The following is a 276,001-nucleotide window of genomic DNA, read 5'->3' as shown; positions in this document are numbered from 1 at the left end:
CAAATGTTTGAACCAAGTCAAACAACATGGCTAAAAAAAAACCTTTCTCACTCTTTAGACTGATACAGATTTGGATGTGGAGGAGAGGATCTTCGCCCTGGAGGAAGCTCACAAACAGGCTCAGGAGAAGGCTGACATTGCACAGGCCACATCAGAGAAGCTGAATAACCCTGACGTCTTACTGCAGCTTTCGTACCTCCATGATGAGATGGAAACCAAATTAGCTGAGGTAAATCAGGCCTCTCTGTCAGTCACAACCCTCCAGGCTTTGTTCAAGAACCAAAGTGAGGAGTTTGAGGCCATCAAAGGGAGCGTCGTAGCCGGTTTGAGCTCCAGCTCCGCACTGTCTGAAAATATGGCAGGGCTTACCGATGCTGTGGCCACTACATGCTCCAGAGTTGACGAGCAGGTTGCATCAGTGGAGGCTCTTAATGCAAAGTTAGAGGGACAAGCCTCAGAGCTGGATGAGCTGAAAGAGACAATGCACCTTCATAATGTTGCACTGAATACGAACAACCAGGAGATGGCTGCAATAAAGTAAGCTCAGTTTGATTTTCCAGAGTTTACCTGCAATCTTTCAATGTGCTGAAGTATTATTATTTGTCATGTGGGTGTTTTTCAGGGAGCTTATCAAGGCTGAGCAGGCATTGCGGGCAAAGGCATTACAAGAGATGGTCAGCGCAGTGCAGATGACTCTGGATGAGCAGTTTTTCACATCACAGACTCTCCACAGCAGCGTTATGGCTCAGCTTCAAACTTTTCACACGCAGGTATAATTCTGCTATTTTTACTGGCACTATTCTTTCCAATACCTGAAAATTTTTGCATATTTTGTGGCAGAGAACATTTTGTTTTTAAGATGCAGCTGTTGCCATCCATAATAAAAAAACATTTCTCTCTATCTCAGCTGGAGAATAAGCCTTCTTGGTCTTTGAAACTGAAGTCAAATGAGGAGAGCCAAGCAGCAGAGGAGCCCATCTCTTCTGCAGCACAGAATGCCACTGAGGTGCAGGAGGAGCTGAGAGATGTCGAGGAAAAGACTGAGCAGCAGGAGGCAGAAGATGAAGCAGAGGTGGAGACGGAGGAGGAGGGGGAAATTCAGGAAGAGCTGCCTGTAGAACAGGTGGTTGAGGGGGATGTTACAGAGGAGCAGGAGGAAGAAGAAATAACAGAAGATGAAGCAGAAGAGGAGACAGAGGAGGAGGGGGAAATTCAGGAAGAGCAACCTCTAGAACAGGAAGATGAGGAGGATGTTATAGAGGAGCAGGAGGAAGAAGAAATGACAGAAGATGAAGAAGAAATTGCACCAGAAGACGAGGAGGAGGACACTACAGGACAGAGTGAGGAGCAGGTAGTAGCTGGAGACACATCAGAAGAGGAGGATTTAGAAGAGACTCTAGACGGTGAAGGTTTGGACGGCTCTTTGGAGGAGGAGGAATCTGAAGAACTTTTAGAAAGCTCGGAGACTGATGAGGAAGAGTCAGCTCAATTTAATAGCAACATCTTCCAGGACGAGAATGAGGAGGACGAGTAGTTTTAGCTCCAAGAGTTCACAAAACTATATTGAAGTCTTATTTAGATGAATGGGAACCATTTTTACACGCAGGTTGAACTGGTAGCTACGTAAGATTTGTAGTTTTTGTTTTATTCCTGATGTTTGGTTTTCTGGCAAATCGATGGTGTCCAGAGAAGACCAGAACGTGATGAATACTTATTGTGCTGCAACAATGAATAGATGCAGTGTTAACAATTAAATTAACTGTCAAGTGTTTGATTAAAAAAAGAGTCAAAATTGTATAATTCCAGCTTCTTAAAGGGCCAGTTCGCCGATTTTTAACCTCAGTTCTATCATGCTATTATAGGGAGCTAATGCCATTATGGTAGAATTTTGTTTTTCGCTCTGTGCCTTTGGAGGGCGCTATCCGCTTCTCCAATGGGCCCTGGAAAACCTCCGCCAGACGACGTAAAACACGTCATCTGGCGAGGCCAGGGCACTCGCTAAACTACACTTCTTCAATCGAGGACTTCCGCCTCCGTTGTCATGTCTCGTTCAAAATCGTCAGGTTTGAAATGTAGACGATCCACCGGTATATTCTCGTCGTATTTTGGATTATGTACCGCTCCGAGCCATTGCCTGCAGTCATCAATGTCCTTGACTGGAAAACAGTAGTATTTCACTCCAGCGTCTCTCGCTGGGCCGTTCCTTTCAGAAGGAGGGGCGCAATGCACGCTGGGTGTTGTAGGAATGTAGAATGGGCGAAACCACAAGCTGCTTTCTCCACAGCTATGGCGCCAATTTCAAATATTATTTCTTCTGTCGATTACAGAGAACACCAGCTTTGAGTGACAGTGGCTTTTTCCAGGGGTGATTTGCTCCTTTAATTAGAATATTTTCTGTTTTCTGTCATTGTGGACTTTTTCACCATTTTTTTTTTATTTTATTGACCAAAAAACGAATCGATCAATAAAGAAAAATCTATAAAAACTGTAGTTAGTAGCAGTTGGACATACTTATTTTGTCTTTTTGTTTGGGTTTTACTTCCAGTCAACATAAATTTGGTCTTGTTGATTAAATTAATTCAAGTCTTGACACAAGTATTAATATATGATTGCTGTAATTGAGCAACAGGGTACTAAGAGTAAAGTGTTGAAGTTCATTATGTAGAATTGGCATGTGACAAATCTAACTATAACTGCATTTCATCCATTTAAAGGCGAGACAAGTTTAGAGCATGAGATTTTTTTTTCTCTATATGAAAGCGAAATTAAACCTGACTATTCTTACAGCTTGTAATTTAACACAAGCACATGAGTTGTATGTCACTGCAAAGTTATTTATGGTACACGTGTACATGCTGTACATGTGGGTACATATGATTCCTCTGGTACATTGTGATCTCTTGTCATGAAGCCTTTTTGTGAAAAGGTCAAAGTACTATTTTCTGCCAGCAGGTGGTGCCAGATTATTACTTCCCATGTAATGAAGAAGAATCAACAAATGGGAAAGAGGAAACACTAAACTGTCTTTTTAAAGAGGGGATCTATTAGTGTCCCATCATTTTGTCCTGTGAGACTATTAAAAGGTCAATTCTGCTCACAGATTGCTACATGTAGTTTTTACATTTGGCTCCATATGTTGTGTCGACTAAAGTTAGCCCTCTTGAAGACATTGTGTCTAACTGACACTCACTGAAATAGTAACCACATGTCATATGTTGAAAAATCGCTAAATCTGAGGCTGCCTCTTTAAGATCTGCTGAATACATTTGAAACACTGTTGTGTGGCAACTTTTCCCAGAGACAAAGTAACATGTTAAATGGTGATTATTCTTACAGTCAATTTAATGCTGGAAATAGTTACATCTTCTTTTTATGCTTTGGTCAAAACATCAAAAAAAGAAAAAGATGGCCAGCTGGAATCAAGCCGACAGACATGTTTATTGTAGAGAGTTATTTAGGTGTCACAATGCCAAAATTAATGTGAGGTTCAATTTTTAAAGTTAAACTTTCTATAGTTATATCCTAAAAATGATGAATTGCCAAAATGTTATTGTAACATGTTCTCACTCCCAACACAAAATATATGCAAAAAATGGCGCCGCCATCTTGCGAAGGTGACGTCATTTAGAGCCAGAGCTACACAGTACTGATCAGCGGGTGGAGCATCAGTAGCCACTTCTGCTAACCAAAACACACACTTAACTCACTGAAAAAAACAGCAAAGATCCCGCACATCAGCGTGTTTAACAGCAGAACAGCTGCTTGTGTTGGTCTGAAGCAGACGCTCACAGGTTTGGTAACTTTAGTTTTGTCTCCTCTCGCCGTTCGTCCTCCACTCAGGAGCCGTATTTGTCAACAGAGCTGTCAATCATCCTTTTGACAGCATCAAATAACTAATAACAAGACAACTTGTCAGAAAAATGAGCACTTGGACATAAATCAGCATGATAAGAACTAGCCATAATGACAGAAACCATGTTTGAGAAAAATGTATTTGGCGTGTATTTTGATTTTATAGTTTGACTCATGTCCCATCTGTTAACATGGAGGAGGCGGGCTTTATGACCTTTACAGCACACAGTCAGCCGGGGGTCCTTGAAATGTTTTGGCCTTACTTTTAGAGAGCTGTCATGTCGGCCATCTTTTTGTACAGTCTATGGACAGACCAGAAGCAGCAGGCACTATGTTTCCAAATATATACTGTGGAGGTACCGCTTGTACAACAACACGTGCACTAAATCAGTGTTACTACAAGAACAGAAACTTGTGAAGTTGTTTTCATGTCAGCGATCAGATTACAGCAGGTACAGGCGAGGCTTGCTCTGGCAGTTACTCAGGCTGGAATTAATTAGAACTTCACTGAAAGCTGAGACATAAAATGAAGCACCTGGTTTGTTTCACTACTAACACTTTTCACTTCCTCCAACATTCAGATGTATTTTTTTTTAACCCTTACCAAATGTTTTGTGTTAAGCTTTTTAGTGTCACAGAAATATATTTGTCACATTCCTTAAGAAGTTAAAACATGAGTAACACGCAGACATCTCACCCCGTAAGATTCCCTTTTTAGGAGAATAAATTGCAAACAAATGGCCCGTGTTACAAAATGAGTGCAGATGTGTCCTGAAACCTACACGGAAAGGTATGCTAGCGTCTTAACTGTCAACACACGCAGCCTTAAGCCTGATGAAATTCAAGCCAAATAACAACAGATCTTACATCATGCACTGTGTAGCTGTTGACCAGACTCTTATCTCAAACTAACATGAACCCGTGTGCGTGTCCATGTACTGCTTCTAAAGTTTACTTCCACTTTCAGACGTACTTTCTGTTCTTCAAATCGAGTAGTTTTCAGTTTTAACAGCATTGTTTCCCCTATGTAAAAGATTATAATAAATCATGCTTATTGCTAAGACACTTCCATTAATACCAATACTTTATTTGTTCAATGTTTTTTGTATGGGGACAAGTATAGCATGCAAACCAATGCCACAAACACAGCATTTCCTAATTTGCAAAGCTTGTGCCTAGATGTGCATTTAAAGTACATTATAAAAATCAGCAACAAAAACCCAAAACACTGAACAAAACAGTCTCTCAGGAAGGAATACAAACATTATTACCACAGAACTCAACAACTGTAATTAAAAACTCACATAAACATATACACAATGTAAAGAACGAACATCTAAATAAACCAAGAACCAACCAACAACGCCATAAATGAGACCAATGCTGCTTTACTTTTTCCAGTCTTGCTGAATGACCCCGAGGGGGGCCCTTGTGAACAATACTGCTGTCACATCCTTGTGTCCGCACACACAAAAACACACACACACTCAAAAACACACTAGAGCCCGCCTACTCCCCGGTCCCACCACTTCCTCCACTAGCTCTCACACTTGTGCAGCTCTTTCACTCTCATCAGATATCCAGTGTCTCACCATCACATGAAGATCCCACTTGTTTCATTTTCACCACGGGAACAGACACGTTTGATTTTCAAATGAGACGATAAAAAAAACATTCCTCTCTGTTTTTTTTGTTAAAGAAGAAGTTTCTTAAACTTTTTGGAGTCACTTTGGACCACAGGACAGCTGCATGTAGAGGCCAGCAGCTCGGGAGCAATGTCATCTCTACTTTCCCACCACAAAGATCAGCTGCGCCTCAGAAAGTCAGTGTCAGACTCCTCTCCAGCGTCATCTGCTGCCACCACCAAGAGCCTGAGGGTAAGGCCGGACTGTCTTTAATCTTTCAGAGTCTGTTTAGTTAGAGGAAATGCCGTGGATGACAAGATGCAACACATTTAGGTTCATTCAGTGTCAAACAAATGTCCCTGTAACAAGGCACAGATGTATTCTTGTTTGTTTGTATACAAGCTGTGATCACGATACAGCCTGTGCAACATTATTTCACAATTGTGTGCTTCCATAACATACTACTTCCTCTTTTGGGGGGTGGAAATAGTTTAGACATGACAACTGTTGAAGTGCTTCTCAAGATTTTTTTAATGTCTTCAGATCCACACCATATTTGAAACTATTTCCTTTATATTATGCTTCAATGTAGAGAACTTAAGAGAAGAGTTCTGAAGAGATGGTGTGACCCTTCAAGTGTTCCTGTAACGCTATATCATTTCATGCCTTTATTCCTGCACTTTTATTGACAATTAAAGCCAATTTCATGGGTAAGAAAAACGAAAAAAAAAAAAGGCTGAAAAGTTCACTGTCGAAGGAGGGAGGGCGCTGGGCTTTCTTCCGGCACACTCGCACTGAGCCAAGGATTTAGTTTAAAGTGCCTTTATTGAATCAGCAGATCTCTCGTAAATAAAACATAAATATTGAAGAAATAAACACTGAGCGGTGTCGACCTTCATCGGGTCTTCCTCAGGGTGTGGCAAGGAAGAGTCATTTTAAAAAATATATGTATTTTTAAGGGAATTATAAACTAAATCCTTGGCTCGGTGTGAGTGTGCCAATTTTAAGGGTGTAGTATATAGTGTATCTAATCATGTATTATCCAATGATTTGAGAGGGGGCTGTTCTTTCTACCGCTCTTTTTCCCCAATATATTTCCAGGGAAATTTGAATTTAAATGGACTCATCTTGGACTCCTTGTCTGGTGGTTCTCGAACCTTTTTAAGAACAACAAAAAATAGGATTCTCCTTTAAGATATTTTTTATAGCCAAGTCTGAGCATCGAGCGTTAAATAGTAACTGGTTGTGCGCAATCGTTGAAGTTACAAACAAACATAAACTTGAACATGATAGCATCTGTTGCTACGACGACAGTTTGTGGCACTTAAAGTAATAACCTGGAAGATTTTCATTTAAATAAATGTCATGTCAATGTTCAGGTACTATCTATCACTGAATGAGGTAACACAATGGTGATTGAGCCTATGGCCCACTGATGAAAGCCTTTGCATTTGCAGTATATAGTATTATTAGGGACTGGGTGTCTGTGGCGACTTTAACACAATCACAACAGTTAGTGACGCGTTTTCCATCAGCCAGCAGTGGTTGGTCTGCCAGAGAGGGTAGGCGGAGCTAAGCGGCTGCTTTTCCGCTCTCTGCATGTGTTGCGAGTAAGCAGTAATCTACTATGGCTGAACAAACAAAGAAAAGATGGACGACTACAGATACAACTTCAACAAGAAGTGAAAATCCAAAGAAAAAGAAACAAACTCGAAGCTCAGATGAAGGCAAACTGTCGAAAGAGTTACCACCGGAGCCAATGGGAAGTCACACATGCAGCACTGTATGGATATCTGGGAAGTGTGCTCCTGCAATTACCGTTTATCACCACAGGTGCTGCCAAAGAGAACAAAATTGAAATCTTCGAGATTAACACCTTAACAACGGCATTTAAAGTCAGAATTGGGGTGCTGGTTTAGCTCAGCAGTTAAATCACCGTCCCATATACAGAGGCTACAGTCCTTGATGCAGCGGCCCCAGACTTGACTCCCACCCTCGGCCCCCTGTCATGTGTCATACCCACTCTCTCTTCCACTGTTTCCGACACTATCCACTGTCCTCTCTCTCTCTAATAAAGGCCAAAAAAAAGTTTTGTTTTTTGTAAAGTCGGAATCAAAACTTCAAAAAGTAAGTTTATCAAACTTTGAATTAAATTTCTTATTTAACTTTTGTATTGTAAAATTATTTTAGGTGTTGACTGATTTTTTTAAAATTAACATTTAAAAAAAAACTCAGTTTGCCCCCTGCAATTCTCCAAAGAAGCCCGAGGGGTGCTAGAACCCCTATTTGAGAAACACTGCCCAAGTCCACCGTGACACCCCGATGATAAAGGTTTTAATTTCTCATAACACTTTCACATACTTTTAAAGGCTTTTTACAGCTAACTTAATATCTTACTTATTAAACTGAAACAAAACTGCATGTTGATGAGAATGGAGGAACAATCTGAGTAGAACTGAGGCAAAGTTGTAATAAGCTGTTAGCCTGATCTGTTTATGTGAACTAAGAATCCACTTGGGAAATATAAATGGAGAGACAGAGAGAGAGAGAGAGACAGGAAGAGAGTATGACGAGAGAGAGGGTGAGAGAAAGAAAGCAGAGGGTGAACGACAGGATGACTGAGGGAAGGAGGGGTAGAGTGCTTAGAACTGGCTTGTGGGAACTCAGACGCAGTATTTATGGATGTTTATCTCTCTGTGAGTCCTTCGGGAAGCTCACATTTTCCACTCGGGAATAACCGGTCAGCTCATAAGAAGTTCCTCATGGGGTCTAAAAAAGCTGGAGGAGTGTTTAGCGACAGAGAGGCAGGACAAATGTCAAAAAAGTTTCCATCAGCATCTGTTTATATGTGATGTCGCTTAATGTAAACCAGAGCTTTTTCAAGTCTGCATACTGTATATCATTAATGACCGTTTACCAAGCACAGCCAAGTGTCCACAGAGAGCCTTAAAGGGGCTGACATCAGAGTCTGGTGAGGATCCAGAGGTCTTGTAAATGTCTGAGCGGAGGCCTATCACCGTGTTTACACATACTTTCTGTAACTTAAACCCTTGTTTCTTTTTTACAGAAATCCACTTGCCATCTCAGTGATTTAGTCTGCTTTTTGTTTGAGTAAATGTGACTGTCACAATACGTTTTTGTTTAAAAGAATAAAGGGCCTTGCAAAATGGAACTGCATGTACTGTCTTAGAAGTTACGTAAGAAGGAATAAGTAACAATCTGGTGCATCTACAGCATATCCCCTTGATATGAGCACAAGTTATTGCAACAGGCAAGTTAATACATTGATTCTTAGCATTGGTGAATGTAATAAAACTGGGTTCAGCAGGTTCAGAGAGTAGATGTGGAATCACTGTGTACTGTTTTATACCTCATCATTATGCCAGTTTATGTAATGTGTAAAGTAAAAATGTAAAGTCTTTTTGTTGATGTAAAACAAGACTAGAAGTCTACGCTTTACTTAAGCATAGCCGTGCTTTAAGCTAAGAGCTAACATTAGCATGCTGAATTGCTCACGAAGACAAAAGCTGTGTCTTAATTCAGGGGCTGCAGTCTTCGAAGGAGGTGTTGTACGGAGGATGCGCCATTCATAGCCTGTGTAGACCGTTAACGCCAACTGTTCCCGCCCTTACCCTTACCCTTGCGTCACTCAACGCTGGTCCTGTCACCTAGCAACAGGTAGCTAGCAGGCTAAATTATTATTTTAAAGATCATTTGTTTCAAGAGCCCTTTCGTTTTTTTAAATGTGTATTATAAGCTATTTGAATTAGTTGAAACCAAAAACCTTTACATTTAAAAGTGTACTCCTCGGCCATTTCGTTTGAGTTGGCGTGCAATGAATCTTGGGATATGTTGGGCCGCGAAGGAGGCGGGGCTACACCTTGACTGATCACCAGGCAATTACAGGGCTGACACATAGAGACAGACAACCTTTCACACTCACGCAATTTAGAGTCACCTAACGAGGATGTCTTTGGACTCCCCATGCACGGGGGAGAAAACGCAAACTCCACTTTGTCCGAACTGGGATTCGAACCAGGAACCTTGAAATGAGATAGAAAAAGTGGTGTGTCGTATTTGACGACCTGGGATGAGAACGCTTTCTCCAAACAGGACACCAGGGGTCACTGAATAGTTTGTTTCGTGTCAAAATCACGTAAATCCTACTGTATACATTCGGCCGTCCTGACACTAAATATCAACCAAATCAAAGACCTTTAGCGTGGGAAATTATGCAACAGTCTGTTTGACATTTCTCTCTGCCATCATCTTCAAAAGCACAGTGTTTGTTTCTCCAGTGAAGGAGCCAGAGATGTAACGTTAACATTGTAATAAGAACAAGAAGCAGTGGGAGGTTCAACTTTCATGGACACTTAATTTTGTTTTTCATTTAATCTGACACCTCTATCTCTATCCATGTGTTACGTCTGGGTTTATTTAACTCTCACTGCTGACGTGAGAACTAAATCTATGTCCCTCACAGTCGATCAAACAGTGTCGTCACCTTTTCTCATCTTTTAAAATAAGAGGTAGTTTTTATGTGTTCTGCTCTGTCACTTAAGAATCTCTCATCGAGGAAGCTTTATAACTCCTCAGACGTCAGCAGGCCGTAATGAACAAACTGTGAGGGCCGCTGGACGAGCTTTTACCTTTTTTGGATGTGTTTAGTTATCTGTGCTTGTCAGTTTATTTTAGGGATCATTTCCTCTCTCCTTCTTTGACTCGGCACGGTATTTGAGACCACCATAAACCTTTTCTTGGAAAACTGGAAAACAGAACAAGTCTTTCATGAGGGCTTCCTGGTAGTTTCACTTCAAACAATCTCCGAGCTCTGCTTGCTTGTAGATAAAGTGATAATGAATGTTCTCTCTGACGAAATACATGACGTAAAATATGTCCCTGTGTGCGTCTGAACGGCTTGGTTATGCTGTAATGCAGAGGAAATGATCAACAGGGAATCAAATACAGCCTTATATGTGGATTTGATTCCATGTTGCACTTCATAAATCTCTCATCAGGACCAAACAGCCTGTCAAGCCAAAGATGCAGTCAGGCTGTGTGATGTCATTATTTGTGCAGTAAGGAACGACTACTGAAATAGAAGAGGGGTCATGACCGGGTTGAAATACTTGTTTAGCCCATGAAAGATTTATTTTGGCTGCTTTTAATCTTGCAGATCTAAAACATTTTTTCCTCTTTTTCAGCATGAGAGACTGTCAAGGTGAGCATCCTCTTATTTAATTCACATTATTCATATAAGAGAATCCTGAGAGAACAGAATCTATCATTGACTCTGTTATATTTAAAGTTGACTGTAGCCAAGTTAAACAACAAATCACTGATGAGTGTCTAATACCTGTCTTCTGTTGTCAGACTGAACTCGTCTGGATCCTCCGACGGCTCCAACATCACGTCATCAAACCACGCAGAGTCGTACTTCAAACGCAGAGAGAACAGACTGTCTGCACGGAAGAAAGCAGAAGAGGAGACTGCAAACAACGACTATAAAAGGGTCAGGCGGTTTTAATACTTTGAGGGACTTTTGTTTCGGCGCTCAAGCCAAAAAGAAACAACACAGGGTGATTTGACGATAATGATCTCACTTGAAAAGTTATTGAAGTTTGATTCATCATGGTGCTTTAAAGAGGAGATAAAAGGACACCACAAGATGGCTGAGCCTTTGTCGAAAATCCAGTAAATAGTAGACACACAAATATCCAGCTTTAAATGATGCTGCACCACCAACACAGACATTTCACAATAAGGTGCGCAACAAAATGCTTGATATTCTAAAGACCAAAGGATTTAGTAATAAATCAAAGACATGCTAATGGAAGTAAAGACTTCCTTTGTTTGTAGGCAAAGCAATGCTTTTTAAATAAATGCTAATATCAGCATGCTAATGTGCTAACAAAAAAGTTCAATTGTTCACCATCTTAGGTTATTAATGAGCATGTTTTGCACATATTTATTCTTAAACCAAAGTCATGGGCGAATAAAAGAACTGATCTCATGATGGCTCTAGAAGAAGTCATAGGATGACAAATGTGACTCAGATTCACCAAGAGGAGCACATGAATGTCTGGACAAACGTTCAAGGCAATCCATCCTAAAGTCCTGATCCCAAAACTCAGATAGGAATGATGCATATTTGTGCAAATGTTTTTGCATTAAATGGATGCTGAAATATTCCACCAGAGAAGTGGTCAGGCCAAGGTCTACCTGCTGGTAGCGATGGATAATCAATCAGTCAATAACATTTTTGTATAGTGCCAAATCATAACCAAAGTTATCTCAAGACACTTTATGAAAAGAGCAGGTCCAGACCGTACTCTTTTTTATATTATTTAGAGAGAGACCCAACATGAAACCACCACGAGTAGCACAACACCTGACACAGTGGCAAAGAAAAGCGTCCTTTTAACAGGCAGAAACCTCGAGCAGAAGGTTTGGGAACAAGTAGAGTCATTCGCAGGCCAACTTTATTGGCAATAAATGTTGAGATATTTCACTAAAAACAAAAACAGACAACCTCAAAACGTTAAAACTATCTGACAAACGGTCTCAGTGAATGGTTTGTTACTCATTGTGCTGTGAAAACAATCAAACACTCCTTTCCTAACGAGTGTATATGTTATAGATGTATGAAAAAGCACTGGCGACCAATCAAAGGCTCAAGACCAGGCTGGAGACGAGTAAACAGGAACTCACCGTGATCCAGGACCAGCTGCAGAGAACACAGGTCGGTGCATACACCTGTTAGAGGGCCTGATACAGATTCATAAGGAAAGAGGCTGAGACTGAAAAAGTACCTAAAAGTTATTGAAAGGGATAACTTAAAGCGGCCACATCTTTTGACTGGATATTCTCATATTTTCATGGGTTTCACATTTTTGGGTGTTTATTGTTCACAGTGAAAAACTGAAAACTGCATAATTCCGTGTTTTTCCAGAATGACATGTTTAAAAAGGTGGGCCGTTGAGAACAGCTGCAGGTTTCTACATAGAAACTTGCTTTCGCTGAAATCGACCAATCGTCATTCACCGTCAATCACCTCAGGCGGCCTTCTTGCACGAGCTTGTAGTCGAGTCGTTGTCAAGATTTCAACTTACCATTCTGATATCTCCTGGTGATTCTGGCTCGGACATATGAGGCCAAATAACCGATCCTAGAGCAGCCATGTTTTCTACAACTTTGGAGTGACAGTGTGGTGTGGCTGCTCCTACGCAGTCACTCCAAATCCTATCAGCCAATCGTGGCTAAGGTCTGACCTTTGAATGGCAGAACAGCTTGTTCGTTTATAATTACATTAAAGTATGTATACAATTTTTAAAACGAAAAAAACTTTACCAACATGATTCACATTAGAATAATAGAATTTTTTTCATGTCAGTACACACAGAAATATCTGTTACCATATATTCTCGTGATGACATCATGTTTTACTGTAATGTGAGAGAATGAATGTGACATGAAAGATAACAGTTAAAGAAGAAAGCTGCAGCGTCATTAGCGTAGGCTGCCCGGTCTGAATTTCAGACTAATAACCGTGAGCCTCCTCTGTGAGCCACTGTGGGTATATTGGATATTTCACAGAGCTCACTGTTATGAAAATGAATTAATATGTAATGCAGCAACTATAATTAAACAGTTTCAAGGTTCCTTTCTGTATCACCTCTTGTTGTTGCAGAAGGAAAGACCAGGAGATAGCAGCTCCAACATGCTCGAAGCAGAAAGGAAGGTAATACCTTCACACTATACTAATAATCATGTTTTATTCATCTTGATTTATCGGTCTGATTCATCATGAAATGTTCTTCACAGGAAAGCTGGAGTTTAAAGAAGAAGATATCAGACATGGAAGAACAGTTGAAGGTACTTCCTCAATATTTACATCCATTTTTTCTGTACTGAGCCTCCTTTCAAATATTAACAATACAGCAGGGTCTCTAACCCAGGAGAAAGCTAATCTTATTTGACACGAGGAAAACAATGAACAATCACACCCACACAGCGCACAGTGTCAGTGGGACTTGGAGCCGCGGTGTTAGCTGCTGTGTCTGTGGAGATTTTAGCTGACATCATTTGTCACCGTTCTGCTCCGCTGCCTGAGGAATGTGTGAGCACTTTGACACAGCGGCGAGTGAGCCATCAGTATTCATCTACAGTGCAACCTTCACAAATGTCTGCTGTGTTATGCCCAAGAGGACACAAACAAAAAGCTTTTGTTGTGTGTGAATGAGGGCTCTAAACAAACACTGGATGCTGCTCTGAAAATAGACGTTCACGACGACAGAGGAGCACTGTTACGCGTGATTCAATGAGCGAGTCTGGTCCAGTTGTGTCTGTGTGCCAATGAATGAATGCACCGGAACAAGATTTGTGTTCATGTGATAAACTTATTAATCCAGATCAGATCACTCTTCAGTAATTTCCTCTTTGGACTAGTTAGCAGCATCATAAAGGGGAAAAGGCCTTATTCTTGTACTTGTATGGACTTACACTTTGAAATAGAGTCTCTGCATGCATTCATCCATCTTTAAAAAACATCATCCTCAAATAAACCAAAAGAAAAATAAGAAACCTTTCTCTGAAAACATTCAAGTTGGAGAAATGACCTTCACATTTCCTCAACTCAAAACAGAAGCAGGAAACAATTTTCAAAGTTTCTGATTGTTTCAGCCTTTTGTTCCGTCCCAGCTCGTGAGGGGAAAGGGAAGCAACATAAAACCACTTGTTCTTGATTAAAAAAAAAAAAGTTATTTATTGGCAAAGAAAGTTTGATTGTTTTACAACAACTAAAGTGAGGCAAAATACATCTGGAAAATGGGCCAGTGTGTGCTGCTCGAATCAATAAATGATTAACGAAAGGAGGACTACTAGAGCTGCATACTCATCTTTCTTAGAGATATAATCTCGAAGAGTTTCATGTAAATAAATGTCTGTTAAGTCTCGATCGATCATCGAATGAGGTAACACAATGGTGATTGAGCCTATGGCCCACTGATGAAAGCCTTCTTTTTTTATCTCAAGCAGCGCCCAGTTATTGACGCGTTTTCCATCATCCAGCAGTGGTTGGTCTGCCAGAGAGGGTAGGCGGAGCTAAGCGGCTGCTTTTCCAGTCTCTGCAAGTGTTGCGAGTAAACAGTAATCTACTATGGCTGAACAAACAAAGAAAAGATGGATGACTACAGATACAACTTCAACAAGAAGTGAAAATCCAAAGAAAAAGAAACAAACTCGACGCTCAGATGAAGCAAACAGTCTGAAAAGGAAAGCGACCGTCAGCCAGGAAAATCAAGAGTTACAACCGGAGCCAACCGTGGACGTCACACATGCAGCACTGTCTGGATATCTGGGAAGTGTGCTCCTGCAATTACCGTTTATCGCCACAGGTGCCGCCAAAGAGAACGGAACTGAAATGTTCGAGATTAGCACTTTAAGGTGAAACACAATACAAGTAAAACCTGACTAACTTCACTAAATTAACCAAACAACAAGTGAAACAGCACCCCTGCACTAGTCTAAACCCTGGCCCAGTCCAGGTACAAGAAAACGAGTGCCTCAGAACAACGTTGAATGTGCTTTTAAACACGTACACAATAGTCTCACAGGAGCGAAGGCTTGAGCTGAACTCATTCAAAAGCGGCGCCCTGAATGCCGATCAGGTGAACCCTTTAGGACTGAGACGGTCGGAGCTCATCACTGATTGGTGCGAGAGTCTGGGTTGTTTACCAATCAGCCTTCTTCAGATGGCAGCGCAGGTGGGCGGGACATCTGGCTAAAGGGACACACAGAAATACACACACACGCACGCACTCCAGAAACAGTTAGGCGGCCGTAACTGTGCTGGTTGCAAAAGCTTTAAATGTTGTAATAGTTCGTGTTATGTCTATGAAGAGATCCCTCACTTACACGAGTCTGATGTCCACAGTCATTGTTCCTTTTCAAACTGGATTCTGAAGATTAACTTAAGCTTATAAGAGGCTTTAGCTGTGATTTATAGAAATGAAGTGTTTATCTTCCAAATTTACTGTCCCTTAAGTACAGAACTCCCTCTTCCTGTTACTGTCCATGCACTCCAACTCAGCACCAAACTCTTTTCTGACTCTTATAAATTCCCTCATTTTCTTCAGTAAGTTTGGTGCCCAGTTTCTGTCTGAAAATAGGACTGTGCATGTCCACGTTAGGAGAGGATGCTCTCACATTATGAATGAGTACAACAACTAATATGTGTCACATACAGGACGAGCATGTGAGTAATGTTTGGAGATTGACTGTGAAAGTTTTTGTTTTGTCACGGCTCACTGTATGAGCACAGTGAGTCTTGCGAAAGCCTTCTGTAACATACGTGTCATTCATCTTTTATTGGGCCACAACAAGCCAAGTGAGCTGTACAGCTGCACTTTAGACACCTGTATATTGACCATAATACCGAGATCCTCCAGGTTATATTCAACATGTAACCTCCTGCTCTTCCTTCAGGTTAAAGCAGAGCTGAAGATGGAGAACCAGCGACTGAAGGATGAAAACGGAGCTCTAATCCGGGTCATCACTAAACTGTCCAAGTGAGACAGAAAGCAGAAAGGATGAGAAGAAGAGGGACGGATTCCAGAAGCCATATCCTTACCTGCATTCCTCCTGCGCTCGTCCTCTGACAGAATGTATGTACATAGTTTTCCAGTGTCTGTTACACATTTCACAACATATATGAAAGTAGTGACACATTCGCAGACAGAAAGTGCGTTGAATTAAACGTCATGTTGTATATTCATAAGAAAAAAGTCTGTATAAAAAACTGCCGCCCCAAATCTTCCTGTTTTTGTCTTCACTGTGAACATATTGTCCAGGAGCAAACCGTGGTAATAAAGAATATCCTGCATACAAGTGGACGATATAGCAGGTGTTTCCGCAGAGGTATTACCATGGAAACTGCAATATTTTGTCCAATCCGTATGCAGACCTTGGAAATTGTCTCTGAGCTGTCAGGGACGGAGGATGATGGATGAGCTACATTTCTCACAAACGTGGGAGCGTCGCCTCTGATTTAAGAGCTTTTACCTTGAAGTATGATGTCACAGACGACAGGCTTTTCCTCCCTACCTGCAGCATAAAAACAATGGGCCGCATAAACGGTCATAAAGAACAAAAAAGTAAAAGATATGACTCATAAGTGACGGCACAAAAGCGAAACTTGATCTGAATGTTAAATATGAATAAAGGAATGCGTGGAGGCTTCAGATTCTCCTTTTTAAAACAGCAAATATAATCGATAAAACAACCTCAACCCAGAGATGATACAGTAGTTATTTTGTTCTGAAACTTTTGGTCACATAAAGAAGAAATAAAATATTGATTAGTTGCTGTTTTCAGGGTAAAAAAAAGTCCTCCATCCATACATTATCTTTACCTCTTATCCTGTTCAGGGTCACGGGGGTGGAGCCTATCCCAGCTGTCATTGTGGGAGAGGCGGGGTTCTATAGGTATGGTGTACAGTATATATCATCTTTTCTTATATTTCTTTACTTGAAATGAGACATTGTACATTAATCATTCAAACTGAATGCACGTGAGTTAGCTGCAAGGCTAGTTTTCCCTTAGCCAGATGTTGTTACGCATCTTTGAATTATAAAAATAATACAATATGCAGAATTATATTGAACAACATAGTGCTTCCTTGTAGAGAGCATTTAAAAGAGTTTAAACACATGAATAATAGATAAATGGACAAAGGAAATCGACAGTTCATTGACAACTGCACAGACTCCGCCTGCTGATGAAGATCATGTGACATGGCCCAAAGCTCCAGAGCCGCTACTCAACGACCAAATCCCACTCTCCACACTGAGGGACTCACAGACTTTGAGGCACGTTCCCGGTAAGTGTGTGAGTGCTGTCCCACTGTCAGATCACCAAGTGTGTGAGGGCTTTGATGCGGTCTTTCCTGTGGGACTTACCCAGAGTCCACATTTGTATACGTCACCATAACTTGGTGACGTATACAAATGTGATTAACCAGCCCCTGACTATACGTAAACAAATGTTCCTATATTTATGTAATATTCAATAAAGTTTGAACAAAAAATATCATAATGTAAACAAAGGAGGCATGGTGCATCTTGTTTCCAGGCAACGTGTGATGCCACGATGCCTCATTTTTACGTAGTTCTCAAACCCTCACAGCCTCTCACACTAACGCAATGCACGCCTGACGTCATTAAAGCTCCTGTGAGTTTTTCACTGGTTATGAAACAGACTGACATTAATTCTGATGACTCTAAATGACCTACCAAAGCAAACCAGACCATCAGCGATTATTTCTATATAGTTATTTTTAATGCCTGAAACAGCTGTCGGGCGGTAGGTGTCAGATGAAGCGATTAACTGCACGCTGCCTTTGTTTACATTTTCCAGGGCAAAAATTTAAAGTGAGTGATACATGTGACTGTTAAAGAAAGCACCACTTCAGCATTAAATCAGCAAAGAGATAAGAAGTACAGCTTTGTCCACAGGGGGCGCTAAAATCAACCCAAACCAAAGGTTCCTCACAGGAGCTTTAAAGGGGCTATATGTAAGATTTTACATATATTCAATAATCAAATTTTTTTTTTTGTCAATGTGTCAGTCTATCTTGACAAATAACTTTGCCACCTAACATGATATTAACTTAGGTATTATGACAAACAGTGTTGTTTTTGGACAACATGATGCCACTCAATGAACACGTCTCGTCAGGGAAAAGTAAACAGAGTGGTGAGTTCCAAGATTGAGCATGATCAGTTTTGTGTGTCTTTGGCAAAAACCCTGGATGCTCCTTCATGGGTACGAGTGTCCGCGCAAGTGCGTACAAGAAGGTTGGCTGCAGTTCCCTCAACGGCCGACCGTGTCGCTAGGAAGGAGGATTTTCTGAAAGTTACATATAGCACCTTTAAAGACCATGAGGGTTCAGTGCTTTAGGGTGGAGACTGGGATTCTGTCAACTGCTGCTTCACACGTCAAGAATCAACTTAAAAGTTCAGGTATTGTTAAAAATACTCCAATTAAATAAATGTCTTTTATTTCATGATAATCACAACTGAACACAAATACCTGCTGTGTTTGTGAATCACAGCGGCTATTATGAGTCATTTATAATCTCACCTTCCTTCCTGCCAGAGTTATCATTTTAAATTCTTTATTTTTTATTACTGTGTATTATGAATCATCATCCTAAAATTAGTCTTATATAATGAAATAACACAGCATACAATCCTCTAACACACACACAGCATTTTGTGTGGTTGTCATCTGTGTGCTGCTGCATTTACACTGTATCAGAGAAGTGGCTGTAACGTGTGCTACTTACAGGCTGTGTATGATGCCACCTACTGTCTGTAAGTGGAAAAGCACCCTCTGACTCCATGTACACACCACACAGGACCCGGCTACTTAAAATGCCTTTATTTCCTATGATTACATTTTGACAACACACAGAAATGTCCTGATCACATCCCATAGTTTGCTTCCCTTGAGTCATTCACTTCCACATCGAGTGATTTATGTTTACAAGTTTTTCCGTCTTTTTGTTCCTCCACTTTTTTTTTTTTTGCTGGAAAACATGGATTTCATACAGAAATAAATCATGCGGTTCACAAAAAGGCACAACTATAGACACACCTCTACAACAAGACAAAAACAAGAAAGACGTTCAGGCATTTTCCTTGTCTATGTTGCTCAGAAAGTGGACGAGAGATGATGAGTATGATGATGATCAGGTCTTTGGATGTTCTGTATCATGGCTATGTTCACATTAAAGGACTACATAGGAAATATTATTGAAGCAGCAGGTTGGCAGTATTGCATTGCGAATGTTGTTCTGCTCTGATTGGGTCTACTCTGTGCTCAGGATGGCTTAGGAAGACGGGGATCTTGTTGCCTGCATTGCAGAAAGGTTTCAGACTGGTATAGCCCACTAACAGAACACCAAAGAACAAATACAGACTCTATTGGTCCTATTGCAAATACACATGTTAGCATACAGAATCTGATGGCAGCTCATACATACATAGACAAGAGTGAGTATATTAAATGACCCTTGAAAAGGATGGCCTGACACTTATTGTAGAAAGAGATGTAATGTGGTGCTCCTTCGTAATAAAATCTGCACTTAACATTTTCACCACATCTGGGGAATTGTTTCATAAAGTTCCCATGAAACTAAGTTATTTCTTATAACACGTCTTAAGCTTGAGTTTCTGACCAAACTATGACAAAAAAAGTCATTTAATTCAAGTTATCTCAATCCTGTTTTTCATGTCCTGTAAAGACAAAAATGCTAATTCCTGCACACGACCAACAAGCTAGCTAGCACTGTGTCATGGTTTTAATGTTCTCACATTCAGAACTATTGGCGGCTGTAAAAGCAAATCAATTCCCACAACAAGTCCCTCCCTAACTCCCTGAAAGCATCATGTAATTATGTAGAATCAAATAGCCCTCTGCTGGCTGTTTCATGGGAACTTTCTGAAAAGATTTGATATTAAAATTGAAAGTTGTGTCTGTTATGTGTTCCTCTTAGCCTCCTTGAACATAGAGTACATTACACTGTAAAAGATGAACCTTCATGAAGATAAGGTTTAGTTATCTTCACTTCCAGTATGTTGAATGTAAAGGTTTTTCTTATTTACAATATTCACACGGTCGCCTTTTTCCTCTGACGTAGCGCCCTGGGTAGCTAGCTCATATGCTATGTTAATGTTGCATTGCTTTGTTTTATGTTGTTCTGGGAGATATTGAGAATTGTTATCACTTCCTCACTTCTGAATTGATCAGCAAATTAAAACACAATTATTGGTAAAAATCTGGATGGCATTGGTCCATATTTCAAGTTAAAGCAATATTTTTGATAACCGATTAGCTACCTTAAGACAGCATCTAAAGTTAGCATTTAAGCACTACCTTGCTAAAATTACTGTTTAATAGTGTCAAATGATAAGAAGGGTAAGTTCCTGGCTAACTGTCTGAGCTAGCTTAGAGTAGCCTAATGTTAGCTAGCTAAAAGTAATGTTAGCTGTTGTGACATAGCTGTCAGAAGCTAATGGGTTATCAAATACATTGTTTACACTTGAAATGCGGCCCGATGTACCTTCAGATATTCAGAATAACTTGTATCAGTAAGTTGCTGATCAAACGAGAAGTGCTGGAGTGATTCGGATTCGTTGAATTCTGTACATTTATATTTTTGTAAAACGTGAACACAGTAGTAGGAAATGATGTCAGTATATGAGCGTCCCACCCGGAGCGTGACATCAAAGGAAAAAAGGCCGCCGTGAGAATATGGTGAATAGTAAACTCACAGTGATTTAAATAAGAAGAAGGGGCTAACAAATCCCCACATTAGCAACGTCATGGTCGACACAGCATCATTATCACAGAGCATGCACAAGTGACACAACACCAGCTCATCCTATTGCATCCATTAGTTAGACTGTGTTCACTCATTAGGTGACATTTCTAATGAAAAGATTATTCATGGCTTAGTTATGTTAGGAGGACTGCATCAAATATATGCAGTAATAATGTTTCACTGGACTAATCCAGCAAGGACAGAATAAAAAACTAAGTTATTTTCTATGCAAATGTTCTCATACAGGTTTAATTTGACAGTGAGAGCATAGTTATTTGAATAGTAATAAGATGAGGAGGTAAAACTTAATGAAGTAAGAGGGGCTACAAGTCGATTAAATCGTCCAGTGTATCTACATTTAATAAAGTAAAACCTGACTCCCATCTGGCAGGAGTAAAAGAAGGAAACACTTACGGTACACTCAGATAGAAAATCAAGGAGCTGGCAAATATCCTCCTTCTTTTAAACACATACAGTACAGGTCATACTGCATAACAAGTGCAGAAATGAACAGTAGTTACATGACTTGTAGCCCAAGCATACTCTAACACTGGATTTAGCACAGAGGACACATACAAACAGTGACAGGAAACAACACAATCATGCAGTAATGTGGAAAACTGGGTGTTTTTGTTCTCTACATATGTCACACAAAAGCAACCCTGCTGTATTTCCAGGCGTTAAAGGAACCCGTGAACCTAACATGGATTATTCAGACATACATTCAGTCTCATTCAGCAAGAACACATACACAGTCTGCAGTCAGTGCATACTCTTTTTTTTTTACTCCGTTTTATTATCAAAAAATGACACAGAACACAAACACACATACACAATATAATTATGGTTCCTCTTTAAAACATGCTACTATTTACATCATCTTTTTAAATACATGCTGAAGCCTATTCACAAATCTGCGCGATGCATAATGTTAACAATAGAAGGAAGTAGTATTGTGAATGGACCGTTCGGTGTGCTGCTGTTCATCCTCCTGCACAATTATTTTCACCGTTTAGTGACTAAATGTCCTACGGAGGCAAAAAGGGGCAGTAATGAATTATGCAGCTGCTCGCCTCCTTCTGAAATTCAACCACTACTGAATACTGACTGTTGATGTGCAAATACCACCGAAAGTATGGAAATATTTTACTTTGAAATCCATTTTTCTCAAGCTGTAAATGTTTCTGTACACCAAGGGCGTAGTGTTCATCGTAACGTTGGTGGGGACGACAGCTGCACTCTGCCTGCCTTATGAAGAATTTATGAATTCTGAATTATCGTTTAATAACTACTTGAGGCTGAAAGAAGAAATGACTTTAATATATGAACTCTGATCTATGTTTCTTTCTCTGTTCTCTTCCCGTCTTAACTTTTGATACCGCTCGCTTTCATGATGAGGTGTTTCCATTTCAAATGTCACGCTGTAACCAAAGAGGGAGGGGGAGAGAGAGTGCGCATGTACATATGGACAGCGGTCATTTGATCATGAGACATGTTGTTCAGCTGTATCATTCTCAGTTTAGTTAAGTGTATGAGCTGTAGACTGGAGTCCTTGTTTACCGTGACAGACAGAGTGACGGCTGTCTCATATAAATGACTCCTCCGCTGGTTGTAAGTGCAACAACTGTAACTTCGACAAAAGCTTTGATTGCAGCAGTTCAGCAGTTTCAGCACCCAATTCTACAAAAATAAATAATGTTATAAACATTTTTATCTCACGAGACGGGCTGAATTTGCTCTCTTTGCTATCGTGGGGTGGTCAAATTGACCTTTGATCATATCAAACGACTTTTTTTTATCTCATGGTCATTATGATAGTGACCTTTTCTTCTCCTAGATGCTAATGTGGGGATTTATTCATTCTTTTTTTTTTATCAAATCATAGTTTCTGTTTCGCAATTTTCTTTTCAGTAGCTGAGCTGCTCCATAATCTTTGCACATACCCTGCGGCAGCGGGAGAAGTACCCCTTTGGGTTACAAATACCACTGGTTGGAATCTCATTCCACCCTCCCTTCAAGTAACTTTCAACTGTTGGAAAAAGTCTCAGAGGATTATAATGTTTCATCAATGCGATGACCTTTGAAGGCACCGTCTGTCAGTCTGAATTTACTCAAATGCCCTCGTTCCATGTGAAAATATCGTGGCATTCCAAAATCCAGACATGTGCTTGGTATGAATGAGTAAGACAACCAATCTATCGGACCGCCACCTCCTTTATCCCGTCATCCAAGCACAACAAAGAGGTTTAACCTTTGATTGTAAATCTACCGCCTCTCTGAGTCTTTCCACCTCCTATCTGCTGCATCTCCAATCAAGGGGAGTGGGGAAAGATATTAAAGTATCCAGTGGCCAGAAATAATAATCAGGTGGTGTCTCAGGCCGGGGTTAGAAATTATGATCGCGCTGGTCGGGCCGCGAGGCAGACGCAAAGGAAGTGAGGGAATGTGAGACAACAGTTGTTGTGTGGACTGGAATTGCTGTTTTTTTTTAAGATTAATAGGAGTTTGGATTGGTTTTGGACTGGAAGAAGAATTTGCATCTATACTTATTCAGTTTTTTAAATGTGAAGTCGGAGCATTCACACCTGGGAATCTGATGGTGCAACAAGTTGAATTAAAATAACATCAAGTATTCAGTTAAGATTAAACTTCAGGAGCAGGTGTTGAGTCGCTCATAAGTTCTGAATCATTGTGGCACCTTTCTGCCTCCGCCCCTCTGCACACCAGTCTAACTCAGTTTGTTGCAGCAGTTTGGCTCCAGGTTCACAAAGCTTGTGGCTGATGATTGAGCGGGTCCAACAACATGTAATACTGCGAGGCATGATACATGCTAGATTCTGCAGCACTATTTGGTTCAAGCGAATGGTCTAAGATATGTTCATGTTATTAAATGTTTGATGTAGCACTCGCCGTGTTGAGACTTTACAAATCTGCATTTTATACTTCTGAGTTCTCTTTGTCTTAAAAAGTGCGCGCTACATCTTACAGTTTAATTCTCTATAAAAACATCTCTTCTTTGACAGAAATCTGTTTCTCAAGCATTGAAGTGCACCGCAGCATGTTCTGTAAACTACCACATTCATTAAGGAAACACATTTCATCTGTTCAATGGATGTCAAAGGAAAACTGAGTTAGATGGCACTGTTTTTAGAAAGCGACAGCAGAAGTCAAAAGAAGCATAGTCATTATTGGTTTGAACATCATTGGTTAGCCTTCTCGTACCCTTACTTTGTCTGCAGATAAGTAAGGGTTTACATCCAAGTGGTCAGCACAGCTCAAGACAGATCTCGGATGGCACATTCACAGTGTCCCTGACTGCTTTGAATGATTTTCACTCGGTAAAAGTTCCCTTTCAAAATAAAACAATGAAGCTTCAGAATGTGTTTCTAAAAGTGTCGTATCAGGAAAGGCACCCTTGTTCTCCTGTCCTACATCAGATCCGTTTGAAGACACAGGTATGTGTGTTGAACCTAAATGCATAGAGGCGCCGTCATGGCAACGCAAAACAGGCAACTTAAATTAAACACTCGTGTCAGCCCTGCTGTTCTCTGAACTGTGTGTGTCTCCTTCTTAAACGTGAGCAGATAAAATGAAGACTTGCAGATTTCTGTTAAAAAATATATTGCAACATGGATTGCAGCATTAGTGACCTCGATCTCATTCATTCTCAATTAAATCTTTTTGCATTAATAGACTTAAACAGACTCTATGCAGGAAGTAACCCAATACTACAGTACTCTCTATTGCAAGTTATAGCACACTTAATAGCAAGCTACAATACTGGGCATGGTGTATGCAGAGCAGTGGGGAGGTAAGTAAAGCATGCTCTATAAACTAAACTAAAGCTTTTTTTTTTTTCCAGCATTGTCTTCACCGAGACTTTCATTCAGTGTCAGCACCCTAAAAATCAGTTTCTTCAAATGAAAGAAAGACCAAAAGTCGATCATTCAAGAACCAGTCACCCGATAAATCAACGCCATTCCTCTCAGCATACACTAATGTGTGAAATGTGATGTTTAAAAATAGTTTTTCTCGACTTAACCATGAATGAGCGGGTATTCTAAGATGTCTCTTTTTTGCTGAGCAGGTTTCATGACGAGTCGTCACGTGGTAAGTCATGTTTCATGCAGAGTAGGGGAGGGGGTTGGGGTTCTGAGTTAGTGCGTTAGCTGTTTGGTGGAGCACGTTACTTCTTTGCAGCCAAGGACGCCAGCTGACCGTCGATATCCTCCTCTGGCTGCAATGGATGCCACTGGGCAATGGGGCGGCGTGGGTTAGCCAGCATGTCGGACCAGTGCTTCAGGCCGAGGCCGGTCGCCTTGCTGCCCACGAAGATCTTTCCGATGGCGTCGTTCTTACCGATCTTGTCATAATCAAACACTGTGACCGCCACCAAGATTTTCTACAATATGAAAATGAGAGAATGTGTCATTTCTGTTACTAACAGGGGTGTAAATTACTTTTGAGACCTTCTTCAAATGGGAGAAGCGGCACTGTTCTTTGCACACAGGTACAAATGATTAACTCAGCGATAGTTTGTACTGTACCTGCATCTGTTCCAGAGGGATTTCAAAGCTGAAGGATTCATTGTAGTAAGGGTTCAAGGTGTTCTTCTTCACTGTAGTCTTCTTCTTCTTCAGACGCTTACCCCCCTGCAGCAGCTGGATCTTTACATAAGGATCTGAGAAGGGCATCGATATGATCAGTGTTAGAGACTATTTAGCAAAGTTATTGTAATGATGATGATGTTCTCAATAGTTACGTCTCCTGATATGTAATTCCATCACGTCTTCTCATTACTTTCTGTATTACTCTAATGTGATTGTGTTGAATTACATATATGAACTTCATTTCCCAGGAGTACGTGCATGACAAAGCACATGCATGCTCTCTTTAAGGGTATTATAAGTCCTGGGATTCCCTGTCAAAACGGTGTCCGAATAAAGTCATAGGGAAGCTTGTCTTTATCATTAAATACTTTGTCTTTGATGTTTTAGGCCTAATTGTTCAATAGCAGAATCTTCTAGAATGCAGATATTTGTACTGTTACATTGTGTCTTTAAAAACAAGATTTAAAACCACGGTCATTATCATTAATCCGTCCCCAGAGTCAAAAAAATCCAAAAGTATTGTGATGTAGATTCTGTTACAACATGTGTCTTTACCAGATAATCCACAGGCGTCCATCTTCTTCAGGTTCTTTGCCTCCAGGATGCAGACGGTGAGCTTCCCAGCGGTGGGGACGTAACGGAGGGAGATGCAGATGTCTCCCAGTTTCTCAGGCTGAGCGGTCAGCACAGAGAGAGGAGACAGAAATGACAAGCACACATGCTCATCAGCCAACAGCAGAGTACAGCACAAGAGTATGTTGATGGGCTACAGTCTGCTGTATCACTTGCACTTTTTATTTTGGGCTTTTAAACATTCTTGTTAGAATCTTAAGGATCTGTTTGGATTGAGAGTTTGATGCTTTGAACCTTTCAGAATCCACTGTGGGAAATTAGAGTTGGATTTTTGCTTTAAAAGGTTTCAGATATCTCAGCCTAACAATTGCAAGCTCTCAAAATCAAGTCCCTGAAAAAATACGTACAACAGTAAGAAAGTTTTGAGTGCCTGAACGTTTGCAAACTGTTACAAAAACCTCTTTTAAAGCATAAACTGATCAATCATGAAAATCTTCTTAAAAGCACATTTTAAAAAGTGTGATTTTTAACAGCACCTCCTCTTGATCAGCGCTCTCCAGATCCTTCCACTCCTCGATCGGTCGTCCAAGGTCGATGGTGTTCATGGGAATCTTCACCTCTCCAATGACGTCGTGTTTGGAAAATCGGTCGTAGTCGTATACGGACATGGACAAAGTCTTTCCACCGAGCTCCTCATAGGGCACCTGATCGACAGACACAATACAATGTTTTATTCTTTTTATACCCATGAGTGATCACATGACTGTTTTAGTGAATTAACACCTTAATTGAGAACTGAAACAAAAATGTGCAGTAGAAGAAATTAGATATGAATTAGTTAAAGTGCTAATCTCAAAGATCTCAGTTTCGTTCTCTTTGGCGACACCTATGGCGATAAACGGTAATTACAGGAGCACACTTCCCAGATATCCAGACAGTGCTGCATGTGTGACGTCCACGGTTTGCTCCGGCTGTAACTCTTGATTTTCCTGGCTGACGGTCGCTTTCCTTTTCAGACTGTTTGCTTCATCTGAGCGTCGAATTTGTTTCTTTTTCTTTGGATTTTCACTTCTTGTTGAAGTTGTATCTGTAGTCATCCATCTTTTCTTTGTTTGTTCAGCCATAGTAGATTACTGTTTACTCGCAACACTTGCAGAGAGCGGAAAAGCAGCCGCTTAGCTCCGCCTACCCTCTCTGACAGACCAACCACTGCTGGGTGATGGAAAAGGCGTCACTAACTGGGCGCTGCTTGGGATTTTTTCCACAAGTTGCACCAGACACTCAGTTTGTAATACTGCAAATGCAATCAGCATTGTGTTACCTCATTCGGCAATAGATAGTGACTTAACAGACATTAATTTAAATGAAAATCTTCAAGATTATTACTTTAATATGTTCAGGAGGACTTTCAAAAAAATTTGGCATGTGTTTACAAAAACAATCCTCTGGTTGAAGTGCAAGAGGTCATCTTAGGTGACTGGAGAGGCTCGATAACCCAATAATAATAGATACATGCTCATGGTGTTTTCAGCCAAGTCTGTGAATAAGTGCATGCTTAAAATCTGATAAAACAAAGGTGAAATGAAATATAAATTATATAAAATAATGCAAAGAACATGAATTTAATCAAATGACATGATATTATCTCTGACATAAACATCTAAGAAGTTATTCAGGAAGATTAAATGCTCCAGCTGACTGAGAATGTCTGAAATGAAGATGAGGAATCACACCCACGTCTTTTGCAGACACCTCGTCTAGACTTTAGACATTAATAAAACCCTTCAATTTTGTAAAATAAAAAGATATCACACACAGTAAAACACTCCATGTGGTAATGAACGTCTCCTCGGCTCTCTGGGAGACACAGGTCTGTAAAATGTTTTTTTTGCTGCAGCACATTTTCAGACAGGCAGAGCTTCCTCTGCGACCCAGAGCTGCTTATAAGTCTCTGCGGGTTTTATTAGCCAGGAAGGGAAAGAGCAGCATGCACTTAAAGCTGCATGGCTCAGTGAGTGCACACACTGTGACCAGACACAGTCAGTCCTATTACACTCACACACTGCAAGGGACACACTCGCAGGGGGTTAGGATGATTATTTGTGCAGCTCAGGTGAATGCAAACCTTCTCACCATCATCCATAAATGTTTATGTCTGTTTGTTCCAGCTGCATTGATCCATATTAAAGCACGGCAGCTTGCACACCATTTCTGCAACAAATTCTAAGTAGACGTATCAACATACCGACAACACTCACCTTGAATACGAATGTCTCATTGAAGACAGGGTTCAGTGTTTTCTTGTGGACTTTGGTGTCATACTTCTTCTTCTTCTCAGGCAGCAGCTGCACTTTAACGTAAGGATCAGAGGTTCCACCCGAGTCCATGGACATGAGGTCGGCAGCTTGAAGGATGCCAACTGTGAGCTGCATCGTGGTGGAAGCAGGAGGCAGGAGAAGAGAAGCAGTTTTATCAGGCAAAAAAAATCGAAAGTTTGTAAGACTTTTTCATTATTTCCAGGGTCACTGCTGCAGAGATGGGTTATATAACATCAACTGACATCTTAAGCTCTGCAATCAATCACCACCAAGTTTTTGCCGGAATGGAAACATATTGAATGTCGGAAGGTTTTTCTTCAGTGTCGCACAATTGTCCCAGAGTGATATATGTGAGTATAAATCCAATATGTATCTTTGAGCTAGTCGTACCTTTCCTTGCTCTATTTAATGTTAAATTAATTTGAATAATTTTCTCTTAGTTTAAGCACGTAAAGCTTCATTAACTCATGTAATAAATTACCACTTTGTCCATATGCCACCGAGAGCATCACACTAATGATGATAAAGTTAGTGAATGTTTGACAAATGTGTTCCCTTTTCCCTTTGCCAAAATTAAAGCAAAAGTAACTGCAGCAAAAAAGATGATTCTGTTTAGGCTTTACTATGAAGCCCTCTAGATATGTAAAAGGAAAGGTCCTTGAAGTATTTAGTTAAATATTCTGGGGAATATATCGCTTTTTCTGCTTCCATGTTGGTTTCAATTTCGTCTATTCTATACGAGCTATATGTGGCTGCAACAGCCGGTTAGCTTAACGAAGCATCAAAGGGAACCGCTAGACGGGCTCTTTCTTAATAAACAGGCTGCTCCACTAAAGTCAGCTTTTAAACACATTTTGTCTCAAGCTTCAGAAGTTCTGTTAGGTGGAGTTTGTTACCCTTGGACAGGGCAAGGCTAACAGTTTCTCTGTGAGGTTAGCTCTGTCTAAGCTAACCGTTAGCCTAGCTTTGACAGGGCAAGGCTAACAGTTTCTCTGTCCGGTTCGCTCTGTCTAAGCTAACCGTTAGCCTAGCTTGGACAGGGCAAGGCTAACAGTCTCTCCGTCTGGTTCGCTCTGCCTGAGCTAACCATTAGCCTGGCTTGGAAATGGCAAAGCTAACAGTTTCTCTGTCCCGTTAGCTCTGTCTAAGCTAACAGTTAGCCTAGCTTGGACAGAGCAAGGCTTACAGTTCCTTCCTCGCTTCCAGTCATTAAGCTAACTCAAGCTAACAAGCTGCTCTTCTAAATTCAACCTACAGAAATGATAGTAGGAAGAATATTATTATCTGTTGTAAAATTCAGTGCATAAGATGCACTTTTAATACATTTTTTGGAATACATTTAAAAAGTCTGCGGTCTGCGTCCTATTTACCGGTGTGACCAATATATCAGTATCAGAGAGAGGTATTTTATTGTGTTACAGTAGACAATGGCGCTATAATCCAGCTAAAGCTTCGTCACAGATTTGAAGCATCATGATCACCAGTGCAGCTGCTACCCTCACAACAAGCAATGTTAACGTAGGCTGCTAGCTAACGCACTGGTAGCTAGCCCAAAAACAGACTGCGTCTTTTATTCTGGTGCGACTTATATTCCATATTTTATGGTAGCCTAACTCTTAGTAAGAAATCTAATCAGTGTAGCTTCCAAAATGTTGAACTTTTTGTTTGATACAGGGAAATTTGATGCTGACTGGATGTGTCAGAAAAGCTACCCACTCCAAACTATCAGAATGTTCTTTGAAAAGCTGTAAAAAGAGATGGTACACATCTGAAATTGTTCAGCATGCTTTCAAATATAGCTGGAGAATATGTGTAATGCATTTATAATTGAACACCACAGACCTTTGTGTTCTCAAAGTCATAGTCAATAGAGTATTGCAGCTTCCCCAGTTTCTCTATTTCTTTCTCCTCTTCCTCTTTCTCTTCCTCCGTCAGTCCGGTCTCTCCCTCGTCATCATCATCTTCGTCCTGGAGTTTCTGTGGTGTGAAGGTAACAAGACAGAACGCGTTGTTAAAATTCAGGGACTCTAGAATTAGGAAACAGGGCTCCCTACAACAGCCAGCATGCCACAGACACTGGAGCTCCAGGAGTTTTTTTTACATGGGAGATACATGTTTTGGTTACTGCTTACCTGCACAGCAACTGATGATAATAACCAGGGAATTTATCACATAAATACATGTTTTTTAATTCTTCACACCTTTTCCCTTCAGTGTTTTGGATCATTGGGCAATTCCTTCGACATGCTTGTGCAGATCAGTGACAGCCAGAGTCAGTGGAGGCTTTGCATGCTAGTTCACTAAGAGGGGCAATAAATGCATCAAAGCAATTTCCAATTAAATCAGTTATTAGCATAGTTCTCTTGTTAGTCAAAAGGCTTTGATTTCATCTAATGAACCAGGAGATAAATGTTAAAATAAAGACCCCTAAGGAACTAGCTCACAAGAGCAAAGGCCAGTGCATATTAAAATTATAAAAGGCAAACAGGGCATAATATTCAGTGCAAGAAGATGGCTTTCAGATAACCTAGCAGCATCTAAATGTGTTGTTTTATTAAACGCTGCATTCACATCTTTTATATTTCAAGGTAAGATCCAAAGCATGCCTCGTTCACCTCCAAATTTATGTGGCACCACAAAAATGCCTCTCGCTTCAGCTCGCCATTATTACAGTAAATGGTTCAGGGTTAAAGGGCACAGCCAGCTATTTGAATTATGTTAGTCTTACTGCTGCAGTGTTATAATTTAGTTAAATTGAAAACCTCATTGCCAAGGTGACCTTGACTTTGAAAGTTTATGTTTTACTCTTTAGGCCATCCAGTGTCTCCACATCCTCGTCTTTGAGTGTTACATTCAAAAGGACAGATTTGCAAGTATTTGTCTCTTCATGCAGTTTTATCATCACCGTTTCCATGTCTCCCAAACAACCAACCATGCCCTTTATCACATGCAAAGATTAATAGTGTTAAAAGTGTCTTGCATATCATCTCTTAGTCCAATACTTTCCATATTGGTGTGAGTTACAGTTACATTGTCTCAGGAACAATGCGTTAGATGGTTAGACTCTCCTCTCTGGGGTTTATGGAGCACATCATAGCTTTCCATTGTTACATTCTCAAGCTGTCATAACCAAAATAAATTCAAAAACAGGTAGGAGGGGCTAAAAAGATAAAGAAAAAAGAGCAAAAGGAAGCTACGACTTTCATTCCATGAAACCCCCCTCCGCCCCAGGGGTCAGAGAGCATCAACGCGAGCTATCCACCTACCGTAGAGCGGGAGTCCACCACAGTCAAGAAACACGAGGCACACACAAGACAGACACAACGCAGGGAATAAAAAAAAGGAGGAGAGCAGAGAGAGGAAGAGATTCAACTCACAAGACACCAAACACGCTACAAGAGAGGGGCAGTCAACACCACCACCACCACATTATGATGAGAAATGACACGCTTGTCTTCAGCTGGGGACAATGAATTCACAATGTGGACACAAGTAATTGATTGCTTTAATTAACCGTCGCTGGAGCTCATGGTGATCTATGGTAATGTCGGCTGATTAGTCCTTAAATTAATCGCTGACTTATCCACTGATTTACTGCCCTTTGCTTACAAAATCGACCAATATTTCTGGCGGTTTCACGCCTTTATCCATTACATTCAATTTTAAAAAGCAGGTTTTTGCACTTGGTTACTTTGTCAAAAGAAACTTTCCACTTCAAAGTCTCATTTTTCTTCGCCAGCCCAGAACAAAGTGTGTCATTTTTCACCACAGGCCACAATGGAATACGTCACAGATTAAAACCACCACCACAACAACATCGAATAAATGGAGGGAAGAGAGCTCTCCTTGTGTCCTCTACAGCCTGGGCTACAAGAGCTGCTGGTAAAAGATCATATTTGGTTAGCTAGTGACATCTTTTATTATGAATAATATCTGCATTACATGTAAGAAGTAACATTAAAGATTATAGTAATGATTTGGTGAAGAAAAAGTAGAGGCCAAACATCACCCAAAACATCCAGTCACTGGCACTTTTCAGCATGTAGAGGCACAATGCGTCATACCTCACCACCCTGCATGTTCTTCATGTTGAAGCCATCTTTGCCCTTCTTCCCTTTCTTGTTCTTCTTCTTCTTGCAGCAGCATTTTTTGATTATGCAGAAGCAGCAGGTGAGGATGAGCAATGCAGCCACCACAGCGATGGCAATCAGAGCCCACGGAGGCACTGTTAGTTTCAGAAAACAAAATTTGGGATTAACTTGTAGCTTTGGTGTTTCTCACTAGAAATGTAAGGGGTATTGTTATTCTCAGCAGAAGATGAGGGTTATTTGCAGCATTACTCACATGGGATTTTATCAATTTCATTCAAGAATTTGCTCTTGATCTCCTCGAACATGTCGTTCTTGCTGATCTCTGTGTTGTTGTTGGAGCTGGGGATGTCCGGCACGGAGGTGGAGACGAAAGCCGAAGTGGGAGCCATGGTCACTGTGGTGGCACCAGTGGGCTCGGCCTGCGCCACGGCCTGTGGCCTTCTGAACAAGTTGAACTTCATTGTCAAAGACTAGGCACAGCGTCCCTGAAGTACAGACAAATCAAACACATCATGTAAGTTTCATTGTACAGTGTCTTCTGGCTAAGTGGTCCACTGCATATTGTTTTACCACTTCGTTACAATACCAAGTAATATCTTTAGTAAGGAAGCTAGTTGAATGTCCTTTGTTTCTTCATTATATCATTAAATGATCACTTGAGTCGGTAGGTGTAACAGCAGTTTACGTCAGTGTAGCATCCATGGGCTGTAGCGCTGTTTGCCTGGGGACCTCACAGTGCAACAAGACTTCCTGCAGACGGTGTTTTTAAAGCTGTTTGTGAGGCTTCCCGTGTGTTCAGACAGAATATGAATTTAAGAGGCCTAAAACTGCTTACAAAGTCACTGGGAAAAATGCTAGTGAAGCTAACCCAGGCGCTATTTTTCTGCTGAGTAAAAAATGTTTAGCACGTAAAAGACACGTAATCCAATACCTCACACACATACAGAGATCAAAGGAAAAGGAGACTTCAAGGGTATAAAAGAAAGAAATAGAGCTCCTCGGAAGTTCTGAGATCAGTCAGTGTATGAGCTAGAATCAAACACATTGTTGCTAACACAGACTTGTAGATGTAGCATCCATTGTTAGCTTAGCTTTTAGCCTATTTCTGATCAGTCGGCATGTTGGCTGTTTGGGGCAAATGAACACACTCTGCAAAAACAATCCAGCTGCAAAATCAGACAAGGTCTGTCTCAATTACAGTCTGATCACACCTTTGAAGATGCTAGTGGGTATGGCTAGCTATTTCACCTTGTTTATAGTCTTTATACAAGGCTAAGCTTATCGTCTCCTAAGGCCATTTAGCTATTAAACAAAGACGAGACAGAGTTATTAATCTTTTTACTCAAGACTGTAAAACAAAGCCAATAAGCATATTTCCCAGATTGTTTCTAAATGATGCCTTCAAGCAAAAATATCAAATCAAACAAAAAAGATGAATCAATGAGTTGTTTCAGTGCTACTCACAAGCGTTTTTATCTTTACTCCTGAATTATTATTGCTCCATAGTGACTGCCTCGCAAATTAAGATGACACAACTTTGAAGGATGATGAGAATAATAGCTGCAATGAAGCTACACAGCCCTGTGAAAGATGGATGGGTGTATAAGCAGACTGGGAGTCATCAGAACAGCAATGTGCAGTGTTAGTGAAGGATTAAACACGAATCAGTTATGTGAGTGGGCAAAAAAATCTCCACTGAGAAATCCTTGAGGACATAAAAGCCATGAGAGTTAAGTCAACTCCTCCATTACGCTGATGATGTGAGAGTTTACTGTCAATGTGAAGAATGGGCAGAAGCCAAGGACTCCTCCTCTGCACACAGTGATTACTCAGAACTGAAGGTGATCCGGAGAGAGACCTGCGTCAGGTAGGGAGGCGGGTAGATCGAGGCTCAATTGTTAAAGGAATAACAGAGAAGGTCGACACCTCTACGGAATCACTTCCGACCCTTTGATTGGAAGATACAGCGAGGAGACTGATAACGGGAAACAAGGGGCCATAAGTCAACTATGATTTACACAAACTAAGTCTAATATGTTGGTTAAAGAGCTGTGGAGCTGCTGCTTGTATTGTTAGCTTTGGGCAGATCCAGGCTCTTTGCTAACTTAGCTAACAGGCTGCTGATGTTAGCTTTATGTGTACAGTACAACCATGGTAGCGCTGTTGATTTTCTCACCTTATTCTTGACAAGAAAGCAATATGTTTCCCAAACACACAAACAGAACATTACTTAAGATTAGCTTCTTTGGTTAACAATATTGGAGTTCTTAAAGGGCCAGTTCATCGATTTTCAACATCAGTCCTATCATACTATTACGGGGAGCTAATGCCATTATGGTTGTACAAAAATGCACTTTCGCTCTGTGCCTTTGAAGGACGATATCCGCTTCTCCAATGGGCCCTGGAAAACCTCCGCCATACTACGTAAAACACGTCATCTGGCGGAGGCCAGGGAGCTCGCTAAACTTCACGTCCTCCAAAAGGTTTGAAATATAGACTGCAGACCTGAAGATTTTTATACAATCCACCGGTACCGCTGTACCGCTCTGACCCATTGCCTGCAGCGATCAATGTCCTTGACTGGAAAACGATCGTATTTCACTCCAGCGCCTCTGACTGGGCCGTTCCTTTCAGAGGGAGGGGCGCAATGCACTCTAGGTGTTGTAGGAATGTAGAGTGGTCGAAACCACGAGCTGTTTGTACAACTTTCTCCACAGCTATGGCGCCAATTTCAAATATTAATGCTTCTGTCGATTACAGAGAACACCAGCTTTGACTGACAGTGGCTTTTTCCAGGGGTGATTTAAGTAATTTCTAGCAAATATATGAAACCTTTCTAGATTCCAGCTCACATATTGCAGCTTTCTTTGTGTGCCTTGATTGTAAATGAATTGTTGTAAGGTTTCGGATTGTTTGTGAGTCTTGATGAAGTCATCTTGGACGTTGGGAAATTGCGACTCCCAAAATCATTCATGGTTTTTCGGGCCCTTAATGGAGGAAACAATGAATCACAGAAAAATGATTAATTGAAGCCCAAAACGGAATAAATCGAACTGATTTTTTAAAACAAAAAATGACCTCTGGACCTTTTTAACAGAAGAATAGAACAAGTGTCTCTTCTCGCTGGTTCTCCCTTTTAATCCTCCAGAAAGACAATCCACTGCAAACCGCTGACACAATCAATTTTCCTCGCAGCCTCGAATGAGCATTTTTATTATTTATTCACAGTTTCTTCTTCTTCTCTCTGCATAACTTGTCTCTGAGTGGCAGCAGCACTGTTTGCATTTACTGCTGAGTAGGAAGGTGTTGGTGCTCTGGTGTGAATGAGACTCGCTGTTTTCACACAAAACAGAGGAAAACATATGCTGCAGATAATTGGACGCGTTTGACAACTGAAGCGTCAATTCGGTTTGGATTAAATTAGATGCAGAGCTTTAAAATTTGCTGCAGAGGAACAGACACGATTCTCTTTGTTGTCTTTTATTAGATTACTTAAAGCAAACACTAATTAAACATTTGGAGCTAAAGCAAATTTGGATTTCTGTCAACAAGAACATTTTTGCTGCAGTATGATACATTTTTTGGAGCCACTACTCTGATGTTATTTTCAGTACTGAACGTGGGGATTTGGACGCTGCCTTTATGCTTTCATGCCCCCCACCAGCTCAACATAATGCTGAGGAATAATTGGCGACTTTACAGCAGTTTACTGGTTCTGCAGCTATAACATCCCCATGTTTGTTTGTCTGTTCTGGCTGCGGGGTGACGAACTGGAGGGAGGAAAGTGATTTGACAGAAAAGGTCATGAATTTTTTTAGTCTTATATAGTTTAATATCGCTGCTGCTACGTCGGTGAAGCCAGCACTGTGTGGAGGAAGACAGGGATAAAACATAAAAAGAGAAAATGAAACATGAAACACTCAGCATGAATAAATGATAAAACGAATTGTGTGCATGTGTCAGAGCGTGTGTGTGTGTGTGTGTAGCGTTAAAGCTCTCCGATCAGAGCTATCCAGAGTGTTTAAGTTGTAACTCCCTCTAAAGCATGAAAACAAAATCATGTCTTTTACCATTCACTGTTTAATTAGTAAAGAGTGAGTGCAGCGACACACACACGAGTCTCTTTGCAACGTCAGACTTTAGGGTGGAGACGTTTTTTCATCTGAATAAGCTCAAAGTGCATATGAGGATATCTGTATCATAACATAACAGTGAACCGGCAGACCTCAGACTTCCCCATCAGCACTCATGATGTAACCACATCTCCTTTAACTCACAGGAAACAGATCGATGAGCATTGCATTCCAACGTCAGCGTTTTAGCGCGGACTACTCTCATCGTAAAGGTAAAGAATGTGTGGTCAGATGTGTGGCACTAACATACAGTACAGCGGAGGCCCGTGTGCTGTGGGCCGGCAGGTTATTGTTGCTAAGCAATCCTGATGGTGTCCATCTGAGATCCAGAATTGCCCAGAACCAGACGATAGCCGAGGTGACCATCCAATCAAATAAGAAATTGGCTGGAGGCCAGTGTCAAGTCATTGCCTGAGCGGCGGGTACGGGCATGATACGAATGCTGACTGCTCTCCTCTGCTGTGATGTATGATGGTCATGATTAAAGTTTGAGCTGCAACATTCAGAGGTCCCTCCCCAAAATATATACGCCTGTACAAACGACCATCACCTCCAACAGAGCATGTAAAAAACACAAAATTCAGCATGTTTCATGCGCCTCTTTTTCAATACAGGAATAACTCTAACTTTCATAACTTCGCATAAGCTTCTTTTAGCATTCAGATGAGCGGTGATGAAAAGAGCGACTGACTGCAAAATAGCTCAAAACATGTCCTCAGGCCCCCCCTGTTTGTGTTTACCTTTCTGTCATTAGCACTCAGTCCTTATCTGCATTTGATTTCTGCAGCTCCTCACTGGCCAACAAGAAAAGACTATGACACATAATGATTCACAAGGATGTTCAGGTGGGAGAGGATACAGACACGGTGTTATAGTTTGTCATGACTCACTTAGTTTGAAAATGCAGAAAAGATGCTCTAAGGTAGAAATCTCCAAGTGGTGCGTTTTGATTTTAAAGCCACATAACTGCATCTTCATTTAATAAAAGATCTCCGGAACAAAACTCACCGGTCAGATGTGGTGTTCCCCTTCGCGAGGAGGCCCATCCAATAATGGTAACTGCTCGGGCTACGGTCCCTCAGAGCTGTGGTAACATAGTCTGATCTCTCCCATAAGCAGAGACTGCAGTCTCCTCTCACTTCTCTCCACTGCAGCACTACACCCCCCCCTCCTCCTCCTACTCCTCCTCCTCCTTTTCCAGTGCTCACCATCTCCCCCATTTTCCACACACACCTCCCTACTCCCTCTCTGTCTCTCCCTCAATGTACTCATGCACGCAGCCTCTTTACCTCTTTGTCTCCATCTCTCTCTGTCTCTCTCTCTCTTTCTCCCCCTCCAACCTCATTTGCGATGCTGCTCACACAGCTGATTGCAGCACGCCACTCTTTGGTCTAGCATTGTAAAAGATCAATATGCACAAGCTTTGAGGGTGGAGGGGCCGCGTTTGAATCAAGCCACAGTTTGCCAAGATCAGAGATGGAGGACAAGAGAGGCGGGTAGTAGTAGGAGGGCTGAGGAACTCTTAAGGGTGTGCTGACTTTACCACATCAGCTCCACACTGTAGCATCACACTGAGCGCATACAATTAATTGGATCTCCAAAAATTGATCTCAGAAGCGTGATATAACCCTCCGGAGGGATCCTCCCTTGTTAAAGCCATTCTGAACGAACAACCGACACCGTGAACGATTAGGTCAACTCGTCTGCCTTTCAGCGACCCCTCAGGAGGCTCGTCAATGATAATTGGAAGTGAGCAGATAGCAAAGCATCATCTCCGGTTACAATACAAACATAATCGCAGCCCGCAGTGATGCACGAGATCCATTACATCATGAAACATCTGATGTGTGACCAAGAAATCCATGCATGCATAGAGATGAGAACTGGACTAAACACTCTTATATTTATTCTGCATGATTAAGTGGTTTCAAATCAACAAATGCATGAGAACGTCCCTCATGAGGCGCTTTTCCTTTGAGCCATTTTCAATTCCAGCTTTCAATCTATTCCCCGGCTTTCTCCTCAAAAAGCCTCTCTCCTGCCTCGCTCTCCTTGGGGAAATACCTCTCTGTGTGCTCATGTTCTGCCAGCAGCTGTCAGGAGCCGGTGTGAGGTGGCTCCTCTTACTTCTGGTTACAGTGCAATGAGCTTCTCCGGCCAGAGGGGGGCACAGAAAACTGCTGCATCACACAGAAGTCCGTCCCTTTCTCTACATATCATCTGCAAAGTTGTGCCTAAAGAGATATCTGTCTCCCATGTGAGAGTGCCAAAACTCCTCTTTTTAAATTGAAAAAAATACCTTCAACTTTGTGCAAATCTGTTCAACATAACCAAGGTCTTCAGCTTCACTGAGGCCGGATATCTCACTCGCTTTGAAGTTTTTGAAATGGATTTCTCTTTATCAGTATCTCTCAGTGTTTCATGCGAGTAATGAGCTGGCTGACCTTGCCGTCCACTTGCAGAACGCAAATGAAATTGAGTGCTGACTGGTGTGGGGTTGAGAAAGATGTGGGACGCGGGAGAATGGATGTGAATGGTGAAAATAGACTGCACTTATATAACCCTCTTCTCGTCTCGACACTCAAAGCGCTTTTACACGACATGTCACATTCACCCTTTCACACAGCAATGCAAACTTCCAATCTCCAATCTGATCCCATTCACCTGCAGACTCACAGCGATGCCTTTGGGAGCACTTTGGGGTTCAGAGTGCTGCCAAAGGACACTTTGACATGTAGACTGCAGCAGCGAACGGCCAACCTTTCAATTGAAAGACGACCGACTCTACCACCGAGCCAGGAAAGGAGGGTGAAGCTGCTGGTTTGTGGTTTCAGAAGTCAGATACTTTAAGATAAAGAGACTGAGTTGCCTTAGAAGTGTTGGAAACATTTTGGGAGAGTCAGACTGGATTCTGCGGGACAACATTCAGGCAACATCAGGCTGGACAGGAAGTAACACGGGTAAGGTTTTAAACATAAAATGTGGAGACATGAAAGCTAGCAGTCCTTAGTGAGGTACAGTACACAGGTTTACTGACAGTACCCTCTGTCATTGTCCTTGCACTCACTGCAGCCATGCAGCACTCAGAGACGGAGCCCCCCTCTGCTTGTGTTGCCCTGCAGTTATATAAACAACAATATATGCAGAAAGAAAGAGGTCGCTCCCACTCCTTCTCTCAAACTAGCTGCTGATTGCATAAACTCACAATCTGACCCGTCAAAGTTCAATCTGATAGATTGAAGTGGGGTGCAAGCATACATGCACGGCCCTGTTAGAAAGCTCATTCCTGTCTGACTGCACATAAAGAATTGTAGATCAAAACCATTCAATTTTTATTGAATGGAACCTGGAGGCGGTTAGCTTAGCATAGCATAAGGACAGAAAACAGGAGGAAACAAGTACTAAAATACATTTTCAAGCACCTAGAAGACTCACTAAGTAACATAGAATGTTTTATGTTGTTTGCTTGATCTGTTCAAAAACCAAACAGTCGTGACGTCCTGCCCTCTCTGCCTGCTATTGGTTTAGTTGTTTGACTTCCTGGTTCAGGAGCCAATGGGCAGAGTCGGGAAGGTTATCTGGAAACTGTTTGCACCTGAGTTAAGGCCTGATTACCCTCTTCAGACAAAAGTAAGCAATGATTTTTGATGGTTCTAAAGATGATCTCTCCAGATGTTCCTGTGGTGTGAGGTTTGTTAAGACTGATTTTACTTCCCCCGCACAGAAGAACGTCGTGGCTGCACTGATTTACGATCTGATATCCTGCTGTGTGGGGGGGAATCTCGAGGACAGCCGAGTACGCTCTCTGTGGATTGTCACGTGGAACGAAAAGGTAGCCAATGGGGAAGCAAGCTGACTGAAGGAGGCTGCAGCCATGGTGGCAAAAGCAAACGCGTAGCATAAAGTAACATGTACAGCCCATGTTCACGCCGCCAACTTCAACCATATTTTTTCTTTGTGAATTGTCAGTACAAAATGCAAAAACTATCATCACCAATTCTTCCCGCCCGCCATGTTTGTTTACTCTAAAGTCGCGTTTGACGACGAGAGATTTTGTGAGACTTCCAGCTGTGAGAGTCGGACTCTGGTTGTTGGTGAGTGGATCTGTTAGCGTGTGGTGTGCTGTCAAATCGTTGTCATGTGTGGGCTCCCTCACATTTTAATCTGTTAGTGTGGGCCAGCTTTGACTGGGCCTCATCTCATTGAGGTGGCGTCCACTCTAACTTCTCTCCTCTCTTCCTCCCAGGCCTCCTCCAGCCGGTTTGGTTACTGCTGTGTTTTTTTTGCACCCATCCAAACACTGCATTAATGACCTTTTTGTTTGTTTCATCTTTAGTTAAACAATAAATTGAGTTGTTTAAATGGTATTTCATGTGTGATTCCCTTCTTTGACTTTGAGCCGGTTCATGACACAGTGAAACTTATGAGCAACTGTTTTCTATTCAGGACAGTGTGCTGTGTGAGTTTGTCTCACTGCTGCAGCATCAAGGTCAGAGAGGTTTCCTGGTGTTAATTATGTTAATAAGTGAAATTAAGAGATGCCAGAAGGTGGAATTTTTCTAACCTTGAAGAGCTAGATTTTTCTCAGAGCTCTGTGTTGCTGTGCCTGCAGGTTTCTATAGTATTTGGGACTGACAGAGAGAGCTGACGAGGGGTCAAAGTGGGACAGATTCAAACAACAGAATGCGTTTGCTGTTAAAGTTAAACGATGCGTTCTCTATAGGAAGTTCTTAATTCACTAAGTAACTATACAACAGAATCTTATGCTACTTCAGCTGCTCTCTACATCGTCACAAATGCAAACAGTGACTCAGTGAATGCAGGAAACAGCAAACCGCCCCTCACTGTGAAATAAATTGTAAACGGCAAATTAGGAGAAAATGTTGATGGCAGGGAGCCAGAGCACGGCGCACTGTTACAGAGAGAAAGTCAATAGATATCTGATACAAGACTAACAGCCACATTATTATGAGGCAAATTGTTTTATAGGAAATCATATGAAGATGTGTCTCGAGTGATTTATAAAAGATTATGATTGCTTACAAAAATAGAAACTTCAGGAAATTGAGTTCGGAAAATAATCCATTCAAATATAAAATCATTAAATTCTGATTTATTTATTCTAAGTTTAATGTGACTTTTTAAAAAACATTTTTAGGCAGTATATTAGACACTCATGAACTTCATTTATACTTTAAACTAAAACACTGATATTGGGTTGGCTGGGGAGGTATCCATTCATGCATACTGTGATACTTTCTTAGGGCCCGATCAGACAGAACGCGTTTTGCACCACTGCTGGCTGATGGAAAACACGTCACTAACTGGGCGCCGCTTGAGATTTTTTCCTTGAAAGTCGCCACAGACAGCCAGTCTGTAATACTGCGAATGCAAAGGCTCTTCAGGGCGTGCTCCTGCTGTAACTCTCCGGAGCCATCCTCCGATTACAAAGTAGCTTCTAATTTAATGAGGTCATCAGCTGGTGGCATAACACACAGCTTGCTGGCCATAATAAGTGTTGCCCACACCTGTATTATTTGTTACAGCTGCGACATGTTTCTCAGCTCTGCCGCTGACCCGTTCCTCCAGCAGTAGCCTGACCTCTGCTGACGCATGCTGTAGAATAATGAGCGTCTGGATTTTTGACTGTATTGATTATTCATACTGTCTGGATTTCTAAATACTCTAATATACCATAATACTGTGATACAGCCCAAGCCTAATATTGGGTTTAATTATAATGTTAGCATTCCTGATCTTCCATAGACATCAACAAGAAGATCAGCAGACGGTAAAAACAGGAAGAAGAATCAAAAGCAGCCAGAAAAACAGATTATTTTATAAGGTAAATGAAATGTCAAAGCTTTCTGAAGACACAGTTTGTCATTAATCTGGACGTGGTCACCAGGTGTAATCAGCTAATGTTCTCCACCACACTTCATAAATCACCTCCTGACTCAGCAAATTCGGTGCCTGGCAGACTTTAGTGCAAGGTCACAATGCAGCTGCATTATTAACTGAAGCATAGTACGATCAGTCGGACTCCCAGTGCATTATGGGATAGTCCATCCCTTCCTTGAATCTGTGAATGAGTAACACTCCCTGTCTCTTTAGTAGTCCTCCTCTCCTCAGGCCTTAGGACTGAGCTGCACTGGGACGCCAATAAGAGCGACACGCCGGCTATCAAAGCCCCGGATATCAAACATATGCAGAGAACAGCTGGTGCCAAAGTGTGCCGGGACATTTTGATCGAGATGATTTGTCTCCTCTGAGGCGGCAGAGAGGATGTGGAAAAGACTGCACCCTCTCAGCTCCTGCAGGGAGTGCTGCAATGCAGGGGTGTAACGGAGAAATACCAAGCTGGGAGGCAGTTTGTCCGACAGTCAGCTGCACTCACTCTGCATCCATTTCCTGCCATGCCTCACTTCTTCCTCTCCTCTCTGCTTTCATCTTCTGCTTCTGTCTGTTTGGCCTCTTCTTTCCCCCAACCCCCCTCTCTGTATCTCTCCCTCTCTTACACACACAAACACACACACACACACAGGTCCTACTATGGCCCATCATACTGCGGAGAGACAACAGGAAACAAAATGCACCATATGGTCGTAGTTGGCTCTGTACATCAGTTGCAGTGTTTGGGTGTCTTGGAAGGATCAGTTGGTCAACAAGGTGACGGTGTGTGTTTGTGTGTGTGTGTGTGTGTGTGTGTTTGCCTGCGTGTGTGTGCGCATGTGTGTCTGCAAACACTGTGTTGGTTTCAGAGGTTGTCCAGTGGGCGTGTGTGTGTGTGTCTGCCTGAAGAAAAACTCTTGTGCTTTGACAGCAGCTTTTCACTCTAACTGAGTTACTGTCAGGACGACGCTACTGTGTCAGTCTGCAGAGTAAAGTACAGGAGGGCTGTGACATCAGTCAGTGTCAGCATAATCATGTAAGCAAAGCTGCAACTGCTTAGACTGATGCAAACTGAAGGATTTGCCCCCCAAATAATAGTTTATTTACAAAGCAAAGAAGGGCAATTGTTTCTGTGTGCTGGGTCAGCAAAGGTCGAGACATGTTGGAAATGTAGAGGAAGGCCCGGGACGTCAGAATGCCTTTTACAAAACATTTGCTCAATGTGACATAAAAACAAAGGTAGAACACGCTCACTGCAACATCCTGAGGATCTTTTCAGGATGTTAGTTCGGCCTGAACTATCAGAACGGGATTTATAAAACGTTCCTGAAATGTGATTTGAACATTCTCACCGCAACTTTCTGAAGATGTTTTCAATGAACGTTCTCCTGCCGTCAAAAACATCGCACGTAACATTCTCAGAACGTTCTTAGAACAAAACCTTTCTAGCTGGGTGGTCAAATAAAAAAAAAGGCAAGAAAACGAAAGGTCAACAAGAATAAGTGCAATTAAAAGGAATAAAAGTGATCAAACAGAAACAAAGGCAGTTAGAGCAATAAGCAAAACAAATAAAGAGATAAATAAAGAAATAAAAGATTACAAAATGACGATAAAAAGACGACATCACATCAGAGAGGAGAGAAAAGATTGGGTTGATAAAATGAATAAAAGATAAATAAATAAGTTAAATAAAATAAAGTTAAATAAAAGCAGTAAATGATGACATCACGTTAAAGCAAGTCTGTAAGGGTGATTTAAAAGAAGTCACTGACTCTGCACGCCTTATCTCCTCCGGCAGGTCGCTCCAAAGCCGAGCGCGGTCACCTTTAGATTTGAGCCTCGGCTTTGGAACGACCATCGGGCCCTGAGGATCGAAAGGTGCGAGATGGCTCATGAGGGGTCAGAATTTCTAAAATGTAAATTGGAGCAAACACATAAATCTTAAAATCAATTCTAAAACGGACAGGGAGCCAGTGAAGGGACGCAAGGACAGGAGTGAAGCGATGCCGTCTGTTCAAACCAGTAAGAAGCCGAGCTGCAGTGTTCTGGGTGATATCTAACTAAACAGCTGTACATGTAAGGGTATCCTACAGAGATAGAGAATGAGAGTCTCATCTTGACCTGGGCATCACTGTTCTTGGTAAGCACCCTGAATCTCTAAGCCGCCATTAAACCCCCCAAAAAGTGTTAATTTAATAACTGTGGAAACACTTTTCTTCATAATCATATGCTTCATGCCTTCCCTGTAACAAGTAAGCCCATTTTATATCAAACATTTTGACTTTCTCGTAACAGAAGTGGAACTAACTATATTATTCATGGCTCTGTCTCACACACACACACACACACACACAGGGGCTGGAATGTTTACACCTCTGCTCAGGTTCAGGTTGGGAGGTAAAGTGTAAGGGAACTACGTGAGGTCAACCAACTCCACATTTAAATAAAAGTGAGAGGAACTTAAATACAGTCACGTCAATATACTTTTACATCTCTGGTAGACATGAGGCGTTAAAATGATTCTTCGACCTGCTGAGCTATAGCAACATGTCAGCACTTTGCTCTGTATTATGGCACAGATTCTCCCCATTAAGTGGGTGTGGTTAAGAGACTAGAACAATTTTTGCTTGGTTTTAATTTTTCTGGTCTTTTATGCCTTTATTCTTAGAGAGAGGACAGTGGATGGTGTTGAAGGCAGGGGAAGAGAGAGTGGGGATGACGCGCTGCAAAGGCCCGAGGGTGGGAGTCGAACCCGGGGCCTCCACATCGAGGACTGAGCCTCTGTACACGGGACGATCGATTTATCCACTGAGTTAAACCAGCGCCTCGTTTCCTTGTGAATGAGCACGTTTAAAGTGTTCTTTCATATCGCCCAGTATCGGCCATGATTTCTGCTGTCTGAAGACAAAAGCAGATTAAGCAAGGGTCAGCGGATCAGTCGTAGTACGCCATGTGACATGAAATGTTTGCTACATCAGGACTCACTGGGCATAAAAGACCTTGTTTAACATTTCTACACCCTGTGTAGCACATTCAGCTCTTCATCAAAGGCTAAACCTCCTCTAACGAGTGTGAAAACTATTTTCTGATTTAATTTAAGAAGGTCAAGTTATCCAGTTTACAAAGCTTTTTAATGTGAAACTTCAAAATGCACATAAAAACATGTTTAGTGGGGCGCTGGTATAACTCACCGGTTGAATCGTGCAGCCGATGTACAGAGGCTCAATCCTTGATGCGCCTGCCCAGGTTTGACCTCCACCCTTGGCCCTCTACAACGTGTCATCCCCCACTCTCTATCCACTGTCCTCTCTCTCAATAAAAAATTATCTTTCAAAAAAAATATGCTTTGAATCACGAGTAATGAAGGGCTGAAAACAACCTAAACTCTGCTGCTTTAAAAAGCGTGATATATTTAATCCATAAACACTCGTGCTGTCAGATTTGGCATTTTTCAGAGCCAACATTTTTACTTGTGATTGTAGGAAAAGCACCGGCGTTAACATTACATTAAACAACATTAACAAAGGCTCTGTTCTATTTGTGTCCCATGACCGTGTGACAGTGAGGCAGCATGTGCAGAATGAGCTGAGGCTGGAAATTAAATTCAGCCGACATAATGTGATTATTTACACTAATGCTTTTCTTACTGAGACTTTTAAAAGCGTCACATGATGCAATAAACAATGGTTAGTCCTGCAGTGTCTAAAAAGTCCTTTTTGTATTTGCTTTATAATAATTTATGAAGGTTAAACTACACTTAATCTTTATTTACAGCGTATGTAGAATCTGTAGGCAGGGACGTGGATTTCCGGGAAGGCAAGTGTTCTGGTTTCCGTTTGTCCATCCCTTGTCAGCGGGCTGCGGCATATGCAGGAAAAACAGTCCGTGCAGGGCAAAAGCAGGCGGAACGTAATATAAACAGACATCTGCACGCTAACAGCTAACAATCTGTTGTAGATCTAAAATTCAACTTGAGATAAATTCCCTGGCGCTGTGTCACGAAAGCCGTTCAGCGTTCAGATTTCCCGACTTCCTCGAATGCATCAGAAATGATCGAGCCGACCTCCGTTCAACAAACGATCATTTTAAAAGTAGTTTTCTTCTCCTCTTGAGGACAGACCTGACAAAGCTTCAGTTTTACTCTTTATTAATCTGCATCATAATGTTGAAATTTCGGCAAAGGTAAAGACGGGTTCTTTTTCTGTGAACAATGCAGCACGCGGAAAAGGAAGTTCACAGGTGTCCCAAGAGGCTTTATCGTCGTCGGACTACAGCCAATGGGATCCGAGATTGAACTACACCTAACCCTGACAACAGTGTGGAAAAGATCAGCAATTAAACCAATGCATAATGCGACAATATGTGTTGTGGATGTGTTAAAATGAGAAGAGACGATGCTAAAAGAGCTAATATCACAGATTCGGATTGGCCCAGTTCAGCAGCCTGATCAGGTGAGATACAACACCTGCAGGAACCCTTTCAGGTGAGACACTTGTGTAGGAGGAGTCACTCTGAAATATAAAGCTTCTGAAAAGAACACAAATAGAAATGTAGCACCAAATGTAAAGCTACTTTTGAACAGTCAAACCCTCACCCCGCCCAGTGTCTCATTGGAAATAAGCAGTGAGCACATAATGCAGCAGTAATTTACCTTCTCTTTACATCATGAAAGACGTGGATACATTTTCTAATCACAGGGGTAACTTACACACGCAAAGAGCTGCATAATGTCTTTCTACATAATTTCCCCTGTGAGTTAATTATTGTACTTTAGCTTAAAGGCAAATTATCTCAACGTAACACGCACAAACATTTCCCTTTGGTAGTCATTCACACAGTCCTCAAACAAATAGGACGTGATTGGTGAGAAAGCTCTGCATATAAAAGAAAAGACAACAAAGAGACAATGTTTGTTTTTAAAGGCTCATTATGTTTAAAAGATTGAATTTTCCTCATAGTTTAGCTGATAAATTGCTGTACGCTGAAACCACATGAACGATTTAAAACAATAAAAGACCAAATATGTGTAATTTGGCTCTGTGGAGTCGAGGGTGCGACGGTTTTCTCTTCATTTGAAAGGACTTATTGAAGCCAGTGACTCTAATTTGTGTTCAGATACATTTTAAGTTTTCTTTTCAGGGTTTCCAGATTAATCCAACTCTAATCTAACTCTTTATTTTCTTACGGAAGCCCGAAGCAGACGTGCATCCGTACTTTTATATTTACTCCGTTTTACCATGATAAGTTGATTTGATCTAGATTTATTTATCTCTTTATATCGAGACTGTCATGAGATATGAGATATGTATTCTGGGTTCAGATATTTCCTGTTTTAATTTGTCTCTTGGTGACTTCTGATTGTTTAGTTTTGTATTTAGTTTATTTCTGTGTTCTTGTTACAATTTAGTCTCGTTTAGTCAAATATTTTACAGACTTGCTTTAATGTGATGTCATCATTTACTGCCTTTATTTTATACTTTATTTATTTGTGTTTCATGGGTTAGATCACTTCCTGTTTTACTTCGTCACTCTGGGTATGTCCGAAACCACATACTAACCATACTAATCATACTAACCATGACATCAAATTGAGTATGTCATGCGTTCCCATCTCATAGGATGCAATTTTGCGTATGCGAGAAATGCCCGGATGTATACTACATTGGCGCGGATGTTTGAGTATGAGACGGGAGCTCACTGGTTGTACTCAACCGCCCCAAAATGCATTGCGGCTATTCAGCTTCTACTATGGTGGATGGACCGGAGATCAGACCGGACATACGTAAATGATTAAGTCACGTGATACGGAGAAGACGGCTCTGAGTATGATGCCACCGGCATCCTAATAGTCAGGTTAGTAGGCAGTATGCAGTACATACTGTTTGAGTATGTAGTAGGCAGTACGTTAGTATGCGGTTTCGGACACAGCCCTTGTCTCTTGTGTTGGTCCACTTCCTGCCTTTGTGTGTTTCCCGCTTGTCTGGTTATTGTTTTCACCTGCCCCTTGGTTGTCTCACCTGTGTCTGATCAGCCTCACCTCCTTAGTCTCTGTGCTCAGTGTCTCAGTGTTAGTTGGTCGTTTGTCACAGGTCCGTAGTCATCTTTGTTACCTGAACCTGTTACCTGGACTTTCTTGTGCCTCTCTGTGTTTCACATTTCCATTGGATTTTTGGTGACCTTTTTGTTGGACGACTGATTCACCTTTGGATTGTTTCTGTCACCTGGACTGTTACGGTAAGCCTTAGTTTGTTGATTTTTGTGTTTTGTTTATTAAACTTATTTCTAGTCTGCACCTGGGCCCTCTTTTACCTTTTTGTTTCAACCACAACCGTGAAACAAAACTGCTTTCCCCATGAAAACAAGTTAATATTGTTTTTTGGAGATCTTGACTAATTTATCTCTTATCTCGAGATAGCAACGCTGGTTATCCGGTTAACGAGTCATTTCAGATGTTTTCTTGAGATCTAGACTTTTTTTATCTCGTTATCTCAGGTTAACAAAGCTGGTTCTCCTATTATATGAGTTTAATTTATCTCGTAATCTAGAGATAACAAAGCTGGTTTTCCCGTTATACAAGACAAATAAGTCCAGATCCGGAGAAAACAACTGGAAACGAACTCGTTATCACGGGAAAACAGAGTAAATAAAATGTGTGTCCGCTTCGGGCTTCCATACTTTCTGTCTCTTTCCATTCATACCAACATAAACGTGTCCTTCTGCACATTCTGTTCACACTCATTTTTTTTTTCTTCCTCCAGGTGCTGAAAATAGCCTGACCGACTAGCACGAGATATTGGTGCATTTAGGGTGTGAGCGTCGGGCTGGGAGAAAGTGACATTCAGAGACGGAGAGGGAGAGACTAGAGAGGAAGGGAATACATCTTCCCAACAGTGACGGATGTGTTGCCCAAACGCACAGATCTGGGGCAACATGGCGGAGAAGCACTGAGTATAAAGAAGCCGGAAGGGACACAAGTTCAGTAAGTAATTATCTGATCTCTCTGCACCGACTTCCTACATCTCTTCTTCTTTTCCCCCGGCCTGAAAAACATCAGATTTGATTTGAAACGCTCGCTAATTAAACAGTGAGCCGTCATTTTTCCACTTTCCTCTGTGCCTTATTAAAACAGATATAACGTGATGTGGATCCTGAAACTTTAAAGGCTTTGTTAATGAAGTCTCTGCAGTCTAAGCAAGGGCCAGCAATAAATACAAGGAGCAGATGTGTCACTCTGGGCATCTTCCATTTTCTGCTCCAGTACATCTCCAAATCTGTCAGCGGTTTGGAGCTGCGAGAGGAGGAGACAGATTGGTATCATTAGGAAAGCCCTTCATCAGCAAATCCTGAGAAACGGCTCTGTTTTCTGCATCAAGCCACAAAGAGGCAGACATGTCCTCTTTTTACTGTCATCATTAGTGATCAATTCGTTTTTTAAATGTCATTTAGACTTTAAATTAATATTCATCATATCTATTGTTATTCCTGGATGTTTTAAAGCCTCTGCATCTGTGCAGCTAAGAGTGTTAGACCCACAGTGACCAGCTGAGGGCACTATACTTACAGTCTTTTGGCCAGTACCAGTAAATTGCCTCTGCATACTTCAAGGAGACTTTGTGCACAATGCAGCACGTGTGACAGAAAGTCACCTTTACAATAAATACAGGCATCACACTGTGTATCTGTACACCTAATGTAAAATACAGAGAGTATTTAAGTTTGAAAACAACACCTCAGTACAGTTTTGAGATACTTGGACTTTACTCGTATTGCAAATGTATGTACTTTAAATGTTTACTCCCTGTACTCACATGCAAAAATCAAAGATTAAAGCAATCCAAAATAAAGAAAATAAACTTTATGTTTTCAAACCAGATTAATCATCTCACAGCCGTAGTGCTCACCTTGACCAGTTAACATAAAAACATGTCATCTGGCGGAGGCCAGTGAGCTCGCTAAACTACACTTCCTCAATCTAGGACGCCCGCCTCCGATGTCATGTCTCGCTCAGAATCATCAGGTTTGAAATGCAGACCACAGACCTGAAGATGTTTTAGACGATCCACTGGGATATTCTCGACGTATTTCGTATCAACGTCCTTGACTGGACCGTACAGTAGTATTTCACTTCAGCGTCTCACGCTGGGCCGTTCTTTTCAGAGGGAGGGGCGCAATGCATGCTGGGTGTTGTAGGAATGTAGAATGGGTGAAACCACGAGCTGTTTGTACAACTTTCTCCACAGCTATGGCGCCAATTTCAAATATTGTTGCTTCTATCGATTACAGAGAACACCAGCTTTGACTGACAGTGGCTGTTTTCCTTTAAAGCTGCAATAAGTCATTTATTTTGGCCACTTGGAGGCAGCAAAAACACATTTTGAAACAACAACACAACATTGTCTTATGTATCACTCATCTAAATTGATATGACAAACTTCTAAGCAAACAGTTGCTTACAGACATCCAGCTGTTGCAGTTGTGTCTCTGGCCACCTGATGAATGTAAGTCCAGTGTTCGCTCTGTCTTAGCTTTGATTTTGGTCTCTTACTCGAGGTTCTTTAGCTACTAAATGCTCCGCTGGTCACTAATTACACTCTCCTTAACTGCCTAAAAAGCGTTATAAGGTATCGGCAGTATGCCAGTCAATGCACCGATCAGATACCTTATATCCTATAAGCCTCAAAAAATCAACTGGTTTGAGGTAAATAATTGTGTGAAAATTACAAACAACCAGTGCTGCTAGCAGAGAGTGTAATGTTAGTCAAAGCTAGCTAACCAATCAGTGTTGTATATGCTTATACCAGTGCGTAATAATAAAGTGTCGGTAAACGAAGGTAAAAATGTTATTCGAACGTCTAATTGTTTAAATCATCTTGTTGGTGCCGAGCAGGTCGTGTTATTTTCCTGAAAGCACCATAAGAGCCACGAGGAGGGACAAAAAATGAAGTTGAGCGGGCGCTGGTTTGGCTCAGTTGGCAGAGCAGGCGCCCCATGTACAGAGGCTACAGACCTCATCGCACTGATCGCAGGTTCAAGTCCCCCACGCTCTCCTCCCCACACTTCCTGTCTATCTTCTGCTGTCCTATAGATTAAAAAATTAAAAAGCTGCAGATTGAAGTGATATTTGTCTTTAGATTAATTACTTACATTGTCTTCTATCGCTAATAACTCAAACACTGATAGAGCTGCTGTTTGTTTTGTGATAATGTTTCCTCATCTCCTCTGACATCAGCTTTACAGTATTACAGCATGTATCGCTCCCTCTCGACACACACACACACACAGTACACAGACTGAGCCTCTGAACGTTGCTGCTCAGTCTGGTACTTAAATATATTAATTCAGCCATGAAGCACTCAAAATTGATCTGCTGAAAAGTATTGATCCTCCTCTGATGAGACTGCAGAGGCTGGGCTGACAGTCTCTGATAGTCATCTGCATACTGTGGTCTTCACTCAGGAGAGTGGCGGACCAATGCACTGTGGTAATATATCATATAATGTAATATCATTATGGAAACGCATTTATTATTTATCCACTGTATGATAATATTATGCTTACTTTGTCTGAGTGCCGGGTGGTGTATTGTAGGTATTGTATCGTCTCGTCGGAGCAGTGAGAGTGAAACAGCTACAGACCATACAAACAAACACATGGAGGTGAAACTGTGCACACTAACACGCGCTGAAGAATCAACAGTCGAATAATTATCTGTGGGGTTTTTCGCTACAAGGGACACCGAAGACATTTCATGACGTCATGTGATTCATCGTTAATTGAAAATATTGATTTGGTGCTGCTTCAGCAGGCGGATATCGGAGACCAACTGTTTAAAAGTGAACCGCATACCGATGTGTCCTCAGTAGAGCTGCAAATACTCATGATGGGCATTACCAACTGATTCTTTTCTCAATAAATCCATCAATAATTTGGTTTAAGTATCAAAAGGTATCTTCAAATATTCAGTTAACAAAGAAAAGGCAATAAACCATCAGATCGGAGTGACTGTAATCAGTTGCTGGTTAATTTTCTGCCAATGTAGTAATCAATTACTGGACCAGTCGTTGCAGCTCTTGGTCTCTGTTAATCTTGTATGGCTGCTACACGTTCCCCTTCAGCCTGACTGGCTTCCTGTGTGTTTCTTGTTACTGCTGCCTCTCCTGTTGTTGTGACTCCGGTCTGTTCTGTGGATTAAACCTGCTGCATATTGTATATCGTACTTTTTCTCCGGATAGGTCTCCGTTTCATAAGTTCTTAGGTCCAGATGTTTCCTGTTGTTTCCGTGCCGAGAAAAACAGTTGCAATATCACTTCTTCTTCTTCTTTCGTGTAATTACACAATCATACAATTAAGTGAATCTCCACATTATTATACAAGGACATATTTTAGTTACATGAGCAGGATACATGAGTATGTTGTATTTTACAAATACAAGTAGGAGTCTAATCAGCAGCTAAGTTTATTAAAAGACTGTTTTGAATGAAGAACTCTCTAAGTCTCTATCTATTGCTGGGTGAGGTGAATGAGCCTATGGCCCACTGTTGAAAGCCTTTGTATTCACAGTATTACAGACTGGGTGTCTGGTGCGACTTTAGCAGAAAAAATCACAAGCCGCGCCCAGTTAGTGACGCGTTTTCCGTCAGCCAGCAGTGGTTGGTCTGCCAGAGAGGGTAGGCGGAGCTAAGCTGCTGCTTTTCCGCTCTCTGCAAGTGTTGCGAGTAAACAGTAATCTACTATGGCTGAACAAACAAAGAAAAGATGGATGACTACAGATACAACTTCAACAAGAAGTGAAAATCCAAACATCATTGCGCGTTTTTCATGCTGTGCGTGGACATAACATCGAGTCACTGAGGGGTGAGCCATCTCTGCTGAGTTGCATGTGCAAAACAGCCACCAGGAAGCGACATGTGAACAAAACATAGCAAAATGGCGCCTGCTGATGCAACACTGCAAAGAAAAGGATCGCCTGATCACAGGAGAACATCGGTAATGAGCGAGCATCTGAAATGAAGACAGGTTTGACTCGTATACTTAATCTTTCTCAGCACTTTGTCCGTCACTGGTTTTAAATGGACAAAAACTTGATATTTTATCTCTTTTGTAGGATCCAAATCAGCAGCAAAGTGAATTAAATCACATATTTTTGAATGAAGAACTTATTTATTGTCTTTATTGTTAGTTAACACCTTAAAAAGAAACCAAATAGAAAGCTGACAGCTAAACAAGAGCCATTAATTAATTGTGCAATTCATTATCCGATAAGTCGATTAATCGTTTCATTAATCGACCAGTCGACTATCAAAGCAGTCGTTAGTTGCAGCGTGATGTCCTAACTGCAGATGGCTCAATCTAGGCCAACGTTTGAAGGCAGATTGATAACCGTTCAGGTACAAAGGGCTACAGGTTCAGTATCTGAGCTATGCAATGATTCACATCTACTTTCCACGCAGGTCAAACTAACAATCCTGCTAAAAAATATATCGCGTGTCCTCGGGCACCGAGGTGTTGTGAGGCACAGAAAACGCACTGCAGCACCAGCAGAGACATCAGCTCAGCAACTTTCACAGGGAGGCTCAAAAGTCTAGAGAACATCTCCCCTGACACTGTGTCTGATGGATGTCAAAATGTCTCTCAACACTAACATCAATTGTCGTTATGTGAAGTGGTCTCACTGTGTATACTGTAGTATTAGCGAGTGTGGAGCACAAATGGAAAACATCAACTGTGTGCTCTATGTTCATTGATGCACCTGACAGCCTGTGAAAGAAGAGCTCAGTTTAGTGAAGACAGGATTATGGGCTGCAGCACACAATCCCATTTCATGAACCATCAAGCAGCAGAAGTGCTCCAGGCGTGCTCACCTCTCCTCAGGAGGAGCTGTAATGTGGAAACTTAAAGAGGACGGCGAGAACTGTCCGGAATAGACAATAAAGCATTATTGCATGGTCGCGCAGAATGCTGGTTGAATTACAATCGCCTTCCGAGGCAAAGTTCTCATCTGAATGTGGGCAGCTCCGAGCTCGAATGTGGGCAGCTCCGAGCGGGGTCAACCACACACGCTTACTTGCTGTTGGTTCAAGCTGCGACTGTGCCGGTCAAAGTTCATTAAAGTCTAACTCCACAGGAATGTGCATTGCCAACAGAAGGGAAGTTTTTATTCGCCATATCCAATAGAAGAAAGTTAGCCGATGCTAACTATGTGCATGTGTGACTGTCCTCTTACTCATACTGATAACACGCGTCAATCTGTCTGCTAAAGCTACCGGGATGTTCAGGAGGATGTTATCAACTAATTGATGCCATTTGGGTGGAGACGTTTTATTTAGCCACCAGCAATAACATAAACAGTCTGCAGCAATGCTAGCTAGCTCTGCGAGGCCTCACAGCTAATGCTAACATCAACAAGCTAACCCCGTCAATGCATAGATAGATTTATTGGATTTAATTTTGTTGATATTTCATCATTGCTTATTCTTCTCTTAAACATGAACGTCTGTAAAACATTTCACGGCATTAATCGTCGAATGAGATCAGTTTGTTCGAATGCAAGGTCCGAAACAAGCGACAGAGTCAGCACTAGCATGGCTAATATAGCATTGCATACAAAAGAAATATTGCGCACATATTTGTCATTAAAAGGAGGCTCTGTTGGCCTCTTAGAGAGAGAGAGCCTGTAATATACAATCTGTAATGCTGCGCTGACTTCATCACCAGACACCGAGCAGAGACTGCAAAACTGTGCAGGTTGATTAATTCTCTCTCAGTGCCCTGCTAACCGCAGAATCAGCAAGAAAAGTCAACTTTAGAAGCAAAATGACTCGAGAGAGAGAATCCTTCATGGTGTTTATCAGTCTTCATGAAACTGTTGATTTTCAGGGTCGTGCTTTCTTTCCTGTTATTTTTTAAAAAGGTGCAGCTTCTCTGCTTTGCTCTCTCGCAATTAATCTTGCTCTCTGTAACCGTTTTTTGCATTAGAGGCAGCAGAAGTGTTGATAATTAAAAGCATAAGCGTATTATTGATAGGCCATACTTTCCCTGTAAGGTAACTGTACTCTCTGCTTTATGAAGACAAATGACTCACAGCCTTTTAAACATCGAGTGCAGCACAAAATGCACCACAGCAGGTACATACAGCACAATGTGTTACAGGAAATCTGCATGAGTCAGTGTGAGTGTACGTGTGTGTGAGTACAGACATACTGCAGCTACACACCCCTCCATCCACCTCTCCTGATGCCAAAAGGAAGTCCTCATTTGGCTCGCACACTCAGGAGTGTCCCCGTCATGTACTCAAAACACCCCCAGGGACTGAAGAACCCACTGCTCCACCTGATCTGTTCAAGGCACTGCATCATAATCAGCACAGGACCATACAGCACCAACAGGGATCATTCAGTCAAATCTGCGGCTGCAAATTAAATATTTATTGATCTATAAGACAAAAACAGAGAGGAGCAGCCACATGGGAGACGTCCGTGAGGCCGAATAAAGAACATTTGCTGAACAAATTCTAAACTACAATGTACTCGTTGTCCAATGCGCAACATTTAAATGCAGGTTAACGAGACCACCACCTTTCTCTACAGCCACTGAAGGAAATATGTGACTGAAATGCGTTTAAAGAAAGGTTGTAATCGAGTTATAAATAAAGAATTTTAACATTTAATAAGGCGACACAGATTCCCATAATCCCAGCGAGCTCTGCAGACTCTTACGTGGGCCCTTCGTTCTCGCTGGCTCAGCAGATTTGACTCTGCACACACACACGCACACACACACACTCCATCAGAGCTTTTACTGTACAACAGTGAGCTCTCATCATCCATCTAAAGACTGACACACTGTAAAAAAAAAAAAACCCCAGTGAGGAAATACAGAACTGAAAACCGTTCCCTGCGGGGCTAAAACAACTTATTTTTAATCCATTTCTTTTCTTAATTATGAAAATGTTTTTTTCTGTGTCTAGAAAAAAAAAAATCTGGAACTTTTTTATCACTTTCCACGATAAATTACAAGCAACCAATGACATGCTTTAGTGTTCTGTCTACAGGAAAAGAAACCCCCATCTCAAGTTCCACCCTCACACACACGTTTGTTTCTGATATGTAACATTATACTGCAGCACTACGCACCAGCCATGAGGACTTACCTGCCTGCTGTAAAAGTTCCTCTCTGGCAGATTTGCTTTGACTTTAAGACTCTCTGCATTAAAACGAGAGGCGACTGGCTAACACTGTCTGCTCTAATTACCCCTGAGCCATTTATTCTCTCTTTCTCTCTCTCTGCAGAGCTTTTTTTTCCCCTCCTCTCATTCAGACAGGACGTTTGTAATGAGGCTAGGTGCCTCTGTGACAACCCAGCACGCAGAACAGACCCATTAACTGATGATGCCGTCTCGGACGGAGAGGAGGAAACGCTGCTTACCTTGAACAGAGATGTGCTGCCTCCTGAAGAAGGAGTGGACGCAGAGAAGAGGCTCAGAAAGAAGAGAGGAAGATAAAAATCTTAACAATCTGCACTTTGGTTCATCCCAATCTCAAAAGGCATCTCAGAACCAACAGAGCTGGTGTATGTCCCAGTTTCACCTGCCCAGGAGGCAAACAAGACTTTGCTTGCTGCTGAGGTGTACTCAGATGAAGGAAACACTCACACAGATTAACATTGTTCTAACACACTGAAATCAGCACAAGCATCAGAGCCGGTGCAGTTCCACTGCTGTATTTCCCGGCAATGTTCGCTCATTGGCTGAGGAGCTACTCAATAAAAACCCTCCTTGTCATCAATTGGGCAGGGAAGGGAGGGGGGTAGATTTTCTGTGGCGCACTAACAACGCTGCTCCTCCTCCTCCTCTTTTCTTTCTTGCTCTATCACTTTTTCCCCTCAGTACCGGGAGACGGGGAGTGCTGAGCTTTGAGAATTAGACGCAGGAGGAAGAGGGAGGAAAGGAGGAAGGAGGAGGAGAGGGAGGGTGGGGGAAAGCAAGGGAATCGATGAGTGGTGAGTGGAGAGGTGAAGATGGTTACCAGCAGTCTGCAGTGGCTCTCACTGAGCTCGGTTTTAGTTCCTGTGCGTCTCTGCTGCAGGAACTCTGCAGGAACCTGAGTGTGCAGTGAGGTGTGAGGACCAGAGAGGATAGAAAGAGAGAGAGAGAGAGAGGGAGGGGGGAGGAGGGCAGGGGAGGATGGGTGAGGGGGTGTTACCGGTCTGCTCGGGCTGGTTTTGCTGCAGTATAGAGGCAGGACACAGATGGGAAGTTGTTTTTCTCTTTTTTTCTTTACAGCAGCAGTTGATGTGGAGCTCCAGCAGATTCAGCAGCAGCAACACGAAAAGGGAACTAGTTCCTCGCGTCCTTGTTTACAGGCGTCGAACATGTAACTCGTGAATAATTTAGAAGAGAGCAGAAGGTGGGATGAGCTGCAGGAGTGACAGATCTCTGCTGCTGCCTCATTAAGGAGATTATAGAGTCGTCTAATTAAACATAAGATGTTAAAGTCAAGCAGGAGTCAAACGGTATGATGCTGGACGCCATTAAATTGAACATGCTGCGGCCTTCAAATGAAACATTTATGAGTGTTTTCCTTCAAATCTGCATCGAGAAGAAAAAACAGGAAGTTAAACACTGACCTCCATTAGTGCTGTTTTAATGTCCTTCCCGCTCGACAATCAAGACCCTCACATTTAATTAAAGGAAGTCTCATTCTGCCATCTGAAATCAATAAACTACCTCTCCTCCGACACTGGACAGCTGGGGAGAGCTGCAGCACACGACCACTGCAGGTTTTTTAAGAGTAATCCTGAAAAATGTCTGGCTCATGAGAATCGCTGTTTACTTAAATGCTATAGTAAAGCAGCGTGACGGACACAAAACACAATCATGAGCGGATAACAGATCTCAGTGTCATTATTTGGCCAGAAATGACCCGTGAACTCGAGAAATTATGCCAGTGCTGGAGTGCCAAAAACTGCAGTTCCTCAAGTGGCCACTTGAGGCTAACTCTAAAAGTGAGTCAATCCCCATTAAAGGGATATTTCAGTTTGTTTGAAGTGGGGTTGTATGAGATGCTTATCAATAGTAAGTGTACTGCATACAGTGGATGCCGGTCAGCACGGCCCCTGTCAGAACAGCTGATCCGATACCGTATGCTGCAGGCGTAGTAACAAGTATGTGTTGTAGCCCCACAAAGTAGTGCCAAATAAAGAGGCGTTCTTACTGAAAAGTGAAAAGCGGTGAATTATTCAAATATAGCGTACAGTTGAAACCACTATTGATTTTAAGACATCCTGATAAGTGGATAAGTTACGTGTGGAACTGATCCTATCTGCAGCAGCATATGGCCTAGCATCCATGCCGACACTCCGGCCGATATCTCAATACACGGACATGTAGTACGCTCACTATTGATACGCATCTCGAACAATCCCACTTCAAACAAACCAAACTATCCCTTTTAAGCACCATATTCAAATGCTCAATGTTACAGCAGAAACATGTTTACAGCCAGGTACAAAAAATGGTTTTGGTCTCTATAGCTGTTTTTTTAATTCATGACAACTATATGGGGGAAGAATTTTCATATACCGCACCTGTTTAAACCAATGACTGTATAAATAGATGGACGACGCATCTCTATCTGCTCTTATTGAACAAAATTGATGCCACAATAGCCCCTGTGACGGGCGCTGCAATCTTGCAATAGTGACGTCATTTGGAGCCAGAGCTGTATGGTAGAGATTACCGTAAAATCCTGCACGTCGGTGTGTTTAACAGCAGAACAGCTTCTTGTGTTAGTCTGAGGTTAACGTTCACAGATATAGAAACTTCAATGACTGTAGAGATTGTTTTAGTTACGTCTCCTCCGGAACAGATCGGCTGCAGGAGCCGTATTTGTCATCAGAGCTGTCAATCATCATTTTTACAGCATTAAATAACTAATTAAAAATAAAGTTGTCCGAAAAATTAACACTTGGACGTAAATCAGCACGATAAGAACTAACTATAATGACAGAAACCATGTTTGAGAAAAATGAATTTGACGTGTATTTTGATTTTATAGTTTGACTCATGTCCCATCTGTTAACATGGAGGAGGCGGGCTTTATGAGCTATACTGCAGCCAGTCAGCAGGGGGCGCTCGAAATGTTTTGGCTTCACTTTTAGGGAGCTGTCATGCCGTCCATCTTTTTATACAGTCCATGGTTTAACTATGTTAAAGTCGAGGTGATATATCAAAATCCCATAAAACTAAATTTCACGCGTGCTTACGTAAGTTGGCACCAATCAATTTCAACCAATCAATCTGCAACATTTAGCCGCAGAACACCAAGAACGCTCGGTCAGTTAGCTAGCTACTGCGCTGTGGAGAACGTCTGTCTACGCCCACTTCTCAACGATCAAATCAAATCACTTTAATGATATGTCCCGCCTGCACGTCCTGTTTCACTCGGAAATACATCACGATACGGAAGCTAGATACTCTCGAAATGCCGTTTCATCTCGACTTTAAGCCTTAGATTAATCATAAGTAGGGGCGTGGTTGCTAGCTCATTCTGGTAACTTGATTTGCCAGCGAATGAATCAGCCACAGATGTAGACTGTTTAGTTTGATAAGTTGCCAACCCCTCACCCCTCTCCAACACCACCGCCGCATCCAAATATGGTCTGGCTCCAGAAAACCAACATGGCGGCGGCCAAATGAGGCTTCAGAAAGGTAGTCGACAAACCAGTGGGTGACATCACGTTGGCTACGTCCACTATTTATACAGTCTATGCTTTAACTATACAAAACAGCATCATTTCTCCATACCACCTTAACTGGCTTAGACTTACGCAAATCAAAGTGTCCTCGAACAGTTCGTCCAGCTGATTTAGCAGCGCAACATTTGTTAATGAAAAGCAACGACCCGACACTGCTGCTGGTGCCAGATTCACCATTACACTTATTAAACCTTCTGGGATTGTCGCCAAAACCTCTTCAGTGAATAGCAGCCACTCTCCCTTCAAGGTGGACGCACCAATTCATTGCCTTTGGCGATACCCTTGACATAGCAGCAGCCAGGCCGTGCTCAGTGCATTACCAACGATTAGAGCAGCACCAGCAGATGAGTCAGAGATGCTGCATCACTGAAGCAGCCTGCCTTTTTATGAACCCTCCATCCAGCTGAGCTCATTTGTTTCTATTCTTGCTCCAGGGCCTGAGTGATGGAGAGAAAAGTTTTGATGAGTTACAAATTTCCAGCCATGGGATATTTTGTGAATGCCTCATGCTTAAGTCATAAACTAAAACAGATGAAGCAGAGACACTGAGATAATTCAGTACTGAGATCTGAGGTGGAATTTGAGCCTAAAGCAGCCGAGGAAAGCTGGTTTCGTTAAGGTGAACCTTCGAGCCTCATGAGCCTCAAATGCAAAATCAAATTAGAAAAGTGAATGGAAGATTTACTTCAAGAATACAGCCATGAGAGCTGCTCCATGAAGAAGCTAAATGCGAATGCTGCTGGCTAATGTCCTCGCAATTACAATACTAACATGCTGATGCTAATGTTTACAACGTCAAGCACCAACAACAACGTTCATTCTTTGGTGTGCAGATGAGAATATCATTGGGTTTTGGTCATAAACTAAACAGTTTTACCATTTGTGTTAAAATGAGCTAAGCTAGCTATTTTTACTCATATTAAAATGAGCTAAGCTAGCTGTTTTTACTTACATTAAAATGAGCTAAGTTAGCTGTTTTTACTCATATTAAAATGAGCTAAGCTAGCTGTTTTTACTTACATTAAAATGAGCTAAGCTAGCTGTTTTTACTCGCATTAAAATGAGCTAAGCTAGCTGTTTTTACTCACATTAAATTGAGCTACGCTAGCTGTTTTTACTCGCATTAAAATGAGCTAAGCTAGCCGTTTTTCTTTGCATTAAAATGAGCTAAGCTAGCTGTTTTTACTCGCATTAAAATGAGCTGAGCTAGCTGCTTTTAGTCACATTAAAGTGAGCTGAGCTAGCGGTTTTTACTTGCGTTAAAATGAGCTAAGCTAACTATTTTTACTCACATTAAAATAAGCTAACCTAGCTGTTTTTACTCACATTAAAATGAGCTAAGCTAGCTGTTTTTACTCGCATTAAAATGAGCTAAGCTAGCTGTTTTTACTCACATTAAAATGAGCTAAACTAGCTGTTTTTACTCACATTAAATGGAAACATTTCCTCGGATGGTGAAGTAAGGCAAGGTGAACAGGACCGCAGGAATCAGTGCAGCACCTGATTAAGGTTTTCTGTCTCGTCACGTCAGAGTCTGTTGACATTTTCTTTTCCATTCACGGTCTTTAAACGCCTCCGTACTGTGTTCTGTTTGATGTGTACTTCATGTGCCGTCTTCAGTTTTGTAGATGTCTCTGTTGTAGCCTTCAGTTTTTGCATCGTTTAACCTTTATTGCTTTCCCTCCCCTGTTTTGTCTTTTGACGGATAGATATGATTGCAGTTAGTCCTTTAAGATGTGTGATTAGAGTGGCATTGGTCAACAGCCTGTTCTTCATAGCAACGGTCTGTTATCGCGAAATAACAGTCCTCGGAATGCCGTAATTAACCAATCAGAATTAAGTATTCAACACAGCCGTGTAATATTGTTCAATGATGATGACAACAACTCTGATGATCCCACGCTACTTCACTACATAAACAAACTATGTTTGTATGCAGAAATTACTTTGTGTTTGTTGTTGTTATTAACATCGCATCACATGACTTCTCATCTCACACATTTAAACAGTCTCAGTTACAGTCTATGCATTAAATTATAGGGTTCAAACATATGAAGTATATAACATTGATGAAGTGTATTTATTCACTTACCTAGCGTATGAATCAGTGAGTTAGCGATGGTTGTCATTGGAGGTTTGAAACATTCTCGGTGCAGGATCTAATTTAGACAGGAAGTCTCTCGCTCCCTGACCCTATTGCAGCGTGTCAGCATCCAGGGAGCCTCCAGAAGTAGTTCTGAGACCCATTATGGCTCCCACAGCCCATAGGTTAAAGCTGCATGACACAAAACTGTGCAAGATGGAGGCTTGGAATGGCTGGTATTTATTAGTTAAAAGGATTACTTAAGTAATAGGGCTGTTAATGAGTAAGATTGATTATTACTAAATGATATGATTTGTCTTAAAGACTTGGAGGCAGAAACTTCTGAATGTAGTAGATGGCTCTGGTTTTTAGAAGGCCTGCAGATGTCATTGCTCAGTTGTAACACTAGAGGACGCCACACTCACAGAGCCAGAATCATTCGTTTGGGTTTGGTTATTCATTATTCAGCGCTCCTTAAACACACTTTCTCTACACATTTATTCAAAGGGTGTGAAATAAACTAAACATTTTGCTTGTGACAAAATCTGTCACAAAATTCTTGATTATAAACAGGAGGGTAACATTTTTGTTTTTCTACGTGGATAATGCCCCTACCTTGTTTTTATACAAACTTTTCATCTGTGATTTCTTTCCTCTACAAGTTCCCTAAAGTAACAGGAAAGCACATTTTGCCAGTTGAGCTTCTTGCTCCCAGAATAACCGGAGCGAGATGGAGCACTGAGGCTAATTTTGTCAGCCTCTGTGTGAACCCATGTGTCTCTGTAACCTGGATATGTCTGGCATGCTGCCCCGTATCACTATGCCAGTAACTCGTAATTCCAAATAGTTACAAGATCAGTCTTATAGACTGGTATTATTATTATGGAAGTCCTGGCATGCTGGGCCGTGCTCTTGGGTCAGTATGAGCCAAATGAATAGTGCTGCTGTCTCCAGATTCCCTCTGGTCTGCAGCCAGGAGGGCTCAGTGTGTAGCTGCAGAGGGAAACTGTGCTGGAGAGTCAGTAAATCAATTTGTAGTGTTCTGGTTTAGAGAAGACAGTCGATCATGTCAAAAACTCAGCTCTGAAACTGTTTTATGCATTATATATTGTAACACTGGGAATAAGTTCCTGTTTATGTTGCTGTTGTTTTGCAGTCGTTTATTGAGAGATGTGTCCACCGTAGTGGGTGATTGTCTGAGAAGTAGTTCCGGGGAGGGGAGAGGGAGTTGAAGCTACTTTTAAGTGGGAGGTCGGGTAGTGGAGAAGAGAAGACGCATGTTGAGTGAGGGAGAGCTAAGTGAGAAAAGAGTTAGCAAACCTGTTTTTTTCTGGGGACACCTGAGCCTCAGGTTAGCTGTTGCTCATCGCCTCTTCCTCGGTCTTCCTCCATCCATCTACCTTCTCCTGCAACGCTACAATACTGAACACCTTGTACAGTAATATTAAATCTGTGAATTTACAAGTTTTGAATTAAAAAAGGATTTTGCTACAGAAAGGTAAAATTCAAATCCAAGGATTAATTTCGTGATTTACTTTTTCTTAGAAGCATTATTGATTATATAAAACATATTTGATGCTTTTCTGTGGACTCTGCTCTGCATGACTAAAGACCTTTTAGTAAATAACACCACGTGTACCAATTGTTACTTAATTAGAGCCAAATCACACAATTCTTTCCTGCAAACTTTATTATGAAATTATAATTAAATAGATCAGTCTATTAAGTGTTTTGTGTCTTTGTATGTTTCTTTTATTGTTTTATGTGTTTTTATCGTCTTTGTTTTGTAAGCCAACCTGACAGGGACTGCAGATCTAAATTAGCCTGTATGGCTAAATCTGGCATATTTACATGATGTCTTTAAGTGCTTATGTTGTTTCATGTGCTTTGTCCCTTTTTTCTAAATAAATAAACTCAAAGTCAGTCTGTACGTCTGTAAAATATCATTATTTTAAAAAATAAGGTTAAATTCTGCTACTTTGAAATATCAACTCTCTATAAAATTAAGTTTACTACATGCATGATTATCCCTGCTTCACTGTTTTTACATTTTTTCTTATTATTTTGCTCGGCACACAGTTATTTCGATTACTGGTTGAACTGTTTAGCAACATTTAAAGTGTTTTTGCAAACTGTGAAACACAAAAGCAGCCTTTGCACTTCTTCCTCTGAAGACATATATCAAAGAACACACTGTATTGCAAAAACAAAACCAGAAATTAAATTATTTATTGATATAAACACGTAGATGTTACATGTAGTTCTCCTATGAGGAACAGTAAATACATGTTGTAAAGTTCTTGTTGTGCACCTAATACACTGACGAGATGATAACATGGGGAGCAACAGTATCTGGAACATGTGATAATTTGGTTACCGACAGATTTGTGTGGGAAAAAGCTGATTGCGGACATGGATATGGACTTACTAATATTGTGATGAATGATAAAGGCATAATGCGACAACAATTGTTCATCATAACACAGGGTTACACTCGGCAAGAGGTCACAGGCAACAACGCTTCGGTAGTGTGGTCACCAGCCATATGTACATGTTCTTCCAGGAATCCAGCACCTTCCTGCAAAGACAAAGGCGTGATTCAAACTTTGAAGCCTTTATTCGTCTTTGTGGAGGACAGATTTAGAAACGCTCAAAGGGTCACGCACCTTATGCTGCAAAGGCCTCATTCCTTCTGCTCCTAATTTGGGATTGCAACAGATGAACAGAAAACAACAACAGGTGTTAAAAGGAGGCAGAGCGGCAGTCGTGGAAACAAAAGCCTCACACAGAACAATAAAAGGAAATAAAACAACTTCATCTTATTAAATTAATGTGTTAAAATAAGCTTTAGCCAGCAGTTTATTGTTGTATAAAAGCACAACATTACACAAATAAAGCCTAAAAATGTGTGTAAGTATTGAGGGAGTAACCTGCTTATAAAATGCTGTATGTAACGTGTACTAATGCAGGCTGCTGCTGCTGCTGCTGCTGAGTCAATGAAATGTGATTAAGTCACCTCCCCGAGCCCACGAGGAGCCATCACTGATTTAATTTATGGGTGCTACCTCTTTCAGCGGCAGAGGCCACCTTTTCCAAGTTTAGTGCCCTCCATGTATGGAGAGCAAGTCATGGGGAAGACAGATGTCACCTCAGGACTCATATAGACCCAACCAATCCAAAACGTCCGGTTTGATTGTGAAGAAAAGTAACTCTAAAAATGAGTGGACTTTATTCTCTTCTCTATAATATTCCGATATATTCTGGTAGGCACTTTAATTTGTTCTAAGTGTATTACTTTGTCTTAATTGTACATGTCAAGCATAGCAATGAGGAGAACATTAAACTTCTGACCTGTGAGAATGTGAATGTTGACCTATTTCTTGTCGGCATCTGCAACTGCTACCTCTGTTCAAAAGAAAGACAAGTTTCAAAGAGTTAAAACTCACAAATGCTACAACTATTATACAGTTTGAACACCAATAAGTTGAGATAAATAATTGACTTACGTTTGACCTCCAGCTTGCAGCTGACAGTTGCCTCTCCGTGATCGTTCTTGGCTTTGCAGGAGTACACGCCACCGTCAAAGTTACCGGGCTTACGGATCTCCAGAGAGCAGATACCCTGGACGCAGATCTGCCTGTACTTGGGGTCGTCTCCGATAATCATCTGGTTCTTCATCCACTGAACCTTGGGCTGCAGAAGAATACAGATTTCAATGAGTAAAACCCATCACACCCCCTCACAAACAAACAAGCAGCAGTCCTGTTTCTATTTTTGTTTGTGCCACTTGGCAGGAAAACGCCCTTTTGATTGAAGTGGACAAACAGCACACCCCCAGTTTGGGACTTTTAATGGCACTGACATGTTGAGGACCTCCTGCGGCCCCACAGGGAATGTTACACATGTGACCCAGCTTCCCCGCTGACCTGTCACCTCTCTGGCCTCTTCTCCTCCTGCTTCAAAAGCAAAGAGCTCTAGCCCCTCTCATCAAGACCCTCCACACCACCGTGCTCTGTTGTGTCACTGTGGGATTATGAGCTCAAACAGGAGGCGAGAGGCTCAGACAGCAGGCTAACAAGGCCAGGCCAAGATCTAACACATGCTCTGCTCGGAGCCAAGCTGCTGACAAGGAGTTTTAAACAGTGGCAACACCGGTGTAACAGTATAATCGAGCAAACATCGGATGGACATTTGCTTATGAGTTTGTTAGTTATCAGCTTTGTTAACATCAGCATTTAAACCTGCTGAAGGACAGAGACGTATCAGAGGTTGTGTAGGTTTTTTCACCACAAAATGAACAACTGTTGGTGACTTGTTACTTCAATTTAACATTTTGTTTTACCTTTATTATATTTATTTATCACATTTTATTTCCTTTTGTTGTTTAATCTATTTTATTTTGACTTGTCTGTTTTATTTTGCTGCCTATATAAAGCACTTTGTTACTGCGCTCCATAAATTGTTGTGTTAGCAGTGATCAGGGTTGTTTTGATTATTTCATCTTGGTGGTGTGTTCAATGACACTAAATGACATCCATAATTTGAGATGTGGTGGCTGAAACGATTTATTCTACGTTGTCAGCCAATTCAACTAAAAAGACAAACTACATGCAGGCAGATTTGTTTCACAGTGAAGTGTGGATCCCAACTATTTAATTCCACTATAAGTAAAACAATGACAGAATAAATGCCTAAACATTAAAGTAATGATCTCAGAGATTTTCATTTATATTAATGTCTGTTAAGTCTCTATCTATCGCTGAATGAGGTAACACAATGGTGATTGAGCCGATGGCCCACTGATGAAAGCCTTTGCATTTTCAGTATAAAGTATTATTATGACTTTTGCAGAAAAAATCCCAAGCAGCGCCCAGTTAGTGACGCGTTTTCCATCAGCCAGCAGTGGTTGGTCAGCCAGAGAGGGTAGGCGGAGCTAAGCGGCTGCTTTTCCTCTCTCTGCAAGTGTTGCGAGTAAACAGTAATCTACTATGGCTGAACAAACAAAGAAAAGATGGATGACTACAGATACAACTTCAACAAGAAGTGAAAATCCAAAGAAAAAGAAACAAACTCGACGCTCAGATGAAGCAAACAGTCTGAAAAGGAAAGCGACCGTCAGCCAGGAAAATCAAGAGTTACAACCGGAGCCAACCGTGGACGTCACACATGCAGCACTGTCTGGATATCTGGGAAGTGTGCTCCCGCAGTTACTGTTTATCACCATAGCTGCCGCCAAAGAGAACGAAACTGAGATCTTCGAGATAACTTTAAAACGCAAAAGCACCATCAGATTGGAGACTGTCGGACAAAATGTAATTAAGAGAGGGTCTATGGGGGCGCTGGTTTAGCTAGGTTAGTGGAGCAGGCGCCTCCATGTCCAGAGGCTACAGTCCTCGCCGCACTGATCGCAGGTTTGCCTCCCTCTCTCCCCATGTTTCCTGTCTCTCTTCAGCTGTCCTTTATAATAAAGGCAAAAAGGCCACCAAAAAAGAGCGTCTGTGGTCTACACTCAGTTAAGGGTTTCTTGACTTGTCTTTCTAATCTAATATGAAATGCTGAATCTCATTCTACTTCACTTCCACAAGCCAAGTAGAAGTAACAGTGCTAGCTTCTGATGCTTTTTTGAGCCGGACCTGTTAGTTCAGTGGAAAGAAAAGTGGGGGGGGGGGATATAGTTGTGTCGAGTATAAGAAGATGTAACCGTACCTTTGGGCTACCCCTGACGGAGCACAGCAGCTTGGTGCTGTAGCCGACGGTGGTGGCCCTGTCACTCAGAGAGGTGGTGAACTTGGGTGGCTCGGTGAAGTCGCGCTCCTTGTACTCTGGGGGCTTGTAGTCGATACCTGGAAGAAGGAGGAGAAACAGACTCAGCCATGACGCTCATACTGAACACTGTAGTTGATAAACTGTCCATCAAGACTTTTTAGACCAACTGGTTTGGCTGAATGATATGTGAGAAGCTTCCACAAAGAGGGCCGCCGTGTTTCTACCGAAGCCCAAAATGGACATACCAAACACCAGCTCTAGAGTGGCCCCTAAATACTACACACTGCTCATTCAAACATGATTTTCACATTGTTACAGAGTGGGGAAAAAGTGACCTGTCTTCAGGATCTTGGCCTCCTGCTTTGCAACACTGGAGTCCTCGCTTATTCCACACTTGTTCTCAGAAAACACTCTGAACTTGTAGGTGTTGCCCATGATGAGGTCAGAGATGGTGGCGTTCAGTCTGTTGTAATGCTCCAACACGGTGAACCAGTCCTGTAGATGCACAACGCACACACACAGGGAAGAAACAGTGAATTAGTTGATTAACAGTGTGATGTATCAGGAGGATTTAATTTGTTTGTGACACTTACTCCGGTCTTCTTGTCGGCCTTCTGGATTGTGTAACCTGTGATCTCTGTGTTTCCGTTGTCGGTGGGTGCGGTCCACTCCACAGCCACGTTGAAGCCCCAGGTGTCCACGATCTTCACACTGGCGGGCGGGCCGGGCAGCTCTGTAGAGAACCAGGTATTCAAGTATTACTTCCACAAGCTAAATACACACTTCCTCACTCAAACTAACTTCCTGCTTTTTGACGCAATCGTAACATTTTGCTCACCAACGATCTGCAGGGTGAGCTGAGCCTTGTCGTCGAAGTCGTCCACCTTCACGCACATCTCGTACACACCGGAGTCTTCCCTCTCGGCGGCGCGGATGAACAGGATGCTGTCTCTGTCGGTGCTGCGGATGTTCACCCTCTTTGTGTCCAGGGGCTGGCCGTTCTTTGTCCAGGAGACCACAGGTTTGGGTTTGCCCTGGGTGCAAGAAAGGAAATCAGACAGTGAGCTGTGTTGTTTAATTTATTCTGCAGGTTAGCACAGTCGTCTTCAGCTTACTGTGAAGGGGACGGTGAGGTTGATCTTGGCTCCGACGTGAGCGACGTATCTCTGCCTGAGGAAACGAGGCAGGCGGACCTTGGGGCGGTCTAGAGAGAAAAACAATGAACAAAACCATCAATTATAATAACGGTAAGTCATCATGTAGTCATCATTTATTTAGAGCCGGTGCAATAAATATTCAATGAAGGGAAAAAGCAAGGCGAGGATCTGCTTAGAGACTTCAGGAGTGAAACAAAAGGATTGTTTTGTGACCAACAAATCTCTGGGAATCGATCAACATGTTGAGCTGATCTAAGCTCATCTCAGCGAGGGACGTTTCACTGGTGCCATCAGGCTGTAAAAGTGACTGTCACTCTGAGCCCTCTATCCTGTTGGCTCTGTGTTTATCTCCTCATTGGTGCAGAGATTTTGTCTTACAGTCTTCCAACTGGCACGATGTGTTAAAGCAGCAAAGTACATGAGACATTTCAGACTTTATATAGATATTATAATCAGTGTCAATCTGGTTAACGAAAATAATGATGAAAAATGTTCCTCAACAATCTTTTTTTCCAGGACGATTGACGATCTAAAAATAGATTGACGACACGTTTTGTTTTCGTTAACGAGACGAGACTAAATTCTTAGTGGTGGCTGTCGGACATTCAAAATGCATATTTTCCCCCGCTGTGCGTCTAATCTGTCTGTCAAAATACAAGCAATGAATTCCTGCAACTGTCAACCCGGTTATTGGGTATCACAAAGTTTGTTGTGAACTTTCTCTGTTAACTCTTTCTGCTTCAGGCTCTGCATGGTCGGCTCCAGTTGTAACTCTTGATTTTCCTGGCTGACGGTCGCTTTCCTTTTCAGACTGTTTGCTTCATCTGAGCGTCGAGTTTGTTTCTTTTTCTTTGGATTTTCACTTCTTGTTGAAGTTGTATCTGTAGTCATCCATCTTTTCTTTGTTTGTTCAGCCATAGTAGATTACTGTTTACTCGCAACACTTGCAGAGAGCGGAAAAGCAGCCGCTTAGCTCCGCCTACCCTCTCTGGCAGACCAACCACTGCTGGCTGATGGAAAACACGTCACTAACTGGGCGCCGCTTTGGATTTTTTCCTTGAATGTCGCCACAGACACCCAGTCTGTAATACTGCAAATGCAAAGGCTTTCATCAGTGGGCCATAGGCTCAATCACCATTGTGTTACCTCATTCTGTGATAGAGACTTAACAGACATTTATTTAAATTAAGATCTTCAAGATTATCACTTTAATACTTATTATAATGAAGGTGAATGAAACAAGTTGTGTGTGTGCATGTTTGTATCTGTGTGGGCTGGCATTTTTATTGTCTATGATTTGCCTGTAACATAATGTGTTTGTATTAATATTGCAAGACATTATATGTCATAAATTATTAAGTTATTTGTTAAACATTCACACAATTTAACAATTTAACTATATTTGTTTGTGGTCTTAATTTATTTGCAGGCCGATGTGTACAACTACAGTAATTGCCAAATTGGGACAAATCAAGATGGAACAGAGACATAAAAACTGAAAGTGTGTAAATCAGCAGGTTAGTAATTAACATGAGTACAAACACAAAGAGATGTGTGAACCTCTGAGGCGTGAGGCGTCCTGTTGGCTCATTTATCAAACATGCAAAACATCTAACTGTATGATCCCGGCTCAGAAGCAAAGCCACCCGGTGATCCTCTCTGTATTTAACAGTAAAACCCCCAAAACAGCCCATAAATCCTCCTAAAGAGGGGATCACGAGCATAGTTAGCCACCGTGGTGTTTGAGACGACACTTAAGCCTCACAAGTTTCTAGCTGGGGCTCATTCGTAAAAGAGGTTTGGTGAGAAGGAACACCTGCTGCGTCCTGCAGAGGAACATTTGTCAGGACTCTAAATAAAGCCGGCGTTCTGTAGTATATCACCGCCCGCCATGACGCACGAGCCGGAGCTTCAGTTACTCGCGCGCGCACGTCAGAATGTATCAAAGATAAATTAAGCAGGAGATGGAAACTAAACGCAGCGAGTCTGTTAACTGGAGCATTAATTATTAGGTGTCTAAAAAGGGTAAAGGACAAGTGATTATCTATCTAACTCTGTTATCGTCTGTTCATCCTTCTGTCTCCCTCGGCCGTGTTTTTAGTTAACTTTTTATTGATTATGCATGAATATTGTTGTCCTTTTAATTGACCTTTTTTGGGAGTTTCTGTTGTGTTGCCTTCTGAGTTCTGTCAGAGCACTTTGTAAACGTTGCTTTGTAAATAAACTTATACAAATGAGTATTATAATTATGTTAAAGAGTCTTATCACTTCATATAGAGGGGATTACACCTGATAAATCTCTCCCCGTTAAGTCTTTGGCATGTTTCAAAATAAACAGTGAATCTCTGGAAGTGTCATGAGATTTGGGCGTCACCTGAGACCTTAGATCCATTTCCAGCTACCCCCACCCTCCCACCAACACCCCTCTGTACGTCTGAGACACACTGGTATGTACCATCCTCCTCCCCTGCTGCCTCCCCCACCTGCTTCACTTGTCGCCATCGATCTTGTGGAAAAGGACCCCGACACCCCCCGCAGCATGCACCCTGGCAGGGATCACAATTTTGAGCCGACCCCTCCACGGGGAGAAATCTGCGTTAATAGCGACGACATGCCAGATATTTTTCCAGAAGCGTTGCGGTCATTTTGTCGGAAACCATTCATAAGTTGTTGCCATAAGTGGACCGCCCGCTATGGCGAACACGACGGCGAACATGGACGGGACTATTGAAATATTGCCAGTCCAGCTCGGATCAGGTTGCCCCCCCCCCCTCCTGCTCAGGTCTCATTACGCATAACGATGATTTGTGAGTAAGCTAAAGTAACACCCCTCCTCCTTTTAAAGCCCTCGGGATGCAATCATCATTTTACATCAAATCACTGCAGATATACAGTCTGTGATTAACACTGTGATTTGTGCGGCTTTAGTAAAAGCATCCACTTAACAGCTCTACAGTTATCACAGGGCAGTCCGGTGGATCAGACCCTCGGTAGAGACGAGTGAGAAGGCCTCAGTTTGACACCGTTAACACTGCAGGTACGAGCCAACAGGACAGCTGAGAAGGAAACATGTCTGAGCTGCTTCGGTTTGACTCCTGCACTTTAAGACTACCCTTTCCCGTGGCTCTATAAACTTAAGGCCAGACTGTGTCAGTACTACAAATACAGAAGTGTTTGTTTCACGTTACACAGGGATTACGCTAATCATGTAGTTTAATCACATAATCATAGTTGGAAAGTCATGTGTGGTTTCTCTCGACCTTTCCTAATGAAATAATTTAACTTAAAATAAACATTTAATTGTCATTAAAATTTGACCTGTTCATGTTTGGCTTTTATTCTTGGTAACGCGGGTGTTAAGTTTTACGCCATTGCTGCAACAGAGGCACATTTTTAGTCCCACATTTACAAGAATTTAAAGAGTATACGCACTACTTATGACATTTACAGTCTGATCTTTCACTTTATTGTTGATGTGTTATTAATATATATGTTTTTAAAGTATTCAATATTTTAAATATTTTCTCTATTTTGCACAGAAATAGATGTAAAAAGGGCCTTTTTTCATGCGTTTTTCATGCAATTGAGAGTCAGTATTTGTGCACATATTTAGCATATTACATTTCAAATGTTTTGCATTTAACCTTTCCCTTCCTTTTATGTCCTGTGTTCTCTCTGTGTGACTCATTTAGGGAGCTTGTATCCATTGTTTCCTGTGTATAATAGATGCCCATGCTGTTCAAAGTGTTTTAAGGGTTACTTATCTAAATTGTGCATCTGTTCTTATCTCCCATTTCATACCCTGAACCTTGTTATGGCCTTGTTCAAGTAAAATGACATGTGCTGTTTCTGTTGTTGCTTTATGCTTAATCAGTGAACACTTCTTACCTGCCACCTCCTTCACCAGGACGGCCTCGGGGAGGGCGACAGGGGGGCTGCGGCCGCCGGCATTCACAGCCACCACACGGATCTTCAGACGGTCGCCGGTGGTCTGGTTCTTGATGACGTAACGGCAGGACTTCTGCAGATCCTCATTGACTGCTTTCCAGTCCTCAGCTGGAGGTGAACATTATAGAAATGAGGACAAATCAGCACTTTTCACTGCAGCTTTGTTTCTCTTATATTAGATATGTTAGGCAGGCAGACTGTGAGAAACACATCTCATTCATACAGAAGTAATAAATCAGGGCTTTCACACATGAAGCTTTCTGATGAGTGATTTTGTTTGACACTAATTTCTCGTTGACAAGGAATCACTCCTCTGTGTGTAATTAGCGAGCCCTCTCTGCTAAATCAAGCCCCCATCGAGCCGCTGCTGACATTAGCTCAGGCCTGCGAGTCTAAAAGCAGGACCTCCAGCAGGACCACGGCACCTCCTGAAGCGCCTCTTTCCTTGTAGGGAGAAGTTAGGAAGCTCATGATATAACTCTGCCAGTGACACTTCAGGGACAGCTGCAACCGATATGGCTGACCCACATTAAAACAGCAATTTCACATGTTCCTGCGTGTCTTTAAAAAGCATTTAAACATTATGGACATAATCATAGAGGTCAGATATACGATAATATATAAAAATCAGCCGCTGCAATAAAACCTTTTAAATAATCTAAAGGTCGGCTGACATTTTGGTCCAGGTGTGTTAAATATCTGACCTCTTCGTGCACATGCTTGTTGTTTAAGTCTAAAGCTGAGCGGGACTTACTTCCTTCCTTGCAGACCTCGATGGTGTATCCATCCAGACCGGTGATACCGATGGTCTCGGGCTGGCTCCAGATGATGGTCACTGAAGTGTTGTTCTTGTCCTCGATGAAGAGCTCCACCGGGGCGCTTGTGGGCTCTGCAGGCGCGAGAAAAATGTGATTATTCAAGTGGCATTTAGAAAGAACAGAAACGCTAAAACGTAATTTAAAAGTTGAGGGTTTAAACGAGGTGATGACGCACTTTAACCTTAACCGTTTTAATCCTTACGTGGGTAAATGGTTTGGAGCGGCTTGTAGATAAAAACATGAAGACACAGCAGCACAGACTTGTATATAAAAGAAGTAGTACTGCAGGGAGCACACGTGTCTGTGCTCCATAACATGTAGTGTTTCAAGATGTCAAGATATCTGGCAACTTTTCTGTTATTATTTTATTGTTTTTTTCCAATATAGTTCGATCAAGTATTAAAAAAAGACAGAAGCAACAAATAACTGATACTAAGAGCTAAAAAGGATCTGCATTAAGGTTATTAAACACACCGATAAACAACCTTTTTCTTGTTTTTTAACGCTATCATAAAAAAGAACAAGTGCTGAAAGATGGATCTCTCTGATAGGACGTTTCGTGTCTGAACAGAGGGTTACCTTTGGGTGGAGGAGGTGGCGGCGTGGGTGCTTTAGGCTCTTCTGGTGCAGCTTCAGCAGCTTCAGCTGATGTTAAACAAGCATTGGCATTATTATTATTATTGGCAGCATGTAATGAGCAGGATGTAGCTCACATCTCTCTGTCCTCCTTCACCAGGAGGTCTACGCATTAACAGTACTGCAGAGCTTCTTGTCCAATTTGTGTCACATTAAATAAGAATCAGTGCTATTAAAGAGAGAGGAGCGATCGGGAACGTGTGTCTGCAGGTTGGTTTACCATCAGCAGGTGCTTCGCCCTCAGCAGCAGGAGCAGCTTCTTCTGTGGCAGGAGCGGCGGCAGCTATTATTGAATGTTAGATATTAATCATTAGTGCATGAAGCAGATGGGACATATGCTTACAGATGATGATTTGTGTGTTGAGACAGTTTTTTAACAGTTAGTAACGTTAGCTTTACCTTAAGTTCAAACATGATACGAGTTAAATCTATAGTGGCTCATGTCTTTTTTTTACCATCAGCAGGGGCCTCAGCGGGAGCGGCCGGCGTTTCCTCTGCAGCGGGAGCAGCAGCTGGTGTTAAATGTTAGAGATATTAGCCTTAGATATTAAAAGGTTAGATTTAAGCAGATAAAAGTGCAGTTAGCTTTACTGTTGTAGATTTTAATACACTTAAAGAAGATGTCTGTCTTCTCCAGTTAACTTTTTTTACCATCAGCAGGGGCCTCAGCGGGAGCAGCTGGGGTTTCCTCTGCAGCGGGGGCAGCAGCTGATATTAGATGTTAGAAGAGATTAGCATCAGATCATAGAGGTGAGGGGATATCAAACATTAGTAGTTGTAGTTAGCTTTACTGTCGCAGGTTAAAGATTTTAATAAACTTAAAGAAGACGTCTGTTTTTCCACTTTATTCTTTTACCATCAGCAGGGGCCTCAGGAGCTGGTGTTTCTTCTACAGCGGGAGCAGCAGCTGATATTAGATGTTAGAAGTAATTAGCATCAGATAATAGAGGTTAGAATTGATCAAAGATTAGTAGCTGTAGCTAGCTTTACTGTTGTGGGTTAAAGATATAATAATGCTTGTCTGAGATGTCTGTTTTTCCCACTCGATATTTTTTACCATCAGCAGGGGCCTCAGCCGGAGGAGCGGGTGCTTCTTCTGCGGCAGGAGCGGCGGCTGATATTGCAGGTTAGGAGATATTAGAATAAGACGTTAGTGTTAGTTTAGCTTTGCTGGAGGAGGTGCACGGTTCAAGATATAATACTTATAAGGTGTCTGTTATTCCACGCTTTTATTTTTACCATCAGCGGGGGCCTCAGGAGCAGCTGCAGCAGCTGGTGTTTCCTCTGTAGCAGGCGATGCAGCTGATATTAGAGGTTAGAGGATATTAGTAGAGTTAGCTTTTACTATAGAAAGGTCAGGTTTATATAGTGCGTATATAAGATCCACTGTTAATCCACTGTTTTACCCTCAGCAGAGGGCTCAGCTGAGCAGCTGGGGCTTCTTCTGGAGTAGGTGCTGCAGCTGATATTAGAGGTTAAAAGAGATGAGTATATATATATGTGTATAACATCTTGAATATATTGAATTATATTGTCAAAATGTTATGAAAGAGGTTAAATCTTTAAAGAAGGAAGAGCAGAAACAGGTGAGTTTTTGGAGGCTTCTCTCAGGCTGTCATACCATCAGCGGCTGGCTCATCAGCAGCAAAAGGAGCAGCTAATGTAGATATTAGATGTTAGAACAAAGCACAGAACAAGGTACAGTCAGAATAATGTTAAAATTAGAAAAGAAACATTTTAATAAAAGACGTGTTGTTAATATGCGTTACACTTCAGTACTAAGCAGTTTCTTTAGTTTAGATTTTTTGTTTTCACAATGTTTGCTTGATAGTCGTCAGGATGCAGCCCTCACTGAGGTATAAAAGCGCATATTAACAACCACTTTACAAGTAAGCATTAAAAGGTTTTGCTGAAAGAAGGCAATGCGCCCTTGAAGCGCCCGAGTATGACTCTCAGTAACTTTAACTCAGGTAGTCAGAGGCTAAAAAGAGTCCAAGCAGGCGGTTTATGCAGTTACCATGCAGTTTCCATAATATGTCCAAGACTACTGTACCGTATCCACGGCACCCTCACAACTAAGCGCGCAAGAGCGCATGTGCGTGAAGGTTACCGCGTGCTTACCGTGGGATGAACCGGATACTTGGGCTTTAATTATGATGTTAAACAACTAATCCAAAGCTTATCCACCGATAAATAACATGAAGGTGGACTGTATGTGCTATAAATGACGTTAAATCATGGCTCACACGCCACTGCGCGCGGTGCATTACCATCTGCAGGTGGAGGGGTGGGGGCTTTGGGTTCCTCAGCAGGCGCCGCCTCAGCAGGTGCAGCCTCGGCGGGGGCTTCAACAGGGGCAGCCTCTGGAGCGGCCTCGGGTGCGGGCTCGGGCTCGGGAGCCGGTGCGGGCTCAGGAGCCTTCTCCTCCTTCTTGGCTGGTTCTTTGTTAGCCGCCTTCTTCATGGGGGCAGGCTTGGACGGCATCTTGGAGGTTGCAGCTAATTCCCAACTCGGTTAAGTCCGTAAAAACTATATCCAATGCCGTTTGTCCTGCGGGGGTGGCAGGGTTATATAGGGCTCAGCAGGTTCAGGCTCCGCCCCCTAATGAAATGCATGTAACAGATACTGGGCACCATGTAGGACTCAGACCACCAGGTCTGTTTATCTCACTCAACAACACACTGTGCATCATCAAATATTGCACTGGAACTATCATGACCTTATTAAATGTATACAGATAAAAATAGAAAACATTTTTCTACAAACACATTTCTTCACTTCACTTCTGCAGTTTGTGATCATTGTTGGTGTTACTTCCTGTTTGTGCTTCAACATAACTTTTATTTAATATTTAATCGTTGCTATTGTTACATCTTGTTTTTACTCTGACACAATTTCTACACTGTCTTTACGTTTACTGTATTAATCTCATAGTTTTGTTTTAACATATCAAAACTGTCAAATTGACACACAAGAAGCAACAGAATAAATATAACATGTATTTTATTGATTCCAACAACCAGTGATAGGTGGATGAAAGCCTTCAGAAACATGCCTTATCCAAGAACTGGACCCAACTCAGAAGAAATATACCTTTTCCCTCAAGGATGATTTTTTTTAACCCCCTCTTTAATGATTGTTGCCGCATCCAGAATGCCGACCTATTTACAATCTTTACAATGATGTCCTGTACAAAATTAAGTTTTACAAAGGATTCTTTAGAAAAAAAGGAAAAAGAAATATCAAAGATCTGAGTATTAAAAGGGAAAACATCATGTCCAATGATTTTCCTAACCAATACATTAATGTTTTTCTCATCACACAGCAAGTTTACATGCATTTACAACACTTAGAAACCCTTAACATCTGCACGTCAGTGACATTAGATACCGCATAACAGCTTTGTTTTTTTATCTTAAGCTTTTGCAAAAATATGACTATTCAGCAACCTGACCTGGTTTGATTCTACTTAAAATCTTTGCAAACAAGGAAGTGCTGATTCTTGCAAACTATTTCAGATTCAATATTTGATTTTTAATCTTTTTTTTTTGTTCGTTTATCGTCATTTGACCATTTACAAGCCCAGTTATGAAACTTTTGTTGCCGTTCAGAAGGACAAAACACATCGAACACCTTCCGAACTTCTTTTAACTACATCTACAAACCCTGTAATCAATACGCCAAACAAATCCTCCTCTCTTTAAGGCTCAATAACACCCCCTAAAAACAAGCTCCCACTTTTATTTTCTGATGCAATTTGGATGAAAACACACTGCGTTTTTTGTGACATTTTCTGATTGCCAACACCAGTAGAAGTTGCTGCATAGTCCTGATACACTAGTAAGCAAAACACAAATCACAGCTACTACAGAGCAACAGGCACAACAACCAGTGGATGAGATGAGAAGCTGATGGCTTTAGTTAACCTGCAGAATCAGACCAGAGGGCGGCTGGTATTACTGTCTAATACCTGGAATATTTACAATAAATCAAACGCCATGTGACCAGTGAGAGTCGCTGGCCGTTCGGCATCTTCTTGCTCTTTGACGTCTTTGAATCATTCAGTTTTTTAGCTTACAGATCAATCAGAGCTGTGGGTAAGCTTGAAGTTTTGTTTCCAGCCATATGCAAAAAGTGCAATTACAAAGCAAAAAGCAGCTCAGACACAATTTAAAAGGTTTAACTTTCTTATCAAGCTGTCATCAGAGTGGTCTGACATTCATTTACAGGGTTTATGTACATGTGAAGTTCGGTCTGAGCACCTGGACAATGACACAGCCTGGGATGAACGGGTGAATTATTTCGACACCACTTGCACTAAGATGTTTGTCATGTGATCATGAGAGCTTCTTTACAAAAACCGACACAAAGTACCTTAAAGAGGGTTTACATCTTCAGCGTTCTACTCTTGTCTCCATGTTTGTTTCTGTGCTGTGTACCTAAATGTTCCCACACATGAACACCGTACGACATCAACATGGGCGCACACCATACAATGTCTCACATTGACTCCACTGTCTCTACGTAATGTCTTCAACACTTCTTCAACAACACGGCCTAAAAAATATCAGAAGTTATCCTCCCAGGTCTATTTTCACGTTTCACGTCTTTGCTAAGCTACCCTGCACGTCTACATGATCTTTACTCAACACTAATACAGTTTGGGACATCGTTAAAGAGCACCATGAGCACCTAAAGGATGAGAACGTGAGCACGAGTGACTTTAGGGATGAGATCTTTAATTCTGCTTGTGAAGTGCTGCAAGTGAAATGGGCATAGGTAGCTTTAAAGTCACTCTACTCAGCTACTGTTAAATGTTTGCTTTGTGATAAGGCTTCTTTAAAAGCACCTTCTACATGATTCATACTGTTAGATGGTTGTTTTTATAAGTGTTTCTATACATTCATAGCTGAACTTAATCCCCTAACTTGACAGTCAATATGCATGATTAAAGAACAGTATTTGGTTCATTATATTAGATATTTGCACCAACTAATACAGATAAAATAACTGTGATGTAGCCTGATTGTATGTACATATTATATACAATAAGTACTCTGAATATGGGGGGAAAGATTTGAAACAAATGTGCTCTTTCCTGGATAAATATTATAGAAAAAAGGATCTGCTGAATCTGTTTAATGACTGGGTGTTTGCTAAATTAAATATTATCCCTGTGTATCTAATACCTGATATATATGGCAACATTGGTGACACTGCTTGTTTTACACCAGGCAGTTCAAAAGACTAAATCAAGTGCTTGTGGTTCTGTGCAGCGAGAAAGGGATGAACTCATCACCGATAAATATGTTTTTGTTTTATGCAAAAGAGTATGACAGCAAGTTTCGTTTATATATTAGAAGCGAAAATGGCTAAAAATGTGGGGCCTGTGTCCATTTCCGAGCGCTTCTTACTGGCGCTTACTGTTGCTAGGTTACGCATGTTGTCTGGCGGCTCTGTATGCTTAATATTTGCTTTTAGTCGCAGATATTTTACAAAGAAACACAAAAACAACGCAAAGGAATCGTGTACCCATAAAAAAAACGAAAGGATTAGCTTCTCCTCCGCCATTGTTGTTGACAAAGTTGGCATGGGTAGTCCCGCCCCTTCTCGATTTTGATTGGTCCGTGAGGGAGAAGTGACATTGACGAGTGCAGCGGTCTTCCAAAAGTCGAATTATTTTATTATCGCTGAGTGCTGAAAACACTGATCACTGCCAGCACTTCTGCTATTCTAATAAATGATTTTAATTGATCTTATATTTTAATCTATTTCCTATTTGAACATTTTTAAAATATAATGTAAGATCGAATATTGCAGCAGTAGAAGTCTGAGACTCCAAGGTCTGCACGCATTAAAAGGAAAGTTCAGGGAACTAACTTAGACATTTCTAACACTGTTGTTCGAGTACTGGGTGACACTTACAGCGTTATAAGTGTTGGGGAATAAAGCAGTCTGGGACTCCAGTGTCGGAAAAGTATTCTGGGAATTCTAAAAACTAAGAAAAATTATAGCTGACAAGTCATAATTTAGTCGAAGCATACTGTTGGATTTTTCTGACTGGACCTGTTTTTATATTTTACCATATGTTGTATTCTGTCATAATTCATGTTTTATGAATTGCTCTATGTTTGAATGGTGCTCTATAAATAAACTTGCCTTGCCAGCGCTGTTAGTGGACACAGGCCCTGAGTTATCACATAATTGTTATTGTAAATAAAAGATGACAAAGAGAAATAATGTTTATAAATAAATAAGTGATGAGTGACTGTGGTAGCTGATGATAACATATGATAAAAGCACCAGTTAACCTCTGCTGAAGTTAAAGTGAAGCTGACGTCTTTGTTCTTAAGGCATTTATTTGTTTTGACCTGCTCGGGTTGTAAAGTTCAGGGTTGCATATGTTTAAGATTTGGCCTTCAGAGTTTTATTCAGTAGATATGTTGCGATCGTTGTGATTAACAGTAGCATCTGTCATGCTGTCATACTCTTTTTCAAAACCAGATAATTGAGAGCACCTCCTGTTGACACGCACTCCGTATCCCATCATGCATTTGGGTGCAAAACAGGAAGGACTGCGTGTGCTGTTGCAGAAATCACCTGAAGTGTTCAGTGCTGGGATGATGAGTTTGGTAGCGATCTAATAGCACCGATGTACTGAGGGCTAACATGGCGGATGTGAAGTGAAGCTACTGTTATCCAGTCAAATATACTGTAGAGTAAAGTTATAGAATATAGGTTTTCATTCAGCTCTTGTAAACAGTCTTATTTAAATAGTGTATGTATTTAGATGATTTGTAATTATCCATTTACACCTTTAACCTACTGCGGGAATGATGGTTACCTCGCCCTACAACCATCTCTGAGGGTTCATCTGTTCCTGAATGAGCACCGTCTCATAACAGTGAGGAAATAATGAAGTGATAAGTGTAAGCTTTGTGTTCAAAGTTTAGGCAGGCTGGGGTCTTCTTTGTCGGGGGACTCGATGTAATTGGCAGCCTCTTGAAGCTTCAGAAGCATTGCCATCTACAACAAAGAAGAGAGAGAGTCAAGAAATCAGCAATCCTGCAGGATCCATTAACGATTGAAGAATCAAACAAAGCTGAGAAATCTGACAAAGCACACATGAAGCACTCTGTCTTACCAGTGGATCAGATTCCATGGAGCTGGGCGGGGTTTCCTTGTGAGGCCGCTCCTCGCAGGGCTGACCGGGGCTGCTGCTGGGGGGAGGAAGGTGGAAAAGTTTCGCCTGGTCCTGCTGGGCAGACGGCCAAGGCAGGGTGCCTCTCACCCACTCCACCGGGTCCTCCCACACAGCCTTCTGGCCGTGGACCTAAAGCGTCACAACATACCAGTAACAGTAAAATTAGAGCAAAACATTTCCTGTGAAAGGGAAGCCTCTGGCACTTTGAAAGGAAGAATCTAATGCTAGGCTGGAGGCCTTTATAAGTGTTAGTTGCCTGTGGTTTCTCACCTTGATGCCGTCCTTGGCCCCCTCTTGCAGGTAGGGAATAATAGAGTGGTTCCAAAGGTCAATGAACCAAGATCGAAACTCATCCACTTTGACTGGGCAGGAGAGGAAAAAGCAGGGGCCTGAGGAGACACAGGGGGAGAGAGGTGAAAGGTCATTCATTCAGACAAATAAAGTTCTCTCAACATAGAAATGCAGCTTTCTCATGCTCTGAAGTCATTGCTGTGTCCTGATGAGACTGATTTCATACCAATAAGGAAGTCGGACGTGCTGTGCTTCTCCAGGAAGGCGTGCAGGTGATACCACAGTTTGGGCACCCAGTCTAGCACCCTGATCAGGTCCTCATTGGTCAAGCTCCTCTCATCCTCCGACTCCATCATTTTCCTGTGCAAGTAGCGCACCAGGAAGCCGTTGGCTGGCTCCACGTTGTTGGAGAAGGTCACCATCCTAAGATGATGAAAAGCACATTATATATCCATAAATACTTATCCTGTTCAGGGTCATATCAAAATATAAACTGATAAGCGTGTATATCTCAAGGTCTTTTAGCCACATGTGGGATTAGTTGCTCCATTAAAGGAGCAATTGCCACAGTCAGTCAAAGCTGGTGTTCTCTATAATCCATAGAAGCAATAATATTTGAAATTGGCGCCATAGCTGTGGAGAAAATTGAACAAACAGCTCATGGTTTCGCCCATTGCGCCCCTCCCTCTGATAGGAAAGGCCCAGCGAGAGACGATGGAGTGAAATACTATCGTTTTTCGCTGCAGGCAACGGCTCAGAGCGGTAAAGAATCTGAAATACGCTGAGAATATCCCGGTGGATCGTCTAAAACATCTTCAGGTCTGCAGTCTACATTTCAAACCTGACGATTTTGAACGAGACATGACATCGGAGGCGGGCGTCCTAGATTGAGCAAGTGTAGTTTAGCGAGCTCCCTGGCCTGGTTTTCCAGGGTCCATTGGAGAAGCGGATAGCGTCCTCCAAAGGCAGAGAGCCAAATTGCATTTTTTCCTACCATAATGGCATTAGATCCCTATAATAGCATGATAGGACTGAGGTTGAGGTTTTTATCTGCATCAACTTTAGATCCTTGTGTTTACATTTTAGTTTCGACCTGTGTTAGCTTTGCAGCAGCGATTCAGCAAACTCTCCCCAGAATCACACAGCCCATCTTTAAAAATCCATTTAAATATCTACTTCCTTCATCAACCAGCTCTAATCATGAGACAAAATGTTATTATGTCCCATTAACTAACCTCAGAGTAAATTCAGCTGGAACAAATGAGACAAAACCGCAGGAGGAGAAAACATTGGAGCTGTTCTTTCACCAACCTGAAGCTGAGATGGAGGCCGTGGTTTGCGATCATCTTCACAGGCTGATTGCTCGTTCCAATAATGTAAGGACTGAGGGCAGAAGCAATATTATAGTTTAATAATCACATTAAATGTCCTGCAGCTAGTTTCAGTCTGTGTGCAGCTTACCATTTGTGGTATTTGCAGGTGAGAGCACCATTGACAAGTTCACTGATGGAAGCAGGATCGTGAATATCATCCAGAATAACAACCAGCGGGATTTCTGATTGGCTGGTTTCCCGATCGATTTGATTGGCCTGGTTGGAGAGATAAAGCTGCAGATCCTGAGGAGAGAAAAGAGACAAAAGATGGAAATAAAAGCTGACAACATGATAGAAAAAATGTATTGAGTTCAGACAGACTCATACTGGGCGTTAGTCTCTGTCACCTTGCATGACTGGCGGTGCATGTTGAAAGTGACCACGATGCCTTCAGTGACCTCGCGAGCGCTGCGGTCCACCAGGTACTCGGCCAGCCGGGAAGCGAGGTAGCTCTTCCCCGTCCCGCTCGGCCCGGAAAGGATGAGACGGCGGTGCTTGAGGAGCAGACTGATGTAGTGCTGCATCATTGGTTTGGGAATGAGTGTTTCAAATACCAGGTTGTCCACACACTTCTCCTTCAAACCTGCACATAGTGACGAAAAGGGAGAATGGACTGAGCTGTAATAAACAATGGAGCTGATGATTACCTGCTGATAACCCTGAACGAATTACAATTAGTGTTAAACTGTGGTGTGATACTTGATATTTAAGTACTTGTTAGGAATTCTGTTAATATCTGCACCAAATGGAAAATGCATGACAAACAGGAAGAGGCTGGAAAGACGAGGTTGGGAAATGGATTTCTATCACCTCGCTTGTCCTTCATAATCAACATGGAGCTCAAGCATTTTAGTCTTAAAATAACTTTGCATCAAGTGTTTGAGAGTCTGTGCCACCCCCCTCCAGCCAGAAGGAGTCTAATGTTGCACCTTAGCATCTATGGGGCCCATGTGTCTGAGGCTGCTCCACCAGCTGGGCCTGGCTGCCCAGAGATCAGGTTACCCACAGGCCTGTCTGGGCTGCCGCTGCTTTCCCAGCTCTCCTAACACTTCACGCCTCACATTCCTGCATGCAATGGTGGAGAGGGGTCGAAAACCAAACCAGAATCCTCCACTCTCCACCCCGATCACACCTCTGCTTTTTAGGTATTTTTTTATCCTGTGTTTACACAGATAGTCTGTCTTTAGACTTTGAGAGAGAAATATGTGTCGAAAAATAACAGAAGTTTTTAAAGATGGACAGACACAATATGGACAGCACAAATAACATACATTATACATTCTCACATTTAAGTTTGGTTGCAGTAAACAAAATAGAGACATTAGAGAATGCAAGTCTATATTCTTTGGAGGTCGTTCTTTATGTATAACAGTATTTAAACCTAATTTCATCCAAGAGCACTGCGAGGTCACGGGAAAAGCTCATGTTTAAATGTCCTACAAGCTGATATTGTAAATACTGTGTTTAAATAAAATTAGAGAAGAGAGGTAACTAGGTCCTTTCAGCAGAAGAGCAACATAAATAAACACACACATAAACGATCAATGCTGTGTAGAATCACTGATCACTGTCTCCACAGATGTGTGCCTGGAAAAAAAAAAACGACTTTTACAGAATTATGATGTACGTTAGTCGCATAAATAAGCCCTAGCTGTGATAATGTAAAGTTTGTATGTATAATTTTGATCAGGTAAATCTAAACCTTTGAGTATTTTCAGCCAAAAAAAACACAATGATGTTGAACTGATGGGTTCATCCGGTGCCATGAGGTCGTTTGGGTTTCTGTTTTGCTCGATGTCAAGGACACCTTTCCAGGTCAGTGTAACTAAATGCACATTCGACGTGAGGACGAGTTGCACAGTGAAACCATAAACACTGTTAATAAAGATAGACAGTCCCAGATGTGTTGCTGAGATAAACAGACAGACATGAGGATTAGCACTTAGTCAAGACTTGGATCGGATCGTTAAACTCCTCAGAGTTTCCACATCGTGGACGCAAAAGAGCTGATGGATGGATACATGATGAGGTTTCTTTTTTCAGTCTGTGCATGTCGACAAAGCAATTTCTTTAGTATGGAAATATTCAAGAGATTGCACGATTCTATTGCAGAAAAACATTTGAGTGCTTGTCTCATAAAGTTTATCTAATTAGCCTCAATTCAGATTGTCAAGAGTCAAAATGGCATCTCTTGCTTTGTTTAGATTTCACAAAATTCTGTTCTCTAATCATTAATGCTGTTTAAATGCTCAATGATGTATATATTCTGTAGATGGACGACGGGTCTCCATCTGCTCTCGTACGAAATTGAAACCAAAATAGCCCCCCCGAGGCGGGCGCTTGCCCTGGAGACGTCATTTGGAGCCAGAGATCGGCAGGTGGAGCCGCATCCGAAAAAAACAGCAAGGATTCTGCACGTCGGCGTGTTTAACAGCAGAACAGCTTCTTTGTGTTGGTCTGAAGCAGACGTTCACAGATCTGGAATCCTCAATGACTGTAGTGGTTGTTTTAGTTACGTCTTCTCTCGCCAATCCTCCTCTGCTCTGCTAATCCGGAACAGATCGGCTGTAGGAGCCGGATTTGTCAACAGAGCTGTCAATCATCCTTTTTACAGCATCAAATAACTCATTAAAAGGAAACTTGTCAGAAAAATGAACACTTGGACATAAATCAGCATGATAAGAACTAACTATAATGACAGAAACCATGTTTGAGAAAAATGTATTTTGAGTTTATAGTTTGACTCATGTCCCATCTGTTCACATGGAGGAGGCGGGCTTTATGACCTATACTACAGCCAGCCAGCAGGGGGCAGTAGAGATGTTTTGGCTTCACTGTTAGGGAGCTGTGATGTCGTCCATCTTTCTATACAGTCTATGCTAATGCTGCTCTGAGTTGATTTACTGTCAAAGTAAGTTTCGGATGTGAAACCTTAATTAGATTTTATATGTCAGAGTTACTAAAACATTTCTCCACAGACCTTTCAGAGCCACTGTGATGCTGCTGGGGCCTCGGGACATGCAGCGAGAGGGCTGAGTCTCCGGAGCCTCTCCTCCCAGCACTCTCTTAATGTGGCCCATGCTGTAGCTGTAGATGGAGTCAGTGGACAGACCCAGACTGGACGTGGGGTCCACCTTGGCTACGTAAACCTGCAGTGAAAGGAAAAATACAACTTAATACATCTGTCTAAATAGTGTTGAAGTTGACAGTAAACACTATCTGTGTATGGAGGCTATGAGCTCTTGTTTATGAGCCCTTTAGTTTTATTGGGCACCAACATGATGCAAATTAAACCAGCAAATCCCTTCGAGCAAGACCAAGCTGTTAAAGTTACTGTAAATACTTCTCTCAATAAGTTTGTCCATTTCATAAAACATAACAAGTTCAATGTTGGTATACAGCATATCGCTATTATTAGATCCTATGTGTGCAGCTAGGTTTCCACCACTGTGCTCTTTAAGTAGCATGGCGCTAAATTTAGCTGAATCATAAATGGGATCATGCTGGATGCAAACTGTACATTCAGTTCTTGGACAGGTGACATTGACTGAAGACGTGAAAAGGAGGTGACCCACCTTGAAGGCCTGGCTGACAGCAGAATCCAGCATGGGCCAGTCCATCCTGCCATTAACCCTGACAGTGCCCACGAACAAATCCTGCTGCTTCACCTCCTGTTGATTCAGAGTGCAACAAATGTAATGCACAAATTTCATTTTGCTTATTGGTCTAAAAAAAAAAGGAGTTGAGAAGAATCATACTTACATCTTTGAAGACACGTAAATCTGCAACACAAACCACCACCCTGACACGGTGATCGTCCCTCTGTGAGGAGAGGCTGAGAGAGTCTGTGGTGTGGACGTCTGCTGAGGAGGGGAAAAACAGAAACAATGAATCATGTAGCATGTTTGACAACAGTTTTGTGTTTTTTAAAATAATATTTTAAAAATATATCAGCATTAAGCCTCTTTAAGGTTACGTAATTTGAAACCAGTGACTGTATATATAGATGGACGACGCGTCTCCATCTGCTCTCATCGTACAAAATTAAAGCCAAAATAGGGGACGTCATTTGGAGCCAGAGTTGCACAGTAGAGATCGGCGGGTGGAGCCGTAACCACTTCCGCTAACCAATACACACATTGTGTATTTAACAGCTTCTTGTGTTGGTCTGTAGCAGACATTCACAGATATGGAAACTTCAATGACTGTAGTGATTGTTTTAGTTACAGTTCCTCCTTGTTGCTGCTAGTCCAGAACAGATCAGCTGCAGGAGCCGTATTTGTCAACAGAGCTGTCAATCATCCTTTTTACAGCATCAAATACCTAACTGAAGTAAACTTTGGACATAAATCAGCATGATAAGAAGTAACTTTAATAACAGAAACCATGTTTGAGAAAAATGTATTTGGCGTGTATTTTGATTTTATAGTTTGACTCATGTCCCATCTGTTAACATGGAGGAGGCGGGCTTTATGACCTATACTGCAGCCAGTCAGCAGGGGGCGATAGAGAGGGTTTAGCTTCACTTTTAAGGAGCTGTCATGTCGTCCATCTTTTCTTCAGAATGCTGAACCAAGGTCACTGTTTAGAAGGTTTCATTGAATTTATGTGCACAAAAAAATGAATTACTTAATAGATTGGAAGAAGCACTGACTCAAGCTTTTATAGGGATGTATGACTGAAATGTCTCCATTAGACACATTAGCATCCAAAGTTTAATGTGCATATTTAATTAAAGTGTTACTAGAAAGGCACTCCACTCATTTCACTTATATTTATCATACGTGTGTCAGGTCCATTCAGTCTGGGTGCTATTTATGTCTACTTGTTTACAACACAACCATTCTCACCCTGCACTGTTAACATGCCCGAGATTGAACTGTACCTGAGCTGCTCCCCTCACTCAGCCCTCTGCTGTAGCTTTTGGGCATTTGCATGGCTACAGACTGTCGGGGCGATGAACCTCCCAGAGCTGTGAGACCTGACGACTGTGAGGCGGAGCTGGAGGGTCCAGGAGATGGACAGGGAGACAGACTGCCCGTCTTCAGCTGGTCGTTCTCAGCCTTCAGGTTCTCCACAGTCTTCTGCAGACAATCACAAGTGGTCAATGCATCAGAGCTGCACTTCAATAACATGACTGCAGGGGTGTGTTTGCATGTGGCTGCATGCTCAAAAGATTTCAAATATCTAAGATAAAGTTTGTCCTTAACTATCAACTCGACAGGTGAATTAAGGATCTGAAAAGCCAAGTTATAAGGAATAAAGTTTTTTGGAGGTAAAAAATATGAGAAAGGAACACGATATCACACACACACCTGCATGTTGGTCATGGCGTCCTGCAGCTGCTCCAGGTGATGGGCAGAGCTCAGAGCCTCCAGGCGGATGTCTGTCAGTTTACGCTCCTTCTCCCACAGCTCTGTGCGCAGCTCTGATACGACCTTATCATCTTGCACATCATCTCCTTCACAGAGCCTGAGGATATTCACATCAAATACGACAACATCAGAAAGGTGTAGCGGTAGACAAGATCAGACCGACAGCCAAAAACTTAAGCATAGACACATAACAGTGCGGAAGCTAACAAGACAAATGTACTTCCACTTCATATTTATTCATGTTATTATGTTGCTGTTGTTATTTACTGTTAAGGGGTTATTGCATGAGAGGTTTACCCTGATGATGTTGCAGATGTTGAGGATGCCAGTGAGGATGGAAGGTTAGCTCCATCATGGTGGACTTTGGGGGAGGAGGGTGCAGAGGATTCTGGGGTGGAAATCTCCTCGATGTCAGCATATGGTCCTGACGGCTTACCCCCCTTCTTACTGAAGGCCTTGTTGAAGGAGCTGCGTAACTGTACACAGAAGAAACATGACACTGAAATAAATGACACATCTAAATACAACAGCTGAGTATAATACAATTAATGAGCATTCTTAAAGCTGCTTTTATCTGGCTTCTCATCCACACTTGTTTCCTGTAAATTAAATGAGAGCAGCTACAAAACGGTTTGTAAAATCCATCCCCATGTGAAGTTTGTACAAAACATTGAAGTGTTTGGTGTGTACAGTATTACAGAGCCATCCAACAGCATGCAGATCACACTGGAAGATAAAACCTATTTCTGTCGCGCTATTAAATAAATCTGTGAATCAAGTTTCGAAAGACGACACAGAAAGTTTCCAAATGTTTCACAAGTATGACTCAGAAAGAGCATGCATGCTGAGCAGGGGGGGTCAGGGGGGGTTTATTTACTGTGGCAACATCACTCACCTCAAAGACCTAAAATAAAAAGCAGGGCAGCATGAGGGAGAGACCAGAGTCATACTTAATAACAGACATGGAATAAGATAGGAGGAGAGTTGCACACATACACATGCAGGAGAACAAAGTAGGACACGTCTGGCAAAGTTTTTCAGATCAAATACAACTTTATAAAACAACAGAAGTGGTTTGTTAGCTTTGTCAGCGTCCACCCCTTTCTCTCATCAGCTGTAAAGTAAAGTAAAAGTGTCCCTCTCGAGACATGTGAGGGACAGACAATAAGTCGTGGCCCAGATAGGAATGCGTGGCCACGGTATAATTAAGTCTTGGCCACGGGATAATAATGAGTGGCCACCAGTTAATCATCTCTTAGTAACGCGTGGCCACACATGTCTCATATAAACCCTCCAACGAGGCTTGAGTGCGCATGGATGTCGGTGCATCCACTCCTCACCTGAATGTATCCTCACTGCTCTGTCAACTATAAACTAAGAAGTAATCATCTGTGGGAACGTGTGAACGTGTGAACGTGCTGTGTGATGTTTGTTCAAGTGTACAATGTTCTAAAATAGGTTTGAGCTGCTGTTAATACGACTTCACTGGGAATGGATGGCAACCGGTTGGCACCATGAATTGCGCAGCTATTGCTCCCGCTATCTGCTCTGTCTCACGGTATGATTCCCAAAGGATATTATGTTAATGATAATCAAGCACAATCACATCCCTGAAGTGTTTCTACTCTGTGCAATTTGCTCTAAATTTGCATCTGATTGCACCTCCACCCTCTGCTGCAGCTGAGCAAAATACATTGGAAAAATGTATTCGGGGTAGCGACACACAGGACAGTATGTCGTCCTCCTGATGTCGTAAACTGTAGTCTTCTTTGTTTTATCAGTTGAACACTCATTTGTCAGAAACTGTAGTACATCTGACAGTGTTTGTGAGCACTAGATTCTGCCTTTGTGGCCTCACCCAGCTCTTCTTCTTCTTCTTCTTGGCCTCCTGCTCCTTCAGACTGCCCATGCTGGAGAGGCTGGTGGTGCTGGTGAGGCTGGAGATGCTTTCTGACGAGTTCTGGCGATTGATCATCGGCTCTACATGTCAGGAGAAAAGAGAGCGTGTTGAATATCGGGAAGAAAGCTCATTGAAGTTCCCCTCCTTCTCTTTGCATGTATTTTGGATATCACTACTAATCATAATGTGCGTCCACGACATACCTTCATCTTTCGGTGCCATGTCTGGGTTACTGAGAGCGACGTGAATGATTTCCTGGGCTTCTGTATTTTTGACTTTCAGAATCTCGATGGTGTCCTTCAGATCGTTGAGTTCAGAGTCCTGCAGAGGGAAGATACCATTATGTTCCTGTTAGCATAGAGGCTGGTAACTGAAGCAGGATGCTTCTGTACTGAGGATTGTGGTATGTCTATCCGCTTTCAACGACATAACAGGTTGTGTTGAGTAGCTGTTGACAAAGTGAGACTGCCAAACAAACCTTAGACCCACATCTCATTTCTAGAATAACTATTGATTTATTTCCATGACAGGGATTAATACAAGGCAGCTGACAGTTTATCATCGTCATCAGTCGACTGTTTTGTCTTTACTTGCTTAGTTATTAAGCATTATTGGCTTTTTCCTTCACTTTTCCTTATATAAATGTAATGAAACAGTTGTGCAACAGGTGATGTAACATTTATTAGGATCACCAAGATACCTTTTGATCCGAGGACACCGACAGCGTCTGCAGGCGTGCCGTCATCAGCGCCAGACTCTGCTCGAACGCTGCTACCAGATTAGCCTTTAGAGGAAGACGCCGAGGTAGAAGGGAGACAGAAAGAGACAGGAGATTGGGGGGTGAGACAGCAGTCAGGTATGAGTCACTGGCTGCATCGAATCAGTCTGCAGCCTCACACGCTCACAGCACATCAACCTAATGGCTTTCTCCATCTGCTGGAAGAGGAGGGAGGGAGGGAGGGGACGGAGGAGTGGACAGCTGTGGATGATGTCACATATGAAAGAGGACGTCGGGGTAATGGTGGTGACGGAGGGCAGCTGTGCAGGGCTGAGGGACAAACTTCATCAACATCAAGTAGCATGTTTGAACTTTAGGCTGCGACATCTCGCACTATTTCTGCTGCTGATGGAGCGCTGAAGAACATCCATTACAACAAAGAGCACTCTGAAAATCATGGGTGACCGCAGCACGTAGAGCATGTCTAGAAATCATTTCAAATTCTACATGATGGTGGAGATGATGAGGGAGATCAGACACCCCAAATAGTCTGTTTCCTTTCTTCAATTACTTTTTGTTTGTACCAAGTTAAGGTGTTTCTTTTGGGTCCCATCTCATCTTATCAAAGAATGAAATACACTGTTATTTAATCAGTTACAATGATGTAATGGAGCTCCTGAGAACAAGCCTTTCAGGTAACAGCAGCAGCATCACAACATCGCTACGGTTACTCAATGGTGATACATTTTAGGTGATTAAGGGAAATTTAATTGGCAGTAATTTGGATAATTATTCAATCATTTGAAGAATTAATCAAGCTAATATACTAATTATTCAGTTTCCTGCAGCAAATCTTCATTTAAAGCTAAATATATTTGGGCTGTCAGTCAAACAAAACATGACATATAAAGACATCAGCTCACAGGTCTCAAGGAAATAATGTTTAGCATTTACGAGTTGTCCTAATATTTTAGAGATTAAAGTTATAATCTCGAAGATCTCAGTTTCGTTCTCTTTGGCGCCACCTATGGCGATAAACGGTAACTGCAGGAGCACACTTCCCAGATATCCAGACAGTGCTGCATGTGTGACGTCCACGGTTGGCTCCGGTTGTAACTCTTGATTTTCCTCGCTGACGGTCGCTTTCCTTTTCAGACTGTTTGCTTCATCTGAGCGTCGAGTTTGTTTCTTCTTCTTTGGATTTTCACTTCTTGTTGAAGTTGTATCTGTAGTCATCCATCTTTTCCTTGTTTGTTCAGCCATAGTAGATTACTGTTTACTCGCAACACTTGCAGGGAGCGGAGAAGCAGCCGCTTAGCTCCGCCTACCCTCTCTGGCAGACCAACCACTGCTGGCTGATGGAAAACGCGTCACTAACCACACAGACACCCAGTCTGTAATCAATCAATCAATCACGATCGTGTTACCTCATTCAGCGATAGATAGAGACTTAACAGACATTTATTTAATGAAAATCTTCAAGATTCTCACTTTAATCAATAATAAAGACAATAAGTTGCAGCCCCGTCAACATGCTACAAGGTTTGTTGAAGTCAGCTGTCCCACACAGCAGCCCGACAGAGAGGTCACATCACAGCAGCTCCGCATCTTGATGTCCACTCAGAATCATGCAGAACCTACAGAGATGTCTGTGGAAGCAACAGTCCAACAAACCTGGCCTAGCTGCTACACCCAGCATCCAGAGGTGCGGGTCAGCGGGAGGCAGGCAGGGGGCGGCAGTGAGTCCAGCAGTCACAGCCAAGAAAGTAAAAGAGAGGGACACTAGCGTTAGGCGTGGGAATAAAATTCTTTCAGTAGAAACATAAACAGAGGACACAGTCACATACAAACTAAGTGACTGTTCAGGCTTTATACAGTGTGCTAAAACCATAACCCGGGTTAGTTGATTATATAGCAGAGGCTGCAGGTCATACTGATGGACAATGTCAGTGGTTAGGTGGTGTTAAGTATAAGATGAGAGTGATTCACACAACGACTCAAGCATCTTAAAGCTGCAGGCAGTGACTATAAGAAGAAGCAGGGGTTTAAACATTTCAGCTGGTTCAACCAAACTGTTAAAAGCAAGTATGGAGGCTTCAGGTTAAACAGGTGTCTATCAAATTTGCAGAGCTGAGGCTGAGGCAGTGTGAGAAATAGAAATGTGGCATGTTTGCTTAAAGACCAAAACACCCTGGTAGCCTGTTGGTTATGGAGCTTTTGCATGACAAATTAATTTTCCCTTCCTGTCAGAGCACTCTGTTAGCTGTCAGGTACAGGCCATGTATGCTTAGAAATATAAACGAACCAAGCCCCAAGTGTTGGGTCGATTGGTAGAATAAATATCATTCAACTGGTTGTCTCTACTCCCTGCAAATCGAACAGAGACCAGAGTTATGCCTCTGCGCCTGAGTAATCTATAGTGACCCTCAAAGTCAGCAAGCATTCACACTTTATTTCCCCCACGTCACCCTCACAAATATGCAGGGCACATATTTTATATACATGTCTGATAAAGATTCTGTTTTTCAGTTTTGTGGGGTAAAAACTCAACGACCTGCAGGAGGTTTAATTTACATTCTGGCTCGACCGCAGTCTGAAGCCGGATCTGGAATGCGTCCAACACATTTACAAATTAGCTTCCGGATGCATACGTACATTAGCAGAAAGCTGCATGGTCAAGTCGGCAACCTTTTCCTGGGAGGATTCCAGCTCTCGCCTCAACTTGCGGATTTGCTGTGGAAAAAAAATTGAAAGTAAGCCCCAGCAATCTGGACAATAAACAGTCCCACGGAGGAAAAGAAACAAGTGGTGAGGGTATAATTAAAGGTTTTGATTATGATGATGCAGCATGGGATGTGATGACATGTTCTGTTTGGTTAACTAGAGTAATAATGTGCAAACAAAAAGACATGAAAGTTATTTCTACACAACAAAAAAACCCAGATTACAGCAGCTAAACACAAGTCATGGAAAATATTAAATCAAGGGATTTCTCATGCTCTGAGAATTTATGAGGTCTGAAAGTTTCTTTATTAAATGTTAGAAGGTGATGATAAGAGGACAAAGAATATTAGAGATAAAACTAAATGAAGTTATGAGCTCCCGGGTGTTGTAGGACAGACTTCTCAGAGCGCCTAAAACACAATCTGATGAAAGGACCCGTTTTTAACAGGAAATGACTGATGGAAGACGCAGGCGAAAGGAACACTGTGAGTTACAGATTTCACATCATGTGGCCTTACCTCTCCTTGTATCCTCTCCTCATTCTGGAGAAGGCATGGTGAAAACAAACAAACAATAAGGACGGATGAGGGAGAACTTCAGGGGTAGCTATGTAAACGACCACAGTCACAGAATTCAATACCAGGTCAGTAGGGGATTTTAAGTGTCTAGGAAAGGCTTTAAAAATAAATTATGATCCAGAAAATGTTCCAATATTTGCTGTTGGCTTTACAGGCCAATTATATGATTGCTTTTCTTTTTGAAGTGTAAAAAAAGTCACAAAAAAGTCCCAAACTGCAGCAAAAGTAACATTACACTGTACGACACTCATAATATGTTTTTATCCACTCACCGCGGAATAGTTGGATGAAGCATTGGACGCCAAAGAGAGAACCGAGCCGTGCACTGAAACAGGCGAAGGAAGAGATTTGACTTTGAACATTAAAAGTAGCAAAGTCAACGATTTGCAATTTTAAGATATTACTACGCTAACCAGAAACTTAAGACATGTTATAAACAATGAATTATGCAACCCTACTTATCCCAACTAAAGACGTGCATGAATTAGCGTAAATAAGTTTTTCCTTCTGACAACCCTTAAAACAATATAATTAGCTTGTGGAAGTCTCTACTCATGTGAGACGAGGGCAGAGTGTGGGCAGGTTGACAGGTAGGTTTAGAATTTCAACAATTATAAATCCTTCTAAAGTAAATTGCCCGCCCTACCTTTAAACTGTATCTTGTTATTTGTATTTGGGAACAGTATGTAAATAAGCCTGTGTGATATATCATCAGATTTGTAGTATGTGTGGTTGCCTGCCAGTTATCAGAGGGTGAAAGCTTAAATCATTGGTTAAAAGGTTTCCTGTTTGTTTTGTTTACATTTGGATCACAGATCGTGCTGTAAAGTCCTTATCTATTATTATCTATTTATCTTCCTGACTGTTCTTTTTCATGAAAGCACAACTTCTTCAGTCATTTTGCTAAACAGATTGTGTGTTATCAATCAACAGCTTTGCATAATTTGAGGCCATCTTGGGCAAACTTCCCCCGCGGGCTCACCATCGTCCCCTTGTTCACGGAAAGACCCACAGCGCATCATGCTTTTTGGCCGGTCAGCCAGGGACATACTGCTGCCCAGGGGGGAGGATCCATAGAGATCACAGGCCGACTCGTTGGGGGGGCCGATACTGTTGGAGCGCGATATCCTCGGGGTGCCGCTAGAAATTGGGGCAACTGTCATTAAAAAGAGAGAAGATTGGAAAGACAGTGAGGGGCATGGATAAACTTTGAGATGCAGAGCTGTGGAGAAACATCAACCCACTCACACACACATACACACACCTACGTCTGGCACTGTTTTCTGATGACTAAGTGAAAGACAACACTACGGTTCCACAACAGTCAAAGGGATAAATATAGCCCGACTTGACCCCCTGCTGCCTCCATCTGCAGCATATTTAAGACTTTAACTGAAGTCTAAATGAGTGTAGATATGAGACAGTTATATCCACACAGTCAAATCTGATACCATCGTAATTGCTGTCACTTCACCAACCAGACATGAGAGGATCTATTAATGACAGCTTGTGACAACATTTCTGAAGTTCAAAAACTAATCCAGACTTTCCTCTCAGTGTGAACTCCACATCCCCGCCCGCACTAATAATCAACGATAAGTCACACAGCTTATCGAAGGACTCAAGTCTCATTAGTTTCACCGCTCAAACAGCGAGTGCCTTTAGAACTTGGCAGGCAAATGGAGCGCGCAGACTCACCCACGTTGGTGAGAGGAACCTTGCCGGAGGAGGGGAGGAGGTGGCGGGTGGGGGAGGGCAGCTGAGGGGGGCTATCGCTCTCTGTCATGCTCACTATGGTGTGGGAGTGGCGCCTTCCCGGTTTGCTTCCATCACTATCTGACAGGCTCGAGCCGTAGCGTCTGTGAAAAGAGAGGTCATTTTAACTTCAGACAAAGGAGATACATCACAGTGTGAGACACCGAGGACAGTCAGTGTTTAAACTTACTCTAAGCCTTTTTTGGGCAGGGTATTTCTGTCTGCTTGCAAGCTGTAAAGAAGAGAATAAACATGTTAACATAAACAACAAATTATTTATCTATTTAAAAAGCGTTTTTTTAGATCCAATGATTTTAAGTTCTGTCATAAGACCTGCACGACACCCGGGAAAAGCGCATCGAGCCAGTACTGGGCACTTTCATACACACAGCGTGGGATCGCCTAAAAGTACATTCCTTTGGCAGGAAATAATTGGGACCGTCTTCACCTTGACAAAAAGTCATTCTCTGATGGATCCAGACCTCCATCTTCTAAATGACACCTCAGGGTCTCGTTTCAGAAACGGCTGGGAAAAATATACTTGGCTGAAATATCTTACAGCCCACTGAAAGAGTGGTTCGACTGCCTACTGGACAAGCTGTGTCAAACACTATCATCTGTGAGGAAACAGGCAGATACATTTATTAGTATCACTTTATGGACGTTTAATTTATTCAAAGAAATTAATATCTTTTTATTTACGCTTAGTACATCAGTATGAGTGAGATACAGTATGTGTACTCGCACTTCTTGTTAAGGATGCACGATATTGTATTTTTTGCCGATATGCTGATATTTTCCAATCCTTATTGCCGATTGATGATTTCGATACCGATATTTTAAGCACGTTTTATTCCACCTGATTGCAGAAAACATCATGTCTTCCCTGTTGTGGAAGTTATATCATAGCTACTCTTATTGTAGTGGCCCACTGGCAGATACTTGAGATGGGCAATTCAATTTGTAGTGCTGACTGAACGAGATTTGGCCCCTCCTCGCACAACCTTGCTGTCCGTTTCAGAAACTTTGAAAAACTGCCATACTGCAGACATCTTGCACCCTTCTTCACGTTTGACGGAAGAGGCATGGTGCATGCAGTGCGCCCGCACACTCGCGCAGAGTTAATGTCGTAGCATTACGTCAAGCTTTTTTTAGGGAATCATCGAGCATTTAGACATAATTAAAGCGTTGTTTTATAGGCGGAAAATATAGAGCTTTAACAAATTAATTTCAGAGATTGTTTTTCAATCCCAGTTTGTTTAAATAGTAAAACTATGGCTGTAATTAGGGATTTGAGAGGCTTAGAGGCTTACCTACTGGACTTAAAAGACATTAAATTAGTGGCTTTTTTGTAAGACACATTGTGCTTGTTTGATTATTCTCTCTTTTTTTTGCTTTTGCCTTTTATTGGACTGTCGAGCTTGTAATCAGTGCGTCGAGGACTGTAGCTGCTCTATATGGGGCCACGATTTGATTCTTCACTAATCGAGACGTACCTGTCTGGCAGGTTCAGGGACGTCCTGCTCCCGGCTCCCCATGTTCCCGTAGTCTTCTCTTCCCTGTCATGTTTCTCTGTTTTAATAAACCTCGCACTGGAAGGCACGCTCATCTGCAGAGGCAGTGACTCCATGCTGCGGTGCATGCCAGTCAGCTTTGGGTAGAGCAACGGCGATCCGCTCAGACTCAGGCTTTCGCTCGTGTAGGAGCCGGGGGAATCGATGTGGAGCAAAGGCGCTGGGCTGGGGGTGAGGCGGGAGGAGGTGTGGGAACCAGCCAGGTCCTGCAGCTTGGAATATGGGGGGACTTTGGGCGGGAGGTCCTGGATGGTCACACAGGAGTCAAGACTGTTGGAGTTGACCTTGTCCAGGTGAGCCAAGCTGGGTGGACGACCCAGAGACTTAGTGTTCAGCATCCTACAGATCAGGCATAAAGAAATGTTAAGAAAGAGATACCAGGGGAAGCACTGAAGTTATATCACATTCAATTTCTAACTCAGAGACGCAGAGAGTTGAGATTGTACTTGGTAAGGTTTGAGATATCTGTCTCTTATGACTTCAGCCTCTAAGTTTCAACAGTAACATAAATTCACAGAAACAATGTTCCCTTTCCTCTAGACCATATATTTTGTAGAAAGTTCCATTCAAAACTTTCTTTTGGTTTTAAAGAGCAACTGGGACATTGTTTGGGGAAAGAGATATTGCTGTTGAATTTTTTAAGATGCCAGTTTTTAATCCTGGAGGAGCCACAAACCTCCACTTCCATTTCAAGGGTTGCAGACATCTTGAGTATAAACAACCAAAGTTACTGTACCTGCGTGGCTACATACCATAAGAGAATACAAAATAGAGAGCCAAGTAACACTTCTAGAAACCATTAGAAATCAGAGAGAATATTTGTTGTTTTGTAATCTGTCTGAACCGACATACGTACATGCTATTTATCCTTTGATTTATTCTGATTTATACTGTTTTTTTTCTCTGTTGTGACTCTTTAGTTGCTGCAAGAGGGGAATATTTCCCAGTGTGGAAAGAATAAAGTGTACATATATATATTTGAATGAGACACCTGGGTGTGGTGGGAGATGACAGCTCAGGGTATTTGCTGCTGCTGGTCCTTCTCAGGCCGTGCAGTTTCACAGCAGACTCTCCAGTGGACTCGCTCTCCACTCTTTTCAGAGAACCACAGTCCATGTCAACGCCCACGGCCTTGGCCTTGGCTCTCTCCTTCTCCTTCTCTCGGTCCGTTTGGTTCACCGGGCCTGAGCTCGTTCTATTAGCCATCTTACTGCTGCAGCTACTCGGTTCTTTAACCCTGGGGCCTGTGGAGGCTATGGGGACGGGTTTCAAAGTCAACAGGCTGGGGTCAATGGTACCGCTGGCAGGCCGAGTTCCTGGACGACCAATCACACTGAGGGTGCTGGACTTGGCCGGCCGAGGCAGGCTGCGGTACTGAATGCTGTTCCGGGCGTTTGGCCCCAGAAAGCTCTGCTCACTGCTGGCATCGAAACTGTTCTTTCGGCCCGAGGGTGGTACTCCTCCCATAGGCTTCACAGGGATGCCAGATGACTTGGGGGTTTTCCCCAAAGTAGCAGAGCCACTGGAGATGGTGGCTCCCCCTGCTGTCATCATAGTGGCGGTGCCGGTGGCTGTTGGTGGTTTCTTGTAGAGAAAGGAGGCTCCAGCAGTGGGTTTAACTAACCCTGACGGGGGCTTCCGGTGCTCTCCATGATGGTCCCTGCCAGCGTCTGAACGAGAGCGTTGTAGACCAGCGGATTTGAGGGAAATCTTGGATTTATCCAGCGGCTTCTCACTTTTAGGTGCTGCAAAAAGAAGACATTGTTAAATAGCAACATTATGGAAATGTTAGTAACAATCATGCTGACATGATGAGCCTGACAAGAGTACGCAGGGATTAAAGCAAAAAAAATCTTTAGACTGCAAATTCTCAAAACATAAAACAAGTTACAGAGGACGTCCCCACATAAGCACTCATTATTATAAATGGTGTTTTCAATCTGTGAAAAAAACTAGGGCAACAGATGTGACATTACTTGTGACTGCTTTACATGTGTTTTCAAGATACAAAAGAAAATGAAGGCAGGGCGGTCTGGCGGTATTCTCTCTCGGGAGAGAAAAATTGCCACAATACGCAAATGAAGCCTTAGAGCACTTTGAGATTAAATTATGAAAACAAAACTTGTTTTTTGATAAACAAATAATTAAGTGACAGTGAAAGAAGTACTCAGATATTTTACTTAAACAGCAGTAGCGGAGGCTGCGCAGTTATTTGCTCAGGCTGGACGGACAATCATTCTGTATTTCTCTTTGTCCAGAGCGGATAAAGTGGCGCAGTGTGGTTTACAAACATGACGAGTCCAGAAATGACGACGGCAATGTACGCCAATGTTCGCAACCAAAATAAAAGCCTCGCCACCGAGAGAGGGCTATCTTAACCGGACATCACATAGCTGAGGAGATAAAAGTGATGTGTCACACGATTCACATGAACGACCCGGCTGACAGTAAAAACAGTGATTTGAGTGAACCCTCCTTCCCCTCAATTTTTCTCCTCCCGTCCGATTGACACTGACCACAAATATCATTACAATTATGGTATTGACGGAAATCCATCGTAGAACAGATGGATGAATGATGATAGCATTCACAGAATTGATGAGCCAGTAAAACCAGTGAACTCAGGCTTTAAATAAAAGGACCACAAACCCATTTAAATGATTGAGCCTAAGTGGGTTCATCAGTACTGTCATACATCATTTCTCTGTAACTAGACACCTTCATATAAGACTCATTGAGCTTGTATGTACCCATGACATTGCATGTGACTCAAAAGTGTCTTATGATATGATTAAACGAAAGTAGAATCATATCATCGACCAAGATGGCTGCGTGTGAACAAGGGACGGCTCAGCGTCTCTCCAGATTGAAGGTCTTTTGCACCTTCTGGTTAGCTGCTAAACTGCATTTCATTGATCAGTACTTGTGCAATGACCATAAAGTTGAATTTAATCTAATTTAAATGGTGCAGAAGACATGTCCACGTGATGTGTATTCAATCAAAATCTGATCTGTGTGGATCATTTAAGTAAAGCACATGGTTGGAAAATATGTGGCTTTAGAAAGATTCATTAAAAGATAAGTGTAAAGGGGTAAAATTGGATTTTGTACTCAGGATTATGAACGGTGAAGTTATTATAGTTTATTCATTCATATGATCCCAGGAGTCGTTTCGTAATCGCAGCACAAGCCTTAAAAATGAATCTGCTGAGATGAATCTCCCTTTTTTCCCTTACATTAGTGCAGCCAGAAAACATCCAATCAGATCTCATTTTAATGTTTCAAGCTGAGGAAATTAAAACCAAAGGCCAAGAAATGTTGCTATTGGAACTCAATTTTAATCAGTTAATGATCGCCTGTTTTGTTTGGGATTACATAAATGTAGTTGCTGCTGATGGCAGACATTCAGTCTCTGCAGACATTTAAAGAAACAGCCTCCTAAAAAAAAAGCTCAGGCCTCCGAGCTGAGATTTAGCTTTTTCAATGGAGCGGATTTCATGCTGCGTTTTTTTCCTCCGGTATACTTTGCTCTGCTTCAATTTAAAACCTGGCTCACGCTAAGGGGTATACTTCTGTATTCATCTTGACACCAAGCAGATATCCGCTTTGGCTGCTTTACACAGGCTCTGTTTTACATTTGGACCCAGCATACAAAGAAATAATGGATGACATAGATACTGCAGTGTAAACAAGTTAACAACAGCTGTATTACGCCAAATTCCTGCAGGAAAGGAAAAGCAGAGTAAAGGAAACTCAGAGAAGAGATACGGGAATATACCTGCAACTTTCAACGTGCTCTGAGAGGTATGTGTGATGGGGGAGGTGACGCCTATCGGCGGGTTGCGACCCTTCCTGAAACTTCCTGGTTGACCCAAACTTTGAGGCTTCTTCAGCTCTCCTTTAACCCCTAAATCTTCACTCAGACTCGGAGGCTTCTTCCTCCACTTGCTCGGGGCCTCTGTCTTGAGACTCCCCGTGTCAAAGCTGCTACCATCGAGCTTGTGGCTGGCCTTGCCGTCCTCACTGTACCAGGAGAGTCCACTTTCCACCAGGGAGCGCTTCTCTGCATCAGTGCGGAGCTGCAGAGGGAGGAAGGGAAGAGGCACAGTGTGGGTAACAATCAGTCATGGTCTGTGTTATCTATGGAACTGTTCTCTGTAATCTTTGCTTCATCTCAGCTGCATTCCTGAGGGAAGCAGGGAGAGATAGACTGATACGCCTCGAGTGGATTTAAGAAAAACACAAAGGAAGAAAAAGGGGAAAAAAACTGTTTATGGATTTAACACTTTCAAAGATGAATCCTCACTCCGAATAATAAAGAAACTTTAAGAGTAGAATAGAGGATGAGCCTTTCTTTATACGGTACGACTGCGCAGGGGACAAACAAAGACAGCTACACTGTAAGAGAAAAACTATCATGCGGTGCTTTGAGGAGGTGGCACGTAGCACCAAATTGGGCATGCTGCTTCTTGGCACCCTGCTAATGTAATATAGAGCGACAGATGGCTCATTGAGTAGCACTAACGTTCATGTCATCCGGCTGAGCATTCTGTAAATGAGTAGAAAGACAGAATGACTACCTGTGACAGAGGTAGAAACCACTACAACTTAACATGAAACATGATCAAATATAGAGATCATGTTTTAGGATAAATACTAGTATGCGTCCAATCTCGGATCCCATTGACCGTACTCTGATGACAATAAGCCTCTGGGGACAACGGTGAACATGCTGGGCGAGTAGCCAGCGGTTGGCGACAAACGACTTCCAGATATGTTGTAGTTGCACTTCTAAACACAAGCTTTCATCTCTGTTTAGATCCACTATAAGTTTTAGCTTTGCACATGACACTTGGGTAAGGGGCATATACGACCACGTCTGGCTTCTAAAACTAGTTGTGAAGTAACAAAGTCATGCTCGTACATGCATGTTTAAAACTTTGAGGTGAGCACAGATGAAGCTGGAAACAGCCTTCATATGTCAAACCCTGCACATCGTGTACACCAATCACAGTGAAGCTCAAACGTCCAATGGAACAATAGCAATTACCGAAAACACATATTTGAGTGAAGAGGGGCTTTAGGGCTCGATTAAACTACCGGAAGTTTACATGCAATTTTCTGCACAGAACAAAAGAGAACTGCCACTTTTTGACAGTGTTTCTTTTCACTTTAGCGACAGCGGTGAGGTCTGCGGTGTCTTTTTGTGGCCTTGTCAAAACAAAGGACTCGCATTTAGCAAACAATACCAAGTAAATCACAGGGTGAAGCAGTGAAAATGCTTCAAGAGAAGGCCTTGATCGCTGCTCTTTAAAGAAAATAATCCAGGAAAAAGGAAGGCCAAACATTGTCACAGACTGTTGAGTGCAGTGTTTCAGCTCACCATTGCAGAAGAGTTGCGCCTGGATCCCAGCGGAGTGCTCGGGAGGGAGTTGAGGGAGGAGCTGGCGTTGAACTCCTCTGAACTGAGGTTCTCCGAGCCATCGCCCTCCCCGTCGCTGAGCCCGCTGCTGATGGAGCTGCTCTCGTCCCAACTGAAACAACACAGGATGACCGTTTATTAAAAAAAAGCGCTGATATCAAGTTAATGGCGACCCTGCTGTTTGAATGAACGTTGGGTAAAGCTGCAGTCTGTGACTAAAGGTTGAGCGGGCTGGCAGCAACAGTGATGTGTCCATCTGTCTGCAGTAAGCTGTCTCTGGAGGTGTCCACATGCTCAAACAAGCAGGTAATTTCAACATGGCTGCAGCTGCTCTGATTCAACTAACACATCAGAGCTCCAGACCATATGGTGACCAATTCATCAAATACGGACTTTTATCTTAACTTAATGCTTATATCATAATTAACATGCTCAAATATGCACTTAAAAACTAGTGTTTAAAACAGCTTCTTGGCGAACTGCAAAGACCCAACATAGCACGATGATGGTGCCAGAGACAGTCGTTCAGTCATGTTGACTAATCAAGATAATCACAAAAGCATTTCTGAACTTATGACTATTTTTCTAACATCTCGTTGCATTATCATAAAAACTTTTCTTGGCCGTCTTCATAAAATCAGTGATTGCATTTGGAACCGTGCACACCGAATACAAACCACTGTTGACAAGCTTTACAAAAGTCTGCACAGCTTTTAGCAAACCACCAAAGCTTATTCGTGAAACTCACGACTATCAATCATAACAATAAAGAACGGTTGAGAGTTAGCTTTAAGTTAAATAAATATAAAGTTATTCCTGATCTAATAAATCACCATGACAGCAAAGCTACAGTTTTAAAGCAGGGTCCGGCGCACTGTAATCCCGAACTATAGCTTCAAGGGAAACTTTATAGGACGTGCTTATAAATCATGCTGCGTGAAAGGTATAGCGAATGACAGCTCAGGGTTGAGGAAGAGGTCTGGTTTGCTCTTAAGGAGCAGATTGAGGGGAAATCAGAGTGACAGCCTACTAAACCCTCAATGAACTTTTCCTCCACGCCACAACGGAGCCCGGCGTCCTCCTGAAACAGATGCTGACAGAGTGGCTGCTCGTGCAAGGAAGGCAGGGGCGGCCTGGAGAAACTGCACGGTGGGCATTTTGTCTCTGGCTGGATTCATATTTGAATACAGTTAACATGCAGACAGCAGCGCGGAGTTCGACAAAAGGTGTAGCCTCTTAATCAACCAAAACATTACAGGAGAGCAAATGGGAAAAGTTCGGAGTCTGAGGGAAGATTAAAATTGAAGTGTAAAACATTTTCGCGTGCCAAAGAAAAGCAATAACGGCTTGTTGAATTCAAAAATTAAATCTCCAGAGAGACATAATTTGTCATATTTGTATAATTAAGTTCCCCATCATTACTACTGGCAACCACAGGTGCTAATCAAATTTAGTTTGGCACACGAAAATGTGCCACAGCGGAAAAGGTAAATTAATAAAAAACCTTTTAGCTGAGTCACTGCTTGAGCTGAATCACTTCTTTCCCTTTTCTTTTGCTTTCCCCACTGAGCTGAAAATGCTCTCTGTGGCTCTGCAGCCTGCAATTAGCAGAGGCATGGAACATGGAAGTGCATAGAAAAATACAGGGAGACGAAAATGGCCTCTACACATTCAGAACTGGGTTTAATCACATGGCTGTAGTTGAGTTGTGGACGCAGTTGTAAAACGGAAAAGAAGCTTATCCTGACACTTTGTATTGGTTTTAAGAATTTGGATGCATAAAAGCAACAATTGAGTGATTTGTGGTCAGATATGTGACCTCAGAGGTCACGTTTCACAAGAGGAGGGAAATAAGATTAATGTTTGATTTTCACACACCATCAATAAGGATAATAATTGTGATTTACATTAAGCCCACATGTTCTTTGTATGTTTGAACAATACCACCTCTGTCAGGGGGGCCATCAATAACCCTGTAGGAGTGTCAGGGTAAGAAGAGGCAGGAGGGCTGCGGATATTTCAAGCCAAACTGTCTGCATAGAGGTGAAATCCAGACAGAGAGAGGGTGGGAGTACGCCAGCAAAAGTGCATACTTCATACATAGGGTGGCAATTAACGTGTTGTTTTCTGTGGCACACGTCCAACATCGCTCTGATTTGTGTGTCCCGGAGATTATTCGAGTCGGGTTGCTGTGAAAATGTTTTGATTTAAGAGGACTGTGAGAGATGATTGGTGTAGTTGTTAAAGTAAAAGGGTGGGGACATAAGAATCACTGTTCAGATTTGGACCTGGATCTGACAACATCACTAAAAACCCACACACGGACATGGTGTAGCACACTGCACACAGACAGGTGAAGAAAGGAAGGTATACATGCAAAGAAGAGGTGGGATTTAGAATTTGAACTAGAACTTCTACACTAGAGTAGCTATAAAACAATATTATAATTTAAGGTAAAAATGAATGCATCTTGCAGTTAACTTCTGGCACTGTCTATTTTCTGCACAAAGCAAAGACGAGGCTCCTGGGGTCATGCTCATAGCAAAATGAGTGGTGAAGACACCCTCTATTATACAGATAGCTGTGGTAGCAGAACTGCAGAGTCATCCAAGAATAAAATGTGTTTCCAGTGATGTTAAAATTTTTGGTGTCAAGACTCGTCCTTTTCACCCGTTTTCATGAGCATAATGGACAATGCAAAATGTATAACGTTAGACCTCTTAACCGCAATCGCCCAAGTAAATGAAAACAACTTACTGAAGTCATTTTTTCTAAAAAGTATTCAAATGTAATGTCATTATTGAAATCTAAAACATGTTGGGAAATAAGCCGAATTCATCCTCTACAAAAGAGGAGCTAATCGGCTGGAGTTACTTGACTGTTTCTGTACCGTAGACAAAAGCCAGGTCACTTTAGATCTTTTAACCAACAATCAATTAGATTGCGGTCGCTTTCAGAGAAAGACACATCGACGTCATATGTATTATAGCTAAGGGGTAAATAAAGAAACAGTGGAAACAGAATTCGTCACTTTAAATGTGTATAGAGTATCTCATGGAAACACGTAATGAAATATCATCATTACCTTGGAGTGAAACGTAAAGTCCTTCTCGCTCGTGGCGCTGACTGCAGAGGAGGAACTTTCCCAATCAAAACACGACCGCTCATTTGTGACCGTTAATTGGTGAACACAACTTCCTTGAATTATCCGTATGTGTCTTCGGAGATTCAAATTCATATCCTCCCCGAGCACAGACCACCTTTTTTTCTCTCCCATTCAGCGAGCAGAAAGAAAGAAGCAGTCCGCCGCTGGACAGGCAACACCCCCCTCTCATAAAAAAAGAAAGAAGGAATGAAAAAAGGAGGCAGGGATGACGAGACCAGAGAGACCCCGATGCTCCTCTGTGAGATGATGGCCAACGGCTGTCGGGCTGAGTGGTAACTATGGTAACGCCCATTACTCTGATGAGGTGTAACACGTTACCGACCAACAAGAACCGATTTTTAATCAAACATTTCGCTTTGAAATTTCAATTAACTGTAATCAATTTAAGTACAGCTCAAAGTTAGTTATTAGGTTAGTTTTTTATGCAATTAGACAGGCCTATAAACTTGAGAAATATTTAGCCTAGCCAAAATAGCTACAACCAAGTGTTAGCAGATTAAAAAAGCACTTTTAACACACGCCAATTTTACACATGAAGTTCAGTTTATTCCTCCACGTGATATACTAACCGACTACTCAACCTGTGAAAAGAAAGATAAATAAAATGTAGGCTATTCTGTGTAATAAGCCTATCCTGATTTCATTATCAGGGGTGACCATAGATGAAACATGAAGCCGGCCTTTAATATCATAAATTGTTGTTAAGTTATGTAATGGAAAATGTAGTATCCAACTGTAGAATGTATTACAAAAAGTGGAAGTAGCCACCGCTAGTTAGTTAGTTAGTGACTCGCTTTTTGAAGCCTTGAGTTAGCCATATTTGCAGTAGCCATTTGGGGGTTTTTTTGGAACAGGAAGTGACCATATGTGAACAGGATGCACACACATTTTAAGTGTTTTCACACCCTGGCTAGCCATTAGAAATAATGCAGGTTTAAGACACTTCTTCGTGGGCAACACTGAACTTTGTTGAATGTAGGCTATATTCTAATTTGCTGAAGTATCCTTTTTCTATTTAAGATGTAAGAAAAACGCTTTACAATGCATGTAACATATAGCAAGCTAGCCTATTGTGTTTTTATAGTGTGTGTGCTATCATGTAGTATTAATGTAGTCAATTTGCTTGTTCTAAAATACATAACCTATATGACCTACTACAGTTGGGGGACCTTTGTTAGATTTGTGTTCAAATGGACTCCTATATGACTTTGCAACATTAGATATAGCAACCTAAAAAGTACTGAAAAGAACCAGATGTAAAAGCAATAAATGCCAGCTGCTTGTAAATGGGATTCCAGTGTTGCTCAGTGTCTGCAGTAGGAAAGTTTTCCAGATCAGCCATAGGATAAGGGAGCAGACAGATATTAATGTTGAGTGATGAATTATGCTAAAAGTTTTTACCTTAAACTCAACAAATGCTGTGAAACTAGTGATTTAAATGAGCCTTATTGATTGCTAAAGTGAGTCATCGTCAGGAGTTCAAACTGATCAATAAGAGGATAAAAGATTTTAAAAGGCTCCACAAATAAACCTTTCTATATATACTCCGACTCTCTTTAAAATTAAGGGGTCATTACAGTGATTAAATGTGCTTAAAAATAAAACTTAGCCCTCTCCATTCATTACCCTCCGGGGGCCAAGCTGGAAAAACTCAGTCCAAGGTAAGGCCTGAATCACTGCGAGTGCAACCGCAAACCCACTGATGACACGAAGACCTCCAGTGAGGCCTGAGCAGCCTTGGAAAACCTCCCTCCCACTCTCATTAGCAGTGGAACAGTTTCTGTAAACTACTGCAGGAGGTAAAGGCTCTGTGGGCCGAGGAGGTCCCACACTCTGTCCACATCTTAGACCAAATTAGTGTTCTGTTAGTCTTACTGGACTCATTTTTTAAGGTCAAAACATCGTGGTGACACACTGAACATGACCAAATGGTATGAAGCTTACTTTTCCCTGCAGGACATCCTCGACTCAAAAGTGCAGGAAATGACCAAAGCAAATCTGTCAAAAGTTCATATTTCAAAACAAAAGAACTTCATGTCCCTATTTTTTTTAATGTTTTGATGTTCTTTTTTTCCCACATTTTTTAGTATAAATACAAAATCAGCTAAAATAGAATTTTAAATGGCTGTGGTTGTACTTTTTCCTTTAATTTAAACAGCTCTTTTGCCACAACTTTGTTTCCCAGACACACAGAGCGTTCCTCGATAAATCTTTGACGGAATGAGATGCCAGTTTGATAAAAGGTTGTTGTGTCTGCCGCTGTCTCTTCATATCGTCTCTCTGATCGTCATCTGAGGAACGCTTTTCTGCCTGTTCTGCTCTCAAACATCATGAAATATTTGTGTGGGAAAAAAAACCTGTTGGTTGCTTCAAAGCTTCTAATAGCAAAACAAAAATGCTAATTTCTTTGCCTAGATTGATGTGTGTTACAAATTGTTTACAGTGCATGAGAAAGGACTGCGATGCTAACGTCTCCTGTTTATCTGCAGCAGGCCACAGAGCTGCTAAACAAGCCTGAAGTGGTGTTTGTACTGTATGGAAACAGCTGCCCTGCACTGATAACCAAATGGCTTGTGTCAGAAACATCCTCTGCGTGTTTGCTTAGGTGGAAGGACATTAAGCATTCCTGACACAAACTGCAATTTGGGTTATTTACAAATTGTTTAAAATAGAGATTCAGGCCATCTGTGTGAGGTCATAGCAACAAGAGGACCTTTACTTTTACCTGAGGTTACCGGGCGAGAAACATTGTCCATGATTTGACCTTTACTGTTTTGGCTTTTCTATCAGAGATGCCTTTGGTGCATTAAACTGTGCTCAAAAGAGAGTCTAAAAAATGTTTTTATAAAGATATTGGAGAGAAAAAAGAACAAAGGCAAGAAATTTGAAGTTCTCTAAAGGCCTTTTTTGGTATACTGAAACTGGCAGTTGTAAATTAAGCTCCGGCAGAGATGTGAATGAGACATAAAACACAAATTTTCTACTATGAGTGTTGAGCCAAGGAGAAAAAAATACATTTGAATATATGATGCAAGTCGAAAAGTATATACACAAACAGAATGACAGCCATGTTTTAAGTGTGGTTAATCTCATTCAACACAATGGATGTTACTGAGAGGCTGCACACCAGCCTCCCCTCCTCTGGGAAGCTCGTCCAAAAGATTTGTTAACCTTGCTGCGGGGATTTGCTCCCATTCAATCAGCGGAGCATCAGTGAGGTTTTGGCACTGCTGCTGGCTGATAAGGCCTGGCTCTTTCAAACATTGTTGTGCCAGTTCATCCTGAAGGTGCTGAATAAGATTGAGGTCAGGAATCTGCACGACAGTGAAGACTTTCATATCAAACCAGTTCTTCAAGGACGTCGCTTTATGCACTGTCATGCTGAAAATAGAAAGGGCTGATAGAGTACTGTCGAGAATATATCACCAGGCTTTTACTTAATTGCAATCAAAGGGCAAAAGCACAACAAGCAGCCTTTAGGACTTAAAGTATAATATGTAGAACAGTAGAACATATCTTAGAGCTGGCACTTTTTATTAATCATTCAGCGAACACATTATGTGCAAGTAAAACTAAAACAAAACCTTAGTTAATCTCACAGGAAGGATTCAGAAATGGTTTAGAATTTGTTTATTAAGTAACACTTTGACAGAAAGGGCAACACGCATGTTACTTGACAAATACTTGCCCATATAAATCTGAACTGTCAGCATAATCAGATTTTTGTTAACAAGTTCCGGGCTTTGAAACTACTTCTACATATCTGAATCGTTGTAGTTTGGCAGATCAAATTATGATGTGTGATGAGTTTTACAAACTTACAATCATCTCTCCTTTTGCCTCTGCCGAATAGAAGTAATAATTTGGTGCCGTCGTGCTTTGTGTGTTTCCTTGTGTTTCTCTCTCCTGCTTGCTCCTCAGGTGCTGCTCTCCCTTCACTGCAGTAGGTGATTAAGCTCACCTATGTCTCATTCAGCAATCAAGGCGAGAGCATAAAGGGCAGGAGAAAGGAGGCAGCCAGTGGGCCATTCGCCTGCGCGTGTGTTGGACGTCAACTAGTCGCCAGTTTTACTCCTCTTGTGGAGGGAGGGTGTGTTTCTCTTCAAGGCCTTAGTGTTCGGTTTATAGTATTTTAACTTATCTATCAGCTGCTCTTCTGTTTGTTTTTGACAGAAGCTTTCTTTGTGTTTAGTTTGTAAATACATTCCTTGTAAATTTGCTTCTTTTTCCTGGGTTTTAATTTATAGTTACTCCCCTCATCCCCTAACCCATTTTGGAAACGTTACGTAACTCACCAGTAAAATGAATTAGTAGTTAGCAGTATCTACATCTTGCCAAACAGTGAGCCTCCATCTATGTATAAAAACAATTTGTTTCTTAATGATTTATAAAGTGTTTCTAACCATAATTATGCAACATTTTAAGTCCTTTCTAAAAGAAATGTACCGATAAAGTACTAACCTGCATGAATCTGAACTGAGGTCCATGTGGTGTCATGACACTGAATTTCCAGCAGGAGGCACAATGAGTTCAAGCTGTGCCTCCTGTGGCTCCAGTTCAGTGCTCATGCTCTGTAGCTGTGTATCACAGGGGGCAGCATTTGACATTTAGGAAAACAATAGGACTCCACTGGATTCTAAACCCTTTGATGCGGAGACAGAGCAGACATTCCTCTGCTCTGTACATTCAATTCAATGGAAAAATGTGGGAAATTGCTTAAGAAAGACAGAAACACAGTGTTCTGTGATTTATGTCTGTTTATGTTTCATGCATTCACTACACATGAGAAACCCAGCTGAGCTTTGGTTCTGCTGCACATCTCTGATCTTCCCTGCGCTTAATTTTGATCTGTATTGAGCTTGACCAAAGCAAAGCAAATAGGAGTAGGCTGCAGTGGCATTTCAGTGAAGTAAATGGGTCTGAGATGCATCAGTGAGTGCGTCTGGGGCTGTAGCTGCCTGCCCCATCTCCTCAGATTCACAGAAAATGGACTCATCGTCTGATTATTGGACTGGAAAATGAATATACAGTCTCCATCAACCTCAGAAAGGAAGCTTCCCCCACAGATGTAGCCTCAATACAGCTGATGCAAGCTTTTATAGACCCCCAGTCTCATGCGGCGCTGATAGCTACTCTGCTGTTCCAGTACAATGAAGTTATATTGTTTCATGATGTTGTCCTCGTGTGTGTTTTTAAATCAGCTTGACTGATATGGAACTTAAAACCTGAGCTTGACTCTGTCTGTCTTAGCTGAGCTAAAGTAGAGCCGAATAATGAAGCAGTATTAAGTTATCTTAACCCACTCATTTAGGGAGTTTGATGTAGAAGACTATAAATTCAGCTCATCACTAAAAAATACTTAAGGACACTACTAGTCTCATTTTCTGTGAGCCGTTATTCACGTCATGGCTGTTTTTCTTCTATTTCAGTGCAATGCATGATGGTTAAAAATGCTGGGTTGGTGACCATCAGCTGTGCACTACTTTTCACGGTGCATTGTGGGGTACTTTGAGTCCAATATATGGGGTATAATAATTCTTACTAGCACTATAAAATGGCAAACTCACGATATAGTGAGTGATTTAGGACAAAGACTGTATGAAAGAAGTCGGACAACACGGTGGACACTGTTACGTTACTATCCCAGTTGAGAGGCTGCTATGTTAGCAACTTGTAAATCACAGGAAGCTATGCCCTAAAATAATCCCTTCTTTATCGGCTAATTTACTCTAAATGGGGCAATAATTTACAAAATGAAGATCATAATGTCATTGAAGAGGACTTGAAACTAGCGATTGAGACCATTAAACTTTATAGGAAATATTTACAGGAAAGTAGAGTCCTTTTCTCACCCGAATTTATGCTTGGACTTGTTTTGTAACCCGTTGTCTCTCCCCCTGCTGGCCATTAGAAAGAATGCAGGTTTAGGACACATCACGTTTGCAACCAGAGGCTACGTCCACTTCTTATATACAGCCTAAAGCTGTGACCCAATTCATGTGCTGCAATCCTTCGAAGGCTGTATTAGAAGGCCGATTGCATCATAGCTGCATGTCGAAGGCTGTCCAATTTCAAAGGCTCCTTCAGATGCAGCTGACAAATGTGTCTTCCCTTTCCTGGCCATGAAGGATCCATAGGGCACATCCTTCGCAGCCCAATGTATCCACAGATTCATTCAAGCCAATTCAAATCAGATGGCGGACTCTTAAACGGCCGAGGAATACACTTTTGAATCTAAAATGTTTTTGTTTTAACTCACTCGAATAGCTAGCGATACTAGTACTAACCGAAAGGGGCCTTGAAACTTTAAATGATCTTGAAAGTAATAGGTTAAGTTATGGGATGTTAGTTATGATAGCTAGTTAGCCTGCTAGCTACGTTTGGTGACGCGAGGGTAAGGTTGGAAACAGCTGGTGACGCAAACAGGACATCCTCCGTAGACCAGAACGTCTCATTTCAGTTCGGCTTTAGCGTCTACACAGGCTACAAATGATGCATCCTCTGTAGACCGCGTCCTTGGAAGGATGCAGCCCTCAAATTGAGACGCAGCTTAAGATCCAAACCAACCAGAATTAACTGTACTTAAAGGAGATAATCTGCCGTTTCTGTGCAAACAAACATGATGACTAACAGGGAGAGATGGCCTAACAGGGACCAGATGATTCACCTTTTTTTAATAAAGACTGTGATCCAAAACAGTATCACATTTTCCACCTGGGGCCGACTATGATGCACTGCTGGAATCCAAACTGCACACCCAGACGACCACACGCAGACATGATACAGGGGTGATTCATGCTCCCTGGGGGGCTGCTGTAATGCTCCATTATACACATGGCTGGTGAGGAGGCTGGTGAGAGGCGGAGGCGGGTTGGGTGTTTGGGGATCCAGTGTTTTACTGACCCTTTGGTGGGGAACGAGAGCTCCATATTGACCCCAGATGTGTTTAGCTGCTGACTGTGGGAGAATGTCTGTACTGTATGTCTGAGGAACAGTAACGCATAGCAGGGTTTTAAAGGAGCGCTGCTTTTGTGGCAACTTTTGACCTTTAATATCTGAACTTTCTACTCCTTAAATGTCCCATTATTTCTTCTTACTCTATCTTTAGTGAATCTGAGCGGAATAATGGATTATTTTTTATTTTGCATCATTTTCTTGCCTTCAAACCATCAAGAAGATTTCAAACTAAATGGATGAAACAACATTTTTAATTTGACATAAAGTTAGAATTCCTTAGGTTTAATGTTCTCCCAAATATGACATGAAGTTCAGCAAGTTCTGCACAGAAACAGCCGATAGAAATGTCCTTCAGAGAGATACTTACACTGTACTGTTATACTGTACATGTCCGAGCCTGTTCTTTTACACTCATAAAGTAATCAAACCACTACTTCTTCTTCTACTCTACCAGATCTGCTTTCACCAAATTTATAACACACAAATTACGAGTGTTTTTGCTGTAATGTCATAAAATATAGTGTGTGACTTTATGTGCTTGTGGTATTAAGAACCAAGCAAGCACCATCCCCTCTTAAAGAGCCGCTGCCCATAAAGTGCTGACCCCAAGTTGTCTGCCTCACTAAACTGTAATCCCAGCAGCGCCTGCGGAGAACCAGAGCAGAGGGGCCAAAGCCCAAGTTTTTTTGTGCAGATTGGTTAAAGTGGGTCAGAAAACGCGTGAGGCTTCAGTAGTTTGGGAGGCACTCAGCGAGTATAGAAAAGGTCCAACCGGGGCAGGAAAGGGAAATTGAATGCAGACTGCCAGGGGGCACAGATCCAGGATCAGATGACTGCAGCAGCAAACCCTCTGTGCATTACAGAATGTGTTTGTCGATAGTTTCCATGAGCGAGGATGTGAATAGTCCAATATTTAGAGAAGTATAAACACTCGCTTTATACTGGACGTGCCAGGCTGTGAACAGATACACACACTAGCATGGACAAAGCTCTGGAAATAGCAAACAAAGGCAAGGGCTTATCGACAATATATAATAGTGTCAATAGCAATGACATACATTGGTGTGTAACATTTTTCATGTGCTACAAGACATATCAGGGACAGCATCAGCAGTCATCTCCATGGCTGGGCCTGTCTGCTTTTAAACTGCAGTGTACCAAGGACAGGCTGAACAACACGTTTTCAGATTGGCAGGTTTGAGACGTCACAAACCTAAGGAGCCAATCCCGTTAATGGACGGGGTGACGCTATGCATATCATTATGTGCAACCTATGGCGACCACTTCAGCGATGCACGAGCCAGCTGTAACCATCATCGTAATTTTTACAAACTCACTACTGACTACGAATGTTAATGTTACTACTACTAACTACGACATTTTAAGCGAGCTAAGTTTCAACTAGTTGACGCTAAACGAAGGCAGAGACGTGTTTTGTTTTCGGCAGTGATTTTACAAAAGGAGATAGTACATAGTGGGCGGGGCCTGTGCTGATTCAGGAGAAGGAGGGAGATGTCTTGGGAAGGTAATTAAACATATTTTGGAGAAAAAACATATCAGACACAATTTATTATTTCAAGCAGAGCATTTTGTATGTCTGAAAACGTGACTGGTGCTGCTCTTTGGAGGGTCGATCTCACAGTATTCCACGTCTGGTAAAACTGCACAACAGAAATAGACCTTCTGCAGTGATTTATTGATTAATCACGGAAAGAAATGTGATTGGCAAATGTTTTGATAATCACTGAATCATTTCAGGGTTCTTGCAAGCAAAACACGTCAATCATTTCCTGGTTCCAGCTTATTAAATGGAACAATTTGCTCCTTTGTGTCGTTTTGTAAATAAAAGGCTCCTGGTTTTGTCGCTTGGTTCGACAAAAGAAGCAAAATTGAGGACGTCACTTTGGGCTCCGGGAAATTATGATGACCGACGATTTTCCAAAACCTTCTGACATTTAACGGACTAAACAATTAGTTAATCATTAATGAAAATAATCGTAATTTGCAGCCCCAGATGTAAATTATTCCACAACTGCTGCAGTAACTCATGGCAATAAAAATCCACAAATAGAAACACAAACAATAGCTCTGCAGGCAGACAGCTCTCCCACACAATGCCAATTAAAACACAATCTAATTAAGTGGTAAGCATTCTGTCGACACACCAGTCTCACTCTCTCCGTCTCTCTCTCTCTCCGTCAATCTATATCCGTCTCACATTGTCCGTCATCGCCTATGCTTCCCTTTTTCCATCTCACACACACACACACCAACCAGCAGTTAATCCACACACACGCACATCCTCCACACATACATCGCTCAGCAGCTATCACACTGACACACAGAGCAGCCCATCAGTGGGTCAGTGGAAGACGGTTGCCATGGCAGCACATCCGGAGCCATGTTGCCGCATGATCAGAGGTGTGATGCTGCTGAACCAGCCTCCCCTCTCTCTCTCTGCATTGCTGCTATAAAGAAACATAATAATGGTTCAGTCCAGATCCCGGGGTGTCCACATCCTCGCCCCAAACCCTCTGTTACCTTCAAGAGAACAGGACAACGCTATTCTCTTTCACCTGCACCATTTCTTTTTCTACATTATGTGATCTCATAATGATGTCATGATCTGTGAGCCTATGAACAACATATGGAGTCATCATGCAATCTAATAAAGACAAATAACAAAACTCAACTGATAAAAATGGATTCATCTTTACTATAAAAGAGATTTGTGCCTCCAAAATCATTCAAAGCTTTACTAAACTCTACATTAAAACTAAATAATGATATATCATATAACAGGATGATGAGTATAAATGCATAATCCTCTGTCAGGAGTTCTTTAAATTCCTTTAATCAAACAGTTCCTTTGCTCAGTTTAACAGACACGATGTAATTTAGGATTAGCCTGAGATAATCCCCCTCTTCATACGCCATAACACTGAAGCTGCTCTCTTCACGTGGCTCTGATTGGTGGTTCAGTGGGGATGATTGGAAAGCTCAAATACAAAGCATTAAAGGATCATTCAGGTAATTATTCTGGTAAAGCAGCAAAGCAGAAAACTACTCGACTGTTTTAGTTCAGCAGCTGTTTTTTATACCCGCACAGCACAGCAGCAAGCAGCAGACAGACAAAGGTGCAGCTAGCTTGCTAACGACTGGTTAGCATGTAATTGAATATGGAGCTGGATATTTCCCCCTGTTAGCAGAGTTAGCAGAGACCAAACCAGAGCTAAAAGGAGACTAAATTATAACTCCAAAGTCATGTGTAAGCTAATTTTGTTGCATCAGCTGGATACATACATCCAACTATATATTATCCTGTTCGCAGGTGAGCTGGAGCCTATCCCAACTGTCATTGGGCGAGAGAGGGGGTGCACTCTGGACTAATCGGCAGTCAATCACAGGGCTGACACAACCACTCACGCTCATGCTCACACCTACTGGCAATTTTAGAGTCACCAATGAACCTGACGAGCGTGTCTTTGGACTGTAGGAGGAAACCGGAGTACCTGGAGGAAACCCACACATGCAAACTCCACACAGAAAAGAAGAAGAAGAAGACACACTTTATTAATCCCCGAAGGGAAATTCATTGTTTTCACTCTGTTGGTACAAACACGCTGCACACACATACACAAACAGGACCCTGTGGACATGCACTAATGGAGACAAGTCAGAGTGTCATATGGCTTTTCCCCCCCGAGCAGTCAGGGAATTAGGTGCCTTGCTCAAGGGGTACCTCGATAGTGCCCAGGAAGGGAACTGTCACCTCTCCAGCTACCAGCCCAGATTTCATGGTTGATCTGTACCGGGACTTGAACCGGCCATCCTCTGGTTCCCAAGCCAAGTCCCTACAGACTGAGCTACCATCTACCCCTTAAACTGACAATATTAAAGGTTTCAGTTTCGTTCTCTTGGGCACCACCTAATGGCGATACACGGTAATTGCGGGAGACACTTCCCAATTTAACCGGATGTCTGCGGTTGGTTCTGCTAGTAACTCTTGATTTTCCTGGCTGATGGTCGCTTTCCTTTTCAGACTGTTTGCTTCATCTGAGCGTCGAGTTTGTTTCTTTTTCTTTGGATTTTCACTTCTTGTTGAAGTTGTATCTGTAGTCATCCATCTTTTCTTTGTTTGTTCAGCCATAGTAGATTACTGTTTACTCGCAACACTTGCAGAGAGCGGAAAAGCAGCCGCTTAGCTCCGCCTACCCTCTCTGGCAGACCAACCACTGCTGGCTGATGGAAAACGCGTCACTAACTGGGCGCTGCTTGTGATTATTTCCGCTGATGTCGCCACAGACTGTGATACTGCAAATGCAAAGGCTTTTAAAAATTACAAACGGATTGAAAATCTGACATATTATGGGTTCTTCAGCTCGCCACTACATGCATCACAAGTCCCAGTATTTCAGGTTTTTAAGAGGGTGAAGAAGGAAACCATGTTGTTGCAGAAAGACAAACCCAGAGCTGTGGTGAGACTTCAGCTTCCTATGAGGCACTGCAGCCATTAATAGCTCTTTATTGCAGCTGAGAGCCTTTAGCTGCTTCTCTCCTTAAGCAGCCAAAGAGTTTGGAGCCAAACCAAATGCTGAAATATATTCCCCTTGTTTTGTTGAGATCTTCCAACTGAAGGTTTTCAAACTAATAATCTGCCGACATAATACATTAATATGTCAGAGACAATAACCGCGCTCAGCGAGACTGCCATCCTGTGAAAAAAACAAGCTCTGTTACAAACATTAAGCTTGAATCGACTAAATGACTTAATGGAAAAAACAAGTAATTTCCTGGTGAACATCTGTATTAGACATGAGAAGCTAACCTGTGCTTACATTTGAAACAGCTGAGTGCCTGCAAAACATCAACCATAATTGACTGGATACCACAAAAATGACACCAAACGCAGAACTGTAGTCGTAATTTAGAGAGCAGATATGGAAAAACTAACCAGACAACAGCGATATAAAGTGATTACTGCTCCACTCTTAAACCAGTGCTTTAAATTTGGCCTGCAGGAAGATTTCATGTGAGCGATGGTTGAGAGTTGCCAACATGGTGTGAGGAGCGTAACCACAGGAAGCAGTTATGATTCTTGACGTGGTCGGGGCTAAATGAGAAACCATCACACACTGAATGAAGAAGAGAAATGCTCCAGTACATTGAAGTGAAATGAGCAAAACACTTGTTAGTTTAAATGTAAGCCAACATTTCAAGCTGACACAGTGTTCTCTGAGAGCATTATGCATTATACTAATAATACACTGTACATTATATTGGCAATTTCAGCAGTTTTCTTTCAGGATGTGCTCTGAATGACTGTAAAAATAGAAGCCCAAGTACATCATGTAATCCAAAGTCACCTCTCTATACGAATAAACTGAAGTAAGTTATGCTGAAGTGTCAGAGAGGCAGTGATAAAGTGGTAAAGTTTGTACTACATAGTCCATCTATTATCTATACCGCTTATCCTGTTCAGGGTCGCAGGAGCGACGGTACTGGAGCCTATCCCAGCTGTCATTGGGTGAGAGGCGGGGGAACACCATGGACTGATCGCCTGTCAATCACAGAGCTGACACATAGAGACAGACGACCTTTCACACCCACACCTACAGGCAGTTTTAGAGTCACCAATGAACCTAACGAGCATGTCTCTGGACTGTGGGTGGAAGCCGGCATATCTGGAGGAAACCCACGCATGCACGGGGAGAACATGCAAACTCCACACAGAAAGGCCCATCTTGTCCGAACAGGGACTCAAACTAGGAAACCTCCAGCTGTGAGGCAACAGCACTAACACTAGTGTTAGACTGTTAGACTGTTTGCCTTCATCTGAACGTCAAATTTGTTTCTTTTTCTTTGGATTTTCACATACTTTTGAAGTTGTATCTGTAGTCATCCATCTTTTCTTTGTTTGTTCAGCCATAGTAGATTACTGTTTACTCGCAACACTTGCAGAGAGCGGAAAAGCAGCCGCTTAGCTCCGCCTACCCTCTATGGCAGACCAACCACTGTTGGCTGATTGAAAACATGTCACTAACTGGGCGCCGCTTGTGATTATTTCCGCGGATGTCGCCACAGACACCCAGTCCATAAGAATACGATATACTACAAATGCAAAGGCTTTCATCAGTGGGCCATAGGCTCAATCACCATTGTGTTACCTCATTTACTGATAGATAGAGACTTAACAGACAGTTATTTAAATAAAAAAGTTAGAGATTGTTAACTTAAGTAGTGTATTTTTTTAGCTTAAAGCAATACTTGCAATGACAGTAGCTGTTCAATGAATCGTCCCCTTTCCCCAGAAACAAACAGTGAGGCTACGTTAATGCTTAATGAAACATGCGTCTCTCCTTTAACTGGGACAAAGCAGATTATTATTAAGCTGTGTTCCTGCAGAGACGTGACTCTCCCTCTCTGATGGAAGGAAGGAGCTCATGAGGAGATTTGGGATGTTTGTGGCATCATGTTATTGATGAGGCAGACACTCAGTCGCAGTGATTACTGTCAGCGTGGACACATTTAGCCTCAGACAGCCTGTACGGTCTGCTGCGGGTGAGTCGATATCCATTAGACGGGAGCAATGTGCACAAACAACATGCATTCTGTCCTAAAATCATCCGTATGTATTTTTCCACATTCTTTCACATTGCTCTTATACATTAAACACACTCTTTATGTAAAAGCACAGCAGCATTATTGATCAACAAATAGTCTCTACATTCAGATGCAGGTCCTGCTATTAGGGTGAATTTTAGATCAATGACTGTATGCAATATAAAACTGGGGCTTCAGTGAAAGGGAGCAGAAATTGCACCTCTTCATACAGTCGATTACCAGCCGGTTTCCATGGTTACGCAGGAGGAGCTGATCTATTTTCAAGAGCGGGTGGTTAATGGCTCTCCATGAACTGAGAGAGTGTGACAGGGTATGTACAGTAGAAATGCAAATGTAGCCCAGAAATTGCAAAGAGGAAACTGTAAGAAGAAAATTAGAGCAGCTGCTGCGGCGGCGCCTGCTTCTGAAACTGGATTAGCTCGTTATCTCAACCAAAGGTTTACTGGTGTATTTATGAGGCAGGATTAATTCTTGATATGGAGCAGTAATATTCCTGTATTACTGCAGGAGGATCAAAGATACTTTCAACTGTATCAGGGCAAACACAGACGAGCAAAGCAGTCAGATAAAACTGGTTTTATCCACCAAACAAATCCTCCAACCTACTCAAGGTCAGAGAGAAAATAGCACCAAGTATCTTCAGGTTTTGGTGCACTTGGGCAGCCACAAAAGCCTACACTGATGCATGTAAGTTTTCAAACACACCCACAATCCTGTTGGTGTAAATTAGGGCTGCACAATGAATCGCATTTTTGTGATATGAGCATGCACAAAACTACATCGCTAAGCACTGCCTATATCACAATAAATGAGAGACACAGCTTAAGGGCCTGTGTCCACCAACAGTGTTTTTTTTTGTGCTAGCAGCACCAATTTTCTTTTCAAAACCAACGCAGTTCAGCATCCTCAGTTCAAAAACGCCCTCAACGTCAGCTGTGTTTTGTTGCTGCGCTAACAGCGCTCTCTGTTAGGAATAATTCAACTTTTGGAACTCTGCCAAGCTCGTCAATGTCACTTCTCCCTCACCGCCAATCAAAGTTGAGAAGGGGCGGGACTTACAATGGCTTGGCGGAGGAGAAGCTAATCCTTTCGTTTATTCGAGGGTACAATTTCCAGGTGTAGAGCTGCTGCTAACACCAGCACACGATTCCTTTCCATTGTTTCTATGTTTTCTTTTATCTCCTTTAATAAAAGAAAATATTAAGCACACAGAGCGATTTAAAAACAGATGTAACGATCACTACCGAGGTAAGCGCAAGTGCTGCCAGACAACTTTGGTAACCTAGCAACAGTAAGCGCCCGCGAGAAGCACTCTGAAAGGCTGTGGGCGCTGCTAAGGGACACGAGGCCGCACAGGTGCCGTTCTTTTACAACATCATGTGAACCTTTGACCGATCCGATGGAGCCCTGAATACATATCGTAGCTCTTACACTATCTGGCCGATCAGATGAAGCCCCAGTTGTCCATCAGTTACCCTTCAGAGGAGTTGATGTGAATATGGTTGCTGCTAGCCCAGTTAGCTAGAAAGTTGTCGTAAGAAGGAGAGCAGGATATGTGGTTGATGAAGACCATGTGGAGAAGAAAAACAGCACTTTTGCGATCTGTTTTTTTTCTAGTTGGTATTATTAAAACTAATATGCTCACTTCAATAAGTGTATTTTCATTGCACTACATATTGCGATCATAATATTGAAGGTTACTGCACATCCAGGTTTTTCTCCTTGTCTAACAGGCCTGGTGTAAACGGTAATAATCTCTCCTTGGAGAAATTTCTCACAGTCACCTTGTGAGAAAGTTTGAGGACTGTCGACCTTTGTGGCTGAGCATGATGATGAGGCATTTTTATTTTAGCATGGTTACGTAAAATGATTAGCATCTTTGGTGCCTGTGGCGTTGCAGAGCGGAGGCGAGCGCCCCACGCTCACCTCTCACATGAATTTGAATCACAACAGTAGAGCTGGTGCAGCGAGGGAGAGGACGACATCCAGGGCAGATTTAAATGGATTTTGAGTGGATGTTACTGAGAAATATGACATAATCCCCGTTTAATCTGAACCTTATCAGGGTTTTTTCTGTCTGACCTTCTTCACCTCCCTCCAAACAAAATGTTGATCCATTACACGAGAGCTAGGTGATTTTTATTTATCACAATGCTTCTTTTTCAAAAAATCCTTCTTTGTATCTGGCTAACCGTGCCGTGATAGGATTCAGATCCAAGCTCTGGAGTAGTTGAAGAAGAATTAACCTACTTCCATTTTACTCTTTTTCCTTTGCTCTAAATTTCCCTCATCCAAAATGTGCCTCCTCTCCTCTCCTCTGCTCTTCTCTCCTCTTCTTGCTGCTCTCTGTAGTAAGAACGTGACCTGGCAAGCAGGGCCCGGTGATCGCTCCAGAGGCTGAGCTTAATTCCCACTGCATGTGCAGCAGCGATAAAGCTGCTAAACCACACCAGAGAACTGTCCTGGATTCTTTCACTCCCTCTGTGACTGTCACTGTCAGCTGACAACTTGGGAGAAGGAATTAGGTAAAGACACGCAAGGGATGTGTGAGGAGGGAGGTGACGGGAAAAAGGTCAAGAAGAAGAAAGAGGAGAGGAACACGTTGAAGGGAAGAAGAAGAAGAAAGTAAGGAAGGCATCGTACTGTACAAGAAGAAGAGGTAAGAGAAGCAGCAGAAGACTAACATAGAGAAGAATCAGAGGAAACAAAAGAAGAAGACGAGGACCAAAAACTAACACAGGATATGGCAAGAAGCCTTAGAAGGACAAGAAGAAGAAGCAGAACAAGAGAAGAAGCAGAAGAAAAGGACCGAGACACAGATCAAAAACCAAAAGAAGCCTAAGAAGATGAAGAAGACAGAGAAGAAGAAGCGGGAGAAAAAGAAGCTCAAGTAGCACATGAAGAAGACAAAGAAGACATAGAAACACAAGAAGAAAAAGAAGAAGAGGAGCTGAAGAAAAGCAAGAGGACCAAGAAGAACCAAAAGAAGCCTAAAGGTCTTTTCAGACGGGGGGCGACACTCCGCCTGCGTACCCGCTTGGATCTCGGTGATGTGAATAGACAGACACACAAGCACTCCGCGAGTAAACACCCAGCGCTCTACACGTGGTAACCATAGTAACGGCTTCTGTGCACTACTGTATCCCTGCTGGTACAACTGTACTTTCTCTATAGGCTATAACAACTAGCTAAATTAGCTTAACCGTTATCAACTAACGAAACGAGTAGCCTGGCTTAAGTTAAAAATAACCTTACCTGACACATCCAGTTGATGCTCTGCCATGCAAAGGCCCTCCTGTTTATGTCCCGGTAACTCACATACAGCAAGGATCAGTCTCTCATCCATTGAAATTTTTTTGGTTACTTAAGTACTGCGCATCACGTAGAAAAAACTAGGCACAACTCTGGCAGCGGGTGTGTGCGCGAGACGAGCACGTCTGCGACAGTTTCACTGGATTGCACCCGATTGTCGCTACGCCTGTCAGATTGCCCGCGCCTCCCTACCTGCCCGCTCGCCTCTTATTGAAAATAAATGACTGGGCGCATCAATCACATCTGAAAAGACTTTAAGAAGTACAAGAAGAAGAAGCAAGAGAAGAAGAAACACAAAGAAAGCCATAGAAACACAAGAAGAAGAAGCAAAAGAAAAATGAGTAACAGAACAAGAAAAGGCAGAGGAAGGAAAAGAAGCAAGAGAAGAAGAACGATGAGAAAAGCAGAAGAAGAAGTTAAAGAAAAGACAGAAAGAGAAGAAAAGGCAGAAGAACAAAAAGTATCACATCTGTAACTATGTGTTGCCTCTGTACCTGTTGACATCAGGATTCAGGAGCTGTACAGTTCAAACAGGTCAAATGTGAGGTAACACTTATCGCGTAACTGGGAGGCCACCTGATGAGTTCTTAGAGTCTTTGTTCAAAACTTCTGAAAGCTTTCCCTCACAGTCAGCAGTCTCCCCGACAATGTCAGAGGCACTGTGAGAAATCCTTCAAGAGCAAGAAAAAGTAACTGCTGATGAAAGCTCTTTGATGGGCCTGCCAAGTGCAACACATCAGATACCAACGCAAGAAGCAGAAATCCATGATGTCGGCATGAAAAGTTTGGTCCATGAAAGTTTTTGGTACCTCAGTTGAATCTTAAAATACTACGATCTTTGTTTTCTAAGGATTATACCCAGCAAGTACAGCAGAGGGCCGATAAGCTACCTGATAACCACCTGATTGGTTGATTATTGTAAAGGTTAGAAGAGGATGATACCCCTGCTTGTGTTCAGACACTCTTACCCGTTAGCCAGGTTGTCATCGTCATCATCCGGCAGGCTCTTTCCCAGAAGGTCGCTGTCACTCAGGTACCCGGACTTGAGCTCGCCGTCGTCCAACCCTTCGATGAGCTCGATGCGAGACGTGCTGTTGAGGCGGCTGGAGCAGCGGGCCGGCATCGTGTGGGCGGTATACTGGGAGCCGGTCTTACCGCCCTGGTACCCCCCGCCTGTGGAGGACGGGGCGTCGCCCGCCTGAAGACGAGGGCTGGACTGTCCGTGGCGCCAGGAGAGAGGAGACGAGCGGTTGGACAGGCTGGATATGCTGCGAGCGTTGGTCTCGTCGCTGTCGTAGCCCACATTAGTGCTGTCCATGCAGCTGGAGACACATACGGGAAGGGTCAGGGTGTGTAGGATATAGTCTTGAGGCATTTAGCTGATCGTTTTGACTAGAATTATGCCTAACTATTTCACTGCAAAGGATGAGACTAGAGCATCCAGCAAAACAGCTTTCTTTCACGAGTCAGGAGTCCTTCAGAGAAACCCTGAGAGGCTTTGAGTGGCTGTTGACCCAGATACAGAATTTGTGTCGTATTGTCTTCAGAGACTAAAGCTAGAAATGTGGACAAAGATAACAATGACCTGATATCTCTGTGTTAACATATCAGACAGTATCCGTCTCCATCTCCCTGAGAATACAGTCACATACACCAAGGACCTTTCTATTGAACAAACGCCGACTATACAGTGAACGCAGCTCAGATCTTTTCTTATTCTGTGTCTGACTGCATCAAAGTTTCTCTGCTCGCTCCTGTAAGTGGGTCAGGGTTAGAAACGTCCTCCAAATGGCTTTGAGCGTCTTCTGTGTCTGTCCATTACATAACTAGACGGACCAACTCAGCCATATGAATATTGCATCGGCTTCGACCATGGGAGTATTTTTATCCATTGTTTATGGATTATTTATCAGTGCGGAGGCTGGTACTGATTCCAGTCCAGTAACTGACAGAGAGAGAATTCCTACTTTTGTATGAGTGATGCAGAAGCTTAAGTATAGCATGTCTCTAAAGCAGTCATTGATTCAGTCTGTCTGATGTCAAACGTACATTTTGCAGGAGCACAGGTGAAAGAGGGACGACGAGCAGAGGTTGTTACTGATCCGTCTCTGATATCTAACTTATTTTGTGAATCACTCAAACGGCTTGAAGTCCATTTACACACTGACAAACCTGTTACGTTAAACTACTCGATCGCTCTTCTCAATTAAACAATAAAAACATCCATGTTGCTTCACGGAGGCTGTGCAGGCGCTGCAATAATGATATTAGAGAGTTAAATAATCTGACAACAATGTCATTTTATTATTAAAATAACCCCCAAACTCTGTTGCTATACAAAACAGCAACAAAAATGTCTCCTGCCTACCTGAACGCCCTCATCCAGGTCTACACTCCGTCCCGCCAATGAAAGACGCCTGGTACTCCCATCACAACAGGGCCCTAAGTCTCTAAATAGACTCTTCTCCTCAGTCGTCCCCCGGTGGTGGAACGAGCTACCAAACTCCATTCGGTCCGCAGAGTACCTTTCACCTTTCAGAAGAAGCTAAAGACCCAGCTCTTTATGAACACCTCTGACCTTAATGATGTTGATGCTATTGATGATGATGACACTGAGGATAAAAGCGTCTGCCAAATGAAATTGTAACTTTGTAACACTGTAATATATTTCTCATGGATGGTGGATCAGTGGTTAGCACTGTCGCCTCACAGCTAGAAGGTTCCTGATTCAAACCCCAGCTCAAATATAGTGGGCCTTTCTGTGTGGAGTTTGCATGTTCTCCCCGTGCAAATGTGGGTTCCCTCCAGATGCTCCGGCTTCCTCCCACAGTCCAGAGATATGCTCTTTACGGTAAACGGAGACTCTAAATTCCCACGCCTCTCGCCAAAGGACAGCTGGGATAGGCCCCAGATATCACAACAGATGTGATAAGAAGTATCCTCTTGTGGGCACTGGCTTTCCAGCTTTCCTACAGTGCGGACCCTTTGCTGCTTGCTCTCCGCATTCTTTTGCAGATATTCACTTTTAGGCTAAAAGTCATGGAAAGAGGATCCTGGACATTTACAAATCACTTGGACTGTGAGAGCGTTTTTTCTCAGGGGTTTTGTTCTTTGTAAAAGGAGGATTCAGAAGATCAGTGACACCAACGAGCCTCAGGAAGACAGCTACAGCAACGGCAACAAGGATTTTAAATGACTCACCGCGGTCCCAGCTATCCGTATCCTGCAAAAAGCATGACTGATTCATCATGCCAAAACTGTCGTAATATATCTACAGGAGATGTTTTTACTCTTGAAGCTGAGAAAGGACTTCATGAGACACTCCCCATAGCAACCAGTGGTAAGTTAGCTAAGTCTGGGGCTAACCAGAACTTTATTTGAGGTCATGTTTGAGGCTCTCTAATAAATTTAGCCAAAGTGTAATGTTTTGCTGGCTTTAAAGCTTTGACTTCTTCAGTCGCTATTTATTAGCTCTTTCAGCCATTTAATGCTGCCCAGGTAGCTAATGGTCGTTTTTTGGAGGAAGGAAACAGAAGCCTGCGGGGGGTTAATGAGAGCAGAGGTGCAGATTTGGAGAATGATTTATCTACAGTATATTGATACGATAAATGACTCTTTCATAACACACAGAAAACTTATACCCCTTGGCGTGTTGACGCAAGTTTTTCAGACCCGGAAAGACCCACTGCCGATTGTCTTTGTTCCCATTGCCAGTGAAGTATCCTCCTGTCGGTGTCTTTTCTGCTGCGTCACCGTCTGACGTCACAAACGCGCCCGAAACAGGGTTAGTAAACAGTGAAGCTGTTACGGTGGTTAGGTCTTTATTGTATCAGTTACTCATTCAGTCTTTGTATCGAACTCGGCGCTGACAAATTTGGAACGATGTTTGAGCTCTGCTCGGACGGAGACGCGCAGGATTTGTAGCTGAGATGACGAGGAGTCGCAGAAGTTACCGATGGGGCAGAGCATCTCGCCAGAAAGGGGGCGGAGATAAGCGTGTCGACACAGGTTTTGTTTTGCCATCATTGCAGATTGGAGCCGAGGCGACAATTACCCGGGTCTACTGCAGATTTAGGGGTCTGAGTGCCAGAATAACCTTTCCCATTTAACCAAAAAGCTGGGTGTTACCGGGTGTTTTGACCAGTGGAAAAGCGGCTTCATTGTTTCAAAATAAAAGTACTCCTTACTGCAGCTTAAAGTGTCGTAAGCAGAGTTCCTGGTGTTCCTGCTTTTCATTTATGCTACAAAGGATGACACATCCAAAAGTTAATGTCCAAATTAAATTAATACCCGAACACCACCAGTGACTAGTTATATTGTGGTTGTTGCAACAGATTTATTCTTCGGCCTTTAGCCAACAAGAGCCGAGCAGAGATCTGTAGAGTGAAGTCATGACCATGAAACAGAGACGCGCTATTTAAGAAGGATGGGAGCCAGATGTTAAACAGGTGGCAACTCTCCAAGCATCCACAGCACAACTGTTTACACGTAATTGTTCAATGCATCGGTCCAACAAGCTGTAATTCCTTTGTTCACATGAGAGCGTGTTTCAGTTTAAACCCAAGACAGAATCTGGCCCACAGTTTAAAGCTTTAAAAAACATATATGTGACGTGTAGGAGACAGAATTGGGAAACAATGTAAATATATAATGCACTCACCTATGGCTGAGCTGGGACCCCCGCAGGCTCGACATGGTATCCTCCAAATTCTGGCGGAGGTCAAGGACATTCTGCACGGTCCGCTTCCTCTGGGACTCGGGGTCTGTGGGGCAATCATGCAGAAACACACGTTATGAAACATTTAGAGTGTCAAAATAAAACTGAGGTACAAGCTGCTTTCTAATCTGGTGTGTGTTTGTGTTCATAGAATTCATGCATGCACACAGACACAGCTCTGCCTCCACATGCGTGTGGTCCCGCTCGCATTATTTATGTCTGAACTGTTGTGACAGGTGTCGTCCTTGTAGGCGCAGAGCCAACGTATGTTCACATCATTAAGCGGACTAATTTCGCTCCATGGGCTCCCGCTCCATGGTTACATCCGCTGAACCCCCCCTAATGCACTGACATGGTTCATCCTGAACATGAAATACTGAAAGGTTTCCTGTAACTTAGACCGCCCAGCAGGGGGACGTATTCTGAGCACGCTCTCTTTTAGTGTTTTCTTTCCAAAGCTTTTGTTGTTGTTGTTGTCTTGTCTTATTAAGCACCATCACAGGAGTCTTTCAGTTGAATTTAAAAGGCTAACTATGAGCTGAACTGCAGCCAGAAGCATTTCACTGCAGGTCAGCTTATTCGCATTGTTAAAGTGGGGCGTCAGTGGGTCGTGACCATGTCAAATCAATATTACAGCACAATTAAAGAGTGTTGTTGTGTTAGCTGCAACGAATGAGAGAAAGCACCGTGTTTGAAAAACAAAAAGGTGATGGGGTTTCCTCTGCAGTGCGAGGGAGAAGCCCTCCGGGGGAGAAAGAAATTAACATTCAAACAGAAGGTGGAAGAGCTGGAGGAGAGGCGAGGGTGTCAGGGGAGCACACGTCACATAATGTGCTGCTCTCATGAGGGGAGGTGGAGCTAATTCAGCAGAGTGTACGGAGGGTGTGTAAGCATCAATATCACACGCAGTCATTATATACAGCTCACACATTCAAAGGACATTTTAGGGTCCTAACTTATCACAGATCTTGAGACACTAACTGGTTTCAAAAGCGTAAAACCCAAAAACATTAAATTCATGAGCTCAGTGAAAAGTCAATAAATAGACTTCTGGAAACTCGAGCTTCTCCTGTGAGCCAATATTTGTGCAAACGGTATACATGCAGTATTGACAAGAAGGGTAATTTAAGATTTATGAGTCTGTGAGAGCCCAACTCGATGAGATTGTAAATTCATCTTGGACGAATCGTGGATGGAAACATGTCTTGGCTCAGGTGTGATTAGGTTTTTTGGAGGAGAGTGTCGATAACGACACCAGAGAAAAATCTCCTGAAGTCTCATAAAAAGAATAAATATTTCATCATGTACTCCCCAGAGCACTCATTCACTATAAAACACACAGACTGACACACTTTTCAAAAGTCGACAGGGACTCAAACACAAAAGGAGGTGTTGAATGTAGCGCAGTGTTTAGTAAACAGGAGAGATTTTGGAGTTTGGGCTGTAAAATCTGGCTGTTATCCACAGTACCTGTTGGCACAATTTAAAGCACTATTTTTGGCTGACCGCCCGGGTCCGCCCTACACACAGGTCTATATGTGACCGACCGACTGACTGACTGAGTGAGTGACGGTACTTTCAGAGCCCTAGGGAGAGAGAGTCGCGATATCGCAATGGCGGATGATGGAGCATATTGGACCTCCGCTGACGCGACCCTCTGTCTACATGGCTCTGGATACTTTGTCTGAGGGAGTAGGCGGGGCTGCTCCTCTGCTGCCCTCACCATGTCCACAGCGAGCATATCCAGGGGTAGTTTCGGTTATTTGTTTTAAAGGTTTCCGTGGGTTGGTCTTAACAGAAAAGGATCTTATTTACATTAGACAAAGGACCGAACAACCGAACAACCGAACAACCGAATGACGGAGAGACAGAGAGCGAGCGAGGGGGAGAGAGGGACAGATTACACTCAAGTTACGTCTGTCACAAATATACTCATGGCCTGTGGGAGACTCATGACTAAGTTTTGACCTGATACGGTCAGTCACATTCTAGGTTTTGACCTCGTCTTGTTCTTATTTTATCAGGATTTAAGTAGACAGAAAGGTGCTCTATATTCTAATCAAACTAATTAAAACATTGCCATATGTTTCTTTCACATCGTGGTTTGATCTTTATTAATAGAGGGACAATAGAGAATAGAAAGTAGCTCAGTCTGTAGGGACCGGAGGGTGGCCGGCTCAAACAACATGCATGGGAATAGGGGCTGTTAGCTGGAGAGGTGCCAGTTCCCTTCCTGGGCACTATCGAGGTGTCCTTGAGCAAGGCCATGTGCAGCCCCCTCACTCTGACATGTCTCCATTAGTGCATGTCCATAGAGTCCTGTTGGTGCATGTGTGTATTTTGGGCCTGTGTGTGTGTGTAGCATGTTTGTAAAAAACAATACAAATACAAATATTTAATTTCCCTTCAGGGATTAATTAAGTCTGTAAAAAAAAAAGAACAACTACAAAATAAAAAACAAAAAACAGTTAATGTGATAGACATTCAAGACGTGGCGACAACTGACGACATTTAAAAAAAATTCTATAATTGACTGTAGACTGTAGCAAAAAGCATCTGGGTGGTTTGTAAGGTACATGCAAAGTTACTGTATATAAATAAACAAAAGAAACAGCGCCTCCTACAGTCAAGCCAATCCATCCATTATCTACACCACTTATCCTGCTCAGGGTTGCGGGGGGACTGGAGACTATCCCAGCTGTCATTGGGAGAGAGGCGGGGTTACACCCTGGACTGGACAACGGTCGATCACAGGGCTGAGACAACCTTTCACACTGTGAGCTCACACTCACACCGACGGGCAATTTTAGGGTCACCAATGAACCTTACGAGCATGTCTTTGGACTGTGGGAGGGAGCCGGAGTACACGGAGGGAACACAGAAAGGCCCCCTACGTCCCAACAGGGATTTGAACCAGGAACCGTCTAGCTGTGAGGCGACAGAGCTAACCACTGCACCACCGTGCAGGCCAATTCAAACCCATTTTCAGTTGAAATTACAGAGCTTTGTCGGTGGGAATGTTTCAAGAACAATGTTGGCAAAGCACCTTAATACAATTTGTCCTAATATGTGGAAGGAACACGATAAGTGAGATGAATCCTTCTCCTGTCTGTGAGGCCGAAGATTTAGTTTATTTTATTTGACATTATGAGACAGGAAACATTGTAGAACATCTCATTTCAAGGCTAATTTCCAACACTTGTTTCCGTATTGTCTTTGGACTCAAGGAATAAATCTCACATCACATCCATGAAAAACAGAATTCTGGGATTCTGCTAATTTCCTTTGCATGAATCCTGGGAATATACTCAAACAGGAATGCTGGCTGAAGAGCCCACATGTGAATCCCATCTGTTTTAAGTATGTACTGCATGCATTATGCACTGTGTCCCTGTGCAGTGACTGACAGTCCTCTGGCACCCTGCATTGCAGTGATGTCTCCAATACAGAGGAGAGAAAACTCGGACAGAATACTGAAGCAGATGTGGATCAGGAAAGCCCCATGAATGATGCAACACAGGAAGTGCCCCGTATGTCCACACAGTGCAGAGAAGTATGGAAAAACTGATTCTAATGAGTGAAAGTTATTAACCTACGAACACAGCTAAATCATCATTTAAAAAGGTTCAGCATGTTGACCTAATTAACTGTAACATCAGCCTGTTGTCTATTTAATTTTTCATAAACAAACAGGAGGATCAGTGGGAGGACTAACATCTTTTATCACTTTCAAACCTGATGCACTTGGCAGACACAAAGAGAGGTCTCTTCATGGCACAAAACTACCTCAAGTAGAGCTTTTCACAGTTTCCCACAAAGGCAGTGATGCAGTGTGTGGAAAGAAGGGAAAGAAAGGAAAATAACTAGAGCTCTTCATTACAAAGAGAAACACACAGTGATGACAGAGACGCTTTTAAGTGGGTGATCATGTTTTTGAGTGCCACATAGATTATACTCAAAGTTAACTCCTTTAATTAAGAGGTTAAAATCATCTCATTTCAAATTAAGTTTTTCATCTGATTCATGGGCCGAAAATCCTTCAGCGTTCAAGCTCAAACATTCAAACATTGTATATGATTATAAATTATTAATACCTTGTTCAAATAGTTCATCCACAGATATTAGGGAGGCTGGTATCGGGCGGTATCAGAGCTTGAGTACTCGTACTCGTAAAGCTAAGACGAGTACTGCACCCGAATACCTCTTTACAGCTTGACGTTAGCCTCCAATTAGTTAAGCACGTAGGCGGAGAAGCAAAGTTGAGTGTTAAAATGTCAGCCACAGTTGCAGTTGCATCATTCTGTCTACTTACTTTGCTACAGCCAGAAAGTGAGGAACATCTGATGAAAGTGAAACATGCTTTTAAAGTCATTATGAGAACTGTAATGATCTTAAGTACTCATATCAGAACTCGGTATCGGCAAGTACCCAAATGTAAGTACTTGTACTTGGTCTGAAAAAAAGTGGTATCGCTCCCTAACAGATATCACATCATTTTAGAGACGGAGCTTATCATGTCACACCATGAAAACTACAGTCATCATAGGAGGCAAAATTAGGGCCTGTGTCGAAAAACGGCGCCTATTTTCTTTACAAAACCAAAGCTGTTCAGCGTCCTCAGAGCAAAAACGCCCTCACAGTCTGCTGCTTTTTGTTGCTGCCCTCAGTTGAAAGTAGTTCAACTTTTGCAACACCACAGCGCTTGTCAATGTCACTTCTCCCTCACCGACCAATCAAAATCTAGAAGGGGCGGGACTTCAGATACCAAGTTTGAGAGCTGCTGCTAATGTCAGGACACGATTCCTTTCTATTGTTTTTATGTTTTCTTTGAAAAACTTCTGTGAATAAAAGCAATTATTAAACATACAGAGCGATGTAAAACAGACTTAACAATCACCAAGGGAAGCAGAAGTGCTGCCAGGCAACTTTCGTAACCTAGCAACAGTAAGCGCCGGTGAGAAGCGCTCTGAAATTGAGGTAGAGGTTGCTGCGAGCGCAAAAAACGACTTTCATGGACACAGGCCCTTACTACCACACTACACAAATAAGGGCTGAAATGCTAACAAAATGCTAGTAGCTAGGTAAAAAAAGATATTAGCATTTCCAAGGATTATTCTAGCATTCTATGTTCTTAAAAAGAGGAAAAGGTTAATTGTCTCAGTGTCCCTTCTCTTCACCTTGCGTTTGTTTGGGGAACGATCCCTCTGAACGGCCATAAGCTCTAAAACGATTAGATGGAATCACCAGGTAAGATGATCCTTTGACATAGCAGAGATCAAAACCAGCTCACATATGTTAGCTTCAACCTCTGTGGGATCCTGACACTGAGTAATTATGTCAGACACGCTGTGGTTTTGTCCTCTGAAAGGCTCAGTTTTTTCAGTCTAAAAGCTAAAAAAGACTTAATTGTGGGTTCTTTACCCTGTTGTTAGAGCATCCCACTACACAGCGGCTTTTTGGCATTTTTCCGTCGTTAGTGAGCAGAGGAACGAGACAAGGAGGCATCTTCACACAAAGTCACTGGAGAGACAGGAATTGTTTTCCCCTCTGGTGTGGGCGGGGCTTGTTGTCTCCCTCAGACCTCCTGTTTTCAAAACCTTCACCTGTACTGTACCTTTAAGACTCAACATGTTGTGACCCTTGCGCGCCCGCATACCTTGAAATAATATCATCCATGACCATTCCTTCAACCTTATACCCCTCCACTGCTCCACTTTGATTCCACATAGCTGAGGGCCATGGCTACGTTTGATGTCTTGCATGACAGATCACATGCAATTACTATGAAATGAGGTTGGCTCATCCCCCTTGTTGTCCCGTAGAGAGGCTTTTCCAGGAGTACTGCTGTCTGCATGACTCTAATCTGCAGCTTTCTACGCGAATCTGTCCTCGTGACCTCGACTCTGATTGTCATAGTGCATTCATCATGTTGAAAATAATTTCAAGCAGCTGATTCAAGCCGAGTCCGTTTTCATTTGTTACACAGCAGACTGTGCAAACTCTGTGCAGGGGAAAACCCGAGTTAAAGTTTTCATCTCGATCTGGATGGAAGTTCTTCATCCATCTGCAGCCGGGCCTTGTGATGAGCCGGTGGTATGCAATGTTTCAGCCTTGCTGCATAAATTTACAAGGCGAGTTTAATCAATGAGCCTGTTAACTAAGATGACCATCATTTATGTCATATTGGTAAACACAGAGACCCTCTGTGGGCAGAAATAAAAGCATGCTTTCAGAGAGATTATAATGAGATAGGCTGCGGAAACAGAGCATAGCATTAAACCGGCCTTGAGTATACTGCAGACTATGAATAACAAGATCTATTTAAAGTAACAAGCATGTCCAGTGTGCATGTACAGTACAGTCAGGACATGGGGTGCAAAGAGAGCTTGTCTAATACACAGAAAAGCAGTCAGATGATTCTGCTATGAAGGCATTAATGTTGTAATTGACATTGATTTCCCATTTTGCTGATAAATCTCAGTCAATAATCGCTGATGCAATAATTTCCTGTTTCCATTTTAAAGCCCCCCTCCAGTGAAAATCAAGTGTTTAACCTTGTAAACATCTCCATGTGGTGTTTCTCATGTTCTACAAGACATATCAGGGACAACATCAGCATCATCTCCATGGCTGGGCCTGTCTGCTTTTAAACTGCAGTGTACCAAGGACAGGCTGAACAACACGTTTTCAGATTGGCAGGTTTGAGACGTCACAAACCTAAGGAGCCGAACCCGTTAATTGAGGTTAATGGGGTGACGCTACCCAGCTTTTGTTCTAAAATGTTCTGAGAATGTTACAGGCAATGTTCCTTTTAAAGCCCAGTTCATATAAATGATTCACAACGCAACAAAACAGTTTTAGAATGTTGCAGAGAAAATTGCAGCGGTGTGAACTGGTTAGTTGCAGAGCGTCTGAGGCCGTTGCGTGGAGTTGCAGAAGATTTGACTTGTCAAATCTCTAAATGGAGTTTTAGAACTGAATGATGTAAGTTTTTCACTTCAGCCAATCAGGAAACAGCATAAATTGGCGTAGGCACCCCGTCTCTGGCGCTACAGTAGCCAAAGTTATGGCAACGTATCCTGCTAGCTGGGAGATGCATATCATCATGTGCAAGCCGGCTGTAACCGTCATCGTAATTTTTGCACACTCACTACTGACTACTAACGTTAACGTTGCTACTACTAACTACTACATTTCAAGTTAGCTAAGTTCCAACAAGTTGCCACTAAACGACGGCAGAGATGTGTTTTGTTTTCGCGACGGAGGGGCTGGTTGGAAATTTGCAGTGGGCGGGGACTATGCAGATTCTGGAGTTCTTAATGAGGGAGGAGGAGGAGATACTTTTTGCAAGGTAATTATTTGCAGAAAACATATATCAGACACAGTTTATTATTTCAAGCAGAGCATTTTAAAAACATGACTGGAGCTGCTCTTTAATCTTTTCATTGGCAGGAAACACTTGGCTGGTGTCAAAGGCCCGCGTGGGATTACCATCTTAAATGATGCTAAATAATTCATGAAGACAATAAACTCCCTTTTCAGATTTAATGACATTCAATGGATTTGGAAACATCGTGGAGGTCAAAGCTTGAAACAGAGAGGAAAAATTTATCATCCCGGAAGCTGGAATTTTCTCTGCACTGAGGTTAAAAAGGGCCGAGGTGGGTGTGGCAGTAAGTTTGTGGTTTCACACTGAACAACACTCCTCATGACGCGACTTCCACGATGCACTTGTTTATTCATTGACTTTAAGTGTGACAAACCTAATTGATAGACGTTCTATATCATAACGAGGCATGGAGATCAGATTCAATCACCACAGAGGTGCTCATTAAGAGGCAGCCGAGAACATGATGATTGTGGAGCAGTGGAATGAAACACAATGGAATAGTGCATGAAAACGCTTGATGATGGCACGTTTGAACCAGATTTGTCAATGATTAATGAGTTAGATATGTGCACACTATTATTCCAGTAAAACAATCAATCAAAAGTGTCACCAAAAGACATTTCAGTATATATGTAAGGTCAGAATGGTAACTAAAAAGATGAGCTGTCAAATAACCTTGCAGGAGAACAAGAGAGAAAAGCTGGATTTAAACTGTAATACATGCAAATACTGGAAAACCCTGTGATGCCTTATCCTCCTATACGTCTGAATGAAATGCCTTCTACACCTGTAATCAAACCAGGAAGCATGCTTTGATATACAAAGAAACAGATGCTGAATTAATCACCATCATATGATCAATACCCATATTATTCACCAGGTCCTCCCCATTGATAAACCTGACCCACACCTCCAGGAAGAAAGCCATTTTCTCTTCCATTTGCACCATTGTAGTGCACGGGGTGTAAACCATCTGTCAATGCTCTACAGATGAATGGAGCCGGGAGGAGGCTAAATATGTGTCTGTGTGCTTGAAATGAATTCAATATGGCATGCCTTCTTTCCCACCTTTTTTTTTTTTTTTAGAAGCGAACGAGGAGCAGCGGATGGACCCTCGAGTGCATCGGCACATGTTGCAGAGAGATTTACAAAAGGGGATCAGTCTGCTGCTAATAATCCCCAAACCCTCAGGCCTTTTTCATGCAATCAGCCGGCAACGCTAGAATAGGAGGCAAGCATATTTCACACAATCAATGGCACCAAGCCTAAAACACCTGAGCAACATGCCGGAGGAATAGAACAATAGAGCATCACTGTAGCTTTGGTTCATCATCCAGCTTCACGAAAATATACCAAGCTGAGGCAGCAATCACTGAAATAATATGAAAAGGAGCATGCTGTGGAAGCAAAACAAGGATGTCTTTAGGGTTTTTTTGTCAGTCGACCGTCGTTCTGCAGCAGCAAGCAGGTGCCGTGTGGTGGCTGTATGGAAGGGGGCGTGCTGCCGACTTTGTACAAGAGGGGCGTTTGGTTTGTAGCACATGGCCGCCACACGTACGGTAGAGATACCAACACCACTCTGCTGTACTCACCCAACATCTGACTGAAGAGCAGCTGCTCCAGATCGCCCAGGACTGTCACCACCAGTTCTGGGTCCACCTTCAGGAAGGGCTTGTCTCCCCCTTCCTCCCCCTGGCCTTTGGATCCGGACTCGGCTCCGGCTCCCTGCTTCTTAGCGTTAGCCTTCGCCTTGCTGGAGAGGATCTCGTCGTCTGACTTCCCATCCTCAGGTGCCTTGCTCAGAGGCTTCACCTCGGCGTAAGGACCACGAGGTATGCGGCTCGTCTTGCTCAGGGCAGATGGAGCAGCCAGGGGGCTGAAGGGCTTGGGTTTGCCCTGGAACAGCGAGTGTTCCGATTTGGAAAGGTTTCGGGAGAGAGGGGCACCCCCTCCGGCGCCGCTGCCACCCCCTGCCGTCTTTGGCTTACCCGTTTTCGCCTGCCCTGCTCCAGGCTTGGCCATGTCATCGCACCACTTGGGTTCATAAAGGTGCAACTTCTTCTCAGCATCCGTGAGTACAGCCAAGTTTGTCATGGACCTCTGCTTGCGGAGATTGGAGGATACTGGTATCCTGCCATCAGAGCTACCGGCCCGGTAAACCTTCAGCTCACCTCGCGGTGTGCTCTGGGGCACTCCGGACTTGGCCCTCTTAGCTGCCATACCAACTCCTTTGCCATCTGCTTGGCCGTATGCCTTTGTGCTATCCGTTCTTTCCATCTTCAAATCTCCTTCTCTGCCTTTCACACTATTTCCAAGCATGCCTCCTGCATGAGACCAGATAGAAAAGCATCAGCATCGAGAGAACCGGCTTCCTTACCAAACCCTTTTCCCCGTGCAGAAACCAACATAAAAATGCTTCCTCTGAGGCAATCCTGCAGCCTTCTCTTTCTTCCTTCTGTCTTCTTCTCTCCCTCTTTCGTCCTGACAGGCTGCTGCAGCTGCAGCTGTTGCAGTGCTGCCCAGGCACTCCCTTTCTCTCCTTTCCTCCCGTCCTCCTTTCCTTCGTTTTTTCCACACTCCTCCCTTCAGCGCACCCTCCTGCCGCTGAACCGCGCAGCAGCGGAATGACAGCGGCGGCAGACGCAACAACGCTCCCTCCCTCCTCCCTCCTTCCCTCCCCCTGCTTTTCTGCTGCCTCTCCCTCGCCTCCGACTTCCCTCCCATCCTCCCTCCTCCTCCTTCTCTCGTTTTTCCTTCATTTAAAGATGCTTTGCCGTGTCTCAGCAGAATATGCGAAATGCATGTGAGCGATGAGAACTGATCATCTGTGGCTTTTAAAACCAGGCACCATTCTCCTCGAACGCACCACGCTTTCCCACCACCTCCTCCGATTCCTTTGTTCTTCCCCTCCCCCTCCCTCACCTCCAGTGCTGCCTGTTCGATACACTCAACATGATGCATGATTTGTGATGTTAGTGGAAGTGTTATTAATGGGAAAGGACACACATTTAGATATGTAATTACAGACCATAGCATGAAATGTCATCACTGTCAAAATCCTACACAATGCAACAACTGGAGCATCCAGATTATCTCTTGATCCTGTCTGAGCTTGCTTACGATATCAATTCCAGATTTACAGCTGGATAAATCGTATGCTCGAAATCAGCCGTGTGTTGCTATAAATAGACAATATTATCATCGTCATAAATATCAATAACTATGGCATAAATGTCTGTTAAAAATGTGCAGTTAATGAACATTTCTGTCCACTTCTTGCAAATAAAGAGAAAGAAACTTGGCTGATTTTCCAAACAGAGATCAGCCAAATGAGTGACTTCACCTCAGGCTGAGCGAGCGACAAGATGTGCCAGGGTAAGAAAGCAACACACCCAAAACCTCACTGTGGAAATATCTTCAAGTCAGTTTACAAAACATACACAAACACAACTGTGCTAGTGTTTTCATGCAGGGCTTTTTGTTAACATATGAGTGTAATCATCATATTTAAGATATTCCACACCGACGTCTCTCTGGGGGATTGAGGAGGCTCTGCAGCGCTCACATGCAGCGCTGCTCCATGGAAACCAGCCTCTCTCATCGCCTGCATGTCGTCTGCAGCAGACCTCAAAGCTCTGCACAAACACAGCTGCCAAAGAAACACTTACCGTTTCCATCACCTACTACGATACAACTAATACGTTTTTATCTAATAAAACTTTTTCTTTTTTGTCCTTTTTTTCGTCTGAATAGAAACTTGCTCTTTTCCATAACACAGCATGACTGAGAACAAGCATGCTAGACGGTGCAAATCCTCTGGATATGATTGACCTGCTCGCTACAAAGCCCAGAGGGTACCGCTCCATCCCTCACAATGGCTTCGCAGCACACTCCACTGCTTTTTTTATGTGGGTTTCGGGGCACCTGTGGCGGGTCAGGGACCACGGAGGGCGTTTGATCTGGCAATTACTTTCTGGAAACAATGTCATGTCTTGTTCCTCCTCTATCACGAGTTCCAAATCTCCCCCTGCTGACTCCAGATCGCTGGTGGAGATCTTAAACTCCCATGATGCAGTGAATAGCTCATTTGTTTTGGGTTGTGGGAATTTCTTGATAAATTATGGGATAACAAATTCTGATACGCCTAAATTGCTTCAAGCCTTAAGATGTTCTCATCGGACAGCTTTGCTTCCAGTTTGCATCAGACTGAAACAACACCCCTTATCTGGTGATAAGCTCCTATTTCAACATCTTGGTGTTCGTGGCTCCGTTGCACAATCAGTCAGCATGTTGCTCAGTCGTGCCACCAATATGTACACACTTTATAAAAGAATTAGACGTAGCCATAGTGACGCCATCCATTGATTTGTAGCCTGCTGTTTTGAAGCAGAGTTCAGCATTTTGTCCGTCGTCAGATGCGATCAAGTTGGACTTGAGGGTGCTCACACATTGTTAGGCCTCTCTGCTGGTTGACAGGACGAGATGGTAGCCAACTGCCAATCACAGGTAGCCACGCCCGAAGCATCCTCTGCGTTATCGTCTATTTTACTCTAAATTGGAACATGATTTATAAAATGAACATCATGCTGTATTGAAGAGGACTCAATAGTTTAGACCATAAACTCAATTTAATTGGACTCCTTTTTGCAAACTGAAGAGTCGCCCCCTGCTGGCCATTCAAAGAACGCAGGTTTAAGGCGATTCTGCATCCGCTTCACTTTTGAATCAAAGAGGCTACGTGCACTTTTACTTCCAGTCTTTGGTCTCGACCAAAACTGAAGACTTTGATGGTCCGAAATACAGCTCCGAAAAAAGACGCTCCTTAAATCAGCATCTCTCTCTGCATGTCATGGCTGGCCCAATCAACATCTGAGCCCCACTGAAAACCTCCTGGAGGAGAAAGATGGACGGTCACAAGCCATCGAACAAAGTGCTCCAACAGCACAGTGACAGGCTGGAGGAGAGCATGTAGAGATGCATGAAAGCTATGATTAAAAAACAGATGATTTCACCAAATATTGATCAGTGAACTCTGAGTTAAAACAAATAAAACAACAAAACAACATGCATTATTCGAGGTCTGAAAAACATTTTTTTTTTTTCTTAACCAGTTGTCATCTTCTGCAATTAAAAGGCCTAAATGAGTATTTTATTTGGAAGTCGGAGAAATGTTGTGTACAATAAAACAAAACCTTTAAATAGAAGAACCAGAGAAAAACAGGGGTCTCTTATTTTTTCTGGAGCTGTATGTAACAGACCATGAAGGTCCCCAGTGGATGAATCCAATTGACTTTTGACTTTTTTTGTGTGCGACAGCCATTAGCTGGAGCGCCGTAAAATTTGGTACACATGCTCGTTGTCCCCAGAGCATAAAGGCTAATGACTTCTCTGATCCCCTGACTGTTACCCTGGCCCCTCTGGCAGATTGACATCAGCGTTTCAAAGTGAAAAGTCTCAACAACGATCGGATGAAAAGAAAAAAAATATAAATACACAAAACCTTCAGATGCAACCACATCTCAGGAGAGAGGAGGGTGGAGCCGCATCTTTCATTTGGTTTCTTTCACATCTGGGTCTGATTCTCGCTCTCCAACTGGCCATGTGAGTATTTCTGTGAGTGTTTGTGTGTGTGTGTGTGTGTGTGTGTGTTTGTGTGTGTGTGTGTTTGTGTGCCTGGTATGACGGCACAGTTACACAGCTGTCTGTTTTATATTTCCCTGGACAGCACATGGAATCATTTCAGGGCTGCTCAGCTGTTAAAAAGGAAGGGATTCAGGAACATCTGGGGAGACTTCCACTTGTATTTGAAGGGGAAAACCAGGACAGCATCAATGTAACATTCACATGTTGTCACATGTAGGTTGACTGAGGGTGTTAAAGGCCCATGCAAAGATTGTATTCATGAGTGCAGTTGAAGTCATGTGGTATTTATTGCAAGAGAAAGGCTTCAATGATCTAAGAGAGTCATTGTGCTTCCTGCATGTGAGCAGCCTGAGGGAGGATGACTGATCTGAACAGTTTAAAGAGTTTCTTATTACCAAAAGTTCCCTTCATGTGCAGAGAAATAATCTATTAATGAAGATATCAAGCTTCTGGAAGTGACAGCAAAGATAAACTATCTTGCCTGCACTCAAAGAGAGAGAGCGATTCGGTTGCTTGTTTTTGTATTTGTCCTGAACCAGTGAGAAACTTTGGTGAGAGATCCAAACCGAGCTTTAGTCTCTGCAGATGTTCCGACTGAAAGGAACCCATCATTACAAAAAAAACATCTTCCGCTGACTTGTAGTTGAAGCCAGATTGTAGCTTACAAAGGAAACATCTCTCCTCTCCATCGTCAAAAGCAGAATTTAAGCATCCCTAATGTCCGTCCAGTGGGGACGAGAGGAACTCCCAGACAGGAGGTGAAAGCCGATCCTCCCATTAAACCATTCAATCTCTCAGTCCTGCATCTGTCCACCCTCGGCTGAGGGCCACTCAGTCTGTTGTCTGGCCTCTCCCTCAGGAGGCTGACTGGAGGCTCTCGACCCTCACAGTCATTAGGATTAGGGGTGGGAATCACAATACGTGATACAAGGCACACGCGAATGATAATATCACGATACAGGGATTCTGTAAAGTACAAAAACAAGTACATTTCCAGTCACTTTACCCTTATTCATGTCATATGCACCACCGTGAGGAGTCATGAAGCAGTGACACAGTGAGTCAAAATCACAGGGAAATCTGTTTAGAGCGCCGTATATTCATAAATTAAATTTACCGATATTCAGCGGCAGTCAGGCTATCTGTTGACAAATCCGGCTCCTGCAGCCGATCTGTTCTGGATTAGCAGAGTGGAGGACGAACGGCGAGAGGAGACGTAACCAAAGCAATCACTACAGTCATTGAAGTTTCCATATTTCTGAACGTTAACCTCAGACCAACACAGAGAAGCTGCTCTGCTGTTAAACACACCGGCGTGCGGGATCCTTGCTGTTTTCGGTAAGTTAAGTGTGTGTTTTGGTTAGTGGATGTGGCTACAGCAGCTTCACCCGCCGATCTCTAATGCGCAACTCCGGCTCCAAATGACGTCACCATCGCGAGATGGCAGCACCTATCACAGGGGCTATTTTGGCTTCAATTACGTACAATGAGAGCAGATGGAGACGCGTTCATTGTTCTATCAACTGAAAGAGAGATGAAGTAACTTCTCAAGTGATGTTTTTTTACATTCTAACAGACAAATGCTAATAGCTAGCAGGTCTTTAACTTGTTTATGATCGGCTTCCTTTTAGCCTGGCGATCGAATAAGTCAGCCCAGCACTGTGCACCAGACAAAAAAATATTTCAATTAATATTGTCGCATGATTGAATGAATTGAGTTTGACTTTCGGTTAAAACGTCTTAACAACTATTAAAAAAATTGCCACAAAATGAGCTTCATTCATGTTCCCCTGGAGGTAAAACTTTAATCATCCCTTTCCTAAGAAGCACCAATAAGTCTTTGTGTACAATACGTTGGTTTGTGACCAAACACCTGCAAAACTAACATTAGCATGAGCCTCAGCTGTGCTTTGTGCTAATTACCAATTGTTAGCAAACTGGCTAAACTAAGATCACTAAACTAAGATGGTGCACATTTATACTTGCTATACATTGTCATCATGAGACTGTTAGCTTACTGATGTTAGCATCTAGCCTGCTAGCATGGCAAGAGCATCTTTTTATTTAAAAGGGGAGCATTTCAGGCGTGTAAAGAACAAACATTGCATAACAAATATGAAATGAGTATTACCCGATGAGGAACAATATCAACCATCTCGCTTTGAAGTCACAACAAACATGTTTAAGTATTCATTCTGTTTGTGACCACAGCTGACACCCCCGAGGCCCCGGTGTCCGCTTACTTACTTCAATCAATATCATTTATTTACAGTGGATCTTTAATGATGTAATCTCTGTCTCATTGGAGCTAATTGATTGAGTTGCTTTGGTTGTATGGACTAATTGTGAACTGGTCGATCTCTAAGAAACTAAATATCTGAAGTAAACCGTTTTTTCACACGTCCGTCACATTTTTCTCCGACATATAGCAACGTGAATTTAACCACGATGGCGCACCAGAGACACAAAAACATTTAGGGAAAACAGCGCTGCGTTAAGAGTGCTGTGTGATTTGAGACACATCCTCTCTGCCAAGAAACTTTGTTTTCCCACACGCACATAAAGAAGGAAGTGAAGTACTTCAGGAAATCCTGATGCAAATAACAGGTGGCACATACAGGCTGAAGCCCTCGTTGAGAGTTGGCAGCAGCTCCGGTGAGAACAACTGCCACGCTGAACACAGTCCAGTGTCAACATTATTCATATTAAAGCTTGGGTGTTACTGGATGCAATATAACAGAATTGGAGGAGCAGAGTTTTATATAACTCACTGGTCGAACTCATTGAACCGAGTAGAAGTTTGTTTTTTCTTTCAAGTCACTTTCAGGCTCTGATGAGGGAAGGCACGCACTCACAGAGGACAGAAGGTGAAGTGAATTAAACGGACTGTTTGCTCTTTGATTCTACGATCCTGCAGGATGACCTTCAGATATCTTTGAGTATCAGAGTCCAATGATTGAATTGGTCATTGGGAGGTTTCCAGCAGTGCTTCGCAGCAGCCAATTTGGGTGTTATCAGCCCATTAAATAGCCTTAATCAGTTGTTATGGACAACATAGATATGGGGTAGCCCTACGGTACCTCCTAATCAGCTTAGCAGGTTATCAGCTAGCTTAATGGCCATTCTGTGATAGGATAAAAGCTTAAGAGAACGTCAGATGACTGTATAAAGGGCACAAAAGTCCATGTCAGTACGTGGCAGGGCTGTCCCCTGAAAGTCGACGACTCGAAGTCGAGCCTTCGGTTTTTGTTTTTCTCCGTGACATGCGCTGTTGGTTAACTGAGGAGAGATCACAGATCTGTGTATGTTTTTCATGCTCTGTACCTGGCTCAATAACATCATCTGTCCGTGTTACCGTCACTATGAAGTATAAAGTACGTCTCACCCTGCAGTGAATGACACGAGCAGGAGCTGTAACCTATCAGTTCATCATAGTTTATAACAACGCAGTGCAGGGAGGACACAGACGTGGATCTTTCTGTCTGATGATCAAACTGAGTCGTATATCACGTCATCACTTCAGTCCCAGATGACCCGCTTCCTCCCTCCCTCTGTGCTCGTGCTCTCCCCCTCTCAGCGCTGCGAGTTTGCATCACAATTTTTATCATCTGATGTTTTTTAAAGTCTAATGAAGGTGGATGAGGCTCCTTGTATATTCAGGTATATTCGGGTACAGCCCTCGTACGTGGTTGGGTTGGAAGGATCGGTCAAACATAGACAGGACATTCTCTCAGCAGGTTTGTGTCCGGGGTGAGACCTAAAGTTGAAGTTGAGTTATTGTAACTGCTGTCAGGACATCATCGTGTACCGGACTTGCCTCCTTCTTTGACAAACAAAAAGTAAATTGTTCTCTAAACTTAACCAAGAAGTTTTGGTGCCTCATCTTAACCAAGCTGCCGCTGTTTCAAATCAATAACCAGGTATTAAATAAAGTTCACGCCATGAAGACAAAGGTCTGCTGAATGTCTGAAGACAATGCTGTAGTTTGTTGACAATAATAGATGATAATACCAAATGATAGGTGCAGGTTTGGCCGTGTGAAGCATTCTAATGGCAGACATTAACAACTGGTAGCCGGCCAATAAATCCTCTAACATCCGAAGCAGGTGTCCGTCACTGACTCCTTCCTCTTCTCAGTCTGCCTAAGCTGTTGGAACTACTTTTTATGTGTATTTGCCGGTGAGGCTTCAGTGCCAGTTGGAAAGTACAGAGATGACAGGAAACAAGAGGAGAGAAGGAAAGGGAAGAGGATTCAACAAACGTCCCCGGGTGGACACTGACTCATTTATAGTCTCTGCGAAAAGGCTGAGAAGTATGAGCAGTTCAACCAAAGACAGAAAGTATTGATACACTTGAATTATTTCTGGAGGCTTTTAGAAGAATCACTCAAGACAAGAACAAACGCTACGCTAAGGAGTTTTGGAAGATGTAACCCTTTGGACTCCACCTCTCGGGAAGGAACCTCTTGTTTAAAGCATGATGTGGATGGAAAGATCAGCGGGACCAGATCAGAAGAGACTCACCTAGATCATCACAGCAGACCTCCATGGAGTCAGAGGAACAGTCACTGAGATCATCAAGCGTGGCGTCTGTGTCCTCATGGACCTGGAACCTACAGGACATGAGACAGAAAGGAACATTGACAGACTAAATGTTGCGACTAAAAGTGTAAAATCTTCTTTCAGAACAGAGATTATGATTACGGAGGAAGCATGAGAGGCTGCATCATGTGTCAGTGAGTCAGTTATCTCTTCAGATCTTAAAGCGGTGAAACACTGCCCTCACCTGAACCTAAAGGGAGCAACAGCGGCCATGTTGACTTGTCCCGGCTCACTCGCTCGCCGTGGCATGTTGAATGTTTGATGAGAAGACCTGGATTTGTTTCTGAACACCTCTCTTTTCAAACTTTGCAGGTCCTGGTTGGAGATGTTCCTCGCAGAAGACCTTGCAGGTTCCTCGTTCCCGTTTGCACCTTTAGTATAAAGCAGACGTCCTCTTCCCTGGCTGAGCTGGACGTTAGCAGAGAGCCGACACAAGGCGTCGTCCTCGGCTGCATTGTCCACACTCCTCAGCCGATATTTCCCAAAGGTCCAGTTTTGGTTCGTGTTTCGCCTCAGCTGGAGGTCTCTCAGAGCCTTCTGGGTGAGCGTGCTGGTGCGTAGGTCGAGTGTGTCTTTGGATCGCGGGGCTTCTCTCTTTGGTATCTGAGGGCTGCTGTAGGCCGAGCACGTCCCGTCAGTTCGCTCTGTCGCCGCAGGGCTTCTGTGAGAATGCACGCCAGCTTTGTGCTGCAGCAGGTGGTTCTTTAAAGCGGCACCTCTCAGCAGCTCTGCAGGGCCTGAGGAAAGGGAAGATAAAGGATAGGAAGGCCGTCTCTTGGCGGGGCGCTGATATTGCAGAGAGGGATTGGAGAGGCCGCTGTATTGTTGTTTGGGATCCATCTTTGAGAGAGGCATCATGCTTCGAGGTAAAGGCAGACTGGAGCTGACACCGGCGTCGCTCTGACTCGCAGATATGGCTTTGATATTCACTCCACCGCTCATGTTTGCTGAGAGTCACCGGGCTCAGATCTGGAAAAGAAAGAACGAAAACTTAGAACAAATCCTAGAATATACATTTTCCCACATTTTACTTTCACAGCAGGCAGCTTTACATAAATCACACTGGCTTGCAGTTGACGCCTTGCAAGAACATAAAAGTAAACGCAGCAAACAAAACTGCAGCTACAATACAAGTTGAGACTCATCGTGGTATTCTGTGTGCAAATGCAAGAGCATCCTGATTTTACAGAAGAACAGAGGTCTGTTTGTTTTACCCAAAGAATGATTCATGTGTTTGGAACAGAAGAAGCAGTGAGCAACAGAACTCAAATGTAAGTATAAAGAATTTTATTAGACTGAACAGGCGTCATTTCAACCCTGTTTCATCGGGCAAATGGCTCCCATAACCACCGAGTTACAGCCTACAGAGCAGGCACAAATGAGATGACTTCATGATGCTGTCACGAGCAGCAAAAAGCCTTCAACACAAAATGCATTTTCAGTAGTTATAAAAACAGTACAGACAGAGATCATTAAAAATATGGATGGACTAAACTTTTTATTATCTTACATCTAAATACAACAATAAAGTGAAGGAGTTAACTTCCCTCTCTGACCTGGAAAAGGCAGTGTTAAGTGCTATGAGAAGAGAAGAGGTGTTAGGAAGAGCTGCTAATATGTTGTACACCAAGGACGCTGTTGTGTCAAACAACTGTTGTCGCTTTCAAAGCATTTCAACACGAGCGTATTTACACTTTACTAATGCAGTGTCGTCTAACTTCTCCTTTTAAAGTTAAAGACAAAGACGGACATTTTGGGATATAAGCACTTATTTTGCTTCTTGCAGAGAGTTAGTCGAGAAGGATAAATGGACTGTACTTATGTAGCCAAGCGCGTTTCTAGTCTTCAACCACTCAAAGCGCTTTGACACTACATGTCACATTTACTTCTAGGCTTAATCCAAAAGGCAATGGTTGAAGTTCTTGACGACGTCTCGCCTCTCATCCGAAAGGCTTCTTCAGTTCCAAACTGACTGGTGGACGGAGCTAGTCTTCTGAGGTCACTCCTTTGAAGACAGCAAGGTTCAAATCCTGGCCAGAAAGGACGGTTGGTTCGAACGAGGAAGCTATGTTAAAGTCGAGCTGAAACTGCATTTCGAGAGTACCTAGCTTCCGTATCGTGACGTATTTCCGAGTGAAACAGGACGTGCAGGCGGGACATATCATTAGAGGGATTTGATTTGATCGTTGAGAAGTGGGCGTAGACAGACGTTCTCCACAGCGCAGTAGCTAGCTAACTGACCGAGCGTTCTCGGTGCTCTGCGGCTAAATGTTGCAGATTGATTGGTTGAAATTGTTTGGTGCAACACAGAGAAGCTGTTCTGCTGTTAAACACGCTGGTGTGCGGGATCCTTGCTCGGTAAGTTAAGTGTGTGTTTGGGTTAGCGGAAGTGGCAACCGCCGCTTCACTCGCCGATCTCTCCTGCGCAGTCTCTGGCTCCATATGACGTCGCCATCGCAAGATGGCAGCGCCTGTCGCAGGGGCTATTTTGGCATCAATTACGTACAATGGGAGCAGATGGAGACGTGTTGTCCATCTATATATACAGTCATTGGTTTGTACCTTTGAGTTGTTGTAGTCTCCTGTGGGTTTTGTGCAAAGTTTCGCTAACCTGCTGCTAGCGGTAGCCTCATTTTAACTTACAGACTTGAAAGTGTCTTTAATCTCCTCACCTGACAGCAAGACAGCAAATGAGTTTTTATCTAAACGTTAAAATTTGCCTTAACAAATAACTTCTTAAATATAAGTGGACTTCCTGGCTAATTTGTAATATAAATATATATCAAATATGCCGATGAAATTATGAAGATACTGAAAAAAAAACAATATTAGAATAAAACAAGATTTTAAGTGAGAGACAAAACAGTGGTGGTGAAATAAAGATAGCTGTGTGCGGGTCTAGAGCACTCTGTGGACGTGCATCGTGTCTGTATACGGTAAGATGGATAACAAGCTTTCATTTCAGACTGAAACTGTAGAAACAGTTGTGCAAACATCTGTGCATTCCAGGCGTCTGCCTCACAGAGAGACGCTCTCTAACCACAGACGTCCTGACTGAACGTGAATGTAAGTGAGAGGGAAAGAAGAAAGAGGAGAGGATGGTTTGAGGGGAAGGACCATTACACTGTTACGTATCAATTACAACATGAAAGTAACCTGAAGGTCTGAGGTCCAGATTAGTCACCAGTTCAAAGTCCTCAGCTGGGAGAAATCAAGGAAGTGAATGAAACTACTTTTCATTCCGAAACGAGGAAGTGAAGATGTAAAATATCAAAAGGAACCAAAATGTTTCTGAGATTTAAATCATGTATTTAAAACCCAGATTAAAAACAATCAAACAGCATGTCTGTAAATCAATCAAAGCATGTGTTGCTTCTAAAAAGGACACCATATGTCTCAGCAGCTTTGCCTAATGTATTCTGGTGCTGTAGCCGCAGCCTGCAGGGTGAGGCGTGCTGTGAGGGCCGGGGGCAGGCTGACACCACTTGGCACATGCGGCAGGAGGACGGCTCCTTTCAGGCCGTGCCAACGCCGGCTGTCCCCACCCGGCCCCGCAGACACCACCTCTACCCCAAAGATGGAAGGGTGGGGGCTGATTCCCATTGACTCCATCCCTTCGGCTGATGCTGCTAACTGATGACAATGCAAGATCTGTAGTCTAAACTATGTATCAATTATAGGACGACAGCGTGTTTATTGAATGCTCTTTGATCGAGGAGAAGCAGCTTATTGGTTCCGATATATAAATAAAATCCCTTCATATGACAATAATATCACAGCTACTTCTGTTTTAACTGTTCATCTGAACCTTTTTGTGTGTCTATGGGTCCTGAAACAAGATTCCTCTCAGTTTCTTTCTCACAGTCTCTTCACTAAACCGTCCTCTTTAATATGTTAAAAGACGTATGCTGATAGCTAAACTACAATCACATGCATGTCGCTGTGTGCCCTCATCCCTTAATATCTCCTCCTTGCGCCCGCCCATCCTATCTCACCTGCCCAAATACACGTCATCCAGTGCAAAAACTACAGATTTGATCAAAATAAAAGCCTAAATAATTAGCTTCATTATATATAAACCTTTTACACGAAATGTCACATTCACACACTGATAGCGAAGGCTATTATGCCAATCTCCAATCAGGATCTATAGGCGTTCATAGAGCAATCTGGGGTTCGGTGTTTTGCCCAAGGACACTTCCACATTTGACTCAGGCAGTCAGGGATCGAACCACCAACCTTCTGAATGAGACACGACCGACGACCACTGAGCCACAGCTGCCCACTGTGACAGGTAGATAAATGCAAATGTACTTATTAAGCAAAAACATTGTGTTAATTACAGTCAAGTGCATTATACCTTTATGCCAAATATAAAACAGACAATAAATAACTAATGGGTTCACCTCGTTCTGAAACATGACTTTTTAACACAATTCGTCTTTATGTTCAAAGCTTCTTCACTAAGAAATAGCCGACTGATATCTTTATTTCCAAAACAATAATCAAATAATTAAACAAGATAAGCAAATGAAAATATGAACAGTAAACCTCAACAACGATGCTGACTGCCAAATTCAACACAAAGCAACAGTACGTGTGTGAAAAGGAGTAGGATGCAGTTTGCACAGATTTTTTCCAACACCTTATCGACAGACTCAGGAAGTCTTTCGTCCCCCTGGCCATAAGACGGTTCCTCTCGGTGAAGGCAAGAGGGAAACAAACAAACAAACAAACCAACAAACAAACAAACCAAAAAGTGATTTACTCCAGGACTTAAATCACTGTGACACTTTAACGCTCACTTACGCTCACATTTGCACCGTAATGTTTGCACTAACTGCTCATCATGTTTAAATCTGCACAACCTCCACACAACCACTGCTTAATAATTTTATTATTCTCTCACGGGCTCGTGGGGCGGCAGATGTGTAATGTGATATGTCTTGTAAGCTACTGGATGCCTAAAGTTCCCTGAGGATTGATGGACGGACGGACGGACGGACTGTAACACAAATGTACTCCCGGTGTCGGTAGTAGAGACAATAAATTAAATTATATATATATTTTTTTTATTATTGCCATATGCCAGACATTACATTAACAAACAACAACAAACAAAACAAAAACAAGGAAATATTAACAGGGCAGAGAACACAGAATGCAGGCCATTTAACATTATATAAACAAATGATGTAATTGTGGTATATCGGATGTGAGCGTGTGTGTGTGTGCGTGCACGTGCGTGTGCCTGTGTGCCTGTGTACAGTGGCTTACAGTCAGGTCGTGGAGGGTGAGAGGATCAGTGATAATTAGTAGTGGGATTGATCCTGATGATGCCAGTAATGATTGTCAAAAAAGTGACACAAGTTGAAATAATAATGGTGATGTCAGTAAAGATCATCAATATCAGTGATATTTCTGGTACAAATCTATTCATAATGGAAGAAAAAGGAAGAAATATATCAATAAATAAAAGTAAAAATAAAGTAACAAATAGATAAAAACAATTAAAGAAAAAGGAACACTGGACTCGGGACACTGACGGAGAGCTATATAAACACGTTTAACAAGCTATCATCTTTATAGTGTTGGGGTTTTTTTTCCCTTTTGAACTTGAATAACCTTTTTTGTTCATTCAGACCACACAGACTTCTGCAAAGCGACAACAGTATTTACTCATATTATACAAATTCACTACGAGTTGATCAATGATAATGCTGAATTATACTGACGACAACCTCACGTTAAAACAACAATGCATGTTAACAACACTAAATGAGAGAATTAATCTTCTTACCTGAACAAACATCAGTCAACCTTCCGCTCACACACAGTGAGACGTCTACAGACAGACACCAGCTACAGTTACATCATGATGCAGCTTACAGTAACATCATTTAGACCCACGTGCTGCTTTAAAGCGAGGAGAGGGAAATCGATGCTGGACGATAACAGGCCGGAGAGAGAGCTGAAGGGAACCTACATGTCTTCACTCTCACACACACACACACACACACACACATTTCCCCCATTGTGAACAGATATAAAAGTGACTCATGCTTCGATCTCTCTGGTGACATCATGCTTTGTTTCCCCCGGGGGGGCTGGTGTTTCTGTGACGGTCTGACTCTGAGCTCCTTTCCAACATGTCAGCCTTTCAAACGCGCCACCATCAAAGCATGCAGCCGGCGGTACGAGGAGCTAAAGCTGCAACAGTTCCTCCAAACCTATAATCAGCCTGAGGGCAGAACTAAAGATACTCGTGCAGACCAACAACATGGCGGCGAAGGATCAGTTTACCCTCAAAAGCTGCAGAGCCGACGGGTCAGAAGGCATCGGTAGAGCTTATTTTCTAAATGCTGCAAGATGAGTGTCTTTAAAAGTAATGGACCGAATCTGAACATCATCATCATTCAGTGGAGGAGCTTATGATGCCTCGTCTAAGTATCACTTTGTTGTGTGCCAAATGTCATCTGATGAGGTGTCACCTTCTAAAACAGTGAATGTTTCCTTCCACCCGCAGATATCTCCCAGGCCTGATTTCCACCCTGCTGTTTCAGTGCTCCACTTTCTCTCCATTCAGGCCGAGCACTAACAGATAATAGAGTTGAACGAGTGCATCATTATCTACATGATTCAATTTTCTCAGCACTGTCGTACTATCTAGTTTTTCAAGAGACCTGATCTCATTGTTATATATAGCAGCTAGTCCCAGATTCCTGATTGTTGCTGCTATTCTCTGTGTATTCTCTGTGGCCGCTCTGTCGGCCTGAGGTCACACGTAGGGCCGGCTCAAGGCGATACAGGCGGCTGTTTTTGGGGTTTCAGGCCCAAATTTAAAGGAGAAATTCGCCCCCGAAAAAAGCCTCTGCCAGTCAAAGCTGGTGTTCTCTGTAATCGATACAAGCAATAATATTTGAAATTGGCCCCATAGCTGTGGAGAAAGTTGTACAAACAGCTCGTGCTTTTGCCCATTCTACATTCCTACAACACCCAGCGTGCATTGCGCCCCTCCCTCTGAAAGGAACGGCCCAGCGAGAGATGCTGGAGTGAAATACTACTGTTTCGCTGCAGGCAACGCAACGGCTCAGAGCGGTACAGAATCAGAAATACAACTAGAATATAACGGTGGATCGTCTAACAAAAACTTCAGGTCTGCAGTCTACATTTCAAACCTGACGATTTGAACGAGACATGACATCGGAGGCGGGCGCCCTAGATTGAGGAAGTGTAGTGTAGCGAGCTCCCTGGCCTCCTGTAGGTCTGGCGGAGGTTTTCCAGGGCCCATTGGAGAAGCGGAAAGAGTCCTCCACAAGCACAGAGCCAAATTGCATTTTTTTCTACCATAGTGGCATTAGCTCCCCATAACAGCATGACAGGACTGAGGTTGAAAATCTGCAAACTGGCTCTTTAATGTCAAATGTAAAGAAAGATTGACTTCACAGCTAACCTCTCTGCTAACTGCTCTCTATCTCGCACTCGCTCAAGCACTCGCAGCGCACTGATGACACAAGTCACAAATGACAGAGAGGAGAAATGACGGAGCGTTCAGGTCCTGACTGAAAAAACACAACTCTAGTTATTCTGATTGTTCCAAAAGAAAAGGCAAAAAGTCAGCACCTGATTGTAGGTGCTGCTGTTTAGCTAGCGTGCTAACTAATGTGAACATCACATTAAACTTTTATATGACACATTGGCGCCGGTTTAGCTCAGCGGTTAAATCGGCGACCATATACAGAGGCTATAGTCCTCGCCGGGTTCAACTTCCTCCCTCTGCCCTTTGCCGCATGTCGTCCCACTCTCTCTTCCCCCATTTGCGGCACTATCCACTGTCCTCTCTCTAAAATACAGGCATAAAAAAATAAATCTAAAAACAAACCAAACATTTTTCATGACACACATTAAATCAAATGTAATTAAATGTAACGATTCTGAAGTAAAGTACATGGATATTCACTTTGAATGTAATTAAGGTGCTAATAAGGTCTATAGAGGTCTGATATCTAGATTTCCCAAGGGAGGATCAATGCTAAATCAATAAATTAGCTCTGTCATGGATAACTGATATGTGAAATGGCATGAAATACATAAAGGTAGCTTCAAGTATAATTTTGTGACGTGCTTCACACCTTCCATGGAGGCATCTGAAACTGTTTAGCTACGGCTGCGTTGTAACTTTTCACCACGGTCATGAACCAGTACTGATTTTAAGGACAGGGCACCAAATCTCACCTAGGGCTCCAAAACAGGTCGAGCCAGCCCTGATCACACACGTGCACACAAAGACACATTCACATGTACATAAAGGTGCACAGAAGTAAAGGCTCTGCTTACATTACGCTGAAGGCTCACTGTGAGGTGATACTCGTCCAGACTTTGTGTTGAAGTTTCCCCTCCGGCACCAGTTTCTCAGCTGTTTGTGACTCTGACAACGTTACAGCTGGAAACCCAACGCTACAGCTGTATAGCTGTTTCTGGTACATCATGACTGTTTCTTCTTTCTGTTTTATTATGCTCTTCAAACTGTATTATTTTAGTCCAGTTTCACATTATGATTTAGATTTCCTCTAAAATCTGCTGTTAAAACATTGTTTATGTTGTGGCTCTAAGTACGGCAGTGCTGCTTGCTCCTCCACTTTGGTCTTGACAGAAAAACATCAATACTAATTGGACGTAATGTCATGAAACACACCAACAGTGATGGTCTCTGGAGGATGGAGTCTATTGACTGTGGAGGATCCTTTTACTTTCATTACTGTGACACCAGCTGGTCAATATTTATGGTTGAAAATATCTTGACAACTTTTACATTGACTGTCCTTACTTTGGCAATCATCTGATGAACTGTTAATTAGAGTTCCCCCGACTTTTCTTATAGCGCCATCATCAGGTGACATTTGTAATTTGTTCAATACTTTTTTTTATCACTAAATACCTGTAAAACTGACATTCAGCCTCAGCTCTACCTAACAGTCTATCTTAATAAACAAGTTAACTCAATCCTCACAGAGATTTGACGTAACTCATCCCAATGAATTAGCGGTAACTCAAAAATGATTATTGTGGTACAAATTTTTGGAACACTTCAAGTTCAAATAATGGATTACAGTTAGTTACATTAACTTAAAAGGAAAAGGAGCAAAAGGAGACGAGGATACGACTGAGCAATAATTAACTGGACAAATTGAAATGATTTAAGTTTCTTTTGTATGAACTCCATTACTGCCATTGCCTTCAAGGCCTTACAGATTTGCATGTACATCTTTTGGCCTCTTGAAGTGTTACTGTTACTGTTGTTTAAAGAGAGATCTAGGGACGGACGTTGTAAGTAGTTAAGGCTGTGCTGCTCTTCAGTGGTTTATAATACGTTTGTGTCTCTATAACAAACATTAAGATTAAATAAAACATTCTTCATCAATCATTTAATGGTTTTTATTAAAAAGGTAGACACTTTACTTTGTAGCAAACAATAAACACTTTCTATAATTAAATAGACATTGTAATGAGTGTGCAGCGCTGCTTTTTGTGATCAAATTACTGTCATGTTCTTATTAACCTTCTGGCCTGGCAGGAAGCCACATGTCACACTGCATCATGATCAGACTAAAGTGGATCACTGTGTCACAACCAGAGCTGCAACTCTGTGTTCCTCCTGCACAAAAACACGCTTTCTTTTTTAGAAGAAGAAGAAGGTTGTGTCATCCTCTCAGAAGATGCAGTCTGCAGCATGTTTTAAGGCTGCGTTTCCCACTGTAGAATTAGGCTACATATAATCACATTATCTCTCCAACATCGATGATAGTCTAACTCTCGCTGCTCGTCCATCACACATTGTAATCACATCACAGCCCCCTGCAGCAGCTCTCTCCTGCAGTGTGTGCTCACTTATAAAGGCATGTGCATCAAGTAAATGTTTTCTGTCTTCTTAGCTATTAAAATGTCACTTCACACATTTCTGTCATGTTTACTAAACACCCATTAGTCAAAGATTACCACCATTAAATACCAACATATTGTGTTTGAAACAACAGCCCACTGTACTTTTTGTGGCACGAGAGATTAGAGCGGGCATTAAGGCGTTAATCTGTTGGCCCATTACAGAGGTTCATCCCTCATAAGTCAGTGTATGTGATTAAACATGGTCAGCAGAGCCGTGACATCATCGACACCCTGTGATGATTCAGCATCAGGCAGCTGTGTCCCGCTGGCACCGTTTAAAACCACCAAAGGTTAGAAATAAAACCAGTCTAATGTACTCCTCATATGCTCTGACACACACAAGTCTGTGCTCCTGGCCACGCCCCAAATAGTGATGTCACAGCGAGTAATTTCCCTCTGCTGTGAAACACCTTTAACCACACATATGCCTAAAGTTGTTTGGTTTGATTCAGCAACATTTTGACTTGTCATACAGGAAAAGAACAGGTGTTACTAATAACATTGATGATGCCTGAAATATTTGAATAAAGCAGGACAATGGCTGTGTTCAAAATCGCATACCTGTACTATATCCTACATATTATATCCTACATAGTATATCCTACATACTATAGCCTACATAGTATATCCTACATACTATATCCTACATACTATATTCTACATACTATATTCTACATTCTATAGTATATCCTACATACTATAACCTACATACTATATCCTACATACTATATCCTACATACTATATCCTACATACCATATACTACATACTATAGTATATCCTACATAGTATATACTATATCCTACATACTATATCCTACATACCATATACTACATACTATATCCTAAATACTATAGTATATCCTACATAGTATAAACTACATACTATAGCCTACATACTATAGTATATCCTACATAGTATATCCTACATATTATATACTACATACTATATCCTACATACTATATCCTACATAGTATATACTACATACTATATCCTACATACTATATCCTACATACTATATCCTACATAGTATATACTACATACTATATCCTACATACTATAGTATATCCTACATAGTATGTACTACAAACTATAGCCTACATATTATATACTACATACTATATACTACACACTATAGTATATCCTACATAGTATATACTACATACTACATTCTACATACTATATACTACATACCATAGCCTACATACTATATCCTACATACTGCATTTGGTGGGAGTATACAGACTTGAAGCTATAAACAGAGCTTGTTTAAATCATGAAGGGACTCGATTTTCTTTTTAAAGAAGCACAAGCCAAGAACATTTAATTTCCTAAAAAGACTCATAAGAAAAGGAACTATTTAAACTTCATTTCATCGGGAGCATTTAAACAAGCAGCATCTGCAGCAGGGTCAATGAGGCCTTCTCACATAAAGTATCCCATGATGCAATGCAGCCCTGACATAAATTATTTCTTTTAACCTGAAACTAAAGTAGACATCCCCAGAAGGATCAGAAAAAGGATCACAGGCAGCGCCGGATGTTGTATTTTAGACTCCCATGTGTACACTGAAACAACCTGCCTCTGCAGTTCTGCTGCTGTTATGTAACTGACACAGTTCTCGGAGGTGAACTGGAGCCCATGTAGGAACAGGAAGGCGCTCTGCTCAGCATACTGCAGCGCTGTGATGAGTCAAAGTGTGGGCAGTTGTCTTTGATGGGCCGTCAGTCTGCGAACTGGGTCACTAGAGCAGGTAGGAGAAGAGAAGTGCGGAAATAAACCCGATAACTCTCAAACTACGCAGCAGCAAACCTAAAATAGATACAGTGATTCTGTTCATGCATAAGCAAATAAAACATGATTTTCCACTTTAATCCTCGAGGCTCAAAAGACTGCAGAGGTAAAAATGTGTGCAGCTCTGCGTTTCTCTGTGTGGAGATCCTATTGAAAGCATGCACGCTGGCATGTGCAAACAGAACAACTGAAGAACTGTGAATGAGGAGTTCAGAACCAGTTACTAATTTAAGATGAATCATTATCAGTTTATTGCTTATTTGACGGCTTTTGACAGCAAATAACTGCTTTTGAGTTTTGCAAATTCAGACAGATTCTTACAGGGTTGAAATCCAGACTGACAGGAGTGGTTCCTGTCGCTGCCTCAGTCAAAGTCAGTTTATTCGACCTGTTGAGAGTCTGCTCCTCTCAGCTCTGAAAGCTGTCGTCTCTGTCGGCTTCCATCAGGACACAGCAGAGTGAATAATACAGGACTTCTGCGTTATCATCTACAGCAGCGCTCGGGGTGAAAAATGGAAAATACAGTGTTTGCCAGGCTTCTGTTGCATAACAATATGCTGACTTGTATGGAGGTTTCCGTTCAGATAATAACAGTTCATGTTAAGAGGCCGCGAGGGCGGGAATCAATTAGTGAGAGCTGCCTAAATGATTGGAGTGGAAACCTGCGTGCATATGGCTCTCAGTGGCACCACTGAGCTGCTCTTTCACACTGCAGAGGCAGAAATGACCGACTGAAGTGTTGACCCTCTCCATCTGTCAGGGACACCTACATCAGAGCAAAAGCTCACTACATTTTGAACGCTGTTAATTTATTGTTTGATTTTAATTTCGGCTTGTTTTAGTCTGACGTTTGTTCCAAATGTGAAACTTTTCATGCGGCTGTCTCGGCCAGGACTCATTGTAAAAGAGATTATGTATCTCGATGGGATTATTCCTGGGCAAATAAAGGTTAAAGCTCCTGTGAGTTTTTTTATCTGGTTATGAAACAGACTGAAATTTACTCTGATGACTCTATATGACCTACAAAATCAAACCAGACCATCAGCGACAAGATTGATTATTTCTATATAGTTATTTTTAATGCCTGAAACCGCTGGCGGGGGGTAGGTGTCAGACGAAGTGATTAACTGCACGCTGCCTTTGGTAACATTTTCCAGTGCAAAAATTTAAAGTAACTGAAACATATGACACGAGCAGGATGAGATTTTGTGTTAAATAACAATCTCGAAGATTTGAGTGCTCTCATAATCACCAGTCGTATACGGCTGGCTCCCTTTGTCATGGTTCTAACTCTTGATTTTCCTGGCTGACGGTCGCTTTCCTTTTCAGACTGTTTGCTTCATCTGAGCGTCGAGTTTCTTCTTCTTTGGATTTTCACTTCTTGTTGAAGTTGTATCTGTAGTCATCCATCTTTTCTTTGTTTGTTCAGCCATAGTAGATTACTGTTTACTCGCAACACTTGCAGAGAGCGGAAAAGCAGCCGCTTAGCTCCGCCTACCCTCTCTGGCAGACCAACCACTGCTGGCTGATGGAAAACGCGTCACTAACTGGGCGCTGCTTGTGATTTTTTCCGCAAATGTCTCCACAGACACCCAGTCCATAAAAATACAATATACTGCAACTGCAGAGGCTTTCATCAGTGGGCCATAGGCTCAATCACCATTGTGTTAACTCATTCGGTGATAAATAGTGACTTAAAAGATATTTATTTAAATGAAAAAGTTCAAGATTGTTACTTCAAGCATGTTCAGGACAAAATCAACAAAGAGATAAGCCGTACAGCTTTGTCTACAGGGGGCGCCAAAATCAACACAAACTGAAAGTTCCTCACAGGAGCTTTAAATTTAAAAAAAAGTTTTGTTTTTTAAAAAGTGGTCCATTTTAGGAACAGGAAGTTCCTAGTTTTGTCGTTCAAAGCAAATATTTTAAGTGAAATTCAGACAAAACATGTCTCTGCAAAATTATAGGAAACCAGATCAGGGAGTAACCAACATATTGCATGACATATATGATTGTAAGCACTGTCCAAATATGGCTATGTTTACATCTTTACTCATGTAAGATGTGGACATCTCAGGAGCGAAGCCAATAAGGAAGCTCCCTAAACCTGCAATTCTTCTCATGGCCAGCAGGGGCAACTCCAGTGGCTGCACAAAGAAGTCCCATTATGCAAAGTGATGACAAAATGACCCGAGTCATTCAAATCAGTTCATTTGTTGCCTCAGTAAACATTTTTCTAACAACTTGATGGTCTCATTTGCTAGTTTCACGTCTTCTTTAACACAGCATGACGTTTATTTTGTAATTATGATCCCATTTGAATAAAACAATAAGCAGGGTATGCTTTAGGACGTGGACACCTGGGATTGACAAGCTACCATAGCAACCTGTCAGTCAGGATAGAGGTGACCAAATGTGTTCACTACTGTCTCTAAAAAACAAAAACTGTGCAACCAACGACATCATGGTGAATACCTTTGCGTACATGCAGCCTATTATCTCACATGAAACAACCAAATTACCAAGTTGTCCAATGATAATCATGTAAATCTGCCATGTTGAAGCTTTCATCATCCAAGCAGTCAGTTTACATCTGAGCCTCACACTTTCTGTACACTTCCTGTTCACTGTTAAGCCACTATTGAATTAAAGTTCACAAAATCAGTGAGGTGGAATCTGTTGAACTCCTAAATCTGACACGACATTCAAAGGACTCCAAAGCAGCCAATACCTCCAAGTTCATGTCCGTCGTGTTACCACCCCCAGAGCCGTGCGTGCTCTTTCATCACTGTCTGTTCCAACTCGTCTTCAGTTCACTGGAGGGAAAGCTGCTCTGAAATGTCGCATCTCCAGGGAGGTGCTGCAACAGCGACATGTCAGTCAACTGTGACATGAATTGTAACCTTAAGACTGAAGAGCAGCACTTAATTAGGCTTCTGAAGTTCAAGTCAACTTATTTATATATTTATATCCGACTACTCGTCAAACTAAAGCAACTAATAATCAATATATATCGCTTTCAGACAACCAATTAGAACCTATGTATTCCCAATCGACACATGCAGTTTGAATCTTTATATAAGCTACACCACATATAATTTATATTCAGATTGGTGTGTCTGTATCTCCATCCATCTCGTCTTATCCAGGGTTGGGTCGCGGTGGCAGCAGGATAAGCAACTTAGCCCGGACGTCCCTCTTCCTAACAACATTTTCCAACTCCTCCTGGGGGATCCCGAGGCGTTCCCAGGCCAGGTGGGATATGCAGTAGATTGTAGGTCTACCCTGGGGTCTCCTCCCAGTTGGCTCCGTATTTCCAGCAGAAACAAACTGTTGTGAAGAGATCCGACCTGACATCATCACCTCAAGCCGTTCATGACAGACAGCAAAACTGAGATCAAGCCCTATACCTGCACCTCTGCACAATCACCTCGTGTCTGAACGCTCCATACCATGCAACAGTTTTATATGGATCGTATAAAATATGGATCATGTTTTTCCAGGGCCAGCACACATGTCATTTTGGGTTAGCCAAGGTGGAACATATCCGCGACTGAGCATGTCTGTGGACTAGACTTTCCAAACCAGACAAACCTCACACACACACAAACACACACACGCGCAGAGCGAGACACAGAGAGACGTGGCATTTACGAGGGAACAGAAATCGCCCTTTGAGAACTATGCTCGGTGGTATTTGAAAACATCCGCGTGCATGCATTTGCTGTAATATCATGATAATTATTTTGATGCTATGTGTAATTTAAAATCAGCAGGATTTACTGTGCAGTACATCAACACGACCACAACGCTTGCAGCGGTAGGCCTCGTCTTTGAAGGAATGATGAGAAAGAAGCTACAAAGCAGCTGTTGTGCGCATGCAGAGCGTCTCGCAGTGTCCCGGACACGATGCAGGCCGTCGAGAAGAGAGAGAAAATCATGCCCTCCGCAGCACCATAATAGATGCCGTCTGACCACAGGACACTATTTCTGTTGTCGTACCATAAACAAGAGTGACAGCGAAGTTCAAAAGTGCAGCGCGTTCAACACATGATAGATCTGTTTTATTTGAAATGACATCACCGCCCATTAGTGGTGTTTCCAGACTCATGCATGGGCTCCCTATGCAAAATTAAATTACTTTATGGTCTGGACTGTGTGCATTATACTGAGCAGATAACCAGGCAACACAAAGCCTGGTTGTGGAGCTTCAGTGTGTTTTAGTGCCAACCACAAAGAGAGTGAGTATCCAAATGTTAACAGACGTCCATGGCTCCTACAGGATACGTGCTTTTGACTCTGGTGTTCCCCTGACTTTACATTTGGCACAGTAACATCCATCCATCATCTATACCGCTTATCCAGTTCAGGGTCACGGGGTACTAGAGCCTACCCCAGCTGTCATTGGGTGAGAGGCAGGGTACACCCTGGACTGATCGCCAGTCAATCACAGGGCTGACACACAGAGACAGAAAACCTTTCACACTCACGCTCACACCTACGGCCAATTTTAGAGCCACCAATGAACCTAACGAGCATGTCTTTGGACTGTGGGAGGACGCCGGAGTACCTGGAGGGAACCCACGCATGCACAGGGAGAACATGTACACCCGCACAGCAACATGCTAAACTAATATAGTGATGATCGTAAACATTACACTTAAACAACAGAGGGTTACCATCGTCACTGTGAGCTGCACTTATATAGCACTGCTGTAGTCTTCTGACCACTCATAGCGCTTTTACGCTACATGTCCCATTCACCCATTCACCCACACACATTCATACACTGATGGCAAAGGTTGCTATGTAAAGTGTATGCTAATAAACCGACAATGGCTATGCCGTTGGGAGCAATTTGGGGTTCAGTGTCTTGTCCAAGGACATTTCCAGGTGTGGCAGTCAGGAATCAAACCCCCAACCTTCCGATTACCTTTCCCATCTCAATTTAGCGTGTCGACACGGGTTTTGTGTTCCCATCAATGGCGATCGGAGACGAGGCAATAATTACCCGGGTCAAGTGATTCTGCAGTAGACCCGGGTAATTATTGCCTCGGCTCCGATCGCCATTGATCTGAATGCCGACTGTAACCTTTCCCATTAAGCTAAAAAGCCGGGTGTTAGCAGGTTTTTTGACCAGTGGGAAAACGGCTTTAGAGACGACCAACTCTACCCCTGAGCCGCTGCCTCCCTCAGTATACTAAGGTTAGCATTAAGTGAAAAGCTTACGGAGCTGCTAGCATAACTCAACACCGCTGTTTTCACTGTAAGGTTCTTCTACAGCGAGGGTCTCCAACCAACTGAAGCGTCTCAGGGAATTGATAAAGAGCAAAACATTTGAATCAGGTGTGTCAGAGTAAGGAGAAACCTAAACCATGCGGGAAGGTAGCTCTCCAGGAGCAGGGTTGCAGACACCTCTTCTACACTGTCTTTGTTGTCTTGTTTTGGTGATGCTTCAGGAAGTCATTTTTTCTCGGAACAAGCTGCAAACTGTATTTTATCTTATAATGTTGTAAACATTGCAAACAACTGCAGATTAACACATTATGCAGCATTTGTTGTGCATGTCTTTTAGCATCTCTGCTTCGGTCTCCTCTGACCTCTACAGGAAATAGCTTGTAGCTGCTAATAGCTCCATTAAGTTTATCTGCTCGAGGCCAACTTTCTGTCTGCTATTAAGTGCTGGGCTGGTAGTGTGTAATGGGTGTCATTGAAAACAACAGAAACACTGAAAAAAACATGAAAAGTGAAGTAAAACAGTGGCGTGCTAGGAAGCCAAAACAATGAGCCGAAAACCCCTAAACTGCTGCATAAAGCTGGGAGGAGCTGCAGATTCTGGGGGTAATTCTATGTGGGTTTGAAGCCCCAGAACACACTTTACATTTAGTCACTTGATAAATTGTTAAAATGAAAAACAGTGCAGACATCTTAGAAAACCTGTTTTTGTTTCCCCCTAAAGTACACTTTCAGTTTGAGTACAGAAAAAAGGCTATTATCAAGACTCTGTAATCATGCATGAGTTTGCATCTCATGCAGCATCTTTAAAACAAACTATTTAAACCTCATGTTATAAAGAAACTGCTTTTTAAAGAACAGCTGATTCACTCTTTGATGAAGACATCAAACAGAGTTTCATGAATGATCACAGTTTCATCTAAGGAGGTGAGTGTGATGCAGTGGTAGCCTGTAGCACACACACACACACACACACTCTGGTATGAGTCAGCAGTACATCCCCGGCAATTACTGAGCACATGACTCTCTGTCCCAGGCAAGACAATAAAAGTCCGGCATGGGACCGCAAAGTCTCTGCAGGACTTGGTGCAGCAGCCTGACTGCGTCCTGTTTCGCTCAGACCTCCCGCTGTGCCTGCAGTCACACACATGGCAGAGACATCCCAACATGGGACACTGTTTATTGTGAAAGGACTGCGTCTGCCGAGTGCTCGCACGCTCTACAAACACTACAGAATAAAGCACTTTGTTGTCGTGCACTTGGTTATCTGAGCTGCTTTTGACAACAAGGTCGTTACGCTGAATGTAGAGTTCAGATCGACTTAATGATTTTAAATACAGTGTAATTAGAAGCATGCAGTTCTCTCGTCTAATCTCTAACAGACATTCTTGTTACTCATTATTCAACATAACAAACTTACCCGCACTGAGGATGACAAAGTTAACAAGTGCGAGGACAGCTGTCACCACTTTGCGATGAAAGTGCCAAACAAAAAGATGATTATCTTCAGGTGTCCATCAGTCCATCCCTCTCATGCTTTTATTCTGAAAGGTGGCTGCTCAGATCCCTGAGCTAGTACGGCGCAGTGTCCGATGTGAGAATTCCCAGATGGGACAGCAAACAGCAGCTCAAACTGCACTGAGGACCGGAGCATTCCTGCCTCCATCCGACGTCTGGATCAAAGTAGGACTGCTCCCTTCCTGCTTGCATAACAATACTCCTGTCGGATCCTCTGCTGCGGTTAGTGCCTGTACATCAGACTACTTAAGCTTGCAGAAGGACCTGGCGCTGCTCCAGTCCTGAAGTCTCCCTGAACAAAAGTGCTGAGCTAAAAGTGGGCCATAAAGCAGGTGAAACGCTCATAAAGCTGCTGCATTCTCTGCACTGCCTCGTCTCTTTTTCTTTTCTATCTGTCAGTGTTCGGCTTGGCGGGTTGCTTATGCATCTCTTCCGCCTGGCGCTCAGTGTCCTGAGTCACAGCCAGAGCCAGTGGACTGGACTGATTTGAATTGTCACTGCATGTTTGTAGTTGGCCGCCTGCAGGGCTACAGGCTCGGCTCAGCACGACCCTCAGAGGGAAAATCTGGGCCAAAGGAAGCCGACTCAGAGGTGTCAGCTCTGGAGAAAAGAACGACAGGAGCGATGACATGGTGGCAGCATGGGCTCACACACACTTTTCCTCGTATAATCTTTGAGGAGGGGATTACAAACTGTAGCCCCAAAATGACTCACACAATCATCTCACAGGGTGGAATACGAGCAGGCCAGGGACATGTGGTGGATCATGACCGAATTTAGTGTTTGCCGAGAGCAACGGCAACAAACGCACGCTGGTGTGAAGACGCAAGGCAACAAGGTCGTGTCACGGTTGGTTATGTTGCACTCCCTCGTGCGCATTGGAGCAAATTGCCTCTCTTTGAAGTTAAATCGCTCTGCAGGATGACTTAAGTTCACGAGGAGAGATTACAGACTACAGGCAGTTTGAAATTAGAGCGGTGCATCGTCTGCGTCGAGTCGCAGGCAGGAGATAAGTGAGGATTACAGTCAGAGACGAGTACTGGCTGGACACAAGTATGAAGAAATGTGCAATTAATCTGCACACACACCCACAGAGCACACATTTTCTGTCTGACCTTGAGGTTTACAAATTGCTATCTACAATATTGTATCCCTGGCACGAGCTGAACATAATCACAGCGTAATTAAAAGGTGCTGAGATAAAGATTCAGAGGCTGCACAGGCAGGTACAAACAGCACAAGTGAGCTGAATTTATAGCAAAGTCCTTCATGCCTCACCCCACTCTCACAGCTTATTAACTGTGCACGTCACACTCCGATGGATGCACTCCGTGTCACTTTATAAACCTCGCCACCTTTTGCATCACAGATCACTGAGACACAGCCAGAGAGAGAATTCAGGGTGTGTCTCAGCAGCATCACTTACACATAATCTCTGCCTGCCTGCATGTGACCCCTACTGACTAATTCACGAAACTGCATCTCTGCACCTTCTCTCATTGTCGCCACAGTGCGTGCATACATGCGTGCAGGCGTCAGCAGACAGCACATTAAACTCGTTGGATCACACAGAGAGGGTCGCCAGCTCACACATCCTGCCAAACTCTCCCTGCACTAAACTCAATTATCTCATTTCCCTCCTTTAATGAATCGAATCCGTCTAAATTATATTTAAGGAAATTTTAGGGACGCTTTTGTTTGAAAACCTTCCTTTGTTTTCTCACACAGGCTTGGAAAGGAGTCCGACAGATTGGTAACTTAATTACTGGTGTCTCTGAGTGCTGTGCAGAAAATAGAATTTAGTTTAACGAGCGGGATTTGGACCACTGTTCACTGCATAATGCAAAGAGGTTAGGGTTAGGGTTAGCAATGTAGGCCTGCAAAAAAAAAAAGAAAATGCAACTAATGATTATTTTTTTCTTTCTGGATAAATTGGTCGAGAAAAATGGTCAGAAAAGGGTCAGGGGCTGCACGGTGGTGCAGTGGTTAGCGCTGTTGCCTCACAGCTAGAAGGTCAAACCCCGGTTTGGGCAAGGTGGGCCTTTCTGTGTGGAGTTTGCATGTTCTCCTCGTGCATACGTGGGTTCCCTCCAGGGTCTCCGGCTTCCTCCCACAGTCCAAAGACATGCTCGTTAGGTTAATTGGTGACTCTAAATTGCCCATAGGTGTGGGTGTGAGTGCGAAAGGTTGTCTGTCTCTATGTGTCAGCCCTGTGATTGACTGGCGACCAGTCCAGGGTGTACCTCAGATGGATGGATGAAAGGTCAGGATCAGAACCAGGGTTAACGGTAAGTAGGTTTACACATGAGGAATTTGTTATCGTTGTTTTGGTGCAGAGCAAAAAAAAGAAAAATAATTATTATAGAAATCATGCTTATGCTAATGCTTATCGTCTTCAGGGTCGCGGGAGTTGTCATTGGGCGAGAGGCAGGGTACACCGTGATCGCCAGTCAATCACAGGGCTGACACACAGACACAGACAACCTTTACGCTCACACACTCACGGGCAATTTAGAGTCACCAATGAACCTAATGAGCATGTCTTTGGACTGCTGGGGTATCCGGAGGGAAGCCATGCATGCACGGGGAGAACATGCAAACTCCACACATACAGGCTCACTACGTCCGAACTAGCAACCAGTGCTAACCACTGCACCATCGTGCAGCTACTGTCAAACAACTTGATTAAAATAAAATACACATTACAAATATACATACAATAACATAAAATAAAATATAAACAATATAACTTTTTAAATGTGCAGTGAAAGAGCTGTGTGCAAGTGTGTGCACAAGTTTACAGTGTGAAATAGGGAGACGTGCAATGTGCAAAGAAATAAGTGTCTTAATATACTGCATGTAGAAGCTTAATGTTAATGTTAGAGTACATTTAAGTCAATGTTTCTGTAAGTTATTATGAGGCTGGATGAAAGGGGAGGAGGGGGGAGACCTGGGTTTATTAATGAGACTAGCCTTTGTGTGAGTCTATAAATAAATAAGTGGTTTTATATTGTAAAAGATGAAGATGATCTGAAATTGATTATATTTAAGAAGCTTAAACTTATTGCCATTTCTGCTTAAAAACATAACCAATCAATAGATCATCAAATAATCACTAATCACTATTAACCAATTAGATGTTTCAGCATCACAGTAAAGTTAAAGCATACAAAAACACGCTCTTGGAATTTGCAAAATGAGGCTTCATGAGACGCTTCAGGCAGAAATAACACAACAACAACATGAAAATCAGCCACAGTGGATTTAACACTAAACACTCTGTGCAGGAAGCCAAGAACACAAACACATTTACAGCTCGTTGCTATGCAAACACATCCTCAGCGTGGAGTCAGCTCACCTCCTCCAGCTCTTCCTCCTCACCTGACAACTTGGCAGAGCTTCTGTGAGCAACGCTGCCAAAAGAGAGCCCATTCCCCGGGGGGGAGTCCTGGCTTCACGTCAGGTCAAATGCCAAAAAAAACAGTGAGCCTGCGCTGAATTCCTGCATAAGACCAAAGTAAGCACTCAGCTCTCCTCCGTGCACTGATGGATGGACCCGAGCCCAGCCCCGTCCCTGCCTCTTCTTATCTCGCTTTGCCTCTTATCCTCTCCTCTTCCTCTGGATTGGATCCAATGAGACTCTGTCGCTCCCCTCCTTTATTTTCCCTCTCAGTCATGTGCACATACTACACTACTGGCCAAGGCGGATGTCCACAGTGCAGAAACAGAGGGCTAGTGTTGGCCAATCGCCGGCTATAAATAGGCTTCTTGAGTTCATCATTGTCTCTTCCTATGATGGTGAAGAGCCTGGAGGGCTCAGAGAGGGAGGGAGGACGACCAAGCATCACTCTCTGCTGGCTTTTACTTCCCGGATTGTATCGACTGCAGTCTGCCCTATCAGTTTCACCTCTCCTGATTCTCCTCTTATAGGGAGATATCTGAGCAGGCAGGAAGTGATAACAGCCATTGTTTGTTACAGTACGACAAAGAGAACTGGGAATAAAGGCTGCAGCACATGAGAAGTACCCTGGAGTTATGTTTGGATGGATTGGTTCATTTATAGTCACGCTGACCATCCATTCTGAAAAGGTCACGTGTTTTGCTCTAGCTTGACACAGTGAACCCCACCCTGCACGGTTGTTGAATGTCACAGTGCAAAGGATCACCAGTAAATGCCATACAAGGCTCGAGAAGTCTTTGTGTATCTTGCGTGACAAATACTCCACAAACTCCCAAGGTCACAGTCAATCACAGGGTCAGCAATGGAACCGCGGCGGTGAAATTCACTGTTCAGAGAACAAAAACCTTTATCTTATTTTTTTTTAAAAATGCTCCTTCATTGTGTGAAGAAAAACCTCCCACAGCTTGAGTCGCATGACAGCAGCAATGAAGAAAATAACTTCTAACCTTCCTGTACAACTACGATCTTATACATCGAGGTTCTCTTACCTGGATTCAAATTTAAAAAACAAAACATCCATCATCTATATCGCTGAGCCTGTTCAGGGTCGCAGGGGGCTGGAGCCTATCCGAGCTGTCATTGGGCGAGAGGCGGGGTTACACCCTGGATTGATCATCAGTCAATCACAGGGCTGACACACACAGAGACAAACAACCTTTCACTCTCACACACACCTACGGGCAATTTAGAGTCAACAATTAACCTCATGAGCATTTGGGCTATATGTGTGTTTGTGTGTTGGGGGGGCAGCCCTAAATAACAATCCTTTAAAAAAGGAAAAATTGTTTAACTAGAAGAAGTCATTTCAGATGGGGCAAATTTTACAGGCATACGCCTTTATAAGCCTTAAAGGAGAAATTTGCCACTGTCAGTCAACGCTGGTGTTCTCTGTAATCGATAGAAGCAATGACATTTGAAATCGGCGCCATAACTGTGGAGAAAGTTGTACAAACAGCTCGTGGTTTCTCCCATTCTACATTCCTACAACACCCAGCATGCATTGCGTCCCTCCCTCTGAAAAGAACTGCCCAGCGAGAGACGCTGGAGTGAAATACTACAGTTTATCTTATCTTTTAGAGCGGGACAGAATCCGAAATACGAAGAGAATATACCGGTGGATCGTCTAAAACATCTTCAGGTCTGCAGTCTACAAAGGCACAGAGCCAAATTGCTACCTACCATAATGGCATTAGCTCCCCATAACAGCATGATAGGACTGAGGCTAAAAAACAGCGAACTGGCCCTTTAAGATAAATTAGCTCAGTTGGTGGAGCAGGTGCCTCATATACAGAGGCTACAGTCCTCGTTGCACTGATCGCAGGCTCGACTCCTGGTCTGCCGATCATTCGGTGCATGTCACCCCCCACTCTCTACTCCCCACATTTCCTGTCTCTCTTCAGCCGTCCTATAAAATAAAAGGCAAAAAGCAAAAAAAAAAAACATCTTTAAAAAAAAAATAGAAATTAGCTTAAAAAAACACCCTGTGCACTGCCTGTCAGCACCGGTGTCCGGTCGCACTTGAAGCTGTTTGTTGGCACTAGCGTCTGCTAAATGAAATTGTAAACTGTAGCTATACCGACCAAAGGCCCCTGAGGTTGTTGTTCATACACAATCTCCCAGTGAATGATGTATTGAAAGTATGCACATAATTTTAAATTTAGCCGAGATTTCCAAGGGTTGATGATTGATTACAGCTGGGCCTGACAAAAGCAACCTTTATATGAAGTCAGCCGTCATAAAGAAATGTCTGATTGACCTGTTGCCTCCTGATTTATTAAACCCGTCCAGAAAGGCGAGTTATCCACTGGTTAGTCCACATAAAGACTGGACATCCCTTTCAGCAGACACACCTTGTAAGGCAGCAGCTTTTCCTCTTGGATCAGACAGATTTATCAGAAGTCAGCTCCAGATATCTCTGCTCTCTTCTTTAGTAATGGTTGTCAGAGACGCCAGAGCATCAGCAGGGAGTACAAACATCCGACCCACAAAGTCAGTGAGTGAGAAAATACGAAGCACACGACAGAGAAATCCACCGCAGGAGCTGTCACGGGAAAATGTCAGCTGTGGTTAAGAGCAAAGAAATCGAACACATGCAGATGTTATGAAATAAAAGTTTGACTGCCTGCGAGCTTGACAAAACATGCAACTTCATAGATCTATAATTTAATCTAAATGGTCAATTTGAATCAGTGCAGCTGCATCATTTACCAGTGTAAAGATAGTGATCTGTATTTCTGCTCTAGTATGAGGTTAAAGCGGACTTCCAGCTTGAAGGTCGTTTGAGGTTCACATCCATATTTGGTGCACAGTTTAAGATCTATAGCTCTTTTCTTTTCAGAGTCTACAGACTCTAAGACATTGCTGCAGGACAATGATAAGAAAGCTGATGCATGAACCAACCAGGGAGTGTTTTTAGTGCCAAACTGAGGAATGCTTCTCACTTGCCAAATCAGTCATCTTACCTCAATCCAGCCGATCATGTGTTCCACTTATTAAAGATCAGACCGACGGAAAAAAGGAAAGCAATCTTCTGAAACAAGCGAGACGGGAAGATGGCTGCAGCACCGGCCTGGCTTAGCATCACCAGGGTGCCTGCTGATAACTGTGAGTTGTGCACTGCGAAGGATTAGCAAATTAAAATCAGCATTAACGGCATGTTTTTGGAGATTTGGAGAATTTTTTCTGCTCTCTGAGATGATATGATAAACCTCCTAGAACACATGTTTAATTACACCTCAAGTAGGTATAAGGAAACATTAGTGTTCAATTAGAGGCCACATGAATGTAAGCCCTACATTCACTCTCCTTTTAGCTATGTTAAGGTCACCAACACCTGAGGGAAATATTTGGCTCTTTAGTTGTTAAATGTTTCATTATGTTCAAAAGAAAGACGTCTTACTTTGTCGACCCTAAAGAGTGAACCTAAACAAAAAGGTTTAGCGAGGTTAAAACCAAAACAATGAGCTGAAAGACGCTAAAATGCTCTGCAGAGGGGAGGGGGGACAGATGAAAATCGTCTGTGGGCTCATCACTGGAGGCAACTTCCTGTTCCCTCCAGGAAGTTCAGCGCAACTTTTCCACAATTTTGGCCAATCAACCCATTTCCCCCATGGGCGTTATCACCAAATACTGATCTTCATATGTCTGCTATGTTGTATGAACATCGGAAGTATCGTTGACTGTGCCTTTAAAATCTCCAGAACGCTGCATGCCAGAGACGTGCTATTTTTTATTGCTGTGAAGCAGAAAGCCGCGCCGTTCTGAAGAGGCTCCAGTACAATCGGCTCGCTTTCATGTCCTACCTGATCTGGCCTAAATCTACATTGTCTTTATGTACACTCTATGCACGTTATTTATCTAAAAACTGTTACCCGCTCGCTTAGCCACTTCCTGGTGCCTGTAAAGGCCGATCAATAATTCACAACAAGACTGGATGCAACTGCCAAAAGAGTCCTGTGACATCTGATCGTAAACGTTCTAAAACTGGGCCGTTCACATCGAAGCAACGCAACTCACAAAGACACAGCTGACCGTCTCCATAGCAACGACGCACTGACATACCCCACTACTTCTGCGTTAATACTATATGACGTTAGTATTAGGCCCAGGTTACATGAATTAACTAGCTGGATTTCTGTTATCGTTATAAAAAGAAGTGGATGACAGTGACAGTGACGTGCTCACAATGTTAGCTGTAACACTGATTAATAAACGTCGGAGACAGAGAGTTTGGAAAGAGAGGATCTGGAGCCGTCTTTGGCTACTGCAGCACCAGAGACAGGGTGCCTACGCCAATTTATGCTGTTTCCTGATTGGCTGAAGTGAAACAGGTACATCATTCAGTTCTAAAACTGAATTTGGAGATTTGACAAGTCTGGACTGGGCTTAACTTTCCACCAACCAGAGGCTCTGTTACAAATGTGAGTCAGTGTTGCTCTAAAAGAGTGTTTGTACAGTGAGATGTAATGACTCAGTGACAGTGGTTTCATAAAAGTGTAGCACCTGAAACTGCTTAAATGTAATAAGTAATATGTTGATTCTTCTTTGGGCGTACAGATAGCATTTAAATATTCCATGGTAATTTCCTTTAGTTTAGTTTTAGTTTAGTTTTAGTCAATCCATTTTTTTCTGTTATTTGTCATCTTCACACAGAACTTGACCGGAGGTGATGCTTCACTGGAGCATTTGGAGCTCACAGTGGATGTGTGACATGTTACAAACGAATAAAGGCTGGACAAACATTGCAACTTTTTTTTTTAAATCTTCAGGAAAATCAGGCATTTTAGACCAAAACGATAACAGAAAAAGCACATGAAATCCTGGACTGGATTATAGTATATAACATGGTATTACTGAATAAAGTGCTGTCACTTTTTTCTGAAGTAAAGGTACAACTACGTCAAACTATATTAATTCAAAGGCAGTCCTATTACAGAAGCTTTAAGTTGATTTAACATTTCAGGTCAACTTCGAAACATTTAAGCCATTTCTTTAAAGTAATCATCGAAGAGAAACATTTACATTTATTGATGTTTTGCTCGTTGCTTTTTGGCACTGAAGGCCTCATAAGGACAGAACAGTGACCTCGGGCGCCCTTTAGCTCAGCAGTTAAATAGGTGGCCCTCGATGTGGCGGCCCCGGTTTGACTCCCACCCTCGGCCGTTTGCCACGTCATCCCCCATTCTCTCTTTCCCTGTTCCTGACACTGTCCACTGTCCTCCATCAATAAAGGCATAAAAAAGGCCAAAAAAATAATCATTAAAAACAGTGACCTCTTCTTTCCATTAGGGGTCACTGAAGTGCAGAATTACTTTGAACCTTGAGAGTGTCGACTCCTTTACAGACAAGTTACCGTCCATCTGTTGCTTTTTACATTTCATTTTGTCTATTACAAACAGGAAGTTCTTTGTTATTTACACGGTCAGTTTGGATTTTTTAATGCCTGGAGATGACGCCATGTAGTCCTCCAGCCTCCACATCCATCACACACCCTCACTATCACCCTCACTCTCCTCCTTTTCTCTCCCTCTGTCCGTCTCTCTGTGTCCTGACTCCTCCCTCAGTTCAGCCCGGTGTCCTCTCAGCCTCCCTCCGCTTCTCCTCATCAGACCAGTGTCTCCTCTCAACTCACTCATCTCTGAATACAACTGAGCAACCACAGACAGGATCAGCCTTTCACCTCACTGCAGGTAGGAGGATTACGTTTTAAGAAGAGAGGAACAGACAGGTGAATACCTCAAACATGTAGATGTAGACATTAATAGTATAGAGACAAGTTGTTGGCAAGTTGACGTCTTGTTTTATTAATTTATAAAAGACGAGAAAGTTTAAGTTATTATTTGGTCTCATAAAGAATTTTTTTAACTAAAATTATGGATTTAAGATTCAGAGACAAAGTTACTTTTTTTAAATAACTATAAAGTGGTGCTATTTTGTTAAAAAGGCCCATTTTTAAAGTTAAAAATATCCTCTTATTGTCGTGGATTTGATGTTTTTTATTCGCATATGTCTCCTGAGCATCAGCAAGAAAGGCATCAGATAAGAAACAACCTTGAACAGCTGTGATTGCCCCCTTAAAAACACCACAACAAAACTTTTTGCCCTGAGACTATGCTGTGCCTTAAGATCATTTGAGGATTCCCACTCAGACCATTTGTATCGTGGTTTGTTTAAGGTCACAGCTGGTAACGTGTGCGATGACAAAATGAAATGCAGGGAATTTCCTGTTTATTCAGAGCGATCAAGCTGACAGCAGGACTTTCTGCGTGGATGAAACCATCGGCTGATGAGGTCATCATCGCCATAAAAAGACATTTCATTCTTGACAGTAAGACCTGACGTCACTGTATCTGTGTGAGGTCAAGTTGGAGGTTTGGTGCCAGCAGGTACTTTGCATTTTACAACCAGGCATGAAAAGTCCTCCTAATATCTACCAGTGCATTCAAACAGAAAGGAGCAGCGCATCACAGCGAACTGTTCCCTCTCCTTTTATAGGTATTGTTTCTTCTCGCCTCGAGTGCTGCAGATGGTCTCTGTCTGCTGAGAAACACTCTCACGTACCACAGAAGAGTGATGTTGTGTATACAGTGAATGAAAAATGTACACACACGCCTCCCCCGTATGCTTACAGAATGCCTTTCGGAGGAGGGAACAAGTGCGGCTGCTGCCAGAAAACCGTCTACTTCGCTGAGGAAGTGCAGTGCGAGGGGAAGAGCTGGCACAAATCCTGTTTTCTGTGCAGTGAGTATTTAAGTTCTCAGGTAATCTGCTTTAGTCCTCCACAGACACCGAGCGTGTAAACCACTCGGAAATCATAAGAAGTGCCGCGATGGAATTTAAAGTATTTGGCATCAGAGTGAGAAAGTGAGCATCTGCAGGTTTTTCGCACAGACATCTCAGGCCTTATTAGGATCCAGTGGAAACATGTGATAAAGGGTTGGTCTTCCTTATATGGCAGAGGAAGGTACACACACTCCTCCCCTTCAGCACAGGGAAGTATTTATCTGAGGCAGCTTAGCATGTTGCTGGTATGCCATTTTCCTCATTGAAATGTCACGCATAGTTTGTGGCAATGTCAGAGCATCTGTGAAAAACAGAGTTTGGTTTTTATGCTGTGCTGTAGATTAAAGAAAAAGAATATTTAAATTATTACAGATGTTCTTGTACCATTCTTTTTTTACCAATTCCAATACCTAAATTTGAGTATTGAGTGATACAGAGTGCCCCTTCAATAATACAAAAATAAACATGATTATAATTTAACAGCCAGAAACTGTGGCCGTGGTTTAGGTCAGTGGGTAGAGCAGGCGCCGCATACACAGAGGGCACAGCGCAGCGGCAGGCTCGACTCCCGCCCTCGGTCCTTTGCTGCACGTAATCCCCCACTCTCTCCTCCCAATATTTCTCTCTTCAGCTGTCCTATAAATAAATAAAAAACTACCAACCATGCATGGATGCGACATGATTGTTATCAATATCAGGGGTGGGAATCGCAGGGTAACTCACGATACGATACCCACAATAACGATAATATTCATTACAGCGATTCTGCAATTATTGATATATTGCAAGACAATAGAATGATACATCACGATATCTAATCTAATAAAAACATAAAAGAAGTATTGAATTAATATATCATTCAATGCAAGTTGGTGTCAGTTTCACAGATTTTGACACAAATTGAGCTAAACGATGCGTTGACTCAAATTGGCAGAGAGATCTGTCTCGAGCGCGGAATTTCTTCTTAATTAAAATATTTGGCGCCAGCGATACGATAATTGTGTCACACCAGTCGGGGCGACGATATATTGCGATATCGATATCTGGTCCCACTTCTAATCAATATTGTATGGCCCAGCCTGCTACACTGCAGGAATACTAACCTTGAAACAAGCTAAGCTAACTTAAGTGGCAGCTTACAGCCCCACCTGACTTCCTGTGTCCTCCGATAAGTGTGGAAGAAACGCTGCGTTTTGTTTTTTTTAACATGAAACTGCTTTCTTCAATGTTTTTACTTATTAAAACATTTGATTTAGATATACAGTATATAAAGAATTCATAATTATTATTTTGCGATGGGTGATGCTAACACTTTGCTAGCTAAGCTAATGTAAGCGACAGCTCAGCTTGCTGCCCCACCTGACTTCCTCTGTCCTCCGAAAAATGTGGAAGAAAAGCTCCTTTCTTTTTGCATGAAACTGCTGCCCTGTTTATACTTACTGGAATTATCTTAACAATTGATTTAGAAAATATATAATTATTAATACTTATTGTGAGATGGGAAAACGCTCATTGCTAACATTTTGCTAGCTTAGACGTTAGCTAGCACCAAGCTGCTGTTTGCTCTCATCACATGACCAGTTACCTGAGATCTGTTCTTCTTTTCCACGCTTAAACTCTAGTTGCTATTGGCAGTCATTAAACATTATTGTGTTGAAGGTTACTGTAATGAAAAAGAAGAAACACTTTGGGCGGGCTAATAAGTCTTGGATCAGAACCGTGCATTGACTGGCCTACTAACAGGCGACTAATGTCACATTTGAGACAGCAGGCATTTTCATAACTTTCTTTAAGTAACGCATAAAAAAATACATAAATTTGTGTTTGTAATTGTTTTATTTGTCCCTTTTCTTTGTTGTAAGTGGTCTGCAAGAAGAACTTGGACAGCACGACAGTCGCCGTTCACGTGGATGAGATCTACTGCAAATCATGCTACGGCAAGAAATATGGGCCAAAAGGCTACGGCTTCGGAGGCGGAGCCGGCACTCTGAGTATGGACACAGGAGAGGGATTGGGAATCAAGCCTGAAGTGTGAGCAAAACACCACCTGACTACTGTTATTTTAATTGTTATGAAGAGTATAAAGCTGTAAACTTTACATAAGAATGTTTGAGATTACCTTTTTAACAGACAAGTGTGCTCAAACAAACTTCTGTATTAGAAGCTCTTATGACGTAATGCAACTTTGTAAAGCCCTTTCTTCACTGTCTCGCTTAAAGCACTTGTTACTTCTTGACAGACAAGCTCCTCATCGTCCTACAAGTAACCCCAACGCCTCAAAGTTTGCCCAGAAACCAGGAGGCTCAGACGTGTGTCCTCGATGTGGGAAGACGGTGTACGCTGCTGAGAAGGTCATCGGAGGAGGCAATGTAAGAGAGCTCCGCTGACTTTTACGAGTTTGTAAATCGTGCTCTAAATTCAAATTGATTTTTGAGTTCTGTTCTGTTCCAACAAACTCTCTGCCCTCTCATCAGTCCTGGCATAAAAGCTGCTTTCGCTGTGCCAAGTGCGGCAAAGGACTCGAGTCCACGACGCTCGCCGATAGAGACGGAGAGATCTTCTGTAAAGGTTAGTTGCTTAAATCATGCTGGATCAGTGGCTACGGTTTAGCTCAGCGGTTAAATTGTGCAGAGCATATAGTCCTTGATGTGGCAGCCCCAGGCTCGACTCCCACCCTCGGCCCTTTGCCGCATGTTGTCCCCACTCTCTCCTCCACTGTTTCTGACACTATCCACCGTCCTCTCTCTGTCAAAAAAAGGCATAAAAGGCCAAAAAATGTATCCAATAAAAACCATGGTGGAAAATTTGAAAAGCTGGCTATTCTTATAATCAATTACCAGAATTACTGATTTTTTTCTTGATCCAATTTCTACTCTGGGGATTTTCTTTGTCCTATGTATCATTATATTGAATATCTTTGAGGGTTTTGGTCTGTTTGTACAAAAAAACAGGTTTGCAGATGCTACAGAAGGCCTAAGGAATCTGTAATGGTCATCTTTCCCCATTTGCTTTCATAGACCAAAGGATATGTTGATAAATTAGAAGGAATAATCTACATATTAACATGAAAATAATAGTTACTTGCAGCCCTCGCATAACACGATTGAATCGATACTAAATGACTATATTGTGGTACTTGCAGTTGTTTCCAGAGGCTTGAATTAAACCACAACAACTAACATCTTGACCTCGACCTGCAGAGCAGAAGCAGTCGCTCTGAATTATTGCAGACAGGACCGATAGGTCAGCAGGCCCTCTGACCTTTTGCCATTTAATGTATTCAAATAGGACTTCATGTTTATCAGCTGTCTGATTTAAACAAGCCTGCTTACGAATAAAACTGTCTGCGTTTCAGATCCTGTGGTTCTTCCAGCTGAGATTTTGTAAACCATTCATTCTTGTAATTCAAACTCAAGCCTGCCAGTGTATTATAAACAGTACTTCTAAAACTCTGTCGTGTCATTCACAGGCTGCTATGCAAAGAACTTTGGTCCCAAGGGCTTCGGCTTCGGTCAGGGAGCAGGAGCTCTGGCTCACTCCAAGTAGAGCCCGAAGGCTCGGCTCACCTGCGACTGACCTCTGCGCTCTGATACCATCGCTTCCAGGATCCTTCAGTCGATATCTCGCCCATTTCACGCTGCCCTTTTTCTCCAGCTAAAGGCAAAGAGGAATGAAAGAAGCACACAGCTTTTTATTCGAGTTCACACAGCAGATTTGCACTGAATGTTTGAATCTGGATGATGATGTCCGACTTTATGACTGGTTGAAAAATAAGATACTGAACGTTTTCTAACTCAGCAACACAACACGCTTCTAAAAAACTCAGAGACATTTGTACGGCTGTTTTAACCGAACTTGACAGATGTTGAGTTTGATTAATATCTAATCTGTCTGTGTCTGAGCGAGAACAAACTAATATGTTTAAAGACTGACTGCTGTGAATAAAGAGCCTCACATCATGCCTCAGTTACACTTCAGATCCTTCTGCCAAACATGTCAACTGCTGTACATACTGTCTTAAGATGCGCGTTATTGCTGACACACACAATAAATATCAGGCTAAATCAAAAACACGATTATGTCTTTTTCCCTTTTATGCAAAATTTTTCAAGCGTAACACACTTCTCATTGTCCCTTTTGCGGCTCTGGTCTGATGAAATCAGTGTTTACATGGCTGTGTGGGTGTGTTGTTATTCCTTCTAATCATCGTCAAACAGAGCAAAACGCCAGCTGCTGTGGTGAACAACGGAGTCGCAGTGCTCGGCCCCGTCGCGGCCTGCGCCGAGGAGCTGGCACCCTGACCGGAGAGCCAGGCAGCTGTGGTGGTGGTGGTGGTGGTGAAGGGTGCAGCTGTTTGTTTTGGCACTGACCGCAACATGTGTGAGTCACATCAACGGCAAAACGAGGTCTGAAATCCACCCAAAGATCAAAGTATTACACTGGGATCTGTTCTCGGGCCTTCACATTTTTGATTGATAGTCAATATTTGGAACAGAAATGTGTTTACTCTCCGACCTTATACTCGAATGTTTGCTCTAAATATCCTGCTGAGTATGACAACACCAAGGCCATACAGGTTAATTCCCTTCAGCCCTTTATCCACCAGAGGGCAACAGAGAGACCCGATCTGACAGTAAGTAATCAAGTGGAAAGATTCATTTCCAAAGTCTTATTTATTTTAAATAAAAAGCTAATAATTATTACGTTTAAAAAGGGACCAATTACACCTCTTTGAAAGCAGTTGTTTTGTATGAATTGCAATATTTTAACACTGTTGTTTGTATCTTATTATTGAAAATGAATTGACCGTTTCCTTAAACCACTCCACCAAACAGCAACTGTCCAACCTACGCTTAGCAATAGTGGCCAGGCACAGCAGGTCTGTCAGTACTGGGTTTCTCACATGTTCAAGTGATGTGTAAGAGGCTGTTGCAATTTCCAAAACCAACAACACAAGAGCAAAAGTGTGAGTTTGTCTGCTCCACAGTAAGCTGCAAAAGTTAGCATACACAGCAGCTAGCTGTTAGCTAGCCCTGCATTATTGCCAAGTAGCATTTTATTCAAACTATTTTTTTGGAGGTAAAGGTTATGCTAAAGATAATAAAAGCATCATTCATGCCATCAAAGTTTAGGTCTAAGTCGCAGCCTTGTCCTGTCCTGTATTGGATTTGGGGAAGTTTAAACCTCTCTAGCTTTGTTAGCTTTAGCGTTGCAGCTACAGCTAATTCAATCTGCTAGCAATCATTCTGGCAAACGATTGGTGATCACTGGCTACTAAAAGAACCCTGTGTATTTCTACTAGTGTCTGAAACCAAGGTCTAATTATTTAAAAAAATTAACAGGCCTACTGATTTTGATCATTAATTTTTCCTTTATTTTTACCAACTGCTTGAGACGAACTTCAGAGAACAGGAAGCCTGACATATCAACAGCAACTAAAGGTGCACGGCTTATTGAATCGTTTCTTCTCCTTATTTCAATTCAATCCTTTTGTTAAATATTTAGAATAACAGCTGCAAAGTTTAGCTGCAGTAAATTTAAATGCTTCTTTTGGTTAGAGCCTTAAACAGTACTTTAAAGCAGTGGGTCAAATGTGGAAACTACTGTATAATAACCTGCTATATAATCCCTTGGCATCTGTATATATGAGTCAGTGTTTCCTAGAGACGGTCCAGCAAACACACACAGGTCTTTGTTAATCCTGCTGTCATATATACAGCAGGTTTACCATGAGCTGCCGTGAGCCAACAGTCTGGATCTCAGCGTCATTAATTAGATCAGCATCAGAGACTTTAAAGTCCTGACTCAGCGCGAGCAAAAGAAAAGTCCTGCAAATTTTAACCCTCAAACCATCAGAATGTAATTATCTCTTATGACTGAGAGAGGTAGCAGGGGATGAGAACAGCCTGCATCAGAGAGTTTAAACAATGCACAATGACTCTATAAATATGAAACTGTCAACAGTGTTGGTGGCCCAGCAGGTCACAGTCACCACGGTCTCAGGAGGTTGACAGCTCTCCAGTTATCCCACAGAGCTGCCTGCTGCTCCTGCGTAAGCAGGAGACAATGAGGCAGCATCACATATGTTTCCACAAATGTACAGCAAGTCAGTGTGACGTGCAGCAGTATCACAACACTGTTTTTAATAATATGGACACGTCAGATGCAGTGACACTGTGAAAATAAGTCTAGCTGGCTGTTTAGAGTGGAGTGGTTTGAAAGATCTAATACGGGTTGGTGCAGCGTCAGCCGTATTTTGAGTATTGTACCAGACAGTCATGGTGAAGACGGAGCTGACTGAAAAGGTGAAGCTCTCAATTTACCAGTCGATCAACGTTCAAACCCTCACCTATTGTCATGAGCTTTGGGTAGTGACAGAAAGAATGACATCACGGATACAAGCGGCCAAAATTATCTTCCTCTGCAGGGTGTCTGGGCTCAGCCTTAGAGACAGGGTAAAGGACTCAGACATCAGGAGGGAGCTCGAGAGGAGCCAGAGGTGGTTCGGCATCTGATTAGGATGCCTCAGTGTGGAGGATTTCGGCGCACGTCTACGGATTATATATCACACTTGGCCTGGGAAAGTCTTAGGATTCCCCAAAAGGAGATGGAAAATGCTGCTTGGGAGAGGGACACCTGGGCTAACTTGCTTAGGCTGCTGCCACTGCGACCCGACCCAAGATAAGCAGAAGAAAATGGATGGATGGATGGAATTCATAGTGTAGAGAAAAATAGATGCCTGTTCATATTTATACAGTACCAGTAATGGTTGCTAATAGAAAAGCATGTTCAGCTGAAAACGAGGAGCCTTAAAGGAGAAGTTCGCCCCTGGAAAAAGCCACTGTCAGTCAAAGCTGTTGTTCTCTGTAATCGATAGAAACAATAATATTTGAAATAGTTGCCATAGCTGTGGAGTAAGTTGTACAAACAGCTCATGGTTTCGCCCATTCTACATTCTTACAACACCCAGCGTGCATTGCGCCCCTCCCTCTGAAAGGAACGACCCAGTGAGAGACGCTGGAGTGAAATACTACTGTTTTCCAGTCAGGGACATTGATCGCTGCAGGCAACGGCTCAGAGCGGTACAGAATCAGAAATACGACGAGAATATATCGGTGGATCATCTTAAAAATCTTCAGGTCTGCAGTCTACATTTCAAACCTGACGATTTTGAACGAGACATGACATCGGAGGCGGGCGTCCTGGATTGAGGAAGTGTAGTTAAGCGAGCTCCCTGGCCTCCACCAGATGACGCGTTATACATAGTCTGGTGGATGTTTTCCAGGGCCCATTGGAGAAGCGGATAGCGTCCTCCAAAGGCACAGAGCCAAATTGCATTTTTTTCTACCATAATGGCATTAGCTCCCCATAATAGCATGGTAGGACTGAGGTTGAAAATCAACTAACTTAGCTGATATGTACATGACTGTAGCTTTTCTGCAGGCGTGTCTTTTATAGAGCAGCTTAGGCATTGACTGAAAAACATCGCCAGTGCTGCCAATGCAGCCACTGTGTAAATGCGGCCTCTTCGCAAACCCCTTTACTGGATTTTTTTAAAGAACCAAAGTACCGTTTTTCAGCAGCAGAGAAAGAGCTGAAACTAACAAATGTTTTCATGAACTTGAACCAACATGAACCAATTGTGAGAAGAGAATTGTCGTGCAAAGTTCTTTGTAACACTGCAACCCTCAGTCCTACCAGTCTGCTTTGTAGATGTATTGTAAAACAAGCTGAGGTTTACTTGTTATTTACAGGACTTTTGTTCATTTGCTATGAGTTACATGTTTCTATTTTTAGTCAGGTAGTCCAGTCGATTGGTCTATCCACTGCTCTGGCTACCTCAAAGAGAGTTCAAAGCTGCTAAGAAGTGTTACTACACATGTGACGTCTAACCTCGTGCCACTGCTGCACAAATGATCCTGTGGATGAATCTTAAGACCTGTTGTCCTTGCATGAGTGATGGAACACTCGGACCCGTGTGACGCGTGCGCAAGCAGACATTTTTATCTGTATTTACATGAAATCACACACAAAGTCACACAAACACCAATCAAAGAGCGGCAGCATCACATGGTGCTCCAATTTGTCTATGTTTAGTCAGCTAAATGCATACTGGAAACAGCATTCCTGCCTTAAAACCACAGCTTAGCTTTGTCTGCAGCTATTATCCTAATCAGACCAAGGGGGCCCTGCAGCCTCAGGGGGGGCACGGCACGTCTCCAGCTCACTGTTGGCAGGCAGAGAAATCTCAGACATCACCTTCGCTAACAGGACAAACTGTTTGGCGGCTGGATGTTTGCCTCAGGACCGGAAAAATAAGTGCAACCGGTTTAAAAGAGAAGAGAAGCTCCGACAAGTTTTAAATAGTTAACCCGTGTAAAAGAAAAACACGGATTAGCAGCGGAGTGAAACCTGCTGAAGTGAAAGAGGACGTTCATCCCGTCCTGGCACACAGAAAAGTTCACACACATTACAACAAAGCAGCAGAGAGCCGTGATCTGTCAACACAACATGACAATCATGATCACTATTATCCCCAGCCCACCCCCTCTCATAGCGTGTGTGTGTTTCTATTTATGTTTGGTAGTGATAGAGGAGGAGGGACGAAGGGGAGCAGGAGGTAGATATTCTGCTGTGTTCGTCTCTCCATCTCTGTGAGTCCGTCTGCATCCACAGCATCAACTCAGAGAGGTAAGGCCAGAAACTCTGCTTTAAAATAATCAATTAACCTGCTTTAATAACACCAACACTTAAACCTTCTTATTTCCCCCAGTCGGTGTTTAAGGTTGTGTTGGTTTGATCTAAAAATTGATTTTACACTGGATTTTTTCAGTTAATTGATCTATTAATTCAACTAATCATAAACTAAAATGTAAAAAGTTTAAATGAAAAATCCCATCTGAAAATAATCACAAAAACTTTAATTTTTGTACGATATGAATTGGTGATATGGAAAGAGGTTCAGTATATTAAGGTTGGGACAAAATATAGATACAGCAATATATCATTATCCTGACTCGTGCAGTACAATTATCGATCGGCTGGCACCAAATATTGATATTTAATTTACAAATATGCGGTGCTCTGAACAGATTTCCCTGCGATTTAGACTCACTCGCGTCGCTACTTCCTGACTCCTCCCGGTGACACTTATGACAGGATGAGGGTAACGTGAACGGAAATCAATTGGCCGAAGAAGAAGTTAATCAGATATCGTGCTGTATCTTTATATGATTGTTTTGCAATAAAGTTATCGCAGAATCGCTGTATCGTGATCGCTATCGTGGGCCACGAATAGCGTATCGTATCGTGAGTTATCCTGCGATCCCCACCCCTTGTATATATATTGAAATATGTTTTGTGATATTAGTGATAAGTGGTCATGCTTAACATAACCAAACAGAAATGTCTGTTTCTGTTCAATCCAGAGAATTAAATTCCTCACAAATCAAGATGCCTCATCATATTTGTGCAAAATATATAAAATATGTTTTGTTCTAAAAGGACCTGATTTATTAATATGCAACACTCAGTAGTAAAGGAAGAGATAGCACACTATGACTGGGATAGTAAGTTCTAACTTTAAAAGGATTCGTTAATTAATAAATGTATCTATCAAAAGAAAAAACATCAAACATTATTCAAATGACAAAGCAAGAAACCAACAATCTCCTCATCCCAGCTTGAAATTGTGAGAGAAGTTACTTTCTTTGTTTATTCTCACATATTGATGGTAAACTGAAATCATCATATTGGTCAAACGCTCTGAAGCCTTGAAGCTTTCAATCGTTGAATCGTCTGTGTGTTAACCACAAGCATCTTTCTGTCTGTCTGTTACTGTTAGAGACTCCAGTCTGCTGTGTAGTTCATGTATTACACTGATAAACCACAGAGCTGTAGAGGAGCATCAGGCTTCATGATCAAACTAAGTTTTATATCACGTCATCACTTCAGTCCGTGACCACCCGCTCCCTCCCTCTGTGCTCTCCCCCTCTCAGGCTGCATCACAGTTTTTATTGCATGATGTTTTTTAAAGTCTAATGAAGGTGAATGAGGCTCCTTGTATATTCACAGGGCCTAAGGCTGTAATATGTTTAATCAGATACAATCGAGTAATTGCTGCTGACGCTTCAAAGCCCAATTATAAACCAAACTACTAATCAAGAAAATAATAAGATCCATTGATACTAAAAATAACAGTAAGTTGCATCCCTACAAAATCTACTGGCAAATGTACACAGACTTAGTGGAATACATCACCCAAAGCTATGTAGAATATGCTCTTTAATCTTTTTACCACTTCATAACATTTACTAATGGGCCAGTCGCTTTGTAAAGCCAGCTGGGCATCCTAAAAAGCTTTGTCGCAGTTTAAGTCTTCTGGGATTTGGGGACCGTGTCTATATTTGTGTCTTTCATCCAGAGGAAAAGTGGGGTGAAGGCAGGAAATGTTATCTGCCATGTTGGGGCCTTGCATGCTTCTCCTTGTCTGCCACCACGTTGCTCTCTGGCAGATGAGTGTGTTATCAGCAGTGAGAGGTGACTGCGTGAGGCTGTCCAGCAGGCCTTTCTACGAGTACGACACGACACGGACTGAAACAAAACAAAGAGACGTCGGCCATGTGGGACATAACATCTTTTTGGATTATAATGAATAATTCCCAGAGTAATGAAGACAGAATTAACACTACAGAAGATCAATAGATGTCTATATATACTGAATATTTCCATTGTTGAAACACTATACAGCCTGTGTTTTGGAATGTCTCCATAGTGGATCTAAAAGGGAAACTATAGTTAAGACCCTCTAGACCCGAGTGGTCCCCGAGGTTGAGCACTTCAGAGGAAAAAGGTTTTATTTTTGTCTTCCAGGGGGAATCCAAATAGCCAAGATGCCTGAGAAAGCGTAAGTGTATTGTGTTTCTGTTATTGTTTCCATTTCCAAATCACAGTGTCAGTTTCACACGCCGAGGGATTTATCTATAGAAGCACATAACGAAGTACAGTATGGAAACTAGCCAGATACAGTTGATTCAATTAATCCAACTGAATGCTAATGCTACATTTCTGTGTCTGCTCTGTCCTCTTTTCATTTTCCACCAACAGGCCAGAGGTAAGATTTCAAAAAAGGAAATTAATTCAACAGATATTAAGATGGGCTGTCATAAATTGTCTCACTGAATATTAATGAATTCATTCCTTTGCAGAAGAAATCTAAAATCTCAGCCTCTCGCAAGCTCATGCTGAAGGTGAGTCCTCGGTTAGGGTTAACCCTAATTTACATGGATGTATTCAGGGAGTCAGGGAGTGCATCAAACTGTCACATTTATTGTGTGTGGTGTTTCAGAGCTTAATGGTCGCCAAGGCTAAAGAGGAGCTGGAGCAGGAGATGGAAGAGAAAGAGGAGCAGAAGGTGAAGTACCTGGAAGAAAAATCTCCTCCAATACAGACCAGTGGCATGTCCCTCACAGAGCTACAGGTATAGCTTTATATTAGCCGCAGAGTTGTTCACATTTGCAAACCAAAACTATGTAGATGTTTTATACTCAACTAATAATGCTACTAAAGATCTGTTATTTCACTGAGAAGGCGAGTAAATGAACCTCTAATGTCTCTCACTTTCTGTACAGACGTTGTGTGAAGAGCTGCATGCTAAAATCGACGTGGTGGACGAGGAGCGGTATGATATCGAAGCTAAAGTCATGCACAAGACAAGAGAGGTAAGTACCGCTAGTTAGGAAGGATGCCGAGCAGTGATTACCCACATCAAAAACAAAATGATAAATAGACAACAAATTTAGTCCAGCACGTGTCCTATGTCAAAAATTGAGATGTTCGAATACCATTTTCTCCTCCCAGATACCGATTCTAATAGCTAGAAATATTAGCTAGTGTTAAAAGTAGTACCCTGAACACAAAGGACTCCTTCGATACAAGTGCAGAAATAAAACAGGTTTTTTTAACAACTGTATACTACTAACCCTGTAAGGGTGTAATTGTTTTACTAGTATTGTGCTATGGCCTGGCTAAGGACAGTAAAGGACCCCTTACCTAGAAACAAATTGAGCTAACGTTAGCGGCAGCTTGGCTAGCAGCCTCTGTACGTTAAAGATTGTTGGAGAAACTCAGAGGTTTAATATAAACTGCTTTTTTTGTGTATTTTCTTCTGTGTCTTAATTATCTTAACTTTAAATAAAAGATATATAGTAATAAAATGTATGATGGGCAAACATCTTGTTTGCTTTGGCTAACATTACAGTATGCTAGCAGTGCACTATGTTGTTTAATACATGACAGGATCATTTACATATTACAGGATACATTTTCTGCTCTAAAACAGAAGTGTCTAGTTTCAGCCATACTATTATTTATGTCTGCGTAACCAACTGATTTGGAGAAGAAGAAACATGTCAATACTTTAAGGCTAATAAATGACGGAGTCACAACAATACACTGACTTTGATACTCAGAGGCATTGTCGGTACTGGTAATCGTATCAGAACAATTCTAATCAAAACGACTCCAAAGTTAATACATTAACAGATTCTGTAGTGAGACATCTAAGTTAACATCCTCTCTTCTTTCGCCACAGATCAAAGACCTGAACATCAAGGTGCTTGACCTGCGAGGGAAGTTTAAGAGACCCAACCTGAGGAGGGTGAGGGTCTCAGCTGATGCCATCCTGCGCTCCCTGCTGGGCTCCAAACACAAAGTCTCTCTGGACCTGAGAGCTAATCTTAAATCAGTCAAGAAGGAGGACACAGAGAAGGTGGGTTTGGAAACCCTGAATACAGAAAAAGCTGTGGCCAATAGACAACACATAGCTGTGGCAGAGCTGTTTTCCATGGTGATTATGTATGTTTGCACCTCAGGCCTTTGGCTGATGTTCACAGCAAGGTCGACCAACAAAGTGTGAAATAAATTAATGAGCTTTCTTAGATTGCCAAAAACAAAAATAAGCCACTGATGCAAGAAGATATCGCACTACGTTTTACAAGGATTCCCTCGAGTGATTTGAATAATTCTGTCTTTGCAGGAGAAGACGGTGGAAGTGAGCGACTGGAGGAAGAACGTGGAGGCCATGTCGGGGATGGAGGGCCGCAAGAAGATGTTTGACGCAGCAAAAGGCCAAAACCCATAAACAGATTGATAAAGAAACAGCTGGATTTCATCTTCCGTCAAACACCATCACTACTAAACCAAAGAGTGAAGAATACAGCACAAAACGGATGCACAAACTCTCCAGTACTTTACAGCGTGACAGAATGTTTTGGAATTGTACATTTCAGTACATTTCCCCACTACAGCCACAATTTCTGTTTTGATTCATTACCACTGAAATAAACAGAACACATGGGGTCAGTTCTCTTTGCATTTTGGGTTGTAGTTCATTTTTGAATATTGAAAGAAGCATTGCTTGTACACCAAGCAGATTTTTGATCAAGCAATTGCATAGTTTTATGGAAATAAGTGAGGATGGAGAAATAAACCTTTTTTAAAGATAATGCAACACAGGTCAGATAACTCAGCATTTGCTAGAACTACAATCATTGCAGTAACATGCCAAGAGAAAACCCAGTTTAACAAAATACAAGACAGAAATGCACAAACTGGGGCCTATAATCCACCATTAGGCCTATATATGATTGGCATTATAATCCAAATGTACTACCAGTGCATATAAGGTAGATCTTATATGCTAAGACATCAACAAGCAGACCAGTAGCAAAGTATGAAAGCCAGCACAAGCAGTAGGTACATACCTGCTGTAGTGTGTTGGAGTGAAGCAGTGATACCTGTCATCTCAGCGGGGATAAATCCTTTGGAAAAGTCTGTCCGCCCATGACAGCATGACAGGAAACTCCAGCAGGAAGCTCTCTTTGATGTAGACATCGTCTGTACATCCACAACTCTAAATCTCCTCAAAAACATCATAACTGGACAGTTTGCGTCACCAGGAAACGCTGAATGACCCGCGAGGTAAAGCTGCTCAGTGGGCGGGACTTCGACATTTAAATAGCCCACTTTACTGAGAAAGGTGGGAAATGCGTCAACAGGTAGACCACGTCATGTGCCAATAATAGGCTAATATAATTGTGTTTTTAGTTTATGTTTTAGTCTCAAAGGAATGGGACGCTCTTTAAATATAGACTACTACTCTAAATGAATAAACCCATGAACATGTAATTTAATGCATGGAAGTATATTGGCTTTTTAGAAAGACGTTTTTTTTTTGAGAGTCCTATCAAAATAAAGTTGTTCTGAGGTGTATTCCTTCCTCGTTACAACGTTGTATCTATAATTTCAATGTTTATGTCACTGGTAAATGTTTAAAATAGGCCTACAACAAAACTGTCTCATTTAATACAGTCTTTACAGGATACAGAGAAAATGTTTGTATGTATTATAGGGATCATTTGCTTATAATTTTATCGATTACTTGATTAATCGGTCTTAAATATCTAAAACAGAAATCAGTAACGGCACAATTTCCCAGAACCTTCCAAGGGAAGTGTTCAAAATGTATTATCCTCTCAATAGTACAAGAATGACCATAATACAATAATAAATATACTCACATTTGTGACGCTGAAACCAGCAAATGTTTGACATTATTGCCCGAAAACAAGTTTATTTTATATCGATCTAGTCGAAGATTGTACTATTTTAGCTTAACTCAATTAACGCTACTATATTAAATTATAATCCTTATCCTGATTGTTTTGATACCTATTAATCTGTTACGGTGTAATCCTGGTTAAAGAAAGAGCTCAGAACGGATTTATCGATAATAAAATAGTGCACATGCTTTGGGTGCTTCCGCTCAGTTTCCATTTTCGCCACGAGGTGGCAGCATCAACTCACAGACAGGTCATGGAGAAAACCGACCAGCAAGCTTTAGCCTTTAGCTTGGCAACTTCACGTAAAACATAAATCAAGTTTGTGTTTAACAAACTAAACATACTGTAAATGGTTGATCAATCATTGATCCCGGGGATCTGTGTGAGGTAGGATATGTGTCAGGACTTGTGCTCTTTCATCGTTTAACAGTTATCAGCAGGTCTAATTTTTTTTGTTTGGTTTAGTTGACTTCGGTGCCAGACGGGCGGGGTTAACAACAACACCATCCGGAGGAGAACGTTTATTCAGCTCTGAGATTGCATTACTTCATAACGATGCTTCACAGATTTTGTGTCCTCTTTTCCACGGTAATACTTCACATTATATAAGCATTCAAACACAGCATAGTTTTAAGGCGTTTAAAATCAGTAGTGCTAATTCAAATACGTATTTTTATGTTCTTTGTAAAGATTTAAGTCATCTGTTTTGTACGGCCTATGAAGGCTTTGTAAACCAGATGATACTCTACCAGCTTTCCCCCCTGTTAAACAGCCAATGCACCAAAATGTTATTAGTAATAAGGAAAATATTTTATCCTGTTTGAGTCTGCAGCTTTCACCTCCTTCCAAGAATCACTAACATGTTAAAACAGAGACAATAGCTCAGGTGAGTGATTTTGTTTAAACACCTCAGGCTTTATGGAACTCAAACTTCTCAGTTTTATCTGTCAAAAAAAAAACAACACACGACAATATTTAATTATCCATCTAAAGGCTAAATTAAGATGGGTTTTTTTTTTTACATTTATCTTTACACACACAGGTGTCTTGTGAAAGCACAGTTGGCAATGTGTTAATCTTTTATAAATCAAACGTGTTGTACTTCCTCTTGTCCTAATTATTAACATATGTTTTATACAAAACATGACAATCACATTCCCAGTTATTGCAGGTGAACTCTCTCGTATTATTCAGCATATTGAGGAGTTATATCTACATTAAACAGACGCACACTTTACAGTGACTACAATGTCTGTGGTCTGACGAAGGCTATGAGTGGTTAACAAACACACATGTATACAAATGTAGTAATAAGCGACTTTAGTGTAAAGTCTGTATATCAAGATTCAGCTTGTTTCCTTTTTGGGAAAAGATTTGAGTATTTCTGACAAAACAAAAATGAATGAATGACTTAAACCTTTAAAAAAGAGGGATACTGGGTGCTCATGGTAGCAGGTGGTTAAACTCCAGGTGAATGCCGGGTGCTCTTGAAGGCTAAAAAGTTAACTGTCGAACGAGGGAAGCCACTGGGCTTTCTTCAGGCACACTCACACCGAGACAAGGATTTTGTTTATAATGCTTTTATTAAATCAGGGCATCTCTCGTAAAAATGAAGAGTCAAGAGTACTCTTTGCCCTGAGGAAGACCCGATGAGGGTCAAAACCGGTCGGTGTTTACTCCTGTAATATTGATGTTTTTTACCAGAGATTTAATTAAGGCATTTTAAACTAAATCTTTGTCTCGGTGTGAGTGGCCTGAAAAACGCCCAGTGGCTTCCCTCCTTCGACTAAAACCTTTATTGCCCCAGGGGAATTTGTTTTGCACCAAGAGCATGAAAAACAAACAAACAAAAGAATCATAAATACATCAAAAAAGCATCATATACTTTGACATAAATACTGCCTTATACTGTTCATTTTGTAAATAAGTCTTATTTTGTATTTAACTTTTATTCGATCCATTTCTCTTTATTTTATTGTATATAATGCATATATTTGACATATGTCTTACTTCTATATATTTCCTATATTCTTAATGGCAGATATTTCACGCTTCTCTCTGTATCAGAGCAGCTGTAACGCCTGAATTTTCCCCCCTGGGGATAAATAAAGTAAGTAAGTAGTTAGTGATTGTGAAGTAGTAACCTGTGAAGGATGAGTGAAATAAAGTGCAGACTGATGAGACCAATTTCAGGGCTTGTTAAGCAGCTGAATGCGGCATGGGACAAAAGATGTGATGCCTATTCTAGTCTGCTTTATAATAATAATAATTATCAGTTAACCTCAATCTACCACGTGGAGTAATGCTAGATAACTATATTTGGTAGTAGTCTAGTAGTATTGAAGCAAAATAGAGGAATTAGATATTTACTATATTGCATGCACATGGATAAAAGACTTTAATTGACAGTACAAGCAGCCAAGACTCTTTTGACGGTATAAAATCCAATAATATAGCATTAATTATGAAAAAATAACCATCCACACACCTAAAATGTATTTTTTTTTGCTGTTTTAGGTTTGTTCAAAGGACTCTGACAAAATCGCCTTGAATTGAAAGTGTTAACATACTTTACATCTCATACAGCAGCCATCAGAGCTCCGATAAAGACGTATGTGACTTTGATTCGCCCCCAGGACTCTCGGCTCAGCTTGGGACCTGCTTTGACAAGATTTTAAACTTGAATTAAACTCGTCTCGGCCGACTGGAGACTTGAACTTTGCTCGGAGGACTTCAAAACAGCATGAAACAATCTGTAAACAAAGTCAGGGTCCAAGTAGAGGGGGAACTACACGAACATTTTGGCTGTAGCTCAGAGAAGCGAGCTGCTGAGGCAAAAACGCATTCTGTGAGGTCAGGTTCAATATTAAAAGGGAGTATCAAAGACTTGGCAGGGTCATGCAGGGTGTTGTTGACGACACGTTGTTGCATGTGTGGACTGAGGGCAGGTATTGAAGATGGAAGGCGAGGTGCAGGAGATGGAGTCAGCCTGCTGTGGGAATAATACTCAATTATTTGATTGCATAACACATCCAGTAAATAGCCGCTGTTATATAACACTGGAAAGTAAATATGTGGTGATAAAAGAGGTATTGATCAGTAGCAATAAAAAGTTAATAACGTGTTGATTCTGCTCGTAAATCAGAGGAGCTTTTTGTTCTTTGTGTGCACACATGAGAACGAGGCTTAAACGGAGCCTTCCCCCTGCTGCAGCTGAAATACTGTACAATAATCCTGCGCTGTTACTGCTGCGTTTGTCGTGTAAAAATAGACAAAGCAAGTCCATAGAGAATGCATGTTTTCCCATACTGGTTAATGCCCTCTGCCATCTGTTTGCAGGTATGTGCCCACCCATTGTAGAACCGGGCAGCGTGCCGCCATGTGATCCACTGCTGGGTTTAAAAGCTTAAGGCCCACAGAGAGGAGCAGAGGATACAATTCCCCATTGCACATCCTCAGAAGAGCACATCACACATCGCACTCTCTGGGTAAGTGTGTCTGCTCTTATAATATGTTTTAAACAGGAAATGCAGGCTTTTATTTTTTAAACTATTCAGGGTGTGTTTAATGCAGTTAAAGGAGATACTATGATTCTTCTCTGTCCTCCTCCTCTTCTGCTTCTTCTTAATATATTTTTCCTTTAACTTTATTCCTCTTTCCTTTATTCTGACTCTCAAGCCGCTGCAACGAGTGAATTTCCCCCAGTGTTACATTCTTATCTTCATCTTAAACTGCTCTTACTCTTGCAGGTGCTGCATCCTGAACATGTCGGACGCAGAAGAAGGCGCGTATGAGTGAGTAAAGCGCTAAAATCTGCAGATGCTGCAGGAACAGATGGAATCCATTGTAACGCAAATATTTCTGCTGTGCTTTTTTCCTCTTTCAGGGGTCAACGTAAGTCACTTTGTCAGCTCACACATGTGGAAAAGATGAGTATTTACAGCTTGTATATGAAGTGTAACTACAAGGCTGCAGGTTCAGACATCTGGACGCTACACATTTACTTCAAAGTTGCATGAATATTGTGATTATTCTGCATGTGTACGATGCAGAAATGCATCTATGTGTAGTCTGATGTTTGATATTCTTGTTGCATACACTGACCTCTTCTCTTTGCCTCTCTTTGTGCGCTGTGAAGAAGAGGAGGATATTGTTGGTATGTACTTTAATACAAACAATATCTATGATAACAACTTAGCTGAATGCAACAACGGGAGGCTGCTCGTGTTTTTTCTGCCACTTTGTCACCGCTTTACGCGCTTGAGCCCTGCATTTCTTAGTTACTTAACACGCTGCATCTGCTAAGCTGCTGGCTTCACTGCAGCTTACTGTATTTTTGGCGTGCTGGTGCCACCGTAGAAGCAGCTGCTGGCTTTAAACTCTGGTGCAGGATTGACCTTCGACCTCTCAGTCAGCCCTATCTGTCTGAGGCCAGGGATAGTTCAGCTTCTGTGAACATCCCAGCGGATCTGTCCTTTCAATTCAAATGGCACAGTGGGTCACCATCGGAGAGATAAAGGGTCGTATTCCTCTATTTCTGTCTCCTTTGTGAGGTGGTCCATGTGGGCCACCGTACAGCCCCGCTGTCCCTGAAACTAAGCGGCACCTGTCTCTCACCGTGTCGCTGTTAGAGAGCAATGTAGGTCAGCTTATGTTCTCAAAAGAGGACCTTGGGGACGAAAGCGCCCCAAGCACAATACCCACTTTCATTTTTAGGCCTGTTAGAGGTCCTTTAGCTGCAGGTTGGCTTACCGTCCCTGCAGCGGAGAGAGGTCAAGTTACCCTCTGTGGCCAAGGAGACTGTTTTTCCCCACAAAAGCCCATTAATCAATTCAGTGTTTGGAACAAAATCTCTGAACTTTAACTGCTTTGAAAATACTGGAAAAGCTAAACGCAACAGTGGAAAATCTTGTGCAAAAAGTCAGTGTTCAGTGTTATCCATATTTCAACAGTTGTAATATAAATTAGGCATGAAATAAAAGGAAATTTAGTTAAGCATGCTTACATTTGAATAAACCTTTGTCAGTACTATTAGGGGAGTTTTTTGCACAGCTTAATTCAATATTTAAATGTTTTATCATTCCAAAAATCCACCTATGATCCATCAACAATGGGACATATTTAGAGAATCAGTGCATGGATAAAATAAGGTTAAAATAAATTGACTGTTGAGTAGAAGAGTAGAAGTAAAGGCAGAGATGTGGACTTGAGACTTAGTGACTTGGACTCGAGTGGACTCGAGTCACTGTTTTGATGACTTGCGACTTGACTTGACAAAAAATAAATGACTTGAGACTCGACTTGGCTTGAGGCATGATGACTCGGATGACTTGCTTCATAAGTTTGAATGTTAGCTGTTAAATATAAAATGATAAAATTCAATGTTGTTAAGTTTCTGTCTAACTATCAAGTATGTGCGCAGCGCAAACTGGGAATCATGATTGGACGACTCAAAAAGCTCCCTGTATGTGATTGTCATGTTTGGATGGCTGTCAGTCAAACTCCTCGCTATGGCAACACGCAACATCAAAGCCCCCAAAGAGAAGCCTCATCACTCGTCACGTTACTACTTGATACGGTCTCAGAGCAGACCATCATCATGCCTGCGTCTGTGCCAAGATAATACAGATACAATTCACTCCCATACTTTTTGAACAGGTTATATAAATTGGCCAATAATATTATGATTAGACGGGCTGCTAACACCTTGTCTTTTCTCTTTATAAAGACCGGATACTACAGGTAAGAGTGGCGGATCTTAGGTGGAAAAAAAGTGACTTGACTCGGGACTTGACTTGCCTTAACTAAGGACTCGACTTGACTCGACTTGCCCAAGAAAAAACGACTTGAGACTTACTTGGGACTTGAGCAAAGATGACTTGGTCACAACACTGAGTGAAAATATAATAAAATGCTGTGCACAAGTTATTTTTGTATCAAAAGATTCTCTATTTGAAGGCACTGTCAAAAATACATGAAATAATGTTGATCTAAATGCTGTTAGATTGTCATATTGTTTGCTGCTAACTCTTCATGCTTGCTTTGCACAGAAGAGGAGGAGGAGGAGGAAGTAGAGTTGGAGGAGGAGTTAGCAGAGGAGATGGAGGAGGAGGAAGAGGTGGTAGAAGAAGAGGAGGAGGTAGAAGGTAGTACCGCTTATGCTAATATCTGTTTGCATGCCAGCAATAAATACATGTTATTTTTAACACTAGTTAGCCCCCATGTAGTACTGACAGTCCTAACTGTGCATGTACAAAAGGGATATATTGTCACCGTACAGAGGAAACCATGTCGATGCATTTTTCAGATGTGTTTTTAAATGTTTTATGTACCCTAACACTTCCACTTCATCCATCTGAAATAATCAGGAGATACATGGTTTTTACAGTGATGATATATAAATGAAGTATAATGTGACACTACGACTGACACAATGTACCTGCATACCTGCTGAAAATGCAGCTTCTGTTTATATGACCTTTTTAAGTTTTACTGATTGTTTTAAAGGTTAAATCTAAGTCTGACATGATACAGATTAATTACGAGTATTTCAGATTGTAAGCATTCAGAAATGTTTCTCTCATTGTGTCTTATCTAATTTATCACTCTGACATCTTTTAAGTCGATAAACTAAATATTCACTATGCAGGGGTGATGAACAAGTTGACTCTAAGCCTCTTTGTTAACAGGAGTTCAAACACAAGTTATCTGAGCAGATAGTCGACTGTTCTTTACTGTCACAGAGAAACACGCCTATATACGCCTTCATGCATACCTTTCCTGCTCCGTCCATCAGCACTGACAGCAGATGGTTATCTGTGTTCACTCTCTGACCTTCAGTGTACCTGAGGTCATTCCAGCGCCATTATTATCAACATCTTCCTCCACGTGTGTCAATCAGTAATGACACTTGATTTATTGGGATTATAAACTTTTGTGTTTTGTTTGGATTTTTTTCCAGCTGGCACATTTACAGGTGGAACAATAATCCTGTAATAACAAAAATTCACCTTGCCTGACTTTTATTTCCTGGCTGACGGTCGCTTTCCTTTTCAGACTGTTTGCTTCATCTGAGCGTCGAGTTTGTTTCTTTTTCTTTGGATTTTCACTTCTTGTTGAAGTTGTATCTGTAGTCATCCATCTTTTCTTTGTTTGTTCAGCCATAGTAGATTACTGTTTACTCGCAACACTTGCAGAGAGCGGAAAAGCAGCCGCTTAGCTCCGCCTATCTTTTCTGGCAGACCAACCACTGCTGGATGATGGAAAATGCGTCACTAATACTAACTTAATACACATTTTTACAAACATGTATACTTGTTAAAGACTTAATCTTACTGAGAGTCACCTGTTAACTTGTTCATCAACATCATCATTCTTACCTTTTTACCTGTCCGTCACTGAGTGTTGGTTTTGCACTGACCCTCTTACTTCTTGCAGATGGTGCAGAGGATAATGAAGGAGGTATGGACAGTTTATGTAGGAAGTACAGAGGGCGTGTGTGACGGAGGACAATTATTGCTGTTTTAGTTTGTTCAGGCATGAAGTGATTCTTTTTATATAGTTTTAGTTTTTAAATGTTACCTTTGCCAAACTTGTTGTCCTTGTTTGAAGCATAGTATGCAGATTGTGTGTTTGTACATCGCCTACATACTTGGCATAAATCTGATTCTGATTCAAGTTTTCAAGCTAAGCTATTTATGTTCCCTTCACAGAGGAAAAACCCAAGACAAAGTAAGATCAGAGTTTAAAAATGTCCCTATAACAAAAATAGAAACACACCTCTCCCTGACAAACATCCTGACGATGTTCCTGTTTCCCTCCTCAGGCCTGGTTTCGTGCCCGGCTTGGCTCCTCCTAAAATCCCAGAGGGAGAAAAAGTGGACTTTGATGTGAGTTCATCTGAGGAGTCATCAAAGTTACGCCTGCAGATTGTCTTTTGGGCAGATTGCCTCATACCGTTGCAGCTCACATGTCCAATTCCTCCCATAACCTCAGGACATTCACAGAAAGCGGATGGAGAAGGACCTGACTGAGCTGCACACTCTGATCGAAGCTCACTTTGAGAAGCGTAAGAAGGAGGAAGAGGAGCTTCTTAGCCTCACTGATCGCATCGTATGTTCATTTCTCACACTTCTAATGCAGTAATTTACACGTTTAGTCTCAGTTATAACTGCATTTTATGACATTATGAAGTTTTCTGTTTGCAGGATTTGTTTTGGTGTTTCATATTTCTTTTCTCTCTGATTTCAGGACAAACGCAGGTCAGAGCGAGCAGAGCAGATGAAGATCAGGGCAGAGAGAGAACGAGAGCGGCAGAACAAAGTCGCTGTACGTATACACACATTTGTAAAGATGACAAAGACTTTGTGATGTCACAAAGTGCAGACTTCAGAGAGCTGGCCAATCAGAAGAAAGTGGGCTTGTAGGGGCGAGGTTTCTTATAGGGACAGAGCTGACTGAGTCGTTTCAGGCAGAGGCTGTGTGAGTTTTTTTAACTGTAAATTATGTGAAGCTACTCTACAGGTGTCACAGAGTGAAATATATTTCTATTTCTATATTATAATATATAATCATATTATATTTTTGGCCTTTTATGCCTTTATTGAGAGGGAGGACAGTGGATAGTGTTGGAAATGGGGAAAAAGAGAGTGGGGACAAGACGCAGCGAAGGGCCAAGGGTGGGATTCAAACCCAGAGCCACTGCATCGAGGACTGAGCCTCTGTACATGCGATACATGATTTTACAGCTGAGTTAAAGCAGCGCCCGTACACAAATAACATTTGAAGATGAAAACTGTGAGAAAGACACATTTCCTGAACCCAGGTGTCAAGAAAAAAAGCTTTTAAACATTTCAAAGTCCGCCCTCGGGTTAATGCCACTCATCAAATATGCTTAAATTTAATTCAACCAAGTCCAGACATTTAAAACTAATCAAAACCAGCAGATGAATGATTAAAGGTAACATCTTTTTCCCCCAGGAAGAGAAAGCGAGAAAAGAAGATGAAGAGGCGAAGAAGAAAGCGGACGATGATGCCAGGAAGAAGATGATTCTGTCCAACTTGAGTTTCACCGGATACAAGGTGATGACTTCTTTTATCTTTTAAATACTGTACAATAAGTACTCTATAAAGCACATATATAGAGCACATATCCAACTGTATATGTAGCTCATCCCCACACGTATCCTCTCTCTGACCAGCAGACACAGACTGGGCCAAAGAGACAAACAGAGAGAGAAAAGAAGAAGAAGATCCTGAGTGAGCGACACAAAGAGCTGAGTATTGATCACATGAGAGAGGACGCCCTCAAGTAAGAAAAATATCAGTTCATTTATGTTTTACATCCTTTTCAGAGAACATAATCCTAGAAGTTGTTTTAGTCATCATGTGAGCACAGTGAAATGCTTTACTGCCTTGTCTGTCCTGCTTCAGGGAAAAGGCGAAGGAGCTGTGGGAAACGGTGCGCCAGCTTGAGGCAGAGAAGTTTGAACTCCAGTATAAACACTCAAAGCAAAAGTATGAGGTGAGATATCACAGCTAAATACATACATAGAGGTGTCATCATTCTCATGTTTGAAACCACACTCTCTGGGACGCAGGCCAAAACAAAGCGGGCTGTGACAGAAAAAGTTATGAGAACATTTACCTACACGGGACGACAGATCATATCTGACTGTCAATTTCACAGCTACTGAGCTATTAGTGGAACTCAGCCAAAGATAACGTTTGCATTGAAACAGACTGAGATAGAGTGAGGAGGGAGAGATTTAACATCAATATACCTGAGTGCTATACTTTTCCTACAAAGGCAAAGTTCTCACAGAAACAGAGGGGAGAAAAAAGGGTTAAGTTTTGACGGTAGTTAGTGGTAAATGATCACTCACAAAGACATCAAACATAATCTGATTTATGCACTGCCCGTTGAGCAAATTAACAAGTGCAATTATATATAATTATAATAACAAACATCTTTTTAAAGATTATTTTTGGGGCTTTTGCCTTTAATTGACAGGACAGCTGAAGATAGACAGGAAATGTTGGGAGGAGAGAGTGGGGGACAAAATTCACCAAGTGATTGGTAGACCGGGAGTTGAACCTGTGATCAGTGCAACAAGAACTGTAGCCACTGTAGCCAGAGATTCATAACAAACATCTTAATATGTGATTTAAATGCAGCATAACCACATCAGATTGCAGGAATCTGTACCAAAGTCAGAGCCTCACACAGCAGTTACTGCTAAGCTACTCATAAGCTAGGCTAGTTCCCTGACTATGGTTTTAGCCTACTAGTACTTTTAGGCATGGGGGGGGGGGTTATTTATTTTTCATGTATGTATTTCAAATTTTGAGAATAAAGTTGAACTTTTATTATACGTGCTAGATAGAAGAAGAAAAATCAGGAGGACTTTTTGACATCTCGAGTTTATTCTCAAGAAGCCGAAAAAACAAACAAAAAGCCTGTCCTTTGACAAATAATTTTATTTTCTTGTGCATTTATTTGACACAATATATTGATTTGGAAATTATTTTAATTATTAAAAAAAGATTTCCATTTAAAAATAGCCTGTTACACTCACTCATAGCAACGGTAAATTCTCTAGCCTGCTTAAAATGAGCTAAGCTAGCTGTTTTTACTCGCATTAAAATGAGCTAAGCTAGCTGTTTTTACTCGCATTAAAATGAGCTAAGCTAGCTGTTTTTACTCGCATTAAAATGAGCTAAGCTAGCTGTTTTTATTCGCATTAAAATGAGCTAAGCTAGCTGTTTTTACTCGCATTAAAATGAGCTAAGCTAGCTGTTTTTACTCGCATTAAAATGAGCTAAGCTAGCTGTTTTTATTCGCATTAAAATGAGCTACGCTAGCTGTTTTTATTCGCATTAAAATGAGCTAAGCTAGCTGATCTTACTCGCATTAAAATGAGCTAACCTAGCTGATTTTACTCGCATTAAAATGAGCTAACCTAGCTGTTTTTACTCGCATTAAAATGAGCTAAGCTAGCTGTTTTTACTCGCATTAAAATGAGCTAAGCTAGCTGTTTTTACTCGCATTAAAATGAGCTAAGCTAGCTGTTTTTACTCGCATTAAAATGAGCTAAGCTAGCTGTTTTTACTCGCATTAAAATGAGCTAAGCTAGCTGATTTTACTCGCATTAAAATGAGCTAAGCTAGCTGATTTTACTCGCATTAAAATGAGCTAACCTAGCTGTTTTTACTCGCATTAAAATGAGCTAAGCTAGCTGATTTTACTCGCATTAAAATGAGCTAAGCTAGCTGATTTTACTCGCATTAAAATGAGCTAAGCTAGCTGTTTTTACTCGCATTAAAATGAGCTAAGCTAGCTGTTTTTATTCGCATTAAAATTAGCTAAGCTAGCTGATTTTACTCGCATTAAAATGAGCTAAGCTAGCTGTTTTTACTCGCATTAAAATGAGCTAAGCTAGCTGATTTTACTCGCATTAAAATGAGCTACGCTAGCTGTTTTTACTCGCATTAAAATGAGCTACGCTAGCTGATTTTACTCGCATTAAAATGAGCTCACCTAGCTGTTTTTACTCGCATTAAAATGAGCTAAGCTAGCTGTTTTTACCCGTATTAAAATGAGCTAAGCTAGCTGTTTTTACTCACATTAAAATGAGCTAAGCTAGCTGTTCTTACTCGCATTAAAATAAGCTAAGCTAGCTGTTTTTACTCACATTAAAATGAGCTAAGCTAGCTATTTTTATTCACATTAAAATGAGCTAAGCTAGCTGTTTTTACTCGCATTAAAATGAGCTAAGCTAGCTGTTTTTACTCGCATTAAAATAAGCTAAGCTAGCTGTTTTTACTCACATTAAAATGAGCTAAGCTAGCTATTTTTATTCGCATTAAAATGAGCTAAGCTAGCTGTTTTTACTCGCATTAAAATGAGCAAAGCTAGCTGTTTTTACTCGCATTAAAATGAGCTAAGCTAGCTGTTTTTATTCGCATTAAAATGAGCTACGCTAGCTGTTTTTACTCGCATTAAAATGAGCTAAGCTAGCTGATCTTACTCGCATTAAAATGAGCTAACCTAGCTGATTTTACTCGCATTAAAATGAGCTAACCTAGCTGTTTTTACTCGCATTAAAATGAGCTAAGCTAGCTGTTTTTACTCGCATTAAAATGAGCTAAGCTAGCTGTTTTTACTCGCATTAAAATGAGCTAAGCTAGCTGTTTTTACTCGCATTAAAATGAGCTAAGCTAGCTGATTTTACTCGCATTAAAATGAGCTAAGCTAGCTGATCTTACTCGCATTAAAATGAGCTAACCTAGCTGTTTTTACTCGCATTAAAATGAGCTAAGCTAGCTGATTTTACTCGCATTAAAATGAGCTAAGCTAGCTGATTTTACTCGCATTAAAATGAGCTAAGCTAGCTGTTTTTACTCGCATTAAAATGAGCTAAGCTAGCTGTTTTTATTCGCATTAAAATTAGCTAAGCTAGCTGATTTTACTCGCATTAAAATGAGCTAAGCTAGCTGTTTTTACTCGCATTAAAATGAGCTAAGCTAGCTGATTTTACTCGCATTAAAATGAGCTACGCTAGCTGTTTTTACTCGCATTAAAATGAGCTACGCTAGCTGATTTTACTCGCATTAAAATGAGCTCACCTAGCTGTTTTTACTCGCATTAAAATGAGCTAAGCTAGCTGTTTTTACCCGTATTAAAATGAGCTAAGCTAGCTGTTTTTACTCACATTAAAATGAGCTAAGCTAGCTGTTCTTACTCGCATTAAAATAAGCTAAGCTAGCTGTTTTTACTCACATTAAAATGAGCTAAGCTAGCTATTTTTATTCACATTAAAATGGAAACATTTACCCTTAACCGTCTTTAAACACCGCTGTATCCTGTACTATGTTCTGTTTAATGTTGACTTCCTGTGCCATCATCAGTTTTGTAGATCTCTCTGTCATAGCCTTCAGTTTTTGGTCTTTTGACCTGTATTGCTTTCTCTCTGCTGTTTTGTCTCTTTTTTTTTTTCCCTCTATAAACCGACCAACCTCGGAATGCCATAATTAACTAATCTGAATCAAGTATTTAACACAACCTTGTAATAACTATATTTATATTACAGGAAACAGGCTGAAAAAGTAGATTTAGCTAATGCTAACAGTTGCTATCTTATGAGCTAGCTTAAATTGACAGAAAGACAAGCAATACTGCAGTAACAACAAGTTGCAAATTTGGCATGGTATATTTTTTATCCTTTGTTTCCTGTTCTTGCTGATGATAAACATTTAAATGATTTTTTCCTGCAGGTCACCGTGCTGAGAAACCGAGTCAGTGATCATCAGAAAGTGTAAGTCTTTAGTGTTACAGACGCTCATTTCAAAGTGCACATTTTAGATTTCACTGCCTGCTCACACATGTAGCCTTCAGCATGAAAGCAAGAAGTTATGCTGCTGTAAAACATTCTTTTATCCCCTTAATGTGACATAAATACTTTTGCATATATAACCTCTTCACAGACATGTTTGTCGCGGTTAAGACCTTTCTGGATAAACAAAGTAGATCCTCTATTTATGAGTAGAAAAAACATGTTACTGTCGATTCACGAATTGAGAAACCAAAATTGAATTAAGCAATAATTAATAATTCCTGCCTGTATTAAAGTCTGCTCTGACAGAATCAAAGAACTCCCCCAGTGACCTCCTCTAGTTTCCACCTCCTCCTCCTCCTCTGGCTTCCCTTCAGCTTCTCTCACTACACTGATCTCCATTAGTTTGACATGCCGTCAGTCACAGCTACGTGTGCCAGCCGCCTGACTAAAGTTTCCTCAGGACATCCAGCCAAACAGGACGGGGAAACATAAAGGGTCGGGCACATGAGAGGTGTTTTCACAAAGGGCAGGCGAGGGTATCTGAACTGCACGTATGAACTCAACAGCTGAGAGATCCTGTAACGGCAATGTGATATCATCAGGGATCATATAGCTCTCGATAAAACAGTGACCGACCCCTGCTGCCATCCAAATCATCCTCACGCCTGATTACGTGAGGGCTGAGCTCCTAAATTAAACTTTTAAAAGCTTATCATATTGTTCCTGCAGAAAATAAATGGCACTGGCACTGCACATCAGGAACATTGTAAAACTGTCCCTGTACATTCAGATATTATTTAATTTCTTAGGTATAAACTTAATTATTTATTTGCACAAATTAGAATAGCTAAAACATCATCAAACGTAAAAAGCTACACTTGTAGCATTTATGCCAAAAATCGATGCATTGATGTACTCATAGGAAAGCTGCAGGGGTCATGTAACTATGTAGCAACAGCAGATAAAGATAGCAGGAAACTATTTGGTAGCAAATCCCCGTCCAGCAGCAGACCGCTATGAAAAGCTGTCAGGACTGTCTGAGGCCAGCAGCAGCGTTCTGCAGAGCAGTGGTGCACAACCTGTGGCTCAGGACCCCTGGGAGGAGTCTCAAGATGATTATTTGTGCAGAAAAGAACAACCTGATCTTTAAAATCCTTTTCCTCTAACCTTTTATTTTTTCTTTTGGAATTATGAGATTCTGGTCATGCAGTGCAACAACAAAAACCAAGGGCCAAATATTGATCTCTGAAGATCAACTGCTTCATAAATAAAACATTAATGAAATTAAATCCAAACATTACCTGGATTTTAAAGACTTGCAGGTTGTTTATGCGTCCTCTCTCCTCATCTCTCTCATTCTCTGAAATAATTTCAAATCCAGCTACAGCGAGTGATTTATTTACATTAGAACAAAAACATAAACAGGTAATGTTTCTTAAGCTATAAATTTAATTACTTATCAGTGTGTGTGTGTGTTAAAACAAACAGCTGGTGGGCGCCGGTTTAGCTCAGCAGTTAAATTAAAGGCCGATGTACAGAGACTAAAGTCTTCACTGCAACACCCGCGTGTCATCCCCACTCTCTCTTCCCCGTCTCTGAACCCGCTGTCCTCTCTTAAAAAAAACAAACTGGTGTTAATATTCACATTTCTTACTAAATGTATTAATTAAAAGCAGCATTGTATGGGTTAAAAATGGCTTAACATGTGACCTGTGGTGCAAGGCCAATGATGTAATAAGGATTATCAACTGGGACGTATCTATGTCATGAAATCTAAATTAAAACATTGTTGATCAATGTCACCGAAAAACTTTTGCCACACACATCCACACACACTTTGCAGCAGTCTCAAAAATTATTCAGAATTTGGCTCAGACCTGAAGGTGAAACTACACTTTGACTTTCTAAAGCACAAGAATTTTAAGCAAAAGAGGTTAAAAACAAGGTTTGGTGTGTATTACAGGTTGGGTAGGTTGTGTGCCGGATACTTTGTCGGATCTCTGCTGACTTTCTCTTTTTCCTCAGTTCAAAGGGGAGAAGCAAACGCGGCCTGAGGAAGTAACACCTGACGTCAGCCTGAGGAAAACTGGAAACATCTGACACCTCTGTAAACCACATACCAATGTTTTTTTTTTTAATGCAAGAAGAAATTACAAGCATGCAAAATAATAAGATGCTCCAAAACTTTTTTTTTGTCCTGCAGGAGCGCAGACGTGACAGAGACAGGCTCAGATTGCAGACTGATCAGGCGATGTGTTGCAGCTTGTGTTTATTTAACAGGGATTTGACGGGAGGTGTTCAACCCATTATGTTGACTTAAGCATTTAAAGAGCATAAAAACGGATGTAATCCTTTAATATACGTTTGTCCAAACAGTGAAGATGTCACCTCTGTAGTACTAAAAGGGGAGCCGAGATCAATTACTTGGTTCTTGTGGTTGCAATAAATAAAGATCTTTCTTCAACAGATCTGAGAAAGTGTCCTCTCTCTCTCTCTGAAGTCGTTGGTTGTTTCACTTGTGGGAACTTTGAGCACTCACTTCTTGTTAATTTAAAAAAGCCACACCTTCTTCAATGAGGTCGAATTGTGTTTGCCAAAACTGTTAAGGTATTGTTTGCATTGGCGAAACCAGTTACTGTGAGTGGCAGAGTTGGGTCAGTGCCCTTTTATACTGGATGAACAGGCGATGTGTGCCCGCAGTGTTACTATTCCAGCTCTCTACAGACAGTAAGAGCTGTAAAATGATTACATAAAAAAAGATCAGCCGTGCGAGAAGCATCATAAATCTAAGTATCACCCATGGCACCACAGATCTATAATGGCTGTTTGTTGGATTATGTGGAACCAAAGTTCAGCTCGGTTACATAACGCACGACATAGTGCAACAACAGCTGCAGTGTCTGGCTCCATGAGCTTCTTCTTAAGCTTCAGAAAGTAAATTATCAGGGTGGAGTCAAACTGAATCTGAGAGATGTTCTGCTGAGCTGCCAGAAGCATGATAGGGGTGTGACGAGACGAAACTCTTTCTGCTGCAGTGACTATGACTAACGATGTGATGATTCATTAACTCATTGTCTGCTTTCAGCTTGAACAGTCGATCTCTGTGGGCTTTATTGACACTTAAGTGGACAATACAAATCATTCAAGATCACACGCATACATATGAAAAAAGTTGCCTTTACAAAATGTAAACACGTCACTGCTTAAGACAATGTCATTTTTTATAGCAAAATGATCAACTCTAAAAATCTACACATTTTCCTGTAATTAATATTCACTTTACAAAATCTTTTTTTTTTTATTTTATAATAAAAAACAGTGATTTTAGTGCAAAATAAAATCTTAACCCTGATCTAACAGCAAGCTCATGTTACCAGATTGCACATTGCACAAAAGACATTTAAAGGAGGGGTGTTGTGCTAATTTCGACCTTCATGTTTCTAATAACTTTTCTCACACTGAATCCCACAGGATCCGGGTCCAGCGCTTTCCGTCTGCGCTGCAGTTCTGGTGCATCAGACGGTGCGAGCGCTCGCCCACAGAAAGCGTGTCTGGTCTGCAGCGCAGCAGCGCGCTGGCCCCAGCAGCTGGATTCGCGAGATCAAAAGATCGCGGGATAACTACATTATTATCGTGTGAGAATTGCGAAATCACGTGACAACATCAATGTTAAAACAGAGCAACAAACAAACAACAGTTCAGTTTGCACCTCCGAGGCTGATTATCTAAATTGGATATCATTCCATGATTTTTGTGCTTCTACCGTGACTACTTTAATTAACAGTTTTCTCTTTCCAAGATTTCAGTGTTGAAAAACAAAAACGGGAGTCTGTACCTGGTGTTTTATTTTGAAATGTCCGGATGCTCTATGCAGTTTTCGCGTCTGACTTCCTGTTCAGCTTGACGCATGCTTGAAGCGGCCTTCGTCAAAAATAGACTCGGCGTATATCTTTAGCGGAGCAGAGCAGAGAGACGCTTCTCGCCACGAGCATTGACTTGAATGGGCGTGAAACCTGGCGTTCACAGCAGCCCGCAGACTGAGCTGAGAAGCCTGGGGATTACTCCAACATACTTTCTGTCCGGACATCCAACATTGTAACATTATATTTAAATCTCTTAAAATGTGAAACAGCATAATACCCCCTCTTTAACAGCAGTAATAACTAGAAAAGCAAATAAAAGCACTCTGGTTGCAAACATGTTACTTCCTAACCTTCACCTATTTTTCCAGCATTTACAGGGCGTTTGTTACTCCAAGATGATAGAAGGATTATATGATTACACATATAAAAAAAAATCAGTAAGTCTTTGTGAAATGAGAAAGGATGCTCCTCAGCCTCAGTGCATTCATGTCCCATAGATGTGCAGAGGACTTGCAGGCGAGTTAAGTCAGCGAATGACTTTCAAAGATCCGTTCAGGCTGTCGTGTTAATCCACTATTTGAACCGACCTGTGTGCCGCTGTGGTGACGTCGTTCACAAAAGAGGCCTTAGTCATCCCTTGCTGCAGGATAAACAGTTAAACATGAATCAGTTTTCAATCTCAGAAATATGCTGAACAGAAAGTGACACATTAGCAAACACATGAACAAAGCTGCACTGTGAATGTTAACATTTCTTCATTATACTCCTCAGGTTAGAATCAAGCAGCAACCTCAGCGGCAAAAAACAAGAAGCCAACGCCAAAGAGCCAAAACTGCAGTTCCTCCAGTGACCACTAGAGGCTGGTTCTGAAAGTGAGGTGATCCCTATTAGACCCCATATTAAAAGCCGAACATTACAGCAGAATAAAACATGTTTACAGTCATGTACAAAAAAAGGTTTTGTGTCTATAGCTATGTTTTAAGACAACTGTGCAGGGGATGAATTATTATATAACTCACCTAATTAAATTATATTAAAGACCAGCTGCAGTCATGTTTTAAGAGATATAAAATGCAAAACATGTCTCTGCCATCGTTTAGTGACAACTTGTTGAAACTTAACTAGCTTGAAATTTAGTAATTAGTAGTAGTAAACGATAACGTTAGCAGTTAGTAGTGAGTTTGCAAAAATTACGATGACTTGGACGGGATTGGCTCCTTCGGTTTGTGACGTCTCAAACCTGCCAATCTGAAAACGTGTTGTTCAGCCTGTCCCTGGTACACTGCAGTTTAAGAGCAGACAGGCCCAGCCATGGAGATGATGCTGATGTTGTCCCTGATATGTCTTGTAGCACATGAAGAACACCACATGGTGGATGTGATTTTCACTGGAGGGGCTCTTTAAGGCTTGAAATTATGCATAATGAGGGGTGTGGAAGCTTTGAGAGGTGACAGGTGGGTGCTGCTAGGTGTGTGCTAGATATAAGCACAGCTAATTTAGTCACTCAACTTTACCTTTATTTATGCAAATATGGGGAAAATGTCGGGTTTATTGTACTAACAAGTTGTCCAATAAGTGTTTGTTTAACATTGATGTATTTGTGGCGGCACGTGCATGGGAGTGAGGTTTGCTGTTGCACAGAAGACAGCGGGCCGTAGGGATGAGATGAGCGTTTGTTTTAAGTTACACGGTACATGTTGTCCACCCACTGCTTGCTCTTGCTCTAAACTAGCTTATGCGCCAGCTAATGAATTAGCAATGGTCGCAGTCTGTTTAGCATTAATGTTGTTTGCTAACCCCTCGCTCCTCTGTAGCTCCACCCTCTTTTCCAAATATGGTCACTTCTGACTACATGTTTTTATTCAGCCTACAGTTAAAATGTGCGCATCCCCTCAGAGGCAGTATAATGCATCTTTCTTGCATGCTGTGGTACAAGTGTGAACACAGTCTTGCGCGTGTTCCCTCGAACCTGAGCTGCTAGATTCCTCAGCCGTATCACTTTAGTGCCTTGTTCACATTGGCTGGGCACTTGCTGAGAACTCTGCCTAATCCTTCAACCTTTCTCCTTCTGTTTCTCACAAATACCTGAGAGAGGTGTGGACGCTTTAGTGAAGGGTAGCAAACAGAGAGGACACACCCAAACCCTGACAGTTCTTGGCACCCGGGGTTGCGCTTCAACTCACCTTTTTCAGGAAGCTTTGTAAGTCTTTCTCTGACCACAGGTTGTAGAGGAGCACGGCTGCAGATTTTTTGGATTTGGGGAAATATCTTAAGGGAAGGAAACAAGAATTAAGGATTAGTTTGGACTTGTGACATGCCTGCAAAACACAATCTCTGATGAGTCATAGCTACTCCCCATAACTCGTATAATCTTATCTAGCACATATGCAGGCACATTCTCTCCCAGCTCACAAGTGACCTTACGCGTTTTGGCTGAGTTCATTCAGCGAGTTTATCAGCTTGCTGTTTAATAGGTGCTTGCCCATCTCAGGATCCTTCATTAGCAGGAGGTTGGCACTCTGGCAGGCCATGGCCAGTGTGTCATCAGACTCGTTCCCTTCCTTGGTGCCTGCTCTGATGATGCCCAGCAGCTCCGGCAGGGCTTTACGAGCTTCAGAAACAAGACACACAAAACCACACTGGCTGTTTAGCACAAGCAAACACTTGTTAAACTGTATAATTATTGTTTAAAACATCTACACAGAACTAGATATATCTCATATATCTTTGTATTTTAAATGCTCATTATATTTACGTTTAAAACAAGCAGGTGCTTGAAAGCTACATGTTTTGTCATCCTGCTTCTTACCGAGGTTATTGTGCAGGTTTGGGTTCTTGGTCATGTTTGCTACCAAAGCCACCGTGTTCCTCTGCAGGTTGACTTTGTTTGACTTTAAAAGGGGGCCGATAACTTTCAGGCCATTCAGTTTCTGCACGATGATCTGGCTCATCACACTGGATACCTGTGAATACATATAAGTATAAGTAGACCTATGAGTTAAAAAGTATTTGCAATGATTATTAAAAAGTAATCCTAGCTCTTTTACAAAGGTTTTTACGAGCTAGAAAAAAAGGTGACGTTTTTTCTTACAATTCCCTCCTGTGCAGTGAGGTTCTGCATCGCTCCGCAGCACGCTTCCTGTGTTTCTTCTTGCTCGCTGCTGGCAAGCAAAGACAGGTAACTCTGCAGAGTTGTGGAGTGAATCAGCCAACCTGCGCCGTGAGGCTGTGGATCCTCAACGACCGGGAAGTCAAAGTGATGCTGGACGAGGAAATGGAGAGATCACAAATCATTAGCTCTGACTTAGATCTTTGGGCGCAGGGTCCTCGGAAGATAAGATAAATCTGCGTAATAGTGCTAGATGCAAACGATAAATGTAATCATAACTACCATGTTTGTACAATTAACGGACAATTCACACTGAGAGTAGGATTAAAGAAGATATGCACACTAACAGGTACTGTCTAGACAACCTGACAGGTACTTGTGGGTTCTGTCAACAGGTGTTCCTGATACAGCTTAAAGTATCCCTTAGGCTTCGGTATTTATGCCCGATTGTTCACCGTCCTCGCCTCACCTCGGCTTCTGGCGATTTGCTCTGAGGACTGAAGCAGCCGATGGGGCCGGCCTCGCCTGCGGTCGGGCTCTTGTTGACATTCTTGACCAAAGCTGTGATCCTGCTGAACAGAGCCGGAGCCTCGTCCTCCAGCTGGAACGTCAGGTTGTGCAGGATGCACACACAGTTCTCTAATGACTGTTACAACAGGCAGGACACAACATAAGGGCTCATGTTAGACTCAAGGAAACTCAATGAAGCACTGACAGAGGCTACTGTATTGCATTGTAATTTATTTCATTGCATTATATTGTGCTGCCATAATCACAGCTTTTAAATGATAAGTAAGTAAGATTAAGGCTGCACACTAGAGAACATGTTCTTCCATGCAGCAGGAAACAGAAGGTTATGACTCAGCGGTGCCTTTTGTTGCAGGTAAAATACACAAACAAAAGGGAGAAATATTGTGCAGGTTCCACACGAAGTGCTGACATTTGCTAGTGAAGGCGAAATCAGTAGTAAAAGATGGAGCATTAAACAGACACAGAGAGAGTTAACACGATTAGTTACGTATATTATTTATATTTCTTTAATCTCTTGCTTACCTTATCATCCGGCTTTCCTGCGTCCACACTGTCTCTAACATAAGTGACCAAGGAGTCGACCAGACCTGGACACTTCCTCATCGCCTGTCTGTTGCTTTGCTGCGCACTGCTTATGTTTCTGTTGGAAATAAAGATGGTAAATAAAAGAAGAAGTTCGGTTTGTAAATATTTACTTACTACTACTTAATTACGTATTAATTTTCGGGCATGGTGTCGGGTTAATAAATTGCTTGCAGCAGCACTGGATCAAAGGTTTCTTGTCAGATATGAATATCACATTGCCTTGAAAGCAAACTATAATAAGCTTGTGTAATCAAGGAAGGGATTAAAAGAAAGCAGTTTAGTCAAACAGTCACAGCTTTCCCAGAGTGAGTCAGTGTTTTCATCACGTCCCTGTGTTTGCTGATGTAGTATATAAGGTTGCTATTGTCTTGTGGTCCTGTCGGCTGGAACAGTGGTTTGATTGATGGTTATGTAACGCATTTAACAGCACAAGTTGCGCAAGTTGTTATAAAAACAGCAACGCAGGGAAAAAGAAACTGTGTTTTTTGGAGCAGAAAAGCTTGTGCAGATTTGGAAAGTGACAAAATGATTGATTTCAATGAAAGCTGTTGATATACGTGAAAAAGCGTCAGCTAGAATGTGATACATAGCCGATCAATGCAGTTCAACAGCAGCACAAACTACAGCCTCTGAAAGTCTTTTTAAAACTGTAAAATGTTTAGGCAGGAATAAATCTTCTGCATTTAACTCCTTTAGTTTTAGCTGAGTGTACCTAAAGTAACATCCATCCATCCATCCATTATCTATACCGCTTAGCCTGCTCAGGGTAGCGGGGGGGGGCTGGAGCCTATCCCAGCTGTCATTGGGTGAGAGGCGGGCCCTGGACAGGTCGCCTGTCAATCACAGGGCTGACACATATACCCCTTTCACTGAAATTAGCGTGATGACTCAGGTTTTTCAGACCCGGGAAGACCCACTTATAAATGCTGATTGTCTCTTTTCCCATTGCCAGTGAAGTATCCTCCTGTCGGCCTCTTTTCTGCTGCGTCACCGTCTGACGTCACAAACGTGCCGGAGACAGGGTAAGTAAACAGGGAAGATGTTACGGTGGTTAGGTCTTTATTGTATCTATGACTCATTCAGTCTGTTTATCAAACTCGGCGCTGACAAATTTGGAACGACATTCGAGCGCTGCTCGGACGGAGACAAGCGGAATTTGTAGCTGAGATGACGAGGAGTCGCAGAAGTTCAAGAGCATAGCATCGCGCTGGAAAGGAGGCGGAGATTAGCGTGTCGACACGGGTTTTGTGTGCCCATCAATGCCGATCGGAGCCGGGCGATAATTACCCGGGTCTACTGCAGAGTCATTTGACTCGAGTCTTAATGCCGATTGTAACCTTTCCCACTAAGCAAAAAAGCCGGGTGTTTTTTGACCGGTTGGAAAGGGGCTATAGAGACAGACAACTTTTCACGCTCCCATTCACACCTACGGGCAATTTAGAGTCACCGATGAACCTAACGAGCATGTCTGTGGACTGTAGGAGGAAGCAGGAGTACCCATGCAGACACGGGGAGAACATGGAAACTCCACACAGAAAGGCCCACTTCGTCCAAATCGGGATTTGAACCAGGAACCTTCCTGCTGTAAGGCAACAGCGCTAAACACTGTGTACATTACTGTCACTACTAATTCATCCAGGATCTAGTCTTTAATGATCTTTGGTAGTTATTTGCCTTTCACAAGAAAATCTGAGTGTCTGTTTACTCGACACCCCTCAGCATCACACTAATGCCATCCCCACCCACAAAGAAATGCACTGTTGGCAGAGTGTGGAGCTGTAATTCAGAAAAACATCGGCAGATTGAAAACATGTGACCGAGAGTAGTAGGAGTGGGCTTACTCCTTTATAATAAGGAGCTATAGGTTTACAGTATGGATTGTGACACATTAACATCCTCTCATGTCTCTCATTTACATCTAATTCAAGCCTTTCAATATGACTCTAACCGTGGTTTATATCAAGCTTGACTCATCACAAATCAAATAACAAACCATCATTAGAAAGTCTCTGCAGGAAACACTCATAAAAGCATGCAAAGTTAGACATAACTCTGTGGTGCATGTTTGATATTTCCAGCTGTTGTGACACAGGACGCCAACATGATATCAGTTGAATGTTTGTCTCACCTTAAACATCCTGTGGCGTGAAAGAAGACCTCGGGGTCGACGCTGGTCCGGTCTGGACCTGTTGTGTGAGGCAAGATCACTCGCTCCATTAAGACAGGCACAGCACTCTTCAGCAGGTCTGGCTTCAGGCTGTCTACTGAAGACAGGTTCCACAGGAGACCTGGAAAGAAAAAGGAAAGCATTAGCTGTTTAAGCAACATGTCAATCAAAAATTAAATCACTGCCTAGAGAAAAAATATGAGAAACTCGTTTGTCTTTTTTGGTTTAACATTTAACTGTTAAGGCTGATGACAGAACTGAAACTTCAGATGCAATCAGAGTTTAACCACAGGACATTTGCATGCAAATTAACATTTAGCTTCACCACAATAACAGTAGTAAGTTGATTTTGGCAACATGCTTCAAATGCTATTAACGCTTTGTAGAGTGACAGCACAGTGATTAAAATCAGGAGGTAAACAAGGTTATGTAACATCACACACGAGTGAGTTTCTGCCGGCCTTGTTTGGACGTAAATGTGTTTGTACACCGACATGTATGTGGTTGCATATTTCAGGGTTAACTTGTACCTGTCAGCTGTTTCATTGTGTCCTCAGAGTCGGTCTCTCTGAGCAGAGCCACAGCCTCTGTGATGCCGCCGCAGCGATGCATCTCCTCCTTGTTTTTGTTGCTTTTAAAGGACAGGTTACGCAGGGCAGCCGAGGCCGTCTGGTTCACTTGAAGACTGGGGCTGCGCAGGAGACCCACCAGGGGAGAGATCCCACTGAGCTTCAACACCTGCGAGACAAGGAGGCTTCAGGAGTTAGCACAGCTGGGGAACGCAGTATTTTACCACAGCATATATAACTGTAGTGAGGCTGAGAGGTGGGAAAAGTCGGCACCTGCCCAGAGTCCGTGAGACCTAAGGCTCATTTTATGATCTATTTCCTGAAGACGGACCATGTTCTTGATTATATCTAAGGACAGTATTTTTTTTTCAGCAATAGCTGTTGCTGAAAAAATTTGTATTTATCCTGTAACTACCTCTAGCTAGCGAAACACAGAGCAGCGCTGTTAACAGGTACGCCCGTCGCTCTTCTGTTTCATATCTGAGAAAGAAGCTGCTTGAGGACAGTTAGCTGTCATGTTAAACTTCACTTGTTGAAGTAGCATAATTAACAAGGATTAAAATGTTACGCATTATACATTTAATTGGGTAATACACCCTTAATTGCTGCTACAGCCTCCCTCCCTGCCAGAGCACTTGTAAAATGCAACATTAGAGTGAGAAGCAGTGACTGAAGGAGGTGTGGCCTCCTGGCTGTGTGGAGCGTGACCTGAGTTGAACTGAGCAGCTCTTTTTACGAGAGGCTCTCTGCTGAGTGAGAGTGTGGAGGAAGGCCCGCACAAAGGTGTTATCACTATGTTTACCTCGGTTAAAGTTACCAGTCATCTGCCATACTGTATATCGAGGTTAGCTTTGGACATTGCATATTGCTATTGATAGCATTATGTATTGTGTTGTACTGTTTATCTGCAAAAGCATATCAGGCTTGCTAAGGCTAACATCTCCAGCTGCGAAGTGTGACAGGCACACACTGGGGCTATGGTTAGCCAGTGTTTTATAGCTGTCTGTGCTTTAGCTGCTATTGAAGTCAGGAGGGTCAACGTACAAAATAAACCTCTTTGTCTTGTCTGTTTCATGACCGGATGGGAAACATGAGAAAATTAGCCAAGTTAAACTTTTGATTTTTTTTGCAGCTGCTTTTACACAATTTGCAGTTTGTATTACTGAAAAAATCACTTCTATTAATTTCATATGCCAACAACATTATAACCTATTGATTCCACCACTTGCCATTTTTCTTTTGGTGTGTTTGTTTTTTTAGAAAAGAGCACCAATACAGTACAATATCTCGAAGATTGTCATGTAAATAAATGTCTGTTAAGTCTCTATCTATCGCCGAATGAGGTAACATAATAGTGACTGAGCCTATGGCCCACTGATGAAAGCCTTTGCATTTGCAGTATTACAGACTGGGTGTCTGTGGCCAAGCGGCGCCCAGTTAGTGACGGGTTTTCCATCAGCCAGCAGTGGTTGGTCTGCCAGAGAGGGTAGGCGGAGCTAAGCGGCTGCTTTTCCGCTCTCTGCAAGTGTTGCGAGTAAACAGTAATCTACTATGGCTGAACAAACAAAGAAAAGATGGATGACTACAGATACAAGTTCAACAAGAAGTGAAAATCCAAAGAAAAAGAAACAAACTCGACGCTCAGATGAAGCAAACAGTCTAAAAAGGAAAGCGACCGTCAGCCAGGTAAATCAAGAGTTACAACCGGAGCCAACCGTGGACGTCACACATGCAGCACTGTCTGGTTATCTGGTGTGCTCCCGCAATTACCGTTTATCGCCATAGGTGCCGCCAAAGAGAACGAAACTGAGATCTTTGAGATTAGCACTTTAAACAGGCCTTTCTGAAGTAATTAATCATACTGTTGTAAATTAAATAAAGGAATGATAGACTTTCAAATTATACTTTTAATAATAATCTACTTCTCTAGGAATTATTAGAAGTATTAATATATCAATAAGCTAATTTCAGTTGGTATTTATGCTGCATGTTCCAAAATAACGTCCCTTAAAATCAACTTGCCAAACAAAAAACCTGCTTTGATCAGGACGAGTAAAGTTTGGTTTGTGGGTCTATTGGAGGTAAAAGTGCAGCTAGATGAAGGTGAGGGGGGTAAATATCAGCTTAAAAACACATTTCAGATCTAATTAGGAGGAATGCTGAACTTCAAAATTCAAAGCCAGCACTCACTCATACACAGAAACACAGTTTGGGCTGACATCAAGTGAGTAGATGATAGCTGATTTACTTTTTGGCAGGGAATATATTAAATTTTTTCCCAAGCCATTTCTCAATCTTTCCACCCTGACACCCTGACTCTGAGGCTGCACTCAGATGGAACTGATTAACAGTCTTAGTACATGATAAGATAAAAAGGAAAAGCACCTCCTCTTTGGCCTTGTCGTCAATGAAGGTATTGTGCTGAATGAAGGACGCGCCACAGTGCTGATACGTCTCGTCACCGTTGGAGAGATACTCCACAGCCTCCTTCAGGGTGAGTTCTACAGCTCCACTGTTTCCATTTGACCTGTGAGGTAAACGATAACCTCAGTGAGACATTTTATTCACATCATTTGAAATTAGGAAAATCTAGTCATACAAAGACTCACCCAGAATCTCCTTTGATTTTCAGAGCACTGTCAGACACGGAAGACTTGGTTTTCAACCCGTCAACTTGGCTGATCCCGAGCTTGGTGTGTGACTTGGACAGACCTGTGCCGTTCACAGCCGTGAAAACAGGCAGAATCTGAGTGGGACTCTGCAGCTTATTCTGAACGGGACTCTGAATCAGAGGCTGAATCTTAGACTGAATGGGACTCTGAATGGGACTCTGAATCTTAGGCTGGAGCTGGGGCTGGAGCTGGGGCTGGGATGTGGTGCTCTTAATAAACTGGCTGCTGGACCTTTCGACCCTGTACGTGCCCACGTTGGAGAGGAGTCTCTGCGGAGGCCCGGAGCACTTTGGCACGGCACGCTGCCAGGCCAGATCGGGCTCGCTGCGGCTGGTGGTGGTTTGTCCAACCCCCATGGAGCCGCCAGCGCCTAAACTCCTCTCATAGTGATAGTTAGAAGCTGCTGCGTTCCTCTTCACAGAGGCGCTGTTGGCGACCTGGCGGTTGATGTTCTTCTCCAGGCTGAGCTGCAGAGCCAAAGAATACATGTGTTTGTCATAAAAGATTATTTTGTCTTTTTGAGGCTATTTCAACAGCAATGAAGAGACAGAGTGAGTGACATGGAGCTGGCAAATCAGGCTGAGAAAGAACGTTTTGGTGCGGGTTGTTTATATGACCGTCTGGCAGCGTCCATGGGAAAGGCTGGTAAAAACATTTTTGGTAGACAAAACAAACGAGACAGGTTTCACACCTGTTTACTTCACAATAGGCGTGAAGTCAACTGGGGACAACACAGTTTTGAGCCCCTGTATCAAGTTATTGGGGGCCATGTTATAAGGCCCCCCATCATATGTGACAGACAGACAAACTAAGCTGCAGAAGAACATTTTTGCAATAATGATCTGATTTTGGCGAAATGTAACACTTGGGGACTGAGAGAAAAGTAGAGCTTTACATATATTAGAATGTAGAGATGAAGGAGGAAATGCTTATGTAGATTTTAGAGAACAACTGGACATAAATGGCTTTAAAACTGATTTACAACAAGTAAGCCTTAAAGTGGCAGGAATGCAACTTAGTGGATTCCAATAGTCCCAACCTCAAGAAGAAGAAGAAGAAGAAGAAGAAAAGATTCCTCCCACGCAACCCATCCCTCTTGCAAATTCATCCACCCACTAAAGTTTTTTTTTTTTTTTCATTTTAAAGCTGCAACAATGAGTCCATTTATTTTTGTGTCAATTAGTCTTAAAAAAAATAAACTGTAGTTGTGATTTTCACTGTCTCTTATGTATTTGTTGCTGATGTTTTACGTATTTTAAAGTCCCATCTAGTAATGGGCATTTCAAATTAGCTGTAGCTGTGTTGTGCGGTCCTCTCTTCCCTGAACTATTTTAAGAATTGTTTACATATTTTAATTTAATTATTTTTCGGAGCCTCTCCTTCCTCCTGAAACGAACAAGTTGTTTTGCCATTCAAAGATTACACCTTGGCTCCCCACGTGGGGAGCAGCCGCACTACACTATGACTCCAACGTTGTAGAAAACATGGCTGCTCTAGGATCGGTTATTCGGCCTTATATGTACGAGTCAGAATCAGCAGAAGGTATCAGAATGGTAAGTTGAAATCTTGACAACAACTTGACTACAAGCTAGAGCAAGAAGGCCGCCTGAGGTGAGCGGCGGTGAATGACGATTGGTCGATTTCAGTGAAAGCAAGGTTCTACGCAGAAACCTGCAGCTGTTCTGAACGGCCCATTTCAGAGGCGACCTTTTTAAAAATGTCATTCTGGTAAAACACGGATTTATGCAGTTTTCACTTTTTCACTGTGAACAATAAACACAGACATGGCCCCTTTAAATGCACAAAGAAATTACTGGCAACTATTTGTATCATAGTTTTCAGGCATTTTTCAAACAAACGTAACAAATATCTGCTGGTTGCAGCAGAAATATCGGCAAAATGATTCATTTCGAAAATATTTGTTTGATTACTCAACAGTTAGTTGCAACTCTAATCTACATTGTATCTTAAATACATACACACACTGTTAAAAAAACACTGACTTCTATAAAGGACCAAATTGAGCCACACAAACTCTGCTCAGGTTGCTTTAAACCCACAAATATGAGACACAATCCTCAGTGGTTGCTACAGCCCTGTCACAGATCAACATTTATTCTCCATGACAACTCTGTTATGAGCATAATACAAGAAAGAAGAGTCAGGCTTACCAGTCAGTGGTGTAATAAAAAAAGATAATCTTTATAACTCACCGTTTTAGAGAATCCATTCACGAAGAAGACGCCTCCATTAGCTGCACTCGTCTGTGCCTTGGAGCTGTCTACGAACACTTCGTACACAGGGCCTGAGGAGAAATGTGGAGCGTTATCAGCTGTTATCGTATGTGCTCTGCATACCTGACATCAGTGTGATGATTTATTGTTTGACATGAAGTGAAAAACTGTTACACATTCAGTTCTTCAGCAGCCAGGCTGAAAGCTAAAGTTTCAATCCGGAATTAAAAGAAGAATCAAAGTCCAAAAACAAATAATCCTACAAACAAGCAAACGTTTTATATTTTACTTGATAGTTTGAAGTCTTAAGAGAGTCTTGCAATTTAAAGATTTAAAGGTCAAAGGTCATCTTGATTGTTCTATATAAACAGGGCTCCAGTTTTGAGAGTATTTTCTGAAAGTTACTCACTCTTTGTCTCCAGGCTTTGAAGGGTTTTAGTTTCACAGATGTAAAGGACAGGGCCGCAGCCAGGATTTTAACATACTTTATGGTTTAGAGTCTCAACTTACAACAACTTACATAAGGCGATTACATATTTGACCCCCAAAAAGAGCATTAATATCTCAGATCTCAGGTCTTTCGAGGCCTCCTTCACACTGCCAGAGGGAAAAGGTATTGAAGTGTTTACCGATTCATTACATTGTTTGTCTAAAGGTAGTCAAGTATAAACATACTGAGTCTAAAAAATACAAGAAAGTGTAAATAATAATGTGATGAAAACTTCCACCAGGTTGAATGTTGACCTCAGTGTCATGTCGAGGATTTTCAAAATAATGGTTAACAATTTGTAGACGACACAACCTCTCATCTGAGTAATTGCCCTGAAAAATGTAAGGTCCTGCCACATTTGTATCCGTATTCACATTATAAAATGAAATTATATTTTCAACAATTTATATGATTTATTTGGAGCAGTTCTTCATTGGGAAATTCCTGCTTATTAACACATCACAACTCACTCTAAACTTCAATTAGAATATGATGGTTTTGCTTCCAGATTTCAGGACATGCCATGAATCATCCAGGGACATTTTAGACTAGTTGCATTGCTGGTTCAATCGCCAAAAATTGGCCTACATTGTGTTTCTGGGGGGAAATGGCAAACTGCAATCACCTCAAGAAAAGTTGTAATAGGAGGTTAAGTCCCTTGAAAGTGCTACGACCACTAAACCCTCCCCAAAAGTCCTAAGTTGTATCTCCAGCCCCGGTGCACAGAGTTTGTCTGCTCTTACTTGTTGGAGATAAAGAAGTGGATCCGCTCCTGCTGCTGGAGTGCCTGGACTTGGTCCTCCTGACAGTCTGCACTTGTTCCAGGACGCGCTGTTGTCCTGATCGGTACTGGTTAACGGAGGGCAGAGCCAGCGACGTGTCGTCCACATTATTGAGTCCAATGACTGATTTCAGTGGATCCAGACTCGCCATTTTTTTTTTGTTACCGTCCGTCCAGGTGGCCGACGACAATGTCCACAGGAGGCTCGAACAGGATGCCAGTCAGCCCGCAGTGTCGGTGAGTTTGTCTGAAGTAATAAAAGCGCACCTTGCCCTGCCCTGCCTGCTCCATTAGACCGCGCCCAGACAGCCACAAACACAAAACGCCTACGAGACACAACTGAGGGGTGGCACATTAACTCTCACTGTTCACACTTTCTCTGACTTGTCTTGACAAATACTCGAATTAAAAGCTGACCTGTGACGCTGGTTAACATGTTCCCAGAGGGCAAACAGTTTTAGGAAGTGCTGCAAAATAACTTCTCCCTTAAGTGCAATTAAGGATACCACTAATTTAGTGGAGTATAAGCATTGTATGTATACTGTACATTGTATACTTTCTATTTCACCAATTTGCAGATGTAAATATTATACTTATTCCTCTATAATTATGTGGTTGTTCCTTGTGGCACATTTCAGATAGAGATGAATCTACTACCAATGAGTTTATGACAAAGATAACACAACAAATAAAATGCATTATTCACCTACCTGCCAGAATACAAACTTAGTGAAAGTTACCTCCATCAGCTACAAAAACAACACCTGACAACAAATAACTGTAGAATATTTCAGTAAAGGTAAACAGTGTTATATCAGTGGTGTAAGAAAGAGGCTAATAATATAATTTGTAAAAGTATACAACAGTGTAAATATGCTACTTGACCAAAGGTACAGACCTATTATTAGCAATACAAGAAAAGTGAACATGCTTGTTGCAGCTGTAAGACGATTTATTACCATGTTTCACATGAACAATGACATGTTCATGATTGATATATGAGTGATAAGATTTACTGCTGTAGCTGGTGGAGGTGGAGCTACTATAGCAGTGAGGTATATACAGTCCTGTAGTTTATGACCTGAAGAAAAAAGGAAAATAAACCACATTTTGTTGTTGTTGGACTTTAAACTTTTCTTTCTTGAGAAAGGTCAGATATTCTATTGTGTTTGGTAATTAAGACACTACAGCCAATTAACAAGTATTAAACTAAAGAAAATGGGGGAAGAAAAGGCTCAGTTTAAAGTGCTAACAGCTCCATGCACATCTGAAACATGACAGGGAGCCAGACTAAATGCTTGTCCTTTCAAAGGGGTCACATCCAAGAGGGAAAGAACTCTTTAATGTCTCACAAGGCTTTGAATGAAAGTAAATCTTATAACTAGTAAAGATAACTTTGAAACCAATGGAGTGCAGTAAAAAGAATAATAATTCCCTTAAAATATAGTATACTAGTAAGAACTAAGTGTACTAGTTGTAGTAAGAATACCATTATGGAAACACACACACTCACACACACACACACACACACGCACACACACCTCTTAATTGCACTTAAGCCCAGTATTTAGGTTAATGTACGTATTTACTTCCCACATGTACACGTTTTAATATATCGTGCTGAAGAGGAGCAATTATCTAGTCAGTTTTCCTTGGCACTGTTGCCAAGTACTTGCTCCTTGTGGTTCATGTCGGGTCTCTGTAAATAATATGACAAGGAGTACAGTCGAGACCTGCTCTATTTGTCAAGTGTCCTGAGATAACTTTTATGATTCAGCGCTATATTTATAAAAATGGAATCATTGCTCGCCTGATTTATGTTTTAGGTACATTTAAAAAATGTATATTATATATGAATATAATATTTCTGCAACTTTACTCTTAGATTTTAAATGGTAATAGTAAACGGACTGCCTTATATTGGGGCTCTGAATCTTCCCATCACTCAAAGCACTTTACGCTACATGTCACATTCACCCTTTTATACACACATTTACACGCCGCTGGCAGATGCTGCCGTGCAAGGTGGCAACTAGCCCATCGTGATCTAATCTTATTAGATTCACACACATGCACACAACAACATGACTTCAGGATAAATTTGGGGTTTCATTTCTTGCTAATGAAACATCGACATGCTGACTTGAGAAGCCGGGGATCAAGCAGGGGATATAAGTGGATGACCCACCTCTGAGGCACAGCTGCCCCCGTCTTGTGTTTGTACTTGAACTTAAGCAAACAATCTAAGTACCTCACTCCCTCACTACTAAGACAAACAACGTGTCAACAAAGGAGTCAGTTCATCATGTTTTCAAGTCATGTAAAAGGTATTTAATGGCTACTACAGCCATGTTGTGTCACAGTGAGGTATTCACCTCCAGCTGATCAGACAGCATGCTGCACAATCAACACACAATAGACTGGATTAAGACGGATAAGGAAAGACTAACTCGAGTAGCCTTTAGGGGTATAAATGAAGATTGTTGTCATACTATGATCATATTTAAGTGATCGGTAAAAAATGAAGCTAATTATTCTTCCTCACCTGCCACAACTGCAACAGCTGCTGCCTTCTGTGATACACTGCAAGACACACGACATGTTTATGAGAAGAGAATTATCTCAAGTAAGAAGCATGTTTAACCAGAGTGGTACCATACAGTAGGACAGACCTGTTGTAACTTTACATATTTATCCAGCAAGTCAAAGAAATACATCTTTATGTTGAAAATGCTGAAGTAAAAAAATACAAGCAGCTTACTTAGTTACAAAGTCACACACCCAAAGTATTTATCTGGCCCTGTCAGACGAACACCGTCACACAGATCCTGCTCTGTTAAACCACATTGCCTTTCCAATGAACCAAAGTGATTATCTTTAGGGTTGTGTTGTTCAATCTGAAACGCCTTAAGCTCTGTGTGTTTTTATAATTAATGACAAAACCACAGATTTTTGTGAGTTATTAATTGTATGTGATGGTTATCTGTCAATTCCTTGTGTGATTGTCGTGTATTGATGAAACTAGCATGGGGACAAAATGAAAATAAAGAAATGCACCACACCCATGGGTGCTATTGCCTTGAGGGTGTCAGTGTGCCAGTGCTGGCATGTAGGATCTGATGAACTTGGCGTCTCTTCAAACATGCTGTCACTTTTGTCTTGTAATGGCTCCTTGAGAACCAATGTGGCGTTTCACTTGGAACAACTGATGCTTTTCTTTATACCTGTCGTATGTGCCTCTATCGCCCTCTAGTGGTGGATCTGTAGACCTACTGCGTATGAGTAAAACACTGGTCATCACAAAAACATGAGAATAAATGCTTTATTATTGCTTTCATAATAATGCCCATCATAATTTTAAATTGAAGTGAACATTATAAATTAAAGTTAAGAATTTAATTTTAAAACAATCAGTCATTGTCAGACTCAGATGAGTCACAGCACTGTTTTACAGCAATACGGAACATTAAGCAATTTTCCAAGCACACATGAAAGGAAGTGGTTTATCTGGTTAGTCAAGTGAGTGCACCGCACACTAAAGACGTAGTAAGCAATTATATTTTCCCTACAGTACATGATGTCTGGTAAAACACGCTAAAAGATAAGGTCAAAAGTTAAATAGTGTATAAGACTTACATACATTCCCACTGCTAAACCTTTGGGAAAGGGGAGTGTAGATTGTCTCTAACCTAAAGATACTTTCAAGTGCAAGACAGTGGACGTGATAACAGAGACATGCAGAGTGAGTTTGTCCCTTTGACTACACTGAAAAGTCTAAACTGGTGCTTATAAGCACTACTGGAAGCTCTCAGTGATATGTCCTGTAGTAAAATAGTGTTACTGGCTAAAATGTAAAACTACAACCATTAGAGTTATCTTACCTGCAGGGGAGAACACGAGGCTACTGTCTGAAAGGAAATAACGGAACAATCTGGATCCATTAGGTTTTGTTTGTGGACTCTCCAAAACACAAAAAGGGAATTATGGACTTAAACAGAAACAAGTGGTCCCGCTGAAACTAGTAGGAGGAGGAATGAAAGGCGGACCTGAGGCTTAAAAAACACAGATCATTACATTTCTGGCCCTAAAGAGTAGCAGTAGTATATTAGTATCTTAACATGTAATAGGAAGCATGTTTGTTGAGGTGCATAGAGGAGAATCTAGGGGTTAAAAATAGGTTAAAGACGAGTATATAAAAAGTATAAAAATGTCAAAGCATGTGTCCTGCACTACTTTCAGAAATGTCCTTCAATACCGCCTTCATTCTGCAGCACAAATCTTAATCTCAAGAGCATAAAACACATTCAGAGGGTAAATGACGCCTTCAAACATCCATCTTAAAGCTCATTTCAAAGGCTACTTTCAGTCCCACTTTGACCCACTTGGCTTCTGCATTATTCCTCCGGGTCAAAGGCTTTGGGCTCCCGGCCCTCTGGGGGCCTCCTCTGCGGGTTGTGGGGCTGAGCCAGAGGAAAGCCCCTGAGCTTCTCCTGCAGACTTCCTACAGCCAGCCTCATCTGGTCCTCAGCCCCCTGCAGAGATTTCAGCTCCATGGTGTAGAAGATGTACAGCAGAGAGGTGGTGAGCAGGATGGCGAAGCACAGTGCAGCCAGCAGGTAGAAGGAGGTGCGAGGGAAAGGTTGTTCTGCTCCCAGAGCCAGCCAGGGCACGGCAGCGATGGCCAGCTCCAGAATCAGCAGAGCCAACCCCATCACTCCGGTGCGTGCTGCTGTGTAGCGCATCCTCTCAGCGCAGTGCAAACCCACCTTGACTTCAGTGCGGGCCTCAGTCACAATGTCGATCAACTCAGCCAACTTCTCTGAAGACACGACAGAGAGAAGAGACAAAGAGGAAGTCAGGAATCTTGCGAGAGTTTGACAAAAGCGGCAAAAGCGGGTGCCCAAGGGATTCTACAGCCATGCTAGCTGCTCTTAAGAGGCTCTAATCCTCCTTCATTCAACCCATCTTTCAAGACAGCATTTCATCCATGATTGTATACAGGATGTGGCCGAGAATAGACATGGACATTCTGCAGGAAAAGAGATAAAAAAACATATACAAAGAAAGACTAGTGCTTAAATTGCAGATGACCATTGGTTGCACTTTTACGGGTTCTTGCTCTCCTGATGACTTATTTCCCTCGTGGCATCAATTTCCCCAAAAAGTCTATTTATTGTTGTTAACATGTTTCCCATCTGTCAGAAAAGCAAAAAGCAAAGCTGAGCTGAACTGAGCTGTCAAACAAACTAGAAGGATCCACTTTAAAACACAGTACGGACGTCCCACACGTGATTGAAACTGCAGGCAAACCAGTCACAATTAGCAAGTATAAATGGCTATAACTCTAACTAACTAGAGTGAGAGTCAAAAATTCCCCATATGCACTCTCTGGACAGGATTAAAAGTCACTTAAAAGTGCAGATAATGTTAAAATCACCCCAACTACCCCCGAGAAATAAATCCAGTCTGAATTGGACAAAGCAAAGCTTTAAGTTGAAGGCTCACACTGACAAGGTTATCCCAGTGATGTCAAGTCTGAACACAATTTCAGGACAGTACATCTACATCTGTTAACATATAAACTTGTCTCGTAAAACTACCTGCAGCAGAGTCCTGATTCTTTGATTGGCTGTTACTTCCTGTTTCAGTTGGAGTGTGCGTCTTCAGCCTGAGTTCAGCCGTCAGAGCCTCATGGTCGGAGTACGGGAATGGATGGTCGGGGACGGAGCCTTTGGTGGTGGACATGAAATCACAAGAAATGTCTGTTTTGGAAGAACCCTGAGAATTTAAAATAAAGGAGACAAAACACGTTACTAATTCATCACTTCAACATCTTGCAGTAAACCATGAAGGGATGAAAATACACCACGTGACAACACAAGCTCTCACCCACCTTGAACAAAATGTAGTCGATTCGAATTCCCTTCTCAAAGGGACGGAGCTCCTTTTTACTGATAAAAGGGTTGTCAGCTATGAGAGTCAAACCATCCTCACAACCCTGCAGCAAAAAAAATATGTGTAACATTTATAAATACAAAACAAATTAAAATGCAAGGCCACAATAACTACTTTCTGACCAAGTGTATTGTAGTTATGAATGCAAGAAATTTTAGGGTGTTAATGGATGAATATACTGTGCAGCAGAAAACTGACTTTTCGTTTAATTACTGTATTTTAACAAACAAAATAATGTGAATATCGTGTGATACTCTTATCAAACCTACATCAAACTTTGCAGTCTCTAAATAAGCGTCTCGGAGTCCGGTGTAAGTCCTTAGCAGTCTGTTGCCGACGTCCTGAGGGTGCATGTTGAGGTCACCACCTACGATCACCACATCTGCTCCAGCAGAGGTGTGGCTAACAGGCATAAAAAGCTTCATTAATACTAATAAAACTCTTTGAAACTAAATTCCAAAGTAATTACTGGTTAGGACTACAGTCAGAAAGTGCACTGTGGCTTTAATATTTCAGTAACTTCAAAACAGGTGAGGTCCCCCGTCACTAAAAACATGCAAATCTGTACCAGAGTAAACAAATCGTGGCTCATACTACATATTGCAAAGACGCAATGTGTACCGAATGAACTGCTGCAGCTCCCAGGCCTGAACCACTCTGTGAGGTAGGTAAGAATCCTTGTCTCTGCAGTACTCCGCATGCAGCTGAAATCAATACACAGGGACAACAGCACGCTAATCAATAACTGTGTATAATACAAAGGCAGTGCTGAGAGGTGACGGTAGGAAAAGGCTTACATGAGTAGCATAGACTTTGGCAGTCAGACTGCCAATGTTTAAGACGGCCATCCCGACAGCTTTACCCCCAAACCAGTCTCCATGGTGAGCCTAGATATAGAGAAGTACAAAGAGTTGTGAGGGAAAGAAACAAAAAGAGGTTTTTACAATAAACAGGAATATAAAACTGGTTGTCTAGTAGATTTCAATATATTCTATAATAGTTAACTTGTTAGCTCCATATAACACCAAGTGAAGTCAGAGATGGTCTGGAAATCAGGCAAGCTAGCTCTTTACCTGTGTCTGAAACTATTAAAAACACATTTGATTAAACTTTTACTCCTTGTTTTTATTGCCTTCATTCTTTGAATTTTATCTTAGTTACTGTTTAATATAATCATGATTATTTATATTTTATTTCACTTGTTTTTATGTCTTTTGTGATGCACTTTGTTTGCTACATGAACTGCGTTGTTAGAATACCTTATTTTTCAACAGTCTTGTAGCTACAGGTCACAGTACTTTCCATGTCTCAGACTCTGCAAGCTTACCATATATGGATAACCATTCAGGGAGTATCGATAAACAAATGTATCATGGATTCTGTGTTTGGAGAAAATGGCCAGTCCGCTGCCGATGACTCCACTGCAGGATGAGAGGAAATAGCAAGAAGTTATATGAGCCACACTCAACAACAGCTTCAGCAGTGCCTGATTATTGTTAAATGAAATAACTCACATCCCTGGGTTTCAAGTAGATCTGCATTATGTTATCATAAGTAGGTGTTATCTGCAGTAGATGTGAGAATTAATAGACTAGAGTTGACATTTTTGTGAGCTGCTGGGATTAGAAAGGTTTGGTCTTGATTAATCTTAATCTTGTGCCTCGGTATGGAGGTCAAGAAAGAATTAGCTGCAGAAGTTAATCCTTACAGGTAAGGCCTAAGCTTCAGCTAAATTCTGCAGATTGATCAGTGCCACAAAGTACATTTTTCTGACAGTAAGGCACTTCAGGCGTCTTTGAAGACATGACAACTTTTACAATTTACAATCACAGTTTGAAAGACTTTAAAAGGGAAGAGGTGTAGAAAATAGTGCACAGTGAACTTGGAGAGCAAAAACATTACCTTTTAAAGTAATGGGAGTGAGGATGGCTACAGGCAAGCTTCTTCTTCAAGGACAGATAATCTTTCTCACTCCACACCTGGGGAAAAATGTCACTTGAGTACCAGGACATCTTTGCACAATTATTATTGTTGACACAAGTTAACAGGAAGTATTGCATGAGATGAAAAAATCAGATTAGTGACTCTGCCACTGTGTCAGATAGCTTTCACCAACCTCTTGCAGTAAGACAATATCATGCTCTCCCTTGCACAACATGTCTCCTATCATGGCATAGCGCTGATGACAGTGTTTGCTAATGTAGCGGATCCCCCTTAAAAGGAAACATAGAGCACATGGACAATGAGTATTTGCATGTGTGTATAAAAAGACAAAAAAAAAATCAATGAATTAGGAATCACTACAAAGTACAGCCACTGACCAGCAGTTCAGAGAGAAGACCCGCACACTGACAGAGTTTGTGTTAGCCATGCTGGCAGATCAGTGGGTCAGTAGATGTGATGATGGAGTGTCAAATCAGGGGAGATGAATGGGACAGCTCCTATTGTGAAAAATGAACATATAATTGTAATGTGAGCTTGATTTTTGATTTCCTATCCCATATAAACATATGTGGGTGCACAAAAACTTTCAGCATACCCATAAGTACAGGAGTAGTTCAGCAACGAGAAGTTAGACAACTGGATTGAGCAAATGCACCAAATTAATTAAATGTATTACATAAATATGTAATAAACTAAAAAAGGGCGCAGTCACGAGTCTCAGCAGGAAAACTCAGCAAAAAAAACAACACAAAATGGAAAATTAAAAACTGCATGCTAAGCTCCAAAAGTGCCAACCAAGCACACAGCAGTCTGAGTTCCAGTTGTGGGCCTTGAACTCTTTTAAGGATTCAGCTAATTTTTCACCACTTGTATCTGCAAAGCTGTAAACAAGGGGGATTTGTTCATCTGAAATACTTCTATTAGATATTAATATAATATAAAACAAACATTTCTGTATACTAAAATAATGGAACAGCATTTGTAAATGTATAACCAGGTCAGAAAAAGCGACTTTGTTTACTTAAAATCTGTGTTACAGCTAAGCATACCCTGGAAGGCTTCACTGTGTTCTGCTGTGGGAAAATGTTGATTTTTCAAAATAGAGACAAAGTAAAGAGCCGACAGCGTTCGCTCCTTTCTCCTGGGAGTGCAACAATACACCAGCCCCAAACAGAGTGCTGACAGAGCTCTGCTCTATCTGGAGACAAAAAGGGAAGCAGCAATGCAGGGAAAAGAATCAAGGGGGCTTAGGTGTCAGAGGTCAAAATAACTGGCTATTCATTTAGTGTAAATACAGAGTAAAGACATACATAAAATATACTTGCAAAACCTAAAGTTGTTCAATGCATCTCTGTGTATTTATCCACAATATTGAGGGATGCTGCATCGTTCACAGAGGAGCATAAGGGCATTAGTGGTAGCTAGGTATCAGTTTAGTGGCACACACTGGAATTAAACCCAAAAATGGAGATTAAACTCATTAACACTCTAAAATAGGTGGTGAAATAGATTATATGTGTCCTGGATTGTGCAAAGCCATATTACTCCAGATTAAATTTCATGTGACACAAAATGCCGGTTGTTTGATGGTGGTCAGGCAGAAATACAGAGGACAAGGTGAATAAAAGTTTCAGCTAAAGTAAACGCGAGAACATCTACAATTGATAGCATTCTGGGTGGTTATTAGAGGTGATTCAGATTAAATAGGACAGTTGTTTTTATCATGAGGCTAACTATAACGTCAACATTCGAACGTTAATCAGTGCAGGGTAACCGTTAGTTAACGTTAACAACTGCTAAGCAACTGCAGTTAGCCATTAAGCTAGTCTCAGCAACGATGAAGCTTGCTCCGGTTTCTGATGACATATTACCTGAATGGTTTATTTATTAGTTAATTTAACTCACCTCAAGAGCCTGTAAACGTCAGCTTCGCTTAAGGACTGTTAACGTGCCGTTACACTGTCGTTAACGGCTTTAGATCCAGACCCTTCCTTCTAGCTAACCTAGCTAATATTGATTAATCAGTAAATTATTAACCAGAGTTTACATAGTAAGGTTGGTCAGCATCTCAAACAGCTTCACACTAACTTAAGGCTGTTTCGCCACATTACATTGCTACGTACTATTCCTACCGGTGTAAAGTTAGCTGGAATGAAAATATTTGTCACGACCCCCGGTTGTATTCTCGTCTTCAATGTAAAACAGGAACTTGAGCTGCGTCCGCTTTTTCAGTGACATAACTCATTGAGTACATCGTTAGAATACATTTCTAACGGGAAAATAAGTTACTGTGAAAACTGTGAAAAAATAAGTTATTGCAAAAACTCGTTTTTTAATAAACTATGATTCATATTCGGTGTAAATGAACATTCAACGACAAGCCGTTTAATTGTTGCTAACTTGATAGTCGTTTCCGGTTTGATCCTCAGCCGCGATTCATTCTGGGAAGTGATGTTCTTTTAGTCAAACGCTTGGCACATGCTTTTAAGTACACTCAAGTAAGCTACTGAAACTACAAATTTGAGATACTTGCACTTACACTTCAAGTTACAGTAGGCAACATTGTTTCTTAAGAATTTTGTGAAAATAGATTGTTGCATAGGCTTACAGAACATGAGAGTTAATAAAATGTGTGTATATATATATATATATTTTTTTTTTTAAATAAACTAATACACATGATAGGCTTCGAAGAGTACACCCACAACAATAAGTTTATGAATCAATTAGGTGATTTTTTTGAACAAACATCTAAACTATTTCTGAACTGTCAGTCTCTAAGATAATAGAGGATAATCTACATGACAGAGACTAACAGTCTCCTATATCATTGACAGAGAAAGCCTTGGCTAAAATGAATGCTCCTTGTTAAATGGGTAGAAAAAGCTAAGTTTAAAAGCTGATGCTAGTATTCCTATTTTGTTTGATATCCATCCAACATATCTGCATTAAAGAACAATGATGAACAAAACAAATTACAAACATGTTTAATAAGTTTTTCTGGGGGGAAAATGGCCCCAAAGGCACCATGCGTCTTTTATTGTTAGATACATTTGTTTGATTACATAGTCCAACCTCTACTTTGAAGTATAAAATTGCAATGCACAATGGTAACAAAGACAACAGTAAACCACCTTAAACCAAAAAAACAACAACAAAAAAAAACTGCCCACACCATTCAGAATATGATACATTAGATATCTCATTATTAATTATCAATATCAGCACAATCACACATTTTTTTCAGTGAAGCATATGGCAAACACTGAAAGTCAAAAGACAACAGAATCAAAACAAAACATTAATCTTGATAATGGCGGAAAAAAAAATGTCTGTATAAAAGATGAAACCTGCTAGAAGGACGAGTGTTATTGTATCTAGCTTGTGAAATATGACATTCAAAGCCAGGTGCAGTTATTCCACTGTAAAAAAAAATCTTATATTTGAATTTTAATAGCACAATTGTCCAGTGAACCACACAGAGTAGACACTTATCTTGCAGGATCCATGGCATGACAGTGTTCCTGTCTCTAATATGAGTCCTGCAATACTTTTGAAACTTCCATCACAGTGGAAAAAGATCAATACATCTCCAGTCCCCCACCGAGCCCTCCCGCTCATCTTTACCAACCCTATAAATAACAATCAATGGTCATACTCCACAGCACAGAGACAATAGCTCTCATTCAAGGCATTTATTTAGTTTGATTTCAAAATGTGTAATGTCAGTAAAAAAAAAAACTGCTTAAATATCAAAACTGAACTTTTATGAACATATGCAGCTTCTCCACACGTTACACGGAGAAGGGTGAAGCAAATAAACCGACTTCACAGCATACAATCTCTTTTTTAAACAAAAGAAACAGTGATTCACTTCTCTCCACTTTAAACCATGGTCTCTGTGCTGAGATATTGATCACAAATATGGACATAAAGGCCACGCCCCCCCCTCGACAAAAAAGAAACGTACTCCTATGTAACACATATTCCTTTAACATCCACTGACTCACAGTACAGAAACAATTCATTTCAATTAGGCTACATAACTCAAGGCAGAAAATAAGCACTGCTGTTGCTTCACCGCTCCACACTTCTTGATCTTTTAAGTGCAACCAAGCACACGTCTTCAAACAGAGAGAAATAACAGGGGATCTCGTAAGGATGGCAAAGGCCTGGCTTTGTGTCAGGCTAGCAATGGTACAAGGCATCCCTAGTGTCAAAAGTCAGTTATAGATAGATGCTTGTAAGACCTGATTTTTAAACTGTGTAATAAAAAAAGCAGAACCTAAATAGTACGGTAACACAATAAACCTTCTCCCTGTACACTTGGACTGTAAAACTTGGGATGATTGTGTTAAAAAAAAAGACAGGCTACATGAAAATGAGTTATCCCATTTCTCCGTGTGCCAGAATACAAAAACTGCCTCTAAAGATGCAGGACTGAGAGGTTTCTTTTCAATTGTTTTTGACATTATAAACCTGTCTGACTTTTTTCTGTCTGTTAAAAATAAGAGGTAGTAAAAAAAGGCAATCCAAAGTGGCAGGTAATGATATCATCTTTGGAGAAAAGGCACTTTCTTTCCTAACAAACCTACTGAAACACCACTTGGTTTTCTCATCCGTTGTCCTGTTCTCTTTACTCTTTCAATCTTATTGCTCAGAGTTCCCTTGGATACTGTAAGAGTCCTTTCAATCTTAAACACATTCTCGTTCCCTCAATAAAACATTTCAAGCTCCATCTTGTACCTCGGCAAAAGTGACCCACTTCATCTAAAGCATGTTTAAACACATGGAAAATAGCTAGTTGTTCGAAAAATCTGCAATTCTTCAAAATTTCTTTGTGTGTCGGCACGTTGAGATTCACTCCTTTTTTTTCCTTTGCGAACAAGACTTTTGTTAAAGCGTAAAAATGTGTCCGTGTTAGTTCGGTCTAGGATTGTTTGAATGTTTTGTAGTTTTTCCTGGATGGTTGAGCTGGTCGAAGAGAGATTGTGTCACGCTTCTGTCTGGCTTTTCCAAAAAAAAAAACCTCCCTGATGAGCTGTTAGTCTTTTACAAGTCTGTAGACGTGATACTGAGCTCCATGTTCACTCGTGGAAACCTCAAAAACAAACGCTATACAGAGCAAGGTCTCCTGGGTGTCGCGGTTTGTCACAACCTGGGGGACAGAAGGAAAATGTCAAGTGAGATATATAAAGCAGCAAAATCCGTATAAATACTTTGCTATCTGATGTTAAGTAAAAAATTCATTAAAGGAATAGTTGGGCATTTTTTAAAATCAATTTTCTTTCTTGCCAAGAGTTAGACGAGAAGAATGATACCACTCACGGGTCTGTACGCTGTAACTATGAAGTTAACGCCACGAGCAAGTTAGCTTAGCTTAGCATAAAGAGAGGAAACAGCTCGCCCGGCTCTTTTTGGAGGTAACAAGATCCTCCTACCAGCATTTCCAAAGCTCACTAAAGTAACACATTATGTATTCTTTCTTCAAACAGAACAAAATCAGTCTAAGAACAATACATAGTGGTTCAAGGTGCTAAGCTAGCTGTAACCCCGTTTCCAGTCTTTATGCTAAGCTAAGCTATCAGCTTTTGGCTGTAGCATCAAACTGACTGTACAGATAGGACAGTGGTATCATCTCATCAATCATATTAATGAACTGTCTGCAAAAGGGCGAACATTTATTTATTTCCCTTAATGGTAACGTATTCAATAAGCAATCCAATAAAGATACAAAATCTAATTTAGCATGTGTTACCTGTAGGATAGTGAAGTTTTCAAGAACACTGTTCATCATGTATTTTTCAGGCAAGTGTTTGAGTTTGTGGATAAAGTTGATCATGTACTCGCACATCGGAGAGCGGTGGATCCTGTAAACGCACTTTCCCCCCTCCAAGCGGGCGTACTCTGTCTGCAACACACACAGAGAAACACAAAGGTGAGGTTAGAGTAATGAAATTGTAAATTAATTATTTGACAGAGAAATAAGAAATATGTAATGTTCTCACCTCTACTTTCTCTACAACCTGCTTTCCGAACGAGCAGACTTTGGTTGAAACAGTGATGGTCATGTTCTCAAGGCTGCTGTACTGGCTGCTGACGCCGTAGAAAGAACCAGGCCCGTCCTGCATGCCACTGCTGTTCAGGTCCGCCTGCAGAGTGCATTCGTTTAATCTTGTAAGTGATGATTATAACTTACTTGGATGTAACTTAATTTCCTTATAGAACATGAATAATGAGGTTGCAAGAAAATATAAGGTACTTGAAAATATTGTTTCTGTGTAACAACTTGAGACGGTGTGCAAAGATGATTGCAGTGTGCATGATGACAACATGCATTGTGAAATGCCGTGTGTATAATCTGGAGATAACATTTTTTCACTGAGATAACAAAACCACCCCTGTGTCACAAGACAAGGAAGTGGTTTGCACAAGCCGCCCTTTCCTACGCCTTGTGTCAGTCTGACAGTGAAGTTAGAGAAATTTGCACTGATCTTTATGCAGGTTAAATGTAACAACAAGAAAAAGCATTATCACAGTCATGGGATTTTGCAGGTAAAATACAATTAAATGATCATTTTAGAACATGTTGTGCATGTGTTTTTACATAGTTGTACAGCCCTTTAGATATGTCATTTAAAAACGGGTGTTTGAATGGCTTTCAACTATCAAGTTGGCAATGTCAGGGCCTCACATTTAGCTTACAGGTCGTACATAAATCAGATTGGATATATGGGTAATGTAAAGCATATACCAAACAAGGTCGAAAGAAAAAGAATAACAACTGATAAAGGATAAAGTAATGATAAAAACCCACCCAGAATTTAACCAGGAAGAAAGCGTTCTGAGGGCCTTTCTCATAAAGCTCCTTTAGCCCGCCCTTCTTCTCGGGGAACTTGTCGTAGATCTGCCGGATGTCCACGGCCTCGAGGAGCGGGTCGCTGTAGGAGGGGTTGGTCTGTCCAATGTGGACAAACAGGTGTTTGCTGTACTGCAGAGGACACAGGCAGAAGAGACAAGAAGGATGTGGTTAACTTCAAGAACAGCTGCTGCAGAACATTTTATGACCTTCTGTTTAAGTATTAAGTGCGCTCTTCTTTACAGCTTTTTTACACCAGAACTGATCCAAACAATACTTAATATTCTGCTGTTTTTAGCCTCGTTGTAAAACAATAAGATACACAAGCTATTTAGCTGCATCATTTGTTGTCGTTTTTCATCACCTTCTCTGACATTCTGCAGGTGCAGCACAGCTCTCTGGTGCTGCTGGTTAAAACCCCAGCAGACCTACGCTGACACTCCTCTGCACAAACATTACACTAAAAGCTTTGTTTTAATTTGAAGAGACTCTGGGACTATCAAACAGGAAATCTTAACAGGCACTTCAAACAGAGACAGGGTCACCATGACACCTTCAGGCCAGGGTTTAAGCCCCCCCATGTCTGCTTAGTCAACAATCCATGTCTGTCTGCTGGAAACATTATCCTTAATGTTCACTTACGTTGTCTGGGTCTCTCTGGACCTCCATGAAGGCTGAGTACTCCAGCATCCGCAGCTTAGAGGAGGCGATGGTCCGGTCCTGCCACACTGGGACCGCAGTAGCAGTCGGAGCAGGAGGAGGCGCCAGGGGCTCATAACCTGGATGGCACACACACACATTAGTGATTAAAAATGTACTTGTTGGTTTTGTTTTGGACAGATTCTAGCAGACTTTTCCACTTGTACTCACTTGGTATGGACTGTGGCACAGGACCTGATAGGCTGGGGTACGGGGGCTGTGCAAAAGGTTTGATACTGGAAGATAAAACATTGGTTCAGTGAGACAATGACGTCAGATGTCTTTACACATTGGTCCTGCTACATTTGTATGTCTGATAAATCTTTGTTTATTGTGGAAATCTGTTAGTGTCAAAGTGTAAGCATGTGTTGTTGCACCAGCTAGGCGTAAGTCCACCTGCTTCATTGCTTCTTAATGATGCAAAATAGCATCAATGCATTTAAAAACAAAACGTATTTCAAATTTGAGTAATTTGTCAGGGGTCGTAGGTCACTCTGAGGATTTATCTTCCCTGTTCCGTTTTTTCTCAATCAAATTTGAAGCAGTTAATTTGCCCGGTGGTGGTTTACATCAGTGCAGGAAACAAACAGTACATTAAAACAGTGTAGAAGAAGAGTTAGTGCTGCTTTGTGATCTCAGCTGGATCTCGGCTAGGGGGAACTCACGCATGGCTGGTGCGGCCAAACCCAGGAGTCCTTCCCGGGTTGAGATCTAGAACCATCCTGGTGTGCAAAAATGTGATCCGTTAAACATGCCCACCTGACATTAGACCTGACTCTTCACTAAGTCATTCATTCATGTATTTACCTCTCTAGCACTAATCTCTCTCTTTAGAAAATAAAAACCCCTTTAAGTCACCCCACACACATGATGTGGGTTCTGTAGAGGGGTTTACTTACTCCTGAGAGGGTCCAGGCTGTCCTGGGATAGCCGGCCAGAACTGGAAGGTAAAAAAAAAACATAGTTTATTGTAAATCTGTTTGTTTTTTTTATCCAATCCTTAATTAATTTAAAACTGACATGGCTCACTCTGGCCGGTTGGTAGGGGGCAGGAGGCAGTGGTGGAAGGTGATTCTTGATCATACTCGGGGAGACGATCTGTGCAGACGACAGCGCTGCCATGTTCTGCAAGGCTTTGTCTTTAGACGCCTGATCCTACAGGAGCAAGCAGAGACATGACGGGAGTCAACCACAAGGTGGCAGCGTCACCCAAACATTATATCTGTACTAGAGAGCAGTGAAGTCAAAAGACATCCACTCTACACTGCATGTATCTGTAGCTGATTGGGAAATAGTTACAACAACTGAATCTTTAAATCAATATATTTAATAATCTAGAACTTCTAAGAGTGAACAGATGAACGCTGAGGATTAAGCATGGCCCTTATGCATGAAATGTGTTTGTCTGTATGTATATCTTTGTTATATGTTTAATGTTTAATGTTGGAACCTGTAGCCTGGCTGTGTGGTCATTAAAGAATCATTAAAGATCATAAAACTGTCTCATCTTATCAAAAGGAGCAACTTATTGAAAAAGCAGCTTGACAGAACAAAGCAAAGAGAGGAAGAGAAGATGTTTAAGCGCAGGTAACAAAACATATTGAATGTCAGTCTGTTATCAGGATCACCACAGGAAAAGAGAATAAAGAGTGTGCATTGGTTTGCATTAATGTCACATCAAACAATGAACATAAATGACAACTTTTACTGTGCAGATGAAAAGTGGTACTAAGGTAGCAAAAGATACACAGAGCCAACCAATGACAAAATGTTTTCTGAGTTATAAATTGTATTTTTAATGTACCAAACTGAATTTAAAATGCATCCTCTTGCTCTTTTTTCATGTTTACAAAAAAAAACTAACACTTAATCTACTCCAGCTACGACTTTGCCATTAAAGGAAAGATGCGTCAGGAGCGAGACCCCGAATCACAGAGCGACACCTTACACAAAGCAAGCAAGACTTTGGCTTCTGGCAGAGGCTGGGGGGGGGGGGGGGGGGGATTACGCTACATCAGGCAGGATGCACAGCAGGTCTGTGTTCAAAGCTTGGCTGTTTCTAAGCATTGCTTCACTGAAGGACAGCAATGGGGCGGGACGCCATGCCAGCAGAGGGCCATAGCAAGGGGACAGTGCACTGGGGCTGCCAAACAGAGGGGGGGAGGGGAAGCGTATTGCACAAGTCAGATCCACTTACCAAATTCATCGCCTGAATCAAAAAAGAGAGAAACCATTAGTTCTGTGCAGATCTAAAGAAAGTCTGATGAGAAATAAAACTTTTGGTTGATTTAACATGTTAACAAATGCATTTCAACCAAAGTCTGCCTCCTGTGTTTTTAACAGGGGCTGCAGGGTACACCACGGTATGAACGGTTATCATACCATGTGCATGTGCTTCTCAAGGTACTGAAACTATTGATGTAGCGTGCTTTTAAAAAAGGCCTCTTTTTTCCTCTTACATTTATTTTCAAGAGGAAGGAAGGTTTAATTTACTTATCTCTAAACAGAGATCACTTTTTCCCTGCTCCCTTTTCTTCTCATGATTTCTGTCGCTATAACAGGACATTTACGGCTTTCTAATTTATTAAAATTTGAATCTAAAAGGAAGACTGGTCTAGTTTTAAATCTCAGTCACAAGATATTTTCAAAGACATAAAAAAAAACCCTCTCTGTCCAGTCCTGTGAGGAGAGACAGTTATGGTATCATAAACACTATCAGACCATTGAAACCTTCTTTTATACTGCAGACATGAGTGCAAGAACTAAGACTAATGTCCATCATAAACACACAATGACGGACAGTTTAAAGGTTACAAGGTTCAGTTGGGATTGTGGTATTAGAGGGCTTCTTTAGCACTGATTTATCACAATATTCTTCAGCACTGAGTTTAGCAATTAAAATTCTGAAATGTAAAAACTTGTTTCGTTCTAGGAGGGAGACAGCAGGTTGAAAAGACAGCGAATAATGAAACAAAATCATGTTTGGAAACTTTTTTCCTAGTTCCCACTAAAACTCGATAAAGTACAATTCACAAGTAAAAAGGAGGAAGAAGCAGAAAATATGATTAACCCCTTCAAGAACACAGGATACTATCAGCCCTGAAAAACCTTAAAGTGGTTTTATGTCCTTATCCTGCTGACGTTTGGTCCAGTTTAAAGCATATATTCACAAACGTAACATTTAGATGAACATATGCTACCACAGAAAAATTACAACATCAAGAAAATGGGTCAAGAAAATTCATTTTCACATCTGCCATTTTTGACGCCATATTGAGAATATAAAAAGAGTAGGGAGGATAATGAGGCCTTCCTTTGTAAGTCATGTGACTTCAATGTTCCAGACAAACAACAAAGTCTAAACTTCGTCACTCTCAAACGTGTTGGATTTTTCTTCTGTATGACGGCAGATTTATCTTTTACAGGGTCCTTTAAAACTAAGTATGCCAGTTGCAGGATTAGTCTGCATGAAGGGGTTAATTTAAGTTAGCACTACAGAATGCCAGTACTTCTTTGGTGTCTGTGTTATGTTGATGCCAATATAAAGAAGAGACAACAAAAGGCACTGAGAGCACAGGGGAGTGGAAAGAACTATGAAACAGTAAAGAGTCCAAGAAGAATATTTTTGGACTGTTCAGTTTGACAAAACACATCACGAACAGACACATTAAAGGAACTTGAGGTTTCAGAGTGGAGAGTTTTAGGGGAAGAAGAAGTCTAAGAGAAGTAGAGTTTGCTGCAGAAGCTTGGCTGGCACAGAGAACAGATACAGAGCTGGAGCAACATGCAGCAAAACTACCGTTTATTTGGCTCAGTACAGCAGCTCGTGTTCATTCCTTGAAAGAAGAAGCTCTACAATCAGCTACTATATTTTCTGTTAGGGGTAATGACATTATCCTTACATTTACTGCAGCCCTGACCTACAGAAAGAGGCAAAAAGCTCAGTTTGTGTTTGCACTACATGCATGCTGCAGAAGCAGGACGTGCTTCAGAGAATAACTTATGATTAAGCATGTAATCTAATTGCCAAGCTAGCATCTACTTATCTAGCAAGAACTGGCCTTGGATCAAAGCATGGATGGATAACAGTGTGCTCAAATTAGCCGGTTAGTGGGAAGCCAAGCCTTTACCAGCCCCGCCGAGCCCGCCGTGAAGCGCATACCTTTAGCTTTGACTGGATCTCGCGAGATTTTCTCCGGGCGAGAACCTGCAAGTGGCTAGAAACCTGCACAGAAGAATAGCCAAGAGGAGGGAAGAGGAAAAGGAGACAGGGAGAGAAAAGACAGGGGAAGAGAGAGAGAAGCCGTAACCAAAGAGGAAAGAGACGCCCGGTCAGTGCTGCCGTGAGGCAGGTTGGTTGCACCTACCTTTATACCCGCCTGGTATTCACGAACTTTCTTCCGTGCTAACACCTGTATGTGACTAGACACCTAAAGGGGTGTGAAACAGTTTTTGAGCATAAAAAACAACATGCACTCAAATGTAGGATTACACACACATGCATGCAAATGCAAATATGTAAACACACAAGCACACATACAGAAATATAAATAGTTCATGCAAACAATAACAACTTATTATATTCTATATTTTCTTATTACAAACACATCCCATGAAAAGACCAAAACTATCAATGAACTGATGCCACTTGCATGTGTTACCTATGCAGCCTGTGTACCTTTCTGGTCAGAAATATGTATCAATGAGCCAATAAGTTTCACTGGGTGACATCATCCTTCATTATGATGAACATTAACATTGTAGTTTATTTTGAATCGAACCCAAACATGCACCTTTTACTCCAAAAACTCATGAGACCATCTAACATGCATCAATCTGCAACTAAAACGGTTGCCACGACAACAGAAACTACTTTGCCTTTTAAAAGGAAAAGGTTTGTACATTCAGTCGGTAAAAGCAGCAGTAAAAAACAGGCTGGGAAAAAGATACTGAAAGACGCACGCAATAAACACATAAGCACTTTAGCACTAGGCTCTGTAGAACCGTCTTAAGTCAAACACTTCAGTGTGAGGCGATGGACTGCAGCACTGTTCCCAAGAGATATTTCCTCACCGTAGTCTACTTGTGACGACCCCTACCTCTCTGGGTGCCTGTCTTGTTTCGCGTGCTTGTTTCAGGTACTGGGAGTTGGCATGTGAGTGTAGCTGGGAGGGTCGATTGGTTATACCTGCCCACCTGAGCTGGGCAAAAAGGCCGTCCTTTCTTAAGCGCTTTTTACATTGCAATTCTTCCACAGCGCCGTTATGAAGCTCCGCCGTTATGCCGCCTTTGCCATTTTACATGTTTGATCATTTAATTTGAATTAAATGCTTTTTTTAATTGCTTTACCTGTGTGTCGATAACATCCTCTACTAAGATGAACTGTCACAGTCTTGGTTTTGGTCTTTTTATGGTGTTTTCGTGCAATGTGTCGACTATGAGAAATGTGCATCATAAAATCAGATTTGTCCTTTAAATAACTTATAACAATTAGAGTTTTTTAAATGCAGAATTGCAGGAACAATAAATCCTTTTACAAAACTGTTGCAGCAGTCCTTCTCATTCTTCTGTTGATGTTACGTCTTGAATATAACTCATGCATGATTAATTTAAATCCACTCAGAGTCATGAGAACTTGTGTACCTGTTTTCTTGTGCGGGTTTTGCCTGTCCTCAGCTTGATGTACCGTGCTATCAATTCATTGCGACCTGCAACAAAAAGGACAAAAACAAGAATGTCAGAACACATGACAGAAAATGTGACATTTGCACATTACTGGTAATACCACAGATTGGACAGAAGGTGGCACTGTTGCCACAGCTTGAATACACACCATATTGCAAAAAGTACAGCAGTGTGACCTTTCCCAGAGCTCCTCAGACCCCGGGCAAACATACTTTTGTCACAGGTCAAAGGTCACAATAACACCTCTGTTTCCTATAAGACACCCTGTATTAAAATTTCACCTCTTATTTTAAAAAAATCCAGATATTTAAGAGTTGATTTTCTTGTTTTACGCCCAAGTTTTCATTAGCTTGCTTCACACCTTCTTATTATCTGCTCACATGGCCCCGAATCCTAATTACAGATTGCTTAGAAAACACAACCATGTTTTTCATGACATAACATCTACTCTCGACATTCTGCACAAACAGGTTGTGCAGAGAACAGGCGTCTATTCTGGGCTTTCATGGTCCTCTGTACATTCAGGGCTCTGCAGGGAGATTTAACAAGCTCTGCCTTTTCAGCAAAGTGCAGCCAGGAACAAGCAGGAATTATCTTTGGTAAATGAAAAGTGCAAAAGCATTATTATGTTGTCTCAGGGAAAATCAGTCCACTCTACATATTTTCTTTGCCAAGTCATGTTTACTGGGTTTCTGTGGCTGGAAATTGGGCCAAGGAAAGAGGCTGAACCACTCTATGATTATGAATAATGACTTAAACTCTTATACATTTGCTGACAGTAATTTATGTCAACAAAAACTGGTCAGGATGGGTCTCTTTTCACACAGACACACACACAGTAGACAGTGTGTGTGGAGTCTATGGTTTAACAGCCTTTAGAGTATCCAGACACATAATGACAGGAGAAACCAGTCCTGTTTCTCACACACTCTTTAGCACTTGGCCTCCAGAAGGCCCTGGTTACTGCAATTACCATAAAAGTACTGCAGCCCATCTCAGGCAGGCTTGCAGCGCTCACCGTTCCCTCCAACCAGTCAGCCCGGCGGTCGGCCAGCAGAGCAGAGCTGAACTGTCTGCCGATACTGAGCTGGCCCGTCCCCCTCTGCCCTGGGCCAAGGATGGACACGCCCGCTCCAGCGCCTCCGCATTCCTCACATTCCTCTAAGCCTGTCACATCTGTGCTAGCCAGTCTGATTGGCCTGGGCCTGCGAACACAGCCGGAGCTCTGGCGAACACACACATGCTCATATGCGTTTCAAGCTCAGGGAGAAGCATGGGTTAGAGCCGGGGGTGAGGGCCATTAGGTTGGGGTAGGGGGGTTGTCGGTTAGAGGGGCAAAAGGGGCAGCTGATGCTGTAACTCTTGGAGGAAACACAAAGCCATAACTGTCTCTGCCAACAACTGCCACCTGGCAGCAAAGCAGGCCCTTTTCCCAAAACAACACCACTGTGTGACCCCGCACCCAACGGACAGCAGCACCTGCTGCCGACCGTCCCAGCAGAGGATGGCAGAGAAAGAACAATGCCAGCTCGACCCCCACACAACTGTCACTCTCAATCTCCTCAGCTCAGGAGCAGAGGGGGGGAAACAAATTACATCGTCCCGACCGCAAAGTTCTGCCGTCAATTTCACAGATATTTCATTGCAAAGTACTGTACACTGTGATACAGTATGAACCTCGTCTTTAGGAGAGTGGTGCGGTGGACTCAGGCTTGTACAGATTTGGTAAAGCTATGATATAACAGCAGACTCTCAGACTCTCCTAGTAAAACAAAGCTAAGTCTCTTATTTCCAGTGTTAAAGAAATGATTTCTAAAAAGCAAACCATGGACTTAATAACAGTGTTGAGCACAGTAACTGTTGGCGTTGCGTGTTACATCAGAAATGTGTTTTGTTCATCTGTTGAACAGTGCAGTTCTGTGGTGCTGAGCTGTTGAGATGATATCTCCGGTTTTCCACAACATCTGGTGGGTTATGTGATTTTAAATAGCTGCTCTTGTTTTATGTGATGTACAGTTGAATAAAGAGACGTGACTTTGAAGATGGTCACACAAATAACTCAAGTTTCAAATAAATTTTTACAACCACAAAATGACTAGAAAAAGGAAGACAAACACTCAGACTCTGCTGTTTGTGCTTTACGGAGACAAACTGCTTTAAACAGGCCAACAGCAGAGGATTTAGGAAACACTGAGGTAATCACCAAATCCCACATCCTCCACTTCACACCCTTGAATCAAACTTTGAAAAGCACAGCTTTCGACACATTTTGAGAGTGAACATAATCTCTCAGGAGACCTGCGTTTAACCCCAGTACTCAGGCAGGGAAAACCGCTGAATACACTTATACAACAGATTCTGGATCACTAAAACCAGGAGATTGATCGAGTTGATGCCTACGAAAACAGAACCCGTAGCTGGGTAACATCACTTAGGCTAAAAAAGTAAAGCACACCTGAGCATAGAATATTAAACAACCGAACTAAGAGTGGTTTAGAGATGTGCATTTTATGGATAGTTTGTACTTCTGCCTGAGTTTTTTATTTCTCGATACAGATTCAATATCAATATCAATATCTACAAATGATTATCAAATTGTTTTTAACATCTTTAACCCTGTTTGGATGTGATACGATTGCTATTTGTGTTGTGAGGCCTGGCTCAGTAGCTCAGGCTCACACTGAAGGAGTCCTAACATTTAAACGATTGAAGCTAACGTTAGCGACAGCTCAGCTAGCAGCCCCTCCTGACTTCTTGTCGGCCTATATGTTCAAGATTTATAACAAGAAACTGCTTTATTCTGTATTTTTACCAGTTTAAATAACTCTAACCAGAAGTTTTAAAAGAATACAGCCGTAAAATTTCTGATGGGAAACACAGACATTTTGCTAGCTTAAACTAGCGCAACACTGTCTGCTAGCGTGGCACTGTTGTTGTTTGCTATCTTCACATGATAATTACCTGAAATCAGACGTCTTTTGTAAGACATATAACCGCTGTGCAGGAAAATTATTTGAAGAGGAAAAAGCAACTACATTTTTCAACAGCTAATATATTATGATGTTAGATTAGATAGATAGAAGCCCTTTTCACACTGCCAGTTCAAGGTGGGATTATTACGCCTCTGTTACGTTCCGTCTAAAACACGTAGGCGGAACGGTGGGGCGAAGACGTTCCGCCTCTGAGCCGGCATCGTAGGTAGCAACAGAGACGAAGCGGCGTGTGTGTAAACTGCAGAGCCAGCAGGGTGGAACAGCGCCGTGTGTGTGTATTTGAAGCACGCGCTGTTTGTTTACACCTCGCGCACGTTTTGATTCCGCAACGCTGCAACGCTATTTAAAAACACACACTGGGGGGGTTTAACGCCGGCATTGCGTGGTCCAATGAAGAATGACAAAGGCGGCATGAGGACGGAGCTTCGTTACGGCGCTGAGGTGGAACCGCAGCGTAAAGAGGGCTACAGATACTGTGTTTTAGGCATTATCAGAGGCATTTCCTCACTGGTATTGCTATCGGAACAATCAGTAGTTTTCTTAGTTGATCATTTTTCTCTAACTGCAGTAGAGAAACTACTTGGTACATGATCTCTGCATTGTCAATGTCACTGCAGCCGAGATCTGCTCAGACTTGACGCGGTGAAGGTCAGAGAGACGGAGCAAAGGCCGGTCGACACTGCAGGGGAACATGACAGGTGCACAGGAACAGACACATACACACAGCTGTACAATCGCATGCACAGCCTCCCTTGTCCTCTGCTTCTCATTTCTCCACACTCGCTGTCTTCCCATCTCTCTCTACCCTCTCTGTGAGCTGCTCATGATTCCCTTGTTGATTGCTCAACACCCACTCAGATCGCTGCAGGCTGCCATTCTTAACCTCTTCCCCGACTGAACACGCCTATCTTTTTCTTTTACTACATGACCGCTGGAATTTTCCACTTCCATGCTAAGATAGCGAGCAAAAAGGTAATCTCTCTTCGCTCCCTCCCTCTCTCTCTTTCTGTCTCATGAACCCTTTCTCCACCCATATTCTCTCCCCTCCTCCCTTCTCATAACATTGAGGTAATCCTAAATTGCTAACATACTGCTCAGCCATGACTGAAAACATTCCTAACATCTCAGTGAGGGGGCTGACAGGGAAGGCCTGCTCAGTCATCATTACAGAGGGCTCACCCCCCTCTTTTTCTTTTACCTTACACACATCTTTCCTCACTACTTTGCACATGCACTGAACCTGCTGCTAATTCTTAATGTGGTCTTCAAAGGTCAAAATAGACATAAGCCTCCCCTCTAGCGCCGAAATCTTTCTCTTTTCTGTGTGTACCCAGAGTGCTTTGCAGCCATGACAGCTGCAGGGCTAAGAGAGAGAGAGAGCTGTGTGCTTGGGGTTTGACATACCTGTCTAGGCCAGAAAACGCAGGGGAGCAACATGTCAGTACAGCCCCAAAGCAAAACAAGACAGGCAACATTTTTTGACACACACACATCTTCAGGAGATACTTCCTCTGAACTTAGGTTGTAAAATGTGCCAACTATTTAAGCTAACAAAGAGCAAATGTCTGTGAGGGGGAACTGATTAGCTCTTAGTTTGTTAAACTTCAAAAGACACCGCAGCTGATCATCAACCAGTACATTTCAACTCAGACAGAGGGTGTGTTTCTTTCTGATGTATGCAAATGAGTTTTCTTGTCAAAGTGATGTGACAAGATTGATGCCACTCTCACATTGTTATGTTAGATATAAGGCTACAGTCAGGAGCCGGTTAGCTTAGCCTAGCTTAGCTTAGCGTAAAGCCTGGGAAACAGCTAGCCTTCCTTTGTCCAAAGGTAGCAGAATACATCTTACAACTGCTCTTAATATATATATATATATATATATATATAATTGATCCAGTTTATGTTGTTTAATCTTAAAAAATAAAATGTAAAAACAACAGTTTGTGGATTCACAGGGATGTTTTGGCGGACTATTTCTTGGCCGGGGGCAGTGACTTCCTCATCCAGCACATAAACTCTTGTTTTCGCACTTTATTTTACACATTAAAATAAACCAGATATGACTTCTAAATTAGTGAGTTTAAGAGGGGCTGGCACACAGATTTTGATACCTAGGATAAGTCTGGAGTAGCTGTTTCTCATGATTCAAGTCTTTATTGTTTGCTAAGCTAATTGTTTGCTAGCTGCAAACTTATATTTACCATACAGACTTAAGAGTGGTACAAGAAAGGTGGATAAAGTGATGATGCTCCCTCAGAGTTGTGGTAGATCCCACATCTTAATGCCCCCCTCCAGTGAAAATCCAGTGGTTAACCTTGTGAACATCTCCATGTGGTGTTCTTCATGTGCTACAAGACATATCAGGGACAACATCAGCATCATCTCCATGGCTGGGCCTGTCTGCTGTTAAACTGCAGTGTACCAAGGACAGGCTGAACAACACGTGTTCAGATCGGCAGGTTTGAGACGTCACAAACCTAAGGAGCCAATCCCGTTAATGGACGGGGTGACGCTAAGCATATCATTAAGTGTAACCTATGGCAACCACCTTGGCCATGCACGAGCCAGCTGTAACCGTCATCGTCATTTTTGCAAACTCACTACTGATGACTAACGTTAACGTTACTACTACTAACTACTACATTTCAAGCTGCTAAGTTTCATCAAGTTGCCACTAAATGATGACAGAGACGTGTTTTGTTTTCACAAGGAAGGGGCCAGTTGGAAGTTTGCATAGTGGGCAGGGCCTATGCAGATTCAGGAGTCTTTAATGAGGCAGAAGGAGGAGATGACTTGGGAGGATTTTTACAAAGTAATTAAACATATTTTGCAGAAAAAACATATCAGACACAATTTATCATTTCAAGCAGAGCATTTTATACGTCTTAAAACATGACTGGGGCTGCTCTTTAAAAAAGATAATAGAATTATAATATAATGCAAATGTTGTTAAAATGTTCTAACAGTTATATTCTAACTGTTAAAACTACAGTGGTTAACTTCTTTAAGAGTTGTTCATGTTCTGAAACAATTGGAGAGATTATTAACATGTGACTTATTAAAATTGAGTGTTATGTTCCTTTGAACTCTTTGTCACCCCTGAGCTGCGTAAAGGACTGCCAATGCTTCTGGGAAGTCTAGACAGGTTTGTAGGGCAAAGAATACTCATGTATAAGCAGTCATCCCGCTAAGGCAATGGAAATTTGCAAAGGTTTCCCACCAGTGAAAAAAAAACTCCTGGCAGTAAAAGTGGAATTCCCAATGGGAGGGATGACTTGCCTTGCTTTTGGAGGCCACTTGGAGTCTGAGACTGCAAGGTAGACAGTATTACATACAGCGCAATCGTTAACATTCCCCTCAGCTCACGTCAGGGCAGCTTTTAGATCTCTGAGGTAATCACCTTGTGAGAGGGCTTCTTCTGGGGCATGCCTTGGCTGTGCCAGCAGAGCCTCAGATGACTTATTGTAAATGGAGAGGGTGTTTAGTGCTGGAGAAAAAAACAGGCCTCTGAAAGGGGTCCTGACAGTTTGTTGCTAAGGGGGCAGGTTTGTGCACGGCCCGCTTCTTTGTTGACGTTCTCATGACAAATGTATGGAGCCGAGCACACAACGCTGCCCTGCTGAAGCGGACTGAGGGGTTATTTAGGTGAATTTACAGATGCCTGCTCCGGTTGGTGCTTAAGGACTGTACACAAGTTAAAGCATGTTGTAAACACGGTGTCTCATTCGGGAAAATTATAGAACAAACTTACTTTGAGGCATAAGCCCGCCTTAATAACTGCATTTATTATTGGACCACATCAAAAAGACTTACTACAAACAAGCCATAGTAAACAGTTTAGTCTGTATCCAATTTTTCTGCTCTGGAGCTGCAGCAACTTCTTGTTTTTATCATAGATTATTCCTAAAATAAATAGTTTAGTCTACAAATGTCAGGGAAAAGTGAAAAATGCCTCTCATGCAGTCCTGAAGCTCAAGGTTAGATCTTCAAATGTCTTGTTTTATCGAACCAGCAGACAAAAAATCTGAAATATTTGAGTTACAATTATCCAAAACAAAAAAACCCTCAAATATTCATACTTGAGAAGCTGGAATCAGCACATTGTGCCCTGATAGATGATCAAATATGCTGCTTCAGAGTGGATCAGAGTAACAACAGGAGCTGCAACAGTAGCTGAGTTATGTCAGGTATGTGCTTCTCCTTGAATATCCAAATCTGCCTGCCGGATGAGAGGATGAGATTCCATCTCGGGTGAATCACGCCAAAAGAATCCGATCTGACGTCAAGCCCATAAAGAAGCAACCCGAAAAACAGCACTTTAAAAAACAAACACTAATGCTCGGAGAACACACGGCCTGTCTGAGACTTCAGTGGCAGTGATTGATGGTTTTTATGGTCGCTCTGAAGCTGGAATCAATTTCAAGTTTTTGAGACTTGATGGACAATAATTAAAGGGCAGGGAAGTCTCACAAAGCACGGCCCGAGGGAGTTGAGTTACGTTGGTGAAAATAACATAATTTCATAAAAACCCAAAGAGGTTTGCTGAGGACAGCGGCAAAGAAGAGCAGTAAAAAGGCAGCTGAAATTCCTGTCAATCAACATTTATTGCAGCTCAGCAAAATTTGCAACTTGAATTGCTAAATGTAATTACGAGAGCGTGCTCTGTCTCAACAACAGGAATGGGAACGTGGTTTCAAAGTAATGTAAAACAAATGTGTTAAATTCGCTACACCTGGACGTCAGTAATTCAGCCAAACAACGTGCCAACAGACCCATCTGGACTTTTTCACAACGTTAAGGGCTCAACACCTGCGATTTAACGAACGCGCCACAGGAAACAGCAAAACTTTTCCAAAACCATATGGATGTATAAAATCTTCCTCATGCCAACGTGATGTTTTTGTTCCCGAGTCTTGTTTCCCGCTGTGCTAATTATCTCTAATTTAACCGAACCTTTAGCATCAAACGCAACACTTCTCGAGAATCCAGCTCAGACTAAGCACCTAAAGGCAAAACTCTGCAGCGATACCGGTGTGGGGAGAAACAACCGCATGACGTTCAGCGATAAAAAACAAAGGCTGAAAGCCGAGTGAGGAAGAGAGGAGGCAATAAAACGGTGGGCATAAAAATAGGCTGTAAAGAAAAGCAGGGTGAAGAAAGAGACAGGTGTAAATCATGGGGAGGGGAGCGGAGCGGGAGATGCTCTCAGGACGGCAATAACCAGCTTTGAGAGGGCTGGTGCGACTGGAAGAACCTGCCCCTGGGTCACAGCACTACAGGTAGAGACTTGTCAAAGAGAGCTCTGTGTGGAGAGAAAACATTCACCTCCGTGTCAAAGCTGTGACACGAGCAGAAGAGGAAGAAAAGTCTTGCTTCTTTTTCGGGCTCTTTGTTGGATGTTTGTTTGCTTTTCGCCGCAAATCTCTGCGGTACGGATGGTTTGCTCATTCTTGTGCATTCATGATGGAACTGATTTCCATGTAATTGTTGTTCTTTTGTTGCTCGGGCTGGTATCCAGTGTACTCACCATACATCTTCCCCTCGTCTGACAAGATGATTTTCCTCCTGCCACAGGGAGGATAGATGGCGAGGGCCTCCTGGAAGCTCTGCTCGATGTCTGGACTCCACACGCCCTCGGCGTCCCCGTCCAGGGTCTTGTCCTCGTTGTCCCCGTCCAGCCCATCTTCTGGGCTACCGTTGGCGCTCCACTCGTTGGACGCAATGGTGGCGGCTCCCCCTGGGCCCGACCCCGAGCCCCGATATCAACGGATCTGTAGAAGATCTGTTGAATCAAGATAAAGGTTCATTAGCTGTTTATCAAGTGTTAATCGCCATGACTACACAACACATGAAGCTCAAACAGTGTGGACAATTTTAAACACACAAAGATCAGCCCTCGTCAGCCAGACAGGAAGTTAGAGTAATAATGTAAATGTCTGTTAAGTCTCTATCTGTCGCCGAATGAGGTAACACAATGGTGATTGAGCCTATGGCCCACTGATGAAAGCCTTTGCATTTGCAGTATTACAGGCTGGGTGTCTGTGGCGACTTTCAAGGAAAAAACCACAAGCAGCGCCCAGTTAGTGACGCGTTTTCCATCAGCCAGCAGTGGTTGGTCTGCCAGAGAGGGTAGGCGGAGCTAAGCGGCTCCTTTTCCGCTCTCTGCAAGTGTTGTGAGTAAACAGTGATCTACTATGGCTGAACAAACAACTGTTTGACTCCCAGAGAGCGGGAGGGGAGGTGTGTCCCTGATTTTACAGATAAATATGAGAGCTGTGTCATTCAGACCTCACACAGGTTTTGCACGATGACTAACTTGTGAATCGGATGAGTTCATTGTGAGTTCCTCTCATATTTTCCAAAAGTTGTTTCTTCAAATTGTCTTGTCTTGTTTTCTGATAAACGTTTAGATATTTAATTTAACATCACATAAGTACGAAGTAAGAAACTGCAGATCCTCACAAAAGAGAAGCTTGAGCTTGAGATCATTTCCCTCATTTCCATGAAAAATTTCTCACATGGTGAAGAGATTTATTCTCTGTTGATCGATTAACAGCCTGTTTGCATTTTATTAAGTCGACAGATACAACTTCAAAAAGAAGTGAAAATCCAAAGAAAAAGAAACAAACTCGACGCTCAGATGAAGCAAACAGTCTGAAAAGTAAAGCGACCGTCAGCCAGGAAAATCAAGAGTTACAACCGGAGCCAACCGTGGACGTCACACATGCAGCACTGGGAGGTGTACTCCTGCAATTACCATTCATCGCCATAGGTGCCGCCAAAGAGCACGAAACTGAGTTCTTCGAGATTACCACTTTAAAGGATTGTTATTGGATGTTATTATCAAAACAAATCAGTGAGCCACAATGTTGTAACTGAGGATATGTGTCCTCATTATGAGCATGAGAACTGTAATATTATATTCAATCCACCGCAAAATATCAGTGTAAATACTCACTAGCGCATTAAATCTGTATTAATCCGCAGCTGAAAATAGTCCCCAACAGGCGTATCATTCACACCTGTCTCAGAAACATTCCTCTCTGCAGTGCCCATCTGTTTTAATGAATAAAAAAATATTGTTGTGACTCATTGTAAAGCCTTTAGTTGGAATTAACTTGTTCGGTTCTTAGTTTAAAGAACAGTGCAGGAAAGTCGGACAGGTTTGCAAGACTTCCTTGTTGGTTTTGGTGTGTTCATGGGATTTGTTGACAATGACAATGACAGTAAGGCTGCACAATTAATCAAAAATATCATTGCAATAGAAATTTCAGCCAGGTGCAATATCCAAATCCCAGAAGTTTACATTTATATTACACAAAAATGTGCGACGAAACAGCTTTAAAAGTAAGAAGTGCAGTGCTGCAAAGGGAGTTCGTATTCCAGTTGGAAGCACACAGGTCACAGCAGGTCATGAGACGCCACATCGCCTATACGTCACGAAACTGAAACCTCACTCTCTCATCAGATCTTTCACACTGTATGACTACAAGCTAACATTTGCTAATTAGCATATTACTTTGTTACATCAACGTGTGAAGGCAATCAGGCAGGTATGAGCAGAAACCTGTTTTGGTGTTTGTGCCGGACGAGCAGGTTTCATGAATCATTGAATAGTTTCCTCACAACGCATCCTCTGCTGCTTTGCATACATATTAGACTTAGACTTAGACTTAGACTCAACTTTATTGATCCCTTTGGGATGACTCCCTCTGGGAAATTCAGTCTCCAGCAGCTTATACAGTACAATACAATAGGAAAGAATCAGCACACAGAGGGTAAAAAATAAAGATCAAAATATATATATCTATCGATATATATATATATATATAAAAAGTACACAATTAGATAACAAAATATATAAAATATACACTCTTAGAAAATATACAATTTTAACACACTGCACTGTGATCACCGCCACGCAAACAGGTCAGGATGAACAGATTGTTTACTGTGTCCTTATTATGATGCAACGCTGCAGTTTGCTCAGACTGGATGCTGAAGCCAGAAAAATAAAGGAGAAGACGGGATTTTATGAAATGCAATTACTTCCACAACCTTATTACAGCTTTTATACAATGTGACCTTAATCCCCCCTAAGTTTGTCCACTGTTTTTCTTTTAATAAACATACATTTAATTACTTGGGAAGCTACAGATAACACAGAGACATATGTGACTTCATAAAGCTTAATGAGAGACGCTTTAGGATGGGAATGTTTTTCATCTTTAGGTCACTTCTTTTGGCTTTCTTTGACATTCTCTTTATTGCAGTCATTAAATGCGGATGAATAAACATTGTTGACCGTAATCATTACTATAATTTCCTACATTTTATGTCTGTGAAATGGCCAAATGAATTCAAGATATTCCATAAAACGAAGCTTAAAGAGCTCACTAATCAGCGCTGGCCTCAAAGAATTCTTGTGGTCTGGGAACTGTGTCCCGATGTGGTCGGCTTATGGCTGACTGCAGGCAAAGATCTTAAGTATTTTTCAAGCTGCCTTTTCAGCATTGTATTGTTTCTGAAATGGGAGTCTATGAGGTAACCATGATCCTCCCAGGATGCTTGTGTTTCTGCTGCAGCATTTCTGCAGATGCCGGCAGAAAATAAAGCGTAAAGGATAAATACAGAGGACGCCAAAATGATTAAATTATATTCACATTTAGAGTTTATGTGACAGTTGGTGTGATACAGTATCTGCTTTCAGCTGTTATAAACCATATATTTGACCTCTTTTATGGGGTTTTGCACAGTTAGAGAGTCAGGAAATATTACTAGTAGGATTCCTGCTGTATAAAATGTGATTTTTTCATGCAAATGTATTTGGAAAAAGTATAAAAATATGAGTGGATCTCTTGTTCTTAAAGCCGGGGGGAATCTGATTCTTCACGGTTTAATTACACAAAAACCGTGCTGACAGGAAGTCCCGGATGTGTTCATGAGGAGAGAAGAAGAAGTCTGCAAAACAACAACTAAAATATAAAAGAGTTTAATTAATTAGAAGATCCGTCTCGGCCTCCTGTTCTCTATTTGTCTCTCTGAATGGGGAAGATTCACACTTTATAATCGCTGCAGTTACACTGAATCATCCAACACCCACAAACTGGTGCAGAAGCAGAGAAGGATTAGTGACGCTCACTTTCTGTTCTCATCATCGTTTAACAGGAATTACTAACATCAAAGGCGAGCAGACCCGTCACACAGATCCTGCACTGACATTCTAACATGCAACCGACAACAGGAAATGTATGGGCGTCACTGAACCCAAACAAGAGTTTGACAAATATCCACAAGTCAAGCTGCTAATTTTAGCGCGGAGGATATTGGTTATGTCGGACCCTCTGAGACGGGGTCACGGTGTTAAAACTCAACACTGAAACTGAGATCTCATCAGAGGCTCAAGTGATCCGACTCGCTTAGATCACACGGCTGGATCGCTCCCAGTGACCGCAATGCAAGTTACAGCTACAGCTATCGGGAGAGTTTAACCTTATTCTGTGCTTGTAGTTTGTGAATAAATGCATGACACTGATACGAAGACAGAAAGTTTGTACGTTTTTATGGTGCTGCAGATTCAATAATGATCTGGTTCATGCTTTGAATATGTGAGAATGATCAGCTTCTCTGTGTGCTGTACTCCTGAGGAGTGAATATCTTTGTGTTTGAGGATATGAGCTGGACACTAAGTCATTTAAATTGTGCAATGGTGCAAATTACTCAACCTTCAGTATCCTGTGCAATATAACCTTTTTAAAATTACCATGCAGTGTTACATATTTCTCTCATGTGCTGTCTTAAAGTGCAAACTTTTTCATGTAATTAAATGTCTGTTAAGTCTCTATCTATCACCGAATGAGGTAACACAATGGTGATTAAGCCGATGGCCCACTGATGAAAGCCTTTGCATTTGCAGTATAACAGACTGGGTGTCACAAGCGGCGCCCAGTTAGTGACACGTTTTCCATCAGCCAGCAGTGGTTGGTCTGTCAGAGAGGGTAGGCGGAGCTAAGCGGCTGCTTTTCTGCTCTCTGCAAATGCTGCGAGTAAACAGTAATCTACTATGGCTGAACAAACAAAGAAAAGATGGATGACTACAGATACAACTTCAACAAGAAGTGAAAATCCAAAGAAGAAGAAACAAACTCGACGCTCAGATGAAGCAAACAGTCTGTAAAAGGAAAATCAAGAGTTACAACCGTGACAAAGGGAGCCAGCCGTACACATTTGGTTTAAGAGGAGAGTGCTCTTGAATTTACTGATTCTTGCCAGTTGGAGGTCGGTGTAACTGCCACCATCATTTCTTTTACTGAGCTTAACCCTGTAAATATCTTATCGTACAGTTGTTATTATATTAGACACTGCCTCTTGGCATTTAACCCCTTATACACTTTATTTCACTTATATTTGAGTTATTTTGTATTTCTCGTTTTTGTACTGTAACCTTTGAGCAACCTGGCACAAGAATTACCTACGGGATTAATAAAGTTCTATTCTGATCTGAGTGAGTTTTTATGGTCATGCAGATTCAAAATGATCTGGTTTAAGCTTCAAAGTGAGCACTATCTGCTTTCCTTTGTCCTGTACTATTAAAGTGTGTATCTTTGTGTTTTGGGATGTGAGCTGGAAAAAAGGTCATTTAAATGAGGGCCGCAACAAACTTAGATAAAGAAAATGTATATTATAAAAAGGTCGTGTTATATTCAATAAAAACAGTCTTAAACCAGAAGCTGTTCCGATAATTATCATGCACAACAAAGAAAAGCAACAAAGCTTCATATATGAACAAAACAGAACCAGAAATATTCGTCAGTTTTGCTTGAAAAATGACTGAAAAGAAGATTAAATTACTTAAAGTCAGTTAACTTTCTCTCCTCGCCTGTCAGGACTTCATACTCAGAAGGTTTTTTTAATTGTGTCGCTGGAAGCAAAGTGTGTGTGTGTCCATTCAAATGAAAAAAAGCAAACATCTATTCGCCCAAAGATCCACTAATATCAACACTGTTAAGTCCACATTTCTGCAACCTGAGTGCAGCACACGCCGTCTGTGTGGTCTGAAGGATTTCATTAATGAACGCACAGGTGCTGCAGGGCAACTGCTTCAGTGCAGCCGGGGCAATAATCACAGACTGGTGGCACAGTGAGAGAGAGGGGGGGAGAGAGGGAGGGGAGAGGGAGGGGAGGGACCATCGCTCTATTGTTTATCTCCAATTATAGCAGAGAAAACACTGCGAACTGCGAGCCGTGAAGAGCAACAAGCTGCGTTCAGAAGATCTGACGACCTCGCTGTGCTCACGAGAGAGCGTTCAAGAGAGGCTCTTCAGCGAGAGAGGGGCCTGAATTCCAGACATGTCCTTATTAAGAAAGGGCTGCGAGTGCTCACTGTTTCTCCTCCTGCCTCCCTTGTGTCAACCCAACGCCCTCCCTCCTCCCTCCCTCCCTCCTCCGCCTCCCCCTCTCCACCCAGCTCTCAGAACGTCTCTACCCAAATAAGGACAGGAGACCAGGGGATGTGTGTATGGGAGGAGTGGGTGGAGGGTGGGTTGGTTGGTTGGTTGGTTGGTTGGAGAGCAGAGGGGGGAGAGGGGGTGTGTATGTGGGGTGAGAGGGTGAGGTTGGGAGGGGGGGTGTTGTCCAATTTAGGCGTCCACTTTGGGGTCTGGAAAACAGTGGGATTGTTCCAGCTGGAATGCAACATCAGCAGTGAACACGCTCCCGCTTTGTGACGCTCCGAGCTCGGACGAGAGGCAGGGCATTGTCAGAGGAGACATTTTCTCCAACACATCCTCTTATTGGAGTCACAGGACTGAAAGCCGGGACAATAGTCCGACTTCATGACCACAGCGACAGTAAATAAAGTCACCAGGACAGTTTCACGGACTCAGTTTGAGAAGGTGAACTCCAGTGAAAGAAGCTGAGATAAAAACCTTTTGGGATTCAGTTCTCCAGCATGATTTACCAGCAGCACGTCATTTCAAAATAAAAGTTTTAGTAATAACCATATTGAATAAATCAGAACATCTGTTACAAACACGCTGCCACGTCCCGTCGAGCCAAGTTTGGGTGAGAAACCTCACAACATAGTAATGAGTCACACCAGGGCTGCCACAAGTGATTACTGTCTTTATTAATTCATTTAGCTCCTATTTATGTGATTAAACGAGTCAGCATTTTCTCTTTAAAATGGCTAAAAGCTGTGAAAAATGCGGATCACATTTTCCCGAAGCCCAATGTGACGTCTTCAAACTGATTTTTCAAAAGCCAAAAACTTTATTTACAAACTGACAAAAAGCATTAAAGCTCCTCTGAAGAACTTTTGGTTTGCGTCGATTTTGGCGCCGCCTGTGGACAAAGTGACACCTCTTCTCTCTTTAGCCTTATTACACTGCGGTTCTGCCTCAGCGCCGTAACTAAGCTCCGCCGTTACGCTGCCTTTGCCACATTACATTGAACCAAGCAACGCCTGCGTAAAGCCGCTCCCGAGTGTGCTTTTATAAAGCATTCTGGCGTTGCGGAAGCAAAACGTGCACAATTTAAACAAACAGCGCGTTATTTAAACACACACACGCGGCGCTGTTCCACCCTGCCGTCTGGCTGTTTACACAGACGGCGTTTCACCTCTGTTACTACCTCCGATGCCGGCTCAGAGGCAGAACGACTTCGCCCCACCATTACGCCTCCGTGTGTTTTACATAGAAGACGAAATGTAAGTGAGGCGTAATAATCCCGCCTTGAACGGGCAGTGTAGAAGGGGCTTCTGCTGATCTTGTCCTGTACATGTGTACGTTGTGTTTTCTGATTTGGCAGCATGAAGTGAATCACCTCCTCTGACACCTACCCCCCAGCAGCGGTTAAAGGCCTTAAACATAACTATAAAGATATAATCAATGGGTCGATGATGGTCTTTTATGCATTTGTAGCTCGTATAAAAGCATCAGTATGAATTTCAGTCTGTTTCATAACCAACTAAAAACTCATCACAGAAGCTTTAAAGTGATAATCTCGAAGATCTCAGTTTCGTTCTCTTTGGCGGCACCTGTGGTGATAAACGGTAATTGCGGGAGCACACTTCCCAGATATCCAGACAGTGCTGCATGTGTGACGTCCACGGTTTCCTCGCTGAGGGTCGCTTTCCTTTTCAGACTGTTTGCTTCATCTGAGCGTCGATTTGTTTCTTTTTCGTTGGATTTTCACTTCTTGTTGAAGTTGTATCTGTAGACTTACTTCTTACTTATGTTATGATAAATTGAATATCTAAAGGTTTAGGGCTGGTCATCAAACAAGACAAGAACATTTAATTTGGAAAATATGAGAGGAACTCACAATGAACTCATCCGATCCACTAGTTAGTCATCGTGCAAAACCTGTGTGAGGTTTCTTGACTGGATGACACAGCTCTCATATTTATCTGTAAAATCAGGGACACACCTCCCCTCCCGCTCTCCGGGAGTCAGACAGCAACGTGCTACAGAATTCCTGTGTGCAGCAGGAAAAACGCTGCAAAGCTGCACCTCGCTCGTTCATTCAGACACACCATTCATGCACCAGAATCCCTCTTCCTATTTGTCCCCAGCCCGGCTCGCTGCGATCACATTGCAGTCTGTTTTCAGCAATCGGCTTATCTCTGCTCCGACTCCATCTATGAACCGAGCAGAGATTATTGGCACCGCACTGCGTTTCCTTCTTTCCTTTTTTTTTTTCTTCCCTTCCTAGACGGGATTGTGTGCGGTGAAATGTCCCAATGAATTCCTGTAATTCTACTGAGTCACTCTCAGGCTGCCGGGTCACATGGAGGAAAAGCTGGCGGTATAGAGCCTGAATCAGGAGAGGGATTCCATCACAGGCGTTTGTTTAAGTGTGCCACCGAGTGAAGGAAATCCCTTACAAACACCTACAGGCAGGACACAAACAAAGCCTGTGTGTTCCTCTAATAACAAGCATGACATTCAGCAGACACAATCACACGTATTCACTCACAGAAAGCAGAGCAAACATTTTTTATCTCCCTCTGAACATGAGATCATCTCGCTGCTCTCTGATGCACCAACCAGCTGGGTTTCTACTTACGCAGAGGAATTCAAAGACAAGACCTTGAGTCAAAACGTCTCTGTCATGTCTCACATTTTTATGGCCCGATGGCAACATTTCGTCTTCGTGCTAACGGTAAGAAAGGAACATTCACAGAACCGACGTTTAAGACCAAACAGGACGGATTAAAATAATATATTCAGACTAAACATCCCACCATGAGAGCCATGCGAGCCCGTTCAGCTCACACAGAAGCATTAGCAGGAAAACAAATCAGTTGGCAGAGAACATGTACAGTAAGGGACTTGGAAAGTTCAGATGTAATAGTATTACTGGTAAGTTTACGCCTTAAGACCAGCTTGGTTTCTTATATCAGCTGAATTTCAACAGAAACTGACTCCTCCTGGTCAGAGACTGAGAGGGAGAAACTTTTGTTTTAATGATGTCAGGAGAGTCTGAGCGATGCTTCAAAACGTGACCTTTCTGATGTTACTCATTCAGAAAGAAAGTTGTAAAATGTCAACACAACAAACAGTTTTATGTATTTTCTCAGGCCAGCTGAGGCAGAAAAGTACCAAACACTTGATGCTTCGCATGTCGGGGACAGAGCGGGAGCATCAAATGAAAACAACTAAAGAGGCCACTAGAGTTCAAACCACTAGAGTTCAAACCAGATATCACCTAAGATGCATGATCGGCTACTGACAGGTACGCCAGTCCAAGCTACAGCTATTTTAGCCCTGAATAAAATCAAGTTATTTCACCAGAAAGTGTTCCTTCTTCACTGGTTTAAAACTGTAGCCTTCACAGCAGGCTGCACATCACTGCCAACATGGATGATGTATTATCGCTGCTAGCGTCAACGACTGCTCAAAAAAGAACGTATTTAAAGAGGGGGTATTATGCTGTTACACATTTTAAGACATTATGTTACAATGTTGGATGTCCAGACTAAACGTGGGTGAATTTTCAAATCTGTAGGTAAAAGTATGTTGGAGTAATCCCCAGGCTCCTCAGCTCAGTCTGCAGTGAACGCCAGGTTTCACACAGTTTTTTCTACACGTTGCCCTTTGTGACATCACGAAGTGCAGCCTCAGCAGAAAAAAAGGGTTCTTGTAGGGGCGGGGTTTCTTACAGGGACAGAGCTGATTGAGTGGTTTCAGGCAGAGGCTGTATGAGATCCTGCGCAGAGAAGCAGTGTGAGAAAAATTAGGAGTTTTTTAAAAATGTGAATTAAGCTAAGCTACTCCACAGGTATCACAGAGTGAAATATGAAGCTTGAAATTAGCATAATACCTTTAAGGTAATTTAATGCTTGATATAGCAAACAACAGCAGTGCAACGCTAGCAGAGAGTCAGACAGAGCTGCTCTGAATGCAGCCCCATGGACGCAGCAGGTCCAGGGGGCTAAAGGCTAAGCTGGCGCTAACGTTAGCTCAGCTTCGTACTCTGCTTATTTTTAGGTTAGCTACACAATGATCCCAAGCTAGTGGCTAACTTTGTCTGTCCGCTGTTTGGTGCTGAGCAGGTGTGAACAATCAGAATAATTTTTGCTAAAAACAACGCTGATGAGATTCTTCAGACTGAACAAAAAAAAATAAAGTTGTGCGTTGTAGTAACAAAACACCGAGCTGAAAGATGCTAAACGCTTTGCTAAGCTAACGAGAGCTCCAACGGTGCTTTTAACACATAGCCAATAAAAAAAAAGAATAATAACACATTATTAATTTAATGTAAAAACATTTCTGTGATTAAATTAAATGCTTTTATTAAAATATTTCTTCTTATCATGGTTGATTTTTGGTCGTATTAAACATAAACACTTAGAAAATCAGCGTCTGTGTCCTGTTTGTGAATCTGTTCACTCCCATTATAATGACTCATCACCCAAAGCAGATTTCTAACAGATTTCCTCAGGTTGTGTCTGTTCCCCTGCAGCTCCGTCAGGCCTGTTGTTGTGTGTTTGTGTCTCCATCAATACCCACAAACATAATGTACTGCACACACCTCCGTCTGTCTTTAACACTCTACAGGGTTTGTTTGTCTTTAAAAAAGCAGCCTTTGTTCAGTTGCTGCGATAGTTGGGACACTTGTTGGCAGTGAACAGACCCCCGCCGGCAGCTGAAAGCCCCCCCGCTTAGCCGACACTTCAACACACCTCCACCAAACTTAACTTTTATCCACACAGAAACAAACCCACGGACACTCCTCCACACGAGAGCCACACACTGCTGCTAAGGTTGAGGGGCGCTCACAGATGCAGAGTGAACCCCCCCCCCCCACCACCCTCTCACACGCACACACCAACAGCCACACAAACACACACTTGTCAGGGGGAAACAACAGCAGGACTTGGTGGCAGAAGGAGCAGCTGCTCTCTAAGGTCAGATTACAGATAAAGAAAACATTTTAGGTTGCAGGCCAGGAAAGCTGCTCTCTGCAAGAGCTGGAAACGCTGCTTTATTCCTCCTGACACACAGAAACACTCACAGATGCATTCAGAGGAATTAAAGACACGTTTAAAAGTGTTACTGCTGCTTATTTCAGAGGAGTAAGTCAGGGTGAGGAGCTGGTTTGACTTCTTCAGCGTGAGCCCCATCTTTCCGCCCCTCTCCTCTCCTCCTCTCTCCCTCCTGTGTCTGTGTTTGGCCCTAATAAATTCTCTGCAGCTCCTCCAATAACTTCCTCCTACTTCCTATCTGGCACGGCGCTCAGGAAACAATCAGAGCTGAGAGTGAGAGGAGGAGGAGGAGGAGGAGGACGCACAGCCAACAGCTCACACGGCAAGAGGCAAGAGGGAAGAGTTGAGGCAAACACACACGCAAGAACACACACCTACACACACGCCACATGCACCCATGTCAAGTCAAACATTTGCAGTTTGATACCAGCTGCATGCCCAAGAAAAACAGCAACGCTCAGGGTAACTTCACGGCTTGCACGCTACAATGAAAAGGCGTGAAAATGATCCGAGTTGAAAGAGTCTCACTTGTTTTTTAACAAAATAAAAGTCCCCACAACCGACTCTTATTTGTTACAAATATATCCCACAGCTGTGGTAAGAGCAGGCCGATGGTTCACTAAATGAGTGGACTCTCAGGTAGATAAATGAGTATCAAAAGAGCTGTCAGAGCGTGAACACAAGGCCTGAGTCATCCATTCATCTGTCTATTTTAACACGGTGTGCTGCTTTCTATGGGGTCCACCTTGAATTATAACACTCTCAGGGAATTAAGCTTAAATCCAGCTGAAGAGAGGGAAAGACTGACACAAAACTCAGCGTGTGTGCCAGACTTTCTCTTTTTTTTTTTTACTGCCTGAATCAGCGTTTTAATCGGAAATTTTCCAGAGAACGAAGCGGAGAAGCCGTTCTGGCCTGAATTGGTCATTTTGTGGCGAGGGGAGCGGTTTGAAGCCATAATCTGTGAAACCTTTAAGACATGCAGAACTTTGCAGCAGAATGCACCCGCCAATAACTCATCTAACCAGAGAGAAAATGTGGAACAAGACATTAAGAGCAGCAAAGGCTTTGATCGGGGACATATAGAGGGGGTTTTCGCAAGAAGAACTTATAATAAGACTTAAAAAAAAAAGCAGAACTAGTTGCACATTTAGACTCCTGCAGGCCTCTTAGGAACACCTGTGTTGTTTTATATTCGGAGCAACCATAACTGTGTGCTGTGGAAGGATCATCCCCCAACCCAAAACACTCCGAGCGCCGGGATTAAAGGGGTTTCACATGAGTGCCCTTGGGTCACTGGAGCTCCAGTGCGACACACACACACACACAGGCAAGAAAAAACCTCCTGTTATCTATAACGCAGCACACACCAGTTTGATCTCTGAGCTCTTCTTCCTCTTCTCAAAGTTTACGTCTGCTGAACATCTCTCCTAAAAGTTGGTCGCCAGAGAACGAGAGACGTTTAGCAACTTGGGGACAGCTGACACAAAGACTTTACTGTTCTAGGCCACTCCCCGGCTCCTCCCCTGAGCGGCCCGAACGGGAGGCCAGGAAGCTTATCTGTTAAAACCTCATGGTTTGGAGGATATGTAAACATGTGCAGTGCATTAACGTGAATACAATGTTGATAAATGTCTTACGAGGGAATCTGAGAGTGATTTGTGTTTAAAGATTTATTTATTTAATTGTGGAGGATCCCAATGAGTTATGACCGCAGACACGACTATTCTCCTGGGGTCCATGCAGAAGAAAACAACACATTGAAGAAAGAAGAAACATTTTTTAACATTAAAAAAAGAAAAAAACACGAGAAAATAAAACAAAAAAGTGCGACTTACACTAAATGGTTAAGTTAGCAGAGTTAGCTTAACTTGATTTAAGCCAGTCCTTCACATACGATCCAACTGAGCATACAAAACGTCACATGCAGCCCAATCTGATTTATTTTTTAATAGTTGCCGTTCCAAGTATCTTTTAAAAACTGATCTCATGAGTGATCTGGATAAATGAAGTAGTAGTTTATTCCAGTTTAACAAAACCCTATGCATGTCAGTCCACTTTAAAGCCTTAGATTTAGGCAAAGGTAACGTGCAGCGCCCCATAATAGCGTCTATCTTTGGTAGCCGTTTGTTTGGTGCAAGAGGATGCTGGAATTTTGCATGCATTTACTTTATTGTACGTCTGTAAAAAATGCTCTCCATTATCTGCCCCCTTTAGCCAAACCGCTGCTAGCTAGCGTCAAACTGCACATTGTTTTCCAGATGGTCATTAATGTCCTGCGCTGAGGGCTGCAGGCTCTTCTCTGAGGCCCTCTGTGTGCTCTCCACGCAGACATAAGTGCTATTTGTTCAGATCTGGGCTGACAGAGGGGCAAGTGTCCACCATTTGGACGAGCACTTGTGGGGATGGTGCTAAAAGGCAAACCAACGTCTGCACAAATGGGCAAAAGCTCATTAGCCGCTCTTCTGTGGGTTTGACACAGACGGGTGAAGCTGCTGCTGACAAACGGGGCTGCAGGAGAGTAAACACTCTGCAGGGCAAAGAGAGGATCAGACGAGTATGATCTGAAGTACCTGCAGCGTATCTTTTCTGATGGAATGCTTTAAATAAAAACAAAAACATCACAGGACTGCAGATTCTTTGAAGACAACACAAGCTCATTAACTCCTCCTCAGATAAAGCGCCTGAAGGCACACAGCTGGGGAGCAGAAAAAGACAGAAAGCACCACTTTAAGGGGATATAACCCCAAGTAATCTAATTGACCTCCATGACATGGGTGAAGTTGTAAAACTTTCCCCTCGCATTTAACTCTCACACGAGCTCACGCTGCGAACATGTGAAATCCACAGCGGCTGAGAAGCATAAAGCAAGGAGGGGAAAAAAGGAGCACATTGTGCATGGGGAGGCCTGATGCGTTCATGCTGCTTAAAAACAATGAAGAGAGAGAATCTGTCGGAGCAGCAGAATGCTTAATCCTTTCCAGATTTACCCATCAGCATCGAAATCTATTATTAGGCATCTTGGCGGGGTCTCATTTACCAAGGACACATTGTTTGGTTGTACTGGTTTGGTTGTTTCATTTCAGAACATCATTTCCACATGTTAATGGAAAGAAGTTCTTAAGAAAGGCTCAGACGGTCGATTAAGGCGTTTCAAGCTCGACCTTACAAGATAAACACAAGGGAAAACTTGTCCAGCGTTATCTTAGCATCTCGAGCAGTGTCGCATCAAAAGATTGTAGCTCCAACAGACGCAGATAAGCCCTTTTATATTTAAATTCACAGCTATAAGGATCACAAAGTAGTAAAAACCGCTCCCTTGTTGTGAAGCTGAAAAACAAATGCTCAAAAATCAAAGTGATTTTTTTTGTTTAATATGTTTGAGGAATGTTGCCGCAGTAGAAACAGAGACAGCAGCCGCGCAGAGACGCTAACGGGTTATTCTGCTTACTGAGACGAACCTGACAGACTGCATTCTGTCGTTCAGTCAAACCTGTTGACTGGCAGTGATTGAACTCTGCAGCTCATATGACTGTTCAAATTAAGGGCGAAGGAGGTGCTAACATGGTGGAGTTTTCTTTTTTTACTTTTTTCTAATCAGCTCGGTCAAAGAAAGAAAAAAAAATGTACCCGAGCCTGAACAAACAGCAGGCAGAGAGCAGGTGTAGCCTGAGGTGGCCTAAGTATAATTATACAATTAGCTGGCATTCAGATCCACGCATCGCAAATCCTCACCTATGAATTATGATCTTAGGAGGACTTTGCAGAGTATCAGCACATGCAGGGTTTGTTGGCAGGAAAGGAAGAAGTAAAAAGGAAAGAAAAGACATAACAAAGATAGATTTGATCAAATAAATATTCTTTGTGTCAATACTAGCATTTAGTTTGTGCCATTATTCTAGGTATAGAGTCACACAAGCCCAGTTCCTTTTACAATTAAGCCAGATGTCTTACACTATGTCTTCACAATTTCCTCTAAATAAACAAAAGGAGACTTAAATTCATGTAGGATTACTTTTGTGTCCGGCTGATAAACTCACAGGAGCATTATTTGTAAGTGTAACTTCGTGGCATAATACCATGATGTAACAAAAATCATCTTTGGTATGTATAGTGTACTTCCAGGTTGATTAAAACCCTCTGAAGTCTACACTATGGCTTTACTTTATATATGATGTTGTATAAACTTTACTGAACTATTTTTCTTTTCACCAGACTTGTAATTGTAAAGTCTTGTTCAAAATCTCAACATGTGAGCAAACTTGGTAAAACTTGGCTGATCTTTCATAAATGTGTCTTGATTCAAATGTTTAAAACATCAAAATTGTTTTGTTTTTTAAAATATTTTTTTATGTTACGTTTGTTTAAAAATTTATGTCCTATTTATGTAAACTGAAATCTGATCAAAAACCAAAGAGAGAGTACAGAAAAATCTTCATCTTTCATGAGGTTTTATTTTGAAATTTTGTAAACAAGTATACTGTTTTTTAACTTCTTCGTCTGCTGGTGAGCTAGCATGAGTGTTAGACTGTGCTGATAAATACAGAACTTGTCCTACCTTTTGGGATGCAGATGTCCAAACCAGACTGAAGTTGTGTATTCCTCCAAATGCTTCTTGTTTGTCTGCCTGTCTTCCTGCCTGTAGGTAAAACTGCTGCAGTCCTCCTGAGGAACAGGGCTGGAAGAGCTGGGTCCAGGTATGAACTGAGCGACACACAAAACAAACATATTGGCCCACTTCTGCGCTGTCAAAAGAGCAGCTTTGTGTTTTTGTTAAATAGTGTGAGTCAATGAGCGGTAGAAATGGGATTGCTGAGAGTCTGTCAGATATCCCTGCACACTGGGAAAGTCAAACACAATAGACTATCAATCTGCAAATGTTTTCTTCCCTCCCAACGCGGGGAGCTCCGCGGAAAAATGTAAAAAATGACAATGATCTGAAAACTTCACCGAGACAAGCGGCATGAAAAAACTGCCCAGAAAAGAGCTCCAAACTGAAAGAGGGAACTTTAGAGCAAAACTTACCTTCTTTTATTGTGAAAGTCACCTTCTTGTCCTCAATGAGAGCAGCCGGTCACTTTGAGTTACTTTGTTATAATTTGGCGCCTTGTTGTTTTCCGTAATATTTCTCAGAGGTTTGACAGTATAAGTGGAATGTTAAGTATGACTTTGGTATGAAATCAACGCACTACACTGGAAAACGAAGGGGGAGGGAGAGAAAAGACGTTCAAGGAGGAGCCATCGGTGCGCGTCAATCAACAAGCACGGGGGGCGGGGTCTTGACCGCAGACCACGCCCACCAAAACTCTGCACACACTGTGCTGAAGCTCCTTGCCTTAAAACCAGGCAACTAACCCTGATCTTACAGAATACAGATATATTCCTGTTACACATAGGAAGTAACAACACACATCTACTCAAGTACTTTAATAAATCTGAACTTTTCTTTCACTGTGCAGCCAAACAGTTCAAAACATGCTGATTCCTGATCTACTTTAATGATTTACATTATTATGGAGTTTCCAGAGCAGTGGTAGAAGACGTATTTACTTTAACACAGTTAAAGTGACACTTTTTATGTGTTTTATGTATTTTGCAGACTGTGCTTTTATGTTTTTTACTGTTTTATTTATGCCTTTTAATTTCACTGTGCAGCACTTTGGTGTTTTTTAAAATGTGCTATTTAATTAAAGTGGATTGGATTGAACACAGGATTAAATAAATCATGTAAAAATCTTATATTCAAAATCTAAGCTAAGTAGAAGTGCAGCAGGATTAGCAGCAAATAAAGGGCCTGATTAAGTAAACATACTAATTTAGCTACAACCTCTGTCACTGTGACTTTGTCTCAGCCGATACAATGAGCGTGGATGAGTGAAAATTACAGTATTAACTCAGAAATATAGTACCTATACCTAAAATTGTACTTACTTGAGCAAATGTACAAAACACACCAGATATGTCAGGCTGAATTCAGAGGTATGTGGAATAGTTATTATATATTATCATACATATTAGCTGGTCAAAGTAAAGCTAACTTAACTACAGATTACTGTATAGAGTGGTTATCATTCACAATGCATATTAACAGTCTTTTCATACATTTTGTATGTAAATCTTTCCAAAAAAAAAGCATAAAAAGTCAAATATTTGCCTCCAAAAAGTGAAATATAAGTATAAAGTACATTAAAAAGGGAGTAAAGTTGTCCTAAAGGTGTGCTGCTTTAGTAAGGTAGCTTCTTAGATTACTTTAGTTTGTTCAGTTTATCTACACTGCAACACTGATAAAAGGATTAACCAGATATGAAGCCTCGTTCAAAGCTTCTATCTCACAGCCTAACATCCAGATCTGTCAGTGAATAAAGTGAAACATTTTATGGGTAATACGTTTCGTGGCATCCAGAACATTTACATGTAATGGAAGTGAATCATTAAAAAGAGTCAAAGCCCAAGACTCAGACAGTCTTGAACAGTCTTGACCACATTTCCATCCAGCAACAGCTCCTTCTGTTGGTCAACAACAAGGTTGCAACATGTTCACAGTATATATTTATCCACCCCTGAGTCATAAAGGCAGAGCTACTGTGAGTGCAGGTGGTGGTAAAATGACTCACTAATAAGATTCTTACTATGGGTACAAACTGTATCAGCCTTAAAGAATGACAACAGTAACGCTGGTGCTTGTTCTGCTGGCAGTCACGCAAGAGAAGGAGGACAATGTGGCGGGGGGAGGAGGAAGAACTCACCTTGCAGCATCTGTCCAGAAGAGCTGCCAGCTTCAGGCTTCATTGAATCTGCGAGTTTGGACAACTGCCTGAGCAGGTTCAGGCAGAATACACACCTCTGTCTTACTCTCGGGCCCTCACCTCAAACAGGTTTTTCATCCTGAGAGAAGCTCCTCTCGACATGTCAGGAAACTGCTGCACAACAGCGTGGGCGTCTCTCAACACTGCAACTACAAGGACTCTTTTAGACTGTCAGATCACAGAACAATATACTGTCTAACATTATTTATTATTATTATAGCAAATGACCAGAAATGTTAGGTTATTAAGGGTTATTCTTTGTTTTGTTTTTCTGTTGTTCTGACCTATACTTATATAATATAATATAATAATATAACTTAGGTTCTGAAAAACTGCTTAGTAAAAAATTTACTTTAAAACAGGAAATACTTACTCTCTGAAGGAGTTTCTTATATCAGGAGTAGCACTGACTGTCCATAATGTCCAAAAATATATATATAAATCCATAAATGTATATATATATTAATATAAATGTATCTGTTAGATAACTGTCTGTCATGCTTCTTTATTTATCAGCGATAGCAGAGAAGAGCATGCACGAAGAGAGACAGGAAGTGCAACAAACATCCCTGGCTGCAATCTCACTGTGGATATTGTCATATTTGATATATGTTTAAAGTTTTTAGCCACAGGACGCCACAAATCCATTAATTTCTTTTACATTTTTGTAATATTTAAGTGTTTTGAGCCACAGAAGCCAAACAGTCTCTGAGTAAGACGTATTGATGTAAGGGTTGACTTCAAGGAATACAATTCACATGCTTTATTAAATAACAGTCTTACAGTAAGACTAGAAATGCAACAAAGGCAGTGTTCAGAAAAATAAATACATTTTACAAAATGAAAAAAACAAAAACACATAATAGAAAAACCTACAGGACCCAATCAGAGAAATAAAACTTAATCAGACGTATGTTATAAGTTAACTTGATATTAAGAACTAAAGATGCTCAATCCTCTAGCAAAACGTTACACTTCTAATAATATCGGATACCTGGAAGTTTCTAAGTCACTATTGTGTACAAAATTTGTTCTGAAAAATGATACCTGTTTTTTTTTGTTTTTTGGCCTTCAAATAAAAAAATAAAACGGTGTGTTTTTTGATATTTGAACTCTTCCAATAAAACTTTTTTTTGCCTTAAAGAAACACTGGTTATGACTTTTGTTTTTGCTGTGTTTTTATAGATAGACAAATTAGGGAACAATCGGAAATTTAAAGTTGTAATCTCGAAGATCTCAGTTTCGTTCACTTTGGCGATACCTATGGTGATAAACGGTAATTGCGGGAGCACACTTCCCAGATATCCAGACAAACTCTCTTTTTCTTTGGATTTTCACTTATTGTTGAAGTTGTATCTGTAGTCATCCATCTTTTCTTTGTTTGTTCAGCCATAGTAGATTACTGTTTACTCGCAACACTTGCAGAGAGCGGAAAAGCAGCCGCTTAGCTCCGCCTACCCTCTCTGGCAGACCAACCACTGCTGGCTGATGGAAAACGCGTCACTAACTGGGCGCTGCTTGTGATTTTTTCCACGAATGTCACCACAAACACCCAGTCTGTAATACTACGAATGCAAAGGCTTTCATCAGTGGGCCATCGGCTCAATCACCATTGTGTTACCGTATTTTGCGATAGAGACTTAACAGACATTTGTTTACATGAAAACCTTCGAGATTATATCTTACTAACAAAATACAACCCAGTACAAATCCAGTTTAACAACAATGACGTCATCCAGGTGTACCATCATCCCCTCAAACCTGTAACTCTCCAGTCAACTGAGTCATCTGAAGTGATGTTTGTTTGTCTATGAGTTAAAAACAAGAAGATGTTTCCACTGACTCACAAACAAAAGCCAGGCCTGTCCTGTGTCACGCTGTGCAACATCAGATCACGATATGAGACCAAGTCAGTTCCTACCAGAGAAAAATCACACACCCAGAGAGGAGACAGAGCCGCTGCGGGTAACGTCACATTCAAGGAACAAACAATTGTTATCGGTGTCTATCAGAGGAAGCGTTCAAGGCGGTGTCCACAGACAGGAGTTGTTCTAATGTGGGTGTGTTGCATACTGGTGTCTGCGGGAGCATCTCTCTGTTATTCACAGGCGATCTTCCCGTCAAAGCTGGAGAGAGCGATGGCGAAGGCCTGCACGGCACACAGCGGGTAGTTGAAGTCCAGCGTGAAGATGTCGTCAGCTATTCGTCCAAACTGCATCACGATGTAGTCCACTGAAAAAGGGAAGGAATGTTTAAAAAGATCCAGATGTTTTTCAATGATGATGTCAGTATAAAAAAGGCCAAGTTAAAGGGGGGAGCTTATCCCAGCTGTCACTGGGTGAGGGGCAGGGTGACACCTGGACTGATCACCAGTCAATCACAGGGCTGACACACAGAGACAGACAACCTTTCACGCTCACACCTACGGGCAGTTTAGAGTCACCATTGAACCTAATGAGCACGTCTTTGGACCGTGGGAGGAAGCCGGAGTACACGGAGAAAACATGCACACAGGTAATAAAATCTAGTTGTGAGTCCTGTGACGTCCTGCCCTCTCTTCCTGCTATTGGTTCGGTTGACTTCCTGGTTCAGGAGCCAACGGGTAGAGTCCGAAAGGACACCAGGAAACAACCTGCACCTCTGTCTCTCCTCTCTTCCTCCCAGGCCTCCACCAGCTGATTTGGTTGTTTCTGTGTTTTGTTTGCATTCAACATTACACTCATCCACACACTGCATTCATGACGGACATATCTACCTTAAATAACTACGTTTAGTTTAGTTACAGTCATGTGTGATTCCCTTCTTTATCACTGACTTTGAGCCGGCTCGGGACAGCATATAACAAGTCGAGTCAGTTCAATTACTTCGTCTACCCAGAGTTGTTGTCTCTCATCACTGCCAGGCCCCTCACCTCACCGTCGTCGGGGGCTGTCACGGGGACAGATAGAAACTGTAGGCAATAGTACTCACAGTCTTTGTTGTGGACTATCTGGAAGTTCTTGATGGAGGCCTGCGTGACTCTGCCGTTGAAGTTGAGCACATGCGATGCCGTCTCGTCGTTCCACACGGGCGTCTTGTTGCGGAGCTCGATCATGTTATCCATCCTCCTGTTCTGGTGTCTCAACAACAAGCCGTCACAGTCCTGTGAAGAAATAACAAAACAAACGTCAGGAAAACCCCGACAAAGAGGAAATATCATTTCACGTGTTGGTCTTGTGATGCTCTCAGACTAAACAAACAAAATGCAGACATTAAGCTGTGAAAGGAAGGATATGACATGATGTAAAGGCCCGTGACTATAACAGATTTCATGGACTATAAGTGGCCTTAATGTAACACCCCAACATCTTTTTCTTTCATTTTCTGTTTACTCCATTTTACTTTCTTTTAACACCAAGGCTGAAAGTGATCATCTTGATGATTTTCATGTAAATAAATGTCTGTTAAGTCTCTATCTATCACCGAATGAGGTAACACAGTGGTGACTGAGCCTATGGCCCACTGATGAGCCTTTGTATTTGCAGTATCACAGACTGGGTGTCTCAATCACAAGCAGCGCCCAGTTAGTGACGTGTTTTCCATCAGCCAGCAGTGGTTGGTCTGCCAGAGAGGGTAGGCGGAGCTAAGCGGCTGCTTTTCCGCTCTCTGCGAGTTTTGCGAGTAAACAGTAATCTACTATGGCTGAACAAACAAAGAAAAGATGGATGACTACAGATACAACTTCAACAAGAAGTGAAAATCCAAAGAAAAAGAAACAAACTCGACGCTCAGATGAAGCAAACAGTCTGAAAAGGAAAGCGACCGTCAGCCAGGAAAATCAAGAGTTACAACCGGAGCCAACCGAGGACGTCACACATGCAACACTGTCTGGTTATCTGCAAGTGTGCTCCCGCAATTACCGTTTATCACCATAGGTGTCGCCAAAGAGAACGAAACTGAGATCTTCGAGATTATCACTTTAAACTGGGCCGTCATGGATCAACAGGGTTATCCCAGAAGAACAGGAAGACTTACTTTTGGAACTGCTCTCTTCAGAATTTCTTGTCTATTCATTTTGCATTTTTTATGTTATTTTCAAGACAATGACAACAAATTAAACTTACGTTTCTCGGTCGGAAAGGTACTCGCTCGTTGTCCTTGTTCATTCCTGGAACAACGACGGTCATCCTTCTCGGCCCTTTCATCCCTAAAACATTTGTTTCCTGGAGACAAACAAGTCAAATCAAGATGTTATTTCATTTTACCACTTTTGTTTCTAAATCAAACGTACCCTAAAACATTGTATTGTATTGTATTGTATTGATGAAATACAACGTAGATGATTTATGATGAGCAGTCTTACATAAACGATGCCTGCTAACTCCTGCCGTGCATTCGACAGGTCTGGGAGAGCTCTCTCTGGATTCAGAGCGTTGTCAAATACGGTGAACTTAGTCCCCATTAAATTGGACCTAGAATGTATATTTAAGAGTCAAAGACGTCCAGTGAAAAAATACTTGGCACATATTACACATCGTGTTTGCTGAGATATAAATGCAGCGTACCTCAGCTTTCCAACAAAGTTCTCTCCACCTCTCGATAAATCTGTGGCATCAATGGAGATGAGATAATTCGATGTTGCACTTTTCTTTCGTTTCCTTCCAGCCAACAGAAACGTCTGCACAGAACAAAAGACAAGTTGTGCTTTGATTTAAAGAGAAAGAGCAGAAAACAATGTCCAGGATAGTGCTGAATAAAGATTAACCTCTGACCTTCTTTTCGTTGTCGAGGTGGAGGTAGTACAGAGGGTAGAGGCTCTTGTCCATCCCTCTCTGGTCCCGAGTCACTCGGCACTTGACGGTCACCCCCTGCTGAGCCGGCTGCATCACAAACTTCTCCAGGTCGTCAAACTCGATCTCAGGTGAAGGCGATCTCTCCTGATGGAGAAGCATTTGATTCGTTGGCTTTCCTCTGTCACGAGTCATTTAATAACCAAAATGTTGTGTGGGAATCGTGAGATCTGAGATACCTTTTTCTTCTTCCCTTTGCCTTTCTTCTTCTTTGATTTCTCTTCTTTCTCTGAGTCCGAGTCGTCGCTCTCTTCTGCCTTCGCTGTAATAAACGACAGTAATAGTTAGTAACTTGTCTGTGGCTCAAAGGGAGGATAAAGTAAGTGATAAACCTGCCTTTCTTCTTTGTCTTCTTGTCTTTGTCTTTGTCTTTGTCTTTGTCTTTGTCTCCTGATGTTTGGAACATGGACGCTGAGCCGCCGGTGGATTTCTTCTTTGATTTCGACTTTGTCTCCTCTTCACTCTCGTCACTGTCGGATTTGGCAGCTGCTCGAGGAGAAGATTTCAGATTGATTCTCATAAATATAATAATAACTCACACTCAGCAATTACAACGTAGTTTAAAATAAAGTCAACACTGGCGGTGAGACGCCTGTTGTGAGGACACACACCTTTCTTCTTGCTCTTTGAGTCTTTCTCTCCGTTTATCTGGAACATTGAAGCCGGCTCTTTCTTCTTGTCTTTGTCCTTTGACTTTGACTTTTTTTCCTTTCCTTCAGAATCTTTGTCTTCTAAAAAACAAGACACAAGTGAAGATTGAAAAACATTATCTGTGCTTAAATGTGATACCAAACTAAAGAATCATAAGAGCACACACTGAAGAATTTAGCTTTGTTTTCAAAGGCAAATGATATTTCTGTCGTTTATATATTAGACAGTTACGGAAGCCCTAAGCGGACATATACTCATACACCTTTCCCACCAAAATGAACGTGTTGATGCGAGTTTTTGAGACCCGGGAAGACCCGCTTATAAATGCCGATTGTCTCTTTTCCCATCGCCAGTGGAGTATACTCCTTTCGGTCTCTTTTCTGCTGCGTCACCGTCTGAGGTCACAAACACCCCGGAAACCTTATTTCTTCTCCCCCTCGGATCAGAAGATCTTGCCAGTGATGCTGCATCTTGCACGAAACACAGAACAAATTTGCTGTTGTTTGTATGTTGTTCTTCTGTATTTACACAACAGCGGCCGGAACTTCGATGTGCATCGTAGCATCGCGCCAGAAAGGGGACGGAGATTAGCACGTTGACCCGGGTTTTGTGTTCCCATCATTGCCGATCGGAGGCGAGGATGTTTTTAGAAATCAGAACAACAGGCTGGTCACTTGCTGATATTAAAGACAGGGACACGCCATGCTGCCATCGCCCACGCTAATGAGGTCAGTTAAGCCTGTTTCTATGTTTGTTTTGTGCTTTTGCAGCTCTGGAGATACGAGTAATGATCATCAGACGTTACGGTGGTGCAGCCTTGAATAAATACGTCGAGATCTCGAAAAAACAACTGGAAATTACTCACGAGGAAAACAGAGTAAATAGACAGAGGCTCCCGTAGACAGTGGCCTTGGAAAGAAGTATAGATTGAGTGCAAATTGAAACCAACTGTATCCAATTAGCAAGTGAGGATTAGAGACAGATTTGTAGGAGCAGAGGCAAACCTGATTTTTGGAGCTCAGCTGGAAATGCTTTTTATTTTCAGACTGTGAACATTTGATTCAGGTTTCACCAGGACACGACCATATCTGGCTGCTAGTTTAGAGTTAGAAGTCTTTCAGAGCGAGGAAGCAGCTGATAAAGCACACTGTGAAGTAGACAAACATGACTTGCAGATATTTGCTCTGCTCTCAGTCAGTGTTTACATGCGAGGGATACAAACCACCAGAACCGAGAGTGCATAACTTAGATTGTATCGTGACAAAGGGTGCCAAATTCTTTACTCAAATCTAGTAGCACATTTCTTGTGGCCTGTTTAAACCCTGATAACACTCACTATAAAGTCAAAGCTGACTCTTTACACTGCGCCATATTAAAGAATGTGTGCAAACAGGCTCTTATATCTGCACTTTCTGTCTGATTACTGCTCAAACCTGTTGTGCTGCCTGCCATCAATGACCGTAATGAATTGAAATTATGTGTTTAAGCATTTGCTAAGCTTAGCATTGTACTTGTATCTCAAAGTTATGTCCAGTCACTGGAAAAGTATGTGCCTTGTATTACACTTTGACACACGCATACCATGTACATTCTTTGTAACATAGAGCCAAAATAGAGTGAGCAGGGGGAGGGGTGGGAATCTGGGGTATTTTATGTTTGTTTTCTCTATATCACATGTAAACTGTGAAAATTACAATAAAAAGAACTGTGAAAAAAATGCCTTTAAATGATCAGTCTAAATCTAAACTAGTCAGTGTGTGCCATTTATACAACTAAATGTGCCTGAAGATTAAAAATTCATATGACAGTGAGGGTCTTAACAAAAAATGTTTATGAGACAATCAGCAAGGCATTAATCACTACAGAGAACTTTAAATATAACTGACATTTGTTACATTCTTAACCTGCAGTAACTGATTTTCTGGCCACCAGGGGGCAGCAGAATCCAGCTGTAAACACAACACTGACTTATCATCACCTTGATATGGGGAACTTGTTCAGGTGATAATAGTTTTGGAACACAGCCACGCTCTTCAATATTGCTTCTCCCTCACTAACCAATCAAAATCAAGAAGGGGCGGGACTTCTGATATCAACTTTCTCAACAACAATGGCGGAGGGTACAATTTCCAAGTGTCGAGCTGCTGCTAACGCCTTTACATTGTTTTTATGTTTCTTTGTAACATCTCCATAAGTAAAAACAATTACTAAGCACATGGAGCGATTTAAAACAGACTTAACAGTCAGTACCGAGGGAAGCAGAAGTGCCGCCAGACAACTTTCGTAACCTAGCAACAGTAAGCACTGGTGAGAAGCGCTCTGAAACTGAGGTTGTAGGCGCTGCCAGCGCAAAAAAGCTGCGTTCATGCACACAGGCCGTAACTCTGCCAGTCCAATTTTAACTTTTAACTCTCTCTGGACGTGACAGTGCACCAAAGCTGCAGGCCTGAACCCCAAAACAACGAGCTACAAGAGGCTGAAAGCTTTAATGGGAAAAGCAAAGTCAGAAGATTATTCCTTGTTGATTCATCACTCTGAGTTTTCTTTTTCAAACACAAGTTGAAATGCGATCAAGACTGAAAATAGTATTTATTATAGGGGCTTAAACAAAAGCTCTAATGTTGCATCCTTGACAGTGAAACTAAATGATTTCCAAATAACCACACATTTCTGCCTAGCATCAAATGTTGTAAGACGAGGCGCCGTGAGGTCAAACTTTTGTGATCTATCTTTGAACTTTTACAAACAAATATGAACGCAACAGGAAACTTCTTATAATGTACTAATACTGTGTGAGAGCAAAGGCTAGCCACATCATTAACAAACCTATATCGCTATAGCTACCGTCAAAGAGGCTCTTTTCCCATGGTTACCATAAACAGAGCACCTGGCTTTCCTTTACTTTACAGGAGGAGCCGGGAGCCGCCATGACAAGTCAGAGCACATCCTCCTGAAATGAGTGACGGCTGGTCTGAGGTTGAGGAAGGTTAATTTCAGCAGAGAGGCAAACACTTTGGAAATGATCCAAAGAACAGCAACACCCTGAGCTATATCATACAGTAGCTCAATAATGAAGTCATTTTATATGTCTGCTATGACACTCGCTAGATTTTAGATCAAGTCTAAAGATTAATGAGCTACACACGCTGAAAGATGTCCTTTCCCACACAGTTAAAGACAGGTCCTATTTATTACAATAAAAAGTGACATTAGTGCTAATCAGTGTCATTAGGGTGCAGTGGAAAGTACTAGATCATATAATGTAATAATGCTAACATCAACATGCTAACATACTTACAATAACAATGCTAACATGCCTATATAGAGTGGGTATAATGTTAACCATGTTCACCAACTTATGCTAGCATGTGAGCATGCTAAGATTTGCTAATTGCACTCAATACGAAGTGCAGCTGCAACTATGAGAAGTTTTCC

General features: G+C 42.0%; 11 protein-coding genes, 1 long non-coding RNA gene and 1 pseudogene across 22 annotated transcripts in view; 4 read left to right on the top strand and 9 right to left on the bottom strand.

The window, feature by feature from the left end:
• Positions 1–5,403: 5,403 nt before the first annotated feature.
• Positions 5,404–16,331, top strand: LOC138606004 (protein phosphatase 1 regulatory subunit 12B-like). The gene is made up of 7 exons (XM_069678462.1): positions 5,404–5,729; positions 10,682–10,698; positions 10,851–10,989; positions 12,118–12,219; positions 13,168–13,218; positions 13,302–13,352; positions 15,963–16,331. The coding sequence occupies exons 1-7, from the start codon at positions 5,628–5,630 to the stop codon at positions 16,047–16,049; spliced, it is 549 nt and encodes a 182-aa protein (XP_069534563.1). The 5' UTR covers positions 5,404–5,627; the 3' UTR covers positions 16,050–16,331.
• Positions 16,332–18,902: 2,571 nt separating this feature from the next.
• LOC138605469 (synaptotagmin-2-like) lies at positions 18,903–57,134 on the bottom strand. Of its 4 annotated transcripts, none has more exons than XM_069677742.1 (9): positions 56,904–57,134; positions 32,708–32,939; positions 32,428–32,588; positions 30,206–30,340; positions 28,304–28,471; positions 26,582–26,749; positions 26,028–26,145; positions 25,410–25,543; positions 18,903–25,264 (listed from the first exon to the last, which is right to left on the bottom strand). In XM_069677742.1, exons 2-9 carry the CDS (start codon positions 32,913–32,915, stop codon positions 25,049–25,051), a joined length of 1,308 nt encoding a protein of 435 aa, XP_069533843.1. In that variant the 5' UTR covers positions 32,916–32,939; positions 56,904–57,134; the 3' UTR covers positions 18,903–25,048. The 4 variants fall into 4 exon arrangements, with proteins under 4 accessions (XP_069533843.1, XP_069533846.1, XP_069533845.1 ...); XM_069677745.1 differs by having other exon boundaries at positions 30,206–30,331; XM_069677744.1 differs by lacking the exon at positions 56,904–57,134 and adding an exon at positions 56,629–56,810.
• A 7,438-nt stretch (positions 57,135–64,572) lies between these two features.
• Positions 64,573–77,166, bottom strand: mybphb (myosin binding protein Hb). The gene is made up of 12 exons (XM_069678430.1): positions 76,912–77,166; positions 73,942–74,076; positions 73,128–73,295; positions 69,198–69,286; positions 68,921–69,116; positions 68,676–68,815; positions 68,418–68,577; positions 68,023–68,159; positions 65,823–66,009; positions 65,668–65,721; positions 64,983–65,014; positions 64,573–64,894 (listed from the first exon to the last, which is right to left on the bottom strand). Exons 1-10 carry the CDS (start codon positions 77,123–77,125, stop codon positions 65,690–65,692), a joined length of 1,458 nt encoding a protein of 485 aa, XP_069534531.1. The 5' UTR covers positions 77,126–77,166; the 3' UTR covers positions 64,573–64,894; positions 64,983–65,014; positions 65,668–65,689.
• A 461-nt stretch (positions 77,167–77,627) lies between these two features.
• On the bottom strand, positions 77,628–138,382 carry nav1b (neuron navigator 1b). 3 transcript variants are annotated; one of them, XM_069677576.1, is made up of 29 exons: positions 137,314–138,382; positions 128,275–128,377; positions 124,583–124,936; positions 103,517–103,667; positions 101,912–102,212; positions 99,125–99,878; positions 98,056–98,472; positions 96,750–96,791; positions 96,503–96,663; positions 95,787–95,960; positions 95,077–95,129; positions 94,745–94,768; positions 94,158–94,235; positions 91,485–91,568; positions 90,988–91,105; positions 90,743–90,864; positions 89,182–89,360; positions 88,825–88,981; positions 88,395–88,593; positions 87,272–87,372; positions 87,085–87,180; positions 86,490–86,658; positions 83,857–84,092; positions 83,598–83,752; positions 83,448–83,519; positions 82,363–82,559; positions 82,116–82,234; positions 81,786–81,974; positions 77,628–81,667 (listed from the first exon to the last, which is right to left on the bottom strand). In XM_069677576.1, exons 1-29 carry the CDS (start codon positions 138,038–138,040, stop codon positions 81,584–81,586), a joined length of 5,616 nt encoding a protein of 1,871 aa, XP_069533677.1. In that variant the 5' UTR covers positions 138,041–138,382; the 3' UTR covers positions 77,628–81,583. The 3 variants fall into 3 exon arrangements, with proteins under 3 accessions (XP_069533677.1, XP_069533678.1, XP_069533679.1); XM_069677577.1 differs by having other exon boundaries at positions 87,272–87,369; XM_069677578.1 differs by lacking the exon at positions 94,745–94,768.
• Positions 138,383–145,858: 7,476 nt separating this feature from the next.
• On the bottom strand, positions 145,859–164,374 carry LOC138605806 (uncharacterized). Its single transcript, XM_069678247.1, has 3 exons — positions 164,355–164,374; positions 146,150–146,934; positions 145,859–145,976 (listed from the first exon to the last, which is right to left on the bottom strand). Exons 2-3 carry the CDS (start codon positions 146,905–146,907, stop codon positions 145,859–145,861), a joined length of 876 nt encoding a protein of 291 aa, XP_069534348.1. The 5' UTR covers positions 146,908–146,934; positions 164,355–164,374.
• Positions 164,375–173,504: 9,130 nt separating this feature from the next.
• On the top strand, positions 173,505–178,766 carry csrp1b (cysteine and glycine-rich protein 1b). Of its 2 annotated transcripts, none has more exons than XM_069677521.1 (6): positions 173,505–173,602; positions 174,544–174,653; positions 176,558–176,726; positions 176,935–177,064; positions 177,170–177,263; positions 178,165–178,766. In XM_069677521.1, the coding sequence occupies exons 2-6, from the start codon at positions 174,545–174,547 to the stop codon at positions 178,239–178,241; spliced, it is 579 nt and encodes a 192-aa protein (XP_069533622.1). In that variant the 5' UTR covers positions 173,505–173,602; position 174,544; the 3' UTR covers positions 178,242–178,766. The 2 variants fall into 2 exon arrangements, with proteins under 2 accessions (XP_069533622.1, XP_069533623.1); XM_069677522.1 differs by having other exon boundaries at positions 173,590–173,640.
• Positions 178,767–185,745: 6,979 nt separating this feature from the next.
• Positions 185,746–187,948, top strand: LOC138605342 (troponin I, slow skeletal muscle-like; annotated as a pseudogene).
• A 5,495-nt stretch (positions 187,949–193,443) lies between these two features.
• tnnt2b (troponin T type 2b (cardiac)) lies at positions 193,444–205,121 on the top strand. Of its 2 annotated transcripts, XM_069677844.1 has the most exons (12): positions 193,444–193,472; positions 196,754–196,777; positions 197,029–197,047; positions 197,142–197,205; positions 197,312–197,428; positions 197,567–197,644; positions 198,296–198,397; positions 198,520–198,626; positions 198,749–198,839; positions 202,592–202,632; positions 204,679–204,760; positions 204,857–205,121. In XM_069677844.1, exons 5-11 carry the CDS (start codon positions 197,330–197,332, stop codon positions 204,713–204,715), a joined length of 555 nt encoding a protein of 184 aa, XP_069533945.1. In that variant the 5' UTR covers positions 193,444–193,472; positions 196,754–196,777; positions 197,029–197,047; positions 197,142–197,205; positions 197,312–197,329; the 3' UTR covers positions 204,716–204,760; positions 204,857–205,121. The 2 variants fall into 2 exon arrangements, with proteins under 2 accessions (XP_069533945.1, XP_069533946.1); XM_069677845.1 differs by lacking the exon at positions 196,754–196,777 and having other exon boundaries at positions 193,455–193,472; positions 198,517–198,626.
• A 630-nt stretch (positions 205,122–205,751) lies between these two features.
• Positions 205,752–219,871, bottom strand: LOC138605791 (plakophilin-1-like). Its single transcript, XM_069678230.1, has 13 exons — positions 219,617–219,871; positions 218,363–218,454; positions 216,087–216,616; positions 215,863–216,004; positions 213,439–213,646; positions 212,870–213,029; positions 210,679–210,796; positions 210,095–210,271; positions 209,608–209,778; positions 209,326–209,479; positions 208,941–209,127; positions 208,700–208,784; positions 205,752–207,156 (listed from the first exon to the last, which is right to left on the bottom strand). The coding sequence occupies exons 1-13, from the start codon at positions 219,804–219,806 to the stop codon at positions 207,082–207,084; spliced, it is 2,289 nt and encodes a 762-aa protein (XP_069534331.1). The 5' UTR covers positions 219,807–219,871; the 3' UTR covers positions 205,752–207,081.
• Positions 219,872–222,981: 3,110 nt separating this feature from the next.
• On the bottom strand, positions 222,982–229,668 carry smpd2b (sphingomyelin phosphodiesterase 2b). Its single transcript, XM_069678474.1, has 11 exons — positions 229,459–229,668; positions 227,931–228,050; positions 227,726–227,822; positions 227,512–227,588; positions 226,937–227,030; positions 226,407–226,496; positions 226,231–226,313; positions 225,879–226,011; positions 225,548–225,652; positions 225,255–225,432; positions 222,982–224,473 (listed from the first exon to the last, which is right to left on the bottom strand). The coding sequence occupies exons 2-11, from the start codon at positions 227,978–227,980 to the stop codon at positions 224,049–224,051; spliced, it is 1,332 nt and encodes a 443-aa protein (XP_069534575.1). The 5' UTR covers positions 227,981–228,050; positions 229,459–229,668; the 3' UTR covers positions 222,982–224,048.
• Positions 229,669–230,524: 856 nt separating this feature from the next.
• LOC138605659 (transcriptional enhancer factor TEF-5-like) lies at positions 230,525–249,398 on the bottom strand. Of its 4 annotated transcripts, none has more exons than XM_069678048.1 (13): positions 249,319–249,398; positions 240,755–240,819; positions 239,274–239,336; positions 237,309–237,320; positions 236,132–236,266; positions 236,011–236,051; positions 235,777–235,833; positions 235,283–235,347; positions 235,055–235,191; positions 234,371–234,544; positions 233,562–233,705; positions 233,312–233,464; positions 230,525–232,711 (listed from the first exon to the last, which is right to left on the bottom strand). In XM_069678048.1, exons 1-13 carry the CDS (start codon positions 249,323–249,325, stop codon positions 232,598–232,600), a joined length of 1,167 nt encoding a protein of 388 aa, XP_069534149.1. In that variant the 5' UTR covers positions 249,326–249,398; the 3' UTR covers positions 230,525–232,597. The 4 variants fall into 4 exon arrangements, with proteins under 4 accessions (XP_069534149.1, XP_069534150.1, XP_069534151.1 ...); XM_069678049.1 differs by having other exon boundaries at positions 236,141–236,266; XM_069678050.1 differs by lacking the exons at positions 235,777–235,833; positions 239,274–239,336 and adding an exon at positions 239,479–239,541.
• A 71-nt stretch (positions 249,399–249,469) lies between these two features.
• LOC138605661 (uncharacterized) lies at positions 249,470–265,454 on the bottom strand. The gene is made up of 3 exons (XR_011309327.1): positions 265,306–265,454; positions 264,839–264,984; positions 249,470–249,573 (listed from the first exon to the last, which is right to left on the bottom strand). It is a non-coding gene; the product is annotated as an uncharacterized lncRNA (long non-coding RNA).
• Positions 265,455–269,102: 3,648 nt separating this feature from the next.
• Positions 269,103–276,001, bottom strand: part of tulp1a (TUB like protein 1a) — a 14,571-nt gene continuing 7,672 nt past the window's right edge. Inside the window, exons 6-14 of the mRNA XM_069678801.1 lie at positions 272,527–272,646; positions 272,252–272,401; positions 272,095–272,177; positions 271,838–272,002; positions 271,631–271,743; positions 271,429–271,537; positions 271,190–271,288; positions 270,057–270,228; positions 269,103–269,318 (exon numbers count right to left, since the gene is read on the bottom strand). Coding sequence (XP_069534902.1) covers positions 269,185–269,318; positions 270,057–270,228; positions 271,190–271,288; positions 271,429–271,537; positions 271,631–271,743; positions 271,838–272,002; positions 272,095–272,177; positions 272,252–272,401; positions 272,527–272,646 — 1,145 coding nt within the window. The 3' untranslated portion in view covers positions 269,103–269,184. The remainder of the gene's footprint in view (positions 269,319–270,056; positions 270,229–271,189; positions 271,289–271,428; positions 271,538–271,630; positions 271,744–271,837; positions 272,003–272,094; positions 272,178–272,251; positions 272,402–272,526; positions 272,647–276,001) is intronic.

The sequence above is a fragment of the Semicossyphus pulcher genome, unplaced genomic scaffold (genome assembly GCF_022749685.1).
Source record: "Semicossyphus pulcher isolate SPU_LCO1_2020_fin unplaced genomic scaffold, fSemPul1.0.p SCAF_3, whole genome shotgun sequence".
In the NCBI taxonomy this organism is placed as follows: Eukaryota; Metazoa; Chordata; class Actinopteri; order Labriformes; family Labridae; genus Semicossyphus; species Semicossyphus pulcher.
This window is presented reverse-complemented; position numbering and strand designations above follow the sequence as displayed.

Excerpts from the sequence above, each read along its gene's own strand:
- LOC138605659 (XM_069678048.1), bottom strand. Across the intron at positions 239,337-240,754 it reads AAACCCGCACAAGAAAACAG|GTTTCTAGCCACTTGCAGGT; the intron begins GTACACAAGTTC and ends TCTTCTGTGCAG. Across the intron at positions 235,348-235,776 it reads TTTGGCCGCACCAGCCATGC|TATCAAACCTTTTGCACAGC; the intron begins GTGAGTTCCCCC and ends TTTATCTTCCAG.
- smpd2b (XM_069678474.1), bottom strand. The coding sequence starts at position 227,980 with ATGGCTAACACAAACTCTGTCAGTGTGCGGGTCTTCTCTCTGAACTGC. Across the intron at positions 227,031-227,511 it reads CACTCCCATTACTTTAAAAG|TGGAGTCATCGGCAGCGGAC; the intron begins GTAATGTTTTTG and ends CTCATCCTGCAG. Across the intron at positions 225,653-225,878 it reads TAGAGACTGCAAAGTTTGAT|GGTTGTGAGGATGGTTTGAC; the intron begins GTAGGTTTGATA and ends TTTTTGCTGCAG.
- mybphb (XM_069678430.1), bottom strand. The coding sequence starts at position 77,125 with ATGCCGTCCAAGCCTGCCCCCATGAAGAAGGCGGCTAACAAAGAACCA. Across the intron at positions 73,296-73,941 it reads CGAGGTCTGCAAGGAAGGAA|CTGAGGACTGGAAAGCAGTC; the intron begins GTAAGTCCCGCT and ends GTTCACCTCCAG. Across the intron at positions 68,160-68,417 it reads GGCCAAGATCCTGAAGACAG|GTATCGACTACAAGCCCCCA; the intron begins GTCACTTTTTCC and ends TCCTTCTTCCAG.
- tnnt2b (XM_069677845.1), top strand. The coding sequence starts at position 197,330 with ATGGAGAAGGACCTGACTGAGCTGCACACTCTGATCGAAGCTCACTTT. Across the intron at positions 198,627-198,748 it reads ATGAGAGAGGACGCCCTCAA|GGAAAAGGCGAAGGAGCTGT; the intron begins GTAAGAAAAATA and ends GTCCTGCTTCAG. Across the intron at positions 202,633-204,678 it reads GTCAGTGATCATCAGAAAGT|TTCAAAGGGGAGAAGCAAAC; the intron begins GTAAGTCTTTAG and ends CTTTTTCCTCAG.
- nav1b (XM_069677576.1), bottom strand. The coding sequence starts at position 138,040 with ATGCTTGGAAATAGTGTGAAAGGCAGAGAAGGAGATTTGAAGATGGAA. Across the intron at positions 95,961-96,502 it reads GGTTCCTCTCACCAACGTGG|TTGCCCCAATTTCTAGCGGC; the intron begins GTGAGTCTGCGC and ends TTTTAATGACAG. Across the intron at positions 90,865-90,987 it reads CATGGCACCGAAAGATGAAG|AGCCGATGATCAATCGCCAG; the intron begins GTATGTCGTGGA and ends CCTGACATGTAG.
- LOC138605791 (XM_069678230.1), bottom strand. The coding sequence starts at position 219,806 with ATGGCGAGTCTGGATCCACTGAAATCAGTCATTGGACTCAATAATGTG. Across the intron at positions 210,797-212,869 it reads CACGCCACAGGATGTTTAAG|AAACATAAGCAGTGCGCAGC; the intron begins GTGAGACAAACA and ends TATTTCCAACAG. Across the intron at positions 209,128-209,325 it reads AAACCTGCACAATAACCTCG|CTCGTAAAGCCCTGCCGGAG; the intron begins GTAAGAAGCAGG and ends TTGTTTCTGAAG.
- csrp1b (XM_069677521.1), top strand. The coding sequence starts at position 174,545 with ATGCCTTTCGGAGGAGGGAACAAGTGCGGCTGCTGCCAGAAAACCGTC. Across the intron at positions 176,727-176,934 it reads TTGGGAATCAAGCCTGAAGT|ACAAGCTCCTCATCGTCCTA; the intron begins GTGAGCAAAACA and ends ACTTCTTGACAG. Across the intron at positions 177,264-178,164 it reads CGGAGAGATCTTCTGTAAAG|GCTGCTATGCAAAGAACTTT; the intron begins GTTAGTTGCTTA and ends TGTCATTCACAG.
- LOC138605806 (XM_069678247.1), bottom strand. The coding sequence starts at position 146,907 with ATGAGCGGTGGAGTGAATATCAAAGCCATATCTGCGAGTCAGAGCGAC. Across the intron at positions 145,977-146,149 it reads GTTGCTCCCTTTAGGTTCAG|GTTCCAGGTCCATGAGGACA; the intron begins GTGAGGGCAGTG and ends CATGTCCTGTAG.
- LOC138605469 (XM_069677742.1), bottom strand. The coding sequence starts at position 32,915 with ATGAAGTTCAACTTGTTCAGAAGGCCACAGGCCGTGGCGCAGGCCGAG. Across the intron at positions 26,146-26,581 it reads AGAGCGCTGATCAAGAGGAG|CCTGAGAAACTGGGAGACAT; the intron begins GTGCTGTTAAAA and ends CTGACCGCTCAG. Across the intron at positions 25,544-26,027 it reads GGACGCCTGTGGATTATCTG|ATCCTTATGTAAAGATCCAG; the intron begins GTAAAGACACAT and ends TGCCCTTCTCAG.
- LOC138606004 (XM_069678462.1), top strand. The coding sequence starts at position 5,628 with ATGTCATCTCTACTTTCCCACCACAAAGATCAGCTGCGCCTCAGAAAG. Across the intron at positions 10,990-12,117 it reads CAAACAACGACTATAAAAGG|ATGTATGAAAAAGCACTGGC; the intron begins GTCAGGCGGTTT and ends TATATGTTATAG. Across the intron at positions 12,220-13,167 it reads ACCAGCTGCAGAGAACACAG|AAGGAAAGACCAGGAGATAG; the intron begins GTCGGTGCATAC and ends TTGTTGTTGCAG.